Genomic DNA, 210586 nt, shown 5'->3' on the forward strand with positions numbered 1-210586 from the left:
ATAGCTGACGTTCACAATACCATTGCTGGGGTCATATTCAAATCACATATTCAAGAGCTGTGGTAAATAGGGTTATACTAGTGATAATAAGTGATAAAAAGCATATTGGAGCAGTTTTTGTTTAATTGAGACTGCAGTGATGGTGACAGCAGTCCTCAGTTGGTTTGCTGCGTCCATGACACGTCTCTTCCTGAAACGCCCTCTGCATCTCCTTGAAATCCGTTTTGTCAACTTGGGATGTCTGCACAGAGGATTTTTTTTGTTTTGTATCTTCGTATGAGTAAACAATTTCACAACCTTGTTCTCCAGACCATCTTTTGCAAATCAATTCATTGTAATAAACTACAGCCTATAATGTTCATTTTTTACCCATAAATACACAAAATTATTGAGAAAGCTACACAACAAACTGTCTGTCACCATGCTCTCATGAGGCAGGTCTTTCTGTTGTGTAGTTTTTTTGATGACATTGATATCTGTGCGTGAAATAACACTGATAAGACTGTAGGTCAGCTATCATTCTACCGTGTATAAATTGACATAGTTTTGCTCAAACCAAGATATTTCAGGAAATTGTTTTAATGTTAGGCTAATGTTTAAACAGCAAAAACAGAATAGCACAGATAATGTAGCCTACGAAGCAGTAGGCTCACGAAAACTGTGGAATTGAGTTTCACATTTTTCACCTGGTGGTGGTTGTGCAAAAAACAAACCCTAAACAACTAAGGATTGTTGGTAATCTTGCTACAAATACCTGTTACCGGCCAAAAACTGTCAACTTAATTTAACCTTACATTTTTATTCCTCTTTTTCTTCTTCTTTGTGCATGAAAAAATGTAATGTATATGGTGAATCAAGAGGCATAACAACAAATATTTTCCCAGCAAAAAAGAGCAATGGCTGTTTTCCTCAAATACAAATGACACATTGCCAAATGCCCCCTACTGTAGGAACCTCACAAGTATGTTTTCCCGGGCGACGGCATTCTTGCGACTGTCTCCCGGAACATTCCCGGAATATTCTCAACGAATGTTTTCTGCCGGGTCATATTCGACCCATAACAATTTTAAAAAAAATTTATGAAATGGTGATTATTGGTTTTATTGTGTATATATAGTTTTTGAGGATGTCAAGAAGCCTTGTTCAAAAAAAAAAAAAAAAAGTATTTATTACATATATTAACCATAACACTATAGAAGGGATACAGGGAATCATTTCATGGTATATTAGGATGCAGTTTTAGTAGAATTTTTTCAGGCTAGCTAATGTTAACTAGCTACATAATCAGCTTGGTGCAGCCAGAAAATTGGCCAGTGCAGGAAAATGTCACATGGATTGGATTGCTTGGATTTCATATTAGGTTGCTTGCCTGTCTTATGTTTTATACTTATGTGCCATCAGCAAAGCAATCTATGCATATACAATTTTCTTTGAAGTTCATTAAGGGTAAATATTTACTATTTATTAATAAATGTTTTGTCAATAGTTTTCTAGCTTTGTCTTTTTTCAGAATAGACCTTGAGGTATTGGTTTAAGCTTGCTGTCTTATGCAATTCATTACATGTTTTGAACAAACTCATTGTCAATGTTATGGTGTAGCGCACTGCATATTTTATTTCTGAGTGCAACACAGAAACACAGGACACTTTAAACTCACTCATTTTATTTTACTTTGGTAGGCTACTAGCGGTGGTGATAACGGTGATCTACAAATGCGGAGTCATTTTAAAAGATGTGTGAAAATTCCATTTAGCCGTGCGTATATCGTGGATATTGACACGGCTGGAACACAAACTGACCAATAGAGACAATAGACCAGACCTATCCGTTGTATAATTCAGATTATATGAATTTGTCCTATTACTTTTTCTTTCCTAAAATGGGGGACTGTGTATAAAAATGGCTATAATTCCTAGTAAATACCTTAAATGAGAAAAGTTTAAAATGACCGTCTGCACTTTCTGGGGTACAGAGCCAAAACATAATTATTGTCACTGTCCCAATACTTTTGAATTTAACTAACTCAGGCAGGTAGTCACAATATGGTTGCCATATCTAGAGCATTCTGTAATTTATTGTGTAATTAATCAAAAAGTGAAATGTTTTCATTTGCTGAAAAGTCTCAAAAGACTGTGATCAGCCCTAATGCTAACATCAGTCTGCTCTCCATCAAGGTGTATCAGCACAGATCTCTGACAACATGCTACAGCCATGTCTACGCTACGTCAAACAACATGTGCTCACCTCTGGGCAGATTGTTTAATCCCATCCATGCTGTTGAGACATCAACGTCACAAATTAAACGTTCATATATATAAGATAATAAAAACTGTGACATAATGAAACCGCAAAACTGCACTTGATAGATTGATAGATCCAATGAAGTGTATACTGTACATTATAGTGTATATCGTTATGATCTCATTCATTACATTACATTACATTATTGGCATTTGGCAGACGCTCTTATCCAGAGCGACGTACAACAAAGTGCATACCCATTCATATAGGAGGCCTAGTGTATGTTGTTCAGGATAAAAGTGTAGCAGCGGATATATAGCTGACAGTATGTATGCATATTGGCCTGTACATAATTATAAAAATTTTTGGCTAACTACTGTGCATTCATAGTCACTCAATGATAGTGTCACCCACAAATTGCTCTCACTCTCTCTCCCTTCCCCTGCTCCCGGGTTTCGGCACAAAATTGTCACATGCCGTGGCACACCCCTGGGTGGACAGAAGAGATTGACACAGGGAGGTAGAGTGAATTTTGGTTTTCACCTGTGTTTTATTCAGTCTTCGGGGAGCAGGGGAACAGAGAGAGAGAGACAGAGCAAACTCGTCCATCAGCCTCCCAGGATCAGGTTCATACCGCAAACGAAAACAATAATAACAAATAAAAGCTTTCGCTCTGCAGCTTCCGCTCTGTCATTTGTCAGATCTTTGGCTTTCCGCCCCGGCTCTCTCATATAACATACAGCTCTCTGTCGTCTGTACTTCCCCAGTCTCAGGGAAAGAGCACACATTTAATTCCTCGGATTGCCCCTGCCTCTTTCCTGCAAACCAAGCCCCACCTGCCACAGGGGGGATCCCAAGTATGTAACTGATTCTGAAGTTCTGCATGAAGGAATTATAAAATAATCCCTCCAAATGTGTTCTCTAACCTTATCACAAATTATAGAAAAAGATCTTTGCCAGGGGTGTTTGTACAATGCAACCCAGGGGTACCAATCATTTTGGAAGAAGAAAAATGCCATTTTAAAAATGTAAGACTTTCGTTGATTCCTTTACGCATATTGGGAAATATGTCAATAACTAGTTTTTATCCAAATTCATCAAGGGTGCCAATAGTTTTGGAGCCCACTGTACATAATACAAATTATGTGGCCATTTTGTTTTCTTTCCATGTTGTTGTAGCCATTCCTTTGTGAGTGACACTGGCTTTGGGGTGGCTTGCAGCGACCCTCGTCCCTTCCTCACCTTGTAGAGTTTGCTGTAGGCAATCACACTCCCCCTGACTACTAATGAATGTTGGCGAGGGGGGGGGGGGGTCTGCCAGAACATGGAACTCACCATTGTTTCCACAGGACACTAGTAAGCCCTGAAGTGGACTACTAAAACATGTGTGCACATTCACACACACACTCACACACACACACACACACACTCAAGCACAAGCACATGAGCATGTGTGTTGTGTGTTTAATTAGAGTGATTTTTTGGTATTTTATCTTATTATGTTTCACATGCTGTACCGATGATTAACTGTACCTAACACTGATACATATTTTAAATACTATTTTACTGATAAATTGAGCTCCATAGTGTTTGGGATTACATATACATATTATTTGGCTCTGAACATCACAATTTTTAACAGTCACAGATGCAGGCCAAGCATTAGATTGTTTCCAACGTCATTAAGAGAGCACTGGTGAGTTCAGAAATCGCAAAGGACCTGGTAGGTCAAGATCTCTATAATTGATGACCAAATAATTGTCACCATAATGAAGAAAACCCTCAAACACCTGTCCAACAGGTCAGAAACACACTTCAGGAGGCAGGCGTGGATATGTACTGTCTGCTGTACCCAATTCAGCGTTCTGGAAAAAGGTAATTTTTTTAGAAAAGGTCATTTCTACATGGTGAAGCCAAAGTGTATATACCTTAAACACCCATAAATACAAGCTAGGAATGTGCAGTTTGACCACATGTGAATTGTCCAATTACAAACATTGTGGAGTACAGAGCCAAATCAAGGAAAAATATGTCTTTGTCCCAAACATTATGGAGCTCACTTTATGTTTCTATGCATAAAGTGTGTAACATAAATATTTTGTAGACTTTGTCTGGGGTTTGGTTCAAATTGTTTAATTGTTCTAATGATCGAACCACATGTTGGTCCTTTTATATAGCATTGCAGGTTTAAGCCACACTTTCCACAAATTAGGATTTGCAACTCACAACACTGCTTATTTGTTGTACAGCAAGAGATACAGGGGAAACATGCATGTAAAAGAGCTTCAGGACTGTGCATAAAATCTAGTCTGCTTTGTGCTGGGATTGGCATTTCCAAAGCAGGCCAGTTTTACCGTAATAGCCAGGAGAGGTCAGGATTACTGACGACACATTGAGATGTGGATTCTCAGCCCAGCACTAGTGCATTAAATGTCATTTTTGGTCCACTCTTCACTGCAGTGAGGGCCTGCTGACTTTCTGTCAATTTCTGCTGGCTTGCTGGCGTCGACATTGAGCTAAACCAGCAGCACTTCTGTTGTTGCCGGGGTGCAAGATCACATTTTCAGGTTTCATTGCTAGCACTTAAAAGCAAGATCCAGGCTGATTTCTTGACAATCAAAGGTTTCATCTTTAATGAATACTCAATTAGCTGAAAGAAAAAATCAATTTATGTTACTTGTTATTTAACAGAGAAAATAATACAAAAGCATTTTGCTGTTTTTGTCATGGGCATGTACAGAAGAATGGACTTGGAATACCCTGAGTAATGCACAGATGGATGTATAAAGCTAAAAAAAATGTTAAATAATGTTGAGAACGTGTGTTTAGAAGTGCTAGCGACATATCTTGTTGTGCATGCATGTTGGCAAGTTCAGAATAACTTAATGGAGGCAACAAAATGTTGACATTTTAATGAAATTGGATTTTCCAATTTTGTATGTTATGTAATGACAGAAAAAAGCAGTTGCCAAGGAAGGCAACCAGAGGGCACAAAATTAGCTAATTTCGGAAATTTTGTTGCCAAGGGTAACTGGGCAACCCTTAATGTCGAGCCTGTTAACCTGACCTTAGAAACGGCTTTCAACTCAAAAAGGTGAGGAACATTTTGCCAGTATATTTGTACCATTAAAATGACATCCAACATTCCAAGACACTGTTTTAAACAGAGAGTCTGCTTGATCCCTCATTACTGCTTGAAGCAAAGAATGCGATGCTGTTTTCTACTTGTTGCTAAAACCCCCTGTAGAAGAGCGACCTCATCGCACAAGGGTGGCTGCAGGCATATAACCCCATGCAATAGCAAACTCATTAGTAGGGTTCCTAATGAAACCAACCCCTTTTCCTTTGGTGAACACCAGAGGCTGGGGCCTGGGGGAGCCCACTCCGACCCCAAGTGCACAGAAAGATAAAGAACTCAGTGCCTCTCGGTCCTATGTAGGATATCTGCTTGCAAAGCACCCTGAGTATGACCGTCCTTCACCATTAACATCAGTGAGAATGATTACTCCAATGACGGCTCTTGAATGATTCAATTACATTCAGCTATGTGAAATATATTCAGAAACCCTTCAGCTCCCCCTCCCCAGGTGTTGGAACAAGGCCCCACCTCCCCATCTTTACCCATATGATGAGACACTTCTCATTGCAGCCTGTAAATAATTGGTCTTTAAGCACATGCCCATGGCTGCATGTCTGGGCGCTCACGTTCAAGTCGGCTGTGAACATATGACCTCATCTGGTGAGCCGTGGCACCAAAGAACCGTGTGCTTTGGTCCATAAGGAGAGGTCACGTTGAAGCCTGTGAAAGCTGTTTAGAACATCTTTCATTAAGAAGACATACATATTACTGGGCTATCAGTACTAACTGGGCTATGTTGTACTAAGTATAACAAACAGATAACTGGAATTAGTACATGTAGCAGATGTCAGATCATGGATGTATGCTAATTGTGCAATATGGTGATGGCCTAGCAGTTCACAGCAGGTCCTAATCGTGTTCAGAATTTCCTCACAACTGCAACAAACTCAGACTAAAGTCATCTTTGACGTTAGGACTGTACTTCCTATTACTGCATTGCCCTTTGTTCTCAAAAAAGAAATAAAATAAGGTCAATTTTTCAAATTACATTAGTATTACAGTGACTGCTAAATAAATTCTGAGCACAATATACAAATACCAAGCCTAGTCAAAAATGACATCCAACTCATCTAACAGAATAGCAAGCAGGGTTGAAGGGGGCCAAGCAGTCTAGCAGGGCAGGGTTGCCATGACACCAAATTTCAGGAAGAAGTCCTGAGTCCATATACCAAGTTGGCATCAACACATCAAAGCGTTGCTGAGCTCCTATTTGGTGACTTTGCCACCAATTTCGATTGTCTGTGACAGACAAACGCTTTGGAAAAAATCTAAAATCCATCTGATAATTTTTATTAGGCTTGGCCTGAAGATCATCTGTGCCTACTTTGGTGAAGATTGGGCAAACTTTCTGGCCTGTGAAAATGTTTTAAACCATTCAATAAAATCAAATATGGCGGCTGCATCAATTAGGTTGACATGAAAAGTTGCCACCTTTTGGCCTTGGGATCTTTCATGGTATCACCCAACATGAGAATTATTTTTTTATTGAGTTTTTTATTCAGTTATTAGCCAAAACAAATTTTTGCATATTGACCATTGCAGTGGTGAAATAACAGAATACATTTTCAATACCCGACTCCAAAGGCAATCAAAATCCTAGAATCAAGACTGGACACTGTCAGCTTTCTTATACCTGCCCTAAGGAAGTGATTGAATATACCTGACTAATCAGAAAGAGCCAAGAAGCCAACTGTCCACTTACTTCTGGTCTCATAAAATGGGGGCACTATCTATAAAATGGGATGTAATTCCTAAATAGATCAACCAATATGGATGTACCCTCAAAAATACCCTCAAATAAAAGGTGGAAGTCTGCAGTTAAACTCATATGCATTGTTTCATTTGAAATCCAATGTGTTGGACTACACAGAACCAAAAGAACAGAATTTGTACCACTGTCCAAATACTTACGGACTGCACTGTATCTGCTTGATTGCAATATGTGACTTTTATTGCCAGTTTCACAGACAAAAATACATTTTGAATAGAGATTCTTCATACACTATTTAGTCCAAGACTAAATCTATGTCCATGAAACCAACCCTTAAATATATAAATCAGTTCTATATTGGGAATTTTATCAAGGGTGACCTTAGTTTTGCTGCCACTGGCCATAACTGAACATTTTCTCTTTGAACATTTGATTGAAGTATGAATATTATATTTATTTATTGGCTAGTACAGCTAGTTTGTACAAGTTATTGTGACTTTGACCTTCACTGAAGCAAATTAAAAAAACAAATAACGAAACAAACAAAAACACATTTTTGTTGTATTATCACCCTTGTGCGTGCGCACTTGTCTACTTTCTACCACCACCGATCCACCAAAATGATTTGGAGAAAAAACACATTTCTAAAATATTACTTCCATTAAAAAAATAAAATAATTATAGTTCAGGACAAATGTTGAATCCATGACTAGGAAGTGTACAAAATGTACCATTTTCCACTCATCTTCATGGTCTCGTCAGGAGGGAAATTAATATTCCAGAAACAAAGAAAAACTAAGATATTGTCAGCTGACCATGTAGCTATGCTGTGTGCTTCTTGTCTTGGTTTCCTTGCGGTAATTACAATAAACAAATTAATCTTCCTACAGTATTTGGAGGCCTTTTGGAGAATAGCGTACAATATTTCAACTGTCTTGAAATACTTTCAGTATGTTTACTGTTTTCTCCAATGCAGTTTCAAGCATCTCATTTCCCCCGTATTATTGTTACCCTCACTGTCCACTCCATCAGCACAAAGACCTGGTCATATATGTGTCTGACAATGAGCTCCACTCCACACACTCAGCACCTTTGAGCTTAACGCGTCTGTCCTCAGTGTGGAATCGTAGAGTGCACCGCAAATACAAAAGCCCTCCGAGACGCCACCGTGCTGGTCTTGGACACATTGAAGACGTGGGACAAAAAGGTGGTGGTGGTGGGGGGTGTTGGAGGAGGTTTGGATGACTTGCAAACAAATGCAAATGAGCACCGTGGCTCTTGAGTGGCACCCGCGATGGAACGCAGGGGCCTCAATACCCCTGAGCCGTGTGTACAGCTCCTCAGGATTACCCCTATGCGTCCCCTATTACAAGGCCTCCTCACGCTCCTGCCTCTTCCATTGTGCCAGCTCTCCTCACACACACCACATACCCCCCCTCCTCAGACTCCAGACTGGCCCCTCTTGTCTTGCACTGTGTGAGGACCTTCCACAAGACTGGCTTATTCTCCATTTCCCAGTGGCTCCCTTTTCTGAGGGCTCTCCAGTGTTTACTGAGAGTAGGAGATGAGTGGCTGGAGGAACCAAAAATGAGCTGTGTGAGACACGCTGCCCACAATGAGTTCACAGGAAACATAGACGCCTCCACACTTCAACTACGGGTGGGCGGCTCTCCCACGCTGCTCCCGTTCCCCGCTGATTTTATGAGATTACTTTAATGGACCTTTCTTGTGGGCAGGACTGCGCTTTTATATCTGCTGTTTGTTTTCTAGGGTTTTTTTCTCATGACACTTTGGCGTACCTGTATATTGAAGAGGTCTCGAATGTATTTTTATCACTCAGTTTGTAAGAAGAGAGAGAACGTGTTGGGTGGTTCAGCCTTGCATAAGGAAGAAAACAGGAGCTAATGGATCTTTTACTTGCCCTGCCAACAGTTGTGCCTTAAATTAATTATAGGAAATGTCTAGCATGCAAATAATAGTTCCGTTTTTTATATAATAAAATACGTTTTGAAATGGCAAAGTTTTTGATGTTTCATTTAGGCATGTTGCATCGCAGGCAAACAGCCGAAGCAGGACATTTTCATTTCTCTTATTGTATCCTTTTATTGAAAGATCAAAGACATTGTTGAGGAAATAAGAGCCCATTATATAACTGCAAGCTGTGTTCCCATTTTTATCTTTCCTTACTTTTATGATTAAACTGCAGCTTGTTGAAATCTTTGATTCTTTGATGAAAAATTACCTGGTTAGAATTAGATGCACAAAAGAGTAGGTTTTTAAAGTCACTCCCAGTCATGTTCCTGTATTTCAGAAAACTTTCCTGACTGAGGTATTTACTTGGAAGTCTAGATAAAAAGTCTCATTGAACTAATACAGCTTGATCTTCATAACATACTTTTTTATGTCCCATTTCACAGTAGCACATTTAATGGTTTCAACAGTGTGTAAACATTGATGTTACACGCTATAATCTTCAGTGTGGAATCCTTACATAGTAATGCAGGGGAGAAGACCTGCTAATCTGTGGTTATAGGGATATAGGTTACCACCCATCAGCAATCATTGAAGTCAATAATTTTCAGGAGGAAAATTTACAGGGAGCCTTTTTTGATAAAAGCTAGAATTCTAGTTGGCAGGTCCATTCTACAGCAGTGAACTAATAAAGTTATGGAATCTTTGCTGCTTGGATCAATCACATTCGGCATAATACAATTTTCTGTTGTTCCTGAAGAGCAAATAGTCTCTGATAGTCCTGCTGCAATCATCCATCCATCCATCCATTATCTTAACCCGCTTATCCGGAACAGGGTCGTAGGGGGGCTGGAGCCTATCCCAGCATACATTGGGCGAAAGGCAGGAATACACCCTGGACAGGTCGCTAGTCCATCACAGGGCACACACACCATTTACTCACACACACTCATACACTCATACCTATGGGCAATTTAGACTCTCTTTGGACTGTGGGAGGAAACCGGAGTACCCGGAGGAAACCCATGCAGACACGGGGAGAACATGCAAACTCCGCACAGAGAGGCCCCGGCCGACGGGGATTCGAACCCAGGACGCTCTCTGCCTCCCTCTCCTCTCTAAAAGATTGTAAAAAAGCAGCTACAATAATTACATAGAATTTACTCATCTATTGATTGAGGTCCATTGATTTACGTCTATGTAAAATTCCCAACCCTATCAACATGTCAAGCACTTTCCACAATGTCACATGCCAATTATTATTCAAAATCAGAACTACTCTTTATTTATATGTGTACTAAATAATAGTAAAAATATTTTGATGCTAACTGATATAAAATTGGATCAAGTCACTGCACATGCCCTCTGCTGTAAAGTCAAATTTGTTTTCACTGTCCTCCTTTTTGTATTCACTCATTTCTTCCAAGGCCTCCAAATATTGAGTCTTTCATTTTGCCTTGCAAAATACTTTTTTTTGCAGTAAAACAACCTTTTTATGCATACATTTTTCAGGCATTTAGGTTTTTTTGCCAGTGCGTGTGTACTGAAAAGGTTTGTTCATACAGGCAAAATGTGTGTTGTTTTATGCAAGCCTAGTAAACTATTTGGTAGACTATAAGACTATATGAGACGTAGTTTCATGAGATCATCAGTTGTCACTATAATACTACATAATTGGCTGGCTGTATACTGAGGATAAGTTGAAGTTGCTTGCATGCAGAGGGGGGTATTGCCCATGCCTAGAAATTGCTTTGCCAGTACCAGTCAGAGAAGCTTTTACGTATGTGGACTCATCTTTTTCCAGAGAGCCAATACAAAATGTAGACAATCATGCATTCCTGCGTAAATTAAATTTTGTGTAAGTATGCAAGAGCGAGACAAACATCACAAATCTATTAATGTTTCTCTAAGTCAGCAAAGTTTTGGAAAGTAAACCTACTTTGGATTTGGTTCGCTGGACCCATTCGGTGATAATGATACCGACTGTACCATGCTTCATGTCATCCATGTATTTACAAGCTGCATGGAAGGTGAGGACCCCCCAAGCCTGTTTAAGCTCCCCACCTGTTACATCATAAGGACCATTGTAGCTAACATAAAGGTATTGTAAAATAGTTTATACAGATAGATCCGGAAGTTTAACAATTCAAACAGTAAACTGTGACCAGATTGATTGAATTTTTACTGTGAAAAAAGGAATGAAAGAAAATAACTCCATATTCAATATCATTTAACATAAGGGCCTGAGATTAAATAATTAAAAAGCAAATGCTAATTTGATAAACCCAATGTTCATTTTAATTTTAAAACTGATGAACTAATGAATCTTCGCTGCCACAACTCAGATGATATCTCATTCATTTTTCAGTCACATATCAGTCATCATTCTCTGGGGGCATGGTTTTTTAGGACAAGAGGAGCAGACCATTTAATTGTAGTCAACTAGTTACACTAGCTGGCAAACATCTAATGAATTTTCTCATCTGTAAATCAGATAATCTGATGATAAATCAGATATATTATAAGAGATATCTACATTTAAGACAAAGTTTTGACTTTGCATTTAGTTAATGCACCTGCTCTTCTCTTTACATTTCCATACTGCTGAAACCAGAAGAGACACTGTTTTGTCTTTGTTTATTATTTTCATATATTTGTGTGTGTGTTTGCTTGTGTGCGTGCGTGCATGCACTTTTATACATGGTTGTGGTATTTTTTATTAATTAAGTTTTACTGGTTCAGCTGTGTTACCAAGATGTGCAGAACATTCCAGAATGAGCCCACACCTCCTACACTCACTGCTCTCAGCATGAGATCGGATATCGCCTCACAAAAATCATGCGGCCCATTTGCCGTCACCCACTATTTGTCACCCTTAATAAGTGTTTACCATGAGCTCAAAGAGGAAATTGAGTGAAAGTGGCTGAAAATGTGACATCAAGTGTGAAGATGCAGAACAGAGTGCTGGCTCTAGCACAGCAAGTCAAAACATTGGAGGGAGACCCCACATGGAAGCATTATTGTCATAGCAAGTCCATCATCAATTAACAGTAAAGGTTGGAAGCAAGATTAAATCTCATTGAAGGTATTGTAATGACTCATTTATTATAGTGAGTGTAGTAGTGTTGGTTGGCACTTCCATTCAAAATGGCAAATTTTGAACCTCAATATCTCACCCGTTTCAAAACCAATCTCAATGCCATTTCGCAGGTCTACTACAATGGCAAGGGCTCGCCACCTCCTGATTTTGGTATTGCTAAATTTTGCCATTTCTGTGTTTCATAAACACCAACAGAGTGAGTTCCCTAGGCTAGCCAGCAAGCTCTTGCTACACAGAAAAATGACAGTGACAGCGTTAATGCCAGCTAGTTAAGTGGCTTATAAAAGTAGTTATACCTTGCGAGCTAGCAAGGCTGGCTGGCTGATATGGAATATTTCTCATTGCACATAAGAGAATATGCAATCTCACAAGCAAAATGGAACTACCATGTTGATGACAAATAGTTGCCGTCTCCTTGCGATTTGACTGAAGAAATGTGTTTCAGAAAGCGGAATTATTGTTGAAATAGAAAAGAATGGCGATAACTAGCTATATGAAATCTTTGTATGAGTTCAATGAACAGCAAATTCCTCTTTTTGGCAGTAGATGGCAATCATGTATAATAATTGAGGAGGAAGGGCTTGCAAGACTAGATTTTGTTTCTAGTATTTCTCAAACGTTTGGCCCATTTCATGCATAGCTACTGCTCAACTTTATGTCCCTTTATCATTGTTTGAAATCAAAACAGTCCAAAAATTCAGACATATTGTCTTTAGGACAGTGCACCCTGGAAGAACGTTTGTTACAGTAACTTCAAATCAGTCTCCAAACCAGTCTCCTGTAAAATTGTTGAGAATAAATTTTATAAGATACTGTGACACAGTACAATACAGTAAAAGAGAACACAACAATGCAGGGGAATCAGTTGAAAATCAACAACACATCAGAGTGTAGCTTTTGTATTGTTTATGAACTTCAACCATGTATTTACTGTAAACTGACATAGCATGAATAATTACAATATTGCACAGTTGCGCACCTGTTTTATTCAAGATTCACCTGACAAGCAATTCATCAATTTAGCTGACATTACATCAATACCATGTCACTAAAATAGAGAGTACCTACTTGGCATATTATGATGGTTGGAATGTTTTGCATATGATGACAACACAAGAAGTAGTTGAGAGTAAAACTATTCAACAGAAAACAACGTAATCTATTCTTATCAGTAAGACTTATGCGATTAATAACTGGGCCATATATGCAATTTGTAGAATGCAATGACAAATGGCGTTCTGCTGTGAACAAGTGATGTTATGGTGTGGAGGATTTCACATATTGTTTTATGAAAGTGAATTGACATTCGACAATTTGGCAATTGGGACAATTGAGCGATTGAGAAAAACTGTAACTCTAGTTAACGTTGGCAAGTGGGCTGAATGGATTCTTTAATTTAAGTCAAGTTCTCAACCAAGGATTTTATTTTTAATGCATATTTACAATGACCTATCAAGTATTTATTTAACCTCCCGGTGTAAACACTTAAGGAAATGAATCATGTTTTCAGTGAAATGTTTGCATTTGCTGAAAGGCTCAAAAGACAACTAACATCAGCCTGCTCCCCATCAAGGTATCAGCACAGATCTTTGACAACATGCTACAGCCCTGTTGGTTATATTCAGTTTGTGCAGAACATGTTTCTCATTTATACCCAATTATTTACATCGCATTAACATTTATTCCTACAGTGAGAATACAAGTGATTTCTGGGTGACACTGTCATTGAGTGACTATGAATGCATAGCTATGACTAATATTAATAATGATATATAGGCCCATATATATAGTGTAGGCTATATGATTGAGATCATAGCAATACACACTGTATACTCTACAATATACACTTTAATGCAGGATCAATGAATCACACTAGTTTAAAATAGTATGCTATGCACTGCCACAGTTTGTGGACAAGCTATGTTGAAGGAGTGATACAAGATATGTCATACCAAATAGGACACATTGGACATGTTGGAAATAAAGCATGGTTTAGAAAAGTACAAAATAAATACTTTTAAATAGCTAATACAGTGCGCTACTCTAAGATTATGAATTCTTTGAGAGGTCTGAATCTTAAACAATCTACCCAGTGGTGAGCACATGTTGTTTGACATACAGTAGGTATTATACATATAATAGTTGTCAGAGATCTGTTCTGATACCTTGATGGAGAGCAGGCTGATGTTAGCGCTCGGGTTGAGCAATATAATTTCCTGTCTTTTAAGGCTTTCTGCAAATGCAAACATTTCACTTAAAATGTAGGTTTTTATGATTAATTGAATATATTCGTGATATTATGTTTTGTGGAACCTGTATATTTCTCTTCACCCTTTGGTGTGACTTTTGCATTTAAAAAAAATTAATTGTACCATTTTTATCAAACATTGACTATTCCATCCTTAGAGTAATAAAATTTTGTAATTTGTGTAAAAATAATGTAAAGTGTAAGGTATTGCTGCACTCATCTTATTTTTCTTGCGGCACAAACGCTGTTATTAAGTGTATGCACTTCAGAATGTGTTAATGGCCACAGTAACAATACTATCACATTGTACATTGCATATTAAATCGATGAGCATTAAACCCAGTGAGTGCAAAATTATGACTTGCAGACTGCATAATGTAAATAAAGCATGATCCCAACACAGAAATATCAGCACCATGTTGAGCACAATTTTAAGTATTCACAGTTTGTTGTTCTGCTTGATAATTGCAGTGAATTTAATTATCAATTATTTCTGCATACCTACTGGTGCAAATCAAGTAGCATGTATGTTTTCAGAGGTCACGCTTCATGCTTTCAGGAACACCAAAAAAAGAGACTATGTACATATAAGACTTTAATTGCTATGTAATACAATATTTTTTATTTATGCTATTATATAACACACACATTATATGGCAAATAAAATATGTAAATATGTAAATTAGTACATAGCACATGCTTTACCAAAAGGACTGTGACGCTCTGTAGTTATTGGTTTTCTCATGGCTTCACAATGGATTAGACAGATTCCCTTTGAGATGGAGCTGAACGTGTCCTCTGTCAAGCTTGTTGAGTGGGTCCTGCCCCATTAGTGGAGCATTAAAACAGCCCTGCTCCTCCTGTCCTTGAGAGCAAGGGGCAGCCGGAAGTGGCAACCTCAATGCATCTGCCTCGCAGACACAATGCAGTTAAAAACAGGGAAATATTAGGATCGCAACCCAACACCGCAATAAAATATTTTTTTTCCCGGACTCTCTATTGTGGACTTTGCATCAAAGCAGAGAGGAACAAAAGACCAGCGATGGCTGACAAAGACAAGAATGGGTGGCATGCAGAGCCATCTGTTTTGGATGACACCCAGATCTTGTGTATGGCCATACTTTTGCTATCCCACAAGCCCCCGGTTCCAGGAGTACTCTACCTCCCATTCACACACAGAGCCATATACTGCCCAGCTCCTGGCTGGTGATTTTTTTTTTTTGCAATTAAGTAATTTATTCCTTTCTTCGCCCCCCTTTTTTATAATGAATCCAAGCCACAAACAAGCCCCAGTTGCTTCTATTCAAGGCTTGTGATTGCATCTGGCAGTAATTGCTGGGAAGGTTGAAGTGGGAACGGGATGGAAGCACATTGTTTTGGGGGTAATAGGTGAAGACCTGCCTCTCTTGACCTGTAATACATTAGTGTCAGCGAACATTTGGCAGCCCTCAAATGATTAGCAATGAAGATGAATTGAGCAAAAAAAGAGGTAGAAATCTGCCTCATCTGAAACACTGGAGCTGCATAAATTTGCATGCTGATCAGTCATCCTTTTGTCTGCATCCTTAATTATTATGACACATTATGTCTTCATCATGCAAGATTCAGATCTGTCTTGTTCAGAATTCACGTCGGGAAAATGCTTATTGATTCTACATGGAAGTGGTTTTTGTTGCCGCTGAATTTTTATGTCTGCTTTAATTGAGGACAAATTTGATCGCCTTTGACTGTCACTCTCCAGGCAAGTTTAAAATCATCTTTATTTGCTCTTGTTGACAAACACACAGGTAACCTCCGTATATCCTGGTTGCCATGGAAAAATGCTGGGATCTCTTTTTTTCCAGTTCCCCTTCTATAACAAAATTATGCTGGCAGGGGCTTCCGGCCAAAGCTTCAGAGAGGTAAAGTTCCAGGAGGCGATGGGCACCCGCAATAAAATCAGTTATCTTGTCTGAGTGATTGTGCATTATGTAGCCATCTGCAAGTCTGTCTTCGTGAAGCCTTAATAACATATTTTGGATAAATGTGTTCTGAAATACTCACAGATTGGTCCATTTACAGATATGGAAGAATAAATCTCCAGATTAGAGATTAACGCGAGTGCCAGCTCTCTGCACGTCTGCTATAAAGGACAGTGTGCTTATGCATCTGCCTCAGACTGGCACAGTAAGTAGATTGCAGTTGCTGAAGACAAAAGGTTGCGAGGTTTACTCTAAATAAGTCCTCAAAGGGATTGCTGACCCTGACTGGTTGGTGGGTGCACACGCAGATTTCGACCTGAAACCCGGCACACAGTCTCCAGAAAAAAAGCTCCCTGTTAAAGGGCAGATCAGAGCAGTGTTTAAGCACAGCAACTGTTCTGTTTTGTGTTTTACATATTTGGAATATTACCGTGTGAAGACTACATGAATGTGTGCCAAAGCCATAGTGTTCCCCTGATGATAATCTATGGGGCATTTCAAGCCTAAGAACTTATTATTAGGGACTAATTCCCATTTTACATGCGTGTAAGTAATCACCAGCATAATTCATACATAAATAAATAAATAAATAAAGTATGGGGCTTTTTTGAGAGCAGTTTTTGTTCATCATTGACCTGTAAACTCCAGCTCACTGGCAAAAGAGAAATGGCCATATAGGCCAATAGGAAACATATTGTTTGAAGATTTCTACATTCTACAAATACATTCTTCCATGTATCCTTTCATCCCATCAAGCTCATTTCTTGGAGTGCTGTAATGTCTGTTGGCTTTTGCTGTACATCAGCACTCAAGTGCTGATTGAAGGGCAATCCGTGAGTGGTTTGGGAGTTTGAGATCCCTGTCCCCATGACACAAGAACAACAGGGTTTGGATCAAAGGAATCGATGGTCCCATGAAGTTTCTCCTTGTATTGTTTCATTGACCTAGCAGAGGGTACTGCTCCCCTGTTACTGCTCACCTATAGGTTAATGATGGTGCATCACGCTTCAGCCCCTGGGGCTTCCTAGCTTATGGAGTCGGGCATCACTGTGGAGGCTCACAGACCAAAGCACAGACTCATCTCCTGCCACTGACATAAGAAAGCAACAGACACAGAGGAACAGCTGAAACTGTGAGAAACCAGCTCAGAACCTCCAGGCTTAGGAGGCCACACATGGGCTTCCCATGGAAATTTGGAACAATAATCTTGGAGAGCAGTGACTTGGCCCAGCAGTGGGAAACCAGCTGCTGGTGGACTCTGTGAATGAAGATTTCAAAATGAATATAAAAAGGGAAGAGACAATCAGAAATCATGGGTCTTTTATGCAGCATCCAAAAGCTTGGTCGAATTCCTGTTGGGTGCATGCTCTTGGCTTTATGTTTTACAGAAGCATTTACTAAAGCCAATTGTTTCAACCCCCAGACAGGAATCTCAAATGATTCTTAGCATATTTAAATACAATTTGTCATTTGTGTTTTAGGTTCTAAGTTGTGATCCCTCTGGGTCAAAATTACTTTTTTGTTTGAAACAAAAAATGAATTAGCATCAGTCAAATAAGACTCGGCATTGTGTCTTGCTTTTTCACAAAATGAATATCTACCTCAGTGAAGAAAAACTTTGCCACCGGGTAGCTCACTTGGAAGAAACACCACTTGCGTCTGCTGGGAGAGAGACAGAGAAAGACGCCAAGTAAGCACTTAATTCAGAAAGTGGTCTAATAGTAATAAGGATTATCACTAAAAGGTTATTTGTAATCATGTGATTGTCTTTATGTTAACAAACATTGTCAATTAAGAATCAATTAAGAAAAATACCCTTACACAAGTGAGCACCACGGTCTCGGATCGAATTCGGTCCGTGCCATTACCTACTGTGTCCGGCAGCCCAATGGGAGCAGCACATAAATGGCTTTGTGCTGCTCAGAGATATGGGAGGTAGGGATAGCAATATTTATTGGTTAAGCAACTCCTACTGGCTGCTTGGGTGCCTGTTGATAGCTCTATGAGCAAGCACAGCCCCCGCCCTCATTCTGTGTGCGTGAGGATTGCGATGTGATAAGAAGAAGCGCAATTTTTGGAGGAGGACCTTTTCAAAGATCATCATGTATGAAATGTGAATGAAAGAAATGAAATTATATGAATATATTAAATAGTAGAAATCACATATACACATGGGATCACTAAATAGTGGCTGACATACCACATAAAGAGATTTACAGGTGTAATTTAGCTATTAGCCATAACGAATGCAGCATTATTGAGGCATCTCTTGGGGGAAATTTGGGAAAACAGCTTCCAGTTTCTTTGCAAGATACATAGCTAAAACATCAGTAAGTAAATGCATGGCTTTGACAGTATTTTCAGTTTTGTTTTGTTTTTTCAATTTGCATCAGTGATTATAAGATGTCATAATGCAAAAACTGTCCAACAGTGGTGCAATTTGTCAGTTGATAAGCCAATCATCATACTTTCATCACACCTCAATCTTGTTTTTTGTATTGTACATCTCAACCTTGGACTAGGCTCTTTTGTTTCCGCCTCTAAGACACTGGAAAGGAGTAATCGTATTTCTATGGGCTGCTGTTCAAAGACCTTGTGGTAAGCAGCAGCGCTGATGCGGACTGTGGCACAAAATGAAGCAAAACACGGAGCCTTCGAAGTACGGCCATGATGACTCATGTCACCTGGTTAGTGCTTTTGCACACAATGAGCCAAAATTAATTACAGGAAGCTTGGCAGAATGCTAACAAGCCCACAGTGCTACCTGGTCTTGTTAATTACAAGTGATAAGTGCATTGGGTTTAGTTTGCATTTTCCTTGCAACAGGATCATTATCGTTACGTTCACTTCACAACCAGGGTATCTGTTTGAATCACAATGTCAATTTGCCGCAAAAGAGATCTGCTTGTGGAAAATTAAATAAACGACATAAGAGAATGGCTGGATTATTGGGCCACAATATGGTTTAATAATGTCAGTCAAAGTAACAGTATACAATGATTTGGTGTTTATTTTACATTTGCCAGTTAAAGCACAGTGGTTCAGCTCCCTAAAATCCCATCTGGACTCACATTACTCCAGTGCGAGTGTGTTAACCCAGAAGAGGTGGGGGGGAAGCTCAAACTCACAGAAAGATTAAACCAGGCCTGCTCATTTGTGCAGGGTTCCAGGTTTCGGTCACGTAAGGCTGTCAGGCACCTGAACACTCGGTAAGACTGTAGTTATCTGGACCACTGGAGGACAAATGTGTTGAAATCCCAGATCGTTGTCTGTCCATGGTTGTTTACTGTCCAATAGGTACTTATTTTATTCTACTTCAAAAACCTAGCATGCTCTCAGAGGGCCTGCAAGAGGGTCGTGTCGCGTTAGCGTTCCGGGAAACATGCTTTATTTGATTACTCTCTTCACTGGCTTCATTTGCCCATGTGGCTCGTGTTGTTCCCACATTAATGTTTTGAAGTGTGTGGATTCAGCGGCCTTCTAATGTACATATTCACCGCATGATTATGACAATAATAATGCCTCAACACACACTGGATTATCCTCAGAAGCCGATGTGATTCAGATGCAGTTCTCAATAGGAGAGTGAAAGTATGAAGATACTTGAATTTTTATCTTCAAATCTTTTAGTTGTTAATTTCTTGCACTACATTCATTTTGTGCTACATTTTTTTTTTTTTAAAGAATCCCTTTCTATCCTATATACCTTGTTCTTATACTGTACATTTCAAAGTCATTAAAAGCCCTCCAGTGAAGATGGACACCTCCCTAGTGGTAGGCTATTTACATTAAAGGAGGAAACTAAAAGGGTAGAGAAAGTTTTAATAGAGGCTGGAGTATAATTGAGATGATTATTTAAATGACCCTTTTAACACAAAACTGCTATTCATATAACAGTACAATCACTTCTTAAAACCTCTAGAGTTGATCAACAGGTAACAAATTAATTGGATAACATTACATTGATCTAGACTTCTGAAAATAAGGCTTTTAAATACTACAGTATCTGAGAAGTGCTTATGGTTTTCTATAAGTTTTGCAAAGGCTAACTAATCAATCGCTCTCCTTAATTTCAGGTAATTATAATAATTTCCCTCATCTGCTCTGTTAACTAATTGCAAATATGAGCATTGTGAAAAATCATCTCAGGAACTTCTCTGAGAAATCATTTGATGTTTTACAGTTTTCATTTCAGAAATTCTTTATACGGTAATTACATTTGATTTATCACCAAATTGAGGAGAAAAACAATAATACATTAAAGTCCATCATAGGGTTCAGTTATTTCTCTCATCTCCTGGGATTTTGATAAACAGCTCATGCAGAAGTACAATAACATGTCAGGCTGTTAAATGTGACGAACTCTGAGGTGCACAGACCCAGAATTCCTACATGGAGCATTAAGAGGCATGGATGCAGAGAAACTCCATTAACAATATGCTAAACTGCATGAGTCCATCAATAATACTGTGGTCCACAAATATAGATTGAAAGGCTTTAAAGGCACTTACAGCAAATACCTTTGCTGAGACCTTAGCTTTTAGATGTTGGCATATAATAGTTCTCTGCAGTTATACTATTGTACCTACCTTCAACAAAAATGTTCGCACTTACAGTTCGCACTGTAAGGTTATTACTGTTATTACAATTACTGTTATTATTAAATTACAGTCATTTACTCACACAAACACGTTTTACTTTCATTGATGGTGTGCAGCATTGAAAGTGAAATAACTATCGCCACATGGACTAAGATCTATTTAGGGTTATTAATTGTTTTAACATTTATTTTATTAGAATTATTTGATCAATTTATGTATTTATTGTATATTTTACACGGCACATGTAGATGATGACATAGCATACACAGTGGAATATATTAAGTATTTGTGTGAGCTGGTGATTATGCTGGGGTAAAATGGGAATTAGTCCCTAATAATAAGTGCTTGTGTTGTCTTTCCCTCTGGTCTGTACTTCTAATAATGTAAATTGTAAGTACATGCAGACATCCAAGGTTAGGGACTACAGATGAAAATGAGCTCATTAGATAACTCTGGCACATTTACATTGATGTGGAAACTAAAAATGTTGATTAATGTGCACTGTCCCTGGTAAATAAATAAAGAAAGACATTCCCACTCCCTTTCATTACATAAAGATGTATAACATTATCACTTTGTATTACTGGTCAAAAGACAGATTTATTTATTTCTAGGAACAGAAAACTTAATATTCAATGCAGATTTAGGAATGGAATATATTTGCTTTTTTCTGTTGTATGCACTGATGTTGAGTGTGTGGAGTAATCGTACTCTATATGGTATGTTAGATGTATTGTCCTGTACCATTTGATGAACATTTGCTAAATATTACAAAATACTTGTGGCACTGATGGCTCTATTGATGCAGGAGTTAGGTTCAATACATGTTTTTTCAGTCTATTCAATCTTTGCTATCTGTCAAAATGCAAGACAATTCAATCTAATTTGAATGTGGTGTGCAGTGTTGAATCAGCATTGATACAGTGCATTAAAATCTTACATTTCCAGTATTCATATATCACTTGTTAGCAATCCATAGCAATTGTTAGAGATTAATTCATAAGAAAGTGTTTATATAATGCACAACACTTTCCATGTAGAGTCTTCCTGTGGAATTTTTGTAGCTTTGGCTACTGACACTACACAAGTAGGTGCTGCGAGAATATGCGTATGCAGTCTGGCAGAATGTATCGATGGGTAGCACAAAAGGACGCCTCAGCAGCTGTAGGAAGACACAGGCAGTGCAGCTGCACGGGACAGGAAGAGGGAGTTAATGAGTGGTCAACGCTGTGAAGCCTACAGGAAGATCCGGAGCTGTGTGCCGGACTCTCCCAAAGAGCACCGAAAAGGTTAGAAGTGTGTCCTGATGCTGACCATGTGACAGGGGAAAAAGTGAGACAATGACTGCCCCTCAAAGCCCACCCCTCCCTTCTTCTCCTTCCTTTTCCTATTTCCCAAATGAGCTTAACTGTCAAATGTCTGGCCCTCATAAATTAGGTCCAGAATGAACAAAATATTGAAAGAAGACGTAGGTAAACCATTGACCATCATGATTGTCAGGGCATCCTGCCCACATCAAGGCCGTCTAACTCACATCAGGAACAGAGAACACCTGCACAACATTTACCAGCAAATTTGTATTGGCGTGTTGTGTGTGCAAACGACCTGAAAGCCTTGTTATTCTTCTTGACAGGCATAAGAATCATAATAGTGGGAATAAGTACCTTTTATTCCTTTTGGTTTTTTCTTTTTTTTTTGTCTCCACACACAATATTTTTACAGAAAAAAATTAGTAAAACATGTTTCCTATCAGGAGGTCTGAAAATGGATTCATTTCAGGCCATAACTGGCATATCATTTTCATTATCTCCAATCTGCAAGAATGCTGTATTAACACTAATGCAAACTCAGGTAAGGTAATTGGCACTAATGGATGTGAAGTGCGTCAAAATTGGATGTTATTAAAGCCGTCAACACATTCTCTGGATAGTTCAAATTGTATGGCTATGCAGGGAGAGAGAAAAAAAGCATATATGTATTTCTAAAAACACAAGGCATCGTTGAGAAAGGGAGTCCGCTCAGGCAAATTGAGGTCACCCATGGAAGGAACTTACAGCAACAAATAACCTGTAATAAGGTGCTTTATCCTAGTACTAATCTATGCGTTTTAAGGCAATTTAATGCATCTTTTTGCACAGGACAGGGTACTGATGATGGCATAGCATGCAGGTTGTGTACCACCATTAGTGACTTACCAGGTCCTATTAACCGTGACAATAAGTACTAAATTGCAGACAATAATGGAAAAGGATAATGGGTACTACCGAGTGCCAGAGGTACTTTCTGAAAATGAGTTGAAATGGTAAAGAAGGGGAGGGGGGGGAGAAGTATAACTTCAATGTGAGAGAAAGTGTCTTTTGGCTGCCTTTACTTCTGAAGACTGTGTATGGTAAGCCACCTACGACATTGTTTCAATTAGTCACGTATGTTCCGGTTGTCTTCAAAGCATCTGTTTGTTTTCTGAGTACTGTCTGGTCAGTATCAGAGATTATACTTTATATTTTATTGAGTAAAACTGATACGGTCAGTGGCCACTTTATTAGATACACCACTCTAGTACTTCAAACCTGAATTCTTCATGGCATGGATTCAATAAGGTCCTACATAGAAACATTCCTTTTTGTCTTGGACGTGATAGTGTCACTTAGTTGCAACATGGAGATTTATCCTCCGGGAAGTATCCATTTGAAAGGTCAATAAATAGGGCGACACAGTATTGTTTTTATCAAGGGCTTGAACAATGTAATTTACTTCGAATCAGTAGTAATTGTGCTATAAGTAGATCTGCACTTTACTACAATATGGATATTATCATATAAATACTTTTCTTTGGAACATGAATATTCTATGATAAGAATGGAAATTATTTGTTAGACTGGCCACCACCTTTTAACAGGAGGCACACATAATCTTCTGAATCATTTGGAATATAGAGATACAGAATTTAAAATGCAGCTAAAGAGATTCTGCATTTAGATATCTAAAACATTTCAGAAGACTTGGGACTAAAAGATCAGGACCAGGCAATTTTCCAGGATCAAATTTTCTGTTAAACCAGAAGACTCAATTCCTGCAGAAGGTAGTGAGACTTCAGTCCTAGTGATGCCTGATGATACTTTATTTAGCCAGCAGATAATAAAAAAAAAGATCTATATCTAGATCTATATATATAGATAGAAGGACAAGGCATACAGCCTGAACTAAATCCATCCATCCATCCATCCATTATCTTAACCCGCTTATCCTGAACAGGGTCGCAGGGGGGCTGGTGCCTATCCCAGCATACATTGGGCGAAAGGCAGGAATACACCCTGGACAGGTCGCCAGTCCATCGCAGGGCACGCACACCATTCACTCACACACTCATACCTATGGGCAATTTAGACTCTCCAATCAGCCTAACCTGCATGTCTTTGGACTGTGGGAGGAAACCCACGCAGACACGGGGAGAACATGCAAACTCCGCACAGGGAGGCCCTGGCCGACGGGGATTCGAACCCAGGACCTCCTTGCTGTGAGGCGGCAGTGCTACCCACTGCACCATCCGTGCCGCTTCTGAACTAAATAACTAAATGTAAATAGAGAATAAAAGATTGTAACAAGTGTAACCTCAAAATTTTGACTCAAATAATTTATCTCTCATAGAATGACAGTCGCTGCACTTATTTTGCATCAGTTTGTTTTTGATTGTTGGTTTGTACAAGATCGACACTTGAATTGATAAGTGATAGGGGAGGTGTTTCTAAACATTTCAGTTTTAGTTTCTCAGTATTTACCAGTTTCTAACCAGTGGTAATTACCCAATGATATGCTATTCTTACCACATCTTTACCTGGTAAATTGCTAGTACTTAGGGGGACTGTAATAGGAAACATTTCCAGCTTCAGAAGCCTGAGAGCAGCAATCAGCATGGCAATAGAAACACTGACACACACACGTACACTCACGGAGACACATGATGCAATTTTTGTGCAGCCTAGATCTGAATGGGAATCCAGAGGTGTGGTCAAGACAGCGAACGTTCATGGCAAACTATGTTTGCAGCAAACAGTTACTGTTGGACGATTTTAAAATGAACATTCCATTTAGTTCACCACTAACGCATTTTTAATACAAATGCGATTTAGATTTAACACTGCCAGCTAACTGATTCTTTGCGTATCTGTAAAAAAAATTTTAAGGTAAGAACAAATATTACATTGATTAAAGTGTATTATAACAGACAAATAATTGTCCTGCCCTGTCGGCATCCATTTCTGTTCACAGCACACTACCTTTTCAAATTGTTAGATAACATTATCTCACGTTTGAGATCTTGAATGCACCTCAGGTAACTGAGATGATAATCCTTCAAAGATCCTTTCTGAATGAAGGACTCCCGAGGACCGGGAAGCCATCCCATTCCCTTCTTCCTGGTGCAGGAATAGACTAAATTCTCTAAGACTGAGAGACAGACAGACAGCTGACTGTTTCACACCATACTGGGAAGTGTATCAAGAAACATTCCTAAGAAACAGCATGGCTGGAAAAGGTGTGTAAATGTAATGTGGAAGGAAATGTAATGTCTCCAAGTATACCACCATCTATGTGCTCCTGATCAAGATTTGTTGATGTATTTGTTTGTTTGAAATGACTGTACCCCTATTTCATGTCAGATATATCAAATTCTCTGAAAGATCTGAATGTGTTCATGAATCCCAGGTGATCATATAAATAGTGAGCCATTACAAATGCTTTGTTCATACCCACAAAATCTGTTGTGAAAAATATGCGCAAAAAGAACATTCTACAAATTATTTTAACTAAGCTGTTGGTGATTAAATGCGGTTACTGAGGTGGTGATGATTAAATGTGGTTAGTAGAGGAGCACACACATTTTTTCCAATTCCAATACCATTGGGTTTTTTTACAGGAGAAAGTATGCAGATATATTGACTGATATTGCAAATACAATGCAGCCTATAAGTACTTTGACAATGACACAATTTTTGGTAATTTTAGCTTGGGTTACAAATGAAGTGAATATGAGGTTGTGCATACAGCCAAATTCACTTTAAGGGTATCTACATACATATCAACTGAGCCTTGTAGGAATTTCAGCCCTTTTATTAATTTGAATCTTGAGAAATTCTAAATTTTCTCAAGAAATATATTTCTTGAGGATAGCATAATCCTCTGTTCATCCACTATAGGCAAAGTTGAGAAGGAAGTGGCATTGATGCAGAGAGAAGCAGCTCTGATGCAGAGAGAAGCAGCACTGAGACAGAGAGAAGCGGCTCTGAGACAGAGAGAAGCAGCTCTGAGACAGAGAGAAGCGGCTCTGAGACAGAGAGAAGCAGATCTGAGACAGAGAGAAGCGGCTCTGAGACAGAGAGAAGCGGCTCTGAGACAGAGAGAAGCAGCTCTGAGACAGAGAGAAGCGGCTCTGAGACAGAGAGAAGCAGATCTGAGACAGAGAGAAGCGGCTCTGAGACAGAGAGAAGCAGCTCTGATGCAGAGAGAAGGGGCTCTGAGACAGAGAGAAGTGGCTCTGAGACAGAGAGAAGCGGCTCTGAGACAGAGAGAAGCAGATCTGAGACAGAGAGAAGCGGCTCTGATGCAGAGAGAAGGGGCTCTGAGACAGAGAGAAGCAGCTCTGAGGTAGACAGAAGTGACTCTGAGACAGCGAGAAACGCTTTAGCACTCCCTTTCCAACGAGAACATGAAGCAGATGGCCCAAGGACTTGAGCTGCAAACATCCAGTTACAAGCTGTCCCCTGGCTCGCTACCGCAGATGGCCTTCCTCAGGTCAGGTGGCAGTGGGCAGCATAGGTACACCACACTGCATCCAGTTCAGTGGCATGGCACAAGAGCAGTGATGCTTCCAGCCTGGGAGAAGATTAAAGTTTCGTTTTCAGTGCCTACCAGCACAGAGCAAAAATGTAAATAGAATGTATGATCTAACAGATACTAGCTTGGTACTCTTTCGAGATTTAGACTTTCAATAATACATTTGAGGTATTTATATAAGTAATATATATTCACTGTATATTGTGTGTATACAGTTTTAGAATGGGATACAGTATATCCTTAAAGTGTCAATCTGCAATTTTCTGGTATTAAAAAACAACACAATTTGACTATTCTCACGACGGCATTTTTGTAGAAATATTGATTCAATGTTTGTGTTTGTAAATTTCTAATTGAAATGCCGTTTTAAACATGTTGTGTGTGGTGCAACATTCCTGCCATGTATTCAAATGTGATGACATGTAACAAGCTAGAGAACTAGAGTTTTGAGGTCCTACACATTCCATGGGGAATGCAAAAAAGCAAGCTCTAAAATCCAAAACGCATCTTTACAATTAGGTTTGATACATTGCTTAATATTATTGTGTTAGACAACATTGTTGGTTATCTCTAGGCAGTTCATTCTCCAAATATGGTACCGCTAAGAAATATAAAGCACTTGTTGTGCTCCTAATAAATAGCTTTGTTTAGAATGGAACTTTGTTTACAGATGTCACAAAATCCAAAGATTACGGTTATACACTTAAAGTATGATAGCTGTTGTACTTTCAGTTTCAGATATTAAGAAACACTGGCCATTTCTATGCATTTTCTTACGTCCGTTATTAATTTCTTTCGATCCCTATTGTACTTTTCCTTTCCGAATTGTCAATCCTGGTTGTCTCGTCATAGTAAAGCCAGAACAGGCTCAATAATAAGCGAAAGTTTCAGCTTTTCACCCTACAGTCCATTGGCTGAGGTACACAGATATTGCCCCAGCTGAGTTGTGTACCTACCACCCAGCAGGCAGGGGGTGCTGTAGAAGGATAAGGGAATATCTGCTGATTGAATCCTTCTCTCCCAATGATACATTTATTCTCCAGCAAAGTTGAATGTCATTTTTTAGGAATTATACATTTTGACACAGAACGAGACAATGGCTTGATTAAATCAGCATTTTGTCTTTCACTTTGATTCACCTGCATGGGTGAAGAAAAAAATTATCTTGGTTTTAAATGTAAATCAATAATCAATAATGTGAACATGATGTTTAGGGCAAACTGCCGATTGAAAATTTGGAACACCAGAACACTTTCTCCACAGAGACAACCTTGTGGTGCTTTTCCTTGTTTTTGTGTCCAGGCTATGATAAGTCATAGGAATTGACATATAAATAGGGCGACACACCATTCATACCAGTGGTGGAAAAAATATAAACCTGTAGCATTCTCAAACATTTGTTTCACAAGTTTCGCCTACAGTAGAAAACATACAGCAAAACATGGTATAGTCTGCATAAATGCTTGTTAATGTAATATTAAACTATTTTGGTTACACTCCTTCAAATCCGAAATATACACTCAGCGGCCACTTTATTCCGTTGACCTGTACACCAGCTTGTTAATGCAAATATCTAACTAGCCAATCATGTGGGAGCAACACAACGCATAAAAGCATGCAGACATGGTCAAGAGATTCAGTTGTTGTTCATACCAAACAACAGAAATGTTATCGAAGTGACTTTGACTGTGGAGTGATTATTTTTGCCTGACGTGGTGATTTGAGTATCTCAGAAGCTGCTGATCTCTTGGGATTTTCATGTACAACAGTCTCTAGAGTTTACAGAGATTGGTGTGAAAAACAGCAGCAGTTCTATGGGTGGAAATGCCTTGTTAATGAGAGGTGAGAGGAGAATGGCCAGACTGGTTCAAGCTCACAGGTGACAGTAACTGAAATAGTTGCAACAGTGGAATGCAGAAGAGCATCTCTGAACACAACACGTTGAAGCATGAAGTGGATGGGCTACTGCAACAGAAGAGCAAAAAAAGTCCAAAAAATAAGTCTAACAAATAACTAAAGTGGTCACTGAGTGTGTATCTATTGTTAAACATTTATATTTTTAGAGAGAACAACAATGAAAGATGGATAAGAATAAACATAGGCTATAGTGTGGACTGCATTGTTCCAGCAGCTAAGTACACATCATGGAATATCATCCAAAACCTGTAACATTTTCATCTTCCCAACAGATTTGGCACAGACTGCTGTTTGCTAACCCTGCCCCCGGCCTGCTTGTAGCCAGGCCAGAACTAGATGTGCCATGGAGCCAAAGTCTTCAAATTATAATGTAAAACCAGGCAGAGACATGCCTGATTTTGCCATGACAGTGGAAAAGGGTAGAGCTGTCATTTGTATTCATTTTTGTTTGTTTTTAATTCTCGTGAAACTCAGAAAATGGACTGTCCACCCCATAGATGTGTACAGAAAATGTGCCAGACAATATACTCTACCGATATATATATATGAATATATGATTTTGATCAATAATATTCCATCTTTAATATTTTTAACTTTGTCTACACATATTGAAGCTACATGATGAAATGTGACCTACAGTAGGCCTAATGTATAGAAAAATATCCCTTATATGGAAATTAGTTCTATCCACTGTTGACTTTGGATACAAGAGAGAAAATTGTGTTTCAGTTTCAGCAAACTGATTAATGACCAAGAATGTATGATACATTGAGACGTTACTGCAGCAGTCACCTGAGACAGCGAAAATGAATAATGCCTCTGTTCGGAGCAAGCACCTTCAAAAGTGTTAGATTCGCCACACGGTCAACTTTAACTCCATGAACTTAAATGAGGGAAAAACAATCACACAATAAACATGACGTAATAAACAATCCAACAAGGTTGTGTTCAGTCCACTAGGCATTTGCCTCAGAAAATAGTTAAGATATTTTTGCTGACTTGATGGTCATGAAATTAGCATCTGAAACCATTTATCAGTGTTTTTAGTTGCCATCGCCTGACCACAGTTATTTATATTTTGAAGATGAATTAATATGGATATCTTGGATGGCACTGGCAAAATCCTTCAAACACAATCACCTGGTCAGAATGTGAAGACTGCATTTAATTTCTCCTCTTTTAAACCCTGTTGAAGAGGTCTCTGGGTCACCCATGTACAAGAACCATTTTTTAATGACATTAAGCTACTCCTGTTTTCAATTAGGTATGCAGAAGTACAACTGCAAACCTGCCCCAGCACTGCAGTATCTTTGGACCAATAAGGGAACACTACCACATGCCCCTAAAGCACAACGTCTTTAATACCCGACAAACTTTAGCAAAATTTGAAGCCCAAACCAGATAGAGCCTGATAGCTGAAATAACAAAGAGTACAATAAAAAATAATGCAGTGGAGAGCTACAGGGAGAGCAACACTTCCACCATCTACACAGAATCTAAGTGTGTTGTGTCATAGACATGGATAAAAACTTTGTATTAAATTGAATTGAATTTAGCCCTTGGATTCCAATGTCTCTGGGGAGAATATTGCTGGAAGTTTAGTCTGTGTGTGGGCATCAATCCTACCACAGCCAAACAAATCAGGTATTTTGTCACCTTTCGTACATGCTGACTTTATTTGTACTTAAGTCACCATGCCATGCACAAAATAAAGGAAACAACTTTGATCCAAATAGTCTGTATACCCAGAACTGGTTCCCTTGTCTGTTTAGCTACTCACTTGCTTGACAAACTAATCTGTGCCTCTGTGTCCCACTTAACGTCAAAGCAGCACAAACATTTGAATCAGTCATTAACCCGCCCAATGTCAGCCCCTAAGCCCCCCCATTAAAAATAACTGGCCCTGTCAGCCATCTCATTTCCGAAGGACATCGTCTCAAGCCCCCGCTCAGGAGCCCAGACAATCCCCTTCATTAAGAGAGCTTCGCAGGCTGGTGCCAGAGCCGCCATCTACACCATAACTAAGGCTGTTAGCATCTGTTTTACTCCAAGCAAAGTCAAAAGGTGCCAAGCTTTGAGGAACTCCTCGGCTCCCGCAAGACTTCCGCCTGCTACTTTGCGTGCTCGGAAATGTCACCTTATTCCAGCAAGCTGTTACAGCACTTCCTCCTTGCCAAAAACGTGGGGGGAGGACCCTCGGAGGAACGCAAATTAATCCTGCGTTTTTAGGGGACGGGCTCTTAAAAGGCGTCAGATGCCCGGGGCACCTGGAACTGAAGCGGAGGAAGGAGGAGAAGTGATATAATGGTGCTGGAACCAAGGACTGTGCCTCAAAGTCAAGCCCTGCTCTCAGCAGTGAGGGGGGAGGGGACACATTCCCTGCTGTTGACATCTTGGCTGTGGCTAGGAGCACATTAGGATGAGGAGGACAAATGCAGGCTTTAGAAGGTGGATTTATCACAAGAGAGAAAAAACTGTTCGGACAGCTGAAACAACCTAGCCAGCTATTGCCCCAGTGTTGGTTGCTCAAGGCCTGCCTGGATTCCCTGAGTTTAAACAACACATGATAAATAAGATATAAAATATAAAAATGAGTGTTTGTTATTTCTTTTGGATACATAATAGACAATGGAGCTATCATAGCTAAAGGTACAGTACTATGCACTTCTCATTTTAGTGCAAGTAGTCAATAACATCTGTAAAGAATTAGCTCAAGAAAATTAAATATTGAATGCAGGAAAAGAACAGGCCAATATAATACACATAAAAAGCATGATCTTACTTTATTTTAACTTAAAAATGTATGTTCGTATTGCTATGAAAAAGCTATATATCACCTCAAATCATACCAAATATTCCAGCAATATAGCATGTCTGCAAGTATTTTGCCTGTATTACATTTTAAAATGCCTATATTTTGTGTTGTTATGTTAAACTTTATTTTCAGGCTTAACCTTTTCAGCCATTTTTTGAAACTATTTAAGACAAAATTGGGTGAGCCTGAAATTCCCAAATGCTCACAATACCACTGACTTTTTAAATCAGAATTGAGCCCACATATGATACTGCACACAAGCTAGTGAAGCAGTGTGCATGAAACCCTTGTCAAACAAGGTGCTGCAAAACCCAAGTGATATCATACAATTTTGGCCAAGCGAAAATGTTGAGGATACATTGATGAAATGTCAGTGGCGAAAAACGCAAGTCAATTTCTGGCACGAAATATCAACAATCTTTTCTTATTTTCCCTTTTTTTGCATTTTTATTGCTCTTACAGTACTCTCACAATTTGTAAATAAACCTATGTACACTCTATGTTCCACTTCCATTCTATTTCATTCTATTTTGATCCATTCTGAGCATTTCTACTATCTGTAAATATTTTAAGATATCTCTCAACAGTTTAAGATCTCTATCAGCAATACAAAGCACCAGATGTAATATCTCAAATTCAATTTCAGATACCTTAAATGAGTTTAAGATAAAGCGCTCAGGGAAAAATAAAAACATGAACAAATCTTTCCTAGATATCTTCAAAGGGCAATGGCAGGCCACAGAAAAGTTTTTATTTCAACCTTTTAAAATATTGGTGCAGCTATAAGATATTAACTTTAAAATAACTGCATTTTCTGACCAAGAAAAAGAACCAGATAAACCATAAATCTAATGTTCATTTTGGCAAATCAGTAATTGTATGCATATAGAACATAATTTAATATATTATTTTATACATTGCATTAAATCTATGTATTAGATTTAATCAAAATTTGTCCATCAATGAATTTGAATTTGTCCATATTTTTTTACCTGAAGTAAACCACCAATGTTGATTAATCCAGACCAATGTAATATACAGTACACAGTGCAGTCCATAACTATTTGGACAGTGGTATAATTTCTGTTCTTTTGGCTCTCCAGCACATTGGATTTGAAATTAAACCATGAAATATCAGGTCTAAGTGCAGACTAGTGGTTTGCATCTTGCAGTATAGCCTCTGTTTCCTTTGTGATTACGACATGTCACACATTCAAGCGCTCTTGGTCAGAAATAAACAAAAAAATTATGGATACACTATGGAAGTAAGTTTTTTTTGTGGCTAGTATTTTATTCACTGATATAAAAAGTACTGTGCACATTTTTTCTATCAACATCTCATGCATTTGTGCTAGCTGAAACATGAGAACGAAGTATACACCGTATTTCCGGTATTCACTAGTGTTGTCACGATATCAAACTTTTGATGTCGATACCAATACCCGGTTTTGTATCAGGATACTTGATACTGAAACATACTGATTTGATACTACATCTCTAACACTGCTAAAATAAGCATAATAGTTCAGAAACAGAATGCCCTGCACAATGTGAATTCTGTTTAGCTGTGCATCATTCCATTTAATTTAATTGAGCTGGTCTCTCCCTAGCTATGCATCCCAGTGTGAATGGCACTCAAACTCATAACCATGGTTATACTTAAGCAATAACTCATGACAGGCCATGGTATATTGTCATTTTATGTGATAAAATTACAATATGCCACATGCTTTCATAAAATAAGAAGATATTATAGACACAATCCAATTAAAAGCATTTTTTATTAACAATGTCATTACAATTATAATTTACAAGAAAATAATTCCCTGTTAATCCAGATAGTGCTGGGCGGTTGCTATGCAACGTTAGTAAACTGTAACGTTGTTCAGTCAAACTCGCTAGCTAGCTAGATAGAGAGAGCAAACAAGAGCATATGACTTTTTGATTTTTATTCGTATGTTCCCATTGTGCAAAGACTGAAAAACTGTCCAAAATCAGTGGGATCATGTTGTGTAAGTCTACTCATTTTATTATTTTGGGAAGGTGCATTTCTCGGTGTGGTGAGTGCTGCTCTACCTTCTCTGGTCCACAACTTTCGGTCACCCGACAGAACTTTAGCAGTTCTGCCCACTAACAGTCATAAATCTCTCTTACAAATCAAGACCTGCATCAGATAGTTTCTGAATTATGTGGAAGCGGAGGCAGTCTGCTCTGCGTCCCTGCTTGCTTACAAATCCTGTGCAACATTGCTGCAATGTGATTGACATGCATAGGCTTGCATGTAATGGTTCTCCATTTTGACTTGAATGACTGCTTCGGCATGGAGTGATAATAGAAATATAACTGCAAACAAGCATTAGAACTGGCATGGTATATTAGTTATTTTATCATTGCTATTAACCAATCAGATTCTGAAATGTGTCATGCCCAAGGCAGATTTGACCTACTGTATAACTATCGAGCGTTGGAAAATCCGAAAATACCGAGCAGTTTGTAAAAATAAAAGTAAGTAGAGAAAGTACCAAGGTTTCAGTGTAACACTAGTATACTATAGACTGATTTGCTGCCATGAGTCAGCTGGTTATAAGTACTGGTCAAAGGTTTCCTCTCCCTACTGGCCCAGCAGTAAAGAACAGGGGAAGGTATGCTCAAAACATGTGCAGAACTGAAACAAAAAGATAATTTTGCCATGCTAGAATAGATTACAGTACAATGTCTGCGACTTCATTTTGATCTGTTTCCTGTGACTCAGCTGGTGGGTTGCAAATTTAAAATATGCTCCATTTTGGTCAGTTGCACAGCAAAAAGTCACTGAAGTAAACAACACCCCAGGAGGAGTAGAGTTGTGCATGTAGCGATGCCAAGCTGGCCAATTTTGACTACTTTGCTAAAATAAGAAATAAATGAAATTCTGGACATGCTTTAGAAATACAGAACAAAATCCAAACATCATCCCCCATCATCCCAATTTCAATGGCAATTTGTCATTTATTATGAGCCCCCATTAATTTCCGTCCCTTGTCCCAAATGTCTTAGTCATAATCATAATGTTTTCTGAGAAAGCTGGGTTGAATACAGGATGTTCATTGAAACACTGCAGCCTCTCCAAGTTTGCAACATGAGCTTCACTGGAAATGCCTTGAAGACCTGGCTTCACTGAGGAAGGCCGTCTCCTTTCTTTCCATTGGCAAAGAAAGAAGGGGCTTGTAGGTAAGGGTCCACAATGGCCTTAGTCAGCATCTCCACATCAGTTGCCGCTGAAAGAATACCTGTCTGGGGCACACCTGGTTTTTCGGGAGAAGAAGGGGAGGGCACCTGTCCATCCACTCTCTGATTTCTTTGACCCCACTGTCTTCCCTCCAGCCAAGCTGTCAGACGTCCATCACTAACCTAAAAATACGCTTACAAAGAAAAGAAGGAAACAAAATGGGCCTTTGTATGCATGTCTTCATTACGCCACTGACAGTGGCTGGAGACAATGGCAAAGTTTTTATTTTATGAACTGCAGAACTCTATCCTATCCCTAGGCTATAGATGTATGTAGGACATTTGAGACAAAAACAAAACAAAAAAAACCTAACCATGAGCATTATAATGTAGAGGTCATACATTTTGCTTGTGTGTGTGTGTGAGAGAGGGATGGGTGGGGGGACGGAGAGGCTAGATGAATCACAAGTTTCTACAAAGAGGTAGTGAACAAGGTCGCTTGTGTGACACCTGCCCCAGGACCCAGTTATGCTCTCAGGCTCGACCTTGCCACATTGCTCGGATCATAAGAGCCCTTCATCTGCCCGCCAGACTGCTAGCATCATGATAGTCCTTCACAGCGAGGAGCATGCTGTTTGGCGCTAGGCTGCTGTTTATGGGACAGATCATTTGCTGAGTAAGGGCAGTGATCAATTCTTAAAAGGAAATGATCCATTCTTAAAATGGCGGCCCGGCAGTATTTTTGCCTGGATTGTTCTTCCAACCAGAGCTGGGTCAAATATCCCATAGTTTTGGATTCAAATACGTTTCTGTGCTCGATTGATCTTGCCTGGTGCAGTTTAGCCGACCAAAAGGACCAAAATGCGAGGTTTTCACTTTTTTACAGTATTTCATTGGTTCCAATACACCAGACCAGCTCAACAAAATGGCCATGTTAGCATATGACTACTCTTCTTAGGTTCATGAAGATGCACTGGAAGACCATCAAGCTCTGCATCTCAGAAATTGATATGGCACGTTTCACCTCCAAATAACTAAGGAAAATTTTTACGTATGTTATTTTTGCATTATAAAAGCGTGCAAGCTCTTGGTGAGTAATGAACAGTTTCTCAAATGTTTTTGAGGTCTACAATATCTACAAAACACTGGCTGCCACGAACTTAATACAGCAGCATGTAACGTGTCATTAAGTGGCAACATGTGTTCTCTTGTACAGTACATTACTTGCAGTTTCCACTTTGAGTCTGTAATGTAGTAACAGCTTGCCAATCTGTATATTAATATTTAAGCCATGGGATTTAAAATTCTAAACATACTGAAATATATACCCATTTGTACAAAAGTACACCAATGATTCATGAAATAGCAGTGAATCCTGCCAGGCTTAGTCCACAGAGGAGCAGGTGGTATATTTTCCATAGCACAATCATTTTATGAATTGTCCTAATGAAACTCAAATATCAAAGTAAGTTGGTTCAGATAGCATTACAGGTGGCCATGGTAACATTATAAAACTCAAAGAAACTGTTGATGAATCACAAAAGAAGAAGTCACCAGAAAGACACTGGCAGATATTTTATGGATAACCAGAATGCATGTGTTTATGTTTGCTTAAATTAATGTAACATTTATTTTTGTTCATTTTAATGCAAAACCCAGGATTTCCCCAACGGAAATGGAACCATCAAATCAGAGATAGAGGTAGATCAAGGCTATTCAAATGCTAACCTTTTTTACTGTATTGTAGTGATTTATGTGCACCATATTTGCCTTTAATAGAGTATGATGACAGTATGCCACGTAAGAATCAAAAGCTGATTTGTATAAGAAATTTAGTGGAATGCAGTCCTGTTCAAATAGAATTTCATGAAAGGAAACGTTCAAGGAATGGGGAAAATATTTGCAACCACTAACGGATTTTCAAATGGATATACTATTTTCAATGAAAATCAATCATTTCCTAATTAAATAGACTAATACCACATAAGCAAATGGTACAGTTACCAATTAAAGTCCAAGACATTCCCATTTTCAGAATGATTAACAGGTGTGCCACTTTGTATTACGCACTCAAACTGCGCTTCTCAATCCACAAACGCATCGTGAGCAGGTGACCTGTGGGTGCATTTAGAGTAATGAAGAGATTAAAGGCAGAATCCCATGTGATTGACAGGTCACTTGTGAGAGATACAGCTGCGGAGTGGGAACCCTTCCTCAACCTCGATGGTCCTCAACAGGAGTCAGAGTATTAATAAGCCCATCTGCAGCTCTAATCAGCGCGCTAACTGGAGATGGAATTCAGTGTCATCATACTTGACTTCAAGAGAAACATTGCGTCAATGCTAAGTACTTCCTCTTGTGACCTTTTAGTCGTACCACAGGTGAAATAATCTCCCCACATTTTATGAAATTTCATACACTGTCATTTCTTCCAAGAAGTCAAATCAATTATGACGTGGTTCCAGGTAATCCGGTTCTCTGAAATCCAACGTGCATATTTTATATCCCTCCTAAGAACTACAGGTGAAACTGTCTGAAATTTCTATGCCACTTTTAAATTGACTATCTTAAAAGTATCCCCTACTTTTACTCTTTTCCCTACTTGGAAGTGCCCTATTGTATTTGTAGCTCTGTCACATCACTGAACACACATTCAGCAAAGGATTGCCAACAATTTATTCATTTCACTATGAAGCTCCCAAGCAAAGCTGTGCACTCACTTTATATAAGGGCACAGATGGCACAGGCAGACCACAGGCACCTGAGGAGGCAACAGAGAAAAGAGCGGGGTCATGGGGCATCTCCACACTGAGGGCTAGTGCTTCAGCTCAGGCTCAGGAATCTCAAAATCCATCTCTGATGGTAAATGGTCTGCATTTATATAGCGCCTTTATCCAAAGCGCTGTACAATTCATGCTTCTTATTCACCCATTCACACACACACACACACACACACACACACTTGCGAGGCTCGTCAGGAGCAGTGGAGAAAACTCCACGATTGGGCACATTTCCTGCAGATTCCTGTGGTTTCCTTTCCATCAGCAGCCAATTTAGGTCTTGGTAAACAAGATATGTGGACTGAAAGACACCAAAAACTAGCAGTGTTCCAAGAGCTTAGCTTCAGATCCCTGCTTTAGCTAGGTAGGCCTGTTAATGCCTAATGTGTGTTGGATGTATTTTTTCACATCCAAAATATAGTTTTCAGAACAGAAGGCTAATGCTTTAGGTGGATATTTCTGTGTTCTGGATATTAGTGTTTCTGCAAAATGGTAAAACATATGTACCATGAAATAAAAGCTGATTGTCTGTACTTTTGCCTCATATGGATGTTTTGACCTCAAATACCTCAAGTATACAGCAAAAATAACACATTTCACTCTACTGTTACCTTACTTTTAGAGGGCACATATTCACAGTGCACAGGAACACAGTGAGTTACCAAATTATGAAATGTGATGGATGATGCCACTATTTGGCAGACAAACCGTGTTTATTTGCTGTTGCCACCTGCTATGCGGTCAATGTCTAGATCCTAGTGAGGCACAGCATGCTCTGCAATCTGCAAGCGCAGCAGGGATTTTGTTGCAATTGATTTTGTTGCGACTGCCGACTTCCGGGTAATCTTTCACAGATCTTTCATAGGCACATCTGAACCTACAGTGCAAGAATTTGGGCACCCCTGGACAAAAAGCCTTCTACAATTAATATCTAAGTAAACAGAAGCTAACCTGACCTCTAAACGGTACAATGTTAAACAAAGGACAGCACATTTCTTCACATTTTAAAGCAAGATTACTTTTTATTTTTATTTTTTACAGTTTCAAAATATTAAAAAAAGGAAAAAGGCCCTGTGCAAAATTTTGGGAACCCGGTCAATTAGAATTTTGTAACTCCTCCACAGGCAACTATAACAACTTGCAAAAAAGAAAGAAACAATTTCTGTTTCATTCATACAAAGCACATTGTTCCAAAAGGCTTCTGGCTTCAGATCATTTCTCACCACTTCTCAGGCCATTCTATCTGAAATCCTTCTTGGTCTTCCAGACCCTGCAACTGTTCTATTTATCTTCCATTTTGTAAATGGTAAATGGTCGGCGCCTTTATCCAAAGCGCTTGATGCTTCTCATTCACCCATTCATACACACACTCACACACTGACGGCGATTGGCTGCCATGCAAGGCACCGACCAGCTCATCAGGAGCATTTGGGGGTTAGGTGTCTTGCTCAGGGACACTTCGACACAGCCCGGGCGGGGGGATCGAACCGGCGACCCTCCGACTGCCAGACGACTGCTCTTACTGCCTGAGCCATGTCACCCCTGTAAACAGTATTTTGTAATACTGTTTCTGATGCTGTGGTCTTAGCATTTGGCTACCAAAATGGTTATTTTGGTTGGAAAGCAGCATTGGAATCCAGTGCTTAAGAGAGAAATGAGTCCAGATAAAAACTGCCAAATATTAAACACCATCTTAAATTAGACAGTGACAGTTATGTGAAAAGGCCATTCATTTTTTCCATAGAGATATTGTGCTTTTATCTGGAAATCCATATATTGGCAATGGTTTTGCTCTGGGTCAGACTTCCAAGCCCTATGAACCATCTTCATTCTGAAATCCTTGTACAACAGTTTAGAGGAACCTATGGTTGTTAATAACAGACAGAACAGCCACTGCACTTGGCATGGAGTAACTTCAGAATTAAAAATTTCAGCCCTGGAATTATACTCACCTGATTCATTGAAGCCCTAACAAGTAAATCACCTGGGTCTGGGCCTTATCTTCTTCATCTTTTTAAAAAGTAACAAGAATAATCCAAAAGGGTTCCCAAGGGTCTCATGTTTAACTCAACATTCATTGTAACATACATTTAAACCAGGGGTGCCCAAATATTTGCACCCCATTGTAGGTCCGTAGAACTGTTCTCTTGTACCTGTTGTCCTAGCTTGTTCTTTTTGTAGATTCTTTCATTTTAATTGTCTAGTTAAGCACCCTGGTATGTTTCATGATACAAGCTATACAAAATGATTATTGTGCATTGTATGTTATTGGTCTCTATGTGTCATGCTCATGTAGTCATCCAGTCCATAGCATGTGGAGGGCTTGCTAGAGGCAGAAATGAATGGGGTCTGAATGGTATTTTTGGTACAACAACTTTTGGTCTGCCCCACAAATAGCCACAACAAATTTGGTGAGATACATGCTGTAGCTGCGTAGGTGCTAAGTGCTACTTTCTTTCTGGTTAGTAGGTGTCCATGCACCCAGAAACAGGGGTTTTCTGATGTACCTGTAGGAGATGGCACACTGAACAGAACACCATCTACTGATTGTTTTATGAAAATAGATTATTACAATGTGACTAAGCCTCCAGTTTGCACAGTTCTTTCTCTTGTGTCTTTTAAAAGCATAATTACGGAACTTAATGGACGTATTATCCAAGCCATCATATAATACTATGCATGAATTTCAAAAGGCTCAAAAGCACACAACCAATGCATGGTAAATGCAACAAATGTACATTTCCTCACCTTTCATATCGCCTGGGACTTTTATGGCAGAGCAAAACAAGTTAGACATCTATTAGCTGATTGAATTAAATAACTATATGACACCAAACTTTTTTTTTTTTTTTTTAAACCCAAATGTCATCATCACCAGACCTGCAAGAGTACTAGGAACTCTTATGTACTGCACACTTAAGCAGTCAGTACTAAATACATAGAAATGGGACGTACATTTTTAGTGATACATCAAATTCATGTTTTCATTGCTTCATATTTTTAATGTCATGGCTAAACTAGCCTTTTAAAACCATTTAATTTTCAAATAAAATTTAAATTAGCCTCACTCCCGTAAAAATAATTTTCTTAAAATGATTGTCCAAATTAAAGAGGGACTAAATCTACTTAATAATGTTCAAACTGCAATCAACTGGTGGTGAAACCAGGCCATTTTGCAACCAAATGACATGCTTAATTTGACTGACAGATCAAATGGTCATACTCACTGTGAACTAGGGTGACAGCCCTCACAGGACCCCATAAGGGAGACCTGCCTCACATACAGTACTTTCACACCAATTATAGGAAAAATCCCCCAAGGCCTGTGACATCATTATTGGTCCTCAAAACACTTACAAGTTCCTAAATGAGGGTTTACCTGTGTCAGCTTCGTGAAGTGCCTACAGCTGAGTTGCTAAGACTTCACATTATTTAGATCTGAGAGGAAACGAAAAAGCCTCCACCTTTGCAGTCAGGAGCACAGGAAAGGTTCAGCTGTATGCCATTACAGACTAATGCATAAACTTACACCAGCAGTAGACAGTTACAGTTAGTATAAAAACCCCTCAAGATCCTGAAGACTCAGGCCTTCTCAACAGCAGACCATGGCCTCAGGCCTCTGGCTGCACGTTACAAGAGATTTGCACGCCATGCATCATCGCAGGCCGAGGCTGCTGACAGGAGCCAATGGGTGGCTGGCTTCAGGGAAGGTGGGGGGTAAGGGAGGGGGCTATCGTTAGCCCAGTGCTGCCTCGAGTACGCAGCAACACGGGCCAGAGCACGCCTCCCCCTGAACTGAGGGAGCAATGATACTCCAAAGTGCTGCTGTCAACCGCGCTTAGCGTCAGCACAGTCCCTGGGGCCACCTGGCAGACCCTCCCCTCCTCACTGCCGCTCCTGCTTCCTGTCACATGACCACAGAGGGTCTGTAGCCGTCAGCCGGACTGCCCAATCACTAGTTAAAAAAAAGGAGTGACAGTCCCCATCATTGCTCATTCAAAAATGTATTGAAATGTAGTTAAGATATTACAGTATATTAGTGTCTCTCAACTCACAGGCGAAGCCACATAATGGTGTGGCCCAATTTAGATGGCACATCAAGGTAAAGCATGACAATGGATCAGCGCACTTGAGTAACATTACAGCCAGCTCTGGTAGTAAATTAACTGAAATATGAATTACAACAATTCAAATATGCAACATTTACAAAAGTTATTACGATGATGTATTGTATTGAGCAATGTTCACTTCAAAATAATTAGGCAAGTGACAATAGTATCTATTGATCATAATATTTAGGCTAGCCTAAATATTTAATTTGAATGAAAAGTCAAAAAATTACATCAAGCACTAGCTTGTTAACCCCTTAATTATCACCCCTTATCTTAAAACAAGTTTGAAAATTACATACCCAAAATAAAATGCCTACTTTACTTGAACCCTTTTGACTCACAAGTCTGCTGAAAGCTAACCCTTTGGGGTTTGTTTTTTAAGAGTCAGAATTACTAAAACAAAGTTTCAGAAGCTCAAACAATAGAAGTGGAAGATTTTTTTTATCACTGAAAAGATTTTTCGGTTTGTGAGTGCATACAGATTATTGTGGCAGTTCCTGGTGTGCGCAGTCAAAACACTGGACAAATTCCCTTTCAATTTTGATGACAATATCACCAAAAATGAGCATTCAGCATTGTTTTTTCTAAGCTATGTCCTTTTTCTTTTTCAAAAAGGACATTTGGAAACACATGGGAACTAAATGATGTTATGGGTCTTACGTAAAATACTGTATTTTGCTTACTAAAGTATTGCATTTTATCCCCTTGCCTGTCACTTTCCCCCTAAAAAAAAGGTCCATTAATTGATGTCAAATACCCAACCTCCATCAACAAGTCAAACACATTCCACAATTTCACTAGTACATTGTGAGAGTGAACTTAGAAGCTGATATAAATTGGGGTTACATCGATGAAAATGTCCTTTATTGCGGAGCCGAAGGTTTTTTCCCTGTCTTCCTCATAAATATTTACTCAAGAATACTCGAGAGGTTAGAGAAACAAGAGATACCTTGGAAGACCCCCCAAAGGAAGTCCTCTATTTAGACGTAGGCATCGCAAATTTGTTGTAAAACGTCAACATTTTTGGCCATAATTGAAATAATTTGTGCATACTGAAAATCGTACGGTGTCATTACGCAGGAAAAAAAATTTTTTTAAGGGGTTAAACAAAAGTTAATTAAAACAGAAATCAGAGCTAGGGCTTTTTTATATTAGCCTGTGTGTAAAAATTATTTTCATTTTGACAAAAAAATCATGTAGGCTAGCTATTTTATCTTATTCTCATGACACTAATCCCGCAAATTGTACCCAGCTCCTATCATAAATAAAATTATGAACAACATACTTTACGATTGTGTTATTATTGTGAGTTGGAATTATTACCAGTCCATGATTGCCATTTAAATTACCCCATCAACAAAGAGTGGCTTTACCCCAGTTGCCCATATGCAACACCTCATGCTACCACAGATGACCTGCAAACAGTGGCAACTGGTGGCCATTTACCTGGGTGGGGCGCCATGCAACCTTACAACAATAATTACATCTGTATAATTACAAAGGAAAGCAAAAACAATGCCATGCCAAAAGAGAAGAGGGGCAAATTGTATTTACTTAATGAACTATATTCACATCCACCGAAATGATGGTGGTTTATATCTTTGCAGAAGTAGATTGCTTACAACCGTCTGCCATCAATATGGCGACCACAACTATTTGGCCACTTGATTGAAACCCATGAATGGTTCAGCTGTAATTCATATATACCTTTTTCTTCTGTGACAGGAGAACTGGAGTAAATGAAGCACTGTACACAGATAGAGTCATAACAAAATGCACTTATCCTTGTCTGAGGTCACATCATTCACTCCCCAAAATGTGTGAATGACGTGCACTTCATATTTCATAACTACAATATAAAAGTGAGTCTGACTCTCAAACAACACTGGGCGGCAGAGGACCAGAGTTCAGGAAACCAGCTTTGACTTTAGATTTTTTTCTTTGGCAATGTGCTTTTGAATCAGTTAATCACCATTAATCACAACGGACACAGAAAAAAATTGATGCTGACCACCTTCGGCTCCAGAAAATTGACACACATTTTATTCATAATTTCAGTCCTTTCAAATCACTCATAAATATACTGCAGCGGTATATTGCAGTGGGGGTGTTTGCAGTGGTTTTCCCACGCAACGCTGAAACGTTTCACTCATGTTATGTTCTGTCATGCATGTGGCTTTAAGCTTAAAATAATTCAATTAATCATATGCAGTCTCTTGTTTTAAACCAATGGATAGACAAATCACGAAGGTGACAGGATTGACATTGCAGGAGAACACCAAGGTTTCCAATACAAGCGGCATCCTACATAAAAGTGAGCCCAACATTCATTTTATCATACACCACTTTATGGAGTTATAAAATCAAATTTTTACTTAAATGATTTCCAAGGATAATCTCTCTGTCTCTGTCACACACACGCGCGCACGCTTGCAGACACACACACACCTCTTTTGTCATGCGTCCTTTCATAACACTTTAAAATCACACTCAATGCTCGGTTTGTTTCATTTAGTTCTTTAAAGGGTCTTTATTCAACACACAAATTTTCATAACCCTAATTTCAGCTGAAGAGCTAAAGAGGATTCAAAACCTTGAGGAAATAAAAAACATTTAAAATGCAATTACTACATTTCAGTATTTCAGACTTCTTTCAACCACAATATGTGCACCAAATGTTCTGGCATGCAGTTTTTTCTGCAATGTCTGCAATCACCTCTCATTAAATGTAAATATTGGCACAGAGACACTATCCTATATTTTTAAATATTCATAAATATCTAAGATTCGACTATTTCTGTTCTGAAGTGCAAGTATATGCATTGCTTTTACCACACACAATTCTGTTCATACAGTCTAATAGAATGTTTCATCACGCTACCAAAATAATTGTAAAATATACATTATAAAACAGGTTTTACAGCTTCTTTCATAACATTTTAATCTTTCTATATCACAATTTCAGCTTTAACCAACAGAAATAGTTTACGTTTTTCATTTCACATATTAGTGCACACTGGCCTGGGATTAGCCTGTGGTATCTGTAGGCTATGGAACCAGTAATGGTGGAAATTCACTAGGTGCAGGCATACATGAGACTGCGCAGTACAATTTGAAATACTGAGCAATTCTCTTCCCCTGAAAAAGTGTGATGCAGACATATTACACATTTTTCATCTTTTAAAAAAGGTGGCTTCAATAAAAATGTGTGATGCCTACCATCTCTGCCAGTTTTGGCAACATGCACCAGCTAAATGTTGTCTTGCAGACAGACTTGTCTGTAACAGATGCTTTACTTTTGCCGTTGCACACTCTGAGATCTAAAACAAAATAAAATGACAACAACAATGATATGCTAAACAGTCTGTTCTGCCTCTCATCTGAAATACTGCCTTCACTCTACATTTTATTTGATTTGTTCAATGGAACAATTAAACTCTTTTGCATAATTTTGCACCTCAGTAGCCCCCTGCACCACCCAAGATCCACACATCCAACAGGGATAAAATGCATGCCCCAGTCAAGCAATGTGAGATTAAAGAAATAGCTAAATAACCACCTAATGTAATTACTGTCAATGTCAAAATGGCAATAACACCTCCAGCTAATGGGCATTTTACAGAAGGTGTTCCTCCACAAGACATCAGTCTCAGTTCCAGCATTTTTTCCCCCAGTAAAAATAAATACCTAGCTATTTTTAAAACGGGTTTATAAGTGTGGCATGTAGCATTTGTTTATTGGGCAATTCTGGTGATTGAATGCCGGACCTCAAATCTCAGGTCTATTCAGTCAAACTGCAGCCTTCACATTGACAATCGAACCGAAGGCTGCTAGCTTTCTTTCTTCATTATACAGCCTTATTAATTCCTTTTGCTATTCACCAAGGAATTACATTTCTAAGAAAAGGACATGGTGAGATTTGTTACTCAAAAGACAAAGCATGTGACAGAATGTGTTTTGGAAAGGGCGTTGAAGTGCCAAAGGAGCAAGCACAAATTCCCCGGGTGAAAGTAATATGCATACCGCATCCACCAGCTTTTACAATATGCATACACCTTGTTCAACATGATGCGTGTAGAATTGTTGCCACTACTAATGAGCAGATAATAACTCAATAACGTGTCTAGCAGAGTTAGTCTGTGCACAATGCGTCTGCCCTGATAAATCAGACAAATATTGACACGTAGCATGACAACTTTACTATAGTTCACTTAAACATAATATTGCACTTATGTTACAGGCATATACAGGTGTGAAACGTGCACTGTAGGTGCAAACTGATGTGAAATTTGCAGGCATACAGATGGTAAAGGTGTAGGCATATACAGGTGTGAAAAGGCATATGTGCAAACAGGTGTTAAAGGGGTTTGTGATGTGTCTGCATGTATGTGCCCGCATGTATATGTAAAAGCATATATGCATAGAGGTAAATGTGTATACAAGTGCCAATAATGTACATGCATACAGGTGAGCAGAAGCAAGCCCCTCCTGTCTTTATTTCCATCTTTGGTCTCGTCACGTTTCTCCCCATTTTAGGCAAAGTTATATGAAGGTAATTCATTGGCTAATGTTTTTGTAAACCATACCACCAACAGACTTATCTTGCAACTGGGGGAAAAAATGACCAAAAGATCAAGAATAACTTGCATAAACAAAACAAACAAACAAACAAACAAACAAAAAAGTGTAAGTGTACTTAAGTTCTGGTTCACTTCTCGAAATAGCTCATAATGATGTTAATTGAATATGGCTTGCCATTTACAATATCATAGGACGATGCAATTTCATATCAATGCCGCGCAGTTTATTTATTGGTGTGGAGATCTGTTCCCAGTATAGTTTGTGGAGTAGTGTGGGGGTCTGCCTCTGTGAAAAGTTCCACTTTGTTGGCATTGAGAATCCCTTTCAGCTATCACAGTGCCCTGGAAGACCCGCATACCCTGTGTGGTGCGCCGGGGCTGCCACTTCAGGTACAGAGACCCAGGCGTCCTCACGCTATTTTGGCCAGTTCACTTTGGCGAAGAACGGGTGGGATTTAATGTCCTCCACTCCAGCTACCCCCGCCCCAAGTCTCTCGAGAGGATTGAACTGCAGAAGCTATGAACGACACAGAAACAAATCAAATCATTGTAATTGTGATACTAAAGAGACAGACTGGAAATGTTATCCCTATTGCTCTGTAACACATACAAATTTGGGTTTCCTAAGCTATAATAAAACCTCCAGCTATCATGAAATGCCCAGGCCCTCTGTGCTTGCAGCACAAGTGCATTAGTTAAATGTAGCTGAAGGTGAGAGGCATTAATTGTAAAGTGCTTTGTGTAGCCCTAGTTTGCTGGAAAAAGCGCTATATAAATGCAGTCCATTTACCATTTAGACAAAAAGTAATATTAGACAAAGGGAACCAGAGTAAACACAAATCACACTTTAAAAATTACCATTCCATTTATTTTATGAAAAAGTTATCAAACACCCAAAACACCACTGTGAAAAAGTAATTGCCCCTTAATAACTGGTTACACCACCTTTAGCAGCAATAAATGCAACCAAATCCGACCTAGAATTTTTTCTTTCACATCCCTGTGGAGACATTTTAGCCCACTTGTGTTTGCAGAATTGCATGAATTCAGACAAATTGGTTTTCATGTATGAACTGCTCCTTTCAGGCCCTGCCTCAGCATCTCTATTGGGTTCATGTGTAAGATTTTGACTAGGCCTCTCCATGTAGAACACTTGGAACTCCTACAGAAAGTCACAAATGATCCCAAAAGAACATCCAAATAACTGCAGGCCTCTCTAGCCTCAGCTAGGTTCATTGTTCATGACTCCCAATAAGAAAGAGATGGGGCAAAAATATGATTCATGGTAGAGTAGCAAGGCAGAAACCACTGCTACTCACGAGAAACACCAATGCTCGTCTCACCTGGATGACCTAAAAGCTACTTTGGATAATGTTCTATGGACAGATGAGTCAAAAAGCAGAACTATTCAGAAGACACAGGTCCCATTATGCTTGGCATTAAGGAAATAAGGCTGATATTAAATTATAGGAAGCATTTGGTTGCAACCAGTTATTAAGTTCAAGGGAGCAATTCTTTTTTATTCATTTTTTTTACAGGGGTGAGGTTGGGCGTTTTCCCTTGGTCTGACATTACACTTTGTCTAAAGATCAGAGGGCAAATACTGGCACTGTAAGCCAGACACCCTGCACATCATTTATTCTGTACAAATAAATGGAAGCATGAAATTCACTTTTCATTATTTAATGTATTAACTACTAACTAATGTAATAATTGCATTACTATTTGTACATTAGCAAACCATAGGTCAAACATGTAATTAGTAAAGCATTCACAAATACACTAGCTGTTTTTTCATTTCAATAGAAATAGGCATTAACTAACATAGTTTATAACATGAATTCATGATGTTCAAATACAACACAGCAGTAGAGATAAACTCATCAGCAGTTAGTGAGACTACATTAGTTCATTCCAATTCATGAAACCTTATTAAGTGTTACCAAATGGTGATCAATGAGAGATTACAAAATCCAAGTATGTGGCACTTTCAATGAGTAATTACTACAACTATACACAGCATGCAGAATTTGCCATGGTGATCCCTAACACTGAGATTCTGCTTCCTAGCCTTTCTTCTTCACCAACCTTGAAATACAGCTTGAAATGCCAGACAGAGAAGCTAGTTTATTAAAATATCCGCCCTGCTCCTTCATTACGAAGTGTTTTCATGACATCCAATTAACGACATACCATTCTTGTAATAAGTAAATCTTTCTCTCATTAAAGAAACCATTTTCAATACCTGAATGCCAGCTTCTGTGAGGCGTAAAAGTCGAAACCATCAAAAATCCATTCATAGTGCTCTGTGCTTTTAGAGACACATTTGGAGTGCTTACGCAAATGTCTGTCATTTTCATCTTCAGTTTGGGCATCAAACTCTTCAATCCTGGATCACAGTCTTGGGAAGCAACATTCCCCCTTTCCCTTATTATAGCCTCATTCATGTTCGCGTCCTGTTTCCTTTGACTGACTCATCCAAACCCACTACAATGCAAGGGACTGGTCAGGCAATCTAAATGCCATAGAGGGATGAAATATATGGAGGTAAGCAGCAACTTTAAAGGGCAAATTGACAGTGTGCATGCAAACACATGCCTGCTGCAATGGTAACTGGGGGTAATTACTACATTTCCATGTGGATGTCCCATATAGCGCTCGTCTTTCCTATGCCTTCTACACAAACAATATTTGATCATCTTATTCACCAGAATGGAAAAATATTTTGTCATACAGCCCCGAAGAAAATGGGGAAAGGAGCAGCACGCTTCCCCCACCTACCTGCTGCAACAAGGACCTGGCTTCTTCGGACAGGAAGTCGGGCAGGTTGAGCGATGAATGGCGACTGATTCCGGCTGGGTGACACTGGCAGAGGGACTGGAAAAAGGACACAAAGAGAGAGAATCCGTTCACAGTTCACAAAACCAGGCAAAAATGAGATTTTGTGCGTATCCCAGTTGTATCAGATGATGAATTTCAATTGTTCGTAAAGTTGGACGCATGTGCCTTTTGATGTTCATTAGCACAAAGAAACACCTTAACAGCCCCCATAAAGGGCTTTCCGGCTTAAGGGATGTGTTCAAACATCAGCCATGTGGATATACCATTATCAACTATCAATATTAATAATTTTTATCAATAAATGAAATTCCAGACAAGTTATCAGTGAAACTCCAGGCGAAATTATCCAGGCGAAGACTACATATCTAGTTATAAAACAATACCAGTTCACTATCGGTAGCAACAAGCAAATTAGCCATAGTTAGCTCGACGAATTTACAAATATCAACCTGCGGCAACACGAACATAAATTGCAAGTGTTGCGAGCCTCAGGTGGATATTTGTAAATTTGGCAAGCTAACTAATAGCTAGCTCAATTGCTTGATATTACCCATAATTAACTGGTATCGCTTTATAACTAGATATGTATAATATGTATAATATGATATGTATGTATGTATAATAATGGATAATAAGCAATAGTAGCCTATACACAGTTTCAGTGATCGCTTGTCTGGAGTGCAATTTGGGCAGCTCCTTTTATCTCTTTACATGTTCAATCATGCGTGTTTACCTAAACCTTTGTCTCAAACTGTAAGTTGCAGTTGAATCGTTTGTGGTACACTATCATATCCATAGCCAAATAAGTTGCTTGCTCATAATATAGTTGGTTAGCTAAAATGAAAACTTCAAAGAGACAAAACATTTCATAAAGTCACCTGTTCTGTGAACATTTTCTTCCTAGAATACTACGAAAATATAGCAGTCACGTTTGTCCCTGTCAACTTTCCAAAACAGTGCATGTTGTGGTTTGAGGGTGTTTGTTGCTGTAATTCCTCTCTTGACCGTTAGGAGTCAGAAATTACTTATTGTACCTTTAAGTCATTGATATTCATGTTTTGAAGACATATGAAAATAATCAATCTGACCCAAACAGGTCAAATCGCTGAGGCTTGCTAGCAGGTTATTGATAGAATTAACAGCAGTATACGATTTCAGCTTAGCTTTATAGCTACATAGTAGTTTTAGTAAGTTCATATTATCTTGTTAGCTAAAACTATGGCAAACTGAACTGGGTAGATGTGTGACAGAGAATGGATGGAGTGTTAGCCAGCTAATGAGAAATACTTTTGTGTACCACGGCTAAAATCTCAGAGAAAGAACACACAAATTTCCATAAGAATGATTGATATAAGAATGATTTTCTTAAGAAAAATTTACATAGAATTGGCAGCTGAACGGCTTACCTTGCTGCCGTTTAGCTAACAAGCTACAGGCTATGCAGTAAACACAGTCTATTATAAAGCTAACATGATATTGTGTTTGTCATATTATTAACTAGCTAGCTATAGCAAGCCTCAGTATTTTTATTACACATTTTATTCTTCCAGGCCTCAGACAAGAGATTGGAGACAGGTCCAAAACTTTTTTTTTGGTTCGTAAATCAGTTTTTTTTTTTTACAATGAAGTCAATGGGCAGAAAGCATTTTTGCACACAGCAGCCATACTTCCACGTGCTCCACTGCTTAGGTTGGCTGAGGGCATGCTTTCCTGTAGAGTTACATATGGTATGCATGTCTATGGATTGTAAACATGCCACTGCTTTATTGAATAAATTACTCATCGCATCAAATCACAACTTCAATCAATCTTAAAGCATCCTTGGGAAGGAAATTATTCTTAATTATCACAATTCCGCAAACGTAGGCTAGAACTAGCACAAATACTGTAATTAAGTGCATACTGGATTCCTCTCTAGTGAATGTCTCTGTGTGCACACTGAGTGGTGCACCTGGCAAAACCACCAGTGGTCAATCCCAGGGAAAATATGCATTATAATCTACAGATTTTAACGTCTAGATTTTTTATTTAGGTGTAGCATGCTTCCCATTACATGAGCACTAGTGGGCAACACAGGACAGGTAGAATGGCAGGCTTGGTCAGCAGTAGACCATGGGGGAAACATTGCCAACTTTTTCTCCAGAGGGGCAAATGTGCTGGAGCCCCGAAAATATTTATGACCTTATGTGTGCATGTGCCAGTATGGCAGTCCTGGACCTTGCACACTGCTCGTTTCCCTCTCCCATTGCAGCACGCAGTGCACCCCAATAACATATCTGTGGTATGAAGGCAACTAAATTGTTACACAATTTCTTTCTGTGATTGTAGAAACCTTGGTCTGTTGCTCTGTCGCACCCTTGTTGCTCCTGAAAAACACAAAAAACTTACTGTACTGTACCTGCAATTAATGTTACATTTAGTGTGTACCATCTGTAGTCCCTAACTTAATTGTGAAGCAATAGTTAATCAAATTTACCTATTTGGGTGTGTCCATTAAAATTACTGCAATTACGGACATGGCCTTTGGCCTTGAAATTCTAAATAAAAGGCCATTATTCCATCTGAAATAAAAACTGGAAAGAGGTATTCTACTTAAGTCTTCTGCTGAAGTAGCCTATCCACTGGTTTGATGCATTGTGTGTTCAGAGATGATCTTCTGCATACCACTGTTGTCATGTGTGGTTATTGTCACCTTCCTGTCAGCTTCGACGAGTCTGGCCCTTCTCCTCTGACCTCTCCGTTAACAACGCGTTTCTGCCCACAGAACCATTGCTTCCAGGATGTTTTTTGTTTTGTAAACTCTAGAGACTGTTGTGCATGAAAATCCCAGGAGATCAGCAGTTACAGAAATACTCCAACCACCCTTGTCCGGGACAAACAATCATGCCACGGTCAAAATCACTGAGATCACATTTTTTCCCCATTCTGAGGGTTGATGTGAACATTAACTGAAGCTCCTTGACCTGTATCTGCATGATTGTATGCATTGCACTGTTTCCACACGATTACCCAATTAGATAATCGCATTAATAAGTAGGTGGACAGGAGTATTACGGTTCCTAATAAAGTGCTCAGTGAGTGCATGATCCTCCCATGATCAGCAGAAAAATCTATTACAGCATGATCCTAGGCATTTACTAACACCTTTACACAAGTAGACAAAAGCTTAGCAGAAAAAGAAAGAAAGAGGATAAACTGGAAATCTATATTTCAGGCCATTTTGTTAGAACAAAAAGAAGACTTGGTTGTGAACCCAGTCCAGCACAGCTGATAATTGCTTGCCTTAAAGTGTGTTTGAGGAGGGGCGGTCTAGGACAGCCGCTGAGGGCAGCGACAAGCTGTGTTAGCAAAGTGACAGCTGACAGGCCAGCCTGCAGGCCTTGGACACAAACCCCAGTCTGCCTGGGTCTCTGCAAGCTAGTAGCACAGTGACGACGCTCAGGAGATTATTCAAAAAAGATTCAATTGGGAGCATGATGCTGCTGAATTGCGAAGGAATATCCTCACACACACACAAACCAAAACATACACAAACACAAACCCACTGCTTGTGATGCGAACATGTGCCTAACATGACTTTTGTATGCAAAAGTCAACCAGCCAGAGCACATCAACCAGAGGTGATGATTTTTTTCTCATTTAATTGCAAAGAATTCAGGCAAAAGACCCAATCCATTTTCTGACATTTGACCTGAAAAACAGATGAACCTCTTGACCACCCCTCATTCTATGCATTGGGTTGCTGCCACTTGATTGGCTGATATTTGCATTAACAAGCTGGTGTACAGTTCTACCTAATACAGTTATCACTGGGTGTTTTAAGACCCTTTGAGATGTACCGGTTTTTGGTTGGCAAGCAAATCGCGTACAGCAAACTTTCACTCATTGTATGAGTCTTCATTTTGCATATACTGTCCATTTCAATGTGTATGTAGATTAAAAAAGAGTTTTTTTTCCCCTGCAGATCCGTTACTTATTTCATATGAAAGTTCTTACTTCTTTTGTCATATTACACATTCACAATGTCCCAAATATTTACCTTGTTGCCTTTATTAGCAGATATACAGTACTGTGCAAAAGTCTTAGGCATGTGTATAACATTCTGTACAGATAAGATTCTTTCAAAAAATAATTAAATGAAAGGTCCTAAATAAACGTACCATACATTTTACATTACATTTTTAGTAATTTGGCAGAATAGTTCAAAACTGAATCAAATCTACATTTTCTGGGACCACCCTTCGGCATTAAAACTGCATCACTTCTCTGATATAGCCAACGCTGTCTTGCAGTTCTATAAGACAATCAGCAGGTCGTTCCAAGCATGTTGGAGAAGTCACAGTAAATAAACATATATAAAATAAAGTCTAGGGGGCCTAAGACTTCTGCACAGTGCTGTATTTGTGGATTACTTACTTTATTTGGCAGGAGTTGAGAGAAAAATATCCCTTCCCACCATGTTAAGACACACAACTGTCCTCAATGTCAAAGAAAACAGATTGTCAAGAAAATGTCAAGAAAGAAAATTATGCGAATATACAGCATAACATAGAGCACTGACCACATAACTTTCTAATTACTCACAACAGCCATGTTCCAGCTAACATTTCTCAAAGTGTAGTGCAATATGATAAAATGTAGAGCATGTGCTTTATTTACAGAAGGCCAGATGGTATCTTAAAGTTAAACTCTAAATGCATGAATTTCACAATATTTTTGTTTGACATGACATATGAAAACCTAAAAGAAAAGGCAACTGTAGTACTGAAGAACGAAACGGCCTGAAAAGAGCGAACAGCTCTAAAACACTGGGCTAGTAGATCTGTTAGATCATGTTCTGGGCTATTACACATGCTTTTGAGGAGATGGCTGGATTCCCAGTAGCAGTTAAGATTGCTCCGGGCAGGGTGGCTCATCTTATGACGCTGGAAATGCGTCTTTGTAAACACTGGCAAAGTCTGGGGTGCAGAAGGAGCTCATAATGTGAGCACTTACCACATGGTTAGAGGGATATTTGGAAGGCTCATTCGACATAAAAATCTGGATAGACACAAGAAGTCAAAATAATACAGCAATAATGGCATGGGTGGTATAGCCCAGAGGAGTACCATATGGATTAATAATGTATGGATTTATCTGCATATACATACACTCACCAAGCACTTTATTAGATATTTATTAAACTTAATGTTATTACTTATTTTTCTTCTGCTGCTGTACCCTATCCACTTAGAGGTTTGATGCATTGTGTGTTCAGAGATGCTGTCTCTCAGGTCTACCTAAATAAGTCTAATAAATACCTAATAACTGCTCACTGTGCGTGTATATATATACACTCACCAAACACTTTATTAGGAACATTTTTACTATATTATACCTACTTATTAATGTGATTATCTAATCAGCCAATAGTGTGGCAGCAGAGCAATGCATACAATCATGTAGATAGGGGTCAGGAGCTTCAGTTAATGTTCACATCAACCATCAGAATGGGGTGAAAATGTGACTTTGACCATGGAATGATTGGGTGACAGGGTGGTTTGAGTATCTTAGTCTCTAGACAAAAAGAAAAAAGAAAAAATCCAGTGAGCAGCAGTTCTGCAGACAGAAACACCTTGTTAATGAGAGACGTCAGAGGAGAATGGCCAGACTGGTCAAAGCTGACAGTAACACAAATAACCTTACATTACAACAGTGGTATGCAGAAGAGCATCTCTGATGCATCACAATGCATCATAACTCTAAGTGGATAGGCTACAGTAGTAGAAGTATAAAAAATAAGTAATAAATACCTAATGAAGTGCTCACTGAGTGTGTATATATATATATACATACACTCACTGAACACTTTATTAGGAATACTATAATAATACTGGGTAGGGCATCCCTTTGCTCTCAATACAGCCTCAATTCTTTGTGGCACGGATTCAACAAGATATTGAAAACATTCCTTTGAGATTCTGTTCCATGTTGACATGATCGCATTGCGCAATTTCTGCAGATTTGTCAGCTGCATATTCATGCTACCCATCTCCCGTTCTACCATATCCCAAAGGTGTTCTATTGGATTCAGATCCCGTGACTGAGTAGGCCAGTGAAGAACATTGAACACATTGCCATGTTCATGAAACCATCATGCTGGAAGTAGCCATTAGAAGATGGGTATGTTGTGGCAGTGAATGGATGCACACGGGCAGCAACAATACTCAAATAGGCTGTGCCAAGAAAACATTCCCCACACCATTACACCACCACCACCACCACCAGCCTGGACTGTTGACACAAGGTTGGTTGGGTCCATGGAGCCAAGTTCTGACCCTACCATCAGAATGCCTCAGCAGAAATCGAGATTCATCAGACCAGGCTACGTTTTTCCAGTCTTCAACTGTCCAGTTTTGGTGAGCCTGTGCCCACTGCAGCCTCAGCTTTCTGTTCTTGGCTGACAGAAGTGGAACCCAACGTGGTCTTCTGTTGTTGTAGCCCATCCGCTTCAAGGTTCGACGTGTTGTGCATTCTGAGATGCTTTTCTGCTCACCACAATTGAACAGAGTGATTATCTGAGTTACCGTAGCCTTTCTGTCAGCTCGAATCAGTCTGGCCATTCTCCATTGACCTCTCTCATCAACAAGGTGCTTCCATCCGCAGAACTGCCACATACTGGATGTTTTTTGCACAATTCTGAGACTGTTGTACATGAAAATCCCAGGAGATCAGCAGTTACAGAAATACTCAAACCTGATATACTCAGAAATACTCAAGTCTGGCACCAACAATTGAGCCATGGTCAAAATCACTGACATCACATTTTTCCCCATTCTGATGGTTGACGTGAACATTAACTGAGGCTCCTTACCCATATCTGCATGATGTTATGCATTGCACTGCTGCCACATGATTGGCTGATTAGAAAATGGCATGAATAAGGAGGTGCATAGGCGTTCCTAATAAAGTGCTCAGTTATATACATTGGGACAGTGGTACAATTTTTGTTCTTTTGGCTCTGTGCTCCAGCACATTGGATTTGAAATTTTTAATTTGAGGATATTTACATCCATATCGAGAGATCCATGTTGGAATTACATGGCTATTTATACATAGTCCCTCCATTTTAGGGGACCAGAAGTTATTGGAGTCTCAGCTGTTTCTGTAGCGATGCCACATATCTATAAACAAAGAATGTCCATGGCCCCAAAACACCCTTTTTGCACCTTTTTCTTGGTCCCAAACAAGGGACTTCATTGCCATACTTCTGCCTTTGCTCCAGGAATAACCCAGAGATCCGGCCCTTCCCCTCGACCCCTTGGCTCTACCAGATGGAGGAGGGGGCAGAGAGGGCTGGCGCAGGGACACCTTGGCACAACTGGAAAGGGCCAAGCCGGCGTGGTAAGCCAAGACGCGCATCCTCTTGGTCTTCTACACCCTTGCCACTCAAACTTTCCGGGTGACTTTCAACCTTCATTCCACTTTCTCTGCCAAAACTAACCTGTATGTAACACCAGTGAGATTTTTAGTAAAACCGATTCCCTCTTTGTTATATTAAATTTTTCCAACTTTTGTGTAATTACAATGACATATTTTGATTACGTTTATTCATAGATGTATTTGTTCACAGTGTGTAATATTACTGATGTTTCAGTGGCAGAAAGGTTCAACAAAAGAGCATGAAAAAAAAAATCTGACTTGCAGTTTTTAAGTGTATGACAAACTCTTCTCATTGTTATTTTAAATATTATTTGCACTGAAAAGAACAGAAAGCTGCAAAATCTGATAATGAGATTAATTACTTTTTAATTATCCAGGTTTTTGTTTTGACTGGGCTAGAAGTAGCAATGGAAAACTGGCACGGGCTGACAATTAAATTCATTGAAAGAGATGCTGAACAAAAAATCCTGCCACAACCAGAATAGAAAATCTCCTGAGGGAATGTTACAACCTCATAGCAAAATAGAAAGAGGCTGCAACTCTAATAGAAAGAACAGTGATGCTGCCCGCTAAAGGGTTCTGTTGCAGAAAGAGACAGTACTTCCTTCATTTCAGCAATGCATTAGCCCCCTTTAGCACTTTGTGGATGCATTAGCCACCTTTTGCACTTAGGCCATTAGTAAATTGGGATGTCCATTCACATTTATCTGCCAATCAAGGGGGAGAAAGCTTTACCAATCCCCCACCATGATTGGCTGACGTAGCGTGAGAGCTTTTGGATTGGATATGTGGGAGAAGCACCGGAGCAGACATGGCCTTGGAAGGAACCTTCTCTTTTAAACCTCTCCTTACCTTCCCCGTGAGCAATTCAAACAGGATGGCACCCAAACTCCACCAATCACAGGCAGTGGTCTCCTCACATATGCTTCCAACTTCTATATGAAGAAAAATGAGAAGAGAAAGAGAATGTGAATGTTACACAACTGACATTTCATTTACTTCATAGATACCTTTATTCAGAGGGACTCATTTATTTATAAAGGCAGACTGATCATCACTGATCTTGATCTTCAGACGCATCGCATTTTAAACAAAACTTAAATCGCCAGTCAAAAATCTGATATATACTACATGTTTACGACTCCAGCATACATAAAAGTTGACAACAATATGTGTACATACGAAAGTGCTGAATACTACACTACAGTTTACTATAGCACAGAACCATATTTGTTCAAGTCCAATTAATTTTACAGTCTTTAGGCTCCAAGGAGAAACCTTAATCCTCAGACTGCACAAGGAGAGAGCACACATTTTATGTTTTATGTTGTGCAAAATTATTTGGGTGCCAAACAAAGACAGTTCTGGGACACAAAAGCTTGATTCTACCGCAGGTTTACGGTAACCGCCCCACTTGAAATGGAAGAGGAACAACGTGACAAAGAAAGCATTACAATCGAGAATGTCCGATCAATGAGAGGGTTCTGAGACGTTTCATCTTCACCTAATCATGCGGAAAAAAAACATTTGTACCGCAATATCAACGGGATGCGGATATTCACTCCACAGCCTGGTTCAACCTCTCCCAGGGAAATTAGTGGCAATCAGCTTCCCTTTCTGGGAAATTGGAGTTGTTTAGATAATTACAGCAACACCTGCCAAAGAATCAGTCACGGCCAGCCATCGAGGTACGAAGAGGTAGAAGATGTACGCGATGAGTAACCAGCAAGTTTACGGGAAGCTGTACAAAGTTGAAAGGGCAGCTATGCAGAATTCTAAGTTAACACGACCTCGAGTTCAAACCACAGGATTTTAATGGGATTTAAGTCTGGAGATTGCCAAGGCCATGGCAGAACATGGATCCATCTTGATCTTAAATAGTTCACAGGCAGCAACATATCTCCAAAACATCAATGACCCACCTCCATATTTGACCTCCATTGTTGCCTCTCCTTGTATGCATTCCTCTTTTGCCATCAAATATGTTTATGGAGTGTATGGCCAATTATTCATTTTGGTCTCATCTGACCATAGCACTCCCTTCAGTCATAATTCCAAGATGCTTGGTTTTCTTTACTGTGCTCAATAAGGGCTTTGTTCCACTCTTCCAGAGTTTGTTGGTATGTAAATGGCATCCTATGGTACCCCAAGATGCAACCAACCTCTGTAGTTCTTGAACGAGGATGCTTGGGTTCTTTACTGCCTCTCTCACCATCTCCTCACCATCCGTGGGACAACATTACATTACATTACATTACATTATCGGCATTTGGCAGACGCTCTTATCCAGAGTGACGTACAGGTGATTAGACTAAGCAGGAGAAAATCCTCCCCTGGAGCAATGCAGGGTTAAGGGCCTTGCTCAAGGATTACTCAAGTAAGATTAAAACTAGTCATCCAAGGAACTACAGTAAGAGTAAGAAAGTATCTACATAAAAAAGTACTCAAGTGCCGGGTTACTTTAGGCTACAGGATCTGATTTAATATTCAATAGAACAAGCAGTGCAATGGCTACAGAACTGGATAATCACAGCCTGGTATAGTGTACATACAGCAAGATCAACATAAAAGAAATGTAAAATAAATATTACATTTAAAAACGCACTTCCAATAAAATGCTTTGTTGTATCAAAGCCTGTTCACTTTGGACTTTGGATCTTATTACTCTTTTTCCTAAAATTAAGCTTTTGGAATGCGGCTCAGTGTTTTTTATTTTTATTTTATTTTCTTTATGCATGGTAGGTTTGATATGCAGCAACATGTGACCTTGTGACCTACTCTTAAAGCATTCCATCATATCCCTTCCTCAAATTTAAGCTAGCATGAAACAGTGAGATAAAAAAATACCTAGGTCCATTTGCACCACGTGTAAAGTCCAAACTAGAGGCTAGCTTAGCTTCTTTTTACTTCCATCATCAGCTAATAAATTGAGTCACCGTGATTACTTGCTGGTTTGGATGTACAGAGCTAATTGCGGGCCTCCAAACCAAGCATTGAGTAGCTCTCCAAAACCAGGGTTAACAACAGCTCCCTATAACTAAGACATCAACACTGGGCTCATGGTGGCGCTAACAAGGAGCGCACGTACACAGCATGACTGCGACCACTCATGCACAAAAATGTCTTCATGCCATGAAATACCATAAGACTGCACTGCATAACCATACGACCACTAGCAAAACTGTTTAAGGCACGGTTGTAAGCTAACCAAGACACCAGGCACGATGCAACTAGCCCCTGCATGCTCCTGCATGTGCAATGTCTCTTTGAATTTGAGTGTACCCTGTTAATTTCGCTCTACGTCATTGGAGTTTTGAATAAGCCGTAAGCCACAACATTAAGCTTAATATCCTGGCTTCAGAAAATGTACTCATTACTTCTACAGCAAGTCCCACAGAACTCACATACCTATTATTAATGCATTCAATTTTACCACACAGCAGAAGGAATCTCTTTGATCCTCACAACTTTAGCTGCTTATAACTGCAAATACATGTTGTATACAAGTTGCTTGACATACTGTATGGACTTCATAAAGTAAGTTCACTCTTGTAAAGCCCTAAAATAAATGCTGACACACTCCAAAGGGAGTGGCTTGTTGTAGGAAGAGGTGATTAAATGAAAAATAAATTCTCAGATGTTCCTCCATTTCTATCAGATTAATCCCACATCTCCACCTGCATTTGCCTTCTTTTCATAACTTCAAACAGGACGGGAGGAGGAGGCCTCCTGTCTCTTAAAACGACTTTAACGGCAAATGCAGTTACCCAAATGAATCTTTTTTGGCATGATCTCCTTCCCCACACAAATAAGCGCGGACCACAGTGGCAAGGAATAAAGTGGCAGTCTTGTAAATGAATCATTTGCATGATAAAATGTAGTCAAATTGCAGGAAAACGCTCACCATCTGCGTGACCTGCCCAGACTTCTTAATGGCCAACCCACACCCCAACCCCCCCACACCGACTGCATTTTTGTAGCTTTCTCTTTGCTATATCCTTTGTTGCTCTTAATAAATTTAACAGAAAACGCTTCCAGCCAGGCTACAGTTACTTAGGAAGGACAATTCCTTGCAGGCTTTTCTCCTTGGATGACAACAAACATCCCCCACCACCCATTTGTTTTTTATTTTGGTTTTTAGAGGGTATAAGTCTACCCACGGATCTGGCAGGTCTGTGGGACCAAGTTGTAATGTTCTCAAGGTGAAAGGACGCACTTCCCCCTGGCTTCCCCCTTGTACCCCCGCCGAAGAGCGCCAATGTGCCCCAGCCTAGCACACCCGTTTAGAGAGAAGGGATGGACAGCAAGAGTGACAGGGAGGTCAGCTCCGAAGGCTCCTGGGGCCACCAGATGGCCCCCATTGCTTTTTTTTTGTTTTATGTCTTTCCTCTTTGTTTCCAGAGGAGCGAGGTGGGTGCGCGGGTATAATGAAGAGACAATGGCCCCGAGTCCTTGATTGGCGGCTCTGGGGGCAGTAGCAACGCGTGGCTAACGCAGGGCCTGTCCAGCTGACTGGAGATCGGGTATGAAGTCCTTCACCCTGGGGGGCCGTGGCTCTTTTGCAGCCAAGGTTGCAAGACAATCCAAAGGGCAGACCACTGTTATTTCACCCCCAAGTACAACAGACTGGTACAGGAAGGGGGAGGAAAAAAAGAATGAAAAAAAGAGTTACCATTCTTCAAGGGGTATCTGGTGTGTGTTGTGACAGCGTTATCTCTGATATAATCATTAGACAAGACTTGCGATACCTGCGTGTGCACGCGTGCCGTTTTATTTCCCCCCTGCCTTGGGTTAAAGCAGATATGTTTATGTCTCTTTCAGCAAGGTCAGTTGTCATCACGAAGGAGTTTATTCTTTGGAGGGCTTCAGGGTGAAACCACCACTAACCAAGAAAAAAGATAAAATAACTGGTGGCTTAATTTTCTGCCTCATCAAAACCATCAGGGCACCGCAGAGAGACTTGCAGGAACAGAAACCGAGCGAGCCCCACAGGCGATGTCTTCCCGGTCCAACTCATAATGCCAGGCCTGTCCACGCACCTTGGAAACCACCAACAGCGCAGCTGCCCTTGTATGGGGGGAGAGAGGGGCGGGCATTAACCGACGCGCAAGGCGTTTGTGCAGAACAAACGTGCTGCTGCTCTATTTCTCTCCATCCATCAAAGGCACCATTGGGGAAAAAAAGAGGGAAACAAGCACGGTGCTTTTTACACCTTTCACGTGAAGCGATTCGTTCAGGTCTGCTAATGATTGCCCCTGTTCTTCCCCTTTCTCGATTGAAGGAGTTCCCCTGTCTCTTAAGAAAAATGGCTTTAAGTAATGAAGGGAAGCATTGCTCTTCCCCTAAAAGGAACAAAGTACTTCCCCAAAAGACACCAAGAGGCATTGTTCGCAAAGAAAACAGGTGATGTTATCAGTTGTGCGAGAACAACGGCAGAACATCACAGTTTCACGCAAAGGCTCAGGCAACTAGGGCAAAGTCATGACTCATTACTGTCTGCACATCCTTCTAACCGACCCAATACTAAAATGAGTGAAACTTTATTTCGTTAAAAAAAAGGGCAAGCTCATTCTCCCAAGAATGTAATTTAAGACGTTGCAGAGCTGTTAAAATTGGATGCTTCTTGGGGAAAGTACTGTGTGAGGAGCCATGTTTCACACCCTGAGTGCTTAAGGCAGCCTGATGAAAGAATTTGAAATAAAGACATGAACAATACATGAAACTTATCCGACTGACTGTAAAGTAACATTAAAAGTAATATTATTTTAAATGTTCTTACCTTGAGAAATGTATTTTGTACTGTCCAAGACAGCTCTCTATAGCATCTGCCCAAAAATTGGATAAGGCCAAAAGTGAATGGAAGTCTATTGATAATGAAAATTTTAAAAGTTTTAAATACCAAAAATAATTGTTTGGTGAAATGACATTCCTTGAGGTAAGAAAATGAATAACATTTTATAATTGTACATGCCAGGACTCAAACCAACAATTTTTATCGATATTGCCTGACTCATTGTGCTACTCCCTATCCACAGTGTCTGGCTCATACTGTAGTACTAGTCCTTATAAACAATAACTATATGAAGGGCTGTAAGAAGACTGCTTTCATCAGGGTTATGCTATCAAATCTAATTCTAAAAATGGTGCATGTGAACCAAACAGCCAAACATAGTAGGTATAGGAATGCAGATCTTGAAAAATATTTCTTTATGCTAACCTTACCCAGTGCTCCTAGAATACTATGTGATGGTTATATATGTGTATGTGTGTATATATGAGCACTTTATTTGGTATATATTAGACATGTTTTTGACTTATTGGTCATCTGCTGCTGTAGCCTATCCACATAGGTTTGACCACTGTTGTAATGTGTGGTTATTTGCTTTACTGTCACATTCCTGTCAGCTTGACCAGTCTGGCCATTCTCAGATGTCTCTCATCAACGCCCAAAGAACCGATGCTCACTGGATATTTTTAGTTTTTCACACTACTCTCCGCAAACTCCCAAATCCCAGGAGATCAGCCGTTTCTGAGCTACTCAAACCACCCTTTGTGGCACTATTAATCATGCCATGGTCAAAGTTACTTAGATCACATTTCTTCCCCATTCTGACATTTGTTCTGAAAAACATCTGAACCTCTTGACCATATCTGCAGGCTTTTATGCATTTAGTTGCGGACATATGATTGGCTAGATAAATATTAGCATTAACAAGCAGGTGTACAGATCTACCTAATAAAGTCCTCACAGAGTAAAAAAGAAGCCTAATAAAGTGTTCACTGAGTGTAAATATATGTGTGTCTATATGTGCATATATACATACATACATACATACATACATACATACATATTATATACAGTGCCATGAAAAAGTATTTGCCCTTTACAGATCTCTTCTATTACTGCATATTTGTCAGACTCAATTCAGTTCAATTTTATTAGGATAGCGCATTTCACAACAGACTGTCACAAAGATGCTTTACAGAGTAACAGAAGGGACACTGAATGGTTTTGGATCTATGTAATATTAGAAAAAGGTAAACTGAGTAAATACAAAACACATTTTTTTAATTATTATTTCATTTATTTAATGAATGAAAGTTATCAAACACGAAAATCACCCATGTGAAAAAGTAATTGCCCCCTTAGTTACTCAAGCAACCAATTAACCAAATTTAATTGGTAATTAGATCTAGCTGATTGAACACAGCCAGGCTTGATTGCAGCCAGCCTTGTTGAATCTAAACCACGCTCATGTTGAACCTAACCATCAGAGTGAAGTAGTCACCATAATGTTTCAGCAAGCCCACTATGCAATGATCCAATGAAATTTCAAGAGATTCATTTTTTGGGAGAACTCGTAAAAAAAAAAAAAAATCGTAATTTGTTATGTTCCATTTTACCAGAACTATTTAATGAATCAAAACCAAATATTTTATCTGTATCTGCAAGAAAGACTATTTGAAGTGATGATATCACTCATATAGTATAACCTTTCCTCTCACAATTTATTTTAATGGTATCTTTTGAATTACTGTATAATAGTGACAAATCTATTTCTGCAGGTGCCCGAAGCCACAATTTCTCAATATTTAAGATACTGTAACCAAAGATTTGGAGTCTTGTTTTTGCTTCATCTAAACTACAGCCTTCTGGATCCACTATCTTATGGTGGAAAGGATGCAGCTCTGTATATTTCTTTGTTATGAGCTGAAATGTGTGTTACCACAGAAATGAGAGATATATACTTAATGTGAGGATGAACATACTTAATAAAGATTTTTGGCTGGATTTTATCTTTAATCTGCAAAGCGAATGGCAGCCAGCAGCCAAAATGAAACAGAACATAAATAGGCCGATTAAAAATTCATATCGTTTTGCATGGCAAACTACTGTATGTAGTGAAGAAAAGTATGCAGAACACAAATTACAACAAAGGGCTGACTACAATAATATAAATTGCTGAAACATTATAGCATGAAATGGGAACCGAGAAATCTGGGAAATGTAATTCAACTCAGTGCAATGAATTTCCCTAGCAAGGCCTTGTTGAGAAAAAACAAGCGTCTCGCACTGAAAAGAGGAAAGAGTGATACATTGAGCCGCATCACTGGAGGACAGTTGACGAGCTGGATGAAACTTCAATAAATTTCCATATGCGGTGCAAATTTCCACAAATAAAACAAATGCCACGTCATGATCCTGACTGGTGCAGAGCAGCAGAAAGCCACTCACACACACCATTTGAACGGTTCTCAAATGGCAGTTTGGGTAAACAAGGAAAAAGGCAAAACTATAATCTTGTCATTCCAGCATGTCTTAGTTTCCAAGCCCCTTTTGTTGAAAACATGTTGTTTCATCCCTTCTATATTTATAGACCCACAGCAACTGGCACCCTGCTAGCTTTTGGCCCGGGTTCATAAATCTGTCATCAGAAATGAAGCTGTTGCAGCACTTTTTTTTTTCCTTGAAAAATACAGGAGGGCGTTAAAACGGAGGGAGATAAGGAGATGGGCTGTTGATAATACAAAGATCAGAACAGGTGGGGAATGTTTTTTTTATTTTGGGGAGGGGGGGGGTATTTTTTTAATCCCCGGGGATGGGGAAGACAGACAATAATTTTGGCGACACGGCAAATGAGGACTGTTAAAAATGTTCAGTCTGCAGTCCAGACAAGTACGCACATGGAAAAATTCTGGCTAACAGGGGAAAGAAAGATTCTCTCTCATCTACCTTGTCCTCTTGGGACATCATTGATTTCATGTGATGTCACTTCCTGTATTTTCCATTGGGCCCATGCACCTGATTTTGTAATGTTGGCTGGGTGAAACCTATGATTACATGAGGCAAAAAAAGACAATGCATGCATTATATGTTTACTAAATTAATCTTCAGCTCCCAGTTCTGCCTTTTGCATTTGCTGGGCTCTCTTTGGTCTCCATTATATGCACTCCAGATATCCTTCAATTTTCCAGTTGATAATGCATGTGGCTAAGCACTAATAGGCAGGTTCCCAGTAACAGTATAGACCAATAAGTGGTTTTGTTTACATGTACTTTCCGTAGTCAACGATAGTGCAAAGCATAAGCCATCACATTTTTCCATGTGACTGTGAGAAACTTCAAAAATAACTAGATTTCAGAAGAAACTCTGAGTTTGTCAGTGATTGCACTATTCATGGTATAATGTGATGTATATTTATGCATTGTCATGTGTGGCACTCTTTAAGACACAAATTCCTCAGAGAAAGAAAAATGGTAGACTATGATGACCATGTATGGAATTGTCAAAGTGACTAAGTGTCAGTATGGTTAGGGTTACTTCAGTTGGCAGAACTATTAAATAAACTATTAATACATGAATAAAACACTTTTCATACATTTGGTCTTGGTTGAAGTGAGCCGACACTGCCAGAAGGCTGGGTGCTTAGGAGAAACCATAGCAACAGCTGATATATGTTGATTCACAAAACCAATATCTCAAGTTAAATATGTGGATAAAAATGTTGCGAATATAGGTGAGTCAGGCAAATCTATTATTGGCAAGAAGTTACACATAGCAAAGCATTTTTGTGGTCATTGGTGCAGTATTTATGAAGTTTGGAAATATTCACGTAACATAGTTGTGCATAGCGAGCAATGCTGAGCATGTAGCCTAGTTCATGTAAATTTAGCAGGCTGCTGTAGCATGTCGTGATACCAGTAGAAGCACTTTTCAAACAACCGTATGCTAATTTGCATCATACATTAAAAAAAAGTATGATGCCTGTCTGTTGTGACATTATTATAAAATTAGCACTATTAAAATGTTTTGCATATTATTAATCTGCTTGCTAGCACAAAAATATTGTGGCAATTCATTTTTGTTCTGTGCGTCCTATTGGGTGAAATGTATGAGGATAAATCATCCTGACTGGCCAAAAGTATTTTGTATGGGTAGAATAAAAACTGTAAGACTGGATAGCTTGACTTGGTTATGAGTCAGGGTAACCAGTGCACTGAAATAATTGCAATGATCTCCAGCCTTCATGACTGCAATATTTACAGAGTAAGCTTGAGGAGCAATAGATTGAAAAGAGTTGAGCTGACCAATATTAGTTGACACTGATAAATGTCAGACATGTTTATCTAGCCAGCTACTAAAACTTACATTACGTTCAAATGTGTTTCTGTTATTCCACTAGTGCAGGTTACCACAAAGTATATAAGAAACAAGCTAAGGAGTGGTAGCTATCTAACTTTGTCTCTAATCAACAGCTCTCATTCTATGCAATTGACTGATCCAGACTAAAGTGTATTTTTCGAGGGCGGGTCTATAAAATTCAACCAATTGGATAATAGACTCAGATTGAATCATTTCAGAGTGCACAAAAGCCAATCCTGAAATAATTAATGAGGAAATTATTAATTAAATGTCGAAGCAAATAATCATATGAGGATATAAATAATTTAATATAGAAACAAATTTTGCATTTAATTTGCAGACACTGCGTAAATGACTTGTTGGTAACAGAGTGAGTGACTATCTCTCTCTTTTTATGGCAACAGTAGTCATCCATACTCTCCTCGCCTCCATCTGAATAAATTAAAAATCCCCTTTAAATGCCTCCATCTGCAAAGGCTCCAGGTTGGCATGGTAGACCCCACCTACACCTAAGGTTCCAGTCAAATTACATCTAGGCATAATTACACCACAGGCATAATATTACAATTTTGAGTGCAGAAGGCACACAATCCATTACAATACAATGACACCGTTTTATTATATATATTTTTTGCATTCAATGTGTTTTCAGCTTTTCAGGTTTCCTGCAGTCTCAATTACAAAGCGTTGACCAGAAATTAACTACATGAGCAAAACATGATAAACAAATTTTGCCACATAATTAAATTTGCCATTGTTTGGTACATAGCTAGCAAGCTACATTATAGGACCCAAAACACCCAAAAGCTTAACAATGACATGTAGTCTGAAACAAATATGGCTAATTCTTCAAAAAGCACAAATAAACGTTATATTCAGCTGATGTATCGACTTTCCAGTTTTACATAAGCTGTTGAACTAATTCCAAGATTTCAGGAGATGAACTCCACTGTGAAACTTGGGCTCGGCCGCTATGTTCGCAAAGACCTCAGAACGAAAATAAATAAACAAAAGGAAAGTTTGCTCAGCAGACACAGTTTGAAGTGTTTACCTCCAGATTTGAAATGGGCTGTTTACTAGCATGCCTGACTGCAGTGATAGCGGCGGCCTCTCTTTGTTTGGCTTTCTGCTCACAATATGGAACAGTGTGTGAAGCGCCACTCCAGAACTCAGTGATAATCAGGCCTGTACACACACACGGCATTGGGAATGAGAGCCGTACACACAGGCAATCTGAAGCACTCAAAGTGCAGTTCAGTGTTTTAAATATTTAAGAAGGAAAAAAACGCAAGTCTGTCCGGTATGTGTCCATTTCTGTATCCATCCAACACTAACAGAAACACTACTGCTTTATTTAAAGTGCTATTAAATAACATGAAAGCTACTGCTACATAAAGCCAAATAATACAAAATGGTTGCAGTAGTTTATTTACATGACGTGATTAAGATATGACTTTAATGGTTAAATTCACACATATAATTATTCAATTTTGATAATTCTGACTCCTAAAGTATTATACCGAGTGAGTGGTCAATTCAGACAGGGATTTAGTCATGTCACCAAATACTCTTGCAGAATTCACAGGTGGGTAAAGACCAAAATCATAAATAATGACCTTCTGAGCATGTGAGCACAGTCCAAATCAAAAGCTTTTTCTCTGGCTCTTCAAAAGTCAAGCATAACAGCAATTTCCAAATATTTTCATTACGCCATTTCTAGTAAATGTAGAAGTAGCAATAGTAATAATAATAATAATAATAATAATAATAATAATAATATGTTTTGTATTCAAATCCTTCCTTTCATGTTTGACAGACCTGAATGGCATTTTCCACATTTAGAAAAGGTTGTAGCTCATCCACATACTAAAATGCGTGCACTTCAAAAACCTGCAGGGATCTTGCTCTACAAGCAGGACAACATACAACACTGAAATACATGAGCATTGTGAGTGTATGAAGTTACAAACTGCGCACAAGTTTGCTTAAATTCCACTGTGCCCGCAATACATCCCACTCTAAACACCAACTGCCAAAAAATAATTTACAAAGGACAAACAAGCTAGGCACTATGTTTTTTTTAATAGCAGTGCTTAGGAAGATGATACCATTTCACCCTGAACAAGATCAAAGTCAGTAGGTTGGACTGGTAGGTGGAACAGATGAACGGACAAAAGCAAATGTCAGCAGTTTAAAGATGGGGTCGTTTTCAGAAATTCCATAGTTATTTTCTATATCTGTTATTATCCACACTTTTCTTTCTTTTTTTTGCATTTAGATTGGGGAATTGCATTTCTATAGTATGGTGTTGATACATGGTCTGTACCTTTTACCAAGATTTAGTCATACATTTAAAACATGAAACCAGATATTTTCACTGAAAATCTTTCAAATCAAATAATACAGGTGTGTGTGTGTGTTGTGCGAATTGTAAAAGGGAAAACATATCTTGTTTTTCCAATTTCTAAAACATTTAACTTTCCATTCAAAATAAGTCTGTTTGTACTACTTGTTTATACTACTGATAATACATTGACCTTAACCTATTCACATAGGTGAAACCCCACCACACCTTTTTCCACATTTATACTTTTAACAAACCTCACAGTTCACTGTAGATTTTAGGATTAAACATTTTAAGAGGAATGCACAGAGATTGAAGCAACACTTGGAAACAGGAAGCTGACTCGGTTGACGCTGTATCATGACAGCATATGACTCCACCTGCTGGATATTTTGTGGTACTGCATTTTCTGCTAAAGGGGGGTGGGGCTTGGTGCCTTATACTAAATGTAGTATTCTTCATCAGCTCCTGCCATTATTGAAGATCTATAACTATTTCATAGCTCTCAGTGGCACTGGATGTAAAAACAAAAAAGAAACATTTACTAGAGGGATATATATATATATATATATATATATATATATATATATATATATATATATACAGACATAGAGACAAACTATGCATTTCTAGATTATAGGAACTGTGCTGTATGGGTGAATGTTTTTTGTTTTGTTTTGTTTTTTAGCATCAATGAAAAAAACTATTTAAATGATCTTGGTGTTGTACAAGAATGTTCTAGACAGTTAATTTGTTTCATCCCTCTAAAGGAGGAAAGAAATACACAGGGCTATAGTGCTCCATCGTTACAATTCAGCTAACAGGATGAGAAATAACCAAAAAGCCATAATTCCCTCAGTTGGAAATCGTTTGTCAGAAATGGTGCCAATCTGTAAAGCAGATTACCAAGAACAACCAGAGGCAAACTACTGTTGCAGGAAGAAAAGGAGGTTGAAGAAAAAAATACCTTTACAAGTCAAGCAAACCTTGATCATTGATCAACATTGCACTACACTGAGGAAAATGGAAAAAAAGAAATTAAACAAATGTAGTCACTATGCCTGACGCATGGTAAACGATTTCATCTCTCCTAATCCATTTCCTCAACATGGACACAGCACTTTTTAATCACTTCTCAGCAGTCAAAGACGACTAACTACACAATGAGGGCATGGATAGAGTGAATCTTGCAAGGGAATTGATTAAAAGGTCAGCTCGTTAAGATCCACCGATTTACAGACGTGGCATCAAATGCCATTTGATTTATTTTGGGCCTGAGTCAATATCATTAGTGTTTCAAAGCAAACACTTTAAGGAGACATCCTCAAATTTGCAGTAATTTCACTTCACGGAAGTGTCAAATGGAAAGGAAAGGACGAGCGATAAAGCGGAAGACTTAACTGCAGAGTTCACATCATGCATTTTCTAGAAAAACGGCTGCATTTCTATCAAGATTCATGAACTGGCAAAAGCTTGAAGTTATTTGGTTTACCTTTTGCAAGTATCAAGAGACTGACGCCATGGAATGTGTCTGGATAGGTGAACCTGGCATTCTCCACAAAGACTGCTTTACTAAGTAGGTTCATAAATGCTAGGTATGTGAAAGCCAACAACTTTTCATGGGTTCAATTCGAAGAAGACCCCTGGTGGCCTTAATGTCATTATATGACTGACATACGTTTTGATTATTTTTCCCCTTTTTTCATTAAAAGGCAATGCATTGCCAGCCTGCTTTAAGGCTTAAGTATTTGGATTGGACTTGTAGAAATCATGCTTTCAACTTATTAAAAGAGGCGTAGGATAGGGCAGATGCCTGCTGAAGCAATCCCCTTTAACCTACTAGCTTCATAAATAAGTGGAGGAATCTCTCAATGTGTTCTCCGCACACTTTCATCCAATCCCCAAAGTGCTTCTTTAGATGATTGCCCACGGCCACCTCTCCCTGCCTTGACATCTACTATTTTAGTAAAATTGGGGGAAAATGGACATTACCGTACTTTTAAGATTCTTTCAAAATTACAGACGAAATGAAAAAGCTGCGCAAATGAGTTTTGTAAAAGTCAAAACTGTGCACAATCCCAGATATGACCTGTGGTTCCTCCATCACATCAGGTTACGGGAAGCCTTGTGTAATCTTCCACAGGGTCCGACAGAAAAAGATGGTTCAGTAATTACCCCCTCAATAAAGCAGTCACATATAGAAATTGGTTCTGCACATTCACCTGTGAGGTCCAGAGAGCAGTATTACAATGACATGCATAAATAAGAACATCTTTCATTTTTGCATTTCTGAATTTAGACTTTCCCACTTAAAATGTGAATATTCCTAGGTCATGTTGCCTTTGGTCAATTGTCCATTACTAACCACGGCTAACCTGCACATAAATCAGTGAAAGAAAAATGCATCAGCATTCACTGTATGAAATACAAAACCACACACATTCAAGAACCCTCTAATCTGAAAGGTAACGTACATACTTGTACTTGATATCTACTGTCCCTAGATAAACTATGAACATTCTGTATAGTTTGTTGATCTAAAAAAAATATAAAAATACTCAGTTAGCATTGAGTGTGATGTGTTGTACTTGTTTTATTGATGGTTCTGTCACAGCAGTGTTGAACCTCCACCAGAGTTCAGTTATATTCTAACAACATGAATGGTGACAGAAAGTCCACGGATCACACAGGTAGAGTGTGCAAATCTCTGCTTTGGCGAGGGCTCGGCCATTTCGACACTGGGCTGGCTGCATATGGGTAAGTGAGTGGGTGAAGATATACGCTGGAAGACCGGAATGTGTGAGAAAGATGTGCGTGTCTCCCTACAGCCACGGCCTGTAAGAAAATCCCCGGCTGCAGCATGCTGCACACAGATTCCCGTCAGCAGCCCGGCAGACTGCCGGATGTACTGAAGAACCCACACCCAGACCCACAGAGGCAATGAGTAATATCCAGAGACTGAGGCAAGGAGCTGAGATAACAATCCCAGCAAAGAAACACAACAGAGAACAACAAACATAAAGATAACATCATTATCTTTAGTCTTGTTAACATTGACAAGACAGGCATTACCTCACAGCTTGGATTGCGAGTTATTCTAAAGCAAACAGCATGCTGTACTGGGATTACAATCGATATCCTTGTAGGGTTTTATAGGTTCTGGATTAGCACATTCGTCTTTGGAATTATTTAGAGTTAGTGACCCTCTAATTCAACGTGACCCTCATTAAAGCAATTCCTCCACATGTAGAGGAATGAAAGCAAATATGGATGGACTGTCATACAAAAAGTATTTGGAGCAACTCAACTGAGTGCACCAGTATCCATCTGGCAAAATAAAGAAGCGATTTACAGGCAATCCCCCCCCTGGAGCAATGCAAGGTTAAGGGTAGATGTGGGGGGGAAAACATTGATACAGCATAGTACTGCGATACTTTATACTGTACAGTATCGATAGAGTGGTGGCAAGCATCAATATTTTATCTAGATATACACTCAGTGAGCAATTTATTAGGTATTTATTAGACTTATTTTTTTTACTGCTGTAGCCTATTATGATGCATTGTGTGTTCAGAGATGCTTTTCTGCATACCACTGTTGTGTGTGGTGTGGTTATTTGCGATACTGTCACCTTCCTGTCAGCTTTGACCAGCCTGGCATCTGATGTCCCTCATTAACAAGTTGTTTCTGTCTGTAGAACTGCTGCTCACTGGATTTTTAAAAAGTTTTTTACATCATTCTTCGCAAACACTAGATACTAGTGTGCGCGAAAATCCCAGGAGATCAGCGGTTTCTGAGATACTCAAACCACCCTGTCTGCCACCAAAATCACTCTACCGTCGATGTCACTTGATCACATTTTTCCCCATTCTGATGGTTGATGAGAACAATAACTGAAGCTCCTAACCTGCATCTACATGACTATATGCATTGCACTGATGCCACACAATTGGCTGATTAGATTACACCTACTTATTTTTGCAATTAAGTAAAAATGTTCCTAATAAAGTGCTCAGTGAGCGTATATTTTATAAGGAAATGTATTGCAGGCGCAATTGGTCATTTAATCGCCCGTGGTATGGGATGGTTCAGTCAGCTAGGGTCCACATTTTCACACAATCTTGTGACCCCCACTCGTCAATCAGGGTGCCAGTAGACTGCGGGCAGGGCCACATATGACAAGTCTGCCTCTGACTCCAGCCTATACTCTGCAGTGCTGTAGTCTGCAGTGTGAAAATAAGTTGCAGTGACCCCATGTGTTTTGGAGAAGAACCAAGAGTGTCTACACACTCCCAAGATTGGCGTGCATGAATTAACTAATTTTTCAAAGAAATAAAATTAAATAAAACATTTATTCATGCAATGGCACTGGAGGGTGTACAGGGACAAGCTACTAAGAGAAAACAGCTTTGCAAAAAGGTGACCCTACTCATAGGCTCAGGCAATTGTGCTTTTCATATTTTGGAGGTGAATTTCCATACAAATTCTGTACAAAAACAAAGCTCGACTCAAACCTGAGCCACAAGAACCGGGGAAGCAAATGAACATAGGACCATGCACATATTAGCTTTCTGCATCCCACAGGATAAGAGAATAAGTGAAGTTAAGTCACTACTTCCCTTGCAGTGAATGACTAGAACATTATGAAAATGCAATTCATAGCTTTTTTCAAAGTTGTTTTAACATAACGCCTGCAAAAGGAAATGGTATGATTTACAAAACAATTATCATCTCTGAAGAGTTCAATTCACAGATTGGGAGGATGGTGGGCTACAAGAACTGCATAGCAGTAAGCATTGTAGTGCATGACCTCTATTGAGGCCCATACTCTCAAGATAAACTCATATTATAATGCAACATAAACACATGCTTTTGCTCCATTTGACAGCTGATAGCAGTAGACAATGCTTGGCTACTGCATAAAACTGACACACAGCATAACATATTAAAGCCAGGGCCCGTTTAGGTTCTGAAAATCAGTATTTCCTGAAGAATCAGTACAAATTACATCGCTGAAGAATCAGTACAAGGTCACACTGCATGACCACACCTATGGTGTTACCCATAAATTTAAAGACCATACCATGCAATGCCACCCCACAAATCCCAAAATTAGGCTACAAATTACATTTCTATAATACCATAAAACTTGCATAATACTCTTGCTTGCATGACATAACACCTGCCATAAACTGACAGTATATCACATCTCATGCATGTTGTAGATCTAAAATTTAACAAGCTGTAAAACATTCTCATGACTGTTAACAGATGATATATAATGCTTACAAGTGTAAAGCAGCCTTTATGGTGTTAGTCAAACTTCCCGGTGACACAGACTATTTCTTTTTCGATTTCTGAAACGTTTGGGACTGCAGTGCAGTTCGATCCGCGGTCAGTTCGGCATGAGTGTGAGGTGCATTTCCAGCAGAGAAAGGACTGGACGACGCTGCTGGAGTGCAGTGCTGGTAGCTAGCTCTTTGTTGGCTGAAGCACTTCATTCACTGAGCCCCCCGTTTCAAGCTTCCTTGCTCATTTCACACGCCATTCAGAGATGCAATTTCTAACTGTCGGTTTTGTGTAATGTTTGGGCTCGTTTTGGCAACAGCAAGCCGTGGGGTTCAGAGGACGGCCTAAATGCAAATGAAGATGCTGGCAGGCTCTCGGAGTTCAAAATGGCATCAGCTGCTGAAATTCAAGTGCCATGTTTCCTTTGTACTAACGGGTCCCTCTCCACTGGCACGTGCTTACAACAGCATTGAGTGCCCAAGATCACACCTGAATAATCACACCTGAACTAACTAATGTCCTCTGAAACTTTCGTCTATGTGAGGGTCTGTTTATATTTGTTGCCTTTTTCAAACTGTGTCAGTTTGATGTAGAACAAAATATCTTTCAGGCACATGAATACGGCAGCATACAAACAAAGCCTAGCAGATCACCGTGTGTTACAAATGTAAATAACTAGCAATACAATACTATTTAATCTACACTTCAGATAAGCAAATGAAGCTTAGTTACATGATGAGCCTGTACCTTTATTCAAAAAAAAATCTTACACTCAGAATAGAATAGTTACTATACATTTGTCTTTTTTCTTACCACAAGAAGTCAGTTAAGAACCTGCCGAATAACCAGTGGATATTCCTGAAAAATGCACATCCAGGAGTGGAAGAGTACCAGATCCCCATGTTTCACCTGCATGCTTCGGATGCAGCGTTTGATATAGCTACGCTGCTGTATGGTTCATCGCTCCATTACAAAAAATACTGCAGCTTTTCCGTACAAAGAAAGACATTCATTCAATGAGAACAGCAGTATCTATTGTGGCAATTGGCAAGGTCCCATGATTTAATTGTTTTAAAAAAAACAGCGAATGCATAATATTTGTGGTTAGGTATATTGCACCATTACAACAAATATTGCTGGTGTTCAGGAAGAAAAATACACATTTATACAAATAGAACTACAACCTAATTATGCTTGCTGTGATTAAAAAATGAGCATATAAAATTCAGTTTTCAAGCATTACCCATTATTTAAATTTACAATGGCCTATTAGACTACAGGCAATTGAAAAAAAAATGTTTTCAGCTCTCACTTGATTTAGAATCCTAAAAGCAGATGATTTTAGGATTGTCATGGTAACACAACTGCACTTGCTGGATTGTGGGAAAGTGTAGAAGTGAAACAAATGGCTGAAACATAGGCACATTATAGAGCAGATGAGAAGAGATTCTCTGGCACTAAACGCAAAACTGAGATAATAAGTTACAATAAATAACACCGCACTAAATGTACACCTTTACAAGGAGGACATAATAGAATTATGTTCCTTTTAACATACATTTTAATACATCGCAGCTTTGTTTTTCTTTTTAACAGACACTACTAGCTGGTGAGACTCGCAGTGCTTGCTGGCAGGAAGTCCGTAAAGCTGTGGAATACATCATCAACATCACCATCACAGAGAACAGTCTGGTGGGAGGATGCACAGTTTAATCAACGTGGGGTGGCATGCTTTGCTATGCCAAGCTGATAATGCCCGTTCTTTGTAAATGAAGCCATTGTGAGGCATGATGACCTATTTAAGACTGGCCAGTTTTTTTCCTTACAATTTGTAGTAACGGAATGTCATTTACAACTTTCTTCATTTGGCCGTGTGCTTAGTTATAAATGAAAAACATAGGAAGTTGAAAACAAATAGGAGAAAAAAGAAATGGCATCGCAACAACGTCAAGTGAGGCAGTGAATGGAAAAAAGCAGGGGAACTGCTGTGGGTAAAGAGCCAGACATGTAGAAATTCCTACCGCTACAGTAAAGATACAGAAAATTACTCAAGTAAGAGTACTTTTGTTTACTACCCCAGTAATTACTTGTTTTGTTATTTGTTGTTTTTTAACTTGTCGACAATCAACAAAACCATATCTGACCATAATATATTTACTACTATATTTATACTGTCAAGCAACCAAAGCAAACACACATTTTTATTGTGCACATTTTATCAACATTATTTAACCGCTTTCAGACAGTTCCAGTCATAGGTGCTCACTGGTCAACATTACAATATCATATTAGCTACACACTGCCTCTGCTTCCGCATGATTCAAAAACCATCCGATGCGGATCTTGATTTGAGAGAGAGATTTATGTTGGTAAGTGGGCAGAACTGTGAGAGCTCACATGGGTGACCGAAACTTGTGGACCAGAGAAAGGAGCACCAGTAAACATGCCAAGCAATGCGCCTTCTCCAAATAATAAAATTAGTAGACCTACACAACGTGACCCCACTACTGTTTTCATGATAGAAACGTACAGATGAACATCAAAAAGGCAAAAACTCTTGTTTGCTCACTCACAGAAGCTTGCAAGATAAATAAAATTGCATAGCAAACGCCTAGTCTATCTGGAGCAGCGGGGAGCTCTTTTTTGTAAATCATTCTTGAACTGAAATTGTCAATAAAATTGCTTTTAATTGGATTGTGTCTATAATATCTATATCATCATATTTGGTAACTGTTTTATAAAAGGGAAAACAACTCCAGGATGTGGTATAATGTCATTGTATCACATTATACCACGGGGGTTGTGACCCTCAGCACACAATGCCCCTTAGCTGTGAAAAAATATAATATACCACTGCCTGTCATGAACAAAGTAACCCATGGGTAAACAGAATGTTTCCACATCGTCTTAATATCAATGCGAGTTAGACTATTTTAACCTTATTTTAACGTTAAGGTAACCTTAACAGATCCATTTGCCTACACAAACGATAAGACCAAAATTCTACAAAATTGAAACATTCAATTTTGATGAGTTAACGTTTCTTTTTTCCATTTTCAGTTTCACCAACCAGCTAGTCAGCATCCAATTAATTAGAGCTAACATTAGCTAGTTTGTATGATAAAGTATATCCAAAAAAATAGATGAAGCAGAAGGACACAACACAGCAAAAATGAAAATCCACTATCAATCACATTTTTTAAATGGTTTAAAATCAATCTATTTAGGTTTACTTTTAAAGATGTGTTTCCATGATGAGTGGTTAAAAGATATAATATAGACACTGTTTCAAAAAAGTCATATGGCTCTCAAACAATATCATGTATATCTGCAAAATATGAGAATATTTATGACAAAGATCTGCAAAGTGCAGACAGTAATTTAAATGCATGTTTTGCCTGATAGCCTTTATTGTAGGTTGTGCAATAAAGTGTAACTATTAAAGCTGGGATAGTAGTTATTTTGTGAAGGGTAGGCCTACTTTGTGATTAAAACAGATTCTTCTCATTTGAAGTAATCATTTAATCTCCGCCACAAAAGCTGCTACCAAAAATCTGAACTAAATAACTCCTTCTCAGGTAGGTTGAAGAGTGATGGAGGGATTTCCATGCAATGCACATTTGGAATGTCCCATGATAATGTTACTTTCATGCATTTACGTCTCTGTGGCAGTGGTCACCAGAGATGGGGAACTCAAGTCAGCGACTCGGACTCAAGTCGCACTTGAGACGCACATACACGGACTTCAGACTAGACTCAGACTCATCCAAAAATGACTTGAGACTCGTGAAAATGACGAAGTGAATAATGTCACAGCCAATGATTATTTTTCAATTATGCATATGAAAAAGATTCATTAGTTAAAACACACCCAACATAGTTTTACACGGCACACCGTGCGCCTTTTAGTTGCAACCATTGCAACACCCTACACTGTATTTCTTGCAGCATAGCTTGCTAACATTACAGTTCCGCATGTTGTGGCCTTTGAGTTTAAATAATTCAGGCTCATCGAGCCAAACAAAATGACAATTTACTTCTTTTTTTTTTTTTTTGACTTTTGCATAGTTTGAATGCATGTTTGAAGGCTCATTCCATGATTGTTAAAACACGATGGCACAACGGAAGGAGCTCTCTATGATTGTTCATAGCCGCATTGTAGCCTTACATGATGCCGGTTGGTCACTTGATGAAAAGAATCATCTGGTGACATAAAAGTTATGACATGGCCCGCTCAAAGTCCAGACCTTAATCTGACTGAGCAAATCTGGGATTTGCTGGATACCAAGATAAATAAATCTGTTGTAACATCGAAAGAATCTCTTTAGAATGAATGTCAAACCATATGGAATGGTTTAACGAATGAAGAAATAAAAAGATATGTGAACGATTAAATGCTGTAATCAAAGGGTGGCCACACTTGATATTGACTTTCTTCTCCAAAAGAGACTATTATTTTTGTTTTCACAATATATTGTTATCTGTTCACTTATTTTTATCTACATTAACCAATATTACATGAAATAAATACTTGAAAAGTACTTGGTTTCTGATTTATCTTCATTGTGCTAAGTGTATAATCATCACTGCACACTACTGTATGAATAAATAAATGAAATAACCATTATCTTTTGTGTGCCCCTGATAATACAGCTTTTTCAGTTGTCACACACTTCATGTCATGAACAAAATACGTCTTCTACACTTCTGGTTTCTATATCTTCAATTAGCATAGGAATCGTGATGAATTTCTACAGCCATACTGATGATTCTGGAGACTTGAGACTTTACTTGGACTCTAGCTCAGAGACTTGAGACTTGACTTGGACTCTAGCTCAGAGACTTCAGACTTGACTCGGACTGGCATTTGATGACTTGTAAACATCTCTGGTGGTCACTTTCTTCCACTGCTGACAGTTCAGACTGTTGGCTAGCCAACTTCCCTTCATTGAACAGACTTAACAGTCACAGATTTGGGCAAGGGCTTTTGCTTTGTTTGGCTTGAAAAACTGAATATTTAAAGTGCAGTTTCTTCCAACTGGTGTTCATATATTTAAAATTAATGTAACAAAATTTTTTAAAAAGCAGAATACTTCTCTAAGTAAAAGTTAATCATACTCAGAAAAGATACTGTAAGGAGTGTAGTTGTAATTCCTTACGTTATACCTCTGTAAAGAGCAAATTGATAATAACAAAGAAAGATTTCATTCACACATTCGCACACATATGCAGGGGCATATTCTGACCTGGAGCACAGAACATTCCAGCAATGGCCTCTCTGTCGCATGAGTCTTCAACCTCACCCCAACTGCAGAAGTACGTCAGCAGAATGTGTCCTGAAAACAAAACAACCGGAGAAATCAAAACACCTTCACCACCCCCCCCCCCCCCCCTCTGCTTTTCCAGCAGAAACTGACTGTAATTATTCCTTTGTAACTAAAAACAGTCTCATTAAGAATAATGGCATCATTAAGTACTAGAAGCTATTACTGCCGGTGAATCTGCCGCGTTGATAATAAAAGGAAATGAAGATACTAATTATGGGATAAAACATCTACTAAGATAATTGGAAGCAAAAGCTAATAGAAAAGGAAATGCATTTGGCTCCAAAAAAATGAAAGAAAAAGCAGGAATAGACCCTGACCTCTGTCGTTGAGCAAGATGTTGTTGGGTTTCAGATCCCGGCAGATAATTCCCTCTTGGTGGAGAGCGTCAAGCGCTAAAGTGATCTCCACTGCCCAGCGTCGGACATATTCTTCAGGGATATGGGCCTGGGATGCGACAAGCAAACGTTTGTCCAGGTCCTTGAAGAGCTGTGAGATGTTTCTGTCCGACTTGTGCTCTTCCTCAGCTGTCGTCCTACTGGTATTTCCCACCCCTTCCCCGTCGGGCCTGAGCTGGCAGGCTGACAAGTCTGCATCTGGGCCTGAACCCGAAAGTAGTTCCGATCTTGCAGAGAGTTCTCTAGAGCCGGGGAACCTGTCACTTTGTGGACAGGCGTTTGAGACCAAAGGAGGTGGCAAGGCCGGGAGTTCCTGTGTGAGCGTGGCCTCTGGGCCCAGCGATTGGCAATTGTCACTTTTTACAGAGAGGCCTTCGTTGTCTGAGTGGGCAGCAGCAGTGGGAGCGGAGACGTGGTCTTCTTCATCCAGTGGCGAAAGGGCAAGGGTGGCTTCATCCACCGCACCCCGATGCAGCTGCAGAACATCCGGCCTCCCTAATTCTGGGGAGGCTTTGGCCTCGCTCTCTGGCACCACACGGCCGAGTTCCTCAGACAGCAGCACGTCCGCCCCCACGCCCGGCAGGTTGACCAGGAGGTCCGGAGGCCGGCCCTCGTCCTCTGCAACCAGGGCCTCCTTGAAAGAAATGACGGGCACCGACTCGTAGGAGACCTTGTCGGCATCCGGGCCCCAGGGGTCCGCCACATTTTCTCCGTCATCCATCTCTAGGTCCAGCTCAGTGGGGGCAGCAAGGAAGGGATGCTTGGAGGGGTCAATCTTGGGCTTTTCGCAGGCTGCGTCAGAGCAAAGGAGCTCGCTGGTGCTGTCCTTGCTGTCGATGCGGAAGAACTCCATGGGCGTCCTCTTAGACACGTCCAGCGAGTTGGGCGATGTAACTTGGGTGGGGCTGAACACCTCGGCTGGCTCCAGATCAAACTCGGGCTCGGTAAAGAACCTGAGCTCCTGGGCAGCAATGGGGGAGCACAGACTGTCGTTGCTCAACAACGACCTGGACCTGGGAGAGGGTGGTGCCTCGGGGGATGCCCTCAGCAGGGGTTCCTCATCCCCCAGAGGTTCTACCTTTTCCTGCTCATACTCATTGCAGAGCGTCAGGTAGCTGTCAGTGCACTCTTCCTCAGAGGACGTGGCCCCTGATTCAGGCGGGGGCCCGCAGGCACAATCGGGTTCCTCGTCCTGCGTGCTGCTGTCGTCCTGGGAGCTGGGTGTAAGGCTGCTTTTCAGGGGAAGGGCCAGCAATGCGGCACTCTCCACACTGCTGCTGCTGCAACTGGCCCCACTCTCCCGTGGCACCGCCTGCTCCACCTCTCGAATCGCCATTGTGTGAGACTTCTGGATGAACGGGATGTCGAAGCTTTCCTCTGGGCTCTGGTTCAGGAACTTACCAATATAGGACCAAAGCTTCCCACCTGTTGCCAATGAGTGGGAGAAAAAGCATTAGAACAGCCAGTGCCCAATGTTGCACACAAGCAAGAAATATTCTTGAATTAGAAAGTACAGTAAACAAAAGAAAAACTATTTTCTACAGTAATATACATTAGCACTGCTGTGCCTTCAAATAACCAAACCAGATGATTTAACGCTAACATAATTAAAGGCTGGAAAAACAACCTAATATCAATAAAAGAAATGATCTAAACACATTTTAAGATAATCTGAGGAACAGATAAATCAACCAATGACAACTGTCAAATTGCATCGAGTCACCTCACGTTGGGCGTATAAAGAACACACTGCAAAGACAGCTGACAGTCAACATGCATGTACGGTCAACATGCATGTACGTTCTGTGCCTGCGTGAGAGGAAATAACTCTCCATACCAGGAATTGGCAATAATCTGAATTTGCAAATCAAAAAAGGAAAACGGATAAACCAAAGATAAACATACAAACTATTAACAATGAGACCGTCTTTCAATTGAATTAGGCTATAGGCTACCACTAATGTTGTTACAGCTGTTCTTACATTATAAACAGCTGCACAGTTTTTGACTGATATTATTAAAAAATAACATATTCTTGAATAGGGGCGGCACGGATGGTGCAGTGGGTAGCACTGCCGCCTCACAGCAAGGAGGTCCTGGGTTCGAATCCCCGTCGGCCGGGGCCTCTCTGTGCGGAGTTTGCATGTTCTCCCCGTGTCTGCGTGGGTTTCCTCCGGGTACTCCGGTTTCCTCCCACAGTCCAAAGACATGCAGGTTAGGCTGATTGGAGAGTCTAAATTGCCCGTAGGTATGAGTGTGTGAGTGAATGGTGTGTGTGCCCTGAGATAGACTGGCGACCTGTCCAGGGTGTATTCCTGCCTTTCGCCCAATGTATGCTGGGATAGGCTCCAGCCCCCTGCGACCCTGATCAGGATAAGCGGGTTCAGATAATGGATGGATGGATGGATATTCTTGAATAGGTCCACCTAGTCAATGTTCATTCATACCAACTTAGATATGAGGCCAACAGCCATTTGTTCAGATAGTAGGCTACCAATCGATGTAGACCTAAACTAACTTTCGTTTATGATAATGTTAGTAGTATTTTTCACCTAGCTAGATAGTCATTGTATGCAGCGCTGTCATTGCGCCGAAGGTGACTGAATTTGACAGGGGGGAAAGGCACATTGTGGTTCAATTTCTTTTATTTGCTCCACTCTCAAAAAATATATATCTAAAGAGCAGTACCGCTGCTAAGTCTCAAGCCATTGTTGTAAACTCATGTGGGTTTGAATGCATTCCAGTCCAAATTATTTCAAGAAACAAGAGTGGACATCGGGCAGTCATAGGGCTGCCAGTTCGATCCCCCACCCCGGGTGTGTCAGGCCAAGACACTCAAGTTTTTTTCACAATATGTCAGGAAAATAATCTTACTGGTGAAAGATGGTGCCATTTCATGTCAGGTATATGGTCTATTATTTAAGTGGTTAGCCACCAGTTCTTTGTTGCTCACAGTGAAATTATGGATTGGATGTCAGAAGTATGTATACCTTATGGAGAGGTAATGCCTAAAACAGGGAGCACTGATCAACAGGAACACGCTTCTCCAAAAATCTTAATTTACAAAAAATATTTGAATAAATTATAATAGGCCTATAGCCTACACATAGGCTACAGTAAAACCAAACTATAACGTGATAAGTGGGGTCCAAAAATCAATCCCGTAAAATGTGGGGTTGTGTCATTGTGAGGCTATGGTCCACTTGCAGTGTGGGAAAAAAAAGGGGAAAATGTTTTCACTTATTATCACCAGCAGTACACGGCCACACGCAAAATACACTTAAACTATATGTTTGATAAATGTGCTTACTTTATTCTATTTTGAATAAGAAAAACATGAAGTATGCCAGCTTGGTGTGTCAGGGCCTTAACAGCCAATTTAGTTCTCAATTGCTAGCAGTTCTGAGAAAAAAATATATATATATTACAAATTGTAGGCTAAGATAAAAGTTAAAAGTACAAAAACATTAAACCGGGTGTACCACAGGTTCAAAGCAAGCAATGGACGGTTCTTGTTATACCATAAATGGTACAGGGAGTGAGGGAACACTGAAAGGAGTCTGCTGACAAATAATTGAACTTAAACTGCTTCTAGCACTGTTACCAAAGGCATATGTCAATGTGTTAGGAAATGTATTAAAATGCATGCCTTATTGCACACAATAATTGCAGTTGTTTTCTATTCTTTATGCAGTTCCTCTAAAACTAGCTGTATTATATTGTTTAATAGGTATATTGTTTTGTCATCAAGTTGAATTTCCACATGAAACCATTTTTCCAAAACTTTGGTCAATTCAATCTGTAAAAAAAAAAGAAGAAAACTATGAATCTATGGATTTCCAAATGTATTCAATTTGGATACAAGCCATTAAAGTTGATTTAAAGTACATATAATGTTCGAGACATGTACATTTCTTATTTACCAAATTTGACCAAAATTGTCGATTTGTGTACATTTTGGTTTCACCATGTAGAAAAAGCACTTTTACACAAGAGTTTTTTTATGAGCTTCAATTGCCTCCTTAGTGCAGGTATAAGAGCACATAGTCCGCTTTGGAGTCTATTATTGGCATTTGTCAACATGAGGACCAGAGAAGAAAGACAGTGGTGTGCTCTGTCATTGCAAGGGCCCTGGCAGACCAAGGAAGATTGATGACCTAAGAATTCTCACCATCATGAAGGATACCCCCAAATACCCGTCCAACAGATCAGAATCACTCTTCAGGAGGCAGGTGTGGATACACAATATCAGTGTCTACAAAATATGTCTACGAAAGACATTGCGAACAGAACTACAGAGGTGATACTGCAAGATGCAAATCACAACTTGGCACCAAAAAGTTTACAGTTCACCAAGAGGTACCCAAAAGAGCTTGCAGTTCTGGAAAACATCTTGTAGATGAGAGCAAGGTTCCTTGGTCTCAGAGTGATGGCAAGAGCAAAGTGTAGAGGCCAAAGAGAAATGCCAAAAATGTCCAAAGCACCCCCCTTATCTGTGAAGCATGATAGGGGGTATATATGGCCGAAGTGAATTGTCTTCATTGATGATGGGGCGGCCTGTAGTGTAGTGGTTAAGGTAAATGACTGGGACACGCAAGGTCGGTGGTTCTAATCCCGGTGTAGCCACAACAAGATCCGCACGGCCGTTGGGCACTTGAGCAAGCCCTTGTGCATTGCTCCAGGGGAGGACTGTCTCCTGCTTAGTCTAATCAACTGTAAGTCACTCTGGATAAGAGCGTCTGCCAAATGCCAATAATGTAATGTAATGATTTAACATAAATTCTCAAGTTTAGAGGAGTACCATATTTTCACAAGTCCTAAACAAAATTGCTGAGCACCTGGTTCACAGACTTCAAGCTGATCTTTTCATCGTACAATCTTCATTCAAAATTGTGGTCAAATGCGCCTGCTCAGCATTTTTATACATGCCACAGAGCATGATAGGATGTTAATTGCTTAATTGCATCATGCAGTACACCTGTATGGAAGCATCTAAATTCGAAATGTTTCTCCACTCATTTATTTGGGGTTTTCCCTTAATTTGTCACCTGTCCATACCCGCCTGTACAAATACCGACTAAATAAATTGGGCTACGGAATTATTAGCACCCTTAATGAAAATGAAGAAAAAAGGCTGCATATGTTAAACAACACAGATAATAATCAATATCAATAGTTCAAAATAAGTTAAATTTAGATACAGATAGTAACTTGTCAGGAAGAGGATGCAAGCACACACCTGTCCAATATATGTGGCACCTGTTTTTTTGGGAAATATATTTTCTATTTTAAATATGCATAACTTTGGTTCATTCGATTGAATCATAAATAAAGCACACTACTTTACATGTTGGAAAATAAAATGTATTTCAATAACGGAATTATTTTTAGTTTACAACATTATTTTTTTGTGCATAATAACCAAGGGTGTCAATAATTCTGGAGCCCACTGTATATGCATAAAATCATAATCAAATATTTAAAGTAGAATTTCTGAATATTCAGAACAATATAATTCTGTAAAATACAGTGCTACCATTTTACAAAATGACTACACTCTCACATTTCAATACATTTTTAAGACTGGGGATTCATACGGGGAGAACTGAGAGAAAACAGAAATTTCAAACGAAAAAATTATATAGCATTCACACAGGAAGCTGGCAGAAGCAGTATGAAGTTTGCGGATCTAAGGAGCATGCTCAGTTTAAAGAGAGAGAGAAAAGGTCAGCCAGGAAAACAAATGGAAGACAGTTCTATTTCTAAGACCAGGAGCCGGAGCACCAGTTCTAGCCTGAATAATTGCGGGAGCACATCTGGTGTGCTTTGAAATGAATTGGCCCGGCACTACCTCGATAATGACGGCACGGTAACGGAGTAATTTAGAAAATGCTGCATTCCGAAAGTCACCCAGGTCGATACAAAGCTTAGTTTGTTTAATAACTTCCATGGAGCTTTACTCCAGAGCTCAGACACATTACTGTCCATATATGCAGCATATATACACTCACTAAGCTCTTTACTAATACTGGGCAGGGCCCTCTCTTTGCTCTCAAAACAGCCTCAATTCTTTGTGGTATGGATTCCACAAGATGTTGAAAATATTCCTTTGAATCCCAAATGTTCAGAACCGGTGACTGGGAAGGGCACTGAAGAACATTTAACTCATTGTCATGTTCATGAAACCAGATTAAGGATGCACATGGTCAGCAACAATACTCATTCAAGTGGCATTCAAGTGGCATTCAAGCGATCATTGATTGGTATTAACAGGCCCAAAGTGTGGCAAGAAAACATTCCCCACACCATTACACCACCGCCAACAGCTTGGACTGTTCACCCAAGGCAGGTTGGGTCCATGGATTCATAATGATGGCGCCAAATTCTGACCCTACCATCAGAAATCGAGATTCAACAGACCAGGCTATGCTTTTCCAGTCTTCAACTGTCCAGTTTTGGTGAGCCTGTGCCCACTGCAGCCTCAGCTTTCTGTTTTAGCCTGACAGAAGTGGAACCCAACGTGGTTGTCTTCCGCTGTTGTAGCCCATCCGCTTCAAGGTTTGACGTGTTGTGCATTTCTGATGGTTGATGTAAACATTAACTGAAGCTCCTGACCCATATCTGCATGATTTTATGCATTGCTGCCACACGATTGGCTGATTAGATAATCGCATGAATAAGTAGGTGTGCAGGTGTTCCTAATAAAGTGCTCAGTGAGTGTACATGTGTGCGTATGTGTGTGTGTCTGTGTATTCATTCATCCAGCATTGTCTCTGACACCTTTATCAACAAAGGCATAAATGCTCATAGTGATTTCATTTTACTCATTATATATCCGCATTATTATGTTCTATATTCATATATAATATGAAAATTGTAATTTCAGTGCATTTTGAGATACACAATTTGTAGCTGAGAGTTTCAGCATTACTAATAATTCGAAGAAAGAAATCTAAAGGGAAAGCCACAATGGCAGTCCCTGGCAGTTAAAATGTGTTAGTCAGTGTACCCAGTGTCCAAACTATTCCTTCACACCTTTGTCCTCTTGGCCCTGTACAGCTTTACTGACTTTGCAGCCCTGACATGAGAGGGAGGCTCTGAAGATGTCTTCTGGAAGAAGCCAGACAGTCCCGGCGCAGGTGTCGTTCACGAGGAGTCTTATCAGGCAAAACACCCGCCGTCTAATTAGGCGGCTGATGTACGCACCCTCTCGCGAAGCATAAAATATGGAGGCCTGCGCACCACTGCCCGCTAACGACCTGCGTCGTCAACCACTGTAGGGAATAATGACCTGTGACACGAGCCCGCAAACATCTGGCCGGCCCAAGGGCAGCGAGGGAAAAGGACTGGAGCAGAATAAAGAGAATGGAGCACAACTCACTGAACGCCTACACCTCTTTGCGGAAAAGGGCCGAAAAACAACGGTCACGGGTCCCCGCCGCCCATGCGTTAAACGAGAGCGATTACGCGGTCACTCGGTGAGCGGAGGCATCGCTCCGCTTTCCCGCGCGTGGGGAAACGCAGCCCAGTTCCCAGTGCCTGGAACGAGGCTCCCGGGGGATCGGCGGGCCAGGCGCACGCACCGATTTTCCGGCGGCACACTAAAGCATTCATCAGATAAACAGTGGGGTGGGTGTTGGACTGTAAAGTTTGTCCAGGCGCTAATTTCCACATGACACAGGAGCGTTCATTTGTAAGATAAACACTAGGCATCTCTTTACGCATCACTTCCTGTACGCATATGTTTATATATCAGGCTTGAGAAACGTATTAAATACTCTCAAGTTCAGTTAAAACCTATACGTACCTATATGAGTCTTCAGTCATTCATGAGTTTTAACTATCCTTATACTCATATGCTATATAATACTATTTAAACATAATTTGATCTAAGACACAGCTGCGGCAAATAAAACATTTTATTATGAAAAACTACATTTAGGTCATAAATAAGGATAAAAATTGCGACTTGATTATCTTTCTCTGAAAATGATCGTCTTGGGAAACCTGCTTAGTTTTATGCAGTCATTACTCTCTAATTTAGGTGAAGGCTAATATGACCACAGCGGGCTGGATGGCTCATCATGTTAAGGTACCGTTTTGGTACTAGATGGACTCCCACAGTTGGGTATCGAATCCGGGTCTTAGCCTCATTGTGTGACATACAACTGATGGGAGTGCTTCATTGGGATGGGACGCAATGCCTGCTGGTCAATCCGATGCCGGTGTTATGCCACAGATGAATCGCCTTCCACAGACTTAAGTCTGCGTGAAACTAACTTGTGAACTGTGTGCCATTGAGTCTTTCGGTGCAGAGGACAGTATTGTTAGCACTCATCCACAGACATAGTGGAGATCGCAGTGTGTGTGGGTAATGTCACAGGCAACTATGGGAAAAACCCAAGGAGAAATATGTGCTTCATTTTTATGAAATTCTAATCAAATCAAACTGAAATGATGAAATAAGAATGAAAAAAGAAACGGTGATAGTATTCTCATGAAGGAACTACAAGTGCATAGGAAAAACCAAAGAGCATTAAATACCACAAAATTCCCCACACGGTCTTCCCAACACAGGCTAGCGTTTACGCTGAGAGCCTTCCTCAGAGAATTAACCTAACAAAACCTAAAAAGTAAAACCAAAAAAAAAAAAAAAAAAAAAAAATGTTCTTCCAGTTACTGTGTGAAAAAAAAATGAGTTTTGCATTATAAGGCCAAACTCAAAATACTCAAAAACTGAAAGTACAATCAATGCAATTCTTATATTCCACATAACTGATACACATCCAGTATTCAAAATAGACTGATTATTACCAACAAAACGTGTACATGAAAACCATACAAAAACCTTGTTAACAGCACAAGGTTTATAGCACTTTAGCACCAATCACTAAAGGAGTGATAATGGGTGCTTTATAGAAACTTTTACTCAGATAATACACATCGTCTTCATAATTTCTTTCAACGTTCAAAATGTAAAGGTGGGGAAACGGGAGCCAAGCCATGATTGTGTTACAGTACATCCGAATTTGCATTATCACAGGATGATATTGCAGGGTTTCACTAGTTGTTAAGTATAATGTCAGCACATACAAAAGTGGAATTGGCACGTATATGACCGTTCGTGTTCTTTTAAGGTGTTTCACAGTTATTTTCTCAAATGCTGAACAACTACATCCCTGTGGTTCCCATTTGTGCATTTAGCAAACGTATGTAGTCCTGCCCGTGTTCCTCTTAGCGGAGCTCACGCGGACTGCTACCTTCATTCGCTCAGTGTGGACTTAAGTGCCTCTCATTCACCCTGCCACGAGCCACAGAAGGCTGCGCGGTCAACAAAGGAAACAAACAGTGGGAAACACTTAAAACAAGGCTGTGCGGCTTGCGTTAGCAGGCAGAGCGTGCTTCCCTTTGGCTAAAAGCTGCTAAGACTCTGAAAGTCTCAGGAGAGAGTCAAGTAAATAAAAGCCACCCCCCTCCACTCCCTCCCTCAAACCAGGCCTTTCCCTTCTCTGCTACCCTGCTGCCCCCCCTTTCATGGCGACGGAGGTGTAGCCGAAACCCCTACAGCTAAAACCAAACCTGGACAAAGGGACGAAAATAACGGGTGTTAACAAACCGGAAAATAAATAAAGAAATAAAAAAAATAAAATAATAATAATGAAATAATAATAGGGCTTTAAACGTTGGGCGTACCTTCGGCGTGCTGCAGCAGGAGGAAAATTGAGTCCTCTGAGACGATGTACTTGTGCAGATGCACCATGTTGGGCACACAGTGGGGGACGATGGTCTTTTTGTTCCTGCTGCACTCGCTGCTTTTCCTCAGCCCCTGACAGAGAACAAAAAGGTCAGTCGTACCCTCGGTCGCCTTTGGAGCACGCTGAGCTCTGTGTTTATCAACCAAACTAATCTATTCTTGTTACTCTCCACTTCAGAGAGAGGCACTCATCTGCGCCCGCACACCCCCCCCCCACACACAGGTCCCCCGGGGGGCGCGCTGATGGCATCTGGCCGGCATCCAGCACGCGGAAGATGGCACAGAGCTGCCATTAAAATCAATTACATGGGTCAATGTTTTTATTAGAGAATTTCTCAAACTAAGTCATCAGGATGGCAACTCGCTGTTATTTCCAGCGACCTTTCTGCCACAAAGACCTTGTTTGAAAAAGGGGGGAGAAAAAAAAAGTGCATACTTTAAGGAGAGGAAGACTCAAGGTCAGAAATGGCCTCTGTTTCTTTTTTTAATGGTTAAAAGAGCTGTGGAAACTGCAACAGGAAAAAGCTTAAAAATAAACGACAATCTGTACTGTACAATGAACGGGACTCGATAACCTAGATTAACTTTATTCATATTATCAATACATCCATATAATTGATATAGAATTTCAATTTCATTGCATTTCAACCAGTATATGTATGGGTATACATAATATACTTAATTAAATTAAAAATAATTCATCTACTAGTAAGATTCATAACTTACTTTGAGAATGAATGTCTCATGTGTTCTCTTATCCAAGACCAGCATGACCTGAAAAGCAAAGTTATTTCAATGTAAATGGCATAACTGTACATGACACTAAAAACTCGAACTCTTAATTATGCAACCTTTCCAAAATTTCCCAAAAAAAAGGCTAAAACCACACTTTCTGAGAATCCAAGAGGCTTACAATTAACTGTGCAGTAAAACTGCTTCCACACGATCAGCGTCAAAATGCTGAACATGGCATCAAAGGATTAAATTCCGATGGAGGGGCTATTGGTGGTGTAGAGTTCAACTGAAATGTTATGCCGAGTTGCAACCCTGAAAGCTCAAATCGTTTGAACTTTGACCTTGCTTGAAGCTGACCTTCATAGCATGTCCAAACGCATCACAGATTTGCATGAAGCAGGCAGATGTAAACAGGGAAGAACAGCAGATGCTATGTGTATTGCAGTTTCCTAAGCTGTACAAGCCCCCAAAAAACTAGAAAATTGATTTTGGGGAAAAAGAGTTTTGCATGATGGCAGATAAGTAGTCAGCTGAAGCTACCAAGTGATGCAGCTACTATATTATGATATTCTGTATTATCGCTAGCAACATAGAGCCTATGGTCATTTTATATACTGTACGAGGCTAAGAAAATAAAACAGTTAAATATTCTGTTAAATAAAGACAACATTTGTTGAATACATTTTTTTTTTTATCACAAAGAATATATATACATGGCAAACAAGTTCAGTTAGTTGACTTTTTGAGATAAACCCAATTTCACAAAGTGAGTTCACTATCAGCCTTATATCACAGCCAACATATTACCATCACCACTTGTCACTTGTAACTAGCTACAGGTTTCAGAACCACTTGATTCACCAGGGATCGAACCACCGACTTTCGTCATGTACCTTAACCACTACACAGACTGCCTTCGTACTGCCTTATTAGGTAGCTGCCGACTTAGTTACATTTGGCAATGTCAGCTGGTTGGCCATGATGGCCTGAGAATTTTGTCTGATATTTTACAAATTAACAACTTAAGGCTGGAGAATAAGATTCTAATCCACTTTTCACATCTCGGCTGGCTGGCTACCTATCATTAGCTAGGTAGTAGGTAATTCCACCAATACAAATTCCACCAATATATATCTATATATAAACCATAAAACATTTTTTTGAATACGACTGGAGTATGTACTGTACAGCAGACCAATATCTGTGGTTGGCTGATAGGCTGCAACCTGGAAGTATTCCGGGCAACTTCCTGGATCTGCTGAAAGGGGAAAGCTATGCTAAATATAATTTAAAAGAAATCCATAAAAATAAAAGCATCAAATAATTGATGCGTTTGTGAGTACGCATGCTTATATAACAGAATGTTGCGATACTTCCAGGCCGGCTAGAGCAGACTGAAAACCAGGGGTGCTGTGCTCGCAAATGAATAGAGTTTTTGCTATCGAATATGTCATGTACATGAACATTTTGGCATACTTGTGACTGCCTGACTGGTACAGTATGGATCTATCCATTTCCTGTTTTGAATGAGACAGGATTCCAGCAGTCTGCAATATGACGTTACAAGGCTACTGACGTTGCTAGCCAGAGCATAATATCTAGATGTTGGATTTGTGTGAGGTTCATCATGGGAGTGTAGGCGGGGTTGAGAAAGGAGGAGGAAACTATTTTTGATTGTAAACACAGGAGCGAAGCAAGGAAAGAAATCCTGCATAGCATACCTTTAAAGGTATTATAGTGTTCTAGAGGTTAAAAAAAATAATCCTTATTCAGCAGTGATTAAGAATCTGCACACACACACACACACACACACACACACATTGATATGCTGCCCTCTCCCCCATAGTAAGGAGGGAGGCCCCTCAGGAGACTGAACTAAATCTCACAAATCTACCACACCCTGACGAGTGTCAGATGACACTGCACAAAAAAACTATTGAGAAGAGAACTGGCAGAAGCCTGTTCTGGCCTGGTGGCAGGAAGCCCCAACTTAGTTTTACAACAGAGGACCTGCTACATGTGACCCACCTGCCCAGCAGCAGGGTGGGGTCAGAAAGGGAGACAGACCACCAACTCTACACCTCCTTGGGCTGTCAGTTTGGGCAGTGGAGGGACAGGAATGCTCCCCTCCCCTGGCACCCTTGCCCCAGGACCCTGCAGAGTAGCCTCTCTTCAACAGATGTGCAGAGCCTGACCTTTCTACTGGCTGGTACACTGTGGCAGACCACCAAGAAACACTTAAGCCCAGTTCCATAGCAGGTCAGATGAGAACAGCAAGCTTTCATTTAAAAAAAATAAAACATTGAATGTCAGTGGGTAAAGACTACACTGGATCAAAACTGCAGTTAAGAAATTAAATTCATGTTTCCATAACAACCCATTATTAGTTACTTGAGCGAAATTCTCTCATCTGTAACTATGGGCTCAGGATTTAAATGATTGAACCTTGGAGACCACAGCTGTCATTAGCAGATGTTTTAAGACTTGGTGGTTCCCAGTGAAGAAATTTGACGTATTTGTTAAAAAACTGTCATAGGCCGATTACCTGACCAGAACCTACTTTCAAATACTATTTCTGAGACTCCTCTTTACATTCAACACTCAGAAAAAGCAAGGCAAATTATAGCAATTACTTTTACCCGATTACTAAAACCTTTGGTAATACATGCACTTTTGTTCACGTATTACAACCGAACATTTGCATGATTATTTAAATGCCATTGTCTAACTTGTCTTATCATTTGTAATACTGTCTTTTGTATTCTTGTGTAGGCGTACTAGTCTATGCAGTCCTTTTTGCTAAGTTGTTCAAGATACATGGATCTCAGTGTGTTCTTCCTGGATAAATAAAGCACAAATAAAATAAATACTTTAAAAATAAAATTGTTTCAATCTCATGACATCACGGTCATATAACAACAGGCTTACAAATTACAGGTACACAGACATACAATTTTATAAAGCGTTCTCTTTTGGCAGCTAATGAGAAGGATCATCACTTTTTTTCCGTTAAGACATAAAGTGAGCACTGCAGTCTGACTGGATCTGAAATTCGGAACAACAAAATTCTAAGAGCAGTTTGTTCCAGATGAGGGTCAGGCTAACCAATCTTCATGTCTGCAAGATATCACATCAAAAAATCCATCACTGAAATCAGAAGAAAGCAGTAATAAATACAATGAAGGCTTCCTATTAGTTAAAAAAGAATGAGAATGCCATTCATCATTCAACAGGCTGAGATTCCTATGACCAAAGCCAAGCAAAAGAGAACCAGAGTGAAATAACTGCCGCACGGTTGTATGCCTCTGTCAAGTTGCAGTTTACGTCCCTGTCTGCCCAGCAATAACTAACTTCTAAACTAGTAAAGTTTAATGTATTTTTATTATTTTTAGACATATCATTAAATAATTCATAAGCCGTTTCTTTGTTGAATCAAATATTTTCTCATTACAACCTGAATATTTAGTTAAAGGTAGAGTAGTGTAATGATATGACCAAGAAAAATATTAGATTATTGTTATTTTTAAACAATATTGTATGAATTTATTTGATTGGCATCATTTTTTCCTGTCAAACCAACAACAATTGAAGAATATTCAAACAAAAAGTGTTTGATACTAGCTCTAAAATATTAACTAAAGATCACCAATCAACAAACAAAATAACCCAAGATCGTTCTTTTACAGTGGTAAGCAAAACCTTTTGGATATAAAATGTCATCACTTTGTCATCACTTTACATTCTATCCTATCAGATTTGTGTGATTTGTGTTGTCATAATTAGCGTATGAATGAGTCTTTTGTGAGGTCACAGAAACCTTGACCTTGACCACCAAATTCTAATCAGTTCATCCTCGAGTCCAAGTGGACGTTTGTGCCCGATGTAATGAAATTCCCTCCAAGCGTTCCTGAGATATCACATTCATGAGAATGGGATGGAGGTGATGTCACAGTGACCTTGACCACTAAAATATAACCAGTTCATCCTTTAGTCCAAGTGGACATTTTTGCCAAGTTTGAAGATTTCAGAGATATCGCGGTCACAAGAATGAAACGGATGGACGGACAACGGATGGATAGACAAACTAAAAACATAATGCCTTAGTCCACGGCTGCCGCCAGGGTGGAGGCACCAAAATAGTTCTCAAGCACTAAACTCTGAGATATTTATGCAGTGGTTTTATGTTTCAGTTGGTTCTCCCCCCTCGGGGGATCTGCCAGGTAGCAGCAAATTTGCATATATTTTTTGTTTTTTTCCACAGTAATGTTTGTTATTCGCACAAGGTGGCAAATGTGAGCACTCTAATCCACAGCAGTCTGAAATACTTGCAGTAGTGCCCTTTTTCATCATGAGGAGCTAGCATTATCATTACTGAGCTGAAAAGTCTGTTTCGGGAAGTACATGCAGAATACTTGCCAGACGGAAACAGCCATTTGAATCATGGTTGTGTTTTGTTCCTATTTATACACAAAGTTTTAAATATGTATTTATTTTTAAGGGGGCAAATTTCTGTATATTTTTCGAAACCACAACATCTAATCTCCCAATTAACTACAAATAAACGGCATTCCAAATTGGTTGCTAGATTAAAGGTCATTGTTGCCAGATGTAGGCTCCGATAATTATCATAGGTCTATTTGTACCATAATTTCATCCTCTGTTCAATGCGGTGATGATCAATGACGGCAAAGAAATTCCAAAACGTAGGCCTTTGCCATTTCACAAATAGCTTTTGTACTGTATGAGTCTCATGACTTTTCTCATGATATAATCATCGAGCAAATTAATTAACTTCTGAGGAAGGCCTCTTGCAAACATTTTAATGAAAATGTTTGCAAGAACCGAGTCTTATTCTAATTAACCAGCCTAGTTTTTAGGTAGGATGAGAAAAGCAATTCGAACACCCCCACCTCCAGACAATCGTCAAGAGGTGTTGATAGCCAAAATGGGAATGTGTCGGGCCACGATTCAGTAGCAAACAGAAAGACAGAGGAGGGGAACTACAAGGACTACAATGTCTAATGTTGCCATCTTCTTCATATTATTATTATTATTATTATTATTATTATATACTTTATTTAAACTCGATAACATCATAGCTCAAGATATGAAAATGAATGCTGGCATTACATTACATTGCATTTACATTAATGGCAGACACTCTTACCGAGAGTGCAAAATGCATACCCATAACAAGGGATAAGTGCGCTGAAAGACCCTAACGGTAAGTACAATTTCAATTGCTAACAGGACAACAAAGATGTTTGATCTTTTTTTTAATTTTTATACCACACCACACAAATATATGAATAAACAGCTTACCTAGCCAAACAAAACTAGCAAAGGTATCTTCCTAACATAATAAAACAAGTAAAGACAACACTGCTGGCACTGGCAGCAACTGTTGCAAGAAAGATCTTATGGGCTATTTCAAAAGTTTGCCTTTTACAGTAAGTCACTGGCCACACTGCTGCCAGTGACATCCTCATTAAATTCTAGTTAGTAGTTGTTTAAGTTAGGAAATTCTAAAATAGTTTAGTAGCTAATGTTAGCTGATTTTCATGTTTACCTATTTTCTATCATTTGCATTGCAATTTTGCATGCAAATATGTTAATAGAAATATGCTAATTTCATGTGCTTGCGGCAACTGAAATAATTAAAAATGTGATACAACAGTACGCAGTTCCGAGCACAAGAAGAACCTACTGTAGGCTAGAACTGACCCAAAGTCAAATCTGTGTACGAGGCAGCACGCTCCACCAATTGTCTCTACCGGGGGGGGGGGGGGGGGGGGACTGGAAATGGGCCAACCCTTAGTAAGAATTTTGGGCCCACTGCAAGGTTAATGCACTGGGGTCCTCGCCTCACAACCTGTCACAATATTCAAACCTACGAAGATGCTACCCTAGACCCTACTCATTTAATTAAAGCTCCACAATTCCAACTCTTACATTCAGTAGATTAGATGTGATCATATGAGCACATTTTCATATTGATAATAATGTGTCCCCTCTGCAAGTGTAAGTTAGCTTTGATAATTTTAGATTTATTTAGCATTTAGCAGCCAGCAACAGGGATATTAATAAGCAGTGTTACAAAAAACGTTCCCCACACTAATGTAAGAATTAACCAAGTTAAAGTAATTTCAGGAAATGCAAGATAACAGTTCACACCAAATGTCTGGGGTAGCTCTCCTGCTTTACAGAAAAAGAAATCTCTGAAAAAAGTCTATATGATCGCAAAAATGAATTTAACAGACATTGAAAAGATTAAAGGTTTAAATAATATTCCAAAAAAAGTTTTCTTTTCTTGCATGCTGTCAACAAAATTCTAAACATGGCCTATTGATTTGTCTTTTTAACTGAAAAAGAGAAAGATGTAATCTCCGGTGATGGCTGATAAGATGCAGACAAAGCCAGCTAGGTGACATTCTTGCCGTTTTACTTTGACTACTTTAGCAAGCAGATCACGCTAACAAAATATATATATAAATAAATACTTGGGTTAAACAACAATGATAAGCTAGCAAATGTTAGCAATGGCAAGTGAAAAGATAGCTAGCTAACTAATATTTTAGAATATATTTCCGGTCATCCTAGCCGCCTGTATCTGAGATCAGAGTGATGTTACAGACCGTGGCTTAATTAAAGGCACTACTTAAATTGTGCCTTGCACAAGAGGCTATAAAGAGCTAAAAAAAAACCCAAATACAAATTATATCTCCAAACCAGAGCTAATTGTGCCTCTGTATGTGGCGAGTCATCTCGAGATGCAACGCGGCTGCCCCTTACTGTCGGAACCTTGCAAGTATTTTTTCCCAGCCAGCGGCATTATTGCTGCAGAGGCAAAACGCCAAATGAAACCAGAAAGCACTCCTCATTATTCCAAGCACATCCACCATTAATATCACATATCATGTATGCATACCACTTCAGAGACAAAACAAATTGATTATTAAATACTCATCTCTAAACTTACAGATTATTATTTGTTGTGCACACCTCTTAAAGCATTATTCTCACATTGACACATTTAGAGTTGAGACACTGCAGTACAGAACATATGTGACTTTGTTTTTTGTGTTTTTTTTTTTTTTTTTCATGTTTTTTCCCCCGTCTGGTCCCTGACCCTAGCTTCTCTGAAACAGGTGCTGGCTAAATGATTATAAATTGGGCCCTAGATGAACATTCATCGCGGAGCCAAGCGGGTCTGGCCTTAATATAATTAAAACGCAAACATCAGGCCAGCGAGGGCCCTCCATCTGTTTGACATTCTCCTTTCACTATCTGCCACGCATCGGCAAGGAGGAAGTTTAAGGAGAAAGCGGCAGTTTGTTTGACACTGCACACGACTCTGCTCACATGCCCAGTGGTTTGACACCATGCTGGACTCAGTTTGCAGCAGCTTGGCTGTACCTGGGAGCGTCTCAGGAAATGTTCTCAATCATGCAAAATGGGACAGGTGCCACAATTTCTTCTGCCACCGTCCAGAGAGGGAACACATGGGCCCCATGATTGGCCTGCTCCCCAGGCTCGAGGTAAAATGAGCAGCAGCCACACCCCCAATGTCATCGCCCCCATGTTTATGTACAGTATGTGTGTGTGAGTGTATGTACTGTATATGTGTGTGTCTCATTGACCACTTTATTAGGAACACATGTACACCAGCTCTTTAGTGCAAATATCAATATCGAATCAGCCAATCATGTGACAACTCAAGGCATAAAAGCATGCAGGTCAAGAGATTCAGAAGTTGTTCAGACCAAACATCAAAATGGGGAGGAAATGTGATCTAGAGTGGGTTCCAGAATTATTGGCACCCTTAATAAAAATGAAGAAAAAAGCCTGCATATGTAATAAACAACACAGGTAATAATCAGTTGTTCTAACATATGGGAAATCTACACTTTCATTTCAATACATTTACTTGCATGTTTCAATGTTTTTATCAAGTAATCCAATTTTTGTCTGAAAAACCACAGGTGACCAAATTATTGGCACCCCTAACAATTATTGTAAAGACAATAAACAAAGTGAATTTACAATTTTGTCAAACTAAATTAATCGTTCTGTCACTTCCTGTTTCACTAGAGAATAAAAATTTGGTAACAAGCATGAAAAATCCCTTTTGTCATCCATCGGAGACAGATGGTAATTGACCACCACAAGTCTGTTAAGGGACACAATAAAAACAGTTAAATATACCACGTATTTCATTTTCACACAGCATAACTTTTCAGTAACAATGCTTCAGTGCTTCAAGCACTGTCAGCTTGTTGTCTTTGAATGACTGTAGAGCAGCTATTCATAGTTTGATTTACTGTTGCCAGCAGTCCTGTAAAATCTGAAATCAACCCGTCATTTTAAAGTAAAAGACGCGTAATTAATTCACACGGACATAGTTGGTTCAGTGGCTCATCTTTGAGAAAGATTAGCCAGGTTTATAGTTTACACCAGTTTAAATATAATTTGGGGGTTGGCCTGACCATCTGTGATAACAAATGTAAACAAAAATTTGACCTAAAACCAAACAGAATGTTAGGTAACGTGAGTTACAGCGAACCTGGAATAAGCAACCTGTTTTTTATCGAGATGATCAGACGCACATGGTCCAAGCTATCCATGCCTTAATCCACAAGAAATACAAAAAACGAGGTGAAAATACAAAAATGAGGTTGCTACCCTTTAGTTTGCAATGAAATACTGAGTCGCAAATTTAAAATGGATAAAACTACAGCCTACATTTCCTGGATCACAAACAAAAATTTGAAGGTAGCTACTACTAAAAGATCGGTGAAGCAAAAATCAGTGTACTACCTACCCTGGTGTCCTTTGGTATTTCCGGATATAAATGGTTAAATTGTGCCTTGCTGTTATCACAATGTCCATGAATGACTGTATAAAGTAGCTGGCCTAATCATAGCTATTTTAATGGCCTACGGAATCATTCCCCTCATTTCAAAGTAAAAGACGCGTTTTGTAACCTAGCCTATTTTATTCACACGGGCACCATTGGTTCTGTAGCTTATCCATAAGAATGATTAGCTAGGTTTATAATTCAGCCCCTGTTTTGAATATAATTCAGTCCTTGGCTAGATAATATCCATGATAACAATCTGACCTAAAACCAAACTGAATCGTAATGCAAACTAGGTAACTTGAGTGACAGGGAACCTAGGCTAAAACTTGTTTATCTAATCAGATTAAAAAAAGAGACTAGAAAAACAGATTTATTGCTGAGTGGTAAATGGTTTGGGATATTTACTGGAATACTTAAGTAAAGTTTCTACTACGGATATGACAAATCATCAGTTTTTGTAAATGAACAGGAGTAGCCTACTTACAAAAAATATCTTAATTTGTTTCATTCAAATGTCAACATTGTAAGTCAGATAATAGCCTAATTGCCAAATTAAAAATGTACATTTACATTGACATGGTGCTCAAAGATTTCCAGCAGTAGTTAAAGCCGTGTAGATTACATCCAAGCAAGCTGGTCGTTTGCGTGTCATTTAAAAAAAAAATCCCATTGGTTAAAATGATAATTCTTCATGTTTTCATCCCTCTTCCCTATAGCTTCTGCCTGACAGACTAGACTGGCAAATGTGTGTTATATATATTTCCGTGATATACAGTAACACAATGTCGTGGCGGCGACACAATAAGTGCGGTCTATTTTAGGCAGGCTATTTTTATTTTAAGGCAACAATTCTACTTGATTTTAGAAATAGTTCAACTACATGGTCCTGGAAAATGGAGGTAATGTAACTTGCCATGTTCCAGACACCAAGTTAGCTGACGATGTTCGAAAAAGTGCAAATTTCATGATGAATAAATGAGAAATAACTTCCAGATCAGCTTTGGAGTGTAAATTCTAATTCCTTCTGTTTTCATAACAACTTGGTATGAGTCACACATGCAAGCAGTATACAGTGAGAAGGTAATGGTGCTCCCAAGTGAGTGTGTTGGGGAAGCTGTTGCTAACAAGAGGCAAGCCTACTAACCAGGCAGGCTTATACGGTTCTGCCAAAAGTGTTCCTTGTAAAATTCTTCATGTACACACATCGTTTTACAGAGACGGTATCAGTTTTTAATTAATGTTAAGATTAACCTGATAAACTTTTAATACAGATTTGCCTAGCTAGCTAGTTGTGCTTCAGGCGCTGTTCTGAACATTGCGAATAGGCTAGGTGTTCAAAAGATCATGAGCTAACAGTGAAGTTGTGTAGTTATTTGTCATTTTCTCTAAAATTATTGGTCCAATTCACATGAATTTTACTGTCTGGGATAGTCACTAGGCAACCACAATCATAAACCGCATTCCTCAGGAGAAAGATTACCATTGAACGGATGTTAGCTACCTTCTGGAAGCGGCCGCTTTCCCTTGTACTGTGCAGAACATGGTGTAAACTAAGCTCTGGCCAAGATTAGATATATAGAACATAAGATTTAAAAAGATTTTTAAAAAATGTTGGATAGAGATTGCACTCTTAAATCTCAATCAAAAAAATAAATATTTGGAAAATTGTTGGAATTAATAGATTATGAACACTGGTATGTAATTATAGCCTTAATTTTTTTCAAATTGCTACTTAGTCATGTCGTGTGCAACATTTGTCCAATGCTGTATTGCTTTATTTGTTTTTATATATATGGCATAGTGGAAAGCTACGTTCAGTTTGCCGGTAGTTTGAATTTGTGTGTCAACGAATAAACACAGAGTTCTCTGTGAACCTTAAGAAACGTTATACAATACGGCATACAATAAGCCATAAGTGAACCACAGCTACAGATTTAAAACATGCATAAATTCTTTGATAAGTATAATACTACATCATTCCATTTTTTGTTCGTAAGCCATTGTATAAGCAGGATAATGACCTCGGGTCTGGGCATTATACAGTTTGAATGCCCTTAGTGGAGGGAAATTGGTAAGCCATTGTATAAGCGTGATAACTACCTCCATGTCGGCGTTCAAACTGCATAACGCCTGGCTCCTCGGTCATCATCCCATACAAATCAGTATGCTGTTGCAAGACATAAGGTCGCCCTGAAATGGGGGGCCAATGCATACAAAGGGCTGTAATTTCTACATGTTGAAACATTAATTGCATCGAAACACTGTAGTAAAATCTGAAACTCTTTATCCATGTGAATTATTTGATTACAAATCAGAAATTTGCGGTTACTGAGCCAAATCAAAGAAAATATACACTCACTTTGAGCACTTTATTTTGTATATATCAGACTTAAGTCTTCTGCTGCTGAAGCACAACAATTTAGAGGATTGACGCATTGTGTGTTCAGAGACGCTCTTCTGCATACCACTGTTGTAATGCTTGGTTATTTGCGTTATCATTACATTCCTGTCAGCTTCGACCAGTCTGGCCCTTCTCCTCTGCCCATAGAACTGCTGCTCACTGGATGTTTTTTGTTATTCGCACCAATCTCTGTTGTGCATGACAATCCCAAGAGATCAGCCGTTTCCGCAATACTCAATCCACCCTGTCTGTCACCAACAATCATTCCACAATCACATTTCTTTCCCCATTCTGACATTTGGTCTGAAAAACATCTGCATGTTTTTATGCATTTTGTTTCTGCTACAAGATTGGCTGATAAAATATTTGCATTACCAAGCACGTGTAGTTTTACCTCATAAAGTGATCACTGAGTGTATATAATATCATAAATTAATCAAACACATCGCCATTGTTATCGATCAAGCTACAAATCAAACTCACTGAAAAGATGTAGAGTAGCTGCTTCAGAGACTATTTGTCAGTCAACTTCTGAAAAGCACAGGGGACTATTTATCCACTATTACATGACTAAATCACTGCCAATCAATACCTTAATGGGAAATCCCTTGTTGCCATTTAAAGCATGCAAGCAAGGTGCCTGCCAGACTCCAATTGTACCAAGACTAATTAAACACACAGAGGAAAGTTAGTATTTTGTTTAAATGGTTCATTCCATTCTTGTAACCTCAGGTAAACAGTGTGTACTGTATCAAGTATCTTTTACCCATGTGGTAAGATGGTTTCTCAGATTTATCTATCTCTCAGCAACATTGAACAGTGAACAAAGACTTCCTAAAGCACGATTACTACTGCATATTTGGCTGAGAAGAAATTGGCCAAACAACTGCCTCCTGCTGACATTATGAATGTGATGAATTGCATGCTAATTAAAGAATAAAGGTGGTAGGTTAATTGTGCATTCCTATGGAGATAACATAAATTTGATACAACTTGAAAAGGCTGTCCCATGGGGCGTTTTCATTTGCCTATGACAAATTTGTCATTTATCTCAACAATGAACTATTGCAGGTTACCATTTCAATGCTAACAAACCAAACAAACAAAAAAGAATGACAGACTAAAAACCTGAAACAAAAACCAGAAAATAAATAATATCATTGATGTGCACCATAACTATTGTCCTTTAATTGCTTTGAATATAAAACCATTCTTGGTGTCATCGTTTTACTTTAAATGTATGAATAAATAGGTTATTGTTTTCAAATATCCTCCTTAGCAGAATAGAGACACGCTTTTTGCTGGTTCAACCTGGAATACATTTTAGACACACTTCTGGACTTATTGCATCCATTTCTAGCTTGTGGATGAGACAGAATATCACATCAATCAATACACCAGGACAAATATATTTAAACTGGTACATTTTCCACTATGGAATTTCTGCAAAGTGCTAAGAGTTTTTTTCCACAGGGAAATGAATCCACAAAGGGAAAATATGGAATTGGGGGGAAAAAAGAAAATATTCTTAGGATCATATATTTTCTTGCACACCCTATGATCTGGACTATGACATGTTGATACAGATAGTGTTGTTCTGCATTCACAAAAAAGGCTGTAACATTTTTCATTTGACAAGATTACCTCTTTGCTGTGGATCTACACTGTACTGGACTGTACTGGAAACTAGGATTTCCAGTGGGGGAAAAAATTTCTTTGCACAATACTTCATACAATAATTAATCAATGGACATGCCAATCTATTACATACTATCATGCAAATTAGCATCAGGAGAATACAAAAATTATGTTTCAGATATCACCACATTATCCACGACTATATTAGCATGTATTAAGCATTTCTTCTGTCTGTGAATATCAAGCACTTTCAGCATCTGAAAGTGCAGCAATAGACGTTCTGCTTGTACTGTATCTACTCATAACAGGTTTCTTCTGATCAGAAACCAGCAGGCCAGCCTGTGTCCTGCTTCCCCCACAGGTCCAATGGGGCATTAGCCTGGTCCTTCAGTCCTCTGGACTGAAGCCCACGAATGAGAACAGAAACAGGGAGACTGGTTAATTTCATCCACTCACAGCTCTCCCTCTCCCTCTCTCTTTCTCTCTCTCTCTCTCTCTCTCTAAGCAGAAGACCTTCTTCTGCACTACTGAGTTTTCAATGAAACATTCAAGCAGAAAAAAAAGAGAGTTTGGAAATTAGCGCCATTTCGGCCAGTGGATGCCTGAAGGTCGGCCATCTGCCCACCAGCCAAAGTGGCAGCAGCTATCTTCGGCACATATGCATCAAAGCGGTGGGGTGAACAGACTGAAGGAGTCCTGCAGAAAGCCAGCAGACGGCAAGCGGCGAGGCCTGGGGGCAGCTACCAGGCGGCCACCAGAAGGAAACCCGGTGACCCTCTCCACGGTCCCCACCAACCCCTGCCATCCGGGTCGCTCCGAGACCATCGCTGTCAGGGAGGCTGCGGCCAGAGAGGGCCCTGCCGAGATGCCGGGAAAAAATGCCCAGAGCAGTGTCCCCTGCCGCAGCCGGTGTGGCAGCATGGCATATGAGCATACTGTTTATATCCCATTAGATTTAAAACAGGGGGGGTGGGGGGACAGCAGTGAGCCAGCTTGTTTATATGAAATACAAATGGCTTTATCTGGTGGGTAAATTGTTTTTGTAGTCAACCTCTGGTGAAATAATATTTAGTTGGGACGGCTTTGATGGGAAAGTGTCTCACTGTAAGGTAACCGGCAGGTGTGTTCCATGAGAAAGTCAACAGATGATATAATTTTCCTTTTAAAACCTTCAATCAAACCATTACAGGCAGGTGTTTTTTTTTCAACTTTTTCTACTTACTGGAAAATGAGAAAGTGCATAAAAAGTTCCAAACTTTTTGGAAACCCTATTTGCCTATTTGTTTCTAAAACCTTTCATCAAAGGTTGAAAGGAATATGAGATATTTATAAATATCATATGTGATAAATGAACATATGTGAACTACATTGTGATGCCTTCACAGTTCAGATACATGACATGAACACCTCTCCCACTCATAATCTAGGCAGTGATAAATAAAGCCTCAGTTCTTATAAATATAAATATAAATAAAACCAAGATCTGGTTTTATATCTGCCCACAAACACACATGAGTAACAACCTACATTATTGCCATTTTTAAACCAGTGACAACATATAACCACACGTCAACATAATAGTTTGAGCACAAATATACAAAATACGAAAAAGTCCTGTGTGTCAAATGCGCTTCAGCACTGTAGCGCTTGCTACAGTAGCATGGCTATTTCTCAGAATATAAGGGAAACTGAACTGACTTTGCTGTAAAATTCTGTGACACCGTGAATCGCATAACACAAGAATGAAGCACATTTCATTTCTTCCAGAGAATTCTGTACAGAATGAGTACAAAAGTATTTTCACATCTTTTTACCCCAAACAAACATCTGAGATTTATTTTCAGCATAAGTTTTTAACACAATGCCACTGCCCTTAGCATAAATCAAAGGCATAAAGGTTGAACAGTGTTGTTATATGAGGAAGAATACTCTCAACATTCTAAAAAAAAAAAATAATGTCCATTGCTTTTTTATGTATGTTTTTCTGTATGTGATCAATGGGACAATCTGTTCAGAATGCTTTTTTAGTATCATTACTTTCACTCAACTAAGAATCTGGCTTGTGTCTATTACCAGGCACAAGGAGCAGTAATTTATTTGCCCTTTCCGAAGACTCACACGGCTAAATTGATAAATAAATCATCACAACCTTTGGCTTGACCTTTTTCCCCCAGCCCACAAACTTTGCATGACCTTACAAGATGCGCTCAGATTAAAGACTTCCTATCTTCTATTTTTTTTTCTCCCCCGAGGGCGCCCTGCCCCAACCTCTTACCACTACCAGCCAGCCGTCCCCCCTCCCGGATGACAGACGCATTTCAATCGGCCTGCCTTTTGTTTCATATCCCAAAGATCCGCCGCTTCAAAGGACAGCCCGCCTGGCGTGCGGGGGGGGGGCTGATCCGCCAACTGAACTCTCCAAGAGGCGCTCAAGAGTTACCTTGTCGATCACGCCGAGGACCCTGAAGGCCTCCAGCTCCGCGGCGGGGTCCCTCTGGCTCCGGGAGGGCCCTGAACCCTGCGAGCCCTGGGTCTGCTGGGGGACATCAAAGATTGACATCAATCAGCAGCTACTTGAAGGACGCCGTGTGCCCAATGCAGTGTAAAGGCCACCGAAGGAAGCGGGTAGATATATAAATAAATAAATAAAGACAGATATGCTGAGAGACGAACGTGGCGGTTTCGCCGTTTAAATCGCGCGAGAGGGGGGAGATGTTAAGGTCAAGCCCTTTTTGTGCTGCGTTCACCTTTATTCTGTAGTTACATATTTTTTTGTCTCCTTTTCCGTTCATTTTGTCTTTGTTGTTAGCTTCGGCTTAGATGTGGGCAACCGCTCCCTTTCATCTTCCTCCAGGGGCGGTTCTTGGAAGAAGCGCAGTGGCTCAACTTTACAATAGATTTACAGGTCAAATTGAATAACTACAACAGCCATATACACTCACTGAGCACTTTATTAGGAACATTTTTACTTTATTACACATACTTATTCATGCGATTATCTCATCAGCCATATGTGTGGCAGCAGTGCAATGCATACAATCATGTAGATACAGGTCAGGAGCTTCGGTTAATGTTCACATCAACCATCAGAATGGGGAAAAAAGAGACTTTGACCGTGGAACGATTGTTGGTGGCAGACAGGGTGGTTTCAGTATCTCAGAAACTGCTGATCTCCTGGGTTTTTCATGCACACTAGTCTCTAGAGTTTGCAAAGAATGGTGCGAAAACAAATCCAGCAAGCAGCAGTTCTGCAATCATACAGTGGGAGCAATAATTATTTGATCCCTTGCTGATTTTGTAGGTTTGCCCACTTACAAAGAATGGAACTGTGTAGTATTTTAATCATAGATACATTTTAACATTGAGAGACAGAATATCACAAAATAATCCACAATAACAACATCATATACATTTTATACATTTATTATTGTATTTTTGCATGAAATAAGTATTTGATCCCCCACCAATCGGCAATAATTCTAGCTCCCACAGACCAGTTAGTTTTCCATTAAGAAGCACTCCTAATCTCAACTCATTACCCAAAACACCTGTGTCAACTCGTTACATCATTATGTAGCTGTATAAAAGACACCTGAACGTTTCCACCATGGGCAAGACAAAGGAGCTGTCTAAGGACATCAGGGACAAAATTGTAGCCCTGCACAAGGCTGGGATGGGCTACTAGAAAATAAGCAAGCAGCTTGGTGAGAAGTTAACAACTGTTGGATCAATTATTAGAAAATGGAAGAAACACAAAGTCACCGCCAATCTCCCTTGGTCTGGGGCTCCACGCAAGATCTCGCCTCATGGGATATCAATGATCATGAGAAAGGTCAGGGATCAGCCTAGTACTACACAGGAGGAGCTTGTTAATGACCTGAAGGCAGTTGGGACCACAGTCACGAAGAGAACCATCAGTAACACACTACACCATGAAGGATTAAAATCCTGCTGCGCGCGCAAGGTTCCTCTGCTGAAGAAGGCACATGTACAGGCCCATCTGAAGTTTGCCAAAGAACACCTGGATGATCCAGAGGAGGCTTGGGAGAAGGTGATGTGGTCAGATGAGACCAAAATAGAGCTATTTGGCATCAACTCGACTCGCTGTGTTTGGAGGAAGAGAAATGCTGAGTACAACCCCAAGAACACCATCCCCACTGTGAAGCATGGAGGTGGAAACCTTATGCTTTGGGGGTGTTTCTCAGCTAAGGGGACAGGACGACTTCACTGTATCGAGGGGAGGATGAATGGGGCCATGTACCAGGAAATTTTGGGCGACAACCTCCTTCCCTCAGTGAGAGCACTGACAATGGGTCGTGGATGGGTCTTCCAACATGACAATGACCCAAAACATACGGCCAAGGCAACAAAGGAGTGGCTCAAAAAGAAGCATATTAAGGTCCTGGAGTGGCCTAGCCAGTCTCCAGACCTAAATCCCATTGAAAATCTGTGGAGGGAGCTGAAGCTTCGAGTTGCCAAGCGACAGCCTCGGAACATTAAGGATTTGGAGAGGATCTGCAAAGAGGAGTGGACCAAAATCCCTCCCAAGATCTGTGCAAACCTGGTGAAAAACTACAACAAACGTCTGACCTCTGTGCTTGCCAACAAAGGTTTCTCCACCAAGTATTAAGTCCAATTGTTCTATGGATGAAATATTTATTTCATGTGAAAATATGATATTAAATTTATAAAATGATGTTGTTATTGTGGATTATTTTGTGATATTCTGTCTCTCAATGTTAAAATGTACCTATGATTAAAATTCTACACAGTTCCATTCTTTGTAAGTGGGCAAACCTACAAAATCAGCAAGGGATCAAATAATTATTGCTCCTACTGTGAACTTCTTGTTAATGAGAGAGGTCCAAGGAGAATGGCCAGTCAAAGCTGACAGGCTGGAAGGTGACAGTAATGCAAATAACTACACATTACAACAGTGGTATGCAGAACAGCCTCTCTGAACACACAACACATCATAACTCTAAGTGGATAGGTTACAGCAGTAGAAGTCTAATTATAATAAGTCTAATACATACCTAATAAAGAGCTCACTGAGTGTATAGCTATATCTCCACTGTTTAACTGTGTATAACCAGGTATAGCACCTATTCTGTACATTGTTCCTAAGCGGTTTACTCTTGGCAGCCAAGCGTCAGCAGAGAATGAGTTACAAACACGGTAGGTTGGAATACATAATGTTTATCTCACTCACTGACATTCAGTGTTTTGCCACAAGGCACAAGCCAGATTTATCACGTCGCACTCTGTCCGAGTGCTCCTTCCTCGTGGTAAACGGCATATATTTTTGGCCAAGCTGAAATGGCAGTTAACTGCACAAGCCACACTTTCAAATGATTCTAAATACGATTCAAACCTACGGGTATGACATACCAATCTGTTGAGATTGCATCCATGCATAAAATTTCATTTAAAGGAAGTTCAACGTATGGAAGATGACTAAATTGAACAGTTAATTTATACGTTATATTGAAACTCATTTATACATTTCTAAAATATGGGACTGTAATATGCTGCATCTGTATTTAATACAGACAACGCTACTTTGTCACATAGAAGTGTGGAGAGTTAACAGAGGTCTATGGAAGTTCAGACTGACCGCAGTTTCCACTGGCCCTTTCTCCACTGCATCTTTCAGGTACTGGCTGGATATCTGCTCGGCCCTCATCAGGTACTCTGCAGTTTTCTTCTTCACTGCCTCCCTCCTGGTGGGGCTGGGTTCACCTGCACAAACACACGAGACTTCAATAAGCCAAAACACACCTGGGAGAAACAGTCAGAAAAAAAATGTTGAAACTGCATACTAAATAAATGTGATTTTCTAACCCCTTTGTGCAAATGGAAAATCTGGCAACGGATTGCCCATTTATGCAGTTTTCATGTCTTTATAACTCTGAATATCTTCAAATGTCTTAACCCTATGCATGCTGCACCCTTGTGGTTATGTTGTCGATGTCCCAAATTATTGTTGCGTTCTTAACAATAAAAGGCATAACGATCCTTGATACCATTTCTCTACGCCAGAAAATCATCCAATATAAGAACAAAAATATATAATTAGAAGTTGCATGAATAAACAGTTACTTTTATTGCACATCCAGTAGAAAAAATATGTTTGTTTTGCAAATTATTCGATACAGACATATTTATGGAACCAAATATCCCACCTGGTTTTGAAGCTATGACTGTTTTCAAATTTTGTAAGCCGTTTTGCCATTTTCAAGAAAACTATCTATTTTCCAGGACTGTACATAAGTCAATGTCGTCTTGCACTGTTTCTTGCTGTTGCGTAAATGTCATCTCAGTATCAAACTAATGTAAAACATGGTCAGGGCCCTTGGAATCATCCCAAAACCCTCTTGCTCTGTGGTTTATGACTGAGTGTTAACATTTTCTCACCTGGTGGTGGTTGTGCAAAAATAACCAGAGGTTTATGGGTAATCTTGCTAGAAAGATTATCCATCAATCGGGCAAAAAAGAGAATAGAAATCAACTGGGAATTTCATTAAAGGTACAATAGGTAATTTCGGACTTCAAACTGTCAAGAGAATAACTGCAGCAACAAACACCCTCAAACCACAGTTTATCCCACCCCTTCTCTGTGAACACACTGATGTTGAAACCTGCCCGCTCACGCCATTGCCTGTGCGTGCCATTTAGAACCAATTTTCAACCAATAAGTTTGAATTATTATACAGCTATACAATGTTTTCGTACAGAGTGTCGGTCCGTCAACTGTATATCTTGAAACCCAAATTTAAGGACTATAAACACAGGCAGAGAGTGAGTCAACTTGTTAGTGAGCCTTTTTAAACTATTGGAATGGTCTTGTAACAATGTATCAACACAAAAATCCGATCTATCTTTTAACAAGCTACTTCAATTGCGATACCAATGATTGTACATCAAGAGGTGATTTTCCCAGCTAAAAAAAAAGCAAAGGGTTTTTCCCCAAATACAAATGATATCTCCAAACCAGAGCTCAGTGCCTCTATATGTGGCGAGTCACCCCGAGATGCAATGTGGTCAACTCCCGAAACCTTGCAAGTATTTTTTCCTGTCCTGCATTCTTGAGGCAAAACGCCAAATGGAACAGGAAACCACTGTATGAGCTATGCAGTCTCAGGACACCGGCACCATGGCCACTAGAAGGCTTGCAGAAAAGGGCTGTGGTATTTTTTTTCACAATGCTGTACTGTATGTTTCAATGAAAAGTACCCCAATGTATCCCTACGATCCTCATGAATATTTTTAATTGTATACCGTCCCAGAAAGATTCATAAATAAATGAATACTGCGACAATATGTTTTTGTGGGGACAGAGGCAACAGGCACTGCAGCAGAGTTAAGAAAGCGGAGAGGCTGCAGGAGGCTAACACAGGCTGGGAGCCAGGGTACTGTTTCCTTGGCAAGGGGCCGCAGAGGGACGAGGCATTATGGGAGGTCTTTTGTGTTCACAGATATAAATACATAAAAGAGGGAGCTGGACAACATCGCAAGAGGAGGAGGAGAAGGAAAGAACAGCACCGTAGGGACCGTCGTTCGTAAGCATAAGCGCTTCGGAGCTCGACGGACCTCCCCCCCTCCCTCCTCAAAGTTCTGCCAATGCAGAGGCCCGCACAGCTGGTCCCAGGAACTTGGAGCGCAGCAGAGGGATGGAACAATGATAAGATAATGATCCTCTTACTTACACAATTGCTGCATTTTGGATCCCTTAATCCACTCCGCCCCCCCACCCCCCTCCTCCCCCCTCCCGATCAAGGCATAAATGCAAAGTATCGATGTCTGGCAGGGATGGCCTGGAATACACTTTGCCACCTGGCTTGGTGGAGTTTAGCTAGGAGACTGACCGTGAGCCTGCAAATAATATGCCTTTTGTCTTTAGAGGAGCTACTCCCCTCTGTGACTGTGTGTGGCTTGGTGGAGGTTCAAAGTGCAAGATGGAGCAAGCTGCTTTGCGCCAGGCAGGGCCGATGGGAAATGCTAAGATTAGCACGATTAGCACATTTCTAAAGCACCTTCACTGGCTTGGAGATGCGAGACCGGGTTGAGCTTAGAAAGCGGGAACATTGTCCGATCTCCGGCGTCTCGAGACTCAAATCCCTGGCTTTCCCCCACGTCCACCGGCATCCTGACAAACCGAAAAGCGTGCGGGAAGTCGCAGAGGGGACGAAACTGCACCAATAATCCACATCTTTAGAGGAGGTCTCAAATGCAGGCTGAGATTTTGGTTTTTATTTTCGATAAACCGCGAACACAGGGGTTCATTGTACCAGCCATTGTACCGTAAGCAGATCACAGACTGGTGACTGCATGGCTGTTGTGTGTTGTGTTGTGCGCGTGTGTGAATGTGTGCGCATGCGCACTGCAGATTGGCAAATATGGCTTTCTGCACAGAGAGCTCCAGTGAATTTAGGCCGGATTGGCAGTTCTGCGGTTTGTGCAAGCCAACCCATCAAAACAGCAAAAGGCAAGAGGCAATATGCTGTGAAGATTTGAGGCGATACAAAAGCAGCGATAAGGCTCAACTGTGAAATCTTAATTCCATTGCATTTGTTTGCAAATGAGCATGGGGTGTTTGATAAAGCTTAGAACGACATTAGTGGCTCACAATATGGGACAGGATATCATGATTAGCAGCCCTCTTGTGATGCAGAGATAAAAAGTATCTGTCTGATATTACACCAAGACTCCCAGCCAAGGAGGACTTGGGGAACGAGTCTGATGCTGGACTCAGCATTTATTGAATTCTGCATGTATACAGACGTGTTTGAAGCAGCTTGGCCTAACTTCCCTAGAAATTAATTCTGACTACTGCACAAATTAAACCCATTTTCAGGGTAGCGCATATCCCCAGAATTTCAAGGTGCACACAGCCAGGTTGCGCTTACAAAGCTGTGAAAGAATATAAAAATGGACAGTATCTGGCATGGAAAAACAAATCATTCCCACCAAAAGATAAAAAGGAATCATTCTGCATTAGTCCAGTAAAACAGCTCCAAGAAGAGTAGACTAAACACAGAAAACATTTTTCAGAAAATAGCCATGAATCCTAATCATACACAATGAAGTCCAAGTTCACTTGAAAGCTACCTGCACTAAAAAAGTTTGTATTCATTCAGCCTTTTATTAAAACAGTTAAACATTCACAGTCTACATCTACTACAAGTGGTAGATATGTAAGTTTTAATTATTTGTATTAGTATTGTTGGTATTAGTACACTTAGTGTTTCGTATTAGTGTACTACTAAAACAATATATATTTTTTTGTATATATGGTTGCATTAATCACAAAAGCTGGGACAGGTTTGAAGTTAGTTTTCAAAACAATCCAGTCTAAACCTATATTATGACCGTTCATCTTCATTGAACTCAAATCCCTAATCATTGTCTCGCAATGGCATTACACACAGGGACACTTGTCCCCACCGCGCGCAGTCTTGACCGGCACTCTTAATGAGAGTGACGTGGGGTCGGTTGACGGAGGGACCACACGCAGGCTGAGTGAGGCTTTTGGCAAGATCTGGCAGGGCTGGTGGCAACGGACGCCAGTTCTATCCACGCATGGTGAACGCAGTGAATGTGTCTGCCGTCAGGAACTATCTGGCAGGACGGCGAGCAGGGACGCCACGCTAAGCAGCCAGCGGGAGTCGTCAGGTGACTGCATTGTCTGAGCGAACGCAAGTGACCAGGCTTGTGCTTGGCAGGGCGGGGCTAGCGGGCGGCAGGGTAGGGAGGGCAGCAGGATCCAGGTGGGGGCCTCGACAGAGACCCGCAGGCCGACGCTTTCCGACCGAGCCTCGGATCTCTGCCCGGCAACCGCACCTGAGAGCCATCACTCCCAGCGGGATTAACACGCCTGCCTTTTTTCAAACACCTAAAAAAAAAAGAAAAATAATAATAATAATAGACGGCTTCTCTCTTCCAACTCCAGGGCTAAAAAGGGCTAAAAGGCACAATCTGTTCCCTTTTGTGAAGAGCATTACAGAGACAGTGAAGTGTTCATCGTCCGAGAGAGCCTGGAAAAAACAAAGAGCCGCTCGTCTGAGCTATAATTAAGATCCTTTTAAAAAAATAAATAAATAACTGTAATTTGCGGCAACAAAATCCCTCCCGACACTGCGTTCTTTCAGTGGGCTCCTATTATTCGCTGGAAACAAAAGCATGAAAACAAACAAACAAACAAACAAAAAAACACATTCTCCTTTGTAATGTATCATGCCTTATTTCTCGATCTGCCTGATGATGCTACTTTGCGATGTTTAAATGGAAAGCGCGGCTCATGTAAATTACCGCCCCCCCCAAAAAAAGAACTAGAGATGTGAGGCTGTAATAAACAAAGCACTTCTCCCTTCTGGAAAATGGAAAAAGAAAAATAATAGAGAGGGAAAAGAGAGCGAGAGATAGAGAAAGCGAGAAAAGCAGGTCTTAATGCCAACCTTGATGGTTGGGTCCACTCGTTTGCCTCCATTTGCTAATCTACAGCTGCAGTGCTTACTGAGCTGCATGGATGAAGGTACGGCCACAAGAAACCTCCCACTTATTTTATTTTCATCTCACTTTCCTGTAATTATTCCCTAAACCGTGTGCACAACAATACAGGAAAAAACATCTGCAGAAACAGGTAATTAATGTGTCAAGCCAAACTAATGCATTTTATATGAAAACTATGCTTCGAGGACTGTAATTATAACACCCCCACACCCGACTCCACCCCCCTCCTCCCCTCACCAGCCAGTGAATGATTATTTGTAGGATAATGCTTCACGTAACATGTAAGTGGTTATTTACAAAGTGTGCATTTTGATGCATTATTTTTCCCCTCACAAACCTTCATTCAGTGGTACATCAGAAGCAGCGTTCCTTAAGGATTGGGAGTCCAGTCATTTGCATCTCTGATAAAAAGGATTTGGTTTCTTTATAAAATACATAATTGTCCTCTTATTTAACCATGGACATTTTCATATTGATTTTGTGTGAGCTTCATAAATTACTGGTTGAAATTGGAGGGGAATAAAAACTATATAAACATTTCAATATATAAATATTCTGCAATCTTGTCACAACTCATACTTTATTATGGTGCACAACAAAAATCTGTAATTTCCTGTATATCATTATACACTAATAACCGACTTCACGTTTGATTAACCATTAAGCGAAACCTCTTAGAAGTTGACATACGAAGCAAAAGATTTTAGGAGAACTTACAATATGACAAACTTTTAGCTCCACGCAGCAACTGTAATCAATCAACTCTAAGCGATCAAAAATCAACGGACTGTTCACAAATCCTTTGTTTATTTGTAGAGGAAGATAATTAACAATGCAAAAGAGGGTTTAACAGCAGTGCCTGGGGGAGGCCAGTCATTAATTCCTCACTTACTTCCTCGTCCAACACACTGCCCGGCTGACTTTGCCCAGAGGCAGCCCTCTCCCTGCCAAGGTGACAGAAGTCCTCTGGCAGGAGAGGGAGGTAGATTCAATAAAACCAAAAAAAAAGTCCCATCCGCCATTTAATGACAAAAAAACGCCGCCTTTACTGTTAACCAACTTTTCAGATGTTTTAATATACTTCAACCATGCCTCGCATGCAGCAGAATGAAAAGCTCTGCATATGCTGCCAACTACTTCCCATGGTAACCAAGTTTTCAGATAAAAGCTACAGTAAAACATAAAACATATTTGAAGAAACCATAATATAATTATATATACATTTAATGAATCCTATTATTCATTGTGCATTGCTACTTTGTTCTTATTGTCTTGTTATTTTATTTGGAAATCTCTGAACGTAATATCTAATGAAAATCACTTCAAAAAAGTTACTTCCTCTCAAACCAAACATACGTATATCCAGCTGAAAAACAAGATGTTTTTAATTAAATTTACAAAATGGCAGATTTCATCCCAAAAGTCCCTGGCGCCCGTAACATTTGGCTTAACTGCTGAACATTCTCTCATGCTATCAGGTGTCAAAGCTCTTCATGTTTTCATGACATACCCAAGTCCTCTGCCCTAATTAAAACATTCAGGCTCTGGAAACCCACACGTTTCCTGACTAATCAGTGGGGGGAAAAAACCCGATTCTGGCTGGTTATCGCTGCAGTTCGCTTGGGTGACGGGGTCTGCAGGAACCTCGGGCTAACAGGAACAAGAATGGGCCAATGTGCTAATGGACGTGCTAAAGGGCTAACAGGTGTCAGCCGTTCCCCACCCCAGCAGGACCATCCCAGATCCAAGCCAGACAGAATGGAGGAGAGCGCAGCTGCCAAGGGATATCAGAACAACTCTGACAGGCCAGCCAAAATCCATCAGGAAGTGTATGTCCAGTGTATAGAGTGTATGTATAACATTATATTTAATGTTTTTTTCCCTTCACTCACTCTTGCCATCTAGTAATGGTGTGCGGTCTTGGCCAGGTCTCCCTCAAAAAAGAGATTATTAATCTCAAGGGACTTTCCTGATTAAATAAAGGTCAAAAGGCAGAGATGCTCTGCTTTTGGGAGAATCCCAGCAAGAAGGCTGAACGTAGCCAAATTATATTGAGTTTACCTTGATCATTTTCACGATTTCTTTACTCTATGAACAAGTCCCCTTACTTCTCAACAGAGTAATGTTATAACAAGCCCCGTCTGCTAAACACAATACTACCCTTAAAACTCCTCCCACCATCTTTCACCCACAGCATCACTCTCCTTAACTGCCAGGACCCTCCTTAACTGGTACCTGATGACAAACTGTTCCAGTATGAGAACATAATGGCAGTTATATTGGGTGTGCAGAGTCTTCCTGTACAATATTCAAAGTATCTACCGTTTCCTGACTACCTAATCAAGCGTATCTTGGTTCAGGCACTAATCATCTCGAGCCTTGACTACTGCAACTCCCTCCTTGCTTGCCTCCCTGCCTCTGCCATTAGACCACTGCAGCTCATTCAGTTCTGCTGCTTGTCTGATCTACAACCTCCCCAGCCATGCCACTCTCCTTTTAATCTTCTTCCACCAAATACCTACAGTGCAGTCCCATAAGTATTAGGACAGTGGTACAATTTCCGATGCTTCTATACACTACAGATTTAATTCTGAATTGTTGCCTATAGAAGCATCTCATCTACTCAAGTTCAGTCAAATGCCTCCAAACTAATTCGACAGTGCTTCATCCCACAGCAAGTCAATGATCCCAAACATACACCCATGCTCCCTTTCTTCTTAATGTTGTTCCAAACAGTTTATTTTGGATAGCCTATTGCTTGGCCTATATCAGACTGTTATTTGTTATTTCTCAGCCTCATAATGGCTTTCTTGAGTTTCATTGGCACAAGTCTGGTCCTCATGTGGATAAACACCAATAATACATGCCAAAGGCTATCAAAAGCCTAGAATCAATAGTGGATACTGAAAGTCTTCTTATACCAGCACTAAGGAAGTTATTGAATACAGTGACTAATCATAAACAGTTGAGAAGCCAATTACTTTTGGTCCCCAAAAATGGGGGGGAAAAGGGATGCAATTCCTACACACATCACTCAATATGGTATAAATACCCTCAAATTAAAGGTGACAGTCTGCGCAGTCTTAACTTCATATTCATTGTTTCATTTCAAAGGTGGAGCACAGAGCCAAAAGAAAATAAATTGTACCACTGTCCAAATACTTACGGACATCACTGTATATCAGCTAACATCAATTTCAAACTGCCTCCATGCTGCTACCTCAAGGCATCTGGCATCTGGTCGGACAGCACATCGGCTCCCCTGACCAGCACATTGGCTCCCCTGACCCCCTTTAGATAACCTTTCCTTTTCTCTTTCTATATTTGGATTTCCTTTTGGATAAATAGGAAATTGCCGTGGTATTGCCTTTTTAAAGGAATTGCCTTAAATTACATTAAACTTATTGATCATAATTGGGTTGTCAAAATGACTTTTTCAGCACATATTCTGAAAATAGTTCCACAGTCTAAAAGTCCAAGCACAACCTAGATCTTATTTCCCAACACCACCCAGGTCTTTGACTAAGTTCTAGAGAAAATTCTTCATACTCCCCTAGCTGTAGCCTATCCGCTTAGAGGTTCGACACGTTGTGTGTTCAGAGATGCTCTTCTGCATACCACTGCTGTAACATGGTTATTTGCATTACTGTCACCTTCCTGTCAGCTTTCATACCATTCTTCTCTGACCTCGATCATTAACAATGTGTTTTTGCCCACTGAAATGCTGCTCACTAGATGCCTTTTGTTTTTCGCACCATCCTCTGCAAACTCTAGAGACTGTTGTGCATGAAAATCCCAGGAGATCAGCCGTTTCTTAGATACTCAATCCACCCGGTCAGGCACCAACTATCATCCCAAGGTCAAAGTCACTTAGATCACACTTCTTCTCCATTCTGACATTTGGTCTGAAAAACAGCTGAACCTCTTGACCATGTCTGCATGCTTGTATGCATCTAGTTGCTGCCGCATGATTGGCTGATTAAATATTTGCATTAAAAAGCTGGTGTACAGGTCTACCTAATAAAGTGGCCACTGTGTGTATGTGCATTAAGTGTGTGATGCGCTGTACCCTTAAACTGCTCTAAGCTACAGTACATGCTCCATCATACCTGGGCCAAATACATATGTAATTGTTTTGCATTAAAATACTTTTCCGTGCTCAACTGATCTTGCCTGGTGCAACTGAAGCAACCGAGAAGATCAGAAGGCAGGGTTTGTACTTGTTCGAGAGTATTTCATAGGTTCCAATACACCAGATAAGCATAGAAAAGCGTAGAAAAGTATTTGAAACCAAAACAATTATGTATTTGACCCAGGTCTGCGCTCTATGCTACATTGACTTGTATTGTTTTCTATTAAACATCAGCAGACAGTGTTTCCTGTACCTTGCACTCCCTGCAGCAGCAGATCCACCCCGCTTCTGTAGAAGCAGAAGGCTGCTTCATAGTCCCGTTCCTCCTCTCTCTGCACCGCCAGCTTGATTTGCTCGCTCGCCCTCTCCAGGTAATCTCTCTTCCCCAGCCGCGGTTTTAGGCCACCTGCGAAGAGCGCCGCCCTGTTGGCCGCAGGGTCCCGGGCCCGGGCCTGGGGGGAGGGGCTGCGGCCTCCCGCGGGCCTGTTGGGCGATTCGCCGCCTGAGGCCATCCCATCGTCCAACTCAGCCAGGGAGTCGCCGTCGACGCGCAGCGAGATCAGGTCGCTGTCGCTGGAGGGCCCTGGAGGAGAGAGGGGCACGGCCCGCACAAATTAGAGCGCAGTGGAAATACGTCTAAGATGTAGGAGTGGGAATCACGGAGTAACTCATGATACAAAACTATCACAATATTTTTCCCACGATACGGCATATATTGCAAGGAAATCATTTACGATACATTACAATATCTGTGTCACTGAAGGAAAAAAATATTTTTCAAAAAGCAAGAATCAACCATATACCGCATTTATATTGTATTCACAGTTTTACACAATTTCACATAATTTTAGACAACTGAGATGAAGCAATGTAAAACAAAGTGCATTTGCCTCTATTCTGATTCATTGCACTTTTGGGGGGAGAAGGACTGGGGGATTGAGGCATATTGCCAAATGTTTATAAACCTCCACAGAAATTAACAAGTCAGTCTCAAGCCCTATACTTCATATACCACTGAACTTAAGTTAAACCCATAACAGCGCCATGGAAATCTAACCCACAGAAATATCTAATGATCTTGAACTGAAAGGCCTGTTTGATAGAAAGTTATTTAATATAATTTGCTTAGACAATGGTCTTTTTGGCAGTTATTTAAATCAGACATTTAGGAACTGAAAGCAAAACCTTTGAAAACAACCAATTCCCTCTCTGACACATCATTCCATAGAACTAAAGTTTCCAGTGCTCGAAGTGGTCCGGTACTCACTTTAGATTTTTACCCATGTAGGCCACCATGCAACTTATTGCATACCGAAACTTGTAAGCAGATACAACACAAGCTATAGTTTGGTTATTTAGCACAATAAGACAATTTCAGTTTTAGGCTGACTGTTTGGTTTTGCAAAGTTTTACTAATAAAATAAAGGTACATTCTTATTGCCATGTTCGTGAATAGAACAGCTAACGCCTCCTGATATGCTTAGAACATTTTGAATTATGAGCATATCAAACTGTTAAATTATTAGTCTTTCTCGACCCAACCTCATATGAGTCCCGGCACTTATTTTTTTCACCACTTCAAGCACCGTTTCACTTAACCAGTTGTTGAAAGACTAGCTTAGTGAAATTTTCATAAGACAATGACAATTATCTCTTTTTCTGTATAGTGAAAATAGCCTTTCACATAGCAATGAGATTATGGGAGACAAAGGACAAATGAATTAATTTGCATTTTTTTTTTACCATTAATCATTCTTTTATTAATCTTTTGCATTAACACTCTAAGGTTGACAGCCCTCCTGTAAACTAATTTTCATTAAGGGATGGCAGTGGTTGTTTTCCAGCTTTAGTCTGGCTGATGTTGCTGGGAAAATGAGGCCTTTCTTGCCAATAACCTTTACTTTTATAAGCAAAACATCTGACAAAAATAACATCTAATTGTTTCACAAATTTTACGATTCACAACTATGGTAGCCTAAAACTCGACTCACGACATGCATTTATATCATTTTTATGAGCTCTAAGGTGGGCGGTTCACTTCGCGCCTTGCATTAAAATCATTACAAAAAGTAATTTGCATTATATCGATACTGGCAGCCACTGTAACTATACTGTATCGCAGAAATAAAAATTGTAATACTATGCTGTATCAATTTTCCCCACCTCTACAAAGAAGCAAAATTGTGTTCCGTTTTTATCAAAATGCTTTCACAGCTTCACAACCCAGACCTCCAGCGGAGCAACTTTTAACTTTGTCAGTTAGGGCTAGCCACTAGCTATACACTTGCTTTTTCTATTGAGTAATGTTCTATTGGATCCAGACCAACTGTGGGGTGTAATGGGCATCCATTATCCCCGCATATGAGTGGTGGATTTTGTAACAACTTATTTCAACTTTGGGGGTGGTTAACTTATGTTTAATGTTTTGGGGAGTGTGTGGCTACACTGACAAAAGTGTCATGCAACACGTTATTCAGTTAAAAATACCTCATATGACACTTGTCGAAAGGGTCATATGAGAATGCGCTCTTGCATTCCATAATTGTAGACGCATTCTCTATTTTTACACAGTGTGTTCTTAAAACATTTTCCACATGGAAATATTTTGCAATATGTGCACTAAAATTGGCACTAGAAAATTGGCACTGTTGATATATTTTATATATGGAATATATTGCCATACATTTATCATTATTTCCGGGCATGACTCTCACCTTCCACAACTGGTAGCATGTTTTCTATTTTTTTCCACCCCTGCCCTGTGAGATTGATTGTGATGTCACTGACTGATTTTATTTTATTTTTTTCTTCACAGCCCTCACAGTGTTTCTGTCATCCATTTCCTTGGTCGACCTGTTCCATGTCTGTTGCTCAGTACGCCAGCAGTATCTTTCCTTTTCAGGTTGAAGTACAAGCGATCCCCAATGTATGATGATCAGTTTTCCCTCTTTTCTAAGCCTCAAAATGGCTTGCTTTTCTCCCAAAGACAGCTCTCTGGTCGTGTTGGTTTATCTTTTCTAACACAAATGCAGTCTTCACAGGCAAAACCCAAGGCTAGAGTAGACATTCATAACAATTTCTTGTTTAACCAATGAATCTAACAGGACACATCTGGGCAACAAGAAACACCTGTCAGTCACATGTTCTAATACTTTTGGTCAGATACAAAAGGTGATATGTTCTCAGTTGTTTAACAAATCGAGATAAAAATAGCAGGAAATAAAAGCTGAAATTTAGATCTGTCATCTCATGTACATCTTTTCACCTCAAACTCAATTGTCTAGCAAAAACAAAGGAATCTACCTTGCTGTTTTAATAATTGGAGGGGACTGTATATTTTAATTATACAATGACTAATAACACAGTATTATGAATAATATGGACAGTGACAATTTCATATTATTAAGGACAAGAAGTTCTTAAGTCTTACATTTTATTTGGGCGAACAAGTAGTGTGCACATAATATTTCTCCACAATATTCTATATCTTAATATAATCTCCAGCATACAGATGTCTGTAAGCAGTGGATTAAGACAGGCAGATTATAAACTAATCAGAATGAAAAATATTTTCAGATGGCGAGGGAATCTTGTTTAAAACAGTGTACCAGCAAAGATGAAGGATGATGTATCGTTTAACCCAATTCCACGCGAGAGCTGTACGCGGGATCTTTGGCATTCTTGTGGAGAGCGGGTGTCCTTGCCGTGAGAAGCAAATGAAGAGATTACGAAAAGGGCCGGCCGGCCTTCCGGACAGGTGTGCTCATGTCGGAGTATTAATGGAACTTTGAGGAAAGGGGACAGATAAACCATTCCGCTCATCATTCCTTATAATCCCCTGAACTCCGCTGTGCTCTGATGGGATTGGCCCCTCCTCCACTCCTTCCTTTACATAAGGAGTTTAACTGGAGGACAGGTCATTCGCAAAGCGTGTTTCCGGAAGACATTTCAGCCATTTTGTGTCTAATGTCCATGGCATGATGTAGAACAAATAGATTTGGCATTATAATCAATATACTCCATTGGGTTGTATCATGTACTTTACCTGCATGTCAACATGTGACGTTTAAAAGGTATATATAGTCTTGCTTGTTTTGTCACTTGCTGAGTTTGAGCTCAGCTGAAAAAAGTCCTTGCACCTGCGCCCAGTCAATTGCAGGTAGCTGCTGGGATTAAGGCAGGGTTCTCAAACATAAATTCTTGGAAGGTCGTAAGGTCTGCCGGTTCTCTGTACATCCACAAACCTCTTTTCCAGGGCCTAAATTGGCTTGCCGACAGAAAGGAAATCACAAAAACCTGCCGACACTGCGGTACGAAGGACTGAGGTTTGGGGTCCCTGCGTGAGAGAGACCTGCTGAAGACAGTATGCAGAAGGACAGACGATTATGCTGAAAAGCAGCCCCTCGCCACAGAAACCAAAGACTTCCAAACACAGTTCAATAGAAACGAGCACCTGAAATATCCTGGAAAAACTTTTAACCTAGGAGGGCCTGTCAGGAGACTGATCAGAAATTTATCAAAATTACATAATTAAATTACATTACGTTTTGATAATGAGTTTGTCAAGCGGTACCTTATCAAAAGCTTTTTGGAAATCGAAATACACAATATCATAAGCCCTGTTAACATCAAAACAGGGGCGACATGGCTCAGGCAGTAAGAGCAGTCGTCTGGCAGTCAGAGGGTTGCCGGTTCGATCCACCGCCCGGGCTGTGTCGAAATGTCCCTCAGCAAGACACCTAACCTTCAAATGCTCCTGACGAGCTGGTCGGCACCTTGCATGGCAGCCATTCGCCATTGGTGTGTGAGTGTGTGTATGAATGGGTGAATGAGAAGCATCAATTGTACAGCGCTTTGGATACCATTTACATTTACCAAAACACTTGGTAGCTTCCTCGAAGAATGCCTTTATGAAAACCATGTTGGCTGTCCTTTAGGATGTTATTATTTTCAAGAAATAATTCCAGTTTGTCTCTAATGATAGATTCCAGTATTTTACATGTGATACACATTGGACTGACAGGCCTGTAGTTTCCTAGATCGGTACGGTCCCCTTTCTTATATATTGGAATTATGTTACCGTTTCCAGTCATGCAGTATTTCTCTAGTTTCAAAGGACTGTCTAAAAATACTTGTCAGTGGTTTCAAAATTATCTCACTTAACTCTGAACATCCTTGGGAATATGTCATCACCTTATTTGTCTTTAGTTCATGTAATTTACCTAGTACTTCTTTATCCCCGAACAGCTAAGACATTCTCAGTACTGAATATGCCTTCTGGCCTACTAGTAACCTCCTCCCTGGTAAAACCCTCAACAAAACAATTTAAGGAATCCGTAATATCTTTATTCTTACACAGCAGTTCTCCTTCGATATTAACCTCCTCTTTTTAACTTTCATTTTCCCACTACAGTATTGAAAGAAACATTTAAGATTACATTTAGCATCTTTGCAATTTGCCTTTCATATAGCCTTTTGGCTAACTTTAGTTCTTTTTTAACCTTTGCACCTTTCATATATCTTCAACAGTTTATAATTTTTTAGCGAACTCTTATGTATAGCTTTATTAATCCAACTTAAAACAAGCTACTATGTTCTACTTGAGATTTAAAAAAAGATTGTGACTCTCATTATAAAACTAAAATGCTTGATAAGACTCACTACTTTTTTTGTAGTGAAGCATTTGGCGGATTCTCTTATCCAACCAAGTGCATAACCCGGGACAAGTGCACTGAAAAGCCAAGAGGGACATACAGTTCCAAGTACTAGAAGTCACACATAGATAAAAAGTTGAACCCTGTAGACTAATCTGATGAGACAAATCAACCAACCAGCAGCAATAAAGCAGTTTTGGCAAATGCAATGCAAGAAATAATGTCACACTAGCTAAAGTAGTTAAGGCATGGTGAGGGTGAGATAGATGATAACATCTCCGCACAAATGACTTCCTGAAAAGGACATTTAAGGGCAGTAATATAATCACTCTTTAATAAAATAATAATCACCTGATTACTACTGAATACCAAATAATCACATTATCATTGACTAGATTTCTCTCCATTACAGTTTTTTTATTAATACAGTATTAAATGTTTCAGTCCATTTCTAAAAAGAAAATTTGTTGAACAGTTCTTACTGAGAGATGTACGTGATTAAGATTAAGAAATACTTTTTTGTATATCTTCATTCGTCCTCTGCATTTTACCTATCCTAGTTACGTAGGAGCAGTAGGCAGCCACAGTGCAGCGCCCGGGGACCGACTCCAGTTCTGAGGCCAGTGCCTTGGTCAAGGGCAATGGCAGGAGCACGCCTAACCTGACATGTATGACTGAGTGTGGGAGGAAACCGGAGTAAACCCACATGAACACAGGGAGAGCATGCAAATGCCACACAGAGAGCCCAGCCTGGATTATTACAATTCTTGAATTATCACAATTATCATTACTTAAAATGCCAAAGAACTTGACTGACACAGATGAACCAATCAGGGTACTGTGATGATATATCTGCACTTGTAAATCGCTTTGGATTAAAAGCGTCTGCCAAATGACGAAAATGTAAATGTAAATATATAATATTCGGAAATAACCAAGCAATATCCAATAAGAAATAATGCTGAAACAACTGTGATAATTGTAATTACCACTTTAAGACCTCTGTAAAAACAGGAAATGAGTATCTAAGCAATTGAGTTCAGCAATCATGTGATATCACTAACCAGTCTTTGATTGTTTTACACTGAATTATATGATACTGCACTAACATCGCACTGTTACGGTAATGATCTTGAAGAAAATTAGACAATAACAATAGCACTGAAGTGAAACAGACTCCTTTATTTCCATTCAATCAAAATGCAAAGCAGATTGATTGACCTACTCCTTAAAACATCTGCAGACATTTTGTACTTCATGTATTTAGCAACACTGACTTAGAAAGATACTTTGCCCCTGGCATGTATTTGTCCATCAATGCCACAGTCATGCAAGGTTTTTTTTTTTTTTTTTTGTCTTTTTCTTTGGACCAAAAATAGCATTTGTGTCATGAAATAAATGCTGTTCACTACATTTTCTAAACTTTGTGAAAACGTGGGCTGGATTGATATTAATTTCCCCCTTTACACGTTCACGCTTCAGTTTAACACTATGTCCCAGCCCCTCCATCCATTAAACAAACAGACCAGTGGGTCGAGCCACAATTAATGCAAGCTCATGGCATACATAATTTATGCATGTTACTGCATTAACGTGCAGGTCAACAATCAGAACGGGACTTCATATATTAAAGCAGACCCATAATGAATTATGTACAGAACGGTATAATGAAGTGACAGAGTCAATACAATAATGCATTTTGGACGAATATTGGTCTAAGCAAGTTGTGGAAGGAATAAATCAACCTCACCGTGAAAAGATTGATCGTGCGGCATAATTATTATAGATTATAAAAAGCAACCAGTATGAAAACCGTGCCACTGCTGTAATTATTGTAAACATTTAATTCTACACTCTATATTAGGGATATTTAGACATAACATAAAATATAAAATAAAACATAAAATAAATTATTTGCACCACTGACACCATAAGCACAACTCGATATTGCTGAAAACATTAACTGCACTGATAAGTACTCTGATAAAATCACTTTGAAAAACAACACTTACCACCATGCTCTGATTGACTTGCAGCTGTCAAATCATCCACACCATCAATATCTTTGTGCACTGCAAAACGACAAAACAGAGAGCATGATCTGTATTAATCTTAAGTGTCTTTCCAATTCCCACGGCTTTCTGCAAAGAAATGAACACAAACTGATTTCCATTCATTTTCAACTGGTAAAGAAAACTTTAACTTTAAAGCAGAGAAATAAATAGAAGAATATAGAGACTTATAAACTAAAGGCAGCCTTAACTTCAGCATTTCTGTTGTTGGAAATGAGTATTCTGTTAAAAAAAATGGTATATACATGATAACACAAAATTGCATTTCGACCAAAAAATGACTTTCGGCAACTAATGTAATCTTGCCCTCCCCACAACCTTGTCTTCATTTTAAAATGTATGTTTACTTACTTACATATTTTAGCTTCCCCGAAATGAATTGCAGCGTTAAACTCACTTTTGGTTAATTACTTTGAACATCTTAATTGCTTGTTGTACACAGTTACCGTTTCCCCAATACTCATTTACGAACATGACACCGAACCGGGAGAAACCTGTAATCAGCAGCAGAACCCAATATGGTAGAGCAGCCTCTGAGTGTTTAATTGAACTGTACCTGGTCTATGCGGTACGTCGGTGGAAAATGAACAGATTATTTTAAACTTTATGACCACAAAACACGTTAAATGCGATTACACATTGCTCAGCCACTTGTAATTCAGGCTGAGGGGGAAGAGTTACTGAGTCCATAATTAAGTAAATCAAGTACCGGAGTCTGTCACTCGGTGGATCATAAACGTAGAAAAGACACTACTTATTTTCTTTATTGAAGTAATTAGCCTTTTTTAGCCTCCTCTACTTTTACATCTAAAGTGCAAATAACCGTAGCAATATTTTTAAACAAAATTAAAATGAGGGGGAAAAAAGAAAAGAAAAGTACGACTTTTATTAAAAGCCTCTTCCCAGTCACTTCTGACAATTGGCCTGTGTGCGCTCTCCCCAAGAGAAGGAACGGCCTTACAGGCCCGCGTTGCAAGTTTGACTGGGCGGATGAGGTTCAGCTAAGTTCTGTCAACACTGCCCTCCAGTGGAAACAGGAGAGAAGCCCTCCGATGCGCCTTCACAACAACAGCTCTGTAAGAACAATGCAGGGCTGGCTGGCGTAGGGGGATGACATGGCCCTTATTTCTGGGTCACAGCTGTCAGAGAAAAATCACCCCTATCCCCACCCCCCCACCCCCCCACCTCTCGCCCAGCTACGACATGGTGCCCCCTTTCAAAGGAGAACAGGGACTTCAACAGACAAAGCCTCCTGGTTAATCTACGTTCAAAAAGAAGAAAAACTGAAAATATGAAGACAAGTAGCAAAAAAAGGAGTGGCATACTTGTATGTCGACAGAATTAGTAAGTAAATTAAAAAATAAGTAATTTTGCCTGTACCATTAAATTAACCTCAGCCACACTCACACAAGGGGCCCCATGAGCCTACTAGACATAGTGCTGGCAGACTAAAAGTATGACAAAGTATACGCACATTTGTTACTACAGAGGAAAATATTCTTCATACCTCGCAGTGCAGAGAGCATGTTTTGGGTCATCCTTCAGTTTCTTATTTTCTCCTTTTTAACTATTCAATAAACCCTTACAAAAGTTGAACTGTATTAAAAGCTGTAATTTACAATCCCAGAGCTCCCAAGTGTCCACTTTCACACTTTGTTCAGAAGAGAATGCTGTATATATCAGCAGGGGCCCATGGGGGGGCTAACGAAGCTGGCTAACCCAGCAAACATCTGCAACGCGTAAAACCTGTGTTCCATATTTGAAGGTTCCAGGTTTTACTGAGTGCAGAAGTCAAGCTTAGTGAGTTAGCCAGCTTTGTGTAATATCCCCCTGGTTTGTTGGGCCTAAATTGGCTTTCATAAAAGTGAAAACAAAAACCAACAGCTCTGCAGCTTCCCAGGGCCAGTTGGAAACTCTTGACACTCTTTCTGATGTTGTACATTTTCTAAAAGCTTTCGGTTAGAGTTTTTACATTGTCCGTGTCACAGCTAGATACTTGAACTACAATTAGACTGAATGCGGCTCAATCCAACACATTCATGAAGTTTGTGTGCAATGCAAGCATGGTGAAAAGAGCTGGCTAAACATTGCAACACTGCAAAAGGCCCGTCAGCAAACATTTTCACCTTATTAGAAAGCATGAAACACAAGCGCACAGTAAACATGTCATCCCCCACCAATGATGTAGTTCCACCCGACAGCGTTACAGGGAAATATATTTACATGGCAGTGAATATATTTACATGGATGTATACAACTGAACAGGACAGTCATTCATACATGGTTTGCTAGCCGCCCCCCTAAGTCAACGTTACAGTGTGACTAACATATAATAATAATATTATTTGTTACTTTAGTACCAAGCTGTGATATGAGCACCATGTGGCTTTCTCCAGTGGCTCAAAAGTGCGAGACCAAATACAAGCAATTTTCCTCACAAGCATGGTTTAATAACAAACTATATTATATGATGCGGTAGTTTTGATTGCGCGGGTGGTAGAGACAATGGACGAACGGACTAACGGACTAACAGACTAACGTACGGACAAAAATGGCAATCAACACCACATCTGGGGAAACCAAGGGCCAGTTTCATTGACTTAAGGTCGCTTTCATTGACCGGTTTCATAAAGCTTAGTCCTAGTAGTCCTAGAAATTCAAAATTTAATTTACTCTAGGACTAGACTTAAGCTGTGTCTGTGAAACCTGCCCCAAGAGTCTCATATTTAAAAGTATGGTTCTACATTTCCTTGGATGAGCAATGGTTCATATTACACATACCCACAACGCACTACTTACAGTGGCTGGTGGAAGGATGCCTGATGTCACTGCTAAAACCACTCCCTACTCCCAGGAACCTTCAACCTTTGAGCTCTCACCAATTGCCTGTCGATGCTTACTTTGACATCTGCCTGCCTGCCTGCCAATTTCATGCCTTGCCTGGCACTGTTTGACTAAAGTAGTAATACGTCTTTTGCATCAGTCTACATTTAAACAGAATGTAGAACTAGCAATAAAAAAGTATATACATTAAAAAATGCTACTTTTTGTCTGATAATGAAAAAACATTTTCTCCAATCTGAAAAACAAAACCATACGATAACCAAGAACACATCTGTGTTCCCCAGAATTGCTCCATGTACACATATTATGGTGTAGGACAGAACATACACTGAATGACAATCTGAGAATTTCTAGAATTTGTTTGAAGAGGTGTATAGTTTTAATGAACTAACTGGCCTTATTTTTGAGCTACTTATTGTGATGAGAGGATAAGCAACCCATCCTGTGCTTCATAAACAATATACTGACAGTTATGAGCACATTAAAACCTACGGACAGCTCATTAAATCAAATTAAAGGGCACACTTCATCTGTTTTTGAGAGCTATTAACAGCTCATAAATAAAACATACACCTCATACATGAAACTCCAGTTGTATGAAAAATGCATCTTGCACATCAAACAGACGGAGTTTGTTATAAAGTGCACATGGGCCGAACTGGTAAAATAATACTAGGGCGGCCTCTGCTGGCCAGTTAAGAGTTGCGAGCATTCTGCTTAGTGCAGTTTGATGTACTTTATTCAAGTAACTAAAATTCTCATTCTTTTGATCACTTTTTACAGCATCAGAGAAATTATCCAGCATGTTTTTCCTTGCCACTGTTGCCCTCAGCTTGGCTCTTTTGGTGGGTTTTATGCCAGGGGGTTTCGGTGAAGCGTGTTGTGACAATTGTGAAATGTGCTACACAAATAAATGTTGATTTGATTTGATGTGCATTTTGCCCAAGCGTTGCCTCATTCAACGATTTTCTATGAGCACTGACAATGGCTTTGTAAGCCAAAAGGTTAGCATGTTTTTTTGTTTCCGCCTGCACCATTAAAATCTGTTGCATCAAATTGTCTTGAGTTTAAATAACTTTTCATAGTTTTGGAGTGGGAGTATATATTGTATGTAGATAATTACCTTATACTAACGCACCCTTCAGCCTCTAGTTCTATTTGAGTGCAGACACCTTATTTTGTTACAGTTTAACCAAACTTTGCATGTGATGCAGGCGGACTCAAACGACAAGGTTACCACTTACTGAAGGCAGTTGGGTACAATTTATAAGCGTTTTTGTATAGATCACTACATTGAAGCTGTTGAACCACCAACAGCAAACCAGAATTTGTTTGACATTTGCTAATGACTGAGGCTGATTTTACAGGCCATTGACCTAAGGTGGACATTACAACACAAAATCCTGAAAGGTGTCTGAAAGGTGTCTGCCCTCCACATTACTCCTGTGCTGTGCAGAGGCAGACTGAAAAGGGTGAACAGGGGGATGTGCTTATGGAGTGACCGGAGGGAGTTATGGTGCGTTCACTGCTTGTGTCAGAAGGTTGGAACTCGGATAGGGCGACGTAATTAGCGCCAGTCCGACCGAACCACATTCATGCGTGCTCAGAATAATGGGTGTCACCCAAAAGAAACATCATGTTCAGCAGCTTTGATGCTTTGTTCAGCTGTGACGTGTTTGTCATCATCTCGGAAACTTGGTCTACTCCGGAGGTCAGTAGGACTTTTCCTACTTTGAAGTGGGAAACTGCAGACTTCCGAGATGAATACCATCATAAGATGTGACATGAGGGGGTGTTGTTATGGAGTGACAGGAGGGAGTAGTAAAGGAGTGGGTGTGGTTATGGAGTGACAGGAGGGAGTGGTAAAGGAGTGAGTGGGTGTGGTTATGGAGTGACAGGAGGGAGTGGTAAAGGAGTGAGTGGGTGTGGTTATGGAGTGACTCTACCAATGAGCAGCAGAGAATCACTGGGCTTACCTTCAGAGCTGCAGTCTGATAGGCTGTCAGCAAGGAAATCCGAGAAGGACTCTGCAGGCCCAATGAGCTCAGAGCCGTCGTGGACCTCTCCACCCTGTAACAGAACCAAAACATCAATCCCACCTCTCCACCCTGTAACAGAACCAAAACATCAATACCACCTCTCCACCCTGTAACACAACCAAATATCAATCTCACCTCTCCACCCTGTAACAGAACCAAAACATCAATCCCACCTCTCCACCCTGTAACAGAACCAAAACATCAATCCCACCTCTCCGCCCTGTAACAGAACCAAAACATCAATCTCACCTCTCCACCCTGTAACACAACCAAAACATCAATCTTACCTGTCCACCCTGTAACAGAACCAAAACATCAATCCCACCTTTCCACCCTGTAACATAACCAATACATCAATCCCACCTCTCCACCCTGAAACACAACCAAAACATCAATCTCACCTCTTCACCCTGTAACAGAACCAAAACATCAATCCCACCTCTCCACCATGTAACAGAATCAATATATCAATCCCACCTCTGCACCCTGTAACAGACACATCAATCCCACCTGTATCGGGATTACCTTGCAATAAATACAGTAATAAGGATAAGCCTTGAACAATGAACAGGGCTCACTACCGATGTCCAACAACACCCAGGGATGGACAGTCCTTTTCAGGCAAGCCGACAGGAGGCACGCAAAACTGACATGGTTTACACGCTCTGTGCATGCTGGATTTGTACACGGCCTGTAAATGGATCTCTACAGAACAGAACAGAACAGAACAGATGCTCTGTGAAGCCAGGGATGCCTTTCAGGGACGGGAGCCCATCTGCTCTTCATTCACTGTATTACACAGGAAAGAGAAATCTTCCATTGAGAACTCACGTGGTCACACGCCGCAACATAAAATAAAAACGGTAATATACCGTAGTGCAGACACAGAAAATAAATGTTTTTTCTTTTACTATTTAATGTGAAAATAACTGAAGCCTGCAATTAAAAGTAATGTAAACACTGGCTGTTATCGACATACTCACGTTTCTCTGCCATTGTTATCAAGTGGTTTCTAATGGCGTGAATACATTTTGCGGTACGGGAACTTCCGCACAGAGATGGGAGCTGTAACCGAAAGGATACGTGACCCCAGTAACAGCGACAGCGCTCCAGACACAATGCAGCCCACTTCTCATCCCTCCATCAGCCCGTATTCCCTCCAGCGGGATAATTTCAGCAGAGGGAGCGCAACGTCACCCTCGCCCTGTGGGGTGAGGGCCGGTCCCAGCGGACTGATTCCGGGAGAATTTGCCAGATGTACATATTAATGAGGCAGCCGGCCCCCGTGACCCTGAGATGGGCAGCGTGGGGCAGGCACATGTGATGAAGGGCAGCCATTTCACCCACCCCAAGCGGGAAATGGGCAGGGCCTTCTCACGGCTAGCCTTGTATGCAAGGCTTATACCACCCCCAAGCCTGACTGACACAGCGTGCGTGCTTCAGAGTGATGCACCCACCAGCTGGTCTGGAAATAAGTAATATTACATGAACCAGTTACCAATGTCGGCTGGTGGCCATTTAACTGGGTGGGGTGCCATACACACGCACACACACGCACACACACGCACACACATACGCAGGCACACACCAGTATTCACCTCCAACCTCGATAATTACAACGGAAAGACAAATGTCAATATTAATATAAATATTATATTATATTATTATATTATATTTTTGTGTATAGTTAACAACAATCTTAATACACTATATAGGTTTAATGGAACAAAGAAAAACAAGAAAATAGTAAACATGTTGACGCAATTAGCCTAATTGACGCCTGATGTTGGTAGAACACAAATGCTTCCACAAAAACAATTTACTTAAACCTCATATGACGTCATCATCTCCCCTTGAAACATTTCATTGGTTTCAGTCTTGGGAGCATGGATTCGTTTCTTGGACAAAGTGAAAAGATCAATTAGTTAAAATTACCCGAGTTGGCGAGAGGCTTTAGAGGGTAGATATGGAGGATACTGTAATACACACAAATGAATAAAGGGATTTATAGGGTAGCAACAGAAAAGGTATTACAAATAGAACGCCTGCAACTCAAACGGCTGACCTTCTTTTTAATCCAAAGGGAATTCCTTCATAGTGCAAAAAAAATAAAGTAAAAGCCTTAAGTTAAAGCATAACTGCAACTGTGCAACAAACAGATCTAATGTTTTTTGCATAGAAATACACACAATAAACTGTCTAAATGAAAGAAAACTAGTTCATACATACACTCAATGAGCACTTTATTAGGAACATTTTTACTTTATTACATTTACTTATTAACACGATTATGGATACAATCATGTAGATACGGGTCAGGAGCTCCAGATAATGCCCACATCAACCATTATAATGGGGGGAAAATTTGATCTAAGTGACTTTGTTGTTGGTGGCAGACAGGGTGGTTTGAGTATCTCAGAAACCTCTCCTGGGATTTTCACGCACACTAGTCTCTAGAGTTTGCAAAGAATGATGCAAAAACAAATAAAAAATTAAATCCAGTGAGCTGCAGTTCTGCAGACAGAATTGAGTGAGTGAGGTCAGAGGAGAAGGGCCAGACTGGTCAAAGCTGACAGGAAGGTGACAGTAACGCAAATAACCACACATTACAACAGTGGTATGCAGAAGAGCATCTCTGAACACACAACGCATCATAACTCTAAGCGGATAGGCTACAGCAGTAGAAGTCAAAGTCTAATAAATACCTAATAAATGTGCACGGAGTGTACATTTCCTAATGTTAATATGACCTTGTTTACAATATTAACATTAGACTTACACCACGCCTGGAATCCCTTAATTGCAACGATTAATTAGTACACCGTGATAATAAGGCTTCTTGGTTTGCAACCTAATTTTCCTTACGGCTGTTTTGTATATAGTCCTTAAAGGGATACCATACAGTGGCATATAAATGTATTTGCCCCCTTGCTGATTTCCTCAATTATTTCATACACTATGTCACATTTAAACGGAAACTGAGTAAACAAAAAAACAAACTAATGATTTCAGATCATTATACAAAATGGAATATTAAACAAATGGAACCCGAGTAAACACAATTTTAAAATTTACCCCTGAGAAGATTCTCCATTTGGAGATACTTCCACTTCAGTGGTATCCCCGAGCCTTAGACATTGGTTTTACAATGCTTTCCAGAGCGATATATTGCTTGTAGAAACTTTGTGGTGACTTTGCTCTGGTGGTAAGGCTCAATATGAGTTTAGATTTAACTGGGCTGGCTGCAACCAAGCCTAGCTGCGTTCAGTCAGCTGAATCCAATTATCAATTAAAATTGGCTGATTGAGTAACTAAGGAGGCAAATACTTGATGATTATTTTTTCTTTATTAAATAAATTAAATAATTATAAAAATGTGTTTTGTGTTTTACGCAATAATAGAGGAAATCAGGAAGGGGCAAATACTTTTTCATGGCACTGTATACTTGTCTCAGTGAAGGCAGGTAGGAAGTAAAGGTGGCATTATCAGCCAAAAGCTATGAGACAAAAGAAAGCTGTCGAATACAGAGAGGCGTGCATCATATACATCACACTTAAAATGCCAGTGGAGTGACATGGTCTAGGTAAGAACGTTCAGCATAAACAATAGAGAAAGCAGTGGGGAATGGGGGAATGAAATCTGCAGACCGACAAATAACCCTGGTCCCTATCCGGCTCTCCAAAACTAACTAAATCCCAGCTGGTCTTCCAGGTTTTGCTGGGTATCGGGCGGCTTTGAACACCGAGCTTCCTAACATCTAATCTGCAGCTGCGATCAAGAGTCCTGTACCCCCAACTGAGAATTAGATTTCCACCCAGAGACTCCTTCAAAAACAATAAAGGAAAAATAGCAATGCAAAATAACAAAATTGTGTCCAGATGGAAGGATGTGTAATCCAGCTGGGAACAGAAACTAACCGGAGTTACTATATGGAGAGCAGGGGGGCAAAATAAGAGTCAAAGTCAAAATGAACAAACCAGGGTCAAACACACTGGGGCAATAAGACCAAAGGCCAAGGTAGAATCGAATAGAATGAGGCAATGGTTAAGCACAAAAAGCCAATCAGAAAACAAATCAAAAGGGAATAGATGAGGATCGAAAGTCGGACAAAATAATGGCTGTCATAATTGTCATAAGCAGTTATCTCAATCCAAAAATCTGCATGGAAGGTTTGAAGAGCTAGTGTCCACTGGTTAATGGAATGAATATATAATCTTAGCATTGGTTTTACATGTGGAGATGTCCCTTTCAAGATGTACTGGTCATTTATTGACATGATCAATCCATTTGAGAAATAAACACAAATAGAAAGCGGGGTAAGCATTTACATCAGCCACACGCGAGACTCCACTTTTTTATGCCATTGTAATAGTTTTCAATTAATTCTGGTACGATTGATATCTTTTATCCAGTAGAGAAGAGTATACACTTTCCAACAGTGCATTAATCTCATTGGAAGTTTATAACAATGATTGAGAGCTACATGCGACACGACTGCTCTTACTGCCTGAGCTAATGTCGCCCATGACCATGAAATTTAATGTGTTTTATCCTGAGATTTGTACTGTTCTTCAATTCAGTTCATAGGTGACTCAGTCATGTGTTGTTTCATGCAACAGTTTAACTGTGAAGCTAGAAAACATTTACGACAGTGAAAAGTACAAGAATGAGTGATTACATATTCAGCTAAGTGTTGCTAAATTATGAATCTAATAATTTAGGTAGACATCATTAGATGAATAGATACCTAGTGGAGCAAATAAGCCCATGGTTTTTCTAAATATGGCCAACTCATTACTCATTGATAGGAAAGATTTTTAAAATTTATTTCAGCACTCTAATTATTTTGATTTGCATAAACATTATATAGTGTCTAGAAAAAGTCTGAAAACTTTTTTCAACCTTATGGTGGGAATTTGTAAAGCTGTACCAAAACTCTGGAGGGGATTACATTCTTAAAACATTTTCTTTTACACATATTGACTCTTAATGTGAAATTAAGAGATTAGTGTCTTGATATTTATGCAACATAACAGATTACTCACAACAATCATGAAGTTTGCATAGTAAACACTAGTGACATAACCTACTGTGACCAGCACTAGTGCACACTAGTGGTTATAGTTTCAGAACGTTTTGGAAACATTTTAGTTGAGCGGTTTTAGCTACCTGGGCCTGTCCATGCACATAACTCGAATGCATTCGAAACCTAGAATCTAGTTTCAAAAGCAGCATGTTTGCCTGACAACATATGTGATCTTTTAAATTCCTTGGTAACCATATTGACGTTTCCTGTTTAAAAGATAAACAAAGTGGATCGATTTGCTTATGACAGGTCTCCTCCTCCATTCAAGCTGAGCTGCGATCAGCAGCCATAATATAGAGATAAAATATCAACTCCCATGAAACTCACTTCGGAACTGGCCATGGAATTTATTTATGACGCAAGGAGAAAACCGGTACTGTACACACTGACAGCTAACAGCAGTTAAGTGTTTTCGATCCTACATCAGAGGGCTTTTAAATTAAAACATTTTAAAAAGCCCTGATAGAGTGGATTTGATTGTTCTCAGGAGCTATTGATTGACTATTTTCTGTCCACTTCAAAATGTTCAGATGTGAACAATTGAAGCGCAGAGATTCTTCTGGTGACTTAACCTGGGGATTCCCTTGTACTTCAATTCGGCTGTTAGTTAAATGAATAAACTTCACCTCTGCCTGTGGCGCAGACAGCTCATTTTCAGGAGATGCCTGACCACTCATGGGTATCAAAGAGCAGGTGACAAATTCCGGAAGACTCGTGGACCATCCAGGAGAAGTGGGATGCCTACTACAGCTTAACAGCAATGTGTGCCACTGCTCAGTAGCAAATGCTTGGATCAAATGCAAAACTCTTGCAGTCTTGGATTATAGCACTTAAGGCATGTACAAAATGATACAGAATGGCTTTTCTTCCAAGCGCAATAAGACTTTAACCAGAGACCAAGATGTGTAGCAGGCGGATCAATTATAGATCAAGTAGCATTCTTTAAGATTTTAAAGTATTATGAACAGGTTAACTGGCTACTGACAGTATGGACTCATGAAACAGTGTTGTCTCGTACCTGTTCACGTACCTAGCTCACCAGAAATCCATATCAAAAGCGGCATATGGTTATTACAATATATTTATGTGCCTTACATGTGATCTGGATGTCATGGATTGAACCAAATCCCAACCAATCAAGATTTGGTATGCCTCTCGAGGCAACAGTACCTTGAAGAAGTCTTCTATGTGCTGGCTGCTGTAGAGGGCAGGAATGTTGGCAGAGAACTGCAGCAGGTCCTCAGAGCACTGGCGCCTCTCCTCGATCACCGATTCATCAAAACGCCCTGTGGGAGACGACACAAGAATGTGGACACGCATCCGTGATGGCTGGCTTTTCATTTTGTGAGAAGAACAGGATTTTCCTACACTGCAATACAGACACAAATATCTGACAGGATCCAAAGGGTTAAGAACACAGCGCTAAGTTCCAAGAGACAAAATATTCAAATTCTAAATTATATTTAATTCAAATACTTAAAATCATTCATGTTTCACCCGTCATTGCAATTGAGAAATGCATGGCCGGAATATGAAATTAGCAGGTATATATTAACCATTATGGGGAATTACATTAATAATTTGGCAGTGTACGAAAATAGATTCCAGATTTTGCCATAAAAAAGAGGCTGAGCCCTGGCAGTTGGCAGGAATAATATTGAGACTGAAAATACATTCTGGGAAAATAAATACAACAAAATTAAAGTGACTAAAACATAGAACTACAATAGTGGAACAGTTTTAAAAGTGGAAAAGGAAGTAAAATATCTTCAGAGTTGTGGGTACTTTAAAGTAGTGGACAACTTTTTTTCATAAATTTTCTTTAAAACGGCTGCCTTCTATTTTATTTATGCCTTGTATTTGTATTATGTCTGTGACATTGAGTGATGTTTGATTATTTCACATGACCAATCATCTTATAATCATTAAGACATATTTAGACACAGCAGATGAAGCTCTCTCACAACACTATACAGTGCACTTGAGACATGGGCAGGTGTTCAGCAGTGGCAGCAATAGTGCAGCATTAGCCTTTTCACCACCATCATAACAATAATCCGGAAAGGCTTTTTTTTTTGTTTCAAGCCTTTACTGCAAATACTAGTAGGCTGAAATCCCCGATGTATGCATTTGTATGCGGTTCCACAAAGAGTCATGTTTATCATTGCAAATCATGCACATGGCATAAACAGTGGATGGCATGCCTCTCCCCACCTTCAAGCGCAAGCTGAAGACACACCTCTTCAAGTAGCACCTCTCCCCATCCCTCCCTACCTCCCTGTGAACCATTAATTGTTGTCTCTGTGACTTGCTTTGTGTATCGGTATTCTTAGTTGGCTAGGTAAGCAGTGTTTGGATAGTTAACTTAGGTCACTTTTGCTCTGTTTGTTTGTTTCTTTGTTCTCAAAAAAAAAAAAAAAAAAAAAAAAGGCCCTCGTCCTTATCTTTGCTGTACAGGTAGCAATTGAAATTGCGCTTCCCTCTAGGGTCTTTCAGCGAACTTATCCCTGGTTATGGGTATGCACTTTGTTGTACGTCGCTCTGGATAAGAGCGTCTGCCAAATGCCAATAAGGTAATGTAATGTAATGCCTGAACCACTAGCATAACGCAAATGATAAAGTGCAAACAAGCCATCATGCAGGTGAGTGTTTCACAATTAAACTAGTGAGATTTAAAACATACTGGTTAGAAGCTTTCTTAGCCCATGGACCTGTTAATGAGTAAATGTCTAACACACATGGTATAGTCAAACGTTTTTTTTCGCTTCATGCCAACACAACATGTAAAAGGTAATGTTTTTTAAACTTTCTGTCTTGCAACTTTCCCATGATCCACTGGCGAATCACAGCCCAGAGCCTGGGAACCATTGGGTTACACCCTTCTCAGGCCAAAACAGTGGGCTAGAAATCATGTCTGTACACAGGAACTAAGTTTGACCCAACCTCCATCTTGCTATTGTCAGAATCCTCATCCTATCAAACCCTTACCAAAAACTTTGGCCTTGGCAAAAGGTGGGAAGAGCTCAGATTGGCAGTACAGGTTGCGGTGGATTTCCCAAAGGTCGCGGTGAAGCTTCCGGAAGTCACTGTACCTCTTCCACACGGTGATCTGGAGGGAGGGAGAGAGGGAGAGAGGGAGAGAGAAAGGGTTAGTAATAGTGCGCCTCCACTTCACAGCACAGCACTGGCTGAAGTGAATCGCCTGAACCACTACCTATACTACCAGGTGTCATATAGTACCTTCAGAAGTTCAGCAGTGAGTTTACTGCTTTTGGTTTGCACAGTAAGGTTTGCTTTTGGTGCATGTATCGGTGTGTTCCACTTCTCTGTGCAACAGAGAAACTCACTAGGCCTGTGTCCTAGTATGTCTGAGACAAGACAATTACAAAATGGTTTCAGATTCGCTGCTTGGACCCCCAAAAAATACGAAAGCCTGCAATAACAACTGGTTGCCTTGCAACATAGTTGCCCAGCTCACAAAAAATCAGAACAGACACAACAGGGTAACTGCAGTGTGTGCTTGGACCCCTAATAATATAAAATGCGTGCATGCATTCGTGTGCATTTTCATTTATGAGCATGCATGTCTGTGTTGTGTCATGGAGATGAGAACTTTCTATCTGAGGAGAGAAGATAGGACCTCTTCAACAGTCCTTCGAACAGTCATGCAAGTTCCATTGGTATGTTTTTACTAAATCCCATTGTTTTCTTAATATCCCCCCCCCCCCTTACAGTAGAACTGTACAGAAATTATTACACTTACAAATCACCATGACAGTGCGCTGTCCTCCTTTTCAATTTATTCAGTTAATAGATGCCCTTACCAAGGGTGATTTGCCAAGCTCACAAATTTACACAACATACATTTGTACAGCTGGATAGGTACTGAAGCAGTTCAGGTTAAGTGCCTTGCTCAAGGGTACAATGGTAGCGCACTGTCTATTATTTCAACTTGTAACAGCTGGCTTCACTCAGAATTAGCAACGTCTCATTTCATTTACATGCTGCAAAACCCGAATTGAAAAACCCAGGAAAATGAGCAGCATAGCTGAGGGGTCTGAGCAACTGCAACTCACAGTTGCCAAAAAAGCTCCGTAAACAAAGGCATGTAATTTTTTGATTTTATAGGTAGAATAGGTAATTTCGGACTTCTAACAGTCAAAAGAGGAATTGAAGCGACAAATACCACAACACTGTTTATCCCTCCCCTATTGGCTGAAACCCCCACTGGCCATTGGCTGTGGTAATTAGAACCAATTTTCAACCAATAAGCTTGAATTATTGTACAGCGATACAATGTTTTGGGACAGCATCAGTCTGTCAACTGTATATTTTGAAACTCAAATTCAAGGACTATAAACACACGCAGAGAGAGTCAACTTACAATGGTCTTGTAATAATGTTTTAACATAGAAATCGTACCTAGTATACCTTTGAGCTCAGTAGCAGCCTAATCGCTGTAATCGATTAAAAGAGCAATGTTCGTTACTGGTGACAAGCAGCACGGGCTAAACTTCTGGAGTGTGGATACCGGCGGTCAGGCGTGGGCAATGACAAGAGATTAATGCATAAATGTGGTCAGGAACTGCACTTAATATCAGAATGTTATGATGGTGCTGATGATGGTCCTTTGAACGAAACATTTACTTGTCTGTCTTTTATTTTATATTTTGGTGCACCTTGCCTTGGAGCACCTCTTTTACACCACAATGCTTAATTAAAAGTAAATATTTTTGCTAGTTCGACTTCTTTAAAACTATTTTCAATGGACTTCCTTTGCATTTTGAGCGGTATGCAAGTTTTCTACTTGATACAATGACAAGGGATTAAAATATCAGCCATCTTGTATTGACCAAGGCCTACAAATTAAAGACAATAAGATTGCAACTTCCTTTAGAAACAGCCTTGTTATGCTATCCATATTATGGAGTAAATCCTGCATCTTTCCTTTTCTCCTCCAAGGGGGGGAAGGGTTCTACTGCCCATTTGAAAAAAATATAAATAAAAAATTTGACAGGGATGCGCAAATATTAGCCTGGGATGGAGCCATGATCTGGTGCAAATATTTTATCAGCCCCTGGACAGCCATGCCTAAACTTTCTGGTTGGGTGTGCGGCTTACCACAAAATCCCTACAGACAAGCAGGCTTTCTTCTGCACCAAGACGGATTCTATTTAACATATTTAACAGGTATTTCAGGGAACTGAAAGGCAAACCTTTAATGCTGAATGACTTTTCCCAGGACTCAACTTGAAGAACACACAACTTGAAGAAAACCTGCCTGGCTCAACTTTTGGCAACTTGAGGTACTGTTTCAGAATTTTAGGCCACCTTCTTCTCTTAATTCTTCAATTTGCCCATTTATTGACCAGAGCTTCAGCCGCTGCACATTAATTATTGGTGAAAAAGTTTTAGGGGAGCAAATTGGTGTACATAACAGAATTTGAAAGACAATGTACTGGTTGACATGTTGCATTTAAAAGTGCTTCCTTGATTGAACTAAACCTTGAAGAATCTGCACAGCATCAGCACAGATGAAGGACTTTTTATTTATATTCAACCAAATGCCCACATAGGAAATAGGATCGAATCCCAGCAGTTAACTACCGACAGAAGACACAAGATATAACTGTTAGTAAAAAATATGAAGCTCATTTGCAGTTGATATTTAGACTAACAATCAATCCATTTTCATGTTGCCATACTAACAATATTTAAGATTAATTGTCATCTTAAATTATTACTGACTTGCTCATTTGCAGTCATTCACGTGGTTCTGGTAACTGATCAAACTGTAATTAGTGCCATGTGGTCTCATCATAGATTATCATGAATAATTAATGCTAATTAACCGATGCTCCTTAAAAAGGAAACCACTGATCCCGGCTCTGTAGTACACTCCTCGGGAGAACGGAATCATATTTAATAACCGATATCACAGCGACGCTGAGGAAGTGGGAAAAGGCTGCTGTCAAATAAAGCCTGGGGATTCATCCGTCCGGGTTACACTATCGCAGCCTGTGAAACAGCACAGGCAGTTACATCAGCCTGCTCACCTTTATCTGCCTCCAACGGGCTTCTGAGTGCCTGCTACACAATGCCCACCTACACCACCTAGAGCTTCCCCCTCCACATCTTTAGCATGCAATATTGATATTCATCTTTTATTTAATACTAGAACTACAAAAAAAGAGAATAAAAAATTCAAACCAATTAAAAAGCGGTGTTTAAACCCAATCACTAATAAGCTGTTTTTCCTTTTTACTTTTTTTCCTGAAAGTTCAATGGCATTCAATTGACAGAGAAACACATGGCGTAGTCAATAGTGGCAGTGCCAGTAAGCCAGGGATGTCTCACGACATTGCCCATGTGTGCTCCTTTAACAAACTACAAAGCGTATTGTTAGACAAAACTTAACAAACGCCAAGCCAATTTAATGTCCTGAGACCAGTCGTGCAACGCATGTTTAATAAGTTTTATTTCATGGAAAGAAAAAATAAATTGGTGTCCAGTATCATTTTTTTTTTTAATTCAAGAACAGACTGAAGGCACATAGGGTGCCATCTTGGACTTGGAAGAAAATTAAAAAAAAGCCTTGACTGTTAAAATAGCGAACAACCTTTTTGACCATGTTGGTCTTTAATTTACGTGTAGTCATGGGTGATTCCATGAAAAATCAAGGTGTGAGAGTCTGCTCAAACTATGTAAATGTTCTTTATATATTCAATAAAGAACATTAGCCTCACTGGATGCTCCAAAATCAACACAAACCCCAATTTCCACAAGCAAGTGACTTTCTTTTGGTATCACCTGTACCTTAACTGGTCACCCCATAATCGAAAAAAATTATTCTGAAGAGACCTAAAAGTCGAATTAACAAAACAAAAACAAAAAAAAAGTCATTCTAAACTAACCACATTATACAGTTCAGACAATTTCTTTAAACTCATGCAGGATAACGTCTTTTTTCCTCAGAATTACATACTTCTGTTTGACATCTTGCTAAATCCGCTGTAATACTTTGCAGTTGACTTGGAATGGAATGAAAGATGACATTCTGATTGGTTAACCATACATTATTGCCTGGACACACCTGTTAATTAAGGCACTAAATCCAGCACTTTTGGATGTTACAACATACTTTTGTGCTTGAACTATTCTCCACGAAGCTGACCAAGCCCTAAATGGACTTGAGCACTGCTGCTATAGACGTTGTGTTAAGACTACGAAAATAGATAATATAATCAGGCTCACTAGCAGGATCTGGATTAGATGTATAGTTTTAAAAGGGATTAATAAAGTGAAGCACAAAACAAACCCAGACAATTTTATTTATTTACTTATTTAAATTTTTATTGTTGTTCCTGCATAGGATACTTCGCCAGGTCCCGCAACAGAGGCAGAAACCCTTGGATGACTGAAATCCAGCCTCGACGCAGCACAGAATGTGCTCTCAACAGGATATAAAATTCATGGATGGGCTGAATGGCCTGCTCTCACTGTCTAACATTCTCACGTTTATATTGAAATAATTTTCAACCTCAACATCATCGCAGATCAGCCAAGGTGTTTGCTATCATTTTGTGGGCGTGCCATAGGCGCGGTGTAAATTCAGAAACACTACACAATCACCCAACCAGTGGTTATGGTAAGGGCACTCTGGAACGACGCCATGTTGAACACGCCATTGTTGTTTATAAAAAAAGGTTTGCAATGTTTTCCTCACATTGGACGTAGCCCACCCCCTCCCCTTTTCGTATCCACATGGGCTCCGAGCCAGCACCCTGTCACCATCTGTGTGCAAACGCGCATGTAATTACCCCATCCATGACCTCACCCTGAACCGTTCAAAGGCCTCTCCTTCACCCTCATGTTAAGAGCAGTAATTAAACCACGGCAGATGTGCGCAGGTACGCTTCGGAACATCTGCTCCCGTAGGCCCCCTGCGAATGCGTACACCCAACGCCTTTCCTGCGTCGTGTAATCCCTGTGCGATCCCGAGGAGGTAGGCCTCTCGCCGGCATCAGGCAAACGCTGCACAGCACAGAGAGGGCTGCTCTTAACCCATCCTTGCTTTGTCTTTCAATGTTACAGCATCAACAAGCCATGCATTTCAAGGCCTCGGACAGTGTCGTCAGCTGACGACAGGGCTTTAGAACGCTTACAAAAGATATTCTTCTAGTTGTGGGCAGAGTTTTAGAACATCAGCTGATGGCTGCTATGGCCTCTGAGATTCAATATGTCCAGAATTAAAAGATGATATGGATATTCTGAACCATCTCATAACAAGTTGTTCAAGAACGTTTTGATCTGGCGATGCCCACGAGATCAGATTAACTTTCCATTTGAATGATTTTATCCTACACACACAACACAACATAAATCGGACTTTCCAATAAAATGAATTGGCAAATAATATGAATTGTTTTTAAATGTTTAAATTAGATCAATTAGACCAGTTATTTGTGAATCCAATTTTACTCAGCAGGAGTCCGCTTCATCTCATTCACATGGTTACAAACTCATAATTTGTACATGGCAAGGACGAGCGATATCATGCGGTATAACATCTACTATAAAGCATAACAAAATGTGATACCCAAGCACAGGCAAATTCACCAATGAGGTAAAACCTTTCATTTTGTTTCGGAGAATGGCACGAATAACTGTACTTCATGGTGCTAACGAAGATGCTAAACTAAACACATCCAGACAGTGAAGACGACATGGAAGAGCTGTGTCATTTCGAACAGAGAACTGATCCAGCTGAGAATCAACTTCATGATTAAGTTTAACTATGTTTCTTACATTCATATCGGTAAATATGTGTGCTATAGTGCAACTTCTCTGCGTGTTTGAGAGGATATTCAGTAATGTGCAGGTTCTGTAAATTCCAACTCTGTTCTGATTTAGAAATAAAGCTTACAATTGCAACCATTGCATCTCAAAATAATAGCCTCTCTGTGTCTGTGTAGTAGGTAGAGATGCGTTCGGTGTTTGTACATATTGTAAATATTACATTTCATAATATTTTGATTTGATGTCACACTGTTTTTATTATAGTTACAGAAATGCTGAACATGAAACACAGCCAAGCTCACCACCAGCTAAGAACCCACAGCACGGCTGTGTGATGTCTCAGAAGGTACCATCTAAAAGGGCCAATTATGATCATGTGCCTGTGCCTACAGCCACACAGACTCTGGATGTCGGCTTGGTGGCTTCATATGGTTGCAGACCTTAAGGTGTGTGTGTGTGTGTGTGTGTGTGTGTGTGAATGGCATTGTCCATGTATAGTTAGTGTGGTGCTTTCAATAAATGTTACAAAATCCAAAACATTTCTTTGTTTCTGTCTTCTATGTGGTTCACTTGCAAACCACTTTGTGAAAAGGCTTTGCCTTCGAGGTAAGGTTGCATGAGGCCAGGTGTGAAAAGCCTACTTACCTAGGAAGTTCTCCCTTACTCATAAATATTCAGCATAGAAAGGCCATTAGCCCTCCCATTATCACCTGGTGTTGAAAAATAGTAGTGACAACGTTTTAGTAATTTCATTTTATATTTCTCATTGGATTTTCTGAAATATTTTGTGATCTTTTGATGCCCAATACCACAATGAACAAATTTCAGTGATCCAAAAATTTAGTTACTATTGTTTTTAAATTCACTCATTGACATTTCTATTCCAGTGTGTTTGCATGTTACAAAAGAATGTAGAGATGTTATCACATTGATATATTACACAGAATTAAATTCCACCTGTTTAAACCCTAACTTTTTGTTTATAGTATTTGAAGGGCTACAATATGTTTTATTAACAAAAGAATAGTTAGCATCAATGCAAGATATGCATCAGTAATCATTTTCAAAATATACAATATTTTCCTAGCATTAAAAGCAAGTATAGGAGTGCCATCATTTTGTTTTCTTGAAAGGCTCTTCTACAACACAATCAAAAATAATGAAAAAATAAGTTAGATTGAGCCCTATAATTATTATGATTAATGTCTTTAACATGTCTATTAAGTAGTCAACCAATTTAATTAAAATAGATGACAATAAACAATTGGCTTAGCATTGTAAACACATTTTGTCATGTAGGCTACAGGCTACATGTACTTCATTTCAGGTGTTTCCACAAGGCACAAGTGAAAATGTTGTGTTGAGATGGGATCATTGCCCATTGTGGGTGTCCGATAATACGTCCAAAAAAATCTGAAAGTAATAAAAAAAGAGAATGTACAGAATGTTCCCAATATTTTTGCATATGTCTATATACGGCTGAAAAGTTTTGTTGTTGTCGAAGGAACCTGTCCGATAATAGGTGCTCTTATGCTAAGAAAATAGTAGTGTGGACAATGAAAGAGTGGCAGCAACAGCTATTGCCGCTGCCACACTGTGTGTGTGTGTGTGTGTGTGTGTGTGTGTGTGTGTGTGTGTGTGCAAAGCAAGCAAGGAAGGCACCACAGAATCAGAGTCAATGTGCATGTGGCCTTGGTTACATCTTTTTGTCGCCACAAACTTTTTTCTTTTATCCACACGATCATGGTACGAATGGGGTGACATACATAAACTTTCTCCAAGTTTAAGGGGGCAATTACTTTTTCACATGGGCATTTGGATGACTTTCTTCTTGAAATAATAATTTAAAAATTGTTTTCGGTTTACTCAGGTTCACTTTTCTAAACTTTGTCTTTTATCTAAAGATCTGAAAGATTTCAGAGGGACAAATATGAAAAAATTGAAAAAGAAATCAGGAAGGGAGGAAACGTTTTGACATCATGCATGGAAACCTGGTTGTAGTTTGCATTTGTGCTATAATCTTCAGCATACATCTGTATAAGCAGTCATATGTTTGACTTATTAGTTAGCAAGGCAACATCTAATATCTGAAGCAAGGGTGGTATGCCAGCAGGAACATCTTTAACATGAGCATGAGGTGCGCACATTCTTATGATGATGAAAAAAAAAAAAAAGACATTAACCTGTGCGTCCTGCAACTGGCAACTATGAACAATGAACAGATGTTGGGATGGGTTTTAGTTAAAATGGATATTGGCCACTGGGGAGAACTACTAGCAGAATTAATAAGGAGAAGAACCCCAAAATGAGTTTTGGGATGTATTGTATGGCTGTATGAAGTTGTACTTGAATATGAGTGTTTACAGGAGGCCCTGCACTCCAGGAAAGAAGTGGCAACACAATATAGATAGAACACTGATATTGAAGTAGAGACAATAAATATACTGACATCAGAAACGTCTCTATCTAAAATAAACTTTCACACATAAAAAATAAATAAATGGGCCAATCAAAAACAGATACTAAAACTTAAATAATATATTTACTTATAAGACTTATAATACTTATAATATATATAAGTCTCAGGAGGTGAAGTATGCCTTTCATTATTGTCGTAAGTGAGGGGTTCAGGATATTGTCAAGTCCTTTCTGTGGGATGCATGAAAGCAGTACTGTATAAGCATGGGGTACACCCCACCAAGGCCAATTACAAAGTGCATTGTTCTTGCTGCTTATCTTGAAAAAACATTGAAGTGCCAGACTGAGCACTGATAATAATCATAGCAATATCTCATTCTGCTGATCTCAAGGTATAACCCAAATTAATCTCCAATACATGAGCTATGGCTCCACCTTGTGTTGAAATCTCAGGATGGAAGGAAATTTGGAAAGATTAGCGCTTGCCTATCCAGGCTATAGTAAGTGTGGTAAACAACAACACAGTTGTTGGCGAGGATACTTAAATCCTCAAAAACCCATCCTACCAACCTATCAATGTTAAGCCCATCACGTCTGAAATGTAGCCTTGCACGGCACAGTGCCATTTTGGAAAGCACTGTCAGTCTGCCATTGCTCAACTCCAGGTGATGTTAATAAGTGTCTATCCTATAACATGCACTCAGTGAGTGGAATTTACAATGAAAACAAAAACCAGCAGATCCTGCAACTCAGCAGGAACAGGACTGAGAACCTCTGACTTTCAGCTGGCTCAAAACAACTGGAGTAGAAATTGGGTATTTATGAGGCTTTATGAATCTACACTCAGTAAGCACTTCATTAAGTCTTTATTAGTCTTATTTTCTAGACTTCTGCTGCTGTAGCCTATCCACTTAGAGTTATGATGTGTTGTGTGTTCAGTGATGCCCATTCTGAGATCACATGTACACTGGAGCAGGTTTTCTTCAAGGACCTCTCTGTATTTGGCTGCATTCATCCTTCCACCAATTCTGACCAGTCTCCCTGTACCTGCCACTGAGAAGCACCCCCATAGCTTAATTCTTGCATCACCATGCTTCACCATAGGGATTATACTAGCCAGAGGATGAGCAGTGTCTGGTGTTCGCCAGACATAGTGCTTCTGCCGAGTAAAATCTTTGTCTCAGCAGACCAGATAATCTTTCTTCTCATGCCCTCAGAGTCCTTTTGGTTTTCCAGATAATTTCAGAAGTACATACTTCAATTATCATAAATTGATGGATCTAACAATGGGATTTGTGATGTTGTACCACACTGAAAGCTTAAAACAAGATAATAATGAGCTCAAATTCCGTCCCAGAAATGAAGAAAAAGTTTCATGATGAGGTACGATGACTATGCACTGAGAGTCCTGTAATATCTTCCAAAATCAGGTTTTGAGAAAATCAACTCCAAAGATGGAAATGGTAAATAATTATACTAATAATTATACTAATAAAGCACAATTTTATCTCGAAGGCCTACAGAGAGTTCCTTGGACCTCATGGCTTGGTTTTTGTCCTGACATGCAGTGTGAATTGTGGGACCTTATATACACAACACAGGTGTGTGTCTTTCTAAATTATGTCTATATGCGTCATTTACATGGGGGATGAGTGTATCTTATCGTGGTTACACCTGTGCTTGGATCACCAATTTACCAGGTCCCAGTCATGTATCTTAGCTGCCCCCTACCCCGTTGATCAAGTTGGGAAATAAATAATTAACATACACATTGGCCGAATACATGCATGATCTAATACCAAAAGAGGATTGTTGCTGTTTAAAACTTTATTTGTTCAGCATAGGGGTTTTTCCAGGTATGTGAGGCAGATGCAAGACATACCATTTGCAAACTATGTAAATTGTAAATCCCTTGCATGGGAATTAAGACCAAAACCTTCAAGAATTTACAAAGACACTCAAAACTGCATCACCCTGCAGAGCATGACGATTTTAGTTAGACAACAACAAAAAAGAATGAGGCCATTAACAAAAAACAGATGGTGAAAATGGAAAGGAAGTGTATAATAATCATGTCAGATAGCCTAAGAGACAGCACACTGCTGTGCTGTCAACCAAGCTCAGGTGTGCAGTGTGCAACATCCTTTTTTAAAAGTTCACATTTCGTCTTGAATGTGGTTACAATGGTTTAAACATAATGTCCGGCAGTTAGTAAACCTGCTTGCAGGCTATCCTGAATGTGATGCCTACAGCCAACAGCCATACCATCATGCACGCTGCTCCTGCCAAATGGCTGAAAAGGTGCGTGCTTGGTTAGTATTTGGACAGGAGACCTCCAGGGAAAAGTTACTGCTGGAAGTGGTCAAATAAACCCCAATGCCCTGGTGTAACGATGGGGAAACTATGCTGTAGGAGACGCAGTCTTTCGGATGGGACGTTAAACCGAGGTCCGATGGCCCTTGTTGAGAAGGGAGTTCCACCCTACCAGACAAAAACATGCTTTTCCTGGTAACTTCAGAACTATATACCAGATCAGGAGAAACACAGTATCAACATGAAGCTTGACTCAAATGACATCTCATTGAAATAAGAACTGTATAGGTCAGAGGTCAAGGGGGGGGGAGTAAATAAAGAAATAAAGCTTGCAACAAAAATTGCCACTCAAGATTTAACTTTGCTAAAGAGCATGAAAAGAAGCCCAATTAATATTTGGAGCGCATTCCTTTGTCAGATGAGACCAAGATATATTTGTTTGGCTCAGATGGGGTCCAGCATGTTTGGTGTGAACCTGGCCAGGACTACCACAGTGAATGCATAGTCCTTCCTGACTGCTATGATGGGGCTGCATGAGTGCAAAAAGTGTTGGGGAGATGACATTTATAGATGGCACCATGAATGCCTGTTGATATACCAGAATACTGGCTGACAAGATGACTCCCAGTCTCCAGAAGCTTGGCAGAAGTAGATTATTCCACCACGATCCCAAGCACACTGCCAAAATCACACAGGAATTTCTAAAGAAGAAAAGAGTGAAAACTATGACCTGGCCAAGTATGTCGCCTGACTTGAATCCAATAGAACACCTTTGGGGTATTTTAAAGCGAAAGGTAGAGCAACACAACCCCTCCAGCAAAGAGCAGCTGAAAAATATTGTCTCTGAAGAATGGAAGAACATCTCTCCAGAAATTTGTGCAACACTGGTATCCTCCATGCCGAGGAGGTTTGAGTCTGTCATCAAAAATAAAGGTGGACATACCAAGTATTGAAAAAACAAAAGATTTGAATCTCAGTAATGAAAGGCGTACTGACTTTTGTTGCATTGAGTTCCTACTGTGGGGCCATTTTTTTAAAATAGTAAATCTAAACTGCAATTTTACATAAGAGCAAATACTCTACTGTTCAACTTAGAAGTAATGAAATTACTGTAAGGTGATAAAATTTTGAATCTTTTGACATTTAAGTGATATTGCACAGGGGTGTACTCATTTCTGCTGTACACTGTATATTCGATCAGGACATGCAAAGTATCAACTTGAAGCTTGGGCACAAAAATGTACCCTTTTTTTGGCTATATAAAATAAAATTGCCCATATATATATATATATACAGGCAATTTATATTTATTTATTTAACTCAAAATAAATAAATATTATTTAACCTTATTTATATAGGCCTCATCTATTTTGTCTTTCATCTTGGCAAATCAACTTCATCTTTAAGATAAAAAAGCCAAACAAAAGGCAACCAATTGTTTGCTAAACATTTACAAATATAACTTAAGAAACAGATTTGATGTACAATTACCCATCAAAATAATCAGATTTATTTTCTGAAACAGCTGCAGTTCATTCCAAGCTCCATTACATTTTCAGGTTTAATGCGGATACATTTACGTGTTCCCTAAAAGTTAACATGTGAAGGAACCCTCCATTTGAATTTTCATGGATGGCCCAACTCGCCAATAATTTTACTTTCGACAAAGCCAGAAGGCCAGAATAGACTGAATATGAACCATCAACATCATTCTCATGAATGAAATACATAAATAAAGCATTCATTAAACTGGCCCTGCTGCATTCCTGTGAGGGGAAGGGGAGGTGTTACCTCTTGAACGTCCTCTGGGTTCTTCCTGGAGATGATCTGGAGAAAAGGGAACAAAAACAGGAAAAAATTAGCTCATCACCTCACCCTCTGTCCCCAAAAAACTTCCAACTTGCACAATTTAAACAGACTCCCACATGTGCAAACCATGTCTACACAAACGTACGCTTGCATGTACATCCACAGTGCTGTGAAAGTTACTGCCACAGGCATACAAAAAACATACGTGTGCACCCACACACACACACACACACACACACACACACAGAGACCCCTTTTCAAACTATTAAAAATTAAGCTCCTGCATTCTCTTAAAATGATTCTAAAATGAGGAAGTAGTTTCTCTTTTCGAAAGCCCCTAATAATGACATCATACTGTACAGTACATACAAAAACAAATGCCAGATCCAAGGCAGGACTGACACCAAGGGGGACGTCTCACCCACAAAGCATGCACAGGACAGCCACTGTCCTAGATTACACACACACACAGAGGCAGTGTTCATTTTGTCAGTGGGCAGTGCAGCATCAGCCTGACACCACATTAACAGACAAAGCAGGAAGACAAACAATAGCCATCCTTCAAAAGCACATTATAAGATTCAGATGGAAATAATAAGCATGTTATACTGCAAATCAGATTTTGAGAAGTTTTTGGAAACATTTACTTGTCAGTGAAAGGCGGGATGTAAACTAAGTGCAGTAACACTAGGTAGTATGAGAATAATTTTGACATCATCCAGTTACTTACACTCACCGAGCACTTTATTAGGAACATATTTACTTTATTACATCTACTTATTAATACGATTATCAAATCAGTCAGTTGTGTGGCAGCAGTGCAATACATACAATCATGTAGATATGGGTCAGGAGTTTCAGTTGATGTTCACATCAACCATCAGAATGGGGAAAAAAGTTATCTTTGACCGTGGAATGATTGTTGGTGGCAGACAGGGTGGTTCCAGTATCTCAGAAACTGCTGATCTCCTGGGATTTTCACGCACACTAGTCTCTAGAGTTTGCAATAATGGTGCAAAAAAACTAACAAAAATCCAGTGAGCAGCATTTCTGCAGACAGAAATGCCTTGTTAATGAGAGATGTCAGAGGAGAATGGCCAGACTGATCAAAGCTGACAAGAAGGTGACAATAACGCAAATAACCACACATTACAACAGTAGTATGCAGAAGAGCATCTCTGAACACACAACACATCAGAACCTCTAAGTGGATAGGCTACAGCAGTACAAATCTAAAACATAAGTCTAATAAATACCTGATAAAGTGCTTGGTGAGTGTGTATATATATATATATATATATATATATATATATATATATCACCCAAATCACCACACAGATCTCTGCCTGCTTGGCTGATATCTCTGCATGGATGACTTCCCATCACCTGAAGCTCAACCTTGCCAAAACTGAGCTTCTCTACATCCCTGCTAAGTCCTCTCCGTCAATCGACCTCTCACTGACTGTGGAGGACTTTGTAGTTTCCTCCTCCCGTACGGCAAAGAATCTTGGGGTGACTCTTGATAACTGCCTCTCCCTGGCTCCACAAGTATCCTCCACTGCCAGAACCTGCAGGTTCTTTCTGTTTAATATACGCCGCATCCGTCATCTCCTGACAGAGAAAGCCACCCAGCTCCTAGTCCAGGCGCTCGTCATTTCCCGCCTGGATTACTGCAACTCCCTCCTAGCCGGTCTCCCAGCGTGCGCCATCAAGCCCCTCCAGCTGGTCCAGAATGCTGCAGCCCGCTTGATCACCAGTCAGCCCAGGTCGGCTCATGTCACCCCGCTTCTCATTGGCCTCCACTGGCTTCCTATTGCCGCACGCATCCGATTCAAGGCCCTAGTGTTGGCATTTCAGGCTGCTAAGGGGACTGCCCCACATTACATACAATCCCTGATCACTCCCTACTCCCCAGCTAGACCACTCCGGTCTGCCAGCTCTGGTCGCCTTACGATTCCCTCTCTACGGGCACCTGGCGGTCGAGCTGCACGTTCACGCCTGTTTTCCGTTCTGGTTCCTCAGTGGTGGAATGACTTGCCTACCGCTGTCAGGACAGCAGAATCCCTCCCCCTATTTCGACGCAGACTCAAAACACACCTGTTCAAACTCTACCTTAGTCCCCCCTCCTGACTTACCCCGCCCCCCCCTTCTGATACCCCTATCCCTGTCTAACCCCCCCCCCCCCAAAAAAAAAAAAAAAAAAAAAAATTGCACTTATGATGACGACTATATGTTTAGAACAGCAGTCCAGGTGTATTTTTCTAGTTCTGGATGTGATGCTTTGACTTGTGGTAGAACCTATGCACTTGTAAGTCGCTTTGGATTAAAAGCGTCTGCCAAATGACTAAAATGTAAATATATATATATATATATATATATATATATATATATATATATATATATATATATATATATATAAAACATGTCATTAGACATTGCAAATAAAAAACAAATCTGAAATAATCAATGGGATTAAAATTATTTTAAACCACCGTGAACAGCAACTTTTCCTGGGTGAATTATCTGAATTTGCCACTTTCTGCCCCTGGCTGCAAGGCACACTGTGGGAAAAAATATAATTTTCAAATATTCATTATTATAATTCTCAAAAGTACTGTTCAAACATAGTAAGAAAGCCACAACACCAGAAAGAGGCAATTTGTCTACCACTCGATTTAAAGCAAACTGGAAAGCTGCCACACCAAGAGTGTGGTGTGGATTTCCTCTCCTATTCAAAGGTATTTGGGTCATTCCATGCCAAGCTCTTGGATTTTCCCTTTTCTCTGGGTTGGTAGACAATTATGAGATACAGAATTCCTGAAGAATTGAGCTTCATAGTCCATTTCCTTTTCCAGCTAGAGCCATTTAAATTTGCCTGGGTGTCACAATGAAAAATGCGTTGTGGCACGGAATGTGATATTTAGAGGTCCATAAAGTAAAGGCAAGCCCTAAATCTTTGTAAATTTGTATCAAGAGATAATTTTCTCACATGAGAAAACATGTCTCTACTTTCATTTGGCCCTAAAAATGCACTTTTCCTCACTGGGGACCAAGTTTGTGTTTATATCTCCAAAAGAAAAAATACTAATTTACTTATTTCTAAAAGAGTTATCTGAGAGCACTTTCCAATAGCGTGAAGACAAATGCATAACTGAAAACATAGCTGAGATATGACCAATATCTCCGCCAAACAAAGCCGAGTCCAAGTTGGCTTACACTTCAAGTCCATGCAGTAAAAATATCGGAATCACAGTTCAAATTAAATGGCAATCGTTTAATTTTTAAGTTTGTACACCACAAATACTGCACAATGCTTCTCTTTATGTTTTTCAGGTACCCTACAGTTAGCTCACTGTTAGCTCACTCAGCTGTGGGAATATTTGCTAGCTTGCTATTATTTTAGTTAGTTGTTGCAAACTTTAGCTAGCTAGCTTGGGTTATCTTCCACAGTTTTCAAGTTTGGATTCCATATTACCTGTGTATAGGTTTTCCAGTCAAATGGGGTAGCATAGTAGGCTATTGCCGAGGTTAGGCAGCAGATAGCTAGGCACATACCTACAGCATGCTAAAAATGCTGCTGAAACTGAACTGACCGCAAGTTCTGGACAGTTTTGTCAAAAGAAAACAAGAGCCTGGTGGAGTCATGCTAAAACCCAGGTCCAATAAAGTCAATCAGTCAGTCTGTCAGTCTGTCAAGTGAGAAGTGGCCCAGTTCCACTTCTGCAATGACAGATATGGGTCAACCCATATAGTTTCTGCCCAGCTAAACCAGGCTAGCCAGGTCTTCTTCATTTTCTAATTTTCCAGCCTTTTCTCCACTACTTGTGTAACAAAAGACTCCCTTCAAACATAACAGCAAGGAATCTATGTAAATGGTAATGGTAGGCTAAATGGTTGGTATTTATATAGCTCCTTTATCCAAAGCGCTGTACAATTGATGCTTCTCATTCACCGATTCATACACACACTCACACATCGACGGTGATTGGCTGCCATGCAAGGCACCGACCAGCTCGTCAGGAGCATTTGGAGGTTAGGTGTCTTGCTCGGGGACACTTCGACACAGCCCGGGTGGTGGATCGAACCGGCAACCCTCCGACTGCCAGATGACCGCTCTTACTGCCTGAGCCATGTCACCCTACATGTCGTGAGAACTTTATTTCTACAACATAGCCATAAAAATCCTATATTCAACTGACTTTCATAAGTGTACCTCATACATTCTTTTTAGAAATCCCTCATCCGACATGACCCATGGATTTAATTCTCATTTTTCGGAAACCATACTTTCTTTGCGGAGGGGCAGTGTGAAACATACAACACATGTTGTAATTGGCAAATATTTTCCAAGTCTAATATTTCCCTTGAGGTTAATTTAAGTCTAACCTCAAGGGAAAGAAGAAACAGCGCCAGTACTTCGAAAGCTAGAATGTTCACGCCTTGAACGGTGTCATATAAGTTCACCCAGTAAGGGTGCGCTTCCTTTCCCAAAATTCAACATGAACTGCGGTTACATTTCGGATGACACCACTAGAAGGTGGACCTCCAGAAATTGAGAAAACCCAAATCTTAGTTCCTCGACTCGAAATCATAAATGCGTTTCTGCGCTGAAGACTAATTTGTAACCAAATCACAACAATAAGGTGGTTAATGACAAGAGCTTAACATATCACTCATAGTAGGGAGGGCAAAGTGGAGCTTTAGAATGTAGACCGCTGTGTGTGCACGTGAGCTCGCCAATAGATTTCTCACAGAAAACGTAATTTGTCCACTTTTTTACTTTACAGTAGAGGTGATCAAACTTACAATAACTAAGTGCTAGTGTGTTCTAAGCCTTTACTGGTCCCTGTACGATGTTAGCATGATGTAGCTAGCATACGCGAATAGCACAAAGCCATACAATTTGCTTTTTAACGGCACTTGGTCATTCGAACGATATAAATAAAAGCATTCGATTAAGTTCGACGGCACCGGAATTTTCTGTCGTAGCGTCCATAAATGGCAAAAGTCCCACCATAGGATTTATTTAAATCTTTAAAAGTTATACATTTTCTGAATCGTCATTAAGTCATCTTGTTTCTATCAGTGATTCGGCGTGATCGGACAGTTCTGTAGCTATGTAAATGACGTCAGAAGGATACATCACTGTTATTTGCTACCTAAACTTTGACGCACGCTCGAGAGCGTTAACATGATTGAAGTCTGACATGTCTATTGTCAAAATCCATTGAAACTATGAAAAAGTAACCAGGGACTTTGGATTTATAAGGCTGGACATACCGAGTACCCAGCAAAAATATTGACCTGGCTACAGTCACACTTTTGACAGTTCGAACTGCCACCAACTGCCATGTATGAGCGCGTGAAGTAAACCAGCAAAAGCTATTGTTGTGTCACCATTTTCGAGCTCCATACACGTAAAGAATGGAATGGCAGTGAAATCTGCCTGTTTTTCGGTGCCGTCGGGGTCCAGCATTTAACATCGATGGAATGCTGGTAAAATGAGCGCTTAAAAGCCACAAAAACAGTCATTTTGTCACATTAAAATTCAACCTAAGCAGAATTATTGTCCACCACACGTTAATTTAAGGTTAAACTGAGATAATAATCATAATATTCATGTTGATTTCCGGAAAAAAAATTTCTGTTGTCCTCCCTACTCATAGCAAATGTCCTTTGCCTAAGCAGGAACTCAACTGGCTATGAGCATGCGAAATGGATTTCAGTTTCTATCGCCAGCATTAGGATTCACATAATTTCGCCTGCGATAGCTAGCGAGCACTGGCTGCAAAGAACTGCATTAATTACCTGAAAAAAATAAAGTCAAGCATTCAGGGATACACACAGCATCTCAATATCTACATCCTATCTAGGCTACATGACGTTACCCACATCCATTCACCAAGAAAGCAACTGACTTGTGTTAAATCAAAGTGACATTGTCTGCCAGTTTCAGATTGCTAACCACAGTGGTGACATGGCAAGGGAGCCGGACAGCTAGCGAGCCAGTTTAATACTGGCTAGCTATCTGAAAAAACAAGCTAGCTTGCTAATACCAATATTACTTACGACCACTGCACGCATTTAACTAAATAGATACGCACCCTCGCTGTGACTTTGTAAACGGTGTATCCCTTCTGATGTTTTTTAGGATCTGTAACAGTATAAAAACGAGCAAGTTCCCCTCTTTCTCTCCGCGATATCATTCTGAGTGCGGCAAAGCCATTACCCAGCTACCTAGCAACATTGTAGTTGTATTAAATCGAAAGAAGATGCTACATAGTACTCGTAGAGTGGAAAAACTACTTCCTCTGCTCCCCAGCACGATAAACTTCAAAATAAGAGCATAGCACAGCCGCCCAAAACCCTAATGGAGTCTATATCAACCGTGAGCTGACTTGAAGCCAAATGGTCAAAATGTTTTTTTATAAAGAATCTAAGAAATTGGCAGCTCAAGTTAATAGGAAAAACGTTGACATATCTCTATTTAACCTAGTAGGTCGTTCATTTCATGGAAACATTTTAGAAGAAAATATTTATTGAGGGGTATTTCTATGTTCTCAGAAGCTATGTTTATAAGATAGAAGATGATGTTTATAAGTAAGGCTGTATAAAAAACCGCAGATTTAGCATACTACACGTACTACGCAGCCTATGAGATGTACATTTTTAACCCAGTCCAGGGCTGGGCCAGTGAGGGTTTTTTCCGAATTCATTCCTTTTTTAACCGTGTAATTTTCAATCACTATGGTACCTGGATATACAGTTTGAAGGTGTTCAAATAAATCTATATAACCAATTCTAAGATGCCATCGCTTTAGCGACAGCCGTTCCTTATTTTGTAATGTGGGTGGCAGAAGTGTGGGGGGTCCTCACCTTCTCTGCATTTTGGAAATGCACATACTACAAAGACGACAAAGACGTATCTGGAAATGGGAGGGTTGCTGGTTCAATCCAACCCTGGGTGTGTCCAAGAGTGTCCCTGAGCAAGTCACCTAACCCCCAAATGCTCCTGAGCTGGTTGGTATCTTGCATGGCAGCCAATCGCCATTGGTGTGTGAGTGTGTGTATGAATGGGTGAATGAGAAGCATCAATTGTACAGCACTTTGGATAAAGGCGCTATATAAATGCCAACCATTTACCATTCACAAGCAAATTGTCCAGCGAACCAAATACATAATAGTTTCTAATTCTAAAAATGTGCTCAGAGAAGTGTCAATAGAATGTCCATTGTTTACTTAGAATATCTGCAGAGGAATTATTATTGTTGTCTGTATCAGACTTGTACATATGAATGCTATTATCTTCATTTTGTTTCAGCTCTCTGGAAGACAATGGGTCTCATTCATGAAACGTGAGCTGAACGAATTTGTGTGTAAAATGCGAGTAGAGGGAAATTTACGGGTTTTTGGCATTCATCAATATTTTAGTAGCTCCGATCTTTTCGTAGCTACTAACAAAATCTACACCTGCTGCTGACCACGCGTAGTGCTTGTGTAAATTCAAGAATGCACATAAATAATGCTTGTCACTATTGGAAATTTACGTTTTTATTCATATTGCGCTCTGTTATGTAAACAATATGCAGATGCCTTTGAAACACGTGATATGAACATGACAATTAAAAATATAATACATTTAGTTAAATTAGTTGGCAATTAGCAATTTTGTTTTATATTTGTTTTATATTTATATACAACATCCACTGGCTTCCTATTGCCGCACGCATCCGTTTCAAGGCCCTAGTGTTGGCATTTCAGGCTGCTAAGGGGACTGCCCCACCTTACATACAATCCCTGATCACTCCCTACTCCCCAGCTAGACCACTCTGGTCTGCCAGCTCTGGTCGCCTTACGGTTCCCTCTCTACGTGCACCTGGCGGTCGAGCTGCACGTTCACGCCTGTTTTCCGTTCTGGTTCCTCAGTGGTGGAATGACTTGCCTACCACTGTCAGAACAGCAGAATCTCTCCCCCTATTTCGACGCAGACTCAAAACCCACCTTTTCAAACTCTACCTTAGTCCTCCCTCCTGATTTCCCCTGGCCCTCCTTTCTGATATCCCTATCCTTGTCTAACCCCCCCCCCCCCCCCCCAAAAAAAAAGAAAAGAAAAAAAAAAGGCACTTCTGATGACAACTATGTTTAGAACAGCATTTCCTGTGTATTTTGCTAGTTTCTGGATGTGATGCTCTGACTTATGGTAGAACCTATGCACTTGTAAGTCGCTTTGGATTAAAAGCGTCTGCCAAATGACTAAAATGTAAATGTAAATGTAAAACAACATCTTGTTTCAGTAGGCTACCTCAGTTCATTTTCAGGTCATGCTCTTTAAAATGTATACAAATAGGCTATATTTAATTATCAGAGTAAAAGAGAGGAGCTTGATTATCTTGTAGTAAATAAGTGTTTTCCCAGGATAAACACAGACATCACACAATACTGACAACATAACACTTTATGTTTTTTTCGTTTTATGTGTGGCTCTTTTTTCATTTGAAAGAAACATTAAATAAATCTTATTTGAAAAATGTTTAATTTACGTTGGCTGCAGACTGACTTATTTTTACATTACGTTACATTACGTGGCATTTAGCAGACGCTCTTATCCAGAGCGACGTACAACAAAGTGCAAATCAAACACAAGAACACGTGCAAAAGTGGACCTGAGAGGACAGTACAGTTCCGAGTCCTAGTGTAAACATACAGAAATTCAGAACCCTTGAAGAGTTGTTTGGAGCTGTACAGTATAAAACAGAGCTTTAGGCTATTAAGATTCAAATAATTTGAAGACGATGCATACAAAACTGCAGTGGGCTATACGCTATCCGTATCCTTTTCTTGAAATGAATGTTAAATAGCTCTGCATTCCGACACTGATATCCATTACGCACCATATCGCACAATATACTGGTTTCCCGTTTCCACTTCATTCAATCCGAAGAGAAACCCCCACAAATGTTCTGTTTGTTTGGTGGGACTGTACGACCTAGGTTAAACTATACTAACCACTAAGCTATCAGTGATGGTTTTCAGAATGTATTATGATACAACAATTATCACCTTACCATCTGGGTTTGATATTGTCTCCAGTGGAGGCATGTCGGTGTCTCCGTCAGGTATAATTCCTGACAGAGAGGTCTCCCCAATAATGCCAGCGATGCGCTCGTCAGCAGGTGATATTTGTGCCTGTGAGCCTCCTCCTCCTGTGGCTGATGCATGTTTTTTTGTGCGCTTATGCGTTTCTTTGCCTCCAGTTTCATGTCAAACCATTTACGTTTAACCTCGGATATGGTTCTATTGTCTACAGAGGCAACATTAACAGCATCTGTCACCTCCTTCCAGGCCTTCGCTTTGCCTGTCCCTGTCACAACACCACTACTGATAGAAGAAAATCCATCCATCCATCCATCCATTATCTGAACCCGCTTATCCTGAACAGGGTCGCAGGGGGGCTGGAGCCTATCCCAGCATACATTGGGCGAAAGGCAGGAATACACCCTGGACAGGTCGCCAGTCCATCGCAGGGCACACGCACCATTCACTCACACACTCATGCCTACGGGCAATTTAGACTCTCCAATCGGCCTAACCTGCATGTCTTTGGACTGTGGGAGGAAACCGGAGTACCCGGAGGAAACCCACGCAGACACGGGGAGAACATGCAAACTCCGCACAGAGAGGCCCCGGCCGACGGGGATTCGAACCCAGGACCTCCTTGCTGTGAGGCGGCAGTGCTACCCACTGCACCTGATAGAAGAAAATAAAATATTTTTTGACCAATAAAATATATTTCACCCAAGATGATTTCGATCTCTGCTTCGGAAAAGTTTTTATTTTTTTTATTTTTATTTCTCTCTCTTTCCTTGTTTGCGCCATGATGACTGACAGGTGGACTGGATGCGTCTACACCTCCTTATATGGCAATCATTGTCTATTTATGGGCGGGGATTTATGCTAATTGCTGATTACCGGGAGCGCGCTTTCACTTTACGATGGATTGGCATTCATGATCATACACACGAGTTTATGATCAGATCTGAGTTTCCCGCGGCGTTCATGAATCCGGAGTAGGTTTTTAGTAGCATGGACGTTTATGTGCAAATCTGCACATAGACTTACTAACGTTTCATGAATGAGACCCAATGAGCCCACATAGGAGCTTCTCTGTATCAGTAATGCAGTTGCATAAAAAATGCATTACCCCCAACCGTGTGTAAGAAAATTCAGTATAACTTCTGCTCAGCAAAGAACTGACTATGGGCATGTTATTGAGGTGATGACAGAAAAGCGAATTACATTACATTTCCAACAGTGTATAGTTTGTTGCTTGCATTAAACAACACAGCATTTTTTCACCTGCAGAACAAAACCATAACATTTTCAATGCGCACACTGAGCATAGGCAACATAACGAGACAGGCAAGGCAGGCAATTGTCTGTTCCTAAGCCCCATCCACTCTAGCAAACACGGTCAAAACATTCCTTCAAGCTTCCCATACAATTAAGCCAGCTGCCACAATAAATCAGTGAATGTATACCAACAAAGTGACGTGGGGTGACCCAGGACGCCCTGTATTCTGCCCTAAAGAATCTTCTTGCCCAAGATTCGGAGTGAGAGAGAACTCTGGCAGTCATCCAGAATTCATTGAACCATTGTTACATCCATTCTATTTCATCCTTCCAGACCAGTCTAAACCACTGGATGATACATGTCAAGCTATAAGGCCAGAAGAAGTCATGCCCCACAGCATTAGTGGGGAACATGCATGGTGATGGCCAGATAGCCGCAGCACATGTCACCCAGTGGAGCCCCTTTCCTGGTAGCCGCAGCACATGTCATGCCCCTTTCAAGATTGCCCATGATGTGGAAATACTCCCATGGAATGATCTTTCACACCATTCCATGGAAATACTCCCATGGAATGATCTTTCACACCTAAAGCAAAGGGGAACCCTTACTCTTATACATTTGAGAGATCACATCCACTATTAATTACATTACATTAGAGCAATGGCATTTGGCAGATGCTCTTATCCAGAGTGAGGTACAGTTGATTAGATTAAGCAGGAGACAATCCTTCTCTGGAGCAATGCAGGGTTAAGGGCCCTGCTCAAGGTCCCAATTGCTGTGCTAATGTTATTGTGGCTACCCCGGAGATCAAACCACTGACCTTGTCAGTCCCAGGCATGTACCTTAACCACTACGTGACAGGCCACCTCTATTCAGTGGAAAAGTCGCAGGTTGGAGACTTTTCCATTGAGAATTATTATAGCTGCTGATGTTGCCTTTTGTTTGTCTTACAAAATGCTTTGTTTATCTGTATTCACCATTGGCCTCAGGGAAGGCAGTTAGAGTTTCATCTGGTGGGGAGGGAGGCCATAGAAGGTTTCATAGCAGGTATGCAGTTAACAGTTAACCCATTCTCTGTCTTCTGCTGTCAGTAGTCTGGTGGGCGTGGGTTTGCTGAGGGAGGCAGGCAAGCTTTATCTGTAAGTGCCTCCCAGCTTGCTAGGTAGCTGTCGTATCCAGAATGAGGAGGTAAGGGATGCCTGATGTTCAGAAACTCCCCTTCACCTGTCATCTGTTCCTGCCGCCTATCACATCATTGGTCCAGTCTTCAGCAAGTCCCAGGCCTGCTCCCTGCTCCCTGCCTTCCTTCGACCTTCCTGGCACCACTCCCCCAAGGGGACATCTCTGTTCTCGCTGTCTGCTCCTGAGACTCTGGCCATGGAGAAGTACATTGGTGAGTCCCTTGCTGCTGGTCTGATCCATCTGTTCTCTTTGCCCGCTGGTGCTGGATTATTGTTTGTGGAGAAGTCACTCCGTCCCTGTATCGAGTACTGAGAGCTGAACGAAATCACCAGGAAGAACTGCTACCCCATCCCGCTGATCTCCTCTGCCTTCTCCTCCCTTCAGAATTGCACCAAGAATTGCACCCTTGAAGTATTTCACCAAGCTAGACCTTCATAACACCTATCACTTCGTCCAGATTCGCAAAGGGGAGGAGTGGAAGACGGCCTTCAACACCCCTAATGGCCACTAGGTGTTCCAGGTCATGCTTTTCTACCTCACTAATGCTCCAGTGGTCTTCCAAATCCTTATCAACAACGTCTTGAGAGACATGATTTCCAAGTTAGTCTTGATCTACCTACCCCCTTAAAGAGCTCCCGATAATAAGATGCACCCCTGTGCCTTCTTCTCTCGCCATCTGACACCCACGGAGAATAACTACAATGTTGGCGACTGCAAGCTTCTCGCCGTCAAGTTAGCATTCGAAGAGTACCTCAGGTTGGCCAAGAGACTCAAGCCCCGCCAGGCCCGGTGGTCCCTGTTCTTCAACAGATACAACTTTAAACTCACCTAAACTCCAAGAATGTCAAGCCTGACGTACTCTCCCAGTTGTATTCACTTCCTTGAGTTGACGAAGTGCCAGCCACCATTCTGCCTCCCAGTACCCTCTTCGCTGCTGCCCAGCTGGATCGTCAGCATGGTGGATGAAGCCCTGAGGAGCTGTCCAGCCCCTGACAACACTTCTGTTTGTGCTGGAAGCTGTCCTGGAAGGTCCTGGAGTAGGCTCACTTCCTCTCTCGCCTGTCATACCTGGGGTCAGCTGCATGCTGGCTCTCCTGGGCCACTATTTCTACCGGCTATCTGTCAAGGAAGACACAGCTGAGTTAATCGCTGCATGTCCCTAGTGCGCTCGATGAAAGGCTAGCAACCAGCGGCCTCAGGGCCACCTCCAGCCACTATTTATGTTGCATCAGTCCTGGTCTCATGCCGCCCTGGTACCGGCATGCTGGTCGCCAAGGGAATGTCTGTGGTCCTCACCATTGTAGACCAGTTTTCAAAGTTTGTTCACTTTGTAGCATTGCTCAAGCTACCCTCCTCCAAAGAGACATCAGAGGTCCTGTTCCTCCATGTCTTCTGTTTGTACTGTCTGCCCCTGGAGGTGTCCATAGACTATGGGCCTCAGTTTTCCAGTCGCTTTTGGAAATCGTTCTGCACACTCATCAGTGCCAAAGTGCAGTTGTCCTCCGGCTTCCACCCCCAGACCAATAGACAAACCAAGAGGATGAATCAGGAGTGGAGAAGTCCCCGGTTTCCTGTGTCGGCTCTGCATCTGCAACTGCCGATACAACGCGCCCACAAAGCCTGGAAGAAGGCCTGCACTACCCTCCTACGCCATGTGCCGGAGATGAAGAGGTTTGGGGTCCGCCACAATCGTCCTGCTCTCTGCTACTCTGCTGGCCAAAAAGGTTTGGCTCTCATCCCGAGACATTCTTAACCACTCAAATCACCTGCCTGGACCCCACCCTAAGGTCATGGATTGCAGTAGCGGACAGATCCTGGAGCTACAAATGAATCCCCCTGACATACCTGTATATATACACAAGACAAATGGGCTAAACAGATAATCCAGAAATAGAACACAGGTGAAAACAATGAATGATGTAATGGAACTATGGAGCGGGAGTGCAGACAAAAATATAACATTTTATACACTTTATACATTTTATATATTTTATAATAATAACAAATGCCAAAGACAGACAGCAAACATGGGATATGACAATTAGGAAGTTATTAGACTTTTTTTCTTTACTTATTCTTCTGCTGATGTAGCCTATCCACTTCTTCAGAAATATGAGGTAATTGCAGTGCATTGCCGGTAACAAGCCGCGTAAACATTCCATCAGCTGTCCGCGTCTTAAAATATGCAGTGTTAAGTCACAGAGCTATTACAAAGTAGCAAACAAAACAATGTCCACTGAAGGGGATCGAGGAAATAACTTAACAGAAGTGGGAATCGTAGAATTTTTAAATAGCCTGTAGACAGGAAAGGTCAATTAATAAATAAATAAGTAGACTCACCTTGTTCCAGACACCAAGTTAGCTCACGATGTTATGAACAGTGTAAATTTCATGAGGAATAAATAAGAAATGAGCCTACTTCCAGTGACAGCATGGTGGGGAAGCTGTTGCTAACAAGAGACTATGAACAGGGCAGGCTTATACTGCTCAGCCAAAAGTGTTCCTTGTAAAATTGTTCACACACATACACACATCATTTTATATAGATGCTATCAGTTTTTAATTAAGATTTACCAGATAAAGATGTAAGAGAAATTTTCCTGCATAACAGAGTGCAAAACTGAAGTAATTGTGCTTCAGGTGCTGTTCGGAGCATCGTAAATAGGTGTTTGGAACATTATGAGCGTACAAAGTTCTATAATTATTGGTCCAGTTCACATGAGTCCAAGTGTTTTAGTGTTGTGGATAGCCAATAAGCAACCATAATCATAAACCACATTCATCAGGAGAAAAACTACCATTCAATGGATGTTAACTTCTGGTGGAAGTTCCCTATGTTCAGTTCGGAACATAGTAAGTAGGCTCAGTATTCCACAGCTGGATAATGCCATTCTTTTATTGCCTTTTACCAATATGTGCTCTTTACACAAGGATGTTTTCACCTTCACTTGCACTCGCAGCTGTCATTTTCTTCCATCCTGCCCTTTACAACCCAAAAAATAAAAATGGTGGAGCAAGTACCTACTGAGTTGAACTGTGATGTTCTGATTATTTGGACTTTGGGTCAATCATCATGTTGAGAACGGCCGCAAGAGCGCACATTATGGTCTCTCTTTGAAATATATTGGTGTAGTGAAACAAAAACAAGCGGGGGTGCTGTTTTCCCGGAACAGACATGATTGAACTTTGTGTACTCCACAAAGGGAACGGCCTTAAAGGAACCTCCTCTTCAGTACACATGCTTATTCTTGCGATTAACTTATCAGCTAATTGCATGGCAGCAGTGCAATGGATAAAATGATGCATGATTGTTGGTGCCAGACAGGCTAGTTTGTGTATTTCTGTACCTGCTGATCTTTCTGTACCTGCTGATTTTCATGCGCAACTCTAGAGTTTACTCAGAATAGTGCAAAAAAACTAAACGGGATGTGGTAGAACACATGTATATCTCTTACTTTACACATACATTCTTGGTAATCAGTTTCTGGAGGTTCTGAGCACAAGCCTGTCTTGGGGAGATCTGACCCAGAGATGCCATATGAGGGTGCTGTGGCACAGTTGAGGTCAGTTAGGAATGAAGGAGCAAGGAATGAGCCAGTAGGATACTCCAGAAGGAAGGAAGCACAAGCTAATCTTTTGTGATTCCATCCTCACATCCTTTCCTTACTGTTTTTTCTTGCATTCTCCAATCGGTGGAGCTAGGAGTGAGCTATGGAAACACAGAGGTAAAAATAATTGATAGGAAAGAGCCCCTGTCTTTCCAAACAATGGGGTATTCCTAGAGGCTATCTTGTTCCCCTTAACAGGCACAGGTAGGGAAATATTCTCCTTACAGTGTCCTAAATCTGATGGAAAATCTGGCTTTCAAACATTTTGCAGATAATGCAGAATTCATGTACACCCCTTTTATTGAAATTTAAATTATTTAAGCTTCTTAAATACAGCAGTGACTTGATTTATTTTTTTGAATTACACATGATAATTATTGCGTAGTTGCTTTATCCTTCCGAAAACAAGCGTTTATATAGAACCGTTTTCGTCGCTTGCAAAAACTTTTATTTTGAAATAAGAAACAGAAAATAACTTCGTGGTGGTTACTTCATCAAATAAGCTTGATTGTTTACATTTTCTTGCTTCGGCTTGGCTATATCCTCCCACCAACGCACAATATTTGCTTTATTTTATAAAGATTCATAATGGGTATAACAAAACTTTCTGACTTAATCCGCAATGAAGCACCCAGTGCCATCTCTTACAAGGAAATAAGTGACTACACAGGTCAGTCGTGCGAAAGAGGTCGCTTCCTCAGCGACAGCTACAGTAATTCTGTGAGCCAGCTAACTTGGATTACATGACAAAATGATTTGCGAAAAGCTGATATGTACACAATAGATATAATGTATGAAATAATGTACGAAATACCGCTACGGATCACAGGACACTTGCCTAATATTAGGCTAAACGAAAGAATGTTGCGAAATATCCTTAACGCACTAGCTAAAAACAGCTAGACTTAAATTATCTAAAATTTTCTGTTTGAACTGGCTAAATTAGCACACATTTCTTCTTTTCATCTGAGTCACTTTTTTGTTAAAGTGAGATAGCATTCGTTAGTTTGCGATCAACCACGATTTAAAATACTGGTCGAAACTTGAATTGCCTAGATGTAATAAAACATTTGAGATTGAGATTAAATGTATTTGAAGGCTAATAAATCTGACCCAATCTGAATGTTTTTATTTGTGTTCTCTGAGGTTTTATGGCTGTAGTGTGTGAAGTGCACCTGTCATGCTGTATCAATATTGCATTGGACTTTCAAGACCATGTGTTATTTTCATAGTAGGAGATACATACATTTCTGGTAGAATTGCTGTGATTTTAGTCGTTTTCATTCTGTTGAGATTGAGTTTTTACCTTGGGAGTCACAGTTGTTATACTGCCCAAGATTTATCATTTGGCTCTTTATAACCTACATGCTTATGTATATATTAAAGAAAATAACATTTTAGGCAATCAGTGGTCCATTTATTTAGTGGGTGGGTTGCTGAAAATAACAAATGAAGGTAGCTAATACTTAAATTATTTATTAAGGAGGTCTTTATACACTCAGTGAGCACTTTATTAGGTATTTATTTAGACATATTAAGTCCTCTGCTGCTGTAGCCTATCCACTTAGATGTTTGATGCATTGTGTTCAGAGATGCTCTTCTGCACACCACTGTTGTAATGTGTGGTTATTTATGTACTGTCACCTTCCTGGCAGCTTCGGCCCTTCTCCTCTGACATCTCTCATTAACAAGGCGTTTCTGTCTGCAGAACTGCTGCTCAGTGGATGTTTTTGGTTTTGTTGAACCATTCTCTGTAAACTCTGAGACTGTGGTGCGTAAAATTCCCAGGAAATCAGCAGTTTCTGAGATACTCAAACCAACTGGCACCAACAATCATTCCACAGTCAAAGTCACTGAGATCACATTTCTTCCCAATTCTGGCATGCTTTTATGCATTTAGTGGCAGGCACATGATTGGCTGATTACATATTTGCATTAACAACCTGGTGTACAGGTCTACCTGTTAAAGTGATCACTTACTGTATATCATTCAATACTTTGTGTGACAGCATTAGCAACAATCTCTTTTTCAGGAAAAGCCGTTGCTGTGGATGCATCCATTGTGCTCCAGCAGTTCCGCACTGCGATCCCAAGACTACATAACCGCAATGGAGTAAATCTGAGGTGAGGTTTCAGTGGTAATACATGGCAAATTCAAGTTCTTAACATAAATATGCCTATTAAATTCAGGCTACCACTGGCTGTGTATATTTTTTAATGTAGATGTACTTAAATGCTAATTTGAACCTTATTAAGAAGATTGCCTTGCTTTTCTTTTTCTCATTTGATTCAATGATAAAGAAGGTTGTGATGAATGCTTGTGGAGTAACAGGTTTGCCCTTCTGTTTTAGCCCCCTCACTGGCCTGTTCTTTCGGACACTGAGCTTTCTGGAGCATGACATTAAGCCCGTTTTCATATTTGATGGGCGTCCACCCGAACAGAAGAAGAGAGTGGTGAGTATTGAGTAATGCAATAAAATAAAAAACAAATTAAAAAAATACTGTGAAGATGCTTGCAAAAATGAAGAATATTTCAAAAAATAAAAAGAAATTATATAAAGAGCAGTAAGCAGTTAAAATTAGTATTTGTTGTGACCACCCTTTGCTTTTGAAATGGCATCAGTTCTAACTCTCAGGTAAACTGAAAATCGGCTGGTAGGTTGTTCCAAGCGTATTGCAGAACATGCTACAGTTCTTTTGCAGTTTTGCTTGTTTCTGGCTCACCGGGTAATCCCAGACTGCCTCGATCAAGTTTTATCTGAAAAGTGGTCTACTACTTTAAGTGTCGATATTAACTGATTTCCCCAAAAAATTCCCGGATTTTAAAAAAAGGACTGTTTGGATTAAACTGATTTTCACCCGGATTTTTTTATTTTCTTTTTGCTTTCACTCCGCATTTTTAATGTTTTTGGAATTAAAATCTATTATGGATTTGGTTCTCTGGACCATTGCTGTGAAAATAATAGCGACTGTAACCTGATTTCTGTTGTCTGTAAAATGCAGAGAAGGTGAGGTCCCCCCACACTCCTTTGTCACCCCACATTTTTGAAAATAAGAAACTGTTGTCATTAAAACAATGGTATCGTAAAATAGTTAAAGCAAACAGAACTGTTTTCGTTTTATCAACTTTCACCGCTAAAAAAATGATTGAATGCAGATAAATCTACTCTGGGTGTGCGACTTAAGGGGTAAAACTTCCTTAGTCTTTTGTATTAAAAAATGACTTCCTCATTATTATAGCAATGTTAGGCCTATTTCTTGTATACAGTACCCTCTAAAAGTATTGGAACAGCAATGTCAATTCCTTTGTTTTTGTAATGCACTGAATACATTTGGGGTTGATTAACATGAGACAGAATTTCTGCTTTTATTTCCTGGTATTTCCACCATGTGTTAAACTAATATTGCAGAATGCATTTATACTGAAATGAAATTATTTAAGCTTCTGAAATACTTAGAACATAGCTCCTTTGGTATCAGACCACCCATTTTTTAGTTGAGCAAAAGTATTGGAACAGAGAGTATTTAAGTAAATTAAATTGGGTAATATTTAATATACTGTAGCATATCCCTTGTTTTCAGTAACTGCTTCAAGTCTGCCTCACCAACTGCTTTTGTTCCTTGGTCAACCTGTATGCCAGTGGTTTCTTTCTTTTTCACGACATTCCAAGTTGTTGTAAAAGTTATCCCCAATGTTTTTGCAAAGGCTCTGATCGATTTCTCCTCTTTTCTAAGCTTGAAAATGGCTTGCTTTTCTCCCAAAGACAGTTCTCTGGTCTTCATGTAGGTTTATCTTTTCTAAAACAAATGCAATCTTAACAGAAAAAAACCCATGGCTAAAACCACAAGTAGATTTTCAGAACTATTTATTGTTTAACGAATCAATCTAACAGGACGCATCTGGGCAACAAGAAACACCTGTCAGTCACATGTTTTGCCAACTAAAAATCGGGTTGTCTGATACAAAAGGTGTTATGTTCTAAGTTGTTTTACAAATCTGGGAAATAAACCAGGAAATAAAAGCTGAAATTCAGATCTGTCATCTCATGCACATCTTTTGACCTCAAACTTAATTGTCTTAAGGGTATTGCAAAAACAAAGGAATTGTTCCAATACTTTTGTATGTCTGTATGTCACTGTGCAAATGCAATTCATTGTGCAGTTGAACTAGCAGATGCAATGTATCCAATCTCCCAGAATGTGTACTATCAATGTTCCATTAACAAAGCCTATGTGTAAAAGAAAGAACAATATTTAAAATGAAAATTAAATATTTATCCTGGAAATATGCATCATTGTAGTACGATTGACACCAGTTTTTTAAGGCGAGCCTTATTTGTGTCAACTAAAATACAAATACAAAAAATTATTTGTAACATTACATATTTTTTAAATATCAGATTTGTGCTTTTCTACTTTTGCACAGTACTGTATGTTGTAACTGTTAGAACAGAGCTTGTTCAGCTTGTTCGATTCAACCTCAAGAACCACTTAAGGAACTGTGAGCAAGAACTGTGACCTACTTCTTATTAATATGCAGCCTGACATGTGCTTTGTGGTTGAAACTGACCAGCTGATGTTCTGTCTCTGCAGCTAGAGAAAAGAGCCCAGGCTGCTGGCTGGTCAGGGTCCTATTGCTCCAGCTCAGGTGAGAGACATTACAGTATACCGCTTTTTCCACTTTAAAATGTTTATTTTAAAGCCATTTGAGTAATTATGAAATAAAATGGCTGGATTTGGAGATTGACCATATTTCATGTTAAACTTCCCCGACACTGTATAGCCGACATCTTGGTGTTGTGATAATGCCTATAGAATATTGCACATTATGAGGTTAATAATGTCTGAAAAACAATGATTAACCGTCATATAATGATGATAATAAAAATTTTATAATGTAATGATCAACAGTTTCCACTCAGAACCAGGACTGCAAGAGTCTCCTGCAGCATTTGGGTGTGCCTTATGTTCAAGTAAGTTTCCTATCTCCCAGCCTGAGGTTAACCCGTTTGGGCTCTTGTGCAAGGCCCGTAACCCTGCATTGCAATATCTCCTGCTTAGTCTAATCAACAGTATGTCGCTCTGGATAAGAGTGTCTGCCAAATGTCAATAATGTAATAATGTAATCCTCACCTATTTATATAGTGTTCTATTTAAGGCTTTATAACTCCGGATGTGAGCATCGCAGAGATGTGGAAATGGCTCAAATGAAGCAAGACAATTGTGAACACGATGTAACCATTCAAAAATGAAGTTTTTCTCTTTTAGTTCAGAATGAAATACTGTGAGTCACAAATGTAAAACAGGTAAAACTATACATTTCCTGGATCATAAATCCCTTGACCCTGAGTATGCAAAAGCTGAGCGTGATAGAACTCATAAAGATGAAGGGGTGGAAAAATGTGTGCATCCCTGGTTTCAATGTCTTTTACAATGAATCTGTATGTGATTGAAAGCAAACTTGAACTCTAAATGGTACAGAGTTAAACAAGAGACCCCTCTGCAAATTTTCAAGCAAGATTTATTTTTATTTTCATTTTTTCTGTTTATAAATAATAAAAAAAGGAATAATAACCCTTTTTGATTATTCTTTGTTACTTTTTAAAAAGATGATTACTACGGCCCAGACCCAGGTGATTTACTCGTTAGGGCTTCAATTAGTCTGGTGAGTATAATTCCAGGGCTGAAATTTTTATTCTGAAGTAACCCAATGCCTTCTAAAGTATCCAACTGCAGTAGCTGTTCTGTCTGGTGTTAACAAACATGGCTTCCTCTAAACAGTTGTCCAAGGATTTCAGAATGAAGATGGTTCATTTCCTCCAAGAAGGAGAAGGCTACAAAACGAAATGTTTCAAACAACCTATTTCCACTGTCAGAAACATTAGAAAATGGAAGATAAATGGAACAGTTGAAGGCAAGGCATGGTCTGGAAAAATTTCAGATAGAATGGCCGAGACCTGGTGAGAATTGCACACATCACTGCAAAAGAGTAGCAGACACAGTCTACCTGTTTACAGGACAACAATACTTTAAACAACAAAGACCTACATGGCAGAGTTGGCAGAAAGAATGACCTCAACACAAAATTAAGCATCTGAAGTATGCAAAAGAAAGCATTGAGAAGCCTGGAAGAATATGCTTTGGATTGACAAAACCAAAATTGAACTTTCTGTCCACCACCAAAGACGGTATGTTTGGCGAAAAAAGGGTAAAGCCTTTGTAGAAAATAACACCTTGCCAACTGTGAAGTATGGCGGTGGATCTCTCTCACAGAGAGAACAGTGACATGCCTGTGTCTCCTTACCCTCTCCCACAGAAAGCAGGTGGAGGTGGGTTGTGTGGCAGCTGGGGGCACAGGAAATATTGTGCGAGTTGAAGGAAGAATGGATTCCACCAAATATTAATACATTCTAGAGGCTAATGTTCAAAGGTCAGTCCAGCCATTGAAGTTGAAGAGAGGTTGGGTATTCCAGCAATACAATGAGCCAAAGCATACCTCAAAATCAACCATGAAGTACCTCCAGGAAAGACGGATACAGGTTTTGGAATGGCCCCCACAGTCCCCAGACTTGAATATTATTGAATTGTGGAGAGACCTCAAAAATGCCGTACATGCAAGGAGGCCGAAGAATATTTCTGAGCGAGAGGTATTCTGCCAGGAAGAATAGGGAAAAATTCAAAAAGCGAGAATTGAAACACTTAGCTGGCTACAGGAAGCCTTTACAAGCTGATGAGTTACAAAGTACTAACTGACAGGGTTTCAAAACTGTTGCACAGGACCTCTTTTATTTATTATTTTGAAACTAAGAAATAAAAATAAAAGTAATCTTGCTTAAAGATTTTAAGAAATGTATTGTGTCATGTTTAACGTTATACTATTTAGATATTTAGAGGTCAAGTTTGCTTCTGTTCACTTAGATATTAAAGGAGTGCTCTCTGGTTCGTAGATAAATGGCAAGCATACATATGCTGAAAGGGATGTGCTCATCATTATTTGTTCTTCGATTCTTATCAATGTTCAGAAGAACCAGAAAACGAAAAATCAGAAACAGGCCAGGGCTTGAGCTGGAGTGGGTGTGCAATCACTGAGGTGTAAATGCTGATGAAATGGAGCTATACAGTGGGGCAAAAAAGTATTTAGTCAGCCACCAATTGTGCAAGTTCTCCCACTTAAAAAGATGAGAGAGGCCTGTAATTTTCATCATTGGTACACTTCAACTATGAGAGACAGAATAGGGGGAAAGAATCCAGGAAATCACATTGTAGGATTTTTAATGAATTAATTGGTAAATTCCTTGGTAAAATAAGTATTTGGTCACCTACAAACAAGCAAGATTTCTGGCTCTCACAGACCTGTAACTTCTTCTTGAAGAGGCTCCTCTGTCCTCCACTCGTTACCTGTATTAATGGCACCTGTTTGAACTCGTTATCAGTATAAAAGACACCTGTCCACAACCTCAAACAGTCACACTCCAAACTCCACTATGGCCAAGACCAAAGAGCTGTCAAAGGACACCAGAAACAAAATTGTAGACCTGCACCAGGCTGGGAAGCCTGAATCTGCAATAGGTAAGCAGCTTGGTGTGAAGAAATCAACTGTGGGAGCAATTATTAGAAAATGGAAGACATACAAGACCACTGATAATCTCCCTCGATCTGGGGCTCCACGCAAGATCTCACCCCGTGGGGTCAAAATGATCACAAGAACGGTGAGCAAAAATCCCAGAACCACACGGGGGGACCTAGTGAATGACCTGCAGAGAGCTGGGACCAAAGTAACAAAGGCTACCATCAGTAACACACTACGCCGCCAGGGACTCAAATCCTGCAGTGCCAGACGTGTCCCTCTGCTTAAGCCAGTACATGTCCAGGCCCGTCTGAAGTTTGCTAGAGAGCATTTGGATGATCCAGAAGAGGATTGGGAGAATGTCATATGGTCAGATGAAACCAAAATAGAACTTTTTGGTAAAAACCCAACTTGTCGTGTTTGGAGGAGAAAGAATGCTGAGTTGCATCCAAAGAACACCATACCTACTGTGAAGCATGGGGGTGGAAACATCATGCTTTGGGGCTGTTTTTCTGCAAAGGGACCAGGACGACTGATCCGTGTAAAGGAAAGAATGAATGGGGCCATGTATCGTGAGATTTTGAGTGAAAACCTCCTTCCATCAGCAAGGGCATTGAAGATGGATGATGGGAAGGGGTGAAGGAAGATGGCTGCCACTGTTTTTCTCTGCACAGAGGCCTGTTACAATCCATCAAAAATCACCAAAATACAGGGCCATCTAGTCAAAATTAAATCATTGCTGTATGCACAGTATTGATTTACTTCCAATTTTTGGAAATCTTGACAATTTGGTGTTTTGGGATTAAGGACTAGGTTTTGGGAGTACATGGTGTTTGGCAACAGAGCAGTGTTTTCTTTGTTTTTTCTTCTCATTCAATTTGTGATCTACTTGGATCAAGATGGCGACTACAATCAAAGGGCTGGCGGGGGAATTGGGAGAGATTAGAAGCTCTCTCAACTTTATGTCTGAGGAGATCAGCAAAGTGGTGAAGCAACAACAAACCCTCACAGGCCTAATGGAGGAGATCCGTGAGCTGAAGGCAACAATTAAACAAAAAGACCAAAGGATGGAAATGCTTGAACAAAGGGTTGATGACTTGGAGCAGTATTCCAGAGCTGATGACCTTGTAATCACAGGGCTGGAGACCAAACATCGAAGCTACGCTAGGGCTGCTGACCCGGCTGGTGACCAGCTAGGTGAGGATGCATTACCTGAGGAGCTGCATACATTAGAGCAACAAGTTGTTCAATTCATGTCAAGTAAAAACATTTACCTGGAGAGTCACCAAATCTCAGCCTGTCACACTTTTCCTCGTAAGGATAAAAAAACCAAGCCTAAAATTCTTGTCAGGTTTGTAAACAGGAAGCACAAGGTGGAGATGTTAAAACAGGCCAAGAAGCTTAAAGGCACTGGGGTGTATGTAAGTGAACACTTGACAAAGAAAAATGCTGAATTAGCTTGGAATGGACGTATCTTGCGAAAGCTAAATAAAATCCAAGCAACCTGGACAAGGAATGGAAAAGTGTTCATATGATTAAATGGACCACCAGAGCAAGCTAAGGTGGTTGTGGTTAGACATCTGAGGGACTTGGATCAATACAAGTAACAGTGACAAGTGACTAACAATGAAGTTCTCTGTGGACATTTTTCTTTTTTCTTTTTTGAATCTTTTTTACCCTTATGGATTGGTAGATGAAGCATATATTTGCTTTTCTACTGAGGAAGATGATGATGAGGTTCTGAGAATGAATCTACTTTGGAATTTAAAAAGATTGACAGGACATAATTTATTATTTCTGATAAATGATTGATTCACTTAAGAGTCAAGTCTTTTCAAGATCTGAATTCACAGAACATAGAAGTTATGATTTTGAAGGTGATGTGGATCCGGAGAATCACGTTTTTAATCATATCAATGATTCTGGTAGATACTATACTGAGGAACAACTTAATGATAGTATTGAATTAGATAAGACATTTTCGTTAATACATTTCAATTGTAGAAGCTTACCTAAACATTTGACTAAAATCAATGAATATTTGGACACAATTAAAAGTAAATTTAAGTTGATAGCTTTATCTGAGACATGGATTAATAAAGAAAAAGATATTGATTTGCATATTAAGGGCTATGATTTATATGTTACCAGTAGAGCGAACAGGAGTGGAGGAGGTGTGGCTATCTATGTGGATAGCGACTTAAAATGCAGACCAGTGGAATGCATGACAGCTGTAATTGATGATTTAATGGAGTGTATTGCTGTGGAAATTGAATTTGAAAAAGTGAGAAATATTATTGTTGCATGTGTTTACAGGAAACCAGGATCAAATATAGAATCTTTTAAGGACAGTTTAGAAGAATTAATGAGTGGTTTAAATGATAACAAAACACTTATAATCTGTGGCGATTTCAATATCAACCTCTTAAAGATATCTACACATAAACAAACTTCAGATTTTGTGGATGCATTATATAGTAGAGGGCTGTACCCACTGATTACAAAGCCCAGTAGAGTAACCACATCTAGTGCAGCATTAATTGATAATCTTTTTACAAATGTCTTGGAGAATATTAACTGTGGGTTAGTAATAAATGATATAAGTGACCATTTACCGGTATTTGCAACATTCAATTATCAATTACTGAAAAAGAGAGCAGAAAATTGCCACAGATATATAAGAGTAAGGACTGATGAGGCAATTAATGCCTTCAGAAATGACCTCTTAAAACAAGAGTGGAGAGGGGTTTATACAGATGAGGTGAATTCTGCATATGATTCATTTTTACATTGTTATTTAGCTCTATATGATAAACACTGTCCAACAGTTTTATGTACGCACAAACATAGTTATAATAAAAGACCCTGGATAACAAAGGGTTTACAAAATGCATGTAAAAAGAAAAACAAACTTTACAGAGACTTCATCAAATCTAGAACAGAGACTGCTGGAAAAAAATGCAAGTTGTACAAAAATAAGTTAATCAGTATATTGAGACAAGAGAAAAAGAAATATTATAATAAAATGTTACATCTAAATAAAAACAATATTAAGGGTACATGGAATATCTTAAATACTATAATAGGGAACAAATGTGGATCAACGGATCTACCCAACCATTTTGTAAAGGACAATAAGGTGATTAAAAACATGAAGGAAGTGGTAAATGAATTTAATTCTTTTTTTGTAAATGCTGGGCCTAGTTTAGCAAATGACATTATAAAAAAACATGGACAAACAGAAAGTGGCTGGAAAGGGGAAAATAAGGTGATACAGTCAATGTTTCTAGGAGAGGTGAGAGAAAATGAAATAATTTCTGTGGTAGCTAAAACAAAAAACAAGACATCAACTGACAGTGATGGAATTGACATGAAAATAGTAAAAATGACTATTGATTGCATAGTCAAACCACTATGTTATGTTTGCAATCTTTCATTTAGAGCAGGTGCTTTTCCAGAGAGGATGAAAACAGCTAAGGTCACTCCATTATTTAAAGCAGGAGATAAACACAGTTTTAATAGTTATAGACCAGTATCATTGCTTTCCCAATTTTCAAAAGTGCTAGAAAAACTGTTTGTTCAAAAATTAGATAGTTTTATTGAAAACAACAATTTATTGAGTGAGAGTCAATATGGTCTTAGGACAAACCGGTCTACAGGTCTTGCAATAACGGAAATAATAGAAGAAATTACAACAGCAATTGATAGAAAGAAATTTACAATAGGGGTATTCATTGATTTAAAAAAAGCATTCGATACTATAGACCATTCGATTTTAATTTCTAAGTTAAATACATATGGGGTGAGAGGAGTTGTTCTAAAATGGTTAACTAGTTATTTAAACAATAGACAACAATATGTGCAATATGCTGGTAATACATCAGAATGTATGAAAATTGAATGTGGGGTCCCACAAGGTTCAGTTTTGGGGCCTAAACTTTTTGGTTTATATATAAATGACATCTGTGAAGTTTCAAAATTATTGAGGTTTGTGTTGTTCGCAGATGATACAAATTTCTTTTGTTCAGGAGATAATTTAAAAACTTTATCTGAAAATATTGGAAATGAAATGGTTAAACTTAAATCTTGGTTTGATGAAAATAAGTTATCGTTAAATTTGAAAAAAACTAAGTTTATGGTGTTTGCTAATAAAGAAAAGGATGACATCTCATTATCTATTGATGGAATTAACATTGAGAAAGTATCCGAGTTTAGGTTTTTGGGTGTAATAATGGATGAAAATTTGACATGGAAATCTCATATATCACATGTAAAAAAAAAGGTGTCCAAGAATATTTTTATTTTGAACAAAACGAAATATGTTTTAGATTGTAACACAATGAGAATGTTGTACTGTTCACTTATACTGCCTTATTTGTGTTATTGTGCAGAAGTGTGGGGTAACACATATATAAGCAATACAATGCCATTGCTTTTACTACAGAAAAGAGCAGTTAGAATTATTCAAATTTCAAGTCAAATTTAGAGAACATACTAATGGATTATTTGTTAAGGCACGGTTATTGAAACTCAAAGAGATAATTGAACAGCAGACATTATTAATTGTGTTCAAAGCTAAAAAGAGAGTATTGCCAAAGAATGTGCAAAAACTGTTTGCGTTTTCCTCAGAAGATGAAAATCATAGAAGGAGATTTGATTTTAAGCATCAAGTTGCTAGGACCACTTTAAAACAAATGTGTGTTTCTGTTAGCGGCGTCAAACTTTGGAATTCTCAACAGAAGGATTTAAAAGGTTGTACAGATATCTTTCAGTTTAAAAAAATGTATAAAGAAAGACAAATTAGACAATATGCATATGAAAATTAACTTTAAAATTAATGTTTTGAACTTGAATATGATTTCTATTTTACAGGTTATTTTGTTTTATGTTGTTGGAATTAAGGGTGTAGGTGATGGTGTGGGTGAAGGTGTAGGTTAATGGAAAAGGCAGACCATCTAAGAATGTTGTGTTCAAGTAAGGGGCAGACAAAAAATAAGAATTATATTCTTCTTTCTGCTCCTTTCCAATCATGAAAAGCATTAATTTGACAGATGTGTTGTGGACTTGTGTGTTAACTTTATATTGCAATGTGCATTTTCATGAAAGGAACAAATAAAAATGAAATGAAATGAAATGAAAAGATGAAACGTGGCTGGGTCTTTCAGCATGACAATGATCCCAAACACACCGCCCGGGCAACGAAGGAGTGGCTTCGTAAGAAGCATTTTAAGGTCCTGGAGTGGCCTAGCCAGTCTCCAGATCTCAACCCCATAGAAAATCTTTGGAGGGAGTTGAAAGTCCGTGTTGCCCAGCGACAGCCCCAAAACATCACTGCTCTAGAGGAGATCTGCATGGAGGAATGGGCCAAAATACCAGCAACAGTGTGTGAAAACCTTGTGAAGACTTACAGAAAACGTTTGACCTCTGTCATTGCCAACAAAGGGTATATAACAAAGTATTGAGATGAACTTTTGTTATTGACCAAATACTTATTTTCCACCATAATTTGTAAATAAATTCTTTAAAAATCAGACAATGTGATTTTCTGGATTTTGTTTTTTCTCATTTTGTCTCTCATAGTTGAGGTATACCTATGATGAAAATTACAGGCCTCTCATCTTTTTAAGTGGGAGAACTTGCACAATTGGTGGCTGACTAAATACTTTTTTGCCCCACTGTACCTGGCAGGCACCTGGAGATGCAGAGGCCTACTGTGCCCAGCTGGTGAAGGATGGGAAGGTGGATGCCGTGGCCTCTGAGGACATGGACACCATGGCGTTTGGGAGTGACCTGCTCATCCGCCAACTCAATGCTAAGAAGAACAGGTGAGGAAAGATGGGCATATCACTGTGCTTTCTGTGGGAGAGGGTAAGGAGACACAGACATGTCACTGTGCTCTCTGTGAGAGAGGGTAAGGCGAGAGATGTGTGTCACTGCTCTCTGTGGGAGAGGCTAAGGAGATACAGACATGTGACTGCGCTCTCTGTGAGAGAGGGTAAGGAGAGATGTGTGTCACTGCGCTCTCTGTGAGAGCAGGTAAGGAGAGAGTTGTGTCACTGTGCTCTCTGTGAAAGGGGGTAAGGAGACACAGGCATGCCATTGTGCTCTCTGTGAGTCTGGGGACCAATTTGATTTCTTGTGAAACATTGTGTGAGTGTTCTGAAACAAGGTAGTCAGATCATCTCAGTGAGTGCATTTTAGGGTGTGTTAATCAACTGTCCCTCTGGCACTGTCTCTATCCCCCTCCTATTTCAGCGAGGTCATGGAATACTCTCTGCCCAAGGTACTGGCTGCGCTGCAGCTGACATACAGAGAGGTTTGTTTCTCTATATTCTCCCACTTCCCTGTTAATGCTGTGGAAATGAATTGCTGTCCCAATTCACTACCAGCTCATACAGTACCAGTCAAAAGCTTGGACACACCTTGCCTTTTTCTGGCTTTTTTGATTAATGTTTTATTTGCACTCTTTTGTAATCAAACAATTACAAAGAAACAAATTCTCAGCTTTTATTAAACCATGGTTTTATACATTTTGGTTTCACCATGTAGTAATTACAGCACTTTATATACGTAGCCACCCTATTTCAATGTTTGAGACAAATTAACATAATGTCAAATAAAATAGTCATGTTTTGTATTTGGTTGCATATCCATTGCGTACCATAACTTTCTGATGTCTGTAAGCTATCAACACCACCAGTCTGGATATCTTATTTTCAGGTTGTCCTACAAGCGATACTATAACTCTTTGCATTTGAATGGATCTCTATGGGAATTGGGGAGTGGGACAAGATTCAGCTGTAAACTATGCTGATTTAGTATGGAATACATTTGTTGGCTAAATGGCTAAAAAGTCATCAAGGGACCGAGGTATCAAACCAGCCTCAAACAACTGTGTTGCTACTAGATATACAGTAGATACTTCACAGGCTGTTTCTCCTGAATAATTCAGGAGTTCAACAGGAAAATCAGTTAGGATAAATGTCCCTTGCCGCTCTACGTGAGCTGGCCAAACTCAGCCTTTATCGAACTCCAGTTCTTGGTGTGCAATTGCAATGAACTGAATTGAACAGCAAGGTTCACTGCATCTTCCCCCCTCAGATAACACACAGTGCAAACATTGTGTAGGGTCGTTGATATTATTGTTGTTATTATTATTACTATGATTTATATTGATATTATTATTATAGTAGTAGTATGCCTATTAGACCTGTGTCAAATACGTATTTCAAGTATCCCATGGCTTATATGCTGGCTGTAACAATATTGGAGCCTTGCACACAGTCTGTGGACAACAACAGCTTCACCATTCCTCTCATAAATTGATAGCTTAGTCACAAGCAACTGATTCAACTTTGTTTCATCAACATTAAGAACACAGCGTAGCATTTTGAGCTGTGAGTTCCACCTTGTGACAGTGGCAGGCTGCAATCGGTTTTTCCCCTCCAAGATGTCCGGTGTGGCAGTAGACTTGCAACTGCGAGCGACAATGGTGGATGCTTTTGGTAATCAGTGGAGTTTAGGCCATCTTTGATGGTGAGCTGAAGCGTGTGCAAAGCACCACTCATGCTTTGGAATGAAACCTTCAATATCAGTGGAGTTGATAGGTTGCAGACTGATCTCAGACATCACAGGTGCCATGATGCAAACAAACAAGCGTGGTTAATCTTAATCATAGTCAGTGGACTTTCAGAAGGGTCGGTAATAAGACAAGATTCTCAAACAAGCAGGGGTCAAAACACAAGGCAGATCAATACACGGCAGGCAACACAACTATCCAAAAAGCAGCTCCAAACACCTGCGCTTGAACAGGCACCTTGCATAGCAATGTTTATTGGCTGATTAATGCCAGGTGTGCTCAATCACCATTGAACCATGACATCCTTTACCCTGGCAATAGATGAATCCAACATATACAGTACATGTATTAGTATTTTAATTAAAGCTTCTGCATTCTTGGCACTGTATTAGATGAAAGTATTTGACATTTATTGATTTGAAATAGCATTTGAAGGAAATTTAAATTTCCAAATTTGCAAATACTGAATTAAAATAAGAACATTTTTTTAGTATTTGAATATTTTTAAACAACTATTTGGTTCTTGATTTTTCTTTTCTAATGCTTCAAGTATAAATCATTTATTTTGGAGAATTTGATTTCTATCTGTATTTCACACAGGTCTGATGTCTATATTAGTATTATTAGGCTATTATAATTACAATAATTATCACTCATATCAAGGGCATGGCCTGTTTCAACTGAGTGAAGGCAAGTGTGATGTAACAGTTGAATTCTAGAACAGATGTTGCACACAGTTGTATGGCCGTTGGAATTATTTTAGAACTTATGTGTGAAAGGATGGCGGCATGGATGGTGCAGTGGGTAGCACTGCCGCCTCACAGCAAGGAGGTCCTGGGTTCGAATCCCCGTCGGCCGGGGCCTCTCTGTGCGGAGTTTGCATGTTCTCCCCGTGTCTGCGTGGGTTTCCTCCGGGTACTCCGGTTTCCTCCCACAGTCCAAAGACATGCAGGTTAGGTTGATTGGAGAGTCTAAATTGCCCGTGGGTATGAGTGTGTGAGTGAATGGTGTGTGTGCCCTGCGATGGACTGGCGACCTGTCCAGGGTGTATTCCTGCCTTTCGCCCAATGTATGCTGGGATAGGCTCCAGCCCCCCTGCGACCCTGTTCAGGATAAGTGGGTTCAGATAATGGATGGATGGATGGATGTGTGAAAGGGATAAAACATCTAAGTCCATTTTGTATTCAGATTTTCTCATCCTCTATGACAAAACCCATAATTTAAATGAAAATTTAAAAACACATTTGAACACGGACATTAAATAATATAGGGCCAGTTGAATTATCATTTGATTGTTATTATGGATGTTACGTATGCTGTTACAATAAGAAACAGGTTATTTCAAATGTGGTTTTTCATTTTGATTTTAATTATGACAGGATTTTGTCGTCGATGATGAGAAAAATGGACTTTGCATTTACATTTTAATATTGTCAGGTAAAGTGCGTAACTTAAGTAGAAAATGAAATTGTGAAGCGGGAAACTTTGCAGGTTTTAAGCATATGGAATCAAAACTACATGTAATTGCCGATTTGCATTAAAATTAAAATTTTGGCACTGATATGCTTCCATACCTAGGAGCACATAGTATTCCTTCAGGCAGACTATGCAGGAATTTCCTTCCTTGCTTCACTCCTGTGTTCATACACAAAAAATGCATTTGCCCCATTCTAAATCCTGGCTCTCCATTGCAGACGACCGCAATGAGCTGAGAAACCGCGGTCTAATATGATTCATAAAATATCAGCTTTAGTAGTTGCTTTCCTTTTAGCTAGCTATTTAAATGAGGCTATTTCTATTTAGTGGTGACAGTAGCCACTGATACTAGTGTTAACACCAGTGGATTTCAGTGTACTCTCTAGCCTGCCTGCACAATTCTGTAACCTAAACATGCATATTGACAAATGCATCAATACATGCATCAGTTCTTCTGAAAGTCTGGGAGTATTTTGGATTTAGGCATGAGCTCGCTGCCCAGGAGAGGAAATACACTGGTATAATCTCCCGAAAAGCAGTGACATTAGTACAGTGCAGTGGGACCCAGCTATCATGGCCAGCCAGCTGACATACAAAATTTTCTTAACTTGCAGTGTTTTTGTGTTTAATTTGGTGTTTTGCTTCTGCAGCAAGAATGCCGGCAGCCAAGAAAAAATACTTGGAAGATTCAGTAGGGGGCAGGCGCGTTGCGTTTCTGGGTGACTCGCCACATATATAGGATTGATTACCATTGATTGTGTGTCCCTTGAAAAAAAATATATACCCTGACTTCTTGTAAGAGAAAAAAGATACAAAGAAACCTGATAATAAGCAGGAAAATAAATATTGCGTGTGCTGCCAGACAGGGCGGCTGTGAGCGGTATCGTCTAACAGTAAAGGTTCTTTTCTGTGATCCAGATCGCTGGTAACTTATGAGGGAAGTAAAGAGACACTTTTGTTATGAGTGTGTTTGGAAACCCACATTATTTTAAGAGGGATCATAAGATGTGTTTAAGGAGGTGCTTAGCATTAAGAGGCTTTCGGTAAACCCACCCCTAATCAATTGCCAAGTAAGACACAGCCTCTTCTTATTAATTCATACATTCCATTTTTTCATTAAAAATCTCTTTAATTACCAAGTAGCCATGCTATTGGTGGCATTAGCTCAGGCGGTAAGAGTAGTCGTCTGGCAGTGGGAGGGTTGCCAGTTCGATCCCGCCCAGGGGTGTTACCAAGGTTTGAATACATCTGGGGCTGAGCCAATGTAATTTGAGGCTGAGCTGGGAAGGGGCGTTCCATGCATGATTATGTTTTTATCAGTTAGTCGGGAAGTTAGCTAACAACTCTGCAGGCAGCGAGAACACTCAGAAAGATTCGGGGCTAGTCAAAGAAGATTCCCGGCTGAAGCCCCGGAAGCTCGATGCTGGTGACGCCACTGATCCCGCCCTGTGTGTTGAAGTGTCCCTGAGCAAGACACATAACCCCCAAATGCTCCTGACAAGCTGGTTGGTGCCTTGCATGGCAGCCAACACACCGTTGATGGTGTGAGCGTGTGTGAATGAGAAGTATCAATTCTACAGCTTTGGATAAAGGCACTATATAAATGCCAATCATTTACCATTTACCATATTATCTACCGTATTAGCTTTCAGAATTATCAGCAATAAGGAAATCTGCACTTCAAGATTGTTTAGGCTACAATCTATGTATTATGGATCTTCTCCACTCCAGTCTAATTTCCGAGTGTGAGTGCGGAGAAAGAAGTCTACAGTGTTTACAATTTTGCTAAAATGTGCACAAATTAATACATAAGCCACATATACTAATCTGCTTAATTGGGGAGAGCTGGCTATATCTGAAGTTACTGAGTATTGTGAATTAATTGTTGTATTGATATTCAAGGAAAACCACTGCTTAGTGATTGACACTGATTTTTCAAAATTGTATTTATCATTTAACATGATTTGAAGAAGCTGCGTGTTAATTTCCGATTGATTTCTCAGATCGTTGTCACGCTTGTCAATCAATGAAAATGAAAATAAGTTATCTCACCTGACGCCACTGCTAAGTAGGCCTAAATCTTTTAATAAATAGCCTGAAATGGTCAAAAATGAAAGAAGCAAATATTCAAACAAAACACTACTGGGAGGTTTTCTTCCCTTTGAATGGTCCAAAATTCATCTCAATTGATATTGCTGTGTCATGGTTGCATTTCCCTGCAGTTTGTAGACCTGTGCATCTTGCTGGGGTGCGACTACTGTCAGAAGATACAGGGTCTCGGGCCAAAGAAGGCCCTGAAGCTGATTCAGAAGCATAAAACTATAGAGGCGGTGGTGCTACACATCAACAGAGAGGTAAGCAGTTCTCCCTCTGGGCTCACATACATGCATAGATACAGTATGTACGTACAGTGCAGTCTGTAAGTATTTGTTTTCACTCTGTACTCCAGCAAAGAACTGGGCTGAAGTCAGGTGATTGATTTGACCCGAAAAAGCTCATTGGTTGCTTTGGCAGTATGTTTTGAATCATTGTTGTGCTGCATGATGAAGCAACATCCAATCAGTTGCGATGCATTTGCTTGGATCTGAGCAGAAAAGATCATTCTGTATCATTCGGCATTCATCCTGCTGCTGCCATCAGCAGTGACATCATCAATGAACACAAGTGAGCCAGTTCCAGCGGCAGCCGTACATGCCCAAGCCATAACACCACCTCCACTATGATTGACAGATGAGGTGGTGGATGGTTAATGGGCTCCACACTTTTTCCCCACAGTTTCCTTTCTATCAGTCTGGTATAGTTCGATCATTGGTAGAATATGACATTTGTGTATTACATTTGTGTATTCATTTTGAATGAAGGTTGCAGTTTTATCTCACCCCTGCCTCCCTGTGTCAGACACACCCTGTCCCACAGGAATGGCGGTACAGAGAAGCCCGTGAGCTGTTCTTCCAGGTGCCTCACGGGAGTCCGCCAGCTCTGGTTTGGAAAGAGCCTGATGAGCAGGAGCTGGTCAAGTTCTTGTGCCGCGAGAAACATGTGAAGTAGGTCCTGCTCCTGTCTTCATATGATCATATGAAATTCAGGTCTCCCCCAGTGGTGGAGTGAGCTCCTTGCTGCAATCTGGACAGTGGGAACTACAGTCAGAAAAAAGGCTGCATATAAGAACCAGCACAGATAATAATGAATATGTAATGTTCAAATGTGGGGAAAACTATATACTTTTATTTCAATACATTTACTCTCATGTTTCAATGTTTCAAGTGATCTCATTTTTTCTGAAAACCATAGGTGTCAGAATTATTGGCACTCCTAGCAACTTTTGGAAATCAAGTTCAGTTGCCAATAAAATTTCATCCATCAGTATGGGAAAAGCTGAACAACTGTCACTACAAAAGGCACTGATGGTAATTGACCTTCAGAAGTCTGGTAATGGGTACAAAAATACATTTAAGCATACAAACAGTTAAACATACCACTTATAACTGTAAGGGCAATAATATTATATATACATATACATTTAATTATATGGAAATTGTCAGAAAGAGGACACAGAATCCTGGCTGATAGAAGGTTGAAATTTACTTTGGACCATGTAGGGAATGATGAACAGGGCCGTTTTGTTTATATAAAGATACGTATTAATCAGGTTGGATTGGCATTAGCATCTATTTATGCCCCTAATGATGTTGATAGCGAATTTTTACCGGGCATTAGTGATACACTGTTAGAAAACTGTGTAGATTATCACTTAATAGTGTGTGGTGACTTCAACTCCGTCCTTGATCCCGCATTAGACAGGTCCTCTTCGGATTGTGTATCTTCGCAATCATCTGCAATTTTAAAGACGCTTATTGCGGATCTTGATATTGCTGATGTATGGCGATTTCAAAATAAGGATACCAAAAATTACACATTCTATTCAAACAGACATAAATCTTACTCTAGGATTGATTTTATGTTTGCCAGTCCATTCCTCATTCCCTCCATGGCTCCAATTAATATTTTGCCAATTCTGTTGTCTGATCACGCTCCCATCACGTGTAAGCTCCAGTTGTCTGCTGATACCGCCAAGGCCACTAGGTGGAGATTTAATAACACTTTGTTGACAAACCCTGCCTTTCTGCCTTCCCTTAAAGTTGAACTTGAAGAGTTTCTTGTTATTAATGGAGCACAATGTGACAATCCTCAAATTCTGTGGGAAACAACAAAATGTGTCATTAGGGGATATTGTATTTCATTTTCCTCTACCCTTTCCAAGGCCCGAAATAAGTGTTTTAATGGTAAATGGTAAATGGTTGGCATTTATATAGCGCCTTTATCCAAAGCGCTGTACAATTGATGCTTCTCATTCACCCATTCATACACACACTCACACGCCAACGGCGATTGGCTGCCATGCAAGGCACCAACCCGCTCATCAGGAGCATTTAGGGGTTAGGTGTCTTGCTCAGGGACACTTCGACACAGCCCGCGCGGGGGATCGAACCAGCAACCCTCCGATTACCGGAAGACTGCTCTTACTGCCTGAGCCATGATTTAAAGAAAATAAAAACAATGGAAGACTTACAAAAACAAAGCTTTACAGATGATCAAGCCGCACATCTCGCTTCTCTTAAAGGAGAATATAATGCTGTGTCTCTATCAAAGGCTGAATTCATTTTCCATAGAACGAGACAAAGATATTATTTTGACACTGAAAGGCTTAGTCGTCTATTAGCACTTCGGTTGAAGGAAAATGAAAGCAAAGCCTCTATTAGCATTATTAAGGATCATACTGGTGCCGTTCACACTACTCCCCGAGCTGTAAATGGTATATTTCAAACATTTTATACTCGTTTGTATAGTTCTGAAATAGACTATGATGCATCTCGCTGCAAGGCGTTCCTTGATGGCCTCAATTTGCCTACAATATCACAATCTGAAAGATAGGTGCTTGACTCTCCTCTAGATTTAGAGGAACGACATAATGCTCTTCGGTCATTACAAAGAGGAAAATCACCTGGGTTAGATGGTCTCCCTCCAGAGCTATATCTAGAACTGTGGGAGTTGGTAGGGCCTCTTATTATGGACTCCTTTAATTATGCTATATCCATGGGTAATTTTCATAGAGACCAGAAGGTGGCCCTTATCTCTCTCCTATTAAAGAAAGGGAAAGATTCTTTGGAGTGTTCAAGCTACAGGCCAATCTCACTTATTTCTTGTGACCAAAAGTTGTATGCAAGGCTCTGGCCTCACGATTGGAGGCGGTTACTAATGCCTTGATTAATGAGGACCAGACAGGGTTTATAAAGGGACGCCTTGCATCTGATAACATGCGCAGACTGCTTCATATTATCAATCTAACTGACAGTTTTCTCAGTCCCTGTGCAGTACTCTCACTCGACGCTGAGAAAGCTTTTGATCGGCTCGAATGGGGGTATATGTGGGCTGTTTTGTAACGTCTGGGTTTTGGGGTCAATTTCATCGCTATGATTAAGGCTTTATACAATACACCGACCGCATCTGTGATAACAGGGACTGTTATTTCCCCCCCATTCCAACTGGGCCGTTCGACCAGGGTTGCCCGCTGTCACCAATTCTGTTTTGTCTCTCTCTTGAACCCCTGGCACAAGCCATCAGACAAAGTATATCTATTTCCCCTATTTCTATTTATGGTCATAATCATCACATCTCATTGTACGCCGACGACATTTTATTGTTTTTAGATAACATCGAAACTTCCATTCCTCAGGTCTTAGAGGTGTTTGAAGATTTCGGTGGAATGTCAGGTTATAAGATTAATTGGACAAAATCAATTTTAATGCCCCTCAGTCTGTCAGCGAGAACATCTTGTCTTCCCACACATATTCCAGTGAAGACGTGTTTCACTTACCTTGGCATTACTATACATCCAACCATATCGAAGATAGTTAAGGACAATTTTGATACAACCCTGAATAAGATCAAAACAGATATTCAAAGATGGGATAGCCTTCCAGTATCTCTTCAAGGCAGAGCCACTACAATTAAGATGAACGTCTTGCCCAGAATCAATTTCTTGTTTGCAATGCTACCATTACCCCCATCTCCTAAATATTTTGATGACATTAATTCTATGGTTTCTAAGTTCCTATGGGGAGGCAAGCGCTCGAGAATTCGTCTCACAACTTTGCAGCAGCCCAAATTATCAGGTGGGCTGGTGGTTCCAAATTTTAGGATGTACTACCTAGCATTTCAGATTCAAGCCTTATGCACTTGGATGAATCCAGATTCTAAAGTACCCTGGAGGTATATAGAGGCAGGTTTGGCTATCCCATTTAGATTACAAGATCTACTTTTTTCGGGCACAGGGCGCAGGAATCTTAACCACAGATTTGGTGGCATTATAGTCAATGCCATTAAGGTGTGGAAAGCTGCTGAGAGACTCATGGGGGGTCCCTTTCGATTCTGCCCCTCTACTCCCCTTTGGAATAATTTGAATCTGCTATCTGGTAACCGACCATTCACGCAACAAACCTGGAGCTCTAGAGGCGTAAACACATTTGGAGATCTATATGATGACGGTGGCCTAGTATCATTCCAGCACCTTCAAATTAAGTTTGCTCTTCCAGCATCATCATACTTTGTTTATCTACAGCTGAGGTCTTCGTTAAAGGCATATGGAGTGCCCTGGAGCTCGCCACTTCCGACCCACCCTATGTCAGTTTGGATCGAACCCACCCCAACCTCTCGCGGTTGTGTATCTAAAATTTACTGTCAACTAATGGATGCGATTAAAAAAACACTTCCAGTTGAGGATTTATGGAACCGAGAGCTTGGGGAATTAGGCTTTCACCCAAATTGGAATAAAGTGTGGTCCAATCTTAATTCAACTTCTAAGAATCTGGCACACCAACTCATTTATTTTAAAGTCATCCATAGGGCTTATGCCACACCACATAGAAGGTATCTAATGAAATTGCAACCTAACTATTACTGTCAATTTTGTAATGCCGATGCTCCAGGTTCGTTTCTCCATATGTTCTGGGAGTGTCCAGTTGTGGCCAATTTTTGGCAGCATGTCAATTCTGTGTTGTCTGAGTTGCTCAAGATTTACTATATTTCCAATCCGTGCTTATGTTTGCTCAATGATGACTGCGATCTTGATCTAAGGATTGGCCAACAGAAAATGTTGTTTGCTGGCTTCACATCTGCAAAGAAAGCAATTCTTCAGCGTTGGATAACACCTGATGTTGGCATGAATATGTTTTGGATATGCTCTCTACAGAAGATTGTAAATCTTGAATGCACAACTGCAAGGCTAAACAACGCAAAGCCCAACACAGTTGATGCATGGAAGACTTTGTCATCTGACATTTCTGCTTTTATTTTGACTGCTTGGTAACTTTTTGTTGACATAAATCCAATCTGTTTCTTATCATCTATATGCCTTGTTACAACTAGTCTGTTGCCCCCCGTTTGCTGTTATGCATTGTTAATGTCTGTGTGAAAAGCAATAAAAAATGTTGATCACAAAAAAAAGAAAGAGGACACAGGTGCACATTGTCCCCAAAGACGGTTAAGAAGATGTAAGTGCATCATTCTGACCAGGTGTTTAGTATCGCTGGACTTTCCTCTAGACGCAGTAACATTGATTTTTAAATTGCTCATTTGAACAGCAAGGGTTAGGGCTTGAGCCAGTTTGTTTGTCTATTACCTGTTAATCACTTCTGCATACCTGTAGAGTGATTGAACATTTGTCTTAAATAGCTTAAATAGCTGTGGAATTTATCAGTAGATTAGCTTTGATTTGACATTGCTTGTGAGCAATTGTAGGCGATTTAAATAGGCGTGTCAGAGCGACACTAGCGTATATTAGACTCGCGAAAGTTGTCCTTAATCAGTAAGTGCATCATTCTGACCAGGGGCCTAATTTATAAACGTTGCATAGGCACAAAAGAATGCGTACGCCACTTTCTAAGCAAACTTTGGCATTTATAAAAAACGAACTTGACGGGAAAATGTGCGGTCCTCCACGGAAACTCTGACCCATGCGTACGCACATTAACTGGAGAAATGAGAAACTGTGCCTTTAATGCTCGTGACGTAAGACCAGGAAAACGAGAAGTGAAACAGGATGTAAAAAGGTATAAACATTTGCCGGGAGTTGTGGCTGGGTATGGCTGCTGTAAGGACGTGCTTCGTCCCTGTTATACTTATTAAAGTGTTGTATTGCTGAATCTCGCTATACGGGTTCTCTCCCTTCCTAAGTGCAACGCAACATTTGGCGACGAGAGAAGTCGAAAATGATACACAACAGATACCACTGTGTAAAATAAATCAAAATTGATTGTTGTTGATTGTACTCTTAAAGGTTTCTGATTTTCTGCATGTTTACACTAGGACTCGGAACTATACTGTCCTCTCAGGTCCTCTTTGCACTTGTTCTTGTGTTTAATTTGCACTTTGTTGTACGTCGCTCTGGATAAGAGCGTCTGCTAAATGCTATGTAATGTAATGTAATGAAATATTGCCTCTCACGTATCATATATGAAGAGTTAATTTGCAAAAACGGATAAAAGCCTCTCTTACAACGAATAAACAAACAGCTGTTTGATTGATGCTCCCTGGAGTGCCCAAAAAATATGATTTAGGATGATAAATATAAACAGAGATGTTGTTGTAAAATAATCCCTCAAATATGTAGACGAATTGTTAAACAATACTTCATGTTATTAAATGTATTCTCATAAATAATATGGTGAACAGTCGGACAAATTGCGCTGCACTCATGCTGTTTACAAAGCGTCAGTTGGGCAGATACGAGCATAGTTTCATATATTGTTATCATATTCATTTATTATGTTTTACAATGTGTTTATTGTTATAAATTTTTGTTTGTTTTATCTCTTAATTTTGTAACTGTGTTTTCAATGGTGCTAGACAAATAATGTGTATTATTATTATTATTATCATCGTCATCACATTCGTTGTGCAGAACTGTTCGTCATTTACAATCAATCAGGATAATTCCCACACCTGTAGCTTTTCAGAGGCAATCAAATGGTTTTATGAATGAGGCCCCAGGTGTTTAGTATCGCTGCGGACTTTCCTCTAGACGCAGTAACGTTGATTTTTAAATTGCTCATTTGAACAGCAAGGGTTAGGGCTTGAGCCAGTTTGTTTATCTATTACCTGTTAATCACTTCTACTGGTTGCATACCTGTAGAGTGATTGAACATTTGTCTTAAATAGCTGTGGAATTTATCAGTAGATTAGCTTTGATTTGATATTGCTTGTGAGCAATTGTAGGCGATTTAAATAGGCGTGTCAGAGCGACGCTAGCGTAGCTCCGTCCCAGTTTGTGATGTTATGTTTCACCCCATCCCAGTCTGCTCTCTCCCTCGAAGACCCCCCCTGCGACGTGGGCCTCCACGGCGTCGGAACCCCTCCAACCTCAGCTACCCCCCGCTGACCCCCTGTGAGGACTTTGCTGTCACAGGGGGACTATGGAACCGCCAGTCTGCCACTCGGAAGGCTGACTTCATCCCTGCGTATGCCTCCCCCCAGTCCCTACAATTTCTTGCCTTCACAGAGACCTGGATCACACCTGACAACACCGCCACTCCCGCTGCCCTCTCATCCTCCTTCTCCTTCTCGTACACTCCCCGGCTTTCCGGCCGTGGCGGTGGTACTGGTCTTTTAATTTCCCCCTCATGGAAATTCTCTGTTCTCCCCCTCTCTGACCTGTCCATATCCACTTTTGAATTCCATTCTGTTGCAGTATCCTACCCTACTAACCTTTTCATTGCAGTTATCTACCGTCCTCCAGGGCCCCTGGGAAACTTCCTTGATGAGCTAGACACCCTTCTCAGCTCCTTCCCTGAGGATGGCACCCCACTGATTCTCCTTGGAGACTTCAACATCCACCTAGAATCCTCCCAGGCTGCTGCCTTCCTACCGCTAATCCACTCCTTCGGCCATCCACTCTCCTCCAACCCACAAGGCGGGCAATGTCCTAGACCTTGTCTTTGTGAGGAACTGCTCATGCTCCGATTTCACGGTTACCCCTCTGCATACATCTGATCACCACTTCATCTCATTCTCCCTCCCTCTTCCTCCCCATCCTCCTCCCCCTCCTCCCACCCACACTTCCTCAGCCCGCCATAACCTCCACTCCCTCTCACCCTTTTCCTTTGCCAGCACCATCACCGCCTCACTCCCCCCTCTCGAATCCTTCTTCAAACTCCCCACTAACTCTGCATCTGCCACCCTCCTTTCATCTCTCTCCTCCGCCTTTGACTCTCTCTGTCCCCCTGTCTCAAAGCCACCTCGCACATCCCCTCCCAGTCCTTGGATATCTGACACCCTCCGTACCTCCAGGGCCAGCCTCCGCGCAGCGGAGAGGAAGTGGGGGAAATCCAGAGACGCTTCAGACCTCACGACTTACCAGTCTCTCCTGGCGGCATTCTCTTCCGCTGTCACTGCTGCCAAAGCAAAATACTATCAAACACAAATTCAGAACTCCGGTTCTAACCCCCGGAAACTTTTCTCTATTTTCTCCTCTCTCCTCAATGCACCGCCTCCTCCTCCTCAGTCCTCCTTCGCTGCTGATGACTTTGCTGATTTCTTCGATGAGAAGGTCACAGTCATCCGCAGATCCTTTACAACCACCACCCGCCTCACTGTGCCCTTCCCCCCCTCTAGGCCCATCCCTTCCTTTTCCACTTTCTCCCCCATTACATACTCAACTCCTGCTCTGCCACCGCCCTACAACCTGTGCCCTTGACCCTATCCCCTCTTCTCTTCACCAGACTATCACACCAGACATTCTCCCATTTGTCACCTCCCTTGTCAACTCCTCCCTGTCTTCCGGCTGTTTTCCAGCATCCTTCAAGAGGGCCCACATCACTCCGCTGCTAAAAAAGCCTGCTCTGGATCCCTCCATCATCCAGAACTACCGCCCGGTATCTCTTCTTCCTTTCCTTTCTAAAGCTATAGAACGAGCCGCTTCTACTCAACTTTCTTCTTTCTTTTCTAACAACAACCTGCTAGACCCCCATCAGTCTGGCTTCAGATCGGGCCACTCGACAGAGACTGCGCTCCTCTCCGTCAGTGAGTCACTCCATGCCGCACGAGCAGCCTCCCTCTCCTCTGTCCTGCCCGCTTCTTTTTTCTCTTTACACTCGTTCCCTTGGCCCTATGATCACATGGGCTATCCTACCACTGCTACGCGGACGATACCCAACTCTTCGTCTCGTTCCCGCCGTCTGATACGCAGGTTTCAGCCCGTATCTCTGCTTGCCTGAGGGACATCCAGAGCTGGATGGACAACCACCATCTAAAGCTCAACCCAGGCAAGACTGAAATGATATTCATCCCTGCTAATACCTCTCCCCATCTGGATCTCTCCATTTCCCTCGGGGATACCACACTCACGCCGTCACCCAGTGCAAGGAACCTTGGCGTGGTGATGGACAGCAGACTGTCCCTTTCCGAGAACATTGCGGCGGTGACCCGGTCTTGCAGGAGAATCCGCCCCTTTCTCACCCCCTACTCGACCCAGCTCCTGGTCCAAGCGATGGTTCTGTCCCGCTTGGACTACTGCAATTCCCTCTTGGCTGGCCTCCCAGCGTCCGCCATCAGACCCCTCCAACTCATCCAGAATGCAGCAGCTCGTCTGGTCTTCAACCTTCCCAAACACTCACACGTCACCCCCCTGCTTACTTCCCTCCACTGGCTGCCTGTCATGGCTCGCATCAAATTCAAAACATTAGTGCTAGCCTTCCAAGCAGTTAAAGGGTCTTCCCCAGCTTATCTACAAAACATCATCAGACCCTACACCCCTGCCAGACCTCTTCGATCAGCCTCCACAGGCCGCTTGGCACCTCCCCCTCTCCGAACCTCCACCTCACGCTCACGACTCCTGTCTGTTCTGGCTCCACAGTGGTGAAACGAACTCCCCGTTGAGGTCAGAACTGTAGAATCTCTCCCCACCTTCAAGCTCAAGCTGAAGACACACCTCTTCAAGCAGCACCTCTCCCCATCCCTCCCTACCTCCCTGTGAACCTTAATTGTTGTCTCTGTGACTTGCTTTGTGTATCGGTATTTTTAGTTGGCTAGGTAAGCAGTGTTTGAGTAATTAACTTTGGTCACTTTTGCTCTGTTTGTTTGTTTGTTTGTTCAAAAAAAAAATAATTGGCCCTCGTCCTTATCTTTGTTGTGCATGTAGCAGTTGAAATTGTACTTCCCTCTAGGGTCTTTCAGCGAACTTATCCCTGGTTATGGGTATGCACTTTGTTGTACGTCGCTCTGGATAAGAGCGTCTGCCAAATGCCAATAATGTAATGTAAAAGAAGATGGTGAGAGAGGCATTAAAGAACCCAAGGATCACAGTTTAAGAGATTGGTTGCATCTTGTGGTTGCCAAGTCTTTAAAAGAACCATTAAAAGCCACCTCCATACCAACAAACGTAGGGTGGCACTAAGCACTGAGCACAATAAACTAAACCAAACGTAATTGGCATTATGCCTGGCGCTATGCTCAGATGAGCCCAAATTGTAACTTTTTGTTTTGGGGATGTTTTCCTGCCAGTGGTCCAGGGGCACTATTTAAGTACATAAAAATTCAGTACCAGGTAATTTGGTTGTCTCTGAGGATGTCTCTGAGCTGAGGATTTTCCAGCAGGACAATGACTACAAACATACATCAAAATCCACATAGAAATGTTTGAGTGTAAAAATCTCAGTTGAGTGGTCTCCAGGCTTAAATCCCATGAAAAAACTGTGATCTGAACTGAAGAGGGCTATCCATAAGCACAAAACCAAGGATGTCAATGATCTTAAAGTTCTGCATGAAGGAATGGTCAAAAATCCCTCAATGTGTTCTCTAACCGTATCACAAATTATAGGAAAAGACTATAGCTGTCATCTTTGCGAGGGGTGGTCGCACAAAATATTAAACCAGAGGCGCCAATAATTTTTGGGCATTTCTTTTTATTTTAATAATGTAAGATTTTGATGAGTTTCGTCTTGGAAAATACATTTTATTGTTTCAGTTTACAGTATTGCTTGTGCATATTTATCAAGGGTGCCAATCATTCTGGACCTGACTGCATATGTGGACATGAGCAGTAAAAATCCTTCCATTTTCTGTTCCAGGGAGGAGAGGGTAAGACGACGGATGGAGAATTTCCGTCAAACTCTGAGGGAGAGGAGAAGAGAAAGAGAGGAGACAAGCAAAGCTGAGAAGAGCAAACAGACCTGCATAAAGGACTTCTTCCGGGTGACTCGAAAGAGAGAGGTAGGAAATAAGGCCTTGCATGGTTTGGCGCATGAATATATTCGTGAACGTTTAAATCCCTACTGTCCTCAGAGGCCTCTCAGGTCTGCCAGCCTTTGACTCTGGGCTCTGCTGTAATGGACTGTAGGCTCTGGAATAGCCTTCCATACAATATTAGGTTTGCTGATAATCAAAAACTGAAATCATCACTCATTTACATAAGTATTCTGACCCTTTGCTGTGGTTAGGTGCATCCTGATTTAATTATCATTGAGATGTGTCTAGAACCTGATTGGAGTCCACCTATGGCAAATATGAATTGATTGGACATAGTTTAGAAAGGCACATACCTGTGTCCCAGAATTCACACCGTGATAAAATTGTGGTGAGGCATAGATTAGGGCAAGGGTATAAAACCTGCTTCACTCTATGGGGGTGCCTTTCAGCAACAGGGACAGGGAGAATGGTCAGAATTGAAGTAAGGATGAATGCAGCCAAATACACAGAGGTCCTTGAAGAAAACCTGCTCCAGAGTGCACGCAACCTCTGGGGTAATGGTTCACCTTTCAGCACGACAGTGACTCAAAACACACAGCCAAGACAAAGCAGGAGTAGCTTCAGGACCAGTCGCTTCCCATCCAATCTGAAGAACCTTCAGAGGATCTGCCTGGAAGAATGGGATAAACTGCCAAATCTAGGTGTGCAAAGCTTGTAGAGACTTACCCAAGAAGACTCAAACTGTAATTAGTTGTAATTTCTACACAGTACTGAATTAAGGGTCTGAATACTTGAGGTTTCATAATAAATTAGCAAAAATTTATGAAAACATGTTTTCACTTTGTCATTATGGGTTGTTGAGTCTACATTGATGAACAAAAAATGCAATTTTATCAATTTAAAATTCAATCTACAACACAAATGTGCAAAAAAGTAAAAGGGTCTTTCTGGAGCCACTGTATATACAGTGCAGTCTGTAGGTTTTGGAAAGTTGGTACAATTTCAGTTCTTTTGGCTTTGGTAGTCAGCTAGAGCTGCAAAGGGAGGACATTTTTCAGGAATTTTTGGAAATTTTTAATCCCATGACACCATACTAATTGGATTGTTCAGATTCTCTAGAGAAGATTCAACTAGATATGATATTGAGATGGGTAAAATATAGATACTTTTAAATTAAATAATTACTAATAATAAAGCTGGTGCAACTTGTTATTAAGAAGGCAATTACTTTTTCACATGGGTAATATGGGTGTTGATCAAAGCCTTGATCAAGCAAATCAATAAAAAAATGTAAAAGCTTGATTTAACCTTATTTTAGTCAAAGGATGAGGACATGTGGGCCAAGGGATTTTAGGGTTGGTTATGTGGAATGTTAAGCTTTTGCCCCTTACAATAAGTTCTTTCATGCTTTCTGAGGTATTAAAACCACCAAAACCTTCAAACAATAAGGGTTAATTTAGGCATATGCATTAAGGAGAGAAGCGCACCTTGCAATGACCCTCCTAGAAGACAAAATTTCTCTGCCTCTATAGAGCAGGTGTAAACCAAGGTGCAAGACTGAGACACAGATCGAGGCTTCAGAGATGCTCTGAAATAATATTTGCAACAAGAATCACACTATTTCAACCCCCAGAGTAAGTAATAATCAAAGAGATTATTACTAATATTAATTAATGATTGCAGTCGGTATCTGAAGAAACAGGGAATTAAAGGGACAGCCAAAAAAGAGAAAATCCCATTCAAATAGGTCCAATTCATAAAAAGGCATACAAATGACTTATAAAAAATATTTTTAACAGTGTTAGTTCTCAAAATGACTGCAAAATTCCGTCAAAATTCCTCAAAAACTGAACTGAACACATTGAACTTGAAATGAAACCTTGACTGTTATTGGCACAATACTGCATCTCATGTTGACAAAAAGCCAATAAGACTCCAAAGGCCTAAAATGGGTGGGGAAATATATATAAAAAGACATACAGTGGTGTGAAAAAGTGTTTGCCCCCTTCCTGATTTCTTATTTTTTTGCATGTTTGTCACACTTAAATGTTTCAGATCATCAAACAAATTTTAATATTAGTCAAAGACAACACAAGTAAACACAAAATGCAGTTTTTAAATGAAGGTTTTTATTATTAAGGGAGAAAAAAAATCCAAACCTACATGGCCCTGTGTGAAAAAGTGATTGCCCCCTAAGCCTAATAACTGGTTGGGCCACCCTTAGCAGCAACAACTGCAATCAAGCGTTTGCGATAACTTGCAATGAGTCTCTTACAGCGCTGTGGAGGAATTTTGGCCCACTCATCTTTGCAGAATTGTTGTAATTCAGCCACATTGGAGGGTTTTCGAGCATGAACCGCCTTTTTAAGGTCGTGCCACAGCATCTCAATAGGATTCAGGTCAGGACTTTGACTAGGCCACTCTTCATTTTGTTTTTCTTCAGCCATTCAGAGGTGGACTTGCTGGTGTGTTTTGGATCATTGTCCTGCTGCAGAACCAAAGTTCGTTTCAGCTTGAGGTCACGAACAGATGGCCGGACATTCTCCTTCAGGATTTTTTGGTAGACAGCAGAATTCATGGTTCCATTTATCACAGCAAGTCTTCCAGGTCCTGAAGCAGCAAAACAGCCCCAGACCATCACACTACCACCACCATATTTTACTGTTGGTATGATGTCCTTTTTCTGAAATGCGGTGTTACTTTTACGCCAGATATAATGGGACACACACCTTCCAAAAAGTTCAACTTTTGTCTCGTCAGACCACAGAGTATTTTCCCAAAAGTCTTGGGGAACATCAAGATGTTTTCTGGCAAAATTGAGACGAGCCTTAATGTTCTTTTTGCTCAGCAGTGGTTTTCGTCTTGGAACTCTGCCATGCAGGCCATTTTTGCCCAGTCTCTTTCTTATGGTGGAGTCATGAACACTGACCTTAACTGAGGCAAGTGAGGCCTGCAGTTCTTTGGATGTTGTTGTGGGGTCTTTTGTGACCTCTTGGATGCTTCGTCGCTGCGCTCTTGGGGTAATTTTGGTCGGCCGGCCACTCCACTGTTCCATGTTTTCGCCATTTGTGGATAATGGCTCTCACTGTGGTTCGCTGGAGTCCCAAAGCTTTAGAAATGGCTTTATAACCTTTTCCAGACTGATAGATCTCAATTACTTTCTTTCTCATTTGTTCCTGAATTTCTTTAGATCTCAGCATGATGTCTAGCTTTTGAGGATCATTTGGTCTACTTCACTTTCAGGCAGGTCCTATTTAAGTGATTTCTTGATTGAGAACAGGTGTGGCAGTAATCAGTCCTGGGTGTGGCTAGAGAAATTGAACTCAGGTTTGATAAACCACAGTTAAGTTATGTTTTAATAGGGGGGGGGGGGGCAATCACTTTTTCACACAGGGCCATGTAGGTTTGGATTTTTTTTCTCCCTTAATAATAAAAACCTTCATTTAAAAACTGCATTTTGTGTTTACTTGTGTTGTCTTTGACTAATATTTAAATTTGTTTGATGATCTGAAACATTTAAGTGTGACAAACATGCAAAAAAATAAGAAATCAGGATTTCACACCACTGTACATCACCCAATATGGATGTGATTACCCTCAAATAAAAAGGGGACAGTCTGCACTTTAACCTCATATGTATTGTTTCATTCATTCATCCATCCACTACAGAGCCAAAAGAACAGAAATTGTACCAACTGCACTTAATACATACGGACTGCACTGTATATACAAGAACATTCACAAAAGAATTCTACTGTTAGAAGAAATTGCACATGGCATATGGGGGCGCCCTGTAGCGTAGTGGTTAGCGTAAAATGACTGACCCAAGGTCGGTGGTTCTAATCCCCGTGTAGCCACAATAAGATCCGCACAGCCGTTGGGCCCTTAACCCTGCATTGCTCCAGGGGAGGATTGTCTCCTGCTTAGACTAAAAACAACTGTACGTCGCTCTGGATAAGAGCATCTGCCAAATGCCAATAATGTAATGTAATGTAATGCATAAAATGTCTCTTTGAAAAATGTCTTCCTGGTAACAGGCCGCAGCAGTCTTGGAGGTGAGAGGGAAGAGGGCTAAGCCGGAATAAGTCCCAAACTGCAATGAGGACTGTCTGATTTTTCCATTTGACTGATGAAGATGCCTTATTACAGTGCTGAGTTAATACAAAGCTTCACTGGACAGCAAACCTTCTCCAAGCAATCTCCGAGGGTGGATGGATTACATTAAAAGGGGGAACTAATTTTGTGGACAGCCAATGGTATATTGCTGGTTGGATGCCCTACTGTTGTGCTCCAAAAAGTAGACCTGCTTTAGTTTCGATTTGCACAATTCATGCTGTAAACAGACAGATCTGATAGCATTCTTATCTCATTCCTTTACGTTTGTTCACTGACATAGATTTTGTGATACATTTGTGATACATTTAATCTCTTTACAAACAATCTCTTTTACCAACACTTTTAGTGTTATTAGCCAATAATATGGGATGCTCATGTGACCACAAAATATGCCCAGCTATTTTAGTTTTACACAAAAGAACATGTTCAATCATGAGTGTAACTACTACTCTACTTCATTGCCTTAATAACCAACTCGGTTTGAAATAATGTAGCGAGCTAACTGCCATCCAATCGTGGTGCTGTGTGCCAAAAATTGTATCACATTATTCTGATGGTTATTTGGTATTTTATAATTTATTACTGTTTAAGTGGAGTGTAGGTTGGAATGTAAAGGCTCAGATTCAGTCCCACCAGGGTTAGGCTGAGTTCTTTGCCTTACCAGCGATGACATACCAGTTTCCTACAGGCTGTAGTCATCAGTGAGAGATGTCTCCTGCATTTGCGCTAGCTGTCCTGTAGTACTATGTGGTCTTTTGAGCAATCCCAGTACTGGGGACCCACTGTGTGTGTTGGTTTTCTTTCCTCCTGGAATTGCAGAAAACTGCTAATTGTTCTTATTTAGACATTTTAATGTCTAACCCTCTTGCAGCCACATGATATAAAAAATATCTAGGCATTTTAAGGAAGAAATAAGTCTTCAAATAAAACATTTAATCGAACATATACACTAATGCTAATGAGTTTCTGTGCTTTATGAGAAATTGGAACATAATTTATACAGAATTTAGTAAATGATGTACTGTCAGGTAAAAATCTATATGATGGTAATTGCTGAAAGTGACTATTTTTGAAGAATTAACTTGACAGCATATGTCAAAGACCAAAGCTTCAACTTAAAATAAATGTTATACAAAATGATTGAAGAACAATTGAGCAAAATGTGGCCTTTAACAAAAACCAGCAAGCACAGTGGGGCCTGGGGATTCATTTTGCGCAATGCTGGTTTAGTGAGTAATCTGTCTTGTGGAGGCAGGTGCACTGCAATAATGCATACAGTTCAGCTGCAGTGCTCCTTGTATGCCTGGGGGGACAACAATGATGCAAAAGGCACACATCACAATTCAAAATTTAGAAGAAGAAATGCAGAGGTTATAGAGGTTATATCTGTAGCCTAATATTTAGCTGCATTTGATGTCTTTAGTTGTGTGCATGTATCTTCAAACTTTTCAGTCAGAGGCCAGTACCATTACTTGCTATTCTGTTTCTGTTGCCCTATTCTTGTAGCCCTGTGTGATTTTTACTATGATGGCAGTCACAGTTATATTAGTCACTCCAGATTATAGCAGCATCTGGGAAATAAATGAATGGATGAACATAGTTTAAAAAGCTGAGAAAAAGCAAGTGAGACTCATCTTTATAATCTCCAGTGTAATCCATATGAAACCCAATTTACATTGTAAAAAGTGCTTTAAGTACAAAATAGTGTTTTGTAATAATTTCTTCATAACTACATAAGAGAGGGGTTTGGCACCTGTCAAAATCAGTTTTGATGGAAGATTGATGAATAATTGATGAGGTTGCTGGGGCCTCATTTATAAAACTGTGCTTAGGATTCACCTGAAAAGGTTGCGTAAGCATGAAACCTAGGACGTGCGTACGCAAAAATATGATTTATAAAACAGTGCATACGCACGTCCCACGCCAGTTTTCCTTTATAAATCACAATCAACTCTAAATGTGGCGCAACTTTGCCAGCTTCATGTCCCGCCCACAGTTGCCTATAAATAGGCAGTGAAACACCCCTAATGAATATGCATTTCACGAAGACGACAATGGCAAACGCTGAAAAGAAGGCCAAGAAAAGGGATTTCAGCCATTTGACTGCCTCTGAAAAGCTACAGGTGTGGGAATTATCCTGACTGATTGTAAATGACGAACAGTTCTGCACAACGAATGTGATGATGACGATGATAATAATACACGTTATTTGTCTCGCACCATTGAAAACACAGTTACAAAATTAAGAGATAAAACAAACAAAAATGTATAACAATAAACACATTATAAAACATAATATATGGATATGATAACAATATATGAAACTATGCTCGTATCTGCCCGACTGACGCATTGTAAACGGCATCAGTGCAGCGCAATTTGTCCGACTGTTCACCATATTATTTATGAGAATACATTTAATAACATGAAGTATTGTTTAACAATTCGTCTACATATTTGAGGGATTATTTTACAACAACATCTCCGTTTATATTTATCATCCTAAATCATATTTTTTGGGCACTCAATCATACAGCTGTTGGTTTATTCGTTGTAAGAGAGGCCTTTATCCGTTTTTGCAAATTAACTCTTCGTATATGATACGTGAGAGGTAATATTTGATTACATTACATTACATTACATTGCATGGCATTTAGCAGACGCTCTTATCCAGAGCGACGTACAACAAAGTGCAAATTAAACACAAGAACAAGTGCAAAGAGGACCTGAGAGGACAGTATAGTTCCGAGTCCTAGTGTAAACATGCAGAAAATCAGAACCCTTTAAGAGTACAATCAACAACAATCAATGTCGATTTATTTTACTGTGGTATCTGTTGTGTATCATTTTCGACTTCTCTCGTCGCCAAATTTTGTGTTGCACGTAGGAAGGGAGAGAACCCGTATAGCGAGATTCAACAACACAACACTTTAATAAGTATAACAGGGACGAAGCACGTCCTTACAGCAGCCATACCCAGCCACAACTCCCGGCAAATCTTTATACCTTTTTACATCCTGTTTCACTTCCCGTTTTCCTGGTCTTACGTCACGAGCATTAAAGGCACAGTTTCTCATTTCTCCAGTTAATGTGCGTACGCATGGGTCAGAGTTTCCGTGGAGGACCGCACATTTTCCGGTCAAGTTCGTTTTTTATAAATGCCAAAGTTTGCTTAGAAAGTGGCGTACGCATTCTTTTGTGCCTACGCAACGTTTATAAATGAGGCCCCTGAAGTTCATGTGCTTTTTTATTTCATTAAAATTTTTACATTTTTCAGCCTTTGTTTAATATTGTTTTATTTTCTAGCCGCTTTTATTTAGGGTTTGTGGTTATTGCGTTGCATGTGTTGATTTGGCTTATATTTGGGCCCTTGAGCAAGGCCCTTAACCCCCCATTGCTTCAGTGTATACCCCCTGCTTCAGCTGGGTATACACTCTGCGATTTTTGCCAAATTGTAGAAGAATCTTACGTTGTGAGCCAAAATCGGCCGTCTCAGGGTGACATACTCACAGACAGCCGATTCAGTGAATCTTAGCCTCTGAAGGAAGATTGGCAGTGTCCAATATTTTCTAAATTGTGCAATGTGACAGCTGCTATGACTACATACAATGGGTGTCTAATGAACAACCGATAGGAGCATCGTAACAATACATGACATACTGTAATCGATACATATAGCAATCTAATGACGATAGACACATTGTTTTAACATTAATTCAATCTATTCACTATTTCTAGCGTCACCTTAAATACTAAAATATTACTTGCATGTGGATAAAGTAGCTTAGGTTAATTAAGTGCACCGTTAAAATGGCAAAATCGCTTTTGCTGCCTCTCAAACCGTTTCCCATCCAAGTTCAGACACCTGTCAGTAACAATGTAATGCTAATATCCAAAAAGGGAAATGAGAAAAGAAACTTTAGAATAACTTTTTCCAGGCAAGAAACGCCACAATCCGTTTTCAGCTTTCTGCTCAACCATCCTCAAATTCTGCACGTGGATGTCAGATGAGATAGCCATTGTAATCGTAGGATGGAACAAAATATGGGATATTGTCAGAGCTATATCACACAGTGTGACATGTAAAAACCGTAAAATACGGCCGATAGTCAGCATTTGTTTAATGACATGTCACGCCAATACCCCCTAAGAGCACTAGGAGGATGGGAGGGGGTGGGCTGGGGCCTCATCAATCATCCAACAAAATGGATTTTGACAGGGGCTAAATCCCATATTTCACTTACATTTGTTGTTCCTACAAGAATAAAATAATGTTTTTTCCATAAATACCCTTTATAAAGTCACTTTGAATGTTACGAATGTCACTAATCCAGACTGGCAATGAAGAAAAAGAAAGCAAAAGCTATGAGCTGGTTAATCCTTTTCGGATTTTGCAGCAACCTAACACAACTGCCATATCAGGTATTGTACACAGGAATATAATTATCCTCAGTTGCACAACAGTTCATTATTGCTTACTCAAAAATAGGCATACTGCCTACTTCATATTCTTCCTGTATCTTGTTGAAAATGTTCAAATGAAATATTTAAGTATTTTTTGAAGTAATATTTGTGAATGTTACACAGTCCAGTGCTTTGCTTCTTCGCTTTTTTTTTCCTTTCCAATTTTTTCAGGTACCAGTGGTTATCAGTGATTGGTGTCCCTATTTTCTGTTACGGTTAAGTTCATTTCCAGTTTTCATGGCTTTGCTTAGCGTTCCTATTTTTTTATTGTGGTTAATTTAAGGTAAGCCCTAGGTCCATTAAGACCGCATACACTCACTGAGCACTTTATTAGGTATTTATTAGACTTTTAATTTTATTTTATTTTACAGCTGTAGCCTATCCACTTAGTTATGATGCGTTGTGTGTTCAGAGATGCTCTTCTGCATACCACTGTTGTATTGCGTGGTTATTTGCGTAACTGTCACCTTCCTATCAACTTTGACCAGTCTGGTCATTCTCCTCTGACGTCTCTCATTAACTGCTGCTCACTGGATTTTTTAAATTATTATTATTATTTTTGCACCATTCTTTGCAAACTAGAGACTATTGTGCATGAAAATCCCAGGCACTCAGAGTGGTTTGAGTATCTCAGAAACTGCTGTCTGCCACCAACATTCATTTCACGGTCAAAGTAATTTTTTCCCCATTCTGATGGTTGATGTGATTAACTGAAGCTTCTGACCCATATCTGCATGATTGTATGCATTGCTGCCACACAATTGCTGATTAGATAATCACATTAATAAGTAGGTGTAATAAAGTAAAAATGTTCCTAATATATATTATACAGTCCCCTCCAAATGTATTGGAACAGCAAGGTCAATTCCTTTGTTTTTGCTATACACTGAAGACAATTGAGTTTGAGATCAAAAGATGTACATGCGATGACAAATCTGAATTCCAGCTTTTATTTATTGGTATTTTTATCTAGATTTGTTGTATCAGACCACCCAATTTTTAGGAGAGAAAAGTGATTGGAACATGTGACTGACAGGTGTTTCTTGTTGCCCAGATGTCCTGTTAGATTGATTGCTTCCAAATGTCTCCTTTTGGTTTTAGCATTGGCTTTTGCCTGTGAAGACTGCATTTAGATAAACCAACATGAAGACCAGAGAGCTGTCTTTGGGAGAAAAGCAAGCCATTTTCAAACTTAGAAAAGGGGATATCTTGTACAACAACTTGGAATGTCCTGAAAAAGAAAGAAACCGTACAGAGCAACAGATATCGAACAGGTCGACCAAGGAAAACCACAGCAGTTGATGACAGAAACATTGTGAGCGCTGTGAAGAAAAAACCCAAAACATCAGTCAGTGACATCACAAACACAAATCTCCACAGGGCAGGGTTGAAGGTATCCTACTTCAAGACCAGCAATATAGAGCCTATACCACAAAATGCAAACCACTGATCAGCAGTAAGAATCACAAGGTGAGATTTGCAAAGAAGTAAAGATATGAGCTACAAAAGTCCTGGAACAAAGTTTTTTGGATGGATGAGACCAAGATTAACCTCTACCAAAGTGATGGAAAGGCCAAATTGTGGAGAAAGAATGGATCTGCTCATGATCTAACACATACCAGCTGTGAAGCACAGTGGAGGAAGTGTCATGGCTTGGGCTTGCATGGCTGCTTCTGGAGTAGGCTCACTAATCTTTATTGATGATGTAACTCATGATGGTTGCGGCAAGATGAACCCAGAAGTCCACAAAAACATTCTGTCTTATAGAGAAATGTGTCCAAACTAATTGGGAGGAACTTCATTATGCAGCAAGACAATGACCCACAACACACTGCCAATACAACAAAGGACTTCATTATGGAGAAAAAGTGGAAGGTTTTAGACTGGTGAAGTCAATCACCAGACCTTAACCCCAGTGAGCATGCATTTCACCTCCTGAAGAGGAGATCGAAGGGAAAACCCCCCTGAAACAAACAACAACTAAAAGGCTGCAGTAAAAGCCTGGAAAAGCATCACAAAAGAAGAATGCAACAGTTTGGTGATGTCAATGGGTTGCAGGCTTGATGCAGTTATTGCAAGCAAGGGATATGCTACCAAATATTAAGTGTTATTTACTTTCATTTAATTAAATACTCTCAGTTCCAATACTTTTGCTCACCTAAAAATTGGGTGCTCTGATACCAAAGGTGCTATGTTCTAAGTAGTTTAACACATCTAGGTGTAAATACCAGGAAATAAAACCTGAAATTCTGAACTCTTGTCTCGTGTTCATCTTTTTATCTCAACCCAAATGTATTCAGTGTTTTGCAAAAACAAAGGAATTGGCCTTTTTGTTTCAATACTTTTGGAGGGGACTGTAGATAGGGTACAACTGGCAACCAAATTGGGAGAAAAAAAAAAATTTAAGCAGAAAAAGAAAATTGTCATTTAATAGTGTTCCATAAGTAAAACAAAACCTTCATACTTGTATAAATAAAGCCAAAACACTGCCACCCCTGCAATATGGAGAATATATTAAATTGTCATGGCTGGACTTCAGAAAATCCAGCACCTGAACCAGAGGTGCATAAGAATACGCAGTAACGTACCTATACTAGTCGTAGTAATAAACCGCGAGACAACTTTACAGATGATGCCTAGGGTGGGTAATGTTCGGGAAAATTTCTAGAATTATTTAGTCTGTTATTTAGAATGTTATATATTTTTTTTATATTAGTTTTTATTTAGTTGGTATTATATTTAGTTCAAAAAGACATTCGGAATGAAAGTGGTTATAGTTTAATGATAACGCTACATGTTCTCACATTTTGAGCAGATTTTTCAGTGTTGATTGGCTAACAACCATGTAACATGAAACACATAGATTCATCAACTATTCATGCCTTTAGCAGGAACTTGAATGGCAAATAAGTTTGTTCTTAAGTTCCTCTCAAGAGTCCGTCTTACGAGTGTGTTCGGGAAACCCACGTAATGAGAACTTTCCTTGACTAAGAACCTAGTTATCGGGAAACCCACCCCAGTTACCTGTGAACCATGGGCGGATTTTAAGCAGCTGGAAGATGTTACAACAATAACCCTAGAATGCCTGCAGAAATAAAACTATAACATTATGCAGTGGTCAAGGTGATTAGTCAATTTCTGAAAGGGGCAAGAAGGCTCTGCCCCTCCTAATCTCCCGTAGTTTGGGATTTACCCTTGGTGCTTCAGGCTCTCTGCTCACCTCCATACGAGGCCCTGACTGGGGCTGAGCTAAAGTGGCAGTCATTGAAGACTGCATTTATCCTGGCCATCCTTTGCCCTGTTCATTCCCTTCGTTGCTATATGGACGCAACGGTTGCTGTGATGCAGACAGATCAGCTCTTTATCTGCTATAGCAGTAAGAACAGAGGTGCAGCCCTGACTAAACAGCGGCTATCGCATTGGATTGTGGAGATTATCACTTGGGCTTACCCACATGCTAACCGCCCCACCCTCCAGGGGGGGTGAAGAGCCACTCTGCCAGACATGTTGCTGCATCTTGGGCAGCATTCAAGCAGGTTCCCCTGTCTGTTCAAATATATAGCAGTACGTTAAAAAAAAGTGCAAATATTTTTTAATAGCTCTGAGTTCCATATTTCAAATGTAGTAGAAACATTACACATTCAATTTCAAATCAAAGCATTAACAAATTTTTATCAAGTCTGCGTTATTCCTTTACGGGAAGCAAAGGAAAGGAATATTAATCTGTTAAAAAAAATGGCACTGTCAACATTTTTCTCTTCAAACTCAAACACTGTATTGAAGAGATTTAACTTCACTTTAAATTACTGAACTAATATTTAGTAGCATAACCATTGTTTTTGATAACTGCTGCACATCTGCGTTGCATCGAGTCAACCAACTTCTGGCAACAGGTATTTCAGCCCAGGATGAACAAACTACATTCCACAGTTCCTATGAATCTTTGGGTGTTGCTTCAGAAACCCACAATTTTTCAATGGGGTCAGGGGATTGATCTAGCCACTCCATTACCTAAATCCTTTTTGTCTTGAACCAAGATGTTGCTCTTGTCATCCCCAAAAGCATCTTTGCAAAGCTTGTGTGTCTTGTCATCCCCAAAAACATCCCCATTCAATGTTTTTTGCGTCACCATGCTTCACTGTCTTCACAGTGTACTGTGGCTTGAATTCAGTACCCGGGGGTCATCTGACGTATTGTTGACGACCACTAGACCCAAAAAGAACAATTTTACTCTCATTAGTCCACAGAATGTTACACTATTTGGGCCAATCGATTGGCAAATTTTAATCGATTCTGCACATGCCATTTTTTCAACAATGGTGCTTTACAGGGGCTTATTGCTGATAGCTAAGCTTCAATCAAACGTCTTCTGACTGTAACAGCACTTACAGGTAATTGTAGATCAGCTTTGATCTTTCTGGAGCTGAATGGCTGAGCCATTCTGACTATTCTTTGATTCATTTTAACAGTAGTTGCTCGTTTTCTGCATGTTTCATGTTTTTGTTGCCATTTTAAAGCATTTGAGATCATTTTAGCTGAGCATCCTGTCATTTTCTGCACTTCTTTATACGTTTTCCCCTCTCCAATCAACCTTTTAATAAAATGACATTGTTTCTCCGAACAATGTTTCGAACGGCCCAATTTACTTAGGAAATATATTTCATAACAATGTGTGAAACATTTGCTTCCCTTCTTCCTTAATAAAAGACAATTAATGACACCTGTTTTTTCACAGAATGGTCTAATTAAACCACACTGCTGTCATTTGGAACTCGCCCCTTTCAATGAATAAGTCAATTACTCAGAACAAGCAGCGTGCATGTCATGACAGATGGGTCTGTTAGGATAATTTTTAGATCGCTGGTTTGCATTAGTAATTAGCAGTTTATATAGGCGTGCTCAGAGCGACGCTATATAACAGTGAATTGTTTGCAATTCGGCAGAAAAGTGCATTTTTTCCACTAGCCGTGTGTACTCGAAGACCTCCAGGGAACTTAAGTATTGTTTCTGTGTTTTTTGCGTGTGAGCAGTAGGTTATAAGGAAACCTTGTTAGTCCATCAGCAGTTGTAGATTTGTTGTCAAATTACTGCGTTAGTTAGACCAGGTGTTTTGCATTTTCTGTCATTAGTTAGCAAATCTTGTGTGTTTTTTCACCAGCCGCCGGCAGTTTCGCTTGGTTCTGTTATTCTGATTAGGTGATCAGAATCAGTTGGATACTTTGGATGCTGCAATTGTTAGGATCATTTTTAGATCGCTAGTTTGCATTAGTAATTAACAGTTTATATAGGCGTGCTCAGAGCGACGCTCCGTCCCATTTTGGAATGGTATGTTGTGTCAGCACCCCATTACGGTCTGCTCTCTCCCCTTCAGAACGCGCTTCCAGCGACGTGGCCCTCCACGACGACGGAACCCCACCAACCTCTGCTACCCCTCACTGACCCCCTGTGACAACTTCACAGTTGCAGGGGGGCTATGGAACTGTCAGTCTGCCACACGGAAGGCTGACTTCATTACTGGTTATGCCTCCCTCCTGTCCCTACAGTTCCTTGCCCTCACCGAGACCTGGATTACACCAGAGAACACTGCCACCCCCGCTGCCCTCTCATCCTCCTTCTCCTTCTCACACACCCCCCGGCCCTCTGGCCGTGGAGGTGGCACTGGCTTGCTGATCTCCCCTTCGTGGAAATTCTCTGCGTTTTCCCTCACTGACCTATCCCTATCCACATTTGAATGCCACGCTGTCTCAATTACTCACCCTGTTAAACTCTATATTGTCGTTGTTTATCGTCCACCAGGTGCCCTGGGAAGTTTCCTTGATGAGCTTGACACTCTACTCAGCTCATTCCCTGAGGATGGCACCCCACTTATCCTCCTGGGAGATTTCAACATCCACCTGGAAGCCTCCCAGTCTGCTGCCTTCTTACCACTACTTCACTCCTTTGACCTCTCTCTGCAGCACTCTC

The 210586-nt window shown here is 40.0% G+C and overlaps 2 protein-coding genes across 7 annotated transcripts; one reads left to right on the forward strand and one right to left on the reverse strand.

Annotated features, from left to right (window-relative positions):
• Positions 1-34845: 34845 nt before the first annotated feature.
• On the reverse strand, positions 34846-157279 carry rps6kc1 (ribosomal protein S6 kinase polypeptide 1). Of its 4 annotated transcripts, XR_009708768.1 has the most exons (17): positions 157145-157279; positions 151023-151058; positions 138690-138810; positions 136872-136987; positions 130553-130646; positions 125673-125732; positions 118260-118589; positions 108980-109104; positions 105803-105898; positions 90455-90502; positions 89668-89800; positions 79897-81399; positions 79499-79588; positions 57328-57410; positions 48994-49089; positions 46572-46729; positions 34846-34923 (listed from the first exon to the last, which is right to left on the reverse strand). XR_009708768.1 is itself a non-coding variant. In XM_061242326.1 (16 exons), exons 1-16 carry the CDS (start codon positions 157244-157246, stop codon positions 46628-46630), a joined length of 3132 nt encoding a protein of 1043 aa, XP_061098310.1. In that variant the 5' UTR covers positions 157247-157279; the 3' UTR covers positions 44134-46627. The 4 variants fall into 4 exon arrangements, 3 of the variants coding, with proteins under 3 accessions (XP_061098310.1, XP_061098309.1, XP_061098311.1); XM_061242326.1 differs by lacking the exon at positions 34846-34923 and having other exon boundaries at positions 44134-46729; positions 105803-105895; XM_061242325.1 differs by lacking the exon at positions 34846-34923 and having other exon boundaries at positions 44134-46729.
• A 9378-nt stretch (positions 157280-166657) lies between these two features.
• Positions 166658-201860, forward strand: zgc:110269 (probable flap endonuclease 1 homolog). Of its 3 annotated transcripts, none has more exons than XM_061244182.1 (11): positions 166658-166851; positions 168215-168305; positions 168533-168635; positions 170775-170829; positions 171093-171154; positions 179437-179573; positions 180004-180064; positions 185026-185157; positions 185702-185847; positions 195925-196066; positions 200080-201860. In XM_061244182.1, the coding sequence occupies exons 1-11, from the start codon at positions 166770-166772 to the stop codon at positions 200125-200127; spliced, it is 1059 nt and encodes a 352-aa protein (XP_061100166.1). In that variant the 5' UTR covers positions 166658-166769; the 3' UTR covers positions 200128-201860. The 3 variants fall into 3 exon arrangements, with proteins under 3 accessions (XP_061100166.1, XP_061100165.1, XP_061100167.1); XM_061244181.1 differs by lacking the exon at positions 200080-201860 and adding an exon at positions 198486-199321; XM_061244183.1 differs by lacking the exon at positions 200080-201860 and adding an exon at positions 196492-196871.
• The last annotated feature ends 8726 nt before the right edge of the window (positions 201861-210586 follow it).

Source organism: Conger conger, chromosome 5, assembly GCF_963514075.1.
Source record: "Conger conger chromosome 5, fConCon1.1, whole genome shotgun sequence".
Taxonomy (NCBI): domain Eukaryota; kingdom Metazoa; phylum Chordata; class Actinopteri; order Anguilliformes; family Congridae; genus Conger; species Conger conger.

Excerpts from the sequence above, each read along its gene's own strand:
- rps6kc1 (XM_061242325.1), bottom strand. The coding sequence starts at position 157,246 with ATGATATCGCGGAGAGAAAGAGGGGAACTTGCTCGTTTTTATACTGTT. Across the intron at positions 89,801-90,454 it reads ATGAGACATTCATTCTCAAA|GGGCTGAGGAAAAGCAGCGA; the intron begins GTAAGTTATGAA and ends GTTCTCTGTCAG. Across the intron at positions 79,589-79,896 it reads CATCTTGCTCAACGACAGAG|GACACATTCTGCTGACGTAC; the intron begins GTCAGGGTCTAT and ends TTTTGTTTTCAG.
- zgc:110269 (XM_061244181.1), top strand. The coding sequence starts at position 166,770 with ATGGGTATAACAAAACTTTCTGACTTAATCCGCAATGAAGCACCCAGT. Across the intron at positions 166,852-168,214 it reads GGAAATAAGTGACTACACAG|GAAAAGCCGTTGCTGTGGAT; the intron begins GTCAGTCGTGCG and ends TCTCTTTTTCAG. Across the intron at positions 196,067-198,485 it reads GGGTGACTCGAAAGAGAGAG|CCATTCAGAGGTGGACTTGC; the intron begins GTAGGAAATAAG and ends GTTTTTCTTCAG.